The sequence below is a fragment of the Sphaeramia orbicularis genome, chromosome 4 (genome assembly GCF_902148855.1).
Source record: "Sphaeramia orbicularis chromosome 4, fSphaOr1.1, whole genome shotgun sequence".
NCBI classification, from domain to species: Eukaryota; Metazoa; Chordata; class Actinopteri; order Kurtiformes; family Apogonidae; genus Sphaeramia; species Sphaeramia orbicularis.
Genome location: NC_043960.1, coordinates 49,786,338 through 50,074,695, shown reverse-complemented (window position 1 = coordinate 50,074,695; position 288,358 = coordinate 49,786,338). Strand labels below are relative to the sequence as shown.

The following is a 288,358-nucleotide window of genomic DNA, read 5'->3' as shown; positions in this document are numbered from 1 at the left end:
TTGGGCGGTGGAAACACAAAGAACTGGTGCTAAGTTAGGCACCAGCTCTGAAACAGCCCTGGAACCAGTTTGGTGGAAAAGGGGTAAGAGTGAGAGGTCTTGCCTGGAGCGGCAAGGTCCTATTGTATTTCGGTCATTTTTTATTATTCCATGCCACTTGAAACTGGAATTTGACCCCTTAAACATGCTCAAAAACTCACCAAATTTGGCATGCATGTCACGCCTGGCGCAAAATTTGATAAAATCTGAAAATTAACCTCAAAGACGCCAAAATGTGCTCTCTAGTGCCACCTACATACTTAAAAATGTCCCCACCGGCCAGTAGGAATGTCGTACAGACATGAAATGAATGCCAGTTTTGTTTGTCTCATCAAGCCTGACAAGTCACACACCCATAAGCTAACTCCAGCAGGATGTTAGCAATTTGCCTTTCATTTAAAAAACGCTCACACACAAACTTCCAGTTGGAATGTCATAGAGATACGAAACCAATGGCAAAATGTTTGTCTAATCGAGCTCTACAAATCATATGCTGACACTTATGAGTGAACTCCAACTGGAAGTTGACAATTTGTCTTTCTCAGTAAAACCTTCAAAATGAGACCATTTGTTGTACTGACTTCTAAATGGCACCAAAAGATAGAGTGAACCGTTCTCAAAAAGTGATCTTGCACTTTTGTCATAACTGTCCTAGTTTTTTTTATTTTTTTTTTTATAAGCCTGGAAAAATGCGAAGCCTGGAACTGATTTTTTCACTCCCGACTTTTTCCCACATGTTAAATATCCATACATTCACAAGACTCACCACAACTCTTATGTACAGTCATGGATTTATTGTAATTTGTGTATTTTTAGACTTTTTACACTTTAAACAGCAATTTGACCCCCTCACCATGCTCAAAACTCAACAAATTTGGCATACATGCCATGTCTGGTGAACAATTTGATAGAACATCCAAATTAACCCCTTAGGTGCCAAAATAAGCTACCTACATACACAAAATGGCCCTAGCACCCAGTAGGAATGTTGAGAGATGAAACAAATGTCAAAATGTTGCTCTCATCGAGCCTGACAAATCATACGCTGACACCCATGCGCTAACTCCGACAGGAAGTTGGCAATTTGCCAACTTCAAATGCCGCATTCCCACGATTACCCCTTTTCCACCAAACTGGTTCCAGGGCTGGTTCGGAGCCGGTGCCTGACTTAGCACCAGTTGTTTGTGTTTCCACCGCCCAAGCACTGGCCAAACTGGTTCCAAAGTGGTTCCAGACACGGTCCAGGCAGGCACCAACTTCGAGCTGGGCTAAACCGGGGCCAGATTAAGCACCGGTGACGCGACCCCCTGCGTCATCAGTGGGCGGGGTTACAGACCCAAACGGGAACAGCGAAAGCTATAAACCGGCATCTGTATGTGTTTGCAAAAGTACATCCAGTAATATATGTAATATGTAATATAGAAACCCACATATTTATGTCTGACACATGCCACACAGTGAATACTTGTGTTTTTTGCCTGTGGATTGCAATATAAGCTGTAAACACAAGAGCAGCGCTTTCTTCTGGGCGAGCGCCTCCCGCACCAGACCCAGTCATGTGTTCACATTTTACGATGATGTAATGACGCGGCTCTGAATTGGCTCTTGTCCTATGGAAAACCAAACCAGTTCTTTGGAGGCATCGGGTTGGAACCAGTTAGGCACCGGTTCTAGCACCGGCAGCGAACTGGCACCAGGTTCTTTTTGGTGGAAAAGGGGTATATGTGGAACCAACATGGCTTGACTCGGGTACCAGGTCCTATTCCTGGAGACGGTTTCCATTACAATATACTACCGACTTTACAGTACCAGGATGTCATAGCAATGCAGCGCGTTACTTCTGTGTCATCTGCTCAGAGAGTTGTAGTTAAATTCGCTGTTGCATATTGTCTCGTCAAACTTATGCTGAATTTTTACATCGGCCACCAAAGACTGAATCTCCTCAATTGACCATGGTGCAGTTTTGCGGGCTGTCATCATGTGGATTAACCTACTGCTATATTTACTGTAAACTTCAGCATCTGTTTTTTGTAAAACGGCAGGTCACAGAGACAACTCTCTGACTAATCAGTGGTCTGCAGTGTTTACACATCACGTTTTAGTATCTGTTCCCCAGTCTTGGAACCTCGGCGGAGGTGATACCAAAAAACTAGTACAGGGTACCAGATTCCAGTCCTTTTTCGTAATGGTAACGCAAAAGGCCGAGTCGAGCCGGTACCACATAATGGAAACGCGGCATAACACTAATGAATTAACAAGACAATCTGTTTCTGCAACCACTGCTGATTCAGTTCAGACTTTTTTTCCCACATTTTGTATATCAATACGTTCACAGGACCCTCCACAAGCCTCATGTGAAAGAATTTTTGAGATAGGATGTATGGTTGTGGATTAATCACTGTTTATTTGAGGGTTCTCACTGAATCTAATACAGACACGTCTCCTCTGTAGGCTATAAGGTGTCATATTACAAGTTAACACAGACACAGGGAACAGAATGCTGACAGCTAATTGGCTGAAATCTGAAATAACACCCAACTGAGTTTGGGTGTTTTAAAAAAAATACTAAATAATGAGTATTAATAACTTCTCTTCATTCAGCTGTTTGTACAATTTTAATTCAATAAAATGTATTCTTTGTCACACACACACACAATAGGGTTTTTCAAAATAAAAGCCTTATTAAAAATGGTAAATTATGAGTTTTATGCTCAGTTCATGCAATTTCAATTCACTCAAACTGATTCTGTCTCGCACACTAAGGGTGCAATGGTACACGTCTCACCATTTGGTAGGCCCCTCACGGATCGGTACAAGCCTGTACCGTGGTAGGGCTCATTTTGTCATTTTTAAATGACATTTCTGGAGAACTGGCATTTATAAAAAAGCTTTGCAAGATGACTGACATACGGAATTCTACTGTCATTGGTTGGAGCCAGACGTAGAGCTCGGCTAGAGCATTAGGTGGTGGAGTGGCACACAGTGAGCCCGGCCCCAGCCGGAAGCGGTGATCTCGACTCAATTCGGACACAGAGCACAGCCCTTCTAATTCCAACTACCCTTCTCAATATTAACATTAGAATCCACATTTGTTAAACCTCCTTTGTCATTGTCATGTTTGTTATTATTGACTTTCTTCTTTTTCTCTTAAAACTTTACTCTTCTCCATGGTATTTGTCCAGTATGGTAATTAAGAGTGGTACCCTCTGGTGGATTGATTGAGAAATGCTCATTCCAATGTACAGGACACATAGAAGTATTAATGCAGTGATGCATGATAATGTTAGAAATGGACAAATCTATTTACGTACATAAAGGAACATAAATTAGCCTTAAGGCTCTTCGTCAGCTCCCAGTTATGTTTCAGTGCACAGCTGGGCGCCAGCCAGGCTTTGCGTCCGAACCGTACCGAACTGTGAACCGTGACTCAAGAACCACAATATGTACCGAACCGTGGATAACCTGTACCATTGCATCCCTATCACACACCCATGCATACACACACAGTAGGGTTTTTAAAATAAAAGCCTCATTCATAATACTAAATAATGAGTATTGCATAACTCGTCTTTATTTTAATGACCAAACGCTCAACTGTTTGTACAATTCATTAAAGGTGGGACCTGGAAAGGTGTGATTGGAGCTGAGGTGCCAACAGTGAAGGGCGGGGTGAGGTCCCGCCCAATGCTGCTTACAGGTTTATTTTTTTATTTTTTTATTTATTTTTTAAATCATTTTTGGTTAGTAGAGTGGTTAAGGACATAAATACAAACCATAACGTGTGTAACTGGAGGTTCTTCTCTGGGAGAACTTTGTTACCTGTTGTTCCTGCCCCCACTCATTCGCCATCTAAATAAAATGTTCCAAAACCCACAATTTTGGCTGTAACATTTATAATATAAACACAAACATTAGTCAACTCTACCATTTTCTTCAAGTACTCACAGTTTATCCATAAAACGTGTATTTATGTGTCATGTCTAAATTATCCCACTTAAGGTTTCCAGTTTAAAGTCATATTTTGGGGGGGGTCCTGAGTGAAAGTTTAAGAAAGCCATTATATTATGGCCAAGGCCTATTCCATTGCATTTTATTTTTCTGTAGTACTGGTTTAAGCACTGGATAATGATATTGTCAGAACCTGCCCATGGACTGTGGATGAAAATGAGCCATAATTAACCCAGTGGTTTAAAAACAAACAAAGATGCTTAGCTATGGTTAGGGCTGTTAGACCATTAAACCAAACTGGAAAAAGAATAAGCATGTGTTGCATAGAGGCACATAATGTATCAGCTGTAATGACAGTAGCTCATAACTCACTAACCTGCCAGTAATTTCCCATGAATTGTAATGAATTGAGGACATTATTTTATTTTATTTTTATTACATTATTTGCCTTATTCTGCTCAGTGCTCTGATTGTCTGCAACTGACATGCTCCAGGTGGTGGATTCACAACAGTAACAGATGTGTACGGATCAATGGAGGCTTCTGTCATTCCAGTCTGGCTTTGTCAGCCATGGAAATGACAACTCATTAGGTTATCCAAACAAACCCCCAGCAGCGGCAGCCTCTAACTGTCAACCGACTGTCTGTCTTTCTGTGTGTGTGTGTGTGTGTGTGTGTCTGTGCTGTGTCTGTCTGTCTGTGTCTCTGTGTGTGTGTCTGTCTACTCAGGAATAGTGCACACAATCCATCATCTACTGCATCATCATGAATATTCTAATCAGATATAAACCTCATGTTTGGCCCTTTTTTCCAACCCCCTCACATATCCACTGGAACATTCCATCATAACAGCAGGGGAGGAAAAGTAGACACTGAAATATTTAAGGTTGCAGAGAAAGGGAGAGAGGAGGGATTCTACAGCATTTATTTACATTTGTAGGAAGAAAAAAAAAAAAAAAAATTAAAAGTATTGCTGAACACATGCAAGGATGTGATGACTGAAACATTACAAGGTATTTGAATTGTAAAGGTCAGAGACAAGTTGCAACCACATTAGAAATGTGGTGGTTAATTCTAATTCAGTGGTCGTGAGTTCTGTAATAGATGTTTTAACTGACACTAAAGACATGACAGGAATTTAAGCCTCAACACAGATTAACATAACATTTTTTTCAAAAGTTCCTTAATATATCTTGAATTAACTGGAACGTTTCTTTTTTTTTTTTTTTTGGCACAACCACTAAGACAATGTAGGGTTAGGTTATGTGGTTGAAACTGAGAAGAGGTTACAAAGTTTCAGACCTATTTGGGCTCAATCAGTATCTCAGTGTCTAGTTCAGTATTCAGGAAATTGCATTTTAAGTTTTATGTTTTTCTTGATTTTGCATAGAATGTTCAAATCTGTTGCAAATGTGTCAACACTATGGTGAAGAGATCATCCCAGAATTAAAAGGTTTAATTTAAAGCTACTGTTCTTCTGAGATGGTGCACAACCACTGTATTTGTCCAGATGATGTAACTCCCATAGCCCAGTGACTTAGAGCTATGAGTTTCAAAGTGACTGGAGTTCTATCCAACCACCCCATTAAACCAATAAAGAAGTGGTGCTCTGGGTCACTGGCAATTTATCAATCCAATTTGGTATGAATTCAACCAATATTTTTGCTGCTAGAGTGTTAAACAAACAAACCGAACCAAAAACAATACCCCTTGCCTCCCCTTTGGGGGGCAGGGTAAAAATCAAAGCAGACATTTCAGTTCAAATACAAAGTCACTTTTTTCTTCAGTGTCCCTCATTTTCACTAAACTAAAGTTCATGCCAACATATTGAGCCCAGTCTCCTGTCCCTCACAGTGTAAATATGATGGTTATATGAGTTCCTATCTGTGTTTGAGGACTAATGTCAATCATAACCAAGCAATGAGTTACTCCCCAACACTGTTAATACAAGTTCTCAAAAAAAGGACTCCAAGGCACTAATTTTCAAAGCAATTACAATTAAAAACAAACAAACAAAAATTAAGTACTATCTATTAGACTTCTAAAATGCACAGCAAACTTTTTGGCTTCCAAGCTGCAGATTAGTTTTGGTTGATGGTTTGTGCCTGTTCAAGGTAGTGTTTGTTCCTGGAGGATTCTGTTGGTATCTGTAAATTGGTTCAAGAGTCTGGTTTAGACCAGCTCTAAATGTAGTGTCATCAGATAACTTTTGTTATGACGTGGCACTTTATAAATACAATTTGATTGACTGACTGACTTCTGGATAGGAACTTGAAGCCACATCTCACTGAGATGTTGTCTAAAATATTGTTTTAAAAGAGAAGTCCAAAGAGCACCTCAAACACTTTCTTAAAGGAGACACTCCTTCCCCTTGTTTTTCATTCCTGGTTGTACATTTGTATGAATGTTGTCCAGATAAAGTAGATCAGCACATGGTTTTGATTATTGGCATTTTAATCCCTCTTTCCTCAGGAGCCACAGTAACTTGCTGGGCTCAGATATTTATTACCTCGCAACATAAATGGCTGGAGCAGCTTATCCCCACATGCCAGAGGGACTCTGACTAAATAACAGCCTGGGGGGGTTGATAAGCTGATGTGTTGGCTGGAGGACCAAGGTCTCTGCATTCCTGTCTGTCTCTTGAGAACGTCCTCTCCACCCTCCAGTCATGTGGTCCAGGTCCTCACATATAACGGCTCCCTTCAGTTCACAGGACATTCAACTGTCTGTCACCCTTTGTGTCTCCACCAGATTGGCGGCGGGAATGCAGGCATGCATCTCCCTTCAGTGACTGCACAGAGGAGGAGGAGGATGAAGGGCTCCATCCAACGTGATTCACATGATTTTCAGCTGTAGCCGAGACTGAGTTGTGGCAACAGCAGCAAAAAGACTGGAAGTCTGTTATCTTGACCTGCCTCCCCAATCCATTTACTCATCCTTCTAGTGTAACTTGCCCATTTAGGTACTAGCCTGAGCTGGACCTGTTGCCATGTGGACACTGACAGGAACCACACCAATATGTTCTGGGTATAAAGAATATTTGGTCTATGTTGGAGTTCGGACAACTACAGGAACCCCCGGGGGGGGGGGGGGGGGGGGGGGGGGGGGGGGGTTGTCGTCACGAAAAATCACAGACTCACTGGCTATTGGTACAAAGGAGATGAAGCCGAAATGCAAGCGGTTGGATTATTACAGTATTTCTCAACGGGGTCAGTACCCCCACATAAAGAGCCTGTGTAAGCTCCAAGATAACAGAGGCACATACTCCACCCCCCATTGAGGTCCGTCGTGTAATACAGATATCAACCCCCCCCCCCCCCCCCCCCCCGTCACAATTTTGTTTGGGGGCGGCAGGTGGGAAATGATAAGGAGGGGGGAGGCTGTACCTACAGAGCTATATAACCCACCATGTCCTCCACATACAGGTATGTCGCATAACTTTTAGAATACCCCCCATCCCTAATTTTTTCAGGTGTATGGGGAGCGGCAGGAGGCTCATGATGCCGTTAGTGGCCCTTAGTTCAAAAAAGGTTGAGAAACAATGCTCTAAAGCAACAAGCTTCCGTAACTTTTTTGCCTTGAACTGCTCATTGACTTGTGTTAACCTCTTAACCACCACCAGGCCCCCAGCAAATCATTTTAGAGTTAGGATTTTATTGAAGCCATGATTAAATTGATGTAGTTATAGGTTGTGTTTTACCCAAATATCCAAAAGTGTCATCCATGTCTTACATTGGACTTGTATATGTCCTATATAAAATCTTACTGTCAGGATAACGGATTTATTTAAATCCAATTGTGAAACACTAAAATTGGAAGATGGTTCCTTTTCAAGTCAGATTTAATTAATGCATTTTTAGACTTTTGTTGTCATCCTAACGTTCCATTAAAACAGAGATAATGTTAAATGGTTAAACATGGTGATGGTCTTAACGGCATCTGCCCTAACATGTTACTGTTGCTCACTGACATTACTTTTACAGTTGACTTAAAAAAAAAAAGGTCAGCTGTCCTCTATTGTGGTTCCTCTCTCGGTTAGCTGTGGTTACTCAGGTATAATTTATTCAGAGTGCTGATGGACTGAATTAGATCTTTGCCGTGCCAGGCCTGATAGGTGTGTGTGTGTGTGTGTGTGTGTGTGTGCGCGTGCGTGCGTGCGTGTGTGGTGGTGGTGGGGGGTACAGGAGAAGGCATTTGGAGAAGTGTATGATTTTGTGCACAGAAAACCATCTTCCTGTCTATATTTTTAGATTTTGTTCTTGGGCTTCCCTCAATTTTGGTGAGCTAAATTTATATATCTTTCTTGGACTTAAAATACAAGCTCACACAGGACAGATCGTGGCCTTGGATGGTTGTAGAAGGTACTTCTATTCTGTTTCAGGATGTTATTTCAAATTAGGGTTTTTTTGCCAGTAATGTCATTTTTCAGTTTTTATCCTTTTATCTCAGGGTTATTTACAGTATAGTTTTTGTTCTGTATAAATTGGCATTGCCTTTATTTAGTCAAAGAAGGCTGATCTGTGTTTTCCATCCTTTCTATTTCTGAAAATAGTTTGTGAATGTACTGTTTTCGACTTTACAGAAGTCTCATTTTAAGATGCATTCACTCCAAGTGATTGTTTAATAGTGGTGATCATGAACATAAATATTACCAAAACCTGAAAGCTAACCTATATGTTATTCTGACTTAATAATGAAGCTAAGTGTGTCAAAGTTAGTTAACAAATACTTTGTAGCAATAATATTTTCACTGAATACTTTGAGTGTTCTCAATAGAGGTCTTTTTTGTGTGTAGTTTGTATATTTGCTTCATAATTACTTTGTAGAACTTTTTGATTTGCACAATTTGTACAGAGAAATTTCTTACTGGTCTTAATTTTTTTTGTTTTTTGTTTTTTTACCTTCAGCTTAACCCAGTTGGGGTAGTGTGAATAATCAAAGCCTTTTGTAGCAAATAATGTTCTCTTGCATCAGTCGACCTTCTAGTCTGTAGATTTCCTCTTTAAAAGTATCAGGTGTACTGATTCATGAAGCTATTACTGATACATAATCTGTTACTTCATGTTTGGTTCATGTTGTACATGCCACAATTTATCAATAAATGTCATCCTCTATATTCCTTTGTCTTGACTTGGTGCTCTCCATGGGAATGACAAGAATTCGCTATCTGTGTCATTAAACAGCATGGCCTGCCATGATCACACACACTGTCTCAGCATGCCTTGAATAGTTTTTAGACACAGGTTTGGAGTGATTTGGGTATTTACCAGGAACGCCAGTCTCCCCCCTCATGTCTGAGGAAGCATCAGCCCATGTTCTCTTTGTTTTATAGTACCCTGCACTTTATGGTTATGAGGTATGTGAGGTCCAAGTCTCAGCTCCTCTGGCACTTCTGTGTAAGATATTCTTGCATATTACCAAACCTCCCTCCTAGAAGAATATGCAAATGCTGCACAGCTTAAAGCAGCATATGACTTTCATCACAATTTTTTTTTTTTTTCTAAATTTGTAAAACCCAAGTGATAGCCTAATTGTCACTAATTTATTAGTCCTTCTGTGCTTACGCACCTTAGTCACTTCCCTCATGGTGAACAGCTCCAAAGATGACTTCATCATAAACAGTCTGCTTGTTTTACATAACAAACTGAAATGTCACTCTAGCCTTTTCAGAAATTTTGACACGAAATGCATTGTGGGAATGGGAACCCAAATGCTGCCTTTACCTCCATCCACCGACTATACTCATTCTTTAAAACAACGCTGGTGGACTGTATAATTTTACGTTGTAGCGATCTAGCTAATTTTCTTGCCAAATCTATGAGAAACCGCTTTCGCTTGGTCGCCATTCCCACAATGCACTTCTCATCAAAATTTCCAAAAAGGCCTGAGTGACATTTTGATTTCTTATGTAAACAAGTGGACTGTGCTTATAATGGAGTCATCTGCAAAGTTGTTCACTGAGAGGGAAGTGATTCAGGTGTGTAAGCACGGAAAGACTAATGGATTAGTGATAGTTAAACTATCACTCTGGTTTTACAAATTTGAAAAAAAAATTGTGATGAAAGTCATATGCTGCTTTAAGTCAGTCAAGTCACTCATCTATACCTCTCCCGCAGATGCAGAGGTTTATGTACGTGAGGAAAGGGCACAGTGCTGACTGGGTGTGGGATGAGAAAGTCTAGTTGGCACATTGGTGTCATCTGGCAGGAGGAGCATGAGACTGGAATGTACCCAGACTCAGCTTCAGGGTGTTTAAGATGCCATACAAACCACCTTCATGCTGAAATGACATAACTTTCAGTGTTTCTATTAGGGCATTAACTGAAAAGTCGGTTTGTTGACGTCTGTGGCACAAGTCGTTACATTGGAGGAGTCGACTAGTCATGTGTTATTCTCTCTCTCCCTTCCATCACCCGACAGCGGGCGAGCCATCATTCAGCACAGGTTGATACTCTCATCTTAATACACGAAAACATGGAGTGCAGTGAGCAGTAGTGATACGCGGATCAGCGGACCTGGGTCGGGTTGGTGCGGGTCCAAAAAATGTCACTTTATTTGCGGGGTGGGTCAAAAAAATTCCACAAAGCAGGTTAAAAAAAAAGAAAAGAAAAGAAAAACCTGCACATCACTAGGGCAAGGCCAAGACTGAAGGAAGAAGATGACTCAGAGTAGGATTACTAAACTGACTGTGATCTAGAAAAACTACGGTCTCAGTAATGTTCTGTGAACCGCACAAGCACCACCAATATTGAATAATAATTTGGATGGCCAGTGTGTTTGGATTATTCTGTTCATTTATTTCATAAAGACAAAAGGCCCTTTTCCACCAAAAGCCCAGGAACGTCATTACCAGGAACTTATTTGGGGTAAAAGAATTCTTGGTAATTGTGTTTCAATCGCACCCAAAGTTCAGGGTAATTTATTCAAATCAGGTTGATGATGTATGAGGGAGCAGTAAAAGAAACTGCAGTACAGTTAATGTACATTCACAAACTAAGCTCTAGCACAATAAAATGACACAGTACTTTAAGTGGACGGTTTGGGTTTAACGTTTTACTGGTTGTTGAATCACTTAATCCATCTGGAAAACATTTTAAATTAAATTAACAATCATTACATATCCATAATTTCTATTTAAAAATGGTAGAACATGTATTTACAACTTCTCATTCCTTAAACTAAACCAGATCTAACTGTAAGTGTGATGGATGGTTGTTTTTCATTTCTGTTTTATAGATATAGTCCAGGTTCAACCCTAAAGTCATACAGATTTACACAAATGACTGAATTTTATTCGACTACATATTACTCATAAAAGTACTTACACTCTACTTATATTTTGATGCCTTGTAAATGAACAGACAGTATTAGTTTAGATTTTTTTTTTTTTTTTTAATTAAAAATTGAAACAAAACGTGCAAAAAAAATCAAGGTGCCTTGAGATTAAAAGGGAAATTAACATCTATGAAAGGTTCAGGCTTCTGGACCAGTGTCTGGACCAGCTGGTCCAGGACAGCCAGTGTGGAACTCCATGGTCCCGGTCCCTGTTTCGCTTTCCTACATGAAAAGTAATAAAAAATGCTAAAATGAATAACAGAACACATGATGACAGATTCCTGCTACTATGATGTGACATGTCAAGTGTCTTACCTGGGCCATTGTAAAGAACAGGAGATGATGGACGAGGGCACAAACAAGTCGCAGGTTCAGAAAAAGAGACGAGTCCGTCCGGTCCATTTCAGGTGGAAATCACAATACATACAAAATAAATCGGTGTTCTGCTCATGGCGACAACATGAATACATCCAGTTCTCTGATTTAGGTTTGGTGTCAGACTGTTGACCAGTTCGCATTAGGTTAACCTGACTTTTCACTGAACAGCTGATGTGCCGCTGACTACTGCTACAGCATGGAACGAACTAAACTTAATATTTCTGTGATATACATACCATTGGTTTTTTTTGATCCACTGTGACCGTTGTGGTCCTTCAGGTTCTTTTAATCCTGCATAAGTTTCTTTGGCTTTTCTCATATTTCTTTAGGCTTATGTCTAACATTTGGCTCAGACAGCTTTTACTCAAACCTCTCTCGTTTCGTGTTGGGGATTCAAAGTCCATCTGAATTTCTGCCTCCGCAAATATGCTCAAAAGACCTTGGACCGTGTCGTCCGTCCACTTGTTGTAGCTTCTCTTTTGGTCCATTTTTCGAACTAGAAAAGCACTCGGAGAGCGCAGACCTCCGCCAAGGCAGATCTGCCCCCCCCCCATCACCACCAAAATTTAATCATTTGTTCCTTGTGCCAGTATCAACATTTCCTGGAAATATCATGAAACTCTGTCCATAACTTTTTGAGTTATCTTGATAAATAACCAACAAACAAACCTGGCAAAAACATAACCTCCTTGACAGAGGTAATTATGAAAATATAAAGCTTGTGAAAATTAAATGAATAAATTAAACTACACAGGTGAACGGAATGCGGAAACGCTGTGAGTGTAGTCCACTACTCAGTGTTCTCCAGCACACAGCCCCACCCCTAAGAGTTCCTGGCAATCTGAAAAGTACTACCTCCCTACCAGGAACTTCTTCGGGGAAAGTTCGGGGCCGGGGGAAAGTTATTTACCCGAGTAATTTTCGGTGCAAATGGAACCGGGGTTTTTGAAAGTTTAGGGTAATGCTCAAAATTCCTGCAAAAGTTCCTGTGGTGGAAAAGGGCCTAATGCACTCTTTTCTCTAACATGCTGTACGTCTTGGCTGCCGCTGTCTTAACCTTTTCCCACTTTATGCTGTTCACTTAAATTTAAAAGAAAATTCAAGGTGTTAACCTATATTTTGTTTTGGTTAAATGTCTGTGTCAGGTTCAGGCCACCTAAATTCAAGGAAAGACACAAGAACACACAGGAGTCAAGTGTCTCTTGCTCGCGAGGAGAGTAGTTGACAGAACACTGCTCAGTCACAATGTCCCAACTCACTCTGAGGGTCCTGCCCTTGCTGTCCTCATTTATTTCATTTGGGTGTTCCCTAGTTACATGGGTTTGATTAGTCTGAGGGTTTACATATTGATCACATTGTTAGTACATGGGTGCATGATTATTTTCCTCTGATTAAATGTCAAGCTGAATCATCCATGCTTGTGTCTTTCCAGTATTTTCATTTTGCTCTTTACTGTACATTGTTAATGTTCCAGTGAACATTATAGGCCATAAGGTGAACATCGTATCATTTCATCCCGTTCCGACATATGGGGCACTACAATCGTTTTACTCAGTTACAAAGATATATTGTTCCTGAGCTAAATGTCAAAAGTTCAGAGTATGTTAACCCTGAGATGAGGGAAACTTGGGGTTTTCCGTACCAGAAGGAGAGGTAAGTCAAACCCTCAGTCTGTTACCACGGTAACTTACTCAGTGAACATAACTTGCTCGCTGGCAGGTTTTCTTTAAGAAACCTCAAGTTTCACCTGTCTCCTCCCACCTGAAACACACCATTAGACATGGATTGTCTGGACAAATATGATCCCATAGATTTAAAAGCACAGTTTATATGCAGTAGTTTACATTAGGAGAGAATTTTCAGACCTCAAATAGATGTGCGATTATTTCCTGATGAATTTCTATTTATCAATTTCTGTGTATTTGGGGTTGGACAATATAAGCTTGGCTTCTTACTACTCCATTTCAGACATAACTAGAAAAGCACTCGGAGAGCGCAGACCTCCGCCAAGGCTGATCAGTGGCCCCCCCCGTGGGCCCCCCCACGCCAAGGAGGTTATGTTTTTGCCAGGGTTTGTTTGTTTGTTTGTCTGTCTGTTTGTCTGTCTGTTAGTGTGCAACATAACTCAAAAAGTTATGGACAGATTTTGATTAAATTTTCAGGGTTTGTTGGAAATGGGCCCCCCCGTGGGCCCCCCCACCCCCGATCACCACCAAAATTTAATCATTTCTTCCTTATCCCATTTCCAACAAACCCTGAAAATTTCATCAAAATCTGTCCATAACTTTTTGAGTTATGTTGCGCACTAACGGACAGACAAACAGACAGACAGACAGACAAACAAACAAACAAACCCTGGCAAAAACATAACCTCCTTGGCGGAGGTAACTAGTCAAGAGTTAAGTGCTACAGTGAAATAGCTGTACAGTATGTAAATTATTTTTCTTTTGTTGGTGATTACCTTAAATATTTTGGAAAATTCTGTTTAAATTCGTTATTTATTTCTTTCCTTTTGTTCACCTTTATATGTTATTCCTACTTATGTTCGATGTAAAGGTTATTATTATCACTTCAGTCTTAAACTCTATATTAAACCCTAAATTATCTTTTAAATAATGTTAGAGACATTATGCGGCAAACGCAGACTGAGATCAGTGATAATCTTCATTTTGCTAGTCTTCCAAATGTAATAGTGTGTGTAGATGGAACACACAGTACTATTACTGTTCCTGCACAAAACCAAGGGGATTATGTTCATAGGAAGTCCCTCCACAGCATCAATGTCCAGGTATTGACACTAATATGTTGAAAATGATAGTATACGTCACAATATACAGTAGCTAATTATAATAATAATAATGCCATTCTCTGCACTATCAAGCTCATTTATGATCCAGCACATATCATTACAAATGTAGGAGCCTAGTGTCCTGGCTCTGTACCTGACTCCACATATATCCAGAGTATAGCCTGAGCCACAGATACTCCACATATATCCAGAGTGTAGCCTGAGAGACGGATTTGCACGCGGTAAGTAACTGGATGCTTTGTGCAATTATCATTTTTGTCTCCCTGATATAAACACACCCACATGTACTTTACTTACAGGGCAGACTGATGGGTACCTACTGGGAGACAGAGGATATCCATGCCAGCCAGCCTTCTCTGCTGACCCCTTACCCATGGTCCTGACCCTGATCCAGGGCCCCAAAAGTGCTTTAATGTGGTCCACTGCAGGACTGGAGCTCAGGTGCAGGATGGAAGGGCGTCAGACTTAATTTGCAGGAATTATTTTTCAGATTAAGCCACACAATCATTACCAGTCAAATGAAGACAAAGAATTCACATTTTGTTGTTCTTCTTTATTCTCTAACAGTAAAAATACAATAATTAGGATCTATAATGCAGTTCCAACAATTACCACCTATTACCTGTGACAATGCAACCCCTCATCTTGCATTCCACTAATTGATTTCCTTGGTCGGCGTACCCAGTCTGTCCATCCAAATACATGTCTTTGTCCATTTTTTGCATCTTTTTTTTTTTTTTTTTTTTTAGGAAATGCCTCCTATACAGCTCTTTAACTGGTAACTGTCCAAACATACAGCATGTAACATACAGCATTTAAAACTGACTGTTGTACATGAAGACTTGGCCTGGCATTTATTGTAAATCACCCTTTGACCTGCTGCTGTGGAAGTTGATGGACCCTTCTCTTGCTGTTGGTCAGCTGTGCACTGTTAAAAAGGATAAGAATGTGAATGGGTATAGATTTACTGTTAGTAAAATAAATAAATAAAAAAACTTCTCTGACCTGTGTGTTCCTCTGGATCCCTCTGAGGCAGCACCTTACAATCATCATCCTCCTGTGATAAAGGAGAACAGTCTGCTTCAGTATATGTTAAATTACCATATGTGGTAGATGTGAGTATTGGGTAGGTTACTTACTACAGCAGGGTTTAACTATGGCCTCTGCCTTCTTCCTATTGACTGAGTGGAACTGAAATATTCATCTATTAGACAGGATATGAGCTGATAGGACATATATGTGTTCAAACAGCATTTGTTAGAGGTTTAAATAGCCATCGAATATTTACGTTGTATATGAGCCAGTGTCAAACTGGAATAAATGACGTACAATCAAGGCCTGACATAATATGCCATTACATTTCTGAATGATGTTTTTATATTTCATATTCTGTTACCTCCGTGTGTGTTTGTCCTCCAGTAGGATTGGTCCTAAAAGCTTCTCAAATCAAATTTTTTCCACCACTTTTATTCAATCCAATAATGTTTAAACTTACAAGCTACAGTTTTTATAAAGTCAAAAAGGCTGTTAAGTCAGTGGACTTACTTACAGTGAACTTAGACTTGCTTACACACTGACTTACTTACACATTGACTCGGGCTTCAGTTTTCGCGCATGATGCCTCTCTCTCTTTAGCAGCAGCAGCAGTGTTGCCTTTTCTACTGAATACCGCTTCGTATTCCCCGTATAATTGAATTAGAACCTCTTCTTTGAGTGGAGTGAAATAACTGGTACTCTTGCTGTCAGCGGTTACTATAGTGAATCCAGTTATCAGGGCTCCATTGATGATGGCTTGTTGTTGTGGTTCGTGCACGTGCCTAACTCGGGGTAAACTTACTCAGAGTCGATTGAACCAATTCATAGCCACTGTTCTGGAACCGGATACTTGGAGTGTCTGAACTCAGAGTAAGTAGACTCAGAGTTTCAAATTAGACTCGGAGTATGTTGAATCCGATTTCTGGAACAGGCCCCAGGTCTCCGTTATGACTTGGTCTTGGTTTATGTGATCTTAACTACAACAATACAAACAGTTCATATTCCCCTCAGTTCTTATTTCACCTCTGATTTTTTTTCCACTCACCTTTTAACCTCAGAGGGTATTTAAAGGAGGTGAAAGGGTAAATGTGTGTGTCAGTGTGTGTGTAAGATGTTGAGATGGAGGAAATAAAATTAAATGAAACTCAGAAACAGCCTCATGAATGTTTTACAAGTTATTTGCATGTTGTGCTCAGAGTGCTTTGAATATTGCCTAACAATTTCTCAGATATCTAAACTGCTGTGACATAATGTTTTAAATATGTAAATGCTGGATGCTCTAAGTGCTTAACAAATTGAACAAAATTCCACTCAAACAGCCCTCTGCTTGCCATACACAACTGATATACATTACATAAAATCTGGAGGGGATGCCCTAAAACAAATACTTGGGTGACATAATAGACTGAGTCTTTTCAAGGTCAGAAGCAGAAAACTTCAATGGATTCTGTTAATTGGATGTAAACAAGCGTCAGCTCCAAAAAAAAAAAAAACAACCTATGCAGCCATGACATCATGCCTGTAGCAGGCTGTGTCCAGTCAAGCATGTGAACATGTTTGAGCCACTATAGATCCAGTGATTCATTAAAGGTTAATTTATGGATTTTTAAGTACAATGCAGACATGCATAAAAAGATGAAACAACCCTCTCTGAAAGGGGGACCTGGCACTGGACAGTGGGATGAGCAGGCTGCTCAATGCGTCCTATTGTGATGTAAAATGTGCAAAGTGAACAATTTCAAACAGCTAATGCCGACAACACAATTAAAGCACAGAGAATAAATAGACATCTGAAAGTCGGCCGCAGACAAAAGAACCTCAGAAGCTGCAAAAACAAAAAAACAAAAAAAGCATTTGGAGAACAAAGAAGGATAAGGAGGACAAACTGCCATAACAATCTGGATTGTGTTGAAGGATCTGTGGCGTCTCTGTGCTTGTTACGTGTTTGTGGCCTTATGAATTAATGTGTGTGTGTGTGTGTGGTGGGGTGGGGTGGGGAAGTTACCACTTCTTGTTCACTCATAAAAAAAGAAGCAGCGAGGTGGAACGGACAGGATCGCTGCTGTCTGCCTCTCCACCCAAATATCGACGAGTGTCTGCCGGCCTAAGACCCCCCAGCTGTGGCCTCTGTCAGCCCACTGAGGCCCAGGACAAAGACGCCTTGATGGGGCCTAAATCAACCCCCCCTTTGCCCTCTCCTGGGAGCATAACAACAAACCCCACAGCAAAGAGAGCAAATCAATAAAAGGTTCAGAGCACCTGTGATGCTGTGAGAGGTGAGTGCCCCTCTTTATTTAAAGTATGGACATGCAAAAAAGACAAAAGGTGTGGGACCAACACATGCAAAAAGAACAGCTGTGGTACTCTGTGGCATTTATTCTGTGAACTCTGCTGAAGGGATAAACATCCATCATATAAAACATATTCCCTCATTTGGAGATTAATGATGGAGGTGAAGAGTGGTTTTAGGGTCATTCTAATTCAAATTTAATTCAGTGACCCGTATGGAGGGGGGGAGGGGAACACACTGTCGTCTTGTCCTCTGAGACACCACTACAGACAGGTTTTATAACCTATATGGATTTGTTAACTTTGCTTTATTCATTTTGCTGATTTTAATTTTAGGGCTGGAGGACACAATGACAAAAGCCCTTTGGAAACGATGATGTTCATTCTTAGTCTCCCAAAGAAACACAAACTAAGCATGCTTGAAAACTCACCAGATTTTAGCAGTAATGAAAAATGCTATATTTGGATCCCCTCAAGATCACTCTTTTACCAACATGGATGAAATTTGCCACTCATGTTTATCACTTCAACATTTAAAAAACAAATCTAAGGATGACATGACATCCACCTAAAAGGAAAATGCATTTTGAATTTTGATTTTTTTAATGGCAATTTATGCAGATTCTATTTCAACAATGTGGATGCTCTGCAATAGCTTATTTATTATTATTTGATACTTTAAATTTGCCTTTCTACTACAATAATGAAATGTGTGGTACATTTGTGAAATTATGTAACTACAATTAAGAAAATAGTTCAGATTTGTATTATTTTATTTGAAATTATGAACAAATCCAAATTGAGTTTGACACAAAAGCTGCCAGGCCTAAATGTAGTATATGTATGACATTTTGGCTGATGAAAAAATATAGTTGGTCTATGCTTCACATTTGCAGTATATTTTACTGATAAACCATGCAAGACTGGCTTTAAGCCTACAACAATGATTGTAAATTGCCCTTCGTTTTCATATGTTCTTTTTTTTTTTTTTTTTTTGACAAAGCCACTGGAAAGAGGCATAAGGGATACAGACCCCTGGTCTCTGAGGTTGCACAGTAGCTCAAAGAAAGAAAAAAAATTCAGCTTCATCAGCAAAATTTGGTAGACACTTGAAAATGTTCAGATGAACAAAAAAACTTCTTGGACCCATGGTCTTCATTCAACAACAGGTCCACCATTTTGGTGAACCTGCAAAGTGCATTGTGAGAATGGCGATCAAGCCAAAGTGGTTCTTCACAGATTCAGCAAGAAAACAAGCCAGATCGCTACAACGTAAAATTCTCCAGTCCACCAGGGTTTTTTTTTAAGAATGAGTATAGTCGGTGGATGGAGGTAAAGGCGACAACTGGGTTCAGCACTCAAGAAGACACAGCAAAATTGCTGCTGCATGGAATTCTCATTCCCACAATGTGCTTGGCGACAAAATCTCTGACAAGGCCCAAGTGATATTTCGGTTTGTTATGTAAACAAGTGGACTGTGTTTATGATGGAGTCATCTTGGAAGTTGTTCACTGTGAGGGAAGTGATTCAGGTGTGTAAACACGGAAAGACTAATGGATTAGTGATAATTAGGGTATCACTAGGGTTTTACCAATTGGAAAAAAAAAGTGATGCTTTAACCTGAGTGACTTCAGATTTGGCCAGTTTTATCTAAAGACTGTAGCAATGAAAGGTCATCTTTATGGTGACGTTCTGTTGATTGGTGTTGAGTATTACAAATGCCTTTTTCCAGAAATGGCTAAATACAACCTTACCATGAAATTCCAGAAATTCAGCCTTCACATGAGATTTAACCAAAATTTTGAGGCAAAGCCAGACTTACCAAAATGCTTTTTAGGCCTATAAACAACCACATCAGGGAAACCGGGGGAAAATTTTACCTGGTACTTTCTGTGTCCAGCCTCTGTTTGCCTCAGATGATAATAGCTCATATGTGAACCACTGAAAAAAAGGCCAGGCCTGACTGCATACTTACAGTAGAACTCGCCAACTGCAGTCCAACCCAAAGTGCACAGAGGTTTATAGGCAGGGCTGGACTGAGACTCATTTTCAGCCCTGGAGTTTCATACCTCAGACCGGCCCACTTTAGATCACCACCAATTATTATTAAAATCATCGAATTATAACCTTACATGTTAGGTCTATACACTGTTCTGCAAAGCCTTGTAATTCAGTGTATTTTCTAAAATATTTCCAATTCAGTGCAAGTAACGGTTGCTTCACAATGTGGATTTATTTCAACAGTGAGTGCACATCGACAGCTCCAACATTATTATTCCTCACAACACAACAATAACAGAATCTATAATTTTGTTCTTATAAGTGTTAACATTTTTCAAACCTTTAAAATGTTTGAAATGAAATAAAAGAATATATAAAAATATAAAAAAAAAAAAAAAAAAAAAAAAAAGCTTGCTGCAATTTCTAATAACTATCATTTTGTATCCCCTGCATCAAAAGATTTCCATCACAACTTACTTGCGGTTTGTTCCATCTTTGCTATTGAAAACTTTTGGTATAGTTATATTAGGGGTTTGATGAGGATGATAAGAAAAAAAATGTCTGTAAATCCTGTGACTGAGGGCGAACAAAGTAATCAAAGCTAACAACAGACTCATCTTCATCTTTCTCATTTGTGACTAGTGGTTCAGGGTTGTGTTGCTGAGCTGCTCCTCTGTCATCAGTAGACTCTGCTCTCCCTTTCACACTTCCTCCAGTTTCCCTAGACTCACCTGTACCTGTATCACAATAAAAAATATCTACAGACATTTTGACTTACTTAACCAATTAAGATATTTACATTGGCAAAATATGCAGGCTTATTTTATATTACTTTATGCTATTGCCTTTCAATTATGGGCTTTGTGTATTTACTGTCTCACTTTTAATAATGAAAAATAAAATAGGTCAGGACTATGGTTTGGGTATAGAAAGTGGTTTTATTGGAACTAATGCTTGTTCACACAGTCTGTTCCAACAGCTCGCCTTTTCCTTCCATCCTGACAGGAGCAATCCCCTCATCACTACTGGCTCCTGGCTCTGCTTCTGACACTAAAGCACATTTTAAAAATGGTCAGAATTCTCAGCACAAATCTTCTATTCCGCAAAGCCTTGGTGTCAGTTTCATTCATGTAGTGCTGAATCATCTAGTATCTCAGAGCACCTTTCATACTGAACAGGCCTACACCATAGTCTTCATTGTAGCCTATTTCTTCTAATAATCTTCCCTCTATGAGCAGTCCTACCTGCCCACTCTGGACTTGTGGGCTCATGGCTGGTGCCTGGTGCTGGATCTGCTTTCTGACTCTGAGGAGCTACAAGACAAAGTTTCCCAGTTATGTGGCGTCGCATTATACTATTATTTAAATTGCATAACGTTATGTTACACGCCACACTGCCACACAATTCATTGACTCGATAATTAACTAGCTTTAAAGGTGGTTTACCCGGTTCATTGTCCTCATTAGTTGTTTCCAACCGGGAGGTCGTTTTTGAGAAAAAGTTGCCTATTTTGGCACATTTGGCAGCGTTTGCTTCCAGAGCTTTCCTCTTTTTAATTCTTGCTTTTCCACACCACCCTTGCTCTTTCTATTATCCATGTTTCAAACAGCAAACACAGCTGACCATCCACAGCCTACAGAGCACAGATCATATATGCTCCACAGCTACAGTATAGAGCTACTAACTGTATGCAAGGACAGATTACGTCAGGTCACGGTGCGTCTGTGTCTGCTTGCTAGTAGATGGGGTGGGGCCCAGGAACAGCGGTTGCAGTTTACGTGATCAACCCAGTGCTATGACTGAACCCCCCCCCCCCCCCCAAAAATAAAAATTAATATATATTTAAAGTGAACTCCGGCCCTCACGGCCTAAATATTATATCGGCCCACCGGGAATTGTCCCGGTCCTCCCGATTACCCAGTCCGGGCCTGTTTATAGCCCAGATCATTACTGCTTACAGCTTTAATTTAGTTTGCTTTGTGTTTTTTGTGAATGCTGAATTGGTGCGACAGAACTAATAAATATGTTGTGCTGGTCACTGTGGCTACAGCATGCTCTGTGTGTAGGTGTGTGTGTGTGTGTGTGTTTTAAGACTGAATTACCACCAGGAGCCATGCATCTTAAAAATAGTGCACATTCTGAGAGGTGCACTTCTTCACTCTCACTCTTACATAAGACTCTCTCATTCCAAATCCCTGTAAGCAAACATCAGTCCCATATTCTCTATCTTTTTCAACTTCAGCTCTGTTCATTTCATTACATTTTGCTGCCATAATCCCTAAAAAAAAAGCCTAAACAAACCTGTCTAAAGCCATAAGTTAAATTACTTCCAATGTTTATTTTTTCATTGAACCTTTATTTAGGGAAAAAATACTCAGTGATACTCAGGCTTTATTGCTGGAGCCATACATACAACAGTTTGCATGAAAAATACCATGTGGTCCCTGTTGGATGTTGGATGTGGAGTTGATGTGTCTTCTGTCTCTGTCTATTCTCTTTTCTCCTTTGTCTTCTGGCTTTAGGCATCTTCTCTGGCAGCAGCTCTGTGGTTTTAAAGCTGACTGGGTAAATAAATGAGGAGTAAACAGAATGTGAGACAGACAACTACAGAAAACTACAACCAGCGGGTTTTTAGTTTAGTTTAGTTTTTAGAGAAAGAGTTACAGATGGCAAAACAAGCAGCAGTGGACTGAGGAGGAGACCCAGTGCTTTCTGTGAAGTCCAAGACAAGTTGGAGGGAGCCTCTCGAACAAAGCCGATATTCGAAAAAATATAAAGAGAGACAGCTACGACCGGACCCTGGAGCAGCTTCTAAAAAAACTAAAGAAGGACTACAGGGACCAGAAAAGACAGCTTGGACACAGCCGCTGGCTGAAAGAATCCCATATTTGGACCTGCTGGACTGGGTTTTAGGGGACCGGTGAATCAGACTACTGGTGCACTGAACTTGGCCACAGCAGACACGGACTTGTGGCTTTCGATTGTGGATGAGTCTGTGGTTAAAACAGCGGCAAACGATACTGGTAAGTTTTGTTTCTCAAACGGATGATTAATACCTCACAAAAAGTCAACTTTAGAGATTAAAGCCAGCTGCAAACATTACAGATCTTAAAACGCTACCTAGTGGTATGCTAACAATATTTCCATGTTCTCTCCGAAATGTTGTTTCATGTTGTTTCCTTGGTGGGTTCATAAAAGCCAGAACTGAACTGAGTACTTAACTGAACCGTGTTCCAGTAGACAGGGTTATTGTCCACATTGGGGAGAACATGTCCAATTCAAGCACGGTTTCTTTGTTTTGTTCTTTACAGACTTGTTGCCCATGGTTGATGAGACAGATTCACAGCCATTTCACCTGGAGTTTTCTTCCCTTTTGTAAAGTTTTAAAAGCATTTTTTCATTTGAGCTTTTTTTTTTTTTTTTTTTTTTTTTTTACTTCAGCTTGAATAAACCCATTTGAAATGCAGAAAGTTCATTTTGTCCATGTTTCCCTATGCCTCACATAAACATCGGCAACAATACTGCTCTGCTGACCTCACTAATTATCAGTTTATAAACTATCCTTGCATTATGTTTCTATGCATGTAATATTGAAACTCATAAATTTATGTTTATCACAAATGCCATAGAGTGAATATTTATGTTTTACGCCTGTGGATTGCAATATAGGCTTCTAAACACAAGAGCAGCGCTTGCTTCTGGGCAAGTGTCTCCCACACCAGACGCAGTCACATGATCGCATTTTACGATGACCTAATGACGTGGGTCTGACTTGGCTCCGCTTGGCTCTTGAAGTATGGAAAGCAAACTGGTTCTTTGGAAGCACCAGGTTGGAACCAGTTAAGCGCTGGTTCTAACACTGGCACTGAACTAGCACCAGGTTTATTTTGGTTGAAAAGAGGTATGAGAAACCTCTGTTCGAGGGCTGCAATAAAGTAATACTAGCGCATTGACCCATGGAGATCCACAGGTTCTAGGTGTGGTAGTTTTTATGCTGTTGAGTATTAGTGCATGCTGTAGCACATTTGTCCAGCAGTCACTGCCATAGCGTTCAGGGTATAGCAACATGATTGTAAGGCTACTGGATTCCAAAATCACTAATATCTCCCAAAATATTGATCCTATCAACTTCATGTTTTCGCTAATCTGTTCCTTGACCAAAAATACATAACTATGCCAAACTGCAGCAGTCAGCTCTTTCTGGATTATGTATGAAACCTGAGACACACATATATGCACGCACACTGAGGCCACTTAATATAGATTTCAGTCAGTGTCAGTCTGGGTCTAGTCTAGTTGGTTACTATGGTGTGAATAACAGACAGGAGAAAACTTTACATGACATTGCATAACACTACTAATCTATGGAAGTGGAAGTATCATATACAGACAAAATTGCAGCAGACTAAATTTCAGCCAAAATGTTCAAGTGTCTTGTAACTATTCATCTTGTAGCTTAAAATATAGGCAAATGTTGTCATTATCATTTCTTGAAGCTCTTACAGAATAACTCTCAGAGTTGTACTTTATTATAAGTGTCCTTTCTAAGAATATAGTGTTTGGGATGTAAAAAGGCAGAGTGGATTAGAGACTGGTAGGCTGTTTATGCAGACTTGTTCCAGCTCCATTTGACTCTGTCTCACTCAGATTCAGCAGATTAATTTCACTGTTTCTGTTTTTGAGTGTCTGTGTAGTGAAGACCTGTGGCTTTCACAAAGACAGACAGAAACCAAGAAATGTGAGCACTGTGACAGGACAGTGGTATGGCTGTCCACCTGAGATCTGCCCCTCCAGTCCGAGTCCAAAAAATTGGCCCCAAAATACATAGGCCCGTTCATCATTGAAAAGGTGATAAATCCGGTAGCTGTCAAGTTAAAGCTGCCTCAGTCTTTGCGCATCCACCTGACTTTCCACGTATCCAAGATAAAGCTGGTACGGGACAGTGCCCTGATGCTGGTTCCACAGCCACCGCCCCCTCCACGTATGATTGATGGTGCCCCGGCCTACACTGTACGCCGTTTGCTGCGCTCTCGGTGTAGGGGCAGGAGTCTCCAATATCTGGTGGACTGGGAGGGGTATGGTCCAGAGGAGAGGTCGTGGATTCCAGCCCGCCAGATTCTGGATGGACAGCTTATTCAAGAGTTTCACCATCAGAACACAGACCAGCCACCCAACAACCGTCGCTGCACTATGGACAATGGTGTGGTTTCTCCTCCTTTCCATGCTCCTGGATCGCCGGTGGAGGAGGGTCTGGCGTCTGATGAAGAGGAGGGGTCAGGGTCCGAAGAGGAGCCCATGTCAGAAGAGTATTGACCCTCCTCCAGACCCCCTCCGCCCACCCTATCCTGTTCTCTTGTGTTGGGACGTCAGGAGCTGTCCCTTGAGGGGGGGGTTCTGTCACACCTCTGCCTGTTCTGTTCTCTTTCTCTCTCAGTCACACCTCTCATCTCTCTCTGTTGCACCTCTTAATTACCTAACTCCATCCACCTGTGGGTCCCAGCTGCCTATATAACCACTCCCTTTGCCCTTGTATTTTGCCAGATTGTTCAACCTCCGTTTGCAACTCTCCAGCATTTATCTGTCTGAACCTCTGATCCCGAACCTGTTCGTCCTGACCTGACCCACCTGCCCATCTGACCAAGCAGCCTGTCTTCTGCCACGGTAACAACCAGCATTCGCCCGACCACGTCTGTCTGTCTCAGCCCTGGATGTTTCGACCCACCTTCAGTCTCCAGACCACGTCTCAGCCTGCGCCCTTCTGGTTCCGTTTGGATTCCTTGGTTCATGACCTCCACCTGCCTTTGACCTACCTGCTGTCTGTCCCCTGTCTGTTGCAAGTTTGCTTGTTAATAAAACTGTTAAAATACTTAACTCTGTGGTGCTGCTTCTGGGTCCTCCGTTGTGTTTATGTCAGTTTGGTTTGCTGAGGTGTCCTCCAATTTTTACAAGTACATTGGCTCCAGCATACAATAGCTTACTCGATGAAATTAACTTTTCGCTTAAGCCAAAAGTTCCACGGGTCTTATGATCCACTCTATCAAATGCTTTTTCTTGATCAATGCAGAAAAGACCAATATCCAGGCTCTGGAGTTCATTATTTATTCAACCAGGAACACAATAAGTCTGAGCGGAGTGAATGACCATATCCATCCATCCATCCATCCATCTATCCATCTTTATATAGCACCAAATCATAACAAAACAACAACAAAAGTTATCTCATGATAACATACATTACATATAGAGCTGGTCAGAACCAGACTATTTCAGTCTGTTTGCTTTGCATTTTACAAAAAAAATTATAATCAGTACACTGACACTGGTCTCCAGTTCTTGAGAAGGCCAAAATCCCCTTTCTTGGGCAACAGTGTCAGGACCGCTCTTGTATAGCTTCATGGCAAAGTCTCAGAATCCAAACATTTATGGAAAACCTTAAACAAGTCTTTCCTCAGCAGATTCCAGAACCTTTTTATAAAAGTCCACAGGAAGCCCATCCAGTCCAGATGCACGGCCACAACTGAACTGCTGGACTGCCTCTGTCATCTCCTCAAATGAAATGGTGGACTCCAGTAAAGCATACTGTGTATCACCAAGTTGGGGAAGCCCCTCTAGCATTTCCGTTACACAGTCAGGGTCACAGATGTCAGCACTAAACAGGTCAGTGTAAAAGTTCCTTGCTTGTTTTTTCATTTCTGAGAGATCATTAGTTACAGTCCTATCAGGACGTTTAATATCAAGCATCAAGGTATGCTCCCTGACCCTTTTCTCCAGGTTAAAGAAGAAGCATGTCAGGGCATCAATGTCCTTAATTGTTCTCGTTTTTACCAGACCACCTTTTGCTTTTTCAGACAAAAATGGACTTAATGCTCTCTTTCTATTCTCTGATGGTCTCTTATTGCCATCTATTCCACTAAAGAGCTCATCCTCAATTTCTCTCATTTCTTTCTCTAGTTCCTTACAACAATTTCTTTCAACAGGTGTGATATGTGATTTATATTGTTGACAAAAAATTTTAATCTCGGTCTCCCCCACTTCCCACCATAGCATTAGACTTTCAAAGTCTGCCTTTCTTAGTTTCCAAAAAGTCCAAAACTGAGAGAAGACTTGACAGAAAGCTTTATCATGGAGTAGTAGGACACTGAAACGCTAATATGGAGAGCATTGGAAGTGAGTGAGTAATGAAAAATCCATGGTGACTAGATGGTGATCAGAAAAACCTACTGGTACTATTGTTGCTCTGATCAGTCTGCTGTTGTAAGTTTGGTTGATATACAGTTTGTCTAATCTGGCTGCTTGAACACTGCCTTCACTGACTTTCACCCATGCATATTGTTTGGCTGTTGGGTGGAGTTTTCTCCATACATCAGCGAGATCACTCTTTAACAATACTAGACAGAAGGGAGGCTGACTGAGGATGAGGTTCTTGTGTGTTCCTTTCTGAAGGAAGAAAGGAGGAGTTCCAGTCTCCTCCCAGCACAATAACTTATCTGCTGTCAAATTATTTCAGTTAATCATTTCGTTTCTTAAACAGTTTTATACAGTCAGTGCCAGAGCTAAATGCACATATAGCAGTAAACACAAATTGTAGGTTCCTAGTCATGGCCAGTTTAGATTCTGCCCTCTACAACCTTACATGCCACAACATTTTGTCAGTTGATAATGGTGAGAGAACAGAATCACCACGCCTGCACCAAGGTTAGTGCCATGGCTAAGAAAGCACTGCCATCTCCAACTCATTCCCCACTGAACTTCATTGTCAGCTGTGCTATGGGTTTCTTGCAAGAAGAAGACATCTACACTACAAACAACATTTTAAGGATATTTCTTTGTTTTTTTTGTCCCCGGTGCTTAAGTCTGTCCAATTTATTAGGACTCCCCTGGTCCTCCCCTTTGTTTATTTCCTTTTACACTGAGTTCAGCATGGTTCTGCTTGAATGAACACTGCCAAGTTGAGCATTTTGGTAATACTCACAATTGTCCACTTGAGGTGCTTGTTCTTCTGGTCCAATTTTTACAATATTCAAGTCAACAGAAGCCAAAATGAAGATGTTCTTTTCTTTGCTTGTTGTTTTTTTGATGTTTTGTCACAACTGTGGATCTATGTGACGTCATTTGGAAGCCACAGATGTAACTAGAGCAATTCAGCTCCTTGAAGATGGTGTATGGCAGGTTGAGGTGGCCAGACGGTTTGCTGTAAGCCAGAGAGTGGTGTCCCGTATGTGGGAGTGCTATCAGCAGACCGGCCTGTATCATGACAGACCACGTTCAGGATGTCCCCATGTTCTAACTGCTCCTCAGGAACAGTATTTGAGTGTCTCTGCTTGACGAAACCGCTTGGAATCGGCAAGAACTCTGCGAAACAGTCTCCAGAATGTCACTGGTGTTCTTGTTAGTGTCCAGACTATAAGGAACAGACTGCATGCTGTCGGCCTGAATACAAGACGCCCAGCTGTTGCCCCTCGACTGACCCCCAGACACTGTCAGACAAGGTTGTCCTTTTGTCGTGCACATGTGGACTGGAACATCGAGGCCTGGTCATGTATACTCTTCTCTGATGAGTCCAGATTTTGTGTTTCCACAAACCACAGCCACCAGAAAGTGTGGAGGGCCCGTGGGGAACATTTCACCAAGTGCGCCATTGTTGAGCACGACCATTTTGGTGGTCCCTCTGTTTTGATGTGAGCAGGTATCAGTGTCAGGGGTCACACAGACCTTCATGTGTTCCAGCAGGGGGCAATTAAGCCCAGTATTAAAGAATATACCGGGATGACAATATCCTCCCCATTGTCCATGCCTATGCTGGTGCTGTGGGTCCTGATTTTCTGTTTATGGATGACAATGCATCAATTCATTGTGCGAGGCTGGTGCAAGAATGCCTGGACACAGAACATATCCGTTGATTGGACTGGCCAGCCTGTTCACCGGCTCTCAATCCTTTTGAGCATCCATGGGACCAGCTTGGGAGAGCTGTGCAGCATCGTCAACAGCCTCCAAACAACGCCCAGCAGCTCAGAGAAGTCCTTACAGAGGAGTGGCAAAGACTGGACCAGGTGGCCATTGACCAGTTGACTGGAAGCATGCCAAGGAGGTGTCAGGCTTGTATCCAGGCCAGAGGAGGTCACACGAGGTACTGAAACGGACCGGATTAGGATGGAACCTGTGTTATGTGACTTTTCCTGTGTAGATGTTTTATGTTCCACAAAGAATCTTTTGTGTTTTGGGAAAATTTGCAAATAAAACTATGTCTTATCATTAAAAACTGTGTTTCAATTCAATTCACACAAAAAAAAGTAAAAAGCACTGTGCAAGAATCCCAACTGAAAAAATAAGCCCCAAAATTTAAAATATCCTTAACTTTTAGTTTGTAGTGTATGTTTTTGTTCTTGCCCAGTTCAGCTAACATGGCTCTCTTACCTCTGTCCCTCCCTTCACTTATGTTCAAGAATGCTATCTTCACACTAGAAGATAGCAAACAGAAGAGAAACATAGAAAAGTGAGAGAACAGTAAAACCATTCCAAGATGTAAAGACCACCCTCTGTGTGTGGCAGTACAGGCTGCACAGACTGCACCTGAGGCAGTTACCAAAGTGCCAGCTCACTGGTTCTGCGCGCTGGCTGTCGACCCTTAAAAGTCCCCTCATTGGCATTACTCTCCCTTTGACTTTACGGACATTGCAACACCCACTGGCTTCCTAGTTTCATGTTTACCAGTGCCTCACGGCAGGTAAGAGAAGTTTCAGTTTTTTCCTCTAACTTTTATTATCATGCTGCTAATTTAGCATTCTATGCTAGCATGGATGTTTTCTCACATTCGCGCGGATCGGTGCAATGCTTCTGTGTTGTATATGGCAGCTATGGCTAGGGCACCTGTGCCTCCCCCTCATAGGAGCTACAGTTTAGCTCAAAGTGAAAGTATGCGTGGCTGTGTCTACAGTGCATGAGCTTTAAATCGTAGTCTAATTAATACTACCTCCTCTCACCTAGATACTGCTGTTTTGCCCTACCTGGTTTTGGCTGCATCCATTTCACAAGTCCATGTCTAGTTCTGATTATATGGTTCAGCGGCGGCGGGCTGGACCTCTGACTGTGTTCGGCACGCTTTGCCACCGAATGCATCCTTACTGCCCTGTGCTGACTCATTGGGGCTTGGGTTAAATCTTACTCATTACAACGGACTGTGGAGAAGCCTGTAGCTCAATTGTACATTTGTATGGACAATGATTGGTGTGCAATAATAGGCATACAAACGTTGCACGTTGCACCAAATGTTGCACTGATTTGTATATAAAGTTAATTGTAATGTCTCTTTATTAATTTTACCATTTTTTGTTATAGGATCCTGAGTTTGCCCCTGATGGTGGACTCTCCTGGTGGTGGTCTTCTCTTTGGTTTGTAGTGCACTTATCATTTCTTGCTTGTTTTGTTGTACTGGGTGTTTTTCTTTCTTTGATTACTGATCCATTTGTGTCTCTACCCCTCCCTGGCCAAACTTCAGTTCCTTGAGTTATTAATTGTCGCATTTTAATCATTTTCATTAAAATAAACTGTCTTGAAAAAAATGGTTAGTAAATCTTATAAACTTGAATTGAACTGACTTGTATAAAGTCAGACCTGGGTGTCCTTAAGAGAGGATTACAATTCCTCCATACAATTTTAAAACAGAGTCATTTGTTTAGTTCAAATGCATTTAATAGTAAAGGTATTTTATGTGCTATTTCACAAATCTGCCAACTAAATTGTTACCAAACAATTTCCTCACCAATATGTTTGTAAAGGTATGTTTTAAAATGCTGAACTTCAACTCCCGTGGGAAACCCTGGAAAAACCTGCTCAAGTTAGGGTACCGATAACTGATTGTTAAAAAATCGATTAAAAAAAAAAAAAAAATCAGGCCTTAAAGGAGTCGTATGTAGGATTGTGGCCAAAACTGGTACTGCAATCACATTCAAAATACTGTAGAGCATGGTACCCCCTCCCCCTCCAGACAACGGGTTGCCAGATCCAGCATGAGCGTCCACTACAAGGAACCACCATGGCTAGTGATGAGTCCTACGCTGTAAGCTTATCATCTGCTAATAATGTTTATGCTTAATGCATGATGGTTTGCGAAGTAATTATGTAAAGCAAAAATTGACCAATGGCAATAAGCCAAATAATTGTAAAGACAAGTACTGTAATAGCTCACTCCAGTCGAAACATAAGGCCCTTTTCCACTGCAGGAACTTTTGCAGGAACTTTGAGCATTACCCTGAACTTTGAAAAACCCCGGTGCATTTTGACCTGAATTTTCCGGAGTAAAAATCTTTCCCTTGCCCCCCAAATTTTCCCCAAAAAAGTTCCTGGTAGGGAGGTAGTACTTTTCAGATTACCCGGAATTCATAGGGGTGGGGCTATATGCTGGAGAACATTGATTGGTGGACTGATTGGTGGACTGATTGGTCGCAATGTTTCGCATTCTGTTGACCTGCCACTATTTCATTCATTCTTTGTCATTTTCACTAGCTTTGTTTTTTGATAATTCTGGAAATAGACCTCAAGAAAAGCTACGGCAAGTGGACCGACAATGAGATCCAGGCTCTTTTGAGTGTATTTGCGGAGGAGGAAATTCAGAGGGACTTTGAATTGCCGACATGAAACAAGCAAATTTCGAGTACAATTATCCAACAAGCTGGTGGAGCTAAATGTAAGACACATGACTAAAGAAATACGAGAAAAGCTGAAGAAACTTATGCAGGAATATAAGAAACTAAAGGACCACAATGGTCACAGTGGATCCGACAGCTGAACAAATAAATGGTATGTATATAAGAATTATATCCACTATTTAGTTCATTCCGTGCTGTAACAGTAGTCATTGGCACCAGTTGTTTAATTAGCCAAAAGTCAGGTTAAACTAATGCTAAAGCTAACTGGTCAACAGTCTGATGCTAAACCTAAATCATAGAAAGAGAACTGGGTGTATTTGTGTTGTCACTATGAGCTGAACACTGATTTATTCTTTATGTATTGTGATTTCCAGATGAAATGGACCGGACGGACTCACCAACTTTTTCCAAACCTGCCCAGGTCCATCGTCTTCTGCCCTTTACAACCACCCAGGAAAGATATTTCCCATGTCATGTCATACTGGTAGGAATCTTTCATCGTGTGTTCTGTTATTCATTTTTGCATTTTTTTAAAATTACTTTTCATGAAGGAAAGCGAAAAAGGGAGCAGGACCATGGAGTTCCAGACTGGCTGTCCTGGACCAGCTGGTCCAGACACTGGTCTAGAAACCTGAACCTTTCACACACGTTTATTTCCCTTTAAATCTCAAGGCAATTTGTTTTTGTGCACCTTTTGTTGTGTTTTAATTTTTAATAAAAAAAAATTCTAACCTAATACGGTCTGTTTATTAACAAGGCATCAAAATAAAAGTAGAGTGTAAGTACTTTTGTAAGTTATATGCAGCTGAATTAAATGCAGGCATTTCAGTAAATCTGTATGACTTTAGGGTTTAACCTGGACTATATCTATAAAATAGAAATTAAAAAAGGACCATCCATTCCACTTGAAGTTAGATGTGATTTAGTTTAATGACTGAAAAGTTTAAAATACATGTTCTACCATTTTTAAATAGAAATTATAGATATGTAATGATGGTTAACTTCATTTAAAATGTATTCCAGATGGATTAAGTGACCAGCAGCCAGCAAAACATTAAACCCAAACTGTCCACTTAAAGTACTGTGTAATTTTTTTGGGCTAGAGCTTTGTTTCTGAATATACATGAACTGTACAGCCATTTCTTTTACCACTCCCCCATACATCATCAACCTGATTTGAATAAATTACTTTGAGCTTTGGGTGTGATGGAAACGCAAAGCACACAGATTACTTTTGGGTACTTTTACCTGGGTAAAAAAGTTCCTGGTAATAAAACTTCCTGGTATTTTGATGGAAACAGCCCTATAGATTGTTTTCGTTACCCTACTAAAATGATTTCATTAGGCTAACGGTGCGATGTAAAACTTTTCACAAATGCATTTAGCTTGACTTTAGCGTAACTTCATTTCCATCTCATATGAAGAACGCAAAAAGAGGAGGTGCACCAGGAACTATGCGGTGCCACATCCTCCTGGCCTGTTTGATGGCCACGCCTGGCCCATGTACATGAAACACAAAAACATCAGGGGCTACCATACAAAATTCCTCGTTGATAATGTACAGGAGTATGAGGCTTTTAGCCTGCCTTACATGGTAGAATAGCATCCAAAAGTCAAGGGGCAATTCCATGCAAAATGAAATTTTCTGTCACATCCATAACGGCAAAATACCATGATAATCTGTAATGTGAAGGATCTGGGGAAGCCGTTAAGGAGGGGTAAACATGACCCCCCCCCCCCCCACACACACACACACACACACACACTCACACTCCAATGATCAGGGACCACTATCCCCCTCCAGCCCCCCCGCTAATTCCCCCCAACATGCACAAAATCAGGGAACACTATCTTTCTTGCATTTCTATCCATCTTTCCTTGAATATTGTATATTAGATTGTATATTGGATTTTTTTCTGTTGTTATTTTTACTATTTATTGTAGAGATGCCTATTTTTATTTTTTATTTTATCTACACCATTTTTTGCACCATCTGGGCTTGTCAATGTTATGTGATAAATAACTTCTATTCTATTCTATTCTATTCTATTCTATTCTATTCTATTCTATTCTATTCCATCCTATTCTACCATGGCATTTCATTGGCATTATGGATGTGACAAAAATTTCATTTTCTGTGGAATTCCACCTATTGCTTCCAAAACAACGCCAAGTTGTTGTTGCATAGCATAGATGGAATATGCATAGAGTATTTGCAAATTGAACAGATATGGCTATTTCATGTTTATTTCAGGGTAACACTTGTACCATGCTCACTTATTTCAGCCTGAGGCAGACCTCACCTGAGCTACCCACTGTCCTAAGTGAGGCTGATGAGAGCTGGCCAGGTGACGGGAGGCACAGACCGAGGAAAAGAAAAGCAAAAGGGACAGAGTGTGCAGGCCTTGGTCCAGGAGACACAGAGCAGAGAGAAGGAGGAGAGAAACCAGAGGGAGGAGATGGACCGGATGGCAGATGCCAGAGAGCTAGAACAGGAAGAGAAAGTACAGGTCCTGTTTCAGGTGGTAGAGGCCAGAGAGGTGTAAGAGGAGGAAATAAGGCAGGTCCCAGTGCTGGAGGCATTTAAATTTGCTGGAGGTGGTGGCAGAGGAAGGAGAGAAAGAGGAGGCCGACATGCAGAGGAGGACAGATTTCAGGAGCTCCAAAATGAGCGAAGGTTACAGACAGAGGTTTGTGTTTTCAGAGATTTTACCAGAGTATGCTAAAACATTTGTTAAATAGACTGCAGTAACTTCATGGCTTGTAGACAAATCTTACATTTGAAATGTCAGCACATTTTTTTAGTTTTAACCAAATTTATATGACAAAATGCTTTCTTTTGTGGTTTGTTTAACTAGGTACTAATTCATCAAATGAGCAAGGTGGAGCTATGAGAATTAACAACCCAGCTCTTCTCCAGGAACCTGGATTAGTTTTCGATGCACTTATTACATTCCAAGGCACACCCATTCTCCCACCTGTTGTTGCTCTTCCATGGTGCACCTGTGGGAGCTGTGGGGAAATGGTCACGGATGCTGAAAGAAAGCGCTGTGGCCAGGAGCCTGACCACTGCATCAGCAGACTGCTGCACTTTGACCTGTATTGTTTGGAAGATGGTTATTTGCATCTCCACAGACAGTACAGAAACGATGTGTTGGTTGTAGGTGAACCTAGAGAGTGCGTGCAGGTGAGTGCAGGTTTGGAGAGGTGGACCCGTGCAGGACTCTTTTTGGGAGTAGTCGGCTTTCCCCATACACATGAAGATTTTTCGTCCGTCATACATATTAAACAAGTTTTATATTTATGATTGTTGGCCCCGCCCCATTTCAGAGCTGATTATCGGGACAAATTCACTCTTAACAAACCTCAGACCACAGGATAATCTTATAGGATAATCTTATAAGACATAAATTTAGTCTGGCGTTTGCCGTCCTTAGTTGGGAAGGGGGGAAATCAGGACAAAAACAGCCCGATTATCTTCAATTGTGTACCTCGCTTTCAGAAAAGTCATGAAATATGAAGCAAAAAAAAAAAGTAAACTATTAGTTTTTGAATGATAACCATTGAATTAGGTCAAATTGACCCCAAAGATAATATGAGGGTTAAAAAGTAGAACAGCTTGTGCTATCAATAGCTAGAACAAACTGTTAATACTACTACTACAAAATTAACAGTGGATATACTACTACGGAAAGTGTTAGTACAAATAATAGAAACCTCTACCATCCATGTAGCTATAAAACGAACACTATCACAACAATATGGATGTGATGATGATGATGGCAGGAGAGAAGACAGACCACAGCAGCAGGTCCAGAGATGATCCAGGGAAAACCTGTGTGGCGATAAAGCACAGAGACTCCGAGGAAGAAGCCAAGTCGGTACCATGTATTTGCTGGGGCGTGAACAGATGTGAAGATTAGGAGAGAGAAGGTCAGAGAAAAGGAGGAGCAGAAAGGAGATCAGACAGGAGGAGAAGCAGAGAAGAACTCATTGTATCATGATGAGTCTCCTAAGCCTCTATAGCAGCATAACTAAGAGCAGCCTGGGCCACCCTAACTATAAGCTTCATCAAAATGTAAAGTTTTTAGCCTACACTTAAACATAGAGAGGGTGTCTACCTCCTGGGAGGTGCTTCCACAATAGAAGAGCTTGATAGCTGAAGGCTCTAGCTCCCGTCCTACATTTGGAGATTCTAGGAACCACCAGTAAGCCTGCATGTTGAGAGCGTAGTGCTCTAGATGGATTGTATGGAACTAAAAACTTTTTCAGTAGGAGAAGGAGTATTTTAATGTCTATCCTAGCTTTTACAAGGAGCCAGTGCAGAGAAATACGACATGAGAAATATGGTCTCTGATACTGGTTCTAGTCAGTACACAAGCAGCAGCATTCTGGATTAATTGAAGGGTCTTTAAAGACTTTTTGGGACAGCCTGAAAAAAGCAAATTACAATAACCAGGTCTGGATGTAATAAATGCATGGATTAATTTTTCTGCAGCATGCTGTGTTAATATATGCTTGATTTTTGCAATATTACACAGATGAAAGAAGGCAGCTCTAGAAATCTGTTTTATATGTGAGTTAAATGATAAATCCTGATTGAAAATAACACCTAGATTCCTCTTGGTGGTTTTGCTCCAGGGTGACTACTTTGCTAGACAATGCATCCCTAACAGTTTTTGGGCCAAGCACAATGACTTCAGTTTTGTCTGAGTTTATATAGCTGTAGATATTTGTCTGAGTTTGTATAGATTTACTGTAGATAGCGATATTGACACAGAACTAGAACTAGAACTAGATATAGATATAGATATAAATATAGATGTAGATATAAAAATAGATGTGGATATGGATAGAGAAATATATAGATGTAGATATAGGATAGAAATGTAGATATATATGTAGATGTAGATATAGATGTAGATATAAATATAGAACTAAATGTAGATATGAATAGAAAAATGTAGATGTAGATATTGAAATAGATGTAGATGTGGATGTAGATATAGATATAAAAACAACAGTAGTAAAAAATAGTAGTAAAATTCAAATTGAGATGTACCACTTTACAACAAACTACATCAGTTGTGAACTTAGTATGGGGTACCTTAAAAACCTTAAAAATGTACTGCCCTACACGTGTGTGGAAGCAGAATTTGTCCCATGCATAAGGTCTTGTATTTTTTGGACCATTCATTCATTCATCAATTCATTTTCTGAACCCGCTTCATTCTCACCAGGGTCACGGGGGTCACTTGGACCTATCCCAGCTACATAGGGGCGAAGGCGGGGTACACCCTGGACAAGTCGCCAGTTCATCGCAGGGCTGACATATAGAGACAAACAATCATTCTCACATTTACACCTATGGACAATTTAGATGAACCAATTAACCTATCAGTGCATGTCTTTGGATGGTGGGAGGAAGCCGGAGTACCCACGCAGACATGGGGAGAACATGTAAACTCCACACAGAAAGGTCCCACCCCCCATCGACTGGTGTTGGAATCGAACCCAGGACCTTCTTGCTGTGAGGCACAAGTGCTACCCACTGCATCACCGTGTCGCCCAACCAAAGACATAAAAAGACATAAAAACCAATAGAAAAAACCTTCCCCCAAGCTTCGATACCAATACCACAGAGAAAAGGAAGTTCACGTTTCTCGTTCTCATTTGGACAGAGTGTTGATTATTGAACCCTGCACATACACACAAGCTCAAACATGCAAACACACATCAAGATATTTTACTGCTATTTGCCTGCAGATTCAAATTCCAAGTCACCTAGGAAGCAGCAGTTTCTTTTACTGGAAGCAGCCTGTGATTTCATGCATGCAATGCAATCATGCCTCTGAAACAAACTGCATTTTTAAGATGCTTCTGCCCTTGGCTGTTTTCACTGCCTTCACAAACTGAGGTGGGAAAACCATTTGAAATATGCACTTAGTATACTACACCAATTGTTCTACCATCATGTCACAAAACTGACATCATGAGGACAGTTTCATTCACAGGAAGAGCTCGCAAAATAAGCTCTGGCCACTGACGGAAGCCCATTAGATGTGGGCACAGCAGAGACAGGCCAGTGGACATTCCAGGCATAGTTGGACTGATGCGGTACCGAACAAATATGGTTCACTTCTTTTTAGTGACAAAGCATCAGAAAATCCCTTTGTCTTGTGAATGTACCAGGATTTTTTTTTTTTTTTTTTAATAACTGACACTTCCTCCATTTGTCGTTATTAAAACAGAGATGACGGAGATAGAGTGAGTTGTCCAATAACTGAAGGGTTGGCGGTTTGAATCCCACTCTGTCCTAGTCATGTGCAGTTGTGTCCTTCGGCAAGACACTTCACCCACTTTACGTCCAGTACTGCTACTCACACTGGTGTATGAATGTGTGTGAATGTTTGGTGGTGGTTGGGGGGGCTGTTGGCATGTATTGGCAGCCATGCTTCTGTCAGCCTGCCCCAGAGCAGCTGTGGCTACAAACGTAGTTTACCACCACCAGAGTATGAGAGAGTGAGTGAATAACAGATCCAATGCGCTTTGAGTATGCATTTATAGAAAAACACTATAATAAATCTAATCCATTATTTTTACAAATGAATTCCCAATTGGGTTGGCATGAGGCTGGTGGATGGGGTTGCTGGAGTTTGCATGGATGGGTTTGATTAGAAAAATGCACACCCACATTCATTTTGTTACAAACCTCAATCAAAGCCACTCTCCAAACAGAAGAAAAGCTTCAAAAGACTCATCCATTGCCTGACGGGAAGCCTTCCAAACTGGAGTGTGACTGATGCAAACCTGCCCTCTGGCACATGCACGCACTTACAAACAGAATTATGAAAATAAGCCACATGCACTGGCCACATTGTACATGTGTTGAGAGTGTGTGTGTTTACAACGACCCCTTCTGTTGGGTTGTGTCCGGCTGACCACTTTCAGATGAGAGGTGACACCAAGGATGAATAACACAAAAGAGAGATACTGGGACTTGTTAGCAGCATCTGTCTGTCTGGTGGCTTACGTGTGTCATCCTCCCTCCTCATTAACACCAGAGCACAGAGTTTTATACAAAACCAATGAAGCAGAAACTCACACAATACTAAACACACACACACACATGCATGTACGCACACGTATAGAAACCAGTATGTAACTCAGATGAACGAGGGATGACAGTGCAATACGGCCACAACGTGACCCCAAAAGTAAAAAAAATATGTAAGTGGAACAGCTAGGACGTATCAGAGGGGGAAAATATATGCAAACACTGAACCATTTTATGATAAGACTGAAGGTTACCACTTTGCAATAAGAGTACAGAATAGTCATTTGGTTATTAATTCAGTTGTATAGACTTTATAGATTATTTAAAAAAAAAAAAAAAAAAAGCCACATTAGAAAACAATGCTAATAGTGACCCAATATTGAGACCACAATTTTGGTGTACTGTTTCCCACTAAAATTGCCATTAATGTTTTATGTTGTGTGTTGGACTGACAATCCTCCCAGTCCCACCCATGGCTCAATGATACCATCCCGTCACTGCGTACCAATCTCAGAGCTACAGAGAGAAAATGGAACAAAACAAAAACCTCTTCTGACTTCATCACATTCCAGTCACTATTATCATCCTTCTCATCCTGTGTTATTTGTGCTTTCTACAATGACAAAATTCACTCTGCCACTGACACCCACAAACTGTTCTCAACCTTTCAAACCCTTCTCAACCCTCCGCCTCCACTACCCACTACCAACCTGACAGCAGACAATTTTGCCTCATTTTTCACAAAGTGGCAGCCTATCAGCAGTCAGTTTACTGAACTGCTCACAGACTGCATGCCTCCTTCATTAAAGGGCCAACATTCTCCAACATGTAGCAGTCCTACTACAAACACTGCTCCCTTTACCCTGATTATGGGTACCACTAACTCAACAGGCAAAATGTGTCATTCCCTTCATTTACCCCTCTCACAGAGAACAAGGTGTCTAAACTCCTTTCCTCTAGCCGTCCCACAACATGCCTGCTGGACCCTATTCCATCCAACCTCTTACAATCTGTAGCCCCTACTGTCACAGCACGGATCACACGTGATTAATGCGTCACTGACATCGGGAACATTTCCTACAGCATTCAAACAAGCACGGGTAACACCACTGCTCAAAAAACCTTCCCTCACCCCCACTCAAGTGGAGAATTATCGGCAGGTCTCACTCCTCCCATTCCTTTCAAAGACCATTGAAAGGACAATTTTCAAACAAGTCACAGAATTCCTCTCCCGAAGTAACCTCCTAGACACCAACCAATCTGGCTTTAAAATCGGCCACTCCACTTAAACATGGGCATCACAGGCAATACATACTCCTGGTTTCAATCATACCTCACTGGTCAGTGTGTCCTGGTTAGGGCACACATCTGCATTACGCTGTCTCACCACAGAGGTCCCCCTAGGCTCTGTGCTGGGGCCCCTCCTTTTTGCCATATACACCACCTTACTGGGTCAGATCATCCACTCACATGGTTTTTCAGCTGGTCTCACTCCTCCCATTCCTTTCAAAAGGGCACATTGAGTTACACTGGCTACCCATAGCTGCCCACATTAAATTCAAATTGTTAATGTTAGCCTACAAAGTTCTCAATAGGTCTGCTCCTACTTACTTACATGTGCTGATAAAAGCTTATGTTGCCCCACGACCACTCCACTCGTCTAGGGAATGTTGTCTGGCAGTCCCGAAACCTTGCACAAGACTATCCAGGCACTTTCATGGGTCGTTCCACATTGGTGGAACAATTTACCAAGAACTACCAGAAAAGGGGCATCCCTGCCTATTTTCAAGAAGCTCTTGAAGACCCAGCTCTTCAGAGAGCACCTCCTATCCTAGCACTGTCAAACATTCCATTTTAAATTTATTATTATGTTTAGTCTGTTGTTTACTTGGTATTTTTATTTCACCGTTTTTAATTGTACAGCTGTTTTTATGTCTTTAACCTATTCTTGTATTTTTATTTTATTTTGTTTTTTCCCCTGTAACTGGCTTTGGAAAAAAGTGTCTGCCAAATGCATAAATGTAAATGTAAGTGTACTTTAATAAGAAATGATAGAAAATTGAAATCGTTTGACGAGCCATGAGTTTGGTCAGCAATTAGCTTGCAAGCAGTTAGCATGCTAGCCAAAATAGACACATTTCTTTTCACTAAGTAATTGTAATTATTTAACTGATTAATTAATTAATTGTAATAATTAACTAATTGAATAATTTATTCATTTGTATAGACTTTATGATGTTATAACATACTAGAAAACAAGAATAATAATTTTCAGTCATTTGGATTGTGTGTGTAGGAAATTATAAATAATTTAAAGTTATAGAAGTTATAAGTTATAAAATATGAGTCAAGTGTTTGTGAGTGGCAGTGTTTTTAATTATTCTAAATTATGCTAGCAGTGCTGTAGTTCTAAGCTACACATGGAGATCTACTCCTGTGGAACTACTAAATTACCTGGCTATGTTAGGTAAATGTCATAACAGCTGTGAAAACAATAATAAGGTTCATGGTTATGTTGTACAACAGTATACTGACATCCGAGGTGTGAAGTAACAAAGTATAAGTAGTTTGTTACTGTACTTATGCAGATTTTTAGCTATCTGTACTTACTTGAGTATCTATTTTTCTGTCAACGTTTTACTTTTACTCGCTACATTTTTACATAAATATCTGTACTTTATACTCCTTACATTCTCAGAATACTAATGACTTTTTCAAACTAAACGGATGTGACAGTACGCAAAAGATGTCGCTTCAGGGGGAAAATCAGTGTGGTGGAGAGAAAGAGCACAGGCAATGTACAGGGTCAGTACCAGAGTCCTGCACAGGGTCAATACCAGAGTCCTGCATGGGTCCACTTTTTCCAAACTTTTCTGCCTTAACCCGCAAAGCTGAATACCACAACCCAACCCATGATAAAACACATCGTCTACACAGTAACTCACTTTAAGGGCTTTATTTTTGGCTAAAACACACGGCATCGATAAATCTCTAACATGTGCTGCTCAATGACATCTGTGGGCGGATGTAAACAGATGAAGCTCACTTCAAAATAGAACAAACCGGCTGCAGATCAGCCACGGTTAAATTAGATGATCATCCTCATTAAATGTCCTGAAAATTATTTTCATCCATGAATATACTTTTATTTTTTTTTACTTCCTTTCCCTTGACCTGCCCACATTTTGTTTAATTTTACCTGTCCCCGTACCTGTGAAAATTCTTAGAATTTTTGTTTTCCTGTCCCTGCATGCTTTTGTAGGGTACCTGTTGGGTACCTGACCTGGTGCAGGACTCTGGTCAGTACCATTCACTGTGGAATTAGAAAACAGAAACTTTTTTGATTTTGCCGCGCTAAATAAGTATTTAATTCATGGCAAAAAAAATGCAGTTTTACTTTTTCTTTTGTACTTTATTACAATGGAGAAGTTGCACTTTTTTGTTTTTTACTTTTACTTAAGTAAAGAAGTTGAGAAGAGTATTTTTTTTTACTTTTACAAGAGTATTTTTTCACACAAGTAGCTGTAGAAGTACTTAAGTACAGAATATGAGTACTTTTGCCACCTCTGACTGACATACAGTTACAATACTTTACAATTAGGCCCCTTTTGCAAGATGTGGATTGTAGCAACTCTTTTATAAATGGTCTAGCATGTTAAAAGGACAAAATTAAATTAAACTTAGCAGGAAGAGCTGACATACAACAGTATTTTCACAACCTAATTATTAACCATTTCTAAATCCTTCTCAAACGTACCCTGTTTGTAAAGCATATTGAAAAGCTTATCATTGGTGGATACATTTCTCAGGTGGGAACATGAATTGGTAATGGCTGACCACTGCACTGTTTCCCAGGCAGGAAATAATATGACAACTAAAGACAGACAGGGGAATACCAAGTACCAGAAAGACCAGTCTTACGCTCTTTGTGGTTAAACAGGTTCTTGTGTAAGATGGAGCTTGTGTTGTATTATCATTTTATCCACTTAAACATAGTTTAAGACTTTGCCAAGAATGAGAATTGACATAGTAAAGGTCTGAAATAACACTTGGGGATTTAAAAATAAAAAACAAAACAAAACAAAAAAAACACATACTTTGTATCTGTCTAGGTTCTGTGCACGCCCAGCCTGATTTTACTGGAACGGCGAATATCAGGTTTCTTTGTGTTGCATTTGTCCTGCCTCCGAGGTGTTGAGAACCTCAGCCCAGAGACACAAATGCATGATTAATGGAATGAGAAGAGGCTGGAGCTCACAGAATGTGCCAAATGTTATGTATTCACAGTTTATTGAATTGGTTTTTAGTATAATTAATCTTAGTATGGCATTTTTAGCATTAAAGGCATGTTGTAAAGCTTACAGATAAACTGTGGATTGTGGTAATTTGATGAGAAAGTCAACATGGACTTGGAACACAAGACCATGGAGGTGTGTCAAAAAATAATGAGTATCAAGTTATGACAGAAAAGGTTATAACATGAAACATTAAAATAGTGTTATAACAAGATAATGAAGATTTATTTCAAGAGACTTTCTCATTGAATATTTACATTTTCTCCTCCCAGCACAGGCACAATTGCGTGTAAATGCCCCATATTTCATATTCATTGTGTCAAATGTACTAACTGGATACAGACGCGCTATTTTGCACCTTTGAAAGACGCAACCCTTAGTGCGCACTGTTAGTAAATCACTTTGTACATTTTTTGCATGTGCAATGAGTTTGCACACGTTTTAATAGACGCAAACTTTTAGTAGATCCGGCCCTCAGTGTGTTTGGATTATTCTGTTCATTTATTTCATGAAGACAATGCGCTCTTCTCTAAAATGCTAAGCGTCTTGGCTGCCGCCGTCTTAACTTTTTCCCACTTTATGTTTTTCACTTTCATTTTAAAAAAAAATCAAGGTGTTAACCTATGTTTTGTTTAGGTTAAATGTTTGAGAAGGACTGTTTTGCATGTTTTTTATTCTGCTCTTTACCGTACATTGTTAATGTTACAGTGAACGTCAGTACAAGCTGCTCATTGTTGAACAACTGCGTGTCTGTGTTGTTCCTCCGCTGTAAATGTGATGACGTCACCATACGACAAGTCGATTCAACTTTGACTTTATTGACAAATAAGTCGATCTAAAAAAATCTGAAGTCACTAATGCCCTAGTGTACGTATGGATTGCGGGGCTTTCTTGTATCACCAGATTACTATTACTAGTGACCGCTGCCGGATATATCGTCATTCGTTCACATGGGGAAATGTCAACCTCTGCACAGGGTCAAAGGTCTATTGAGCCAATGAATGTGACCCTGCAATCCCCTGTGTGGATGACACAGAACTACAGCGGGTTTGACCTGGATTGCCGGGGCATCCACTGTATACAAACATGGCTGATACTGTGGGGGGTTTTTTGTTCACAAGGGTGTAAATTTTGTGATATATATGGAGTTCTCCCTGAAAGAATAAATTCTCCCATCTACACTGATGGTCATTTAATATACTGTAGTCTCACTAAGATATCATGTGCTTCAAATGCCAAAAAGCAAAATATGGATTTTGTAAATAATAACAGATCTTTGTAAGATGTAAACTAATAGTTTCTATGTAAACAAATTTCCCAAAATACATAATGAATGACGGTGGTTGGAAATAGAATATGAAATATTCACATTTAAACAGAACAAACCAGCTTCAGGAAACTTCATTGCAAATTTATATACATGGACTGGCAAAAATCCAGAACCAGCTAGTATCCCTTATTAAACCTATATATCTGGAGTAGTAGTTATCATCTTATTTTTTACATTTTCAGTTGCAACAGACTTCTATCCAATCTTTGAGGGCCCATTTGGTGATCAGATCTCCCAGCCTGAATTAATTTGACCATCAGATTTATACAAGATTGAGGAGCATGTGTCTTTTTATCAAATGACTATCATTTTAAAGTTGTTTTGACCTTCAACAAATATGAAATGTACAAATATATATGAATAATACTTGAACAAAGACTAAATGGAGATCACTCTTTGAGCTATTACAGGATGTATGTCAAAGAGTAAACTGCCTGTATTTTTCATGTGTTTCATTTTGTATGTGTGTAGTCTTTTTGTCTTTTGTCTCACAAAGAGTTGCTTGTACATTTTCATGGTATTTTAAATTCAAAGTTGCTCTCGCTCTCTGGCACAAAGATCTGCTCGGCTTTGTCTTATGCTGGTGTTTAGTGCTGCAGCAGTTAGTGGCCTTTCAGTCTTCTGGCAGCCCCCCCCCCCCCCACACACACACACACACACACACCAACATCCAGCCATCTGAGCGCTGCCAGGTCTAGTGGGAGGCTGGCGACTACTCTGTTCCTTAGCATCTGAGAGGCTGTGTTTAGTGTCAAGTGTAGCTGCACCACCCCCCGTGGTGCAGCTACACTTGCAATGACCTCTGTTGCGTTGCACTCCTCTTCCCACTCCAAGATTAAAGATGGGAGGACTGAAGAGCTTCAACATATTTGACCTTCTATAGTCTTGCATTTCATCTAATATCTGGGAAATAATATTTGGGACAAAAAAATGTTGTGGTGTAATGGCACTTAAAGAAAAGTACTCCTACAGAAATAGGACATAAAAGCATCTTATTCAGATAGAAAAGGCCTCTTTGCTCTGCTTTTGATCCTACTGAAAAGGCTGTCCTGGACCTGTACACGCCCGGAGGCTATATTGTTCAAAAGATGAAACAAAATACTTAGAGAGAGCTCCTCAAGCTACTGTGGAATGGTGTAAGTGTACAATATGCAAATGTCTACTGGCTTTATCAGCCTAAATCAAAGCCTATTAGAGCTGCACAATATATCATTTGAGCATCATCATCGCTATGTATAGTCACATCACAGGTCCTGTGATGTTGGAGGCAAATGAACTCAATGTGTTTTCGTCTAATTTCAAAGGTACCTGACACACCCTACACGCAGCAATCCACCAGTCACATTCATTCTTAATCAGTTTGCTGAAGCAGACCACTCCCCTGCGGATGGAGTGAGTCGCTGGTAACAACGCAGCATTTCCGCTGGTAAGGTTTTGCTGTGGCGTAGCGCCACGTCCCACCCCCTCAAATAAAAGTCTGTGAAGCTTCAGGAGGAAGGGAAAAGATAAATGGGCCTTAAGTTTCACTTTCACTTCCGCGGGTGGAACAGAACGGAATGGATTTTTTTCATATCGCAATATACATGGCAGGGTTAAAAAAAATCACAAAGCCAGTTTTTTCTAATATCATGCAGCTCTAAAGTCTATAGTAACTTTTACCCTCTTTAGATTCATATTTGGATTTCAAGGCTTCCCCCAGGGTCTTGTCTAATAATAATAATAATAATAATAATAATAATAATATTAATAATAATAATAATAATAATAATAAATTGCATTTATAAAGCACTTTTCATTCAGCAGAATTTCAAAGTGCTACAGAGAGAAGACAGCCTATACGAAAGCTGCATCTTTTTCCTCCCATATTCTTTAAAGTAGCTCATAATCTCCCACGTTTGGACATACTCTCAGGAATCTCAGTGATGATTGTGAGTAACTTTGCATTAAGGTCTTTTTTTGTCAGAGTGAAATTTACCAATTTAAACAGTCCCACATCCTCACATTCTGAGCCACTGGAGGTTTTTTCAATGCAAGCTGCCAGGAGACTATTTGTCTTGGCACTGGTATAAGTTTGACTTGGGAAAAAAAAAGAAAATGTGTGTGAGTGTGAGTCTGAGTGAGTATACAAGGGAAGTTCTTTCTACTTGTTTGAGAATTCCACAGAGACCTCCCACACTGCAGCCTTGAACAATATGACACTTTGGAATACACATGGAAAAGGAATGAAACCAAGGACACAGACAGGCCTTAAATCCATCTGATAACAGTAACAGTACATGCAGATGTCACTTTAATTTAGAATAAAAGGAATTTAGGCAGTTATCCATAAAACAGTGTCAATCAATCTATCAATCAAATTTTATTTTTATAATGCCAAATCATAACAAAAATTACCTCATGACATGTTACATACAGAGCTGGTCAAAAACCAGACTCCCTAGCCAATTTACAGAACCCAAGAGAATCCTCCAGGAGCAAACACTTTTGACTGGTGACACTGGTGAGGAAAAACTTCCTTGTCAGTGTCTTTGTTGATAAAACAGTTACTTTACAAGTGGTATTTCCTCCTACACTGTTAAAAAAAAAAAAAAAAAAAAAAATCACTTGTCTACTTGGGACCCTCAGCCCTATTCTCTCTTATCTTGTTCAACCTTGCTCAAAGGATAAGTCGTTTAAACTACCCATGTTCTTACTATTAGTGTTTTTATTTGATCTTACTTTTATTCCTATTGCTTTTATCATGGATTGATTACACTACATATTGATCTTATAACTACTTGAATTCTTTTATCCATGACACTGTATAAATGTTTTTACAGAATGCAATTACTCTCATATATTTAAATTAATTTGTTTTATTGTATTATATTTAATTGATTTTATCTTGGAGAGGAAGGAGCAACATGTAGATTAGGAGTATTACATAATCGCGATTATGCTGACTTCAAAGCAGATGGGACTTTTGCTTACCAAAAGATGTTCTGAGGGCAGAAACTGTTGTGATTGGTCCAATCAAGCAACCAGTCAAAACAGAGGAGAGGTGGGAGAAGTAAGCGCTAAGGGCTCTTGCTTCTCCCCTGGAGCCCACGGGTGGCGCGGCCCCCCTTACCTCCACATGGATCAGATGGTGGTATTCGGAGCAGCAGCCAGTGCTTCCTGTTGATGGCTCTTCGTGGACCATAAATCCATTCTTTTGTTGTTGTTCCTTGGTGGAGGTTCATTTCTGTTCCCAGTCTCAGCCTAAACAGAATGAATGACAAAAACAAAGGAGGCTGATGTTCACAACTCTTTGACTCACCTCTTCTTCACCTCCCCCAAGGAACAGAGACTCCATCTCTGGCAGTAGATGGAAGCTGGAAAAAAAAAACAAAAGAAGAAGAAGATGGAAGCTGGAGGCAAGACGGAGGGCCAGACAGTGGCCACATGCAGCACATCCCCCGTCCCCGGGCAGCAGCAGCCAAATGCCGTGGAGCTCCCGGCTGCACTCCCCGCTCAGGCTCCAGGGGAGAAGAAGAAGATCAACTGGGCTCCATCCGAACCAGGTCCGACCGAAGGACCGTTTTTGATTTACTGTTTAGTAGATAAGAAATACTCCAACTGGTTCTCTGAAGAGACCAATTCAATTCTACTTGGAAAGGTGTTAAACAGTGTTATACTTCTTGTTATGCCCTCTCATAATTGTCTTTATGGTCTTTATGCAGAGTAGTGACGGTAACTAGGAGCTCTCATGATAACCACAGCCATGTGTGGATATTGCTGTAAGTGGGTTTAGAGTCACCAGCGTTCTACAGGTGACCTGGGTAGGGAACTTTTAATGTTTTTATTCGTCTTTTCTTTTGTCATTATATCCTATGTTACATCTTACACCCTTACACCCCAAGACGTAAGAATCTTCTAAAGACATCACTTAGAAGCCAGTATCAGAGTAATCCTAAATCTAGAAATTATAGCACTGGCTAAGGTACATTCACCAAATAATACAGCAAGCTGCCAGGTCATTTTTGTGAGTTGGAATGTGAAATCCTTAAACAACCCTGTGAAGTGTAAGCAAGTCTTTACTCACCTAGAAAATCTTAATGTGGGAAAAGCATTTCTCCAAGAAACACACTTAAAAATATCAGACTATTTCAGGCTTAAAGGCTAGGGCAAATGTATCATTTCAGATTTGACTCCAAATCCAGAGGTGACATGATCTTGGTATTATTTTTCATGGTTTCATGGTTAACGTTTCCCTGAATCACCAATAGCTGCTATGGCTATATTTCATTCATTTATTTATTCATTCCTCATTATATAATCTGGATATACCCGAGATGTGTCATCGCAGAGCTTCATGTTAGATTTATTTGCTTAAAATGTAACTAATAACTGACTGAAACTTGTTTCATTCAACTTAATATTTGCTACATAAGACAGTTTTATTCAGAAAATAGTGTATTTCAATGTAGTCTCTTCTCGCAGTGTAGCACAGTGAAACACTTTATTTTCAGACTAAACATCCCTTTAATGGATTTGTGAGCATGAAACTACAAAGGACACTGCCATACAAGAAACTAACTTGCTCATTCTTCCCTGGAACTGGCTGATCTACCACAAAGGCGGCATTCATCGCTTCTTGATTCAGTGCAAATCAGTACACGGGTACCAAACTGGACGGACGAGCCAGTCGCCAGGCTAGAGCTGACTGCAAAATGCAAATAGTGTGAGCACAATGGGCGAGTCAGCACAGAGCACAGCACACTTCCTTTATACCCCCCCCCCCCCCCTTTCAATTCACCTGAGGTGCTTCTCCTGGCAGAACAAAAGAGTCCACCTGATCTAATTTGGAGCTGACATAACCTCTCTTTGTGCAGGTCTTTTCATCGTTGCCCCTACACAGCAACTCTCTTTGTTGGTACAAGATGGGAGATCAGTGGAGCAGCTTGGGGGGGACAATGTCCCTCATTCATCCTTAGCAAAACTAAGATGCAGACAGCATGAAATGACCTACAGTTTACATTTCGGACTTTACCACCCTTTATAAACATTTATTGTGCGAGGAGACACACACTGACATAAGTCTATAACTCCACAATTTCAGGTCTCTTTATCTGCGGGAGATAACAACTCTAACCTTAGAATTCCTGAAACAACAAATTCCTTTTCTTTTGTCCTGAATACACCACAGGCCTGTTGAGGAGGAGGCCAAGGGATTATATAAGCAGAGTTTGAAGCAACCTTGTCTGAGAGACGTTTTACTGTCAGCTATCTTTCTGTGTCTCCTTGGGTATCAGGAAAGAGGACAGAGGAAAGAGGAATCCAGTTTGACTTTTTCAACAACAGCATCTTTGTCAGGGACAATGAATTAATTCCAAAACATTAAGATGGGAACTGATGAGGATGTTGTCTTGTATGAATATATATGTCATTTTCAGTACTGCTGTTTATAGCAGGGTTGGAATTGAGCAGCCATTTATTTACCAACCTCACCTCCACTTGTACTGACAGTAGCTCCAAAAGCGAGTACAAACTTACTTTCAGCAATTCTTCTCAACTTTCCAAATATTAGAGCATTAGAGGCAGTGGTCTGAAATATGTGACACAAAGGACATTTTTGTCTGCACATACAAAACTGGTATTCCATAAAAAAACACAAAGACATTTTTGAAATTTCTGAAAACAGTGGCAACAAGATAGATAGTCTTTGGTTTGAAGCTGGAAATACAGTTAATTGCGATCCCATGTGCTGATAAGTTATGTAGTCAAATCAATCAATCAAATTTTATTTACAGAGTGTCACATCATAACAAAAGTTATCTCATGACACTTTACATTTACAGCTGGTCTAAACCAGACTCTTAAGCCAATTCACAGACACCACTGTCACTTGGTGACAGTGGAAGGAAAAACTACCTTTAAGAGGCAGAAACCTGGAGTAGACCCCAGCTCTGGAGGATGGACAATTGACATGACCAGTTGAAGGGTTAAAGAGAGAGTGTTAAAGGAAGAGAGAGAGAGCAAGACTGGGGGAGGGGGGAGAAGGAGGGAGACACTTGAATGCACAGCAAACTGCACTACAATTGTTAAAACAGCTGTTACTTGTATAATCACCAATAACTAGAACAAATGTCCATAACTTTTAATGCTACTACTCCAAATACCAGTAATAACAGCGAATATACTACTACTACTACAGCTGTTAGTAGCAATAATAGAAACCTCATTCATCATTCCTCATTCATTTTATGTTACAATATAATAAACACTATCACAACTACATGGATGATGATGAAAGCAGGAGAGAAGCAAGACCACAGCAGCAGGTCCAGAGATGATCCAGGGAAAGCCTGTGAGGCAGGGAAGAGGAGTGAGTAACATGTATTTGCTGAGGCATGAATAGAGGAGGAGAGGGGAGGTCAGAGAAGAGGACAAGCAGAGTGGAGCTCAGACAGGAGGAGGATCAGAGGGATGTTCAGACAGGAAGAACAGAGGGGAGGTCAGACAGGAGGAGGAGCAGAGGGAAGGTCAGACAGGAAGAACAGAGGGGAGGTCAGACAGGAGGAGGAGCAGAGGGGAGGTCACACAGGAGGAATAGAGAGGAGGTCAGACAGGAGGAGGAGCAGAGGGGAGGTCAGACAGGAGGAAAAGAGAGGAGCTCAGACAGGAGGAGAAGCAGAGGGGAGGTCAGACAGGAGGAAAAGAGAGGAGCTCAGACAGGAGGAGGAGCAGAGGGGAGGTCAGACGGGAGGAACAGAGAGGAGCTCAGACAGGAGGAGGAGCAGAGGGGAGGTTAGATAGAAGGAAAAGAGAGGAGCTCAGACAGGAGGAGGAGCTCAGACAGGAGGAGGAGCAGAGGGGAGGTCAGACAGGAGGTCAAACAAGAGAAGAGGTTGGCTGGCTGTCCTCTTGCCTGCCGCAGAACATGGTGGGACTAGGAAAGGTGTGTGTGTGCATGTGTGTGTGTCGTCATTGGGGGTGTGGTGGTTGCTGATGGGGTGGTGGGCTGTGGTGGGGTTCCTGGCGGCTGGTGTTGCCATTTTGGGGATGTGGGCATAGGTGGAGGGGCTTGTAATGCATATAGGTGTGTGTGAGTAAGTGAACATGTGGGGGGGTAGGTTGTGTGTGTCTGGATGTCAGGAAGTGTGTGTGCATGTGCTTATGTGGACGTGTCTAGGTGTGTGGGGGAGTGTAGGGGCTATGGGGTTTGAGGGTGGTAGCTGGTAGTGACTGGGGGCAGGGATGGGGGGTGGGCCTCTGGGGCCTTGGAGCGCTTGGCCGTGGCATTGGGGTGTGCATTGGCCCACGGCGGGTGGCTGTCTGGAGAGGCCTGGTCTCCTGGTGTGCTGGGTGGGACCCCTGCCTGGGGAAACGGGTGGCTCCTGGGCTCATGGGGCTTGGGGGCTGGCACCGTCCTTGCCCCTTGGTGGCCAGCCCCCAGCAGGGGTTCGGCAGCTGGCATCCCTGGTCCCTTGGGGCCTGAGCTCTAGTTATTATTACCATTATATTTATCATCATGGTTGTTATTGTTCTCCCCCTTGAACTGCCACCTTATCGTGGTGGGGGAGTTTGAGTGCCCGAATGATCCCAGGAGCTATGTTGTCGGGGGCTTTATGCCCCTGGTAGGGTCTCCCAAGGCAAACAGGTCCTGGGTGACGGACCAGACTAAGAGCAGTTCAGAAGCCCCTATGAAGAAGTACCAACAAAAGAACGTGACGTCGCCCAGTATGGCGCAGCTGGTGCCCCAACCTGGAGCCAGGCCTGGGGTTGGGGCTCGAATGCGAGCACCTGGTGGTCGGGCCTATGCCCACGGGGTCCGGCCGGGCCCAGCCCGAAGGAGCGACGTGGGCCCACCCTCCGGTGGACTCACCACCCACCGAGGGAATCGTAGGGGCTGGGTGCATTGTGGATTGGGTGGCAGTCGACGGCAGGGAGCCCGACAACCCGATCCCCGGATGCAGAGTCTAGCTCTTGGGACATGGAATGTCATTTCGCTGGGAGGGAAGGAGCCGGAGCTTGTGAGGGAGGCTGAGAGATACCGTCTAGATATAGTCGGGCTCACCTCCACACACAGCTTGGGCTCTGGAACCCAACCCCTTGAAAGGGGCTGGACTCTCCACTTCTCTAGCATTGCCCACGGTGAGAGGCGGTGGGCTGGTGTGGGCTTGCTCATAGCCCTCAGCTCAGCCACCATGTGTTGGAGTTTACCCCAGTGAACAAGATGGTCGCGTCCCTATGCCTTCGGGTCGGGGACAGGTGCCTCACTGTTGTCTCGGCCTATGGGCCGAACAGCAGTGCTGAGTACCTGGCCTTCTTGGAGTCCCTAGGAGGGGTGCTAGATGGTGCTCTGACTGGGGACTCCATTGTTCTCCTGGGCGACTTCAATGCCCATGTGGGCAACGACAGTGAGACCTGGAGGGGGGTGATGGGGAGGAACCCCCCCTCTGAACCCGAGTGATGTTTTGTAATTGGACTTCTGTGCTAGTCACAGTTTGTCCATAACAAACACCATGTTCGAACACAGGGATGTCCATAAGTGCACGTGGCACCAGGACACCCTAGGCCGGAGGTTGATGATCGACTTCGTTGTCGTATCATCAGACCTCTGACCGCATGTTTTGGACACTCGGGTGAAGAGAGGGGCAGAGCTGTCAACTGATCACCAAACCTGGTGGTGAGTTGGATCCGCTGGCGAAGGAGGAAAACGGACCGACTCGGCAGGCCCAAACGTGCTGTGAGGGTCTGTTGGGAATGTCTGGCAGAGCCCGATGTCAGTGCGGTCTTCAACTCCCACCTCCGGGAGAGCTTCTCCCAGATCCCGGGGGAGGCTGGGGACATTGAATCCGAGTGGACCATGTTCTCCACCTCCATTGTTGAAGCGGCTGCTCGGAGCTGTGGTCGCAAGGTCTCCGGTGCCTGTCGTGGTGGCAATCCCTGAACCTGGTGGTGGACCCTGTAAGTAAGGGATGTCATCAAGCTGAGGAAGGAGTCTTATTGGGCCTTGTTGGCCCATGGGACTCCCGAGGCAGCTGATGGGTACCGGCAGGCCAGGCATGCGGCAGCCCGAGCAGTTGTAGAAGTAAAAACTCTGGTCTGGATGGAGTTTGGGGATGTCATGGAGGAGGACTATCGGTCGGCCTCAAGGAAATTCTGGCAAACCATCCAGCGCCTCAGGAGGGGAAAGCAGTGCGCCACCAACACTGTTCACAGTGGAAGTGGGGAGCTGCTGACCTCAACTGGGGATGTCGTCGGACGGTGGAAGGAATACTTCGAGGATATCCTCAATCCCACTGTCACGTCTTCCATAGAGGAAGCAGAGACTGAGGTCTCAGAGGTGGACTCGTCCATCACCCAAGCTGAAGTCATTGAGGTGGTTCGCAAGCTCCTCGGTGGCAGGGCACCGGGGGTGGATGAGATTCGCCCTGAGTACTTTAAGTCTCTGGATGTGCAGGGACTGTCTTGGTTGACACGTCTCTGTAACATCGCGTGGCAGTTGGGGACAGTACCTCTGGATTGGCAGACCGGGGTGGTGGTCCCCCTTTTTAAGAAGGGGGACCGAAGGATGTGCTCCAACTATAGGGGGATCACACTCCTCAGCCTCCCGGGGAAAGTCTGTTCCAGGGTACTGGAGAGGAGGATCCGACCGATAGTTGAACCTCGGATCCAGGAGGAACAATGCGGTTGCGGAACTCTGGACCAGCTCTATACCCTCCATCGGGTGCTCGAGGGTTCATGGGAGTTCACCCAACCAGTCCACATGTGTTTTGTGGATCTGTAGAAGGCATTTGACCGTGTCCCTCGTGATATCCTGTGGGGGGTGCTTCGGGAGTATGGGGTCTGGGGCCCTCTATTAAGGGCAGTCCGGTCCTTGTATGACCGAAGCAGGAGCCTGGTTCGCATTGCCGGCAGTAAGTCAGACCTGTTCCAGGTGCATGTTGGACTCCGGCAGGGCTGCCCTTTGTCACCGGTTCTGTTCATAATTTTTGTGGACAAAAAGGCGCAGCCAGGGGCCGGAGGGGGTCCAGTTTAGGGACCACAGGATTTCATCTCTGCTTTTTGCAGATGACGTTGTCCTTTGGCCCTCATCGAGCCTGGACCTTCAGCGTGCCCTGGAGTGGTTTGCAGCCAAGTGTGAAGTGAGCGGGATGAGGATCAGCACCTCCAAATCCGAGGCCATGGTTCTTGACCGGAAAAAGGTGGTTTGGTTTGCCCTCGGTGGGGAGTCCTTGCCCCAAGTGGAGGAGTTCAAGTATCTTGGGGTCTTGTTCACAAGTGAGGGAAGGATGGAGCATGAGATTGACAGACGGATTGGTGCAGCGTCTGCAGTGATGCAGTCACTGTACCAGTCGGTTGTGGTCAAGAAGGAGGTGAGTCGGGAGGCGAAGCTCTCGATTTACCAGTCAATCTACGTTCCTACCCTCACCTATGGTCATGAGCTTTGGGTCATGACCGAAAGGACAAGATCCCGGATACAAGCGGTCGAAATGAGTTTCCTCCGTCGGGTGGCTGGGCGCACCCTTAGGGATAGGGTGAGGAGCTCAGTCACCAGGGAGGAGCTCGGAGTAGAGCCGATGTCTCTCCGCGTCGAGAGAGGCCAGCTGAGGTGGCTCGGGGATCTGTTTCGGATGCCTCCTGGACACCTCCCTGGGGAGGTGTTCCGGGCATGTCCCACCGGGAGGAGACCTCGGGGAAGACCCAGGACACGCTGGAGAGACTACGTCTCTCGGCTGGCCTGGGAATGCCTCGGGGTCCCCCCGGAAGAGCTGGAGGAGGTGTCTGGGGAGAGGGAAGTCTGGGCATCCCTGCTTAGACTGTTACCCCCGCGACCTGGCCCCGGATAAAGCGGAAGATAATGGATGGATGGATGGTTGTTATTATTAGTACTGTTGATATTTTCTTGTGAAGGTCTTCACCACCTTCTTCTTCCTTTTTTTCCCTACTTCAGTCTTTTCTTCACTCTTCCTTTCCCTTCTCTTCTCACCCTGACTTCTCCTCCCCCTTGTTCCTTCATGTCAGGTCTGGCATCAAAATATGGTTCAATGAAACTCATAATAAAGACATTAGACTATCAAGTGGCGCCTCATATACTTCATAAAGTATATGAGGCACCCTTGGCAAAGCAAATTTGTTCAGCACAAAAAGGGACTACTAGCCAGACTACCATTCTGCTGTTATGATGCTGGACAAGACAAGTTAAAAGAAAAAAAAATGACAGTGTGGTATTCTAGATGGATTGTATGGAACTAAGAGCTCTTTCAGATATGTAGGTGCCTGGCCATGAAGGGCTTTGTAAGTGAGAAGGAGTATTTTAAAGTCAAGCCTACATTTTACAGGGAGACAGACAAATATGGTCTGATACCAGTTCTAGATATTACACGGGCAGCAGCATTCTAGATTAATTTAAGGGTCTTTAAAGACTTTTTGGGACAGCCTGAGAAAAGTGAATTACAGTAATCCACTTTGGATGTTATAACAGCATGGATTAATTTTTTCGCATCACTCTGTGTAAAATTTTCCTGATTTTAGCAATACTACGCAGATGAAAAAGCAGTTCTAGAAATCAATTTAATGTGTGAGTTAAATGATAAATCCTGATGAAAAATCATGCTTAGATTCCAGGGCCTAGATTCCTCCATTTCCCCCAGGGTAACGCCATTCATTGTGAACACTTCGCTATATACTGCACCCCTCAGATTTTTTGGGCCAAGCACAATGAGTTCCGTTTTGTCTGACTTTAACATCAGAAAGTTATTGGTCATCCAACTTTATTATCATTTAATATCACATATTTAGTGCATTCCTGTAGTTTAGTTAGGTGATTTGCTTCATCAGGTCTAATGGATCAATATAATTAGGTATCATCAGCGTAACAATGAAAGTTAATGGAGTGTTTCCTAATTAAGTTACCTAAAGGAAGCATGCATAAGATAAACAGTATTGGTCCAAGAACTGAGCCTTGAGGAACTCCATGGCTAACTGTAGTGCACTGAGGGCATTCATTTTTAATATTAAACTGAAAACAATCTGTTAGATAGGATTTAAACCACATTAATGCAGTTCCTTTAATACCAATTGATTGTTCCAGTTGTTGCAGGTGGATGGGATGATTGACAGTGTTGAATGCTAGATCTGATATGACCAGTATAGAAACAAGTTCCTTGCCTGAAGCAGTTAGAAGCTGATTTGCAACTTTGACCAAAGCTGTTTCTTTATTGTTCCCTAAAATCTGGACTGGAAATTCTCAAATAGACAGTTGACCTGAAGGAAGTCACATAACTGATTGGCTACTATTTTTGCCATAATCTCTTTCTTTTTCAAATATTTTTATTTCGAAGCTTCATCACAGTTACAGATATGAAATCCCCTGGTTGGCACATCATGCTTCATTTTTAATATCAACACAACACAACAAACACACATTCAAAAATAAACGGCATTGACAGGGTGAGAAAAGAAGAAAAAAAGAAGAAAAAAGGAAAAAACAAAACAGAAAACAACAGAAAAAAAAAAAACAAAAAAAAAACCATATCATCCACCCCCCAACCCCCCGAGCCATTAAAATAGAAATAGGTTGGTGTAGTGCTACACTGTGGGCCACTGCTTATATAGTGGATCTCAACTATTTGGCCTTTCCATGTATGACATCACTGGTTTCCAAATTTTTTCAAATTCTCCCAGTTGGTCATTAAGTGTGTATCTAATCCTTTCTAAGTGAAGGGTGTCCATCATTGTTGTTGTCCAGACTTTTAAAGTTGGTGTCTCTTTTGACTTCCACAACAGGAGAATAAGCTTCTTTGCACAGAGAAGGCCCTAGGACAGGATAGGACGCTGTACCTTCTGCATATTTCTAGAGCTTTCTGAAGCACCCAGTACAACCAGTAGGGGATCTGGTCTTAGCTGAACCTTAAAGATATTTGAAAAGAATTAAAATATTGCTTCCCAGTGTTCCTCTTATCTTGGGCATAGTACATAGCTATGTAACAAGTCTGCATCCATTTGATTACATTTTTCACAAATAGGTGATATTTCTGGATAAATTCTGTGCAGCTTCACTTTTGAGTAGTGTAGTCTATGTAGAATTTTAAACTGGATCAGACGGTGTCTAGCATTAAGGGAGCAGGTATTTACATACTGTGAGCCCTTATCCCAGACATCCTCAGCTATTCCCATTCCCAGTTCTTTTTCCCAATCCTTTTTTATACGATCCATGTTCACCTGTCCATACTCTTGTAATACTTTGTATACATACGAAATTCCACTTTTTTCTCCTCTACAGTCTCTAAGACATTGGTCTAACTTATCTGGTATTATGCTCTCGAAATTTTTGAGGTGAGTCTTTACAAAATGTCTAATCTGGAGGAATCTGAAAAAATCTGTTCCTGGCGGGCTGTATTTTTCCTGAAGTTGCTGAAATGATGCAAATGTAACTTGAATATATAAATCCCCAACCGTGTATATTCCACTTTCCCTCCACCTGTCAAAGCCTCCATCCAATACAGAAGGGGTAAAAGAGGGATTTGCTGACAGGGGTAATGCAAAGGATAGTGAATTTAACTTTAACTGTCTTCTTATTTGTTTCCAGATCTGAATGGCACTATGAATGATCGGATTATAACTGTAGTTTGATCTCTTGAGACAAATGGGAGACATCAGAATAGCACCAATCGAATAGGGCCTGCAGTCCTCTCGTTCCATATCCAACCAGCTAGCAAGCACCGTCTTCTCATCAAACCAGTAGGACATGCAGCATATGTTTGTCGCCCAATAATAGCGTGTGAAATCTGGGAGGGCCAGCCCACTAATCTCTTTATGTTTACATAAATGTCCCTTACTAATCCTATGGGCTTTGTAATTCCAAATCAATGGAAGAAAAATAGAATTAAAAAAAAAAAAAAAGACTTAGTGGGATATACGGGTAGATTCTGAAAGATGTATAGCAGTTGAGGAAGACAAACCATTTTAACTGCATTTACTCTGCCAATCAAAGAGAGTGGGAGTGTCTTTCAAAACTCTAATGTGTCTCTGAATTTCATCAATAGACTCGTGAAATTAGCCTCAAAAAGGGAACAATATTTTTTTGTGATCTCCAGGCCTAAATATGTAAATTTTTCTGGTGCTAGTTTAAACGGAACCTGTGTGTGTGTCTGGGTTCTTACAACGCACTGGCATTAGTTCACTTTTCCCCTCATTGATCTTATATCCTGAGAAAGAACTGAATGATTCGATTGTCTCTAACAGCACAGGCACGGAAATCTGTGGTATTGTTATGTACAACAAAATATCATCTGCATACAGCGATATTTTGTTTGATGTGTATTCAGTATCGTAACCATGAATATCTCTGTTTGCATGCACCGTTTCTGCCAGTGGTTCTAATGCAATTGCAAACAACAATGGGCTGAGAGCACACCCCTGCCTCGTGCCCCTGTACAGGTTGAATGCCTTTGACAGCATCTGGTTGGTGAGGATTTTAGCATTGGGGTTTGAATTAAGTAATTTAATCCATGCAATTAATTTTGCTCCTAGTTCAAATTTTGCCAGTACCTCATAAGACCATAAGACCATTCCACACAGTCAAACGCCTTCTCTGCATCTAGACTCAGAATGAGTAAATCTTCCTTTGGCTGTCTTGAAGAATACATAATATTAAGGAGCCATCTGACATTATGGTATGATTGTCTATTTGGGATAAACCCTGTCTGGTCAGGCTGAATCAATTTGGCCATAAGAGGGTGAGTCTGAAGGCTAAGTTTTTAGCCAAGAATTTCTGATCTGTATTTAGCAATGATATTGGCCTGTATGACCCTACCTGTTTTGGATCCTTCCCTTTTTTTGGGATAAGTATTATGGTCGCTTCATTTAATGTTGGAGGTAAGGTATCCACCTCAAAGGCCTTCTTGTACATTTTCTGTAGGATAGGGAGTTATTATATTACTGAATTTTTTATAAAACTCATTGCATATCCCGTTAGGTCCTGGACTCTTACCATTTTTTGTGGAATTAATTGTTTTTCTTATTTGCCCTTTGGTGATTTCTGTTTCTAAGGATTTTTGATCACTCTTTGGTAATGTGGGTAAGTTAAATGCTTTCAGAAAGTGTTCCATGGTTTTGGGTGCTTGGGCTTGAGATGTGTATAATTTTTCATAGAACTGGCAAAATGTATTGTTGATATCATCATGTGATGTGACAGAAGAACCTGAATCTGATTTCACTGTGGGGCTGGTCCTATCACTTTCTCTTTTCCGCAGTTGCCTTGCCAGCAGTTTGTGTGGTTTGTCTCCAGATTCAAAATAGGTCTATTTAGTATATGTAAAGGCTTTAGAAATTTTTTGGGAAAGTATTGTGTTAAGCTGGTATTTGAGGGTTGAAATTTTGTAATAAAACTCTGTAGATGGATGAGTGGCATTTTCTGCATCTAATTTTTGTATCTGTTCTTCTAACTGCACTTTTTTGATGCTATTGTGTTTTTTCTCTGAGGACTGAAATGAAATAACACACCCTCTCAAGTAGGCCTTGAATGTCTCCCATAATAAAATTGGAGAAATATCATCTTTATCATTCGTCTCAAAAACAACTCTATCTGTGCCTCCAAATATTCACAAAACTGTTTCCTTGTCAGCAGTTAGGGGTCAAGTCTCCAGGACTTGAACTTCTTTTTCACTCCCAACAGCCTCAGAGTAACAGAGAGTGGGCAGTGGTCAGAAATGATAATGTTAATTTAACCTTGTCTACTCCAGATAATACTTTACCACCCAACAAGAAAAAGTCAATTCTGGTATAAACATTATGAACTCGAGAGTGGAATGAATATTCTCTACCTGTTGAATTCAAGATTCTCCACACATCCACTAAATTTGTATTATCAATATAAGATTTAAGCAGTTTTGAAGCATTGGATGGCACAACTCTCTGAGTTGAAGATCTGTCTAAGTAAGTATCCAGGACCAAATTGAAATCACCTCCAATAATTAGATGTGTAGTAGATACGTCTGGAATCAGACTGAAAATTTTTCTAAAAAATTCTGGGTTGTCCCCATTTGGTCCATATATGTTTAGCAGTGTAATAGGTGTGGAATGTATCTCTCCCATAACCAAAATATATCTCCTCTCTTTGTCAGCAATAGTAGTCTTATATAGAAATGGGACATTCTTCTGGATTATTATGGCTACCCCTCTTGCCTTTGTTGAAAATCTGGAGTGATATACTTGATTTATCCATTTTGCTCTAATTTTGCCATGTGCTTCATTTTTTAGATGTGTCTCTTGTAAAAAGATCACGTCTGCCTGTAACTCCCTCAGATGAGATAATACTTTACCCCGTTTAACTGGTTTATTAATGCCATTTACATTCCATGAACAAAAAGTTAAATTTCCTCCTGCCCCTCTGTGCCTCCCTGCTTTATTATTTACTGTGGCCATAGTAGCATATTATTCTCCAGTTGTAATTGTTGCAGTGTCCCTCAGCTCCATATGCTGTAATTGAAGTGGCTCTCCCCTTGTCCCCATTCCCCCCATCCTCCCCAAAATTAACAGACAAACTACAAACGTCCCTTTACCCCCCTCAGAACCGGGCAGCTGGGCATGGGTCCAGCCCACCGTCCCAGGTGTCTGGCACCTACAAATTGCCCCTTTTTTAATCCTTAACATCCTATCCTTACCCTGGAGGAAATGGAGGAATCTAGGCCCTGGAATCTAAGCATGATTTTTGATCAGGATTTATAATTTAACTCACACATTAAACTGATTTCTAAAACTGCTTTTTCATCTGCTAAAATCAGGAAAATTTTACACAGAGTGATGCGAAAAAATTAATCCATGCTGTGAGATGTACAACTGAGTGAAATTTGAGCCAAATCGGTGTTCCTACGTCTGAACTGACGTCATTTTTGTAAATGTACATTTGTAGGGGGTGGTATAGTGCAAAATTTCACTTTCTTTCAATAAATGGCTGTAGGCCTGGGAGACAGACGTCTGATTCAAATTTGAGCCAAATCGGTGTTCGTATGTCTGAGCTGAAGCAATTTTTGTAATTGTAAATTTTCAAAGAAACTTTGCAAAGTTTGCTACATCGTCACACAAAAACGGTGGAACTGATCCCAAAAATTCAGCTAACCTTTGATGCCCCACTTCTCTAGATACTGTACACTGATTTTCAGCTCATTTGGCCAAACACCCAAGGAGGAGATAATTAAAACATGACGTCAGCGAAAACGCTGATTCAGCATTTTGGAAATTTCAATCCAATATGGCCGACTTCCGGTTGGTTTTGGGGCATGGTCATAATAATATTTTTTGTTTGTCTCCTCATGATGAATCTGTGTACCAATTTTCGTGGCTGTATGACAAACTTTATGTTGGACGTGCTCCCATAGACATAATATATTTCCACTTTTCAAGGGGGCGCTGCATTTCTTTACCGACATCTACGAAACCTATATGTAAATTCAATTTTGCACATTTCTGAATTTTGGGCAACATTTGGTGAGTTTTCATAAATGTTCAGGGGGTCAAATTTGAGCTCAAAGCGCAGAAGGAAAAAAATTAAAATAAAATAAAGCTGCAAGCAGCATTGGGCGGGACCTAGCATCGGGCATTCCGCCTCCCATGCATTCTGCCTCCCATGCATTCCGCCCCCTGTGACCATCGACACCTCAGCTCCACTCACACCTCTCCGTCCCGATACAAGCTCCCACCATTTTGTGTCCGTCATCCTTGCATCCCTACAGAACACCAGCGACCCTCTGCTGAAACCACCATCACCTTTAAATGAGACTTTTATTTTGGAAACCCTACTGTGTGTGTGTGTGTGTGAGAGAGAGAGACAGAATCAGTCTGAATGAAATGAAATTATACAAATAGTTGAGCATAAGTCATGATTTACCACATTTAAGGCTTTTATTTTGAAAAAAAAAAATACTGTGTGTGCATGTGTGTGTGTGTGTCTTTGAGAGAATAATTTTTAATAAATTAAAACTGTAGAAACTCTAGAGCGTTTGGCATAAAAATTGAGAAGTTATTTAATAGTCATTATGTATTATTTTTAATAAGGCTTTTATTTTGAAAACAATGTACTCCTTGTACTCTGTAATGTGTGCAAAATGTCAAATATCCACAATACAGTGCAGCAAAACCTGTTTTAAAATGAACGGGGGGGGGGGGGGATCTTTTTAAGATTGCCTGGGATTTGAACCAGAAGCCTCCTATTCAATAGACAGCAGCTCTAACCACTACTTTATACAGTCACTTACCAATCTGCAGCAGTAAGACTTTCATAGTGATTTTTTTCAATGTGATCAGTAAAAAAAAAAAATGTACTCTTCAAAAAAATCACGATTATTCCATAACCAGAAGTTGAATCCCAAAAATTCTTTCAGCCTTGGATTCTGCAGACTTGTGGGAATTTAATGAAGTATAACTTTTTTGTCAAAAGTCTGAAATGAATAAGCAGTAATTGCAGAAACATAGAGTAACTTTGAAAGGCAGATTGCCAACTTCCTGTTGGAGTTAGCTCATCAGTGTAAGTGTATGATTTGTGGAGCTCAATCAGACCAACATTTTGGCTTTTGTTTCATGTTTCTGTGACATTCCTACTGGCCGCTAGGGCAGTTTTTGTGTATTTTTTAGTACAAAGGTGGCGCTACAGAGTCCATTTTGGCACCCAAGGGGTTAATTTTGACATTATATCAAAGTGTTCACCAGCCATGACATACGTGGCAAATTTGGTGAGTTTTGGAGCATGTTAAGGGGGTCAAATGGCAGTCTAAAGTGGAAAAAGTATGAAAATAAACAAATTGTTATAAATCAATAACCGTACATCCTATCTCAAAAATTTTTGCATGTGAGAGTTGTGGTGAGTCCCACGAATGGATAGATATGTCACATATTGGGAAAAAAATCCAAAGTGAAAAATGAGTTCCAGACATTGCAACTCTCCAGGCTTCTAAAAAAAAAACCTAAGACAGTTATGGAAAAAGTGTGAGATCACTTTTCTGAGAAGGGTTCGCTCTATCTTTTGGTGCTATTTAGATGTAATACAACAAACAGTGTCATACCAGTTAGTTTTAAAAATTTTATTTTGAAAGGCATATTGCAAACTTCCTGTTGGAGATAGGTCATGAGTGTCAGTGTATCATTTGTAGTGCTTCATCCAACAAACATTTTGGCACTGGTTCCATGTCTCTACAACATTCCTTCTGGCCACTAGGGCCATTAAAGTTTTTTTTCACATAGGTGGCGCTAGAGAGCCCATTTTGGCACGTATGGGGTTAATTTTTTCATTTCATCAATTTTTTTTGCCAGGCCTGACATGTGTGCCAAATTTGGTGAGTTTTTGAGCATGTTTAGGGGGTCAAAATCCAGTTCAAAGTGATGTCGGAAAAAAAATAAAATAAAAAACGTACGAAAAACAATAGGGCCTTGCTTGCAGGCAAGGCCTCTCACTGTGTGAGAGGGCCTTACCTTTTGGCTCAGTCCCTAATAAAAACAAACGAAAAACAATAGGGCCTTGCTTCCAGGCCTTACCTTATTTACCAGCTCAGTCCCTAATAATAATCTGAGTAAGAACAATATAGTTGTTTTCGTGGCAACCACATATTTGGCTTTATTTGAAAGCTCTGGAGGTCCCCCACATGTCCGTGGGGTCAGATATCACATGTCGTGCACTTACACACACATGACTGACCCCGACTGGGCGTGTCCCAGTGACTCCCATTCATTCAGAGAAGGTGTAAATATGTGGTTTGTGCACGTCATGTACATGTTCGGAAAGGTCTGACTGTCGTGATATGTGTGAGAGTGGCGACAGTGGCGAAAGGCGACCGCATCACTGGCGATTTCGTCCCCATGCGTCCACTGCAGACTCAATAGGCTCAAATTATATCAAATTATAAAACTGCTGAAACTAAAAAGAAATTTTTATTTTGAGATTTTAAAATGTCAGTATTAATATACCTCTTTTTACTGGCTTGATTTGAATTTTGGGGCTTTCAGTGGCCAAACTGCTCACTGTAACCTGCACAGCACTGAAGTTCAGAGAAGATAAAAACAAAAAAACCAATACAAGCTGACACAGACTCCATCAAACTTAAATTCATCTCAGTGTTTTATGAGTCTGTAGGGAGGTTCATCTACACCAGGGGTGTCCAAACTTTTTTTCAAGAGGGCCAGATCTGATAATGTGGACATTGCCAGGGGCCAGTGGTCCCTTCAGACATTTTTTAAACAGAAAAATCACATATAAATGCGTTGTTCTACAACAATTTTATTTTCATAGTCACAATATCATTTTTTTAAATGGCAATGTAACCACATCTAAGTCACTCAGGTGTGAACTAATTAAAAAAACAACAACAAAAAAACAAAAAAAAACAATTCTGCCTTCCTTTCACATCTGGAGTCAGATAACAGAACAAACTGTATGGAGTATCTTAAACTTCCAAGTTGATAAAAATCTTAACCCCACATTCATTTTAAACATGACTTATATGAGTAATCATTACTCATATTACTCAGTAATACAAAGTCTGTTAACGTTTAAGATGAAAACATATGATTCTTACTCTTGTCTTTCACAAAATCATTCAGAAAGTAACATTTGTGTCACATCTACAAGTACATAACACCAGCAGTTATAGGCAACTAACCTGGCAACTTGGTAGCCTGCCTTGGTGGCGAATTCATTGAACTCACAGGTTCACATGAAGAGTCACTGTTGTGAGTTTAAAGCAGCTTGAATTTGCTTCACTTTTTCGGAGCGCTCACTCCCTGCTAGCTTGTCGTATGCGTTAGCATGTTTTGTCTGCTCGTGTCTCTTTACATTGAATTCCTTAAACAAGGCAACAGTCTGTTGACAAATTAGGCAAACACAATTGCCTCAATTTTCAGTAAAAAAAAATTGTAATTCCCATCTCTTCTGGAAGCAGCGGCCCTCACTGTCAACTTTCGTTTTTTTATTTACAGGCGCCGTGGTTAGAAATTAGCGAAAAAGGTTCACAGCGAGGTCACAGAGCCAGATAGAGTTAGAGTGGTGCTGCCACCATGAGGTGAAAGGAGAAACTGCATTTGGAACCTTTTATGATTCATGTACTCAGTTCAACAGTCCAAGCAGGCCATAAATAATACAATATAAAACCCAAGCTGTGGGCCGTATAAAATCTGACCGTGGGCCGTGATTGGCCCCCGGGCCGGACTTTGGACATGCCTGATCTACACCTTTGTCTACTTGGTTAACTGTGTGGTCACAAGAGTCTCAAGGCACTGGATGGCTTCCTGCAAAAAGCGTTGTTACATAAAATGCCTCTGAGCTCCAAGGCAGGTTAAACTTGAGGAGGATTTTTGGAGACATGGATGAGAGAAGAGACGAGTAGAGGGAAGGAGGAGGTGATGGAACGAGACAGAAACAAAGACAGGAGTAAAACACAGGCAGCTTCCCTCCACAGGGGGAAGCAGCCTGGACAAACGAATGTTGAGAGGAGACAGAGGGAAGCCACTAATGACAGCAGAAAATAAAACTAGCCACTACTGTAGTGTCTTCCCAGCCAGAATGACAATAACGCAGGAAAGGGCCACCCTGCTATTAGAGGAGGCTACAGAGGGATTCAAAAGCCACATCCCACAGCGCCTCAAAATAGAGCTTTGTCTGGGAATAGACTGTTATTAGGTTGTCTAAACACAGGCAATAGCACTGTCACTGCTGCTCCTAGACACTGAGAAGAAGCTAATTGGATAGTCAGGATTATTTTAATGAACAGTTAATTGAAATATAAATAATGAGACTGAATTACACGTTGCACATGCATTTGTTGTGTTGAGAAAGAAAAAGAAAGGGGAAATCCTTGTAAATGTATATTTTCTCATACAGCAACTATTAAATCGATGCTTGATGTTTTCCTAAACAGCAATGAACGCACAAACAGTTTGTGTTTGCAGATCCATTAGGATGTCGTCAAAGCAGAGAGAGTTTGGACTGTATGTTAACTGAAAGATCAGTACATTATCTCTGAACACTACAACTTTATTTGATATTTCAACTTATTTAAAAACTTATTTTCATTTTGAAAACACTTGTACTCTGTAATGCTGCTATTTCTTTTGACAACACTTAAAGTGTACAGTACTGGACATGCTAACCACATTAACTGTGTTTTTTGTAAGCAAAAAGGGAGCAAATTCAGTAAATGCACCACACTGGACGATTTTATTTTGTGAATTATGGGTGGGGGTAGAACCTATGGGGAGTAGTATGGAGCCGATTTAGGGCCATAAGATATGTATATGAAAATATAAAATTTGAAACTGAAAATTTAAGTTTTGATCTTGAATTTTGAAAAATAAAACAATGTATTCCAATTAAAAATAAGTGTATGGAAAGTTTTTTTCAGGTTAAATATAATTTTGATTCACTTCAGTAATTCTTTTGAATAAATTATTTATTTTCATTTTTCACTTTCATATATATTTTAATATTTGAGGTTTTATTTTTTTTTTAGTTGCATGTTTTATCTTTTCAGATTAACATCTCACTTTTTATGGTTTCAGATCTTATTTTTTTCACTGTCAGATCTTTTTTTCGCTGTCAAATCTTTTTTTCAGTTTAGATCTCTTTTTTCGCTTTCAATTCTCTTTTTTTCGTTTGTTCGACTTTTGGTGACTTTTGTGGCGTGGAGGGCATGGCCTCAACTGAGAGGGGGACAAAAATCTTAGGGACCTTCCCTGCTCATGTTGCCTTCAGGGAACATAGGAACTAAAACAATTCAGACAACACTTTACTCTATATTCACGTCACTGGTAGTGAAAAAACTCATGCCAGTTACAAACCTACATTTAAAAGGCTGTTTTAGACAGTACTGAGCACCATTTGTGGTATAAGAGTAATAAATTATGCCAGATTGTGCAGATAAACAGCCACAAATTAAATACATGATATTTCCACATACCACGGCTTGTAGACCGGCAACTCAGTGCGTGGCTAACATCCTGCTCCAGTCACAACAGCAGGGAAGTGAACAGATAGTAAAACTCAGCGCTTCGACTGTCAGAAACAGGAGTAAATCTAATATGAGGGATACTTCTAAGTTCCAGAGAACAGTGGGTGGCTCCAGTGAACACTGCTGTGACACTGCACTGGATCAAGTCGCGTTCCAGTTCTGTTCTCGGAACCGGTTCCGTTTAAGGATTGTGAACTCACAACCAAGCTGTGCTCAGACATCCAAGCCCCGCTTAGCACCCTCAAAGCCCCTGCTCGAGTGGAGCTTGGAGGGGCTGTAAACCGCAGTGAACTGGTAGACCAAGCCCCACCTCCACGGACCTCAGATCTAGTTCTGAAAATGCTCTCCATCAGGTCTGAGCCATAAATTAATACATATTTGCACTCTTCTGCTGTTTATATTGTCTTTAATGCTGGCGAATGTCATTTTGTTTGACTTCATTAATGCCAACTCCAACTCCCACATCGCTGCGTCGTGCCCTGCTCAGGGCTCTGAGTGCCAGCTCCTGCCGGCTTGTAGACCGGTGCCACTAAGCCGTAGTATGAACCTCCAAGCTCCAGGCTTTTCAGCTCAGAACTGGGTTGACATTAATGAAGCAGAAGAGTCAATCACTTCTAAATGAAATATTTTCCAAAGCTTAATGTCAGTACTTGTTAACTTTGAGTCATGGCACTAACAAATTTTTATCGTGTCTATACTATTAATATTGATGTAAAAATTATACAATTATTTGATTGAATTTGATGGAGAATATTGCATGTTATTTATTTCAAATGTGATACTTTCAGTGCTGCTGGGACACAAGCCAGGGTCTGATCAACCCTGGTTGGGTCCCCTGAGGGAGGATGTCTGATGCTGAAAGACCCGAAACACCCGATGATCACCATTTAAAACCAAAACATCACTGATGATGTGTCCCAGTGCATCCAGAGATGTATCTTTCATGTAAAAATCTGCAGTTTTACCTAACTATAGACCCATATTAAAACTTCCATTCATATCGAAGATCCTGGAGAAAATAGTAGCCAGTCAGTTTTGTGACTTCCTTCAAGCCCACAGTCTATTTGAGAATTTCCAGTCAGATTTTATAAAACATCATAGCACAGAAACAACATTGGTCAAAGTTACCAAAGTTACCTTCTAACTGCTTCAGACAAGGGACTTGTTTCTATACTGGTCTCATAAGATCTTAGTGTGGCATTCAACACTGTCGACCATCACATCCTCCTGCAACAATTGTAACATTTGGTATTAAAGGAACTGCATTAATGTGGTTTAAATCTTATCTAACAGATCATTTTCAGTTTGTTAATGTTAATAATTAATCTTCTCAGTGCACCACAGTTGAGGAGTTCCTCAAGGAGTTCCTCAAGGCTCAGTTCTTGGACCAATTCTGTTTTATATTATACATGCTTCCTTTAGTGCCTTAATAAGGCAACACTCCATCAACTTTCATTCTTATGCTGATGATACCCAATTATATTTATCTATTAAACCTGATGAAGCAATCAGGTAATTAAACTACAGGAGTGCATTAGATATTAAAAGTTAGATGATCAACAACTTTCTGTTGTTAAACACAGGTAAAACTGAAGTCATTGTACTTGGCCCAAAAACTGTTAGGGATGCTGTTAGCGAACTGGTCACAATGGATGGCATTACTCTGGAGCCCGACACCACTGTGAGGAATCTAGGGGTTATGTTCGATCTGGAGTGACCATTTAACATGCAAATCAGGATTGATCAAACAGCATGCAAACAGGAATACTGACTGTTTTTAAAATGTCTTTTAAACGTAAACAGCTCACACTACCGGCACCTTTCTCTAGATTTGAGCTGTTTGTTTGAGTTGGGTCATTCTCCTCCACTGCTGTGGGCTGTGATTTACAGACCACCAATATACAATAAGAACTTTGCATGTGACTTTTCTGATTTTTTAGCTGACTTCATGCCTAAATATGACTGAGTTTTAATTGTTGGGGATTTTAATATTCATGTATGTTGTCCTGATAAGCCGCTGACCAAAGACTTTTTAGATCTTGTGGACTCTTTTAACCTTAAACAGTCTGTGGAGTGGCCCCATTCAGGAATGTGGTCACACACTGGATCTTGTTTTATCGTATGGCTTACCTGTTTTTAATGTAGAAATTGGGGATACTGTGTTTTCTGACCACTTGCCTGTTTTATTTGAGGTCGTTTTAGCCTGTAATAAAGTTAAATCTTGCGCTCCTGCCAGACGCTGCCGCACTTTTAACCCCTCCACCGCTGCATGCTTTTCAGCTATGTTTGATGCCTGTTCTGTCTTTCCTGAGTCTAAAGACACAGAAGACCTAAGTTCTTGGTTTCACAACACCTGCCAATCTGTCTTGGACTCAGTGGCACCATTTAAAACCAAAAACTAAATCTGAACCCTGGCCGAATGACACCACTCGAGCTGTCAGGCATGAGTGCAGAAGGGCAGAATGCAAGTGGAAGAAAGATAAACTCCAGATATCTTTTCAAATGATGGACTGCTGGCACCATTACCAAATTGCTGTGAAAGATGCTAAGATAAAATACCTGTCGGACATTATTCTGTAAAACTGCCACAACCCCCGTGTTTTATCCGAGACTATTAACTCTGTTCTTAAAGCCCTGCAGTTTATGGAGGAATCCCCTGTTGCCTGTGAAAACTTTCTTCATTATTTAGTGACAAAGTCACCCTCATCAGGGCTCAGATCTCACCAGCTGGTTGTGATCCTTCAGTCCCTGTCACTTGCTCCGCTATCTTTGATCACTTTGAGCCTGTCAGTCTGTGCCTTTTAAAAGAGACTATTGATCTTCTGAAGCCCACACGTTCTTCAAATGATGCCATTCCTCCCCAGTTTCTTAAGGAGGTCCATGTGTTCTCACTGTCATCAACAGTAGTTTGGCCTCTGGCAAAGTCCCAGCAAAACTCGAACATGCTGTAGTACAACCACTACTTAAAAAAACAGATCTAGATCCCTCAGTGTGCTCTAATTTCAGGCCCATTTCCAAACTGCCTTTTCTCTGAAAGGTTCTGGAAAAGATAGTTTATTTCCAACTACTTGCCTTTCTGAAGGAGCACAGTATTTTAGAGACGTATCAGTCTGGTTTTAAAACTCTACATAGTACAGAATTAGCTCTTCTGAGAGTTTTTAATGATATTCTATTAGCCACTGGCTCCGGGGATTTTGTTGTTCTTTTACTTCTTGATTTATCTGCAGCCTTTGATACCGTGGATCATGAAATCCTGATAGATCGTCTGGAGCACTGGGTGGGCATCAGAGGCACAGCTCTACAATGGTTTAGGTTTTACCTTGCTGACAGGACATTTTGTGTCAGCCTTGGTGATGCTGTGTCCTCTTCTGCCCCTTTCTTATATGGTGTCCCACAAGGATCAGCTTTGGGTCCACTACTTTTTTCCTTATATCTACTCCCACTAGGTTCCATACTGAGGAAACACGGTATTTCATTTAATTTGTATGCAGATGAAAGTCAAATTTATATGCCACTAAAAAAAGAACCCTTCCACTGTCAGACCACTGCTTCAATGTCTTCATGACATTAAGGTGTGGATACAGACCTGATCAAAACCTTAAGACCAGTTGAAAAATAGCTAGAATTTACCTTTTGCACATTTGAATCTTAATGAGGTTTTAAGTAGAGCTACAATATACAAAAGCAAGACGGGGGAGTGAGACAAAAAGCACTTTGAAAAAGTAATTTATTGAAAACAAGTAAACTGAAATAGGCTGTTTATCAGCTGATCAGAAGTTTAAGACCATCGCTCAAAAAATTACAAAAATCTCTCCAAACCAGAACAAAAAATTTTCTCAGTAGGACAAAGTAAAGCCAGGCATCCCGAAGCACCATTTTGAGACAGTAATCCATGCACTCATCACCACTCAGTTAGACTATTGTAATGCTTTGTATTTGGGAATTAGTGGGTCTTCTGTCTTCAAAGAGTGCAAGATGCCGCTGCACGTCTTGTAACTGGCACTCGTAAATATGAGCACTTTTCCCTGGTTTTAGCATCACTCCATTGGCTGCCTGTCCATTTTAGAATCCATTTTAAAATACTTTTGTTTTTAAATCCCTCCATGGTCTTGCACCACCCTACCTCTCTGAGCTCCTTCACACTTACACTCCCACTCGCTCTCTCAGATCAGCTGATCAGCTGCTTTTGATGGTGCCTACAACAACATGCAGGGTACGAGGAGGCCTTTGCTGCTGCTGGTCCCAGACTGTGGAACAACCTGCCTCTGTATATCAGACAGGCTTCCTCCTTGCCTGTTTTTAAATCTCTTCTTAAAACTCACCTGTTCTCCTTGGCCTTTTAGAACTTGTGCAATGCTGACATTTTGTTTCTGTTTTTATATTTTAACTTGTTTTATTTGATTTGATTTTAATGTTTTTAATGCTTTGATTAATTTGTATTGTGCTTTTATTCTTCTGTACAGCACTTTGGTCCACTGTGGTTGTTTTAAAGTGCTTTATAAATAAAGTTGGATTGGATTGGATTCAACTTGCAAATTAAACTGATTACTAGAACTGCCTTTTTCATCTCCATAATATTGCTAAAATCAGGCAAATATTAACCCTGAATGATACAGAAGAATTAATCCATGCTTTTATTACATCCAGACAAGATTATTGTAATTCGATTTTCTCAGGCTGTCCCAAAACGTCCTAAAAGATCCTTCAGCTAATCCAGAATGCTGTTGCCTGTGTACTGACTAGAACCAGTATCAGAGACCATATTCTTCTGTGTTGGTTTCTGAGCACTGGCTCCCTGTAAAAGTTAGGGTTACCACCTCCCTGCCTCGGTCCGGGAGGCAGACACCCTCTGTACATTTTTTTTAAATTATATTTTATTTTGTGGTTTTCAATTATGTGAAACATACACACAAAAACAAAACAAAAAACAAAGGCTCAGATGTGTGTAATAACTGATCAATTAATTAACTAATCAGTCCTTGTTCAAAGAAAGAAAGAAAGAGGAGCAGAGGCTGAAGACAGTCACTGGTACACAGATGTACTCCCTAGTCCAATTTAATTTCCTCCAAGTATGCAAGAAACGGAGTCCAAGTATTTGAAAAAGTGTTCACAGAACAGGTCCTCAGAGACCTAAGCTTTTCCATCTGTATTAATGACAACATATTATTGACCCACGCTTGAAAAGAAGGAGGATTTGCAGACTTCCATTCTTTTAATATCAGTCTCTTAGTGATTGTCATTCCAAGTTCCAGTGGACGCTGTAATGCTGCAGGTATATTCCCGACAGTCTGAGAACAGCCAAAAATAGCAAGTCCTGGTTCAGGCTGAAGAGGCCTTTTATAGGCCCTGGAGAACCAGTCAAATATTTTAGACCAGAAATCTGTCAGTGAGGAACAGAACCAAAAGGAGTGAGACAAGGTACCTTCTAACACTTACACTTGTCACACACTGGGGAGACCGAGGGATAAATCTTGTTCAGTCTGACTTTGGAATAGTGGAGACGGTGGACAGTCTCAAATTGGATCAGAGGTTATATTGTCTCTTTAGTTGACTGAAATATGCAAATTCACCATCAATGTACAAATTTACAAGTGAGACCAAGCCCTTCTTCCCCCAGTCACCATAAGACTTATCATGCCAAGGGGGTAAAAAGGAATGATTGAAACATATAGGTGTTTGTACAGAGGTCTCAGGCAGAGCTAAAAATTTCCTGATCTAATTCAAAATTCTGACAGACTGTTTAACCACAAAATACTGATCTTTAAGGGAAACTTTTTTTTCACACTTGCAGAAAAGCGTGGCTGGCGAGGAGGAGTTACATGCAGAGCTGGCTTCCAGCCTCAGCCACAAAGGGGTATTGGAACTAAGGTTGTCCAGAGTGCTGTGCCGTCAAAACATCAATACCCTCATGTTAGCAGCCCAGTAATAATGTTTAAAGACTGGCAGGCCTAGTCCCCCCTTCGCTTTAGGTTTCTGTAAATGTATTTTCGAAATTCTATGATTTTTATTATTCCAGACATAGGAAAGGATAACTGAATCTAAATTTTTGAAGAAGGCCATGGTCAGATATACAGGGAGATTTTGACATAAATAAAGAAATCTGGGAAGAGAGACTAGTTTGAGTTTATGCAACCAAGTATTAAAGTAAAGTAAAGTAAGATTTTCCAGCTTTCAATGTTCTGTTTAAGCCTTGAGAAGAATTCAGCAAAGTTTAGCTTAAATATCAACTTTGGATTTTTAGGTATACAGTGAACCCTCACAGTTTGCGGTCTCAGCAATCGCGGTCTCAGTACATCGCGGAGGTTTCAAAAATATTCCCACTCGTACTCCTGCTTGCTCATCTCCTCCTCCTGCCGCCCGTACGCCTCCGCCAGCCTCTCCTACTCTCTCGGAAGGGGAGCTGGTCAACGATCCGTCTCCTCTGCCCATATTAATAGCTGACGAGGAGGCGTCCTCAGGAGAGCAGTAAAGCTCTCCCTCAGCACCTGTGCAGGTATCACATTCCATACTTCACACCTGCACAGGCAATCCATCATCTTCATTACCATCGATCATCAAGAATCATCGTCATCATCGTCATCATCAAGATCTTCGTCAGCCACGCACAGAGGAGAGATCGTCAAAGTGAGTGTACATTCCGTAGATTTTGCGTACGCGCGTACATGTACATATACTGTGTGGTACTCCACATCACGGTTTTTCACCATTCGTGGGGGGTCACAGCCCCCATTAACCGCGAAGTGTGAGGGTTCACTGTAGTTAAACTAAGATAATTGAAATGATCATATACCACTTTAAACTGAAAACTGTCTAGAAAACCTATTGAATATAGAGTGGAAAGAGGCATAAACTCACTCTTTGACCAATTTATGGTGTAACCGGATATTTTGCCAAAAGAGGTGACTCTTTACATTAAGAAGTACGGGGACCGACTCTTCAGCAATTTTTAAATACATAATTACATCATCAGCATACAAACTAATAATTCTTTCCACACCTCCAATCTCAAGTCCCTTTATCTGTGGGTGCTCTCTTACTCTCACAGCAAGAGGCTCCAGCGCAATAGCGAAGAGAGCTGGGGAGAGAGGACAGCCCTGTTGAACTGATCGCTGCTGCGGGAAAACGGCAGACTTATCACCATTCGTCAAGACAGAACATGATGGACTTTTATATATCAGTTCTACCCACGTAATAAATATTTCACCAAATCCGAACCTGACTCAAACATATAAGGCCATTCGACCTGGTCGAAGGCTTTGTGCGCATCAAGGGACAACACTGCTGCCCCTTTAACATTGCTGTGGTCAGTGTAGATGGTATCGAGGAGGCGTCTGACATTTGAAAAAGAGAGTCTACCAGGGATAAACCCTGTCTGGTCCGGGTGAATAATGGAATCCAAATATTTATTTAATCGAGTTGCTAAGACTTCTGTAATTACTTTCCAGTCAAAATTTTGAAGTGCAATTGGCCTGAAGTTAGCGGAGTCAGTTTCATCCCTGCCCTTTTTTAAAATGACAGAAGTATTAGCTTCGTAAAGGGTTTTGGGCTGATTTTTTTGGTTTTTAGAATTATGTATCACTCGGAGGAAAAGTGGAGCGACAACATCACAAAATCTTTTATAAAATTCAGAGCTGAAACCGTCAGGACCAGCTGCTTTACCCAATGGAAACGATTTTATAGCTGTGATAACTTCCTGCAGTGTAAAGTCAGCATCAAGGTTATTTTTAGCAGCATCACTCAGCCTCGGCAGTGTGAGAGGGTCAAAAAAATCATTAAGATCAGATTGCGTAATGTTGTGTTTTGATGAGTAAAGCTCACAGTAAAACTCTCTGAAGCGCTGGTTGATATCTGCTGGGTTAGTTAAAAGAGTGCCTGTCTTTGATTTAATATTATGAATCATTCTGGAAGCTTCGGCCCCTTTTAGTTGTCGAGCCAGCAATTTACCAGATTTATCCCCCAGTTCAAAGTGTTTTTGCCTGAATTTTAGTAATAGAGTATTTATCTGATTACTCAAGATGCTATTACATTCATACTTAAGCTTCAATATTTCTCTGTAGTCATCTGATGATTTTGAACTTTGGTACTTTTTCTCTAGTGTCGTAAGGGCACAATTAATCTCTAATCTAAAGGCGCTTCTCTTTCTCTCTTTTAAGGGCTGACGTGTAGGAGATTATGTCACCACGTAAAACAACCTTAAGTGTTTCCCAGAGTGTAGAATCAGAAACTTCTCCATTATCCTATATGTCTACAAAGTCTTTCAATGTGATACTTGATACTTTTTACAAGGCTGTCATCACTCAGAAGGTTCGGATTAAAATGCCATGAATAAGCTTGTTTGGGGAAAGAAAGCTTCAACGACGTAGTTAAGGGACTATGTTTGGAAATTAATATGTTATGATACCTTGAATTGCTAATATGAAAGATGAGATTAGAGCTCATCATAAAGTAATCTATTCTACTGTAGGATTTGTGAACGTTGGAATAAAATGAATAATCTCTATCAGTAGGGTGCTGAATTCTCCAAATATCAACTAAATTCCTAGATTTAAGCAAGTTATTTAGAAGCTGTACTGATGAAATTTCTGGAGGTGGGCGTGAGGACAGTCTGTCTAGGTAGGGATCCAAGTAACAGTTTAAATCTCCTGTAACAATAATGTTTGAGTCATTGTCATCTGGTAAAAGATCAAAAACTTTCTTAAAAAAATTTGGCTCATCTGTATTCGGACCATACAAGTTAAGGAGTGTTAGCTGAATTGAGTTTATTGCACCAGAGACCATTATATACCTACCCAGAGGGTCCTTGACCATGGATGTTAGCCTAAATGGAACATTTTTCTTAATAGAAGGGCCATGCCGCGAGCGTGAGAGGTAAACAGTGATTGGTATATTTGAGATATCCAGTTGCACTTCAACTTATGTTGCACGCTGGTTTTAATGTGAGTCTCCTGCAGGAAAATTATATCTGCTGATAGAGATTTTTAATGTTTAAAAACTCTTCCCTTTTTGACTGCACTACCAAGCCCCTTAATGTTCCATGACACAAACACTAAATCTCTTCCTCCTACTTGTATACTACTCATTGACCTCTGAAAAAAATGTAATTTAAGAACAAGTATAGTTGAAACCCTGAGAAAAGTCACTACAACAGAACTGGTAGTTATGAAACAAAAAAATAATATTAGCCACACATCTGAGCCACAACAACAGGAACACACAGAACATTCCCTTTCCCACCCTCGCTCCCACACCTGCATCCCCCTGAACATGACACGTCAATTCCTTTACCTGAACAGGAGCTGCCGGACAAATAGTAGTAGTAATCCTAAACGCAACCCCTCGACCACAACAAAGCATTTGCATGTTAAATTGAAATTAAACAACCCATTAGAAATATGTAAAAAACACACAAGGTTTAGAAGATAACTCTGTGCCAATACTAAAGGCTTCCATCAATACTAAAATGCAATCAAAATGAATATGACAGTCTTAAACATTGTCAGACCAAAACACTTTTTTTTTTTTTTAGTTTGGCGCTTCTGACTAATAGTCAGTGAATAATCCCACCTTGTAAAGTGTACACAGGTATCATTGTGAAACCAAACTGATGTATCCTTTTACTCTCTCTCATCTGTCCTGCTCTCCTCCAAAAAACAAGTCGCTTCTTCAGGGTCATTAAAGATGACTGGCGCATCCTTGTCACAGCTGTAAACATGAAGCCTGGCTGGTAGCGTATGCTTGACTCCTCCATCCCGTAGAGCTTGCATCACATCTCAGAAAGCGCGGCGCTGGGTCATGACTTCACTGGTGTAGTCCATAAAAATCAAAACTTTATTCCCCTTGTACTCCATGGGTTGCATTCTGCTGCAACATAGGATCAATTCTTTCACCTGAAAGTGATGGATTCTGGCCATAATGATGCGTGGCTTGGTACCAGGAGCCGGCTTAGGCTGTAAAGAGCGATGTGTTTGATCCACTTTAACTGGATACGGGAAATGCTCTTTGCCAAGCAGCTCAGGAATATGTGTGGAGATGAACTCAGTAGGTCTGCCTTTTTCAGCCCCTTCTTCAATGCCGACAATCTTAATATTGTGCCTGCGAGAGCGGGCCTCCAGGTCCTGTAGTTTGGTTTGAAGTTGATTCCCATACTTTGTTAAATCCGTAAACTTGGCTTCCTGTCCCTCCACACGCACATTAATGGCGCTCGTAGCTTGTTCTTGACACGCTTTTGCAGATCAGTCTGTACCGAGAGAAGGGCTTGGAGCTTTGTCTCAAAAGCATCTAACGATCATTGATGCCCCGCAGAATAGACTCAGACATTTCCTTACACATCTCCTTGCACATAGTTAATTCTTTGTCTTCTTGAGGTTTAGCAGAGAGATCGCTTCGGCTGCCATCATTAGCATTAGCCCCGCTAGCATTAGCCCCGCTAACATAGCCTTCGATGGTTCTTGGCTGTCCTTTGAGGCATTATTCATTATTCACGTTTGTAATCTGCTACGATTGAGAGGAGCAAAGAGGCAAAAATATCGGCCTGGGAAAATATTTAAAAGGGGTTAATGCAAATGTATTCAGGTTGTGGCAGAGAGCACAAGCCAAAAATGTCTACATCTTACAACCACGTACAAGCACCCCCCACCCTCTGTCCATTTAAGAGGAGGAAGAAAACTGTCCTTTATGATAATGCTTATGGTTAGGACAGGCTGCTCTTAGTTCTGCTCCTACAGGCTTAGACTGGGAGACTTCTCATGATACACTGACCTCCTCTCTGCTCCTCCTCCTGCCTGACCTCCACTCTGCTCGTCCACCTGTCTGACCTCCTCTCTCCTCTTCTCCTCTATTCACACCCCAGCAAATACAAGTACATGTTACTGAGGGGCCGTTTACATGGCGTAGGATTCAGTCGACTCCGGGAAGATTTCATCGCGGATTAGCCTTCTGTTAACATGGAAACGGTGCCTAGAGTGCCTGAATCCGGAAACTTTTGATACCAGGGTCCAGGGTGGAATGTTATCGATACGCTCCGCATTTCAGCTCCGTGTTAACGCGAATCGGAGCGTTCCGGGGTAAAATATGACGTGGCATGCGCGCGTAGCCAAGAACCGCCAGTTAACCCACTCCAGGCCAGTTGGTGGCGGTAATGCGCCTCCAAGCTGGTTTGCCAGCCTCTGACACAATAAAGCTGCAGAAAAAGAAGGAACAACCACAACAACAATGGCCGATTTCAGAACAACATACGTGCTGCTAACTGTGCTCAGTTTGCTGTCGCTTCTCCACCAAAAGTTAGACTTACTGCGTCTACAGTCTTACCAGCGGAGACGTATTTCTTATATTCGCCAATGCCTCTTCTTCTTCATCTCATTTAAAGGCTGTCTAAACCGGAAATCGTTTGTGTGCAGGCGCGCCACTGTTTCACTACAGCTCTACATCACCAGCTACTGGTCTGGCATGGCCACTACAGCGTATTCAGCCGTTCTTGCGGACTCATGTTAACGCAGATCGTTATCATAGCGGCTTCGTCTTAACGCGGAATGATTTTATAACGCAAAGGAGAAATCTTTGCAGAATTAGATCCTAGTGTTGCCGTGTAAACGTACCCTGACTCTGCTTCCCCAGAGTCTTTGTGTTTTATCGCCTCGCAGGTTTTGGTTATGGTAGAGGTTTCTATTATAGGTACTAACAGCTGCAATAGTAGTATATCCATTGTTAATACTTGTATTTGTAGTACAAGTAGTGCTATGGACAGTTATGGACATTTAGTGTTAGTAGTGTAGTGTTATGGACAGTTATGGACATTTGTTCCAGCCATTGGTAATTATTCTAGTAACAGCTATTTTAGTTTTCACCCCTCGACCAGAAAGTGTTCAGCATTGCACTATTACTTAACAAGAGCACTGTACTCAGTAATTAGTGATTCACAGCACATCACCCATTCATCTGTATGCCGAAGTGTAATGTAGGTTTCAAGATTCCTAAGTGAAAATTGTCAACAATACATTGTGTAGCCATCCTGTGAAAGATGTGGGCAGATAGCAGCAGGTTTCCATGTCAACTTCCAATGCTTCAACCATAATGATGCGTGGCTTGGTACCACTTGGTCTCTCTCTCTCTCTCAAGGACATTCAAGCGTTGCTAGCTGTCATTTGTTAGTTTGTTAAAAAATGACTTGCATTAACATTAACAAATGCAACCAGTCCACGAAAGGAATTTAGCCCTCTGCATTCGTTATACCCATCGTTAGCCTGGAAATTGTGTTAAAGTTGCATTTGCAAGTTAACCCAGAAACACTTGGTGGTGTAAACACCTGTATTCACAGCCTGGTGGTGTAAATGACACCTGTATCTACATTTCCCCTGGTGGGGTTTAGTACACCTGTATCTACAGCTGCCCTGGTGGGGTTTTCTACGCCTGTATCTACCACTGCCCTAGTGGTGTAAACTACACCTGTATCTACTGCTGCCCTAGTTGTACATGTGCTGTGGAGAGCATCCTTACCTCCAATGTGACTGTGTGGTACAGCAGCTGCACAGTGGCAGAGAAAAAAGCACTGCAGCGAGTTGTGGCATCTGTGGCTGCTGTCTTCCCTGCATCAAGGACCTCCACACCAGCAGGTGCAGGAAAAAAGCCCACAACATTATGGACGATTCAACCCACCCTGCACATGGACTTTTTACTTCTTTCCCATTAGGCAGGAGACTGTGGCACATCCAAGCTCGGACCACCAGACTGAAAAAAGTGCTATCCAGAAGGTGTTAGGCAAATGAACTCTTGTTGAACAGTTGAAGCCCTGGAATGCACTTGAAATTGACACTTTACTTTTGTGCACATCAGAAATAATATATTTTAGCTATTTATGTGTAGTATTTTAAGGGGAGGGGGCACTTTATCATTATTTTACTAAATGCTGCTGACCACCGGGACCTGAGTACAGTGTTTCGTCTGTCTGCTGTATACTGGAATGACAAATAAATTTTGAATCTTGAACCTCATGTAAACTACACTTGTATACATCTGCCCTGGTGGGGGTAAAGTACACCTTTACCGTGATCCCTTATTTTTCGCGGTTAATGGGGACCGGCGCCCCCCGCGAAAATCGAAAATCCGCGAACTGGAGCCGGAGCCCCCCGAGCCTATCCTAGACCTAGGTACATGTATGTATGTATCTATAAATAGTATATAAGTACTGCAAATGTAATAATTATGAAATAAATGAGAAATATATAAAAGAAAACAATGATTAGTACATGTATACATGCATATATATAGATCGGATACATGTACATGTACGTACTGTAAAACATCTGAAAGAAAAGAATGTACAAAGTAAACAAAACACACACACGTGCATACGTACTAACAGCTGATACGTACTCTCTCCTCTCTTCATTCGTGACGCTTATCCATCGTATACGTACACACGAACACACGCACATCTACTCCCAGCTCTCTTTTCCTCTCATAGGCACAAGAAACGAATCAGTTCTCTCTCTCTCTCTCTCTCTCTCTCTCTGTGGTCTCGAGCATCAACACACAAACACACGTGCATGCATGAACTGACATTTCTACATTCTCTCTCTCTCTCTCTGGCAGCTGCGGCCTCTCGTCTGCTGTGGGGTGGATTTTTGCTTAATTTCCGCGATTTTTTCTTGATTTTTTATTTTTTGATGAATATTTCTGAAAAATCCGCGAATAACTAAAACCGCGGAACTTAAAGCGCGAATTGGCAAGGGATCACTGTATATACAGCTGCTCTGGTTGTGTAAACTACACCTGTATCCACAGATGCTGTAGTGGTGTTAACTACACCTGCATCTACATCCGCCCTTGTGGTGGTAAAACTAAAGCAGCATCTACAGGTGCCCTGTATAGATAGATGTATTACAGGCATTGATAGGATTAGTGGATTACCAGGTATTAAACATTTACATCAGGAGATGCTTTGAGGGATAATGTGGATATTCTATTGTAATTCCCAGTGACAGTAAAGACAAGAGATCAAATATTACTTCAAGACTTTATTACTAAACTTTGTCTAAATTAACAGATGGTGTCCACAGGTTGTTCTAATATCTTGCAGTGAATACAAAAAAACGGTACAAAAATCACTTGTTGGTGTGTTCTAGAAACATCATTAGACAGCTCTTTGTTAATCAAAGTTCACTGACAATAATATTAAGCATTTTAAACATTCATTTTCCCCTTCAAGTATGCTACTATCCAAAGTGACTAGTGTAAAATTGGCAGAGGAAATACAATATGTTCATGAATATTTACACATTGAAGGTCCAATATTGTTTGAGTGTGTGTCAAACAAAAACAAAAAAAAAGACTGAAAAACAGACTTGCTGTTGCCGACAAGTGTGTGCAGAGACATGCACACAGTGATGTGACTGACTGGTTTAAAAGTTTTTAAAAACAGCAAAACAAGATTAGAACAGTTCAGTGACAGAAAAAATATTTAAAAATTGAACTGGTCAAAACATGCAGCGCTCCTCCACTGGTCCTGCCCATGTTTGCTGTGATCCACAGATAACACTAAAGCACTCTCACATTGGTTTCCCTGACGGTGATCTGTTCTGAAATTAAGAAGAGATAAAAAGGACCACAGGAAACCGACACATGGAAATGTCACCCGAATAACTTCAGTCTTGGAAAAAAAAAATGGTGGGAACACAAGGCCCAGTTACAGCCAACTCACTTCAGTCATCATGAAGACAGATGTCAATAACATTGAAAACAGTTCTACAACGGTTGTGAAACCAATACTTCAATGTGCAAGGGTTGGGACACAAGGAATGGGACTTTATGGAGATGTCTACAAGCTTGGTCTCTTCTCACATGTATGATGGGGTACAGGGTCAGATGTTTTTTTAGTCTGGATTTGATAAATAAGCCTACTAATTTTTTTCTTTTTTAAATATATTTAGTAGGGGCACTGTTGATGAGTTGATCATTACAATATTGGCCATGTTGTCACTGTAACGAGTGTAACATGAGTCACGGTTGAGTCGGTTTTGGTATGTTTTCATCACAGTGGAGTTAAGTTGTTACTGACCAAATGTAAAGGTGTTGTGGGTTAGTTCAAAGGCTGAAAATGGACAGAGCAGACAGTGTTACAACTCCTGCTCCAACTGACCTGTAGACTGAAACTGAACTGCACCTCGGGATGCAGGAGTTTGACTGATAAAGAATGTCTATATTCAGATCGTTACAGTACACTTCCTGTTGGGTTTATTGAATGGTTTTAGGAGACTGTATTTGTGCATCTGGACTTGATTCTTCCAGATCTACAGACCTGGTACACTGACCTGTGCAGATGGGTCTGGTAATAAGACACTGGTCACATGTAAGGACTTCATTTTCAAAACTTCTCAAAGATCACTATTGAACCACACCCACTGCCCTCCATCTATAAGATTTTACAATTTTTCTGATGCATGTTCGAAACTTCATGAGTATTAAAACATATTTAGCCACTGAAAGAATAATAATTCATTCATGATCTGAACCCGCTTTATACTCTCTAGAGTTGCAGGGGTCACTGGATCCTGTCCCAGCTACTTATGGGCAAAGGCGGGGTATACCCTGGACATGTCACCAGTTCATTGCAGGGCTGACATATGGAGGCAATCACTCTCACATTGACACATATGGGCAAATTAGATTAACCAATGAACCTAGCAGTGCATGTCTTTGGGCGGTGGGAAGAAGCCACAGTACCCAGAGAGAACCCACGCAGACACGGAGAGAACATGCAAACTCGACACAGAAAGGTCCCACCAAGAATAATAATTAAAATAATAACAATAATAATAATTTTAAAAAGTCTACTGGTTGCACCAACACTGGTTATATTTACCTGGGTTTTGAGAACTTGAATTTATAAGGTACCATACATCTTTTCATATTCAATAGTATTTAATCAGTTTCAATGCAATGTCATAAAATAATAATTTTCAGTACCCAGCCTTGTCTGTTGATGCTGTTTTGTGATATGTTTGAAATTAGTGGACACACGGTTAGTGAGTGGGCCTTGAGTTTTGACGATTTAATACATTTTTAAGGGGTTTACATTAAATGAGTGTGTTCACATGCATACCAATGATCCAACAGTGGAAATTCAACAATCGATTCATTTGTTTGGATAATTTCAGGATGATTCATTGGATGTAGTTCATTGGTGTCTGAGATGAAAGTGACTCTGGCATCAGGCCTCAAATGAAAATGGCTAAACTCAAACTGAAGACATGGACCAGCATGCTGTAAACACTCTGGTTGTGGACTCCCCCTGGAGGATGTTTTTTATGATACTGTGGACACTGTGCAGCCACCACGGCGTCATTTATCCTTCATCAGCTTCATCAGCCAGCTGAGTGTCTCTTTGGTTGGACTGAACCAAGTTGATGATATAGATTTTACGATCGCTACTTAAGCCCAGTCACTCATAAAATGCAGATGTGGCGGACAGATGGTGGGGTTGTGCACCTCGGCTTCAACACTATGATACTGAAACATTTCAGGAGATTAAATACACACAGCATCTTCTTTTCCTTCTAAATGAGCTTCCTTTTTCTAACAGTGCAGACTGACTGGTTTCATCATATACAGCCTTATTCTATGTGTATATACATGACATGTACAAACAGAATTTTGGCAGACATGCATTTCAATGGGTCATATCTTTTTTGTACCCTAATATAAGCATAGAGTGCAGAGATCACTAACAGTCCAGTATATACAAAAATATACATAATCTACACAGAGACACTGAAAAACTGCTGAAGCGCCACATAATGATTTACACATAAGACATAAGCTCACACAAACAAAAACTAGCAACATTTTTTTTTTCATACTTCATGATTGTAAAGATTCATACAGCAATTCCATGGTACAGATAGAAAAGTGGGAATGACATCTATTTTTCTTCAACAGCTGATAGTTGTTTTTCTGTAGCCACACTGGCCTTTGTATCATTTTTTTGTTGAGAGCAAAAACTGAGAAGGCAAAGAATGAGATAATGAACCGTCATTGTCAAAAAATAAAACACACTGTCAAAGAGACCTTTAGGCCTTGGTTAAAATATATCATGTACATGGATCTCAGAGATACACCCATCAACTCAGCAAAGTAAGCTGTAGTGAGGCAATGTTTCAAAAACATGTAAATCACACTGTCTTTTCATGCCTCAAAAAAAAAACAAGTAGACAGAAATGGGTGTAGTGAACATTGTCAACTGCTTCCATTTTCTGTTTGTGACTTTAGAGACGAATATGAGACAATTAGGCTGATGGTCATAAATAGAAGCCTTTTTAGTCTTAAACTGTTGGTTCTTTAGATTTCACTTAAAATACTTCAAATAGGCAATCAGCCATTTTCTAAGGATTGTAAAAAAATACAGGTCCAAAATCAAGGAAAAATGCACCATTGAAACAAATGTCATCCCTGTAGATGAGCTTTGACAGACCCTGAGATTGACTCCACTTTGAACATTCAAACTTGTCAGGGGTTAAAAAGCCTCCTCTACTGACAGACCAGATGAGGGAAACCTACAGTAGAATTCATGTCATTTTAATATTCCAAAAGACATAGTTGTGACATTTATTTCAGATTTGGTAATTATTTGTAGTTCATCTCATATTCTACTTATGTCATTGTTTCTCTTAAAATATGGCTGGGTCAAATGTGCACAAAACATTTTTTTGTCTTGTGGACAGTTCATGATTTTAATCATTTTTATGTGAACCTGAGACGAAAAATTATTCAAAAGTAAAACTAGTAATATGATGAGTTTAGGAGAAGATAAACATACTTTAATTTTCTAAAAACCTTTCCAAGAAGCAGGTCTCCTAACTGAAATTGTTTATATACAGGATGTCCCAATTTTTTTTTGACCATGTAGTCAATGATGTCAAATTTTTTGGGACACCCTGTATAACAGCCCAGAGTTACCACTCCAGTACAGTTTATCTTGTCATCACCCATTTTGATCTCATAACAGCTAATTTTCAAAGGATGACGAGTTTGCAACTCTAAAAAGTCAATGACTTTTCCAAAACTTTAATCAATTTGAATTCCATGAGTTTTCCAGGCATGGAAAATGCTTTCATGATAGTGGGAGTTGTGTACTTGATATTACAGATTTGGTATGTTCAACACTGGAGTATAACTCTATAACTTTATTCTACTGGGACTCAGAGCTCATACTTCCAGATGAATTTAGCTTAAATCGCAATTGACAAGTAAGTCAATGTTCAGAAAATCAAAGCAGTTCAATGTTTGACCTTTAAGCTAACAACAGTAGCTGTATGGTGTGGGCGATGGCTGACAAATTTATTATGGATCATATGGACAACATAAAGATATGTAGGTTATTTAACAGTACCGAGGTATTCTGGGTATCTGCTCAAAAGAAATGCACAGCCAAAGGTGCAGAGACAGAAATGTGAAAGCTATGGCTACAAAAACTGAGCTTAAGTTGACGAGATTCTGCGAGTTTGTTTCACTCTGCAAAAACTTAACTTGACTTAACTGATTCAGCTTCATGATGCAATAGCCAGGGAAAATAAAATCTATGTCTGTCTGAACTGAAATCATGTTTCATAACAGATGGGGGGTTTTTTTGCCTTCAGGATAGGTACGATTAGGAAAAACAGCAATGAAATGAAACAAGCTTTCACAACTCTCACAATGGTACAACCAGGGAACATGGATTTAGTCCACAAAGGGATCATTCATTCATCTGGAATGGAGTGAGTGAGTGTGTGTGTGTGTGCGTGCGTGCACGCAACACACACATCAGGCCAGCTTGTGTATTAAGACTTGTGTGAAGTTCATCTTTACTGATCCAGGTCTAGCAGAAACTCTCATGGTGACTGTCTTTGGACTGGTAGGACTTGAACCTTTCACAGCAGTTAGAAGATGCCTTTATTCCACCGCAAGGCTTTTCTTGTAATACATTACAATAAACTAAAAATTAAATAAGAAATTGTGGCTGTTTAAAACCAAACATGGGAGAAGAGTGTTGGGTGCTCATTGCTCATCTTTAAAGAAATGAATTGTTTCTGGAATAAAACACCATGTGACCACAGTGACTCAAATGGGCTGTGCTGCTTCTTCCTAACATTCAAAACCATCATGGTAATGCCAGTTTTTTTTCTCCTTTTACAGTCTGAGTACACCATGGCAGCAGGACACTGGGCTTTAGAAGAAGATGACGTCCTCCTTGGTGAGGTCTTCAGTGATGAGTTTGTAGGGTGGGGGGATGCTGTGACTGTGGCTGAGCCCATGAATGTTTATCTGCACATGGGCTTGGCTGTTGGTATCCAGGCCCTGCTGGCTGTTGGTACCCAGGCCCTGCTGGCTGCTACTACTCAGGCCAGGAGGGGAGAGAATGGGAGGCTGCTTGGAGGCCAGAAGGTGGGTTTGAGTAGGAGGCATAGGGGGCTTCTGGATGCTGGGGAGGTGGGTTGAGGTATTCTGGGTGTCTGGTCCACTGTTCTCGAGATGACTGAACTCATCTGTCAGGAAAATGCCAGTGAGGAGAGTAAGAAATTACTGCAGGCTTTCTACACATTTCTACATGATAAATCCAAGACTTTTTAAAACCATTATGACTGTAATTTCATGTCCATACTGGAAAAACATACAAAGGATATAAAGGAAAATTGTAGTTCAACAATGAATTGAAACAGTCTCATTTAAGGAGACAACAGTGACGCTTTTGATGTCAACCCAAAACAACAGTGGGTGATGGCAGGTCTTAAATCAAAAATTATCATGACAGATGCTAAACTATTATGTTTCAGTTCAAAAGCTGATTTTTGGTCCTGAGTGAAAGTTGAAGAAACCAGATAGTTAAGACAAAAATAATGTACTTTAAAAGATGTTAAGAAAACAATGTAAAGGGCATGAGACAAAACCAGGAGTAGTCTGAGCTGAGTTTATGAATTTAGTGCTTATTTTGTTCATCCACCAGTGCAATCCAGTGAGGGCTGCTCGTCTTTCAGACAGGGGAAGCTCATTGTCGGCTTACATCAAAAAAAAAAAAAAAAAAATTGTCAGGTTATTTAACACTTTCAGTGCCATGGGCCGATTAAATCGACTTTACGAAAACAACCTTTAAAGTGCCACGGGCCGATCAGATCGGCTTTGGAGAACACGCCACATTTGTGTACAAACAAACCATCCACCCCCATTTCTTTCTCACATTTCGATGACGTTCTTTCTGTGTCCCCCTTTTGAGACCAAGCAGACGGGAATTTGAGGTCACGCGACCGAATAATATTTTTATATCTTTTTAATGTTTCTTATTCTCCGGTGTTTCATCAGAGGGAGCCCTCCATGCCGGGGGGCGGCTGTGGACTCCGGGGGCTGTGGCGCCTTCTCTCACTGGGGTCCGCTCCTTTCTGGTGGGTGGGGGTCCCAGTTGGCCCTCTCCCACTAGTTGGGATGCGGGGCTGTGTTGCTGGTGCCTGGTCGCCGGGGTCGGCGGCTGCATCCTGGTGCGGATGGCTCCCTGAGACAGCGCCTCCTAAATTGATGTTTTACTTTTACTTGTACATTTTTGTTCTGGTCTACCCGTGCTCAGTCAGTCTTCTTAAGTATGTGTGAGCTTGTGGGTTTGCATGTATATGTGTGTGTGTGTGTGTGTGCGGGTGAGTGGTGGGGGGGGGGGGGCGGTACTGATTTTTAAACTGATATGTAAAGCACTTTGTGCTACAGTTTTTAATGTATGAAAAGTGCTATATAAATAAAGATTATTATTATTATTATTATTATTATGAATTATGCAAATTACGATCAATAATGAATCAGCTGCATCCGGTGCGTTTTGAATCTAATTAGCAATCGGTCGGATGTTACCGAGCGGTTTCCTGCAGGATTCTTCAAATATTATAAAAACGACGCGAAATACTGAAAAACGGCCAAATTCTGTAGCACTTTTAAGGCTTATTAGCCCCTTAACTGTCTGGCACTTAAAGAGTTAAACATACATTTGGTCCTCCGTTCCTTTTAAAGAAAATGGTCAGTGACCTTATCCTACCAAGTAGTCGTCTTTTCCAGGGACTGGAACAGTGTCCTCTCAATGTCCAGCAGAGCTAGGCTGCTTAGATTGCCTTGGCCCATTGTGTTGTGAGTGTAAGACTTCAGCCTTTTTAAACAAGAGATGCTCCTTTCACTCCAACCCAGCCGACAGTTTGATTGATTTAACTATCTACAAAACGATATTAAACTCGAACAAGAAATGATTAAATTATGTAACTGAAACAAGAAAACGCTGAAATTATGTTAAATTGAAAAAAGGAAGTACAATGAGTGTGTTTTATTTACAGTGCAAGAAATGAACGAGTAATTTCGTAGTGGTTTCTCTCTCTCTTTCACAGCAGAATGCGCGGCTGTATTAAACTGAACTGTGTCAGTGAAGGAGTAGATCTCAAAATAACTGTCAATCAAACGGGATTCAGCCTTTCGACTGATCCTCCAATCAGCACGTGGGATTCTGGTGTCCAGCCCGGCCAAGCTCTGCCCACAGCTCCATTCACCCCCAGAGATGCCCGGCGTCCGGGGGCAGGACAACATCGTGGCATTTATCCAATTACCGTCCAGTTTTGAGGCAATGAAAAAAACTGTTCCACTCAGTCCCATTGAAGCCCATAGACGCCTGGCGTCTACGGACAAATGCACTGAGCAGCGATTGTATGAGAAAACAGCACAACGTGAATGTATGAGAAGTGAACAACATCGCGTCCGTTGATTTGTGATAAAGCTGATTCTGAATGAACTCCTCTGTGAGATGAACTTGTTCTAACACATTTGCAGTCAATAAAATGTCAACACAACCGTACATATTTAACCATTAAATTTTCGTAATTTTAGGGGAAGCTGGGCTTCCCTTGCAGTCTATGAGAAATCGCCTCTGGTGCAATCTGAGTTGTTATTCAACAAGTGAATTAATAATGTTTGCAAATAACCCATAGGCCGGCCCATCCATCCATCCATCTTCCTCTGCTTATCTGGGTCACGGGGGCATCAGCCTGGGCGGAGAAGCCCAGACTTCCCTCTCCCCTCCACTTCTTCTAGTTCCTCCGGGGGGATTCCAAGGTGTTCCCAAGCCAGCTGAGAGATGAAATCCCTCCGGCGTGTCCTGAGTCTGCCCGGGGTCTCCTCCCGGATGCATATGCCCAGAACACCTCACCAGGGAGATGTCCAGGAGGCATCCTGACCAGATGGCCAAACGTCTCAGCTGACTCCTCTGGATGTGGAGAAGCTGTGGCTCTACTCTGAGCCTCTCCCGGATGGCCAAACTCCTCACCCTATCTGTAAGGGAGAAGCCAGCCACCTTGCGAGGAAAACTTTCCACTGCTTGTATCTGCGATCTTGTCCTGTCGGTCACCCATACAGCATATGGACCCCGTACTCCCACAGTACCCCCCCAAGGAGATCCTAAGGGACACGGTTGAATTCCTTCTCAAGATCCACAAAAGACATGTGGATTGGATGAGCAAACTCCCATGAACTCTCTAGGAGCCTGTAGAGGGTGAAGGGCTGGTTCAGTGTTCCATGACATGAAAACCGCATTGTTTCTCCTGAATTTGGGGTTCCACTATCAGTCGGACTCTCCTCTCTAGTACCCTGACATAGGCCTTCCTAGGGAGGCTGAAGAGTGTGATCCCCCGAAAGTTGAAACACCCCCTCCGGTCCCCCCTCTTGAAAAGGGGAGTCACCACCCCAGTCTCCCAATTCAGAGGTACTGTCCCTGCCCTCCACGCAATGTTGAAGAGGTGTGTCAGCCAAGACAGCCCCACAGTATCCAGAGCTTTGAGGAACTCGTGGCGGATGTCATCCACCCCTGGACCTCTGCCACGAAGAAGTTGTCCAGCTACTTCGGACACCTCAGCCCGGGTGATGGGCAAGCCCGCACCCGAGTTCCAGGGCTCTGTTTCTGCCACAGAAGGTGTGAAGGCAAGGTTTAAGAGATCCTCTAAGTATTCATTCCACCATCCGACGATGTCCCCAGTTGAGGTCAGGAGAACTCCATCACCACTGTAAATAATGTTCGTGGTGCCTCGCTTCCCTCACCTGACAGTTTGCCAGAACCTTTTTGAGGCCAACCAAAAGTCAAGCTCCATGGCCTCACCAAACTCCTCTCATGCCCGAATTTTAGCCTCTGCAACTGCATCCAACAGATAAGTGGTTTGTTCTTTTACTAAAACTGGTATGACTGTAATCACCCAGATGTGATTATGAAGGAGCAGGATTAGCACAAAGATCTGTGTCAGCAGTACAGTAGCGCATGAATCACAGCGAGGCATGTGGAACTGATAGGTGTTTACAAAGGGTGGAGCTGGGCATGGAGCCTGATTTACACCCACTGCTGCTGGGTGGGGTTCAGGTGGAGAATGTGTGTGTGTTTAATAATGCAGCAGGATAAAGGGAGCTGATGGAGTCGGTCACTGAGCAGTAACATACCTGTGTACTGATGAAGGGAATGTGGCTGAGGGGGGGCCGACAGGGACAGCTGCTGGTGGGGGCTGATGGAGTGCTTGGCCTTCAGGATGTGGTCATCCCGAGCAGACAGCTTCAGTGGCAGCATTTGTTTCATATCCGCCGAGGCTGAATGGAGGAGAAGGAAGGAGACAAACACAAATACAAGGCGGATTTCATTCATCAGATGATACTTATTAAGACAAAAAACTACAGGTTAATAAGGTTATTAACATTAAACTAGAGGTTATTAAGATTATTAAGACTAAACTAGAGGTTATTAAAGTTATAAACATCAAAGTCGAGGTTATTAACATTAAACTAGAGGTTATTAAGGCTATTAAGACGAAAGTACAGGTTATTACGGTTATTAAGACTAAACTAGAGGTTATTAAGGTTATTACTATTAAATTAGTGGTTATTAAGACTAAGCTACAGGTCACTGCAGTTCAATTGGACACAGTTTGTTCTATCAGAGTTCTGAACCAATTTGGATGTTTATGTGATCCTAATGAACCACCTAAACTGAGCTGATGAGGTCAAGCTCATGTCAGGCACAGATGGCTTGGACACTGATGAACACTAAAATCCATGAGAGGGAATGTAAAGCTATATATCACAAAAACTTTCTCCATCACTACTGAACATATGGAAAAGACATATTCTACATTAAGCTTTGGTAATATATCAAATTAGTTTGATTATTGAGACCTTTCTTGCTAAACAAAAATTAATTTGTTGCAGTAAGTAGATTGTGAATATGAACTGTAAGTGTACCAGTATATCCTCCTGAGACCCATCAATGCATTTTTGTCCTCTGTAGGGGACAAAAGTTTCAGTTTTACTTAAAAAATGCTGTCCATTGCAAAGGACATTGCATTAAAATATATAAATAGAAATTTAAAAAAATATATATCTGAAATCTTTTTTGCATTATGCAGTTTCCAATCAAGAAAATTGTTTAATGTAATAAAGGACAAACTTTCACTTTCCTGAGTCTCAGGAGGATATAGTTTAGTAAGGGTAATTAATTAATTTTTAGTAAAAAGTAATTTCCATCTTCTCAAACTTAAGACAATATGTGATTCAGCCTCAATACTCCGATTCAAAGATATTTATATTTTCCAATTTTCTTTACTTTGAAGAACTCGATTTGACAACATACACAAACCCTTTAGTGACTTCTCTTGAATGGAAAACATATTTGTATGTTCATAATTTAGCATCATTGATGTTTTGTAATATTTCTTATATGTGTACATTCGGTGTTGTGCTGCTACTGGCACCTTCATTTAAAAGGGATCAATAAAGTTCTATCTAATCAAATTTTTATATTTTATTGCATTTCACTCTAATTCAAACAGATCTCAAAACAAGGTACTGGAGGTTATACTGTGCAGAATTGTTTTTTTTTTGTTTTTTTTTTTTACCTCTGCCAAGGAGACCAGAGGTAATATGATCACTTGTGTTTCTGTTCATCTGTCTAGAAGCAGGAAGGCAAAAACTACAGAGCCTTTTTCTTTTTAAATTTGGTAGAGGGGTAGGATGTGGACTAAGGACAAACCCAGTCAATTTCGGAGAAGATCCACAAAAAAATTTTTTTAAAGGGTTTAGTTAAATTCGTGAAGTTGGCAGAGGTAGTTATATACAATATATAGTTATATAGTAAAATAAATAATAAATAAGTAGATAATTGTAGGAGATGTGTAAATAATGCTGAGGCCATTGGCCTGGCACCAGTACTGCTGACGTGGAACATTCTTTTCATTCAGTCACTTTTTATAAATGTTCTTTGTGTCATCTTCACTTACTGTGATGACCTTAAATGCAGATACATAATATGACTTAGTGCCCAACATAGAATTAGATTTATGAGAGAGATCAGCATGAGTTTTGGTATAGACTCTGAGTCAGTGTTTTAACTAAAACACCATTTATTTTTTGTCATATTTTACTTATTACTCAAGTGTTTTAGTTTTAGTTTACTAAGATCTGGAACATATATGATATTTCAGGATTTCAGTGTTTGGGGGTATTTGGGATTTTACACCTATAAAATCGCCTACAGATTCAGTTTTAGAGAGAGTTCATCCTCTGTTACCATTTGAACACATGTAGCTGCTGTGTACAACAACTTACAATATAAAAGTTTTGCATAAATCTTGTTTTGTCCCTAATTATTCTGAATAAAGGCTCAGTAAATGCTTAGATTTTCTACAATGACTGTTCACATAGACATCTGCAAACACCATGGACAAAATCTTTTTGCTGTATGAACTTGTTTTTCATTGCGGACAAGAAATTTGTTTACATTTCCATTTTGCTTCTATTCTAGGGAGACCAAACATCCTCTTTTTCCCTTGCATGTCTTCTTTTCTCATCCTGTTCCTGTTTTAATGACACTGTAAATGTTAAAAGATTTAGATGCGTCATGGCAGAGTAGTTTGTCTATAATTACTGTCTCATTTTGGTCACTGATGAAAACTAATGATGAGAATTCATATTAAATGAAATGTGCCAAACTGAAAACCAGCAGACTCAAGTGACTGGCAGATATATATATATATTTCTATTAATATATACAGGGTGTCCCATAAGTTTCCATACATGGGAGACATAATACATATGGTTCTAACATGTATTTCTTTATATTTCTTCTTTATAGTTCTTCAGCAGTGGAGGACATGCATTGAAATGTGTTCCCGACAAAATGGCAGTCATATAGAGCATATTATATATATAAAAATGGTTTATGTCAAGAAACGTTCATTTTTCCTATATATGGAGACTTATGGGACACCCTTATATATATATATATATATATATATATATATACATATATATATATACACATATACATATATATATATATATATATATATATATATATATATATATATATATATATATATATACATATACACATATATATATATATATATATATATATATATATATATATATATACACATATACATATATATATATACATATATATATATATATATACATATATATATATATATATATACATATATATATATATATATATATATATATATATACACACATATACATATATATATATACACACATATATATATATATATATATATATATATATATATATATATAATAGGAGCTTTCAAACACAAAGCCAACTGTAGTAAAAATGATAAAAGGTGCGGTCAGCGGCCTGTCTCTGCTGTGGTCATTCCTCACCGGTGGGTTAGGGTTAGGGTCAGGGTTAGGGTTAGGCCTGTCTGCTGTGGTCACTCCTCATCGGTCGGTTAGGGTTAGGGTCAGGGTTAGGGTTAGGCCTGTCTCTGCTGTGGTCTTTCCTCATTGGTGGGTTAGGGTCAGGGTTAGGCCTGTCTCTGCTGTGGTTGTTCCTCACCGGTGGGTTAGGGTTAGGGTCAGGGTTAGTGCTAGGCCTGTCTCTGCTGTGGTCATTCCGCACTGGTGGGTTAGGGTCAGGGTAAAGCCTGTCTCTACTGTAGTTGTTCCTTACCGGTGCTGTCGCAGCGCTGCGATGCTTTTCCGCTCTTGCCTCCTTTCCCTTTGATGCTGCTGAGGGCAGCCAGCTTGGTGGGGATCTGCTGCTGCACCCCGACCGCTTTGTGCTGCTGGTTGGTGGTGCTGAACAGATGCAGCGGCACTTCCGTCTTCAGGGGAAGGGTGGAGGAGCCCGCCTCCCGCCTCAGCATCACCTCGGGACGCTCTGGGTAGTCAGCCGGTGCCATGGACAGGCTAGTGCGTACCAGGGGCTTCTGGGGCAGATCGGAGACACCAGGGGGGCTGGTGAGGCTGGAGGACAGGAGGAGGTCCCCATTCAGACTTCCAGACAGAGGAACCACCTGAAGGAGGCACAAGGACAGGGGAACATCAGAGGCTTACACATGAAACAAGTCTTCAACCGACGCAAAAAATACGACTTCAAATTGACAGAGGATGATCTCCCAACTCTGCACTTAGGGATGGGAATCAATAAGAATTTAACGACACCGATTCCATTATCGATTTTACTTATCGATCTGATTCCTTATCGATTCTCATTGGGTGAGGGAATAAAAGAGTACAAAAAGGTGTGTCTGCCTTAACTGTCTTTTATATTTCCATCTGTGCTAAGAAAATATACCATATACAGTATGTACAAATAATAACAGATGACGCTGGACCCGGTTCGGGGAGGGGGGGTTCTCAAAAAGAACCAGGTCTTGATTCCCATCCCTATCTGCACTGTAATTATCTGTGGTCAGATTCTCTTTGGAATCTGTGTTGTGAAGTGTCGTGTTCACATGGTTTGAGTGAGTGAGTGAGTGAGTGAGTGTGTAAGTACATGCGCTGTGCATTATGTATGAAAGGTACTTTTTTTTTTGCTGCTTAATAGCACAGAAAATACATACACACATACAAACAGAAAGAATAAATCTACTGTGCGACACTGTTCCATTACAGAAACACAATCTGTTGAGGACCAGAATATTTATGGGTATTTATGAGCTCAAGAGGGAATCAGAAACAGATGCGACTGTTTTTGCTGAGCATACACTTTGGTAAGTTTGGTACAGGCTGTTCAAGGACAATACACGAACACATACAGAGACAAAATGAGAAACACAAAACACTCAACAGTCCCTGTGCACATAAAGACCTGTCTAACAAAAACAGATAGGACTGTGGGACAAGCATGAGGAACAAGAACATGGCTCTCATGACATCAGTGAATAGAAGACACTGACTGCATTGTCCCGCTAATTACAGACAGGATGAAAGATGATCTTCACATTAAGTCATCATCCATTCTTCATTCACTGAGAATGAGATGAATTTTTGCCTTCAATGAATGATGAAAATCATCTTTTTACGTTATCATCATAACATACAAACAAAGACCCAATTTCTATTGTAGATTATATGGAGAGGTTTTAATATCTGTTGTTAAAAAACTGAACATAATGTTATTTCATGTTTATGCTCCTCAAAGGCAAGAGATATATTTAAATGAAATGAAAATCCTCCACAAAACTGCAAAAACATTTTTGGACATTTACATAAATGGGTTTATTAATGACTCACTGAAAATGGCTCTTTCTGGCAGGCTATCATTTTCTGTGTGATATTTGTGTTTCTTAGTATTGTGTACTGTAAGATATTTCTTCCATTTTTGGCTTTGTTGAGTGGCAAAAAACATTAGGTACAATTTCTATACAACTATTCTTTCACAGCTACATAGAAATATTTTAGTGAATCAGAAGAAAAAGATGAACTAAGATAACGAAGGCTGCTTTCACACTGCCAGCATTAGCGGTCAGTTCAGATTTATTGCTCGTAGCTGTTAAGCAAATATCGGCCCAATTAACCATCAAATCCCAAAATGAGTGGAGGGCTTGTTTTGATTCCCTCTTCTTTAAGTTAACATCTGGCATCAGTTTTACTGTTCTGCTTGGTATGTGGTCCACACGCTACATGATTGATGATGATGCAGAATACCTCTTGTGGTGATGGGACGCACATGACGACAGTGTTTTATAAGACATGAATGCCATTTGACTGTGAGGAGATACTGGAGCTTAATGGCAGTGCATGAAGGGACAACCTGGGGCAAGAGAGGGGCCCTGCACTGGAGGAAAGTCTCCAAACACCTTCTCCTAAATTCCCCACTTTCCCTTCAGCACTCTGTCATCTTGGCACACAGATGTTCCACTGTTGCCCAGAACAAGGTGATCGGCTTTAAGTAGCGTAAACAGGAGGTTTCCAGGGCAGTACACCATGCAAAGAACCCTGACTGACAGCACATAAACAATTAGCACTGGCTGCCATCCAGAAGCTCCTGTTAATGACAGGCTTGGGTTAGCTAATTATACAGCCAGGTTCACCCCATCCTCAACACTGCCTGGATACTGCCATATTATTCATACCCAGCCAAGTATATCCACTAACACTGCACAAGGTGTAGCCTTGCACACAATGAACATATAAGGATATACAGTACTACTGAACTCCTAAGGTGAAAGAGCGCAACATGAATTAAATATTGACACACAAATGACTTTAAGAGGGCCATATGCTGCTGACTCAGTCCTGTACTTCAGTATGCTGTCAGTACATCTATGAGTAATACAGGCCTACAGTGCAGCACTATACACAATCTACAGCAAACAGGTGGGAAATGGCACAATGACAGATGGCACACAGAATATATCTGCCCTACAGCTAACTGTTCAGCTCTGCACAGCAATTGCTATTATACAAGAAGCGAGTCACAAGCATCTAGGTGTATAAACAGAGAGGGTGTTGAGGTTAAGAGTTACTCATTGGACTTTTTTCAGAAGACAGGAACACAGTCAGACAACAGCGTCATAAATCAGCCCACAGTGGGAGGCTGTAGGAGGGCAGAGATAAGTCAAGGTGCAGAATATGTGGATAAAGGTCACTGTTTCACCAGCACACCTCATGTTGTTCTTGACCATTACAAACTTCTTCATACTTCAGCAATTTTCTCGGCCATGTCCATGGAGTCAATCACCCCAGGTAGCAAATCTATCTAAGGTTAAGGTGTTAAATTTGGGTCTTACATGTACTGCTTTGCTTAAAAGCAGAGGCATTGTTAATAATCACTGATACATTTACTCCCAGTATTCTGCCTAAATGTTTTAGAAATGATCCTTTCACCATCTGACCATAACCTCAAAAACAATTATCATGTTACTTAAACTGGTAAACATTTCGGTAACACTTCACAATAAGGCTCCCTTAATTAACGTTAGTTAGTGCAGGTTACTAATGTTAAGCTATGCTGAGCTTCAGAGTCCGAGCTCAAGCCCACTCTCCCTGTTCCTCTCACCCAAACACAAGTTCCCTGTGCTCCCACGACCGACCAGCCGGGCACCAGTACCGGCAATGACAACGGCGATGGCACTGGTACCAATGATGGTAACAGGTACCAGCAATGGCACTGGGAATGAAATAGCAAACAGTTGTCCTTGTCAACCCCATTAGTAAATGATTACTAGAGACATTATTAACAGCTTATTAATATATAAACAATGTGCTAATTAATGTTGAGTAGTGCATACATGATGAAACTAACTACATTATTCAACTTTTATTGCTGCTTAATAATTTATTAACTAATTTTGAGTAATAAACATGAATTAACAGCTTATTAATAGATTAACAAATATGTTACCTAATAATAATAATAACTTTATTTGTATAGCACCTTTAAAAACAAAGTTTACAAAGTGCTTTGACAGAGGGCACAACAGCAGGATACACGAAGAAAATAAAATAAAAACACTAAAACAGAAGCAACACAATTAGAGAGATGTATGAACAAGTTAATTATCAAACAAGGTCAAATTTAAAATTAAAACTAAAAATTAAGGTTAAAAAGGCAGTAGACATCACATAAAAGCAATTCTATAAAAATGTGTTTTAAGAAGTGATTTAAAAGATGTTACTGATTCCGCAAGCCTTATCTCCTCGGGCAGGCCGTTCCAAAGTTGAGGGGCCCTGATGGAAAATGCCCGGTCACCTTTTGATTTAAGCCTCGACTTCGGAACAGCTAGGAGCCCTCTGCCCGAGGATCTAAGGCTGCGTGCTGGCTCGTAGTCAATTAACATTTCTTGTATATAACTTGGGGCCAGGCCCATTCGAGCTTTAAAAGTGATCAGTAAAATCTTAAAATCAATTCTAAAACATACAGGGAGCCAGTGGAGGGATGCGAGGATGGGAGTGATATGATGGTGTCTGCTAAAACCAGTGAGAAGCCTAGCTGCTGCGTTCTGGACCAATTGGAGGCGAGACAGTGATTTTTGGCTGATGCCGGACAGAAGAGAATTACAGTAGTCAAGTCTGCTGAATATGAATGAGTGGATGATTGTTTCTAGGTTGTGGTGTGGGACTATTGGTTTGATTTTGGAAATAGTTCGTAGCTGGAGGAAACAAGATTGTATAACTTTATTAATGTGTAATTGGAAGGAGAGGTCTGAGTCAAATATTACCCCGAGATTTCTTGCGGTGGGAGTAATGTTTGAGGAGAGGGGACCGAGGCTATTTTTTATTGCAATGGTGGAGTTTGGTGAATAATGATTGATAATACATTATTAAACAGTTAATTAATGCTTAATAATGCACGAACTAATGCTAATTAAGGGAGCCTTATTGTAAAGTGTTACCAACATTTCAGTAGGTGCATTTTCACTCAAGTACTTTAATTTGCATTTTCAATTAGTGCATTCTTTTGAAATGCTTAAAAAATTTAAAAGTCTGTCATGTCGGCTGTTGGACTTTGTCTGTCTTTTCTGTTTTGTTTGTCATTTCCTGTTTTATTTTGTTAAGTTTCCCTCATGTGTCTTGTCTGTTGTCTTTACTTCCTCTCCCTGATCGTGTTCACTTTTTCCCTGATTACCTGTCTCCTCCCTGATTATCTCCACCTGTGTCTCATTGTCTTCCCGCCCTCCTGTGTATTTAATCCCTCAGTCTTCCCCTGTTTGTTTGCCAGTTTGTGTTCTACAACTTGTTGTGCTCACTCACCAGCGTTTGTGGATCCTGTTCGTTTGTCTGCTTGTTTTCGACCCGTTTTCGTCCCTCGACCACCGATTCTGCCTGTGCCTATCCTGCCTGCTCGTCTACGACCTGGTTCGTGTACCTGACTTCGTCTCTGCCTGCTCCCTTATACCTCAGCCTCCAACGTTCACCTGTGTTTCGACCTCCGCCTGGATTACTACCGTGAGTTAGCCTGTCCCCCATGTACCGTTGCTCGTGTGATTGTCTTTCCGTGTATGACCTGGCTTGTATTTTGACCACCCTCTGTCTGTCCCTAGTGGGGATTCCGTGGGGGTTTTCCCGGCTCGGCCGAGTCGGTCGTCTGTCATTCCCACCCGCAGCCCAGACGTTTACCCCCGGAACCGGAGGCCTCACAGAAGTCAAATATTCTCTGTGTAGTGTCATTTTCTCTGTGAAAGTGTTTAATAAAAACACTAAATCTTATTGGGAATTCGTGGTCTTGCTTTTGGGTTCTGCCTTTGTACTCAGCCTTTTACAAAGTCAAGTACCACAATATAACTTTTACAAAAGGTGAATGAGAATAAGCACAATGGTAACAGTTTTAGCAAATACCTGTTTATGTGGAGGTAGAGAAAGAAGGAGACAATCTCAAATGCCACATGAGATGGAAAACAGCAATGAAATGCCACCATGTATGAAGAGCTGCAGAAGCAAATGTCAGACAAAGACTTTGACAAACCAAACTTGAGCCAAACCTTGTGGCTCCATTCAGCACTCAAAAGTTAAAACAAGCCTCAGGACTCCTGGAAAAACCCTCTTTAACACTTTGATCAGCAACTCAGGTAGGTAGGATACTATGAAACTACAACATTCCCTATCCACATTAATAAAGACATCATTGATAAATTATTAAAAATACCTCTCATCCACATGCAAACAGGGTTTTAATCAGCATGGACATGTTTGGGGATGGACACATGAAATGGTGTTATTGAGAAATCTATATAATCTAAAGAATACACTTAGACAACTCAAACACTTATGTTAACTTAAAGTGGAACTATGTAACCTTTTTACCTTAAACATCCTCAAAGTAATTGTAATGGTTAAATGGCTTGTTAGGGGGAGAATGGAAGCCCCCCCCCCCCCCCCCCCCACTAGGGTCTGTAGGGCCAAATATACCACTTGCAACTTCTCTGCCACTGCCCTGGTGGCCTAGATCTGATCTCTTGTGAGAAACAGCATGGTTTACAGCACTATGACACAAACACACCCCCAGCCAAGTACCGCTGGCTAGCTATAACCACAAGCCAACCATGCCTTCATTTCACAGGCGTTTACCATGGCAGAGCCAGCAGACAAAAGGAACAGGAAGCAGTTGTCAGAGGATGCTAGGAAGAAGAAAAGAGTGACCAAACAAGGAACAAGACAAGAGTCTGCCTTGATCTAGGTTTTGCAGAATGGCGAGAGCTGAAAGAAAAAGATGCATGCACAACGGAATCGACTTGTTGTACTTGTATCGCTGAGATAAATTCTCTATACTCTATGTATTTCAGTGTATTTGTGCGCTCTTGATTGCTATTGGTTGTAATGGTGTTTACTTGTTTATGAACTCATTTTATAAACGATGCCTGGATGCTTGCTAGCTAGTGGATATTCTCTACTAATCACGGTTGTTTATGTCACGTAAGTGTATGTTTCTTTAGTTTACTAGATTGCCTTTTGTCTGCCTCAGGAGTACATTTTTACTACTAGCCACAGAATTTTGCTTTTTTACTACTAGCCACAGAATTTTGTCATTTGAATCTAGTTTTTGTGAGATGTATGCATTGTATGACCCATGTCATACAATTTGTTTTGTATGAATAGCGGCTGGCTAGCCTTGATGTTCCATCTTACCTGGTGTTGTATGATACATGTCCCTTGTCTAGGTTAAGGTCTAGATCAGGGGTGTCCAGTCCTGGTCCTCGATAGCTACTATCCTGCATGTTTTAGATGCTTCCCTCTTCCAGCACACCTGACGGTCGTGATCAGGCTTCTGCAGAGCTTGATGACAGGCTTACGATTTGAATCAGGTGTGTTGGAAGAGGAATACTTCTAAAACATGCAGGATAGTAGCCCTTGAGGACCAGGATTGGACACCCCTGGTCTAGATGATTGGTATTGTTATAAATGTTAGACCTGGGATGACAGCGTGCTAATCGCTAATGGGGCCAGGATGCGGTGACAGGTGGGAGCTGCTGATGTTTCTTAGCCTGCTAGCTCTTAAGCTGTGCAGCTAATGTTAGCGGCATGGTGCTAGTGGCTGCAAATGGAGCCCCAGACAGGCAGTCTCTGCACCCACAACCGGTGTGTCAGTGTGACTCATCCACCCGGATGGCCAGGGGGTTCCAGTCTGCATGTCCCCCCGCTGCAGCTCTGGTTTCGTGACAACCTCCATGAAGTGAAAACAAATGTCAGAAACTTCAGTGTCTGGCTAAAATTTCCTACACTGCTCCACTCCAGTATCCTCTTTGATCACCATTTCTGCCTTCGCGTCACTGGTTTCATTGAAAACAGAAGCACATGGTAGGAGAGGGAGGGTAAAGTGTGGGTTTTGTGATAGTGAATATGTGCTACAAAACTGTAGGGGGAGCTCCATACAGAAAAATGCTACAAAAACAGTGAAGAAGTACCAAAACAGTAAAATGTTACATAGTTCCGCTTTAAGTTTACAACTTAACTTTTCATTGATCCAACCAAGATGGCCACGCACATACCTCAGCATTTGTCCACTCTGTCACTAGTTATTATCTCAAATCTGTTTTTCTCGTTTTTAGCTGATTTTAACAACAGCCTGAGTTTTCAAGTGTTTTTAAATTACTCATTTAAACAACTCTTCCAATACTTTTAAACTGTTTTAAAGGTAGGGTAGGAGATGTTTTCCTGGAGAATTTTTCACTATATTGCTTAAAATCCCCTTCACATACCGATTGCAACCAATTAATTAAATACTCAAACACAAAAATAAAAAAAATTTGTCACCTGTGGAATGGACAGGACTGAAAAAAAAAACACTATTCAATCATTTTAACTGACCCATCGAATTGATTGAATGGTGATATGTCTATCAAAGTCAACTGCCATCTTAAATGTTCCATGTTAAATTTCTGTCACCGACATGTTTGACAAAACTCAAGTGTTCCCACAATCACTGCTTCCCACAATAACTGGTCATGTCAGTCGTTCGTCCTCCAGAGTCGGGGTTTACTCCAGGTTTCTGCCTGTTAAAAGTAGTTTTTACTTCCACTGTCACCAAGTGTTTGCTCCTGGAGGATTCTGTTGGAGTCTGTGTGAATTGGCTGAAGAGTCTGGTTCAGACCAGCTCTAAATGTAAAGTTTCATGACATAACCTTTTTTTTTTTTTTTTTAACAGAGGGAAAAATACCAATTTTACACTATAATTAGCACACAGTGCATTAATACTTGTATACAAGTAGGCTATTTAAATGCACAGTTATGGATGGAAGCACGTTTCTTTTGTAAATTTTGTAGAAATTTGATAAAATTCTGCCATATATTAGAATGGAAACAAACCTTCTGAGATTAAAATCAATTGGATAAGAATAACCTTGTTACGAAAACACTATAAATATCATCACAACAAAAATCAATACAAATAGTACAGACATACACATACATTTTCCATGTTAGGAACAAGTGAATAGAAAAGATCAACTGTAAAAAACAATCCACATTTTGAAAACATTTATCTCAAGGGTATGTTTCTTTTTTTCTTTTAGCGGGGGTGGCATACACTGACCCACGGGCCAGAGCTGGCCCACCAAAGAGTCATATGTGGTCCACGGTAAGAATTTACAAATATTATACTGAAATTATTAAAGGTGCTGAACAGACTTTCTGCGTGATCTTGAAAAAGTCTCATTTTTATATATGTGCCTGATTGTAGATGGCAATTTAAAATGAGATTATCAGCATCAAAACAGGTTATTTCCAAATGCTATTTCCAGCGTCCCTGGCCGGGTCAGACAATACTGGACTGCTTTATGGCAGACTTTCATCACTATGACAACAACACACTGACCAGCAGAGTTAAGTAGTAAAAGTAAGCTGAACGAGTGAGGAGTAAGATCTGTCCTTTTTCTTAAAGAAAGGGATTTCTTGGATTTATTTTGTTGTAATGGTGGACACTGGAAATGGAGCTACACTGGCAGAAAGAAAAAAGAAAAAGAAAACTAAATGGGACAGTGATAGAGCTCTGGCTAAAACACTGGTAAACCTCTGCATTGAACGGATAGAGATAACTAAGGGAGTTAAAAGGAATGAAAACAGACCTGGAGTTGTCCCTCTTCCCTCTACACAGGTATAGTAGTGTGTCAAGTAGTCTTGATGCAACAGTACTAAACAACTATCGACCCATATCAAATCTGCTGTTTTTAGGTAAAGTCCTTGAGAGAGTTGTTTACCAACAGCTCTCTGACTTTCTTCTATTGAACTGCTTTGATGATTTCCAGTCAGGTTTCAGGCCCCATCATAGCACTGAGACTGCTCTGATCAAAGTGACAAATGACATCCATCTGAACACAGACACAGGTAAAGTAACAGACTTAGTCCTGCTGGATCTGAGTGCTGCATTTGACACAGTCGATCATGTGATCCTGTTACAGAGGTTAGAGGACTGGGTAGGCATCTCTGGTCCCGCCCTGAAATGGTTCAAGTCCTACCTTGAGGACAGGAAGTATTTTGTTCAAATAGGAAACTGTGCGTCAAACCAAATGGCAGTGACCTGTGGGGTCCCCCAGGGGTCCATCCTGGGACCCGTCTTGTTCAATCTTTACATGTTGCCCCTGGGCCAGTTAATACGCAGCAATAACATGTCCTACCATAACTATGCAGACGACACTCAGATTTACAGCTCACTGACAGCAGGTGGACATGGGCCTGTGGACTCACTCTGTGACTCCCTCCAACAGATCACTGTGTGGATGCAAAACAGTTCTCTCCAACTAAGCTCAGACAAGACTTAAGTCATTGTCTTTGGCCCACAGAAACCCAGAGAAAGTGTCAGCAGTCATCTGGAATCTCTTCCTCTAAAAGCTAAAAATCAGGTTAGAAATCTAGGGGTAATAATGGACTCAGACCTAAACTTTAACAGCCACATTAAATCATCACCCTTTTACCATCTCAAAAACATTGCTAGAATCAAAGGTTTACTGTCTAAACCAGACTTAGAGAGACTTATCCATGCATTTATCTCTAGCAGGTTAGACAACTGTAACGGCCTTCTCACTGGACTCTCTAAACAAGCTGTAAGATAGCTGCAGTACATCCAGAACACTGCTGCTCGGGTCCTAACTAGAACCAGGAAGTATGACCATATTAGTCCTGTGCTCAGATCTCTGCACTGGCTTCCTGTCGCTCAGAGAACAGACTTTAAAATAGCTCTGCTGGTCTATAAGTGTGTCCATGGTCTAGCACCAAAGTACATCTGTGACATGTTGGTCTCATATGAACCATCTCGGACCCTGAGAACCTCAGGGCTAGGCCTTTTGCTGGTGCCCAGAGTCAGGACTAAACACGGTGAAGCTGCTTTTCAGTCCTATGCAGCTAAACTCTGAACAGTCTTCCTGATGATGTGAAACAGGCCTCTACTCTGACAATGTTTAAGTCCAGGCTGAAAATGGCTCTGTTCAACTGTGCATATAACAACTGGAAGGGTTCTATCTGCACTCTTCTCTTTCACTTTGTTTTAACTGATCTTATTTATGTTTTCTTGATTATGTTTTAATTGTATGTTTTTAACCTGTCTCTTTTCCATTTTTTGTCAAGCACTGTGAATTACCCTGTGTACGAATTGTGCTATACAAATAAATCTGCCTTGCCTTGCCTTCTGTTCTTTATTCATATGCACTGGAACATTGTATTTTACTATAGTGGCTGTTGGTAGCTCAGTCAAACACTTAGTAAATGCTTCTGCGTTAGCCGCAGGGCTTGCTCTGTGATGTCAGTAATATGTTTTATTTGGAGCATTGTTTCAGTCCAAACTAAGGGCTTTGAAAGATGAGACTGAAATGGTTCTGTATGGAGTTGAATGTTCATGCTGGGGCCTGGATACTAAACTGCCCTTCAGGAACAAGACAATTCTAAAAGTAGAATACTGTGAATGCAGAAGGCTGAAGCAGCTAGTGTTGAGCTGCTAATGCAGAATGACGAAGATGTTGAATGACTGAAGTCATTTATGAAAATGCTTGAATACTTTTTGGAAAAGCTAGTGCAAATATATATTATTGGAACATGTCTTAAACACCAGTTTGTGTGTAACACTCCGGAGCTCCGGAATAAAAGACACATAGAGGCAGCAGTCGGACTTCCAGTTTGGTTTCACTTTCGTTTTCACGCCAGTTACGAAACTACCCTACAAACAGACTTTATGAAATTTGGTTATTGCCTCATTTCAAATGTCACTTTGCACCCTGCTAGTTGCTGTCTTGAAAAAAGAAATGCAGTGTTGTAAAGAGGATCCTCATTCATTAGCTTCAAATGCACGCCTTGGCCATAGTTATGTCCTTATGACAGTAGGTACTAGTGCTCATGAGAAGCGGAGTCTTTGTCCCTTAAAAACACCAGCCAAAGGTGTCGCTGCAATCCACTTTAAACATCATTCTGCATTAGCAGTTCAGTGCTAGCTGCTTCAGCCTTCTGCATTCACAGTATTCTACTTTTAGAATTGTCTTGTTCTTGAAGGACAGTTTAGTATCTCTGTATCTCTGTTCAGGACCTTTAAGAGTCACAGGTGTCAAACTAGTTTTATTTCAGGTTCAACAAACAGACCAATATGATCTCAAGTAAAATAATAACAATATTAACTTACAATGACTCCAAAATTAGGTTTTGGTTTAATGTGCTAAATAAATTATATTATGCCTACAAGTAATGCAAAAAATAACATGAAAATAATTATATTAACAAACAATCCTTTAACAATTAAATGTGAACAACCTGAATAAATATGACAATCTGTAATGTGTAAAGAAAATATATAATATTAAGTGTAATTTTAATATTCTGTCTGTTATTAAATGTTTTCTGCCTTTGTTGGTCCAATTTATAATGCACATGTATAAACGATAAGTAGCCTTATTCAATAAAAACTTATAAAAATTCCATTATGTTTTTTGTTTTTGTCTGTTATTCCTAAAACGCACAGTAGAGCAAAACCTGATCAGTCCAGATCTTGACAGTAGAAATAGTCCTTAAAAAAAGGACGAGTACATACTCACAGTAGCTTTTATGACACTTCCACAAATACAGTGATAAAATAATGCCATGCAGCCTGTTTCAGTGAAATAATTTCTCCAGGGTTATCGCATGTGATCAAGTATCTGGAGGTGGAGCAGAGTGTCCTCTTTTTTTTTTTTAAATCAAAATATGGTGCACTTTTAATTGAGATTTTCTTTTTATTTAATTTATCTTGATGTTTTAAGTTTAAATTTTAGCTCAGTGAAGCACTTTAAGCACCAACACTTTTTCAGTAAGTTACCTTTCTTAGAATTGTGCTTCAAACAAAGAACTTTATGTTGACCATATTGTTAGTCAGTCACTTATAAGTTAGTATTGCCTATATAGACAGTGATTAAAAAAAAAAAAAAAGAAAAATAAAGAAAAAAGTTAAGCTGTAAAACTGCAGTGTTAAGTGCGATACGGTCAAAAATTTGGGTGCACCTAACTTTTGTGCTGGTGCACCTAAGAAAAAAAGCTAGGCGCAACAGTGCAACAAGTTACCGTACTTTCCGGACTATAAGCCACTACTTTTTTCTCCTTTTGAACTCTGCAGCTTACACAGCGATGCAGCTCAAGTATAGATTTATACGGGCTAACAGCCACCAGTGGGCGCTCTAGCTGGAGGTGCAAAAGTGAGACAGACAGGTGGAAGAGGAGATGCGAAGAGAAGTTTTAATCTTGACTTTTAACAATCATTTTGCGTGTCATGCACAAACCCTCATCATGGAAAACACACAAAGAAATGCATATTTTGCAGCTTTGAAGTTAAAAGCAATCGAAGTGTCTGTCTAAGAAGGAAATAGAGCTGCAGCACGGAAGTGCCATTGAGCAACAATGGAGGAGAGATGTAGAAGGTGTGTGACGAAGCCTTTGAGGCTGTTCAACTCCAACACTGAAGAAGATGGCTGCAGTGGTTTCAATGAGCAGAAGGAAGATGAAGATAGAGATCAATGATTTTTCTGGGTTTTTTAAACAGCTGTGTTCCTGCCGTTTTACTGCCGTGTTACAGGCACTGTTTGGAAAAAAGAAGTTAAGGTATGGAAATAAACATTTAAATAATCTTTCTGTTTACCATCTTTCTGTGTAAATATCTCATGTCACAATGTGGACACTTGCAGCTTATAGTCAGGTGCGACTTAAAGTCAGCCGCGGCTTATAGTCAGGTGTGGTTTATATTCCGGTGTGCCTTATAGTCCGGAAAGTACGGTAGTCTAGAGCCCTGGAGCCCCAGGCAACACAAGAGACTTGTTAGTTTTCAAAGAGTCACTACAAATTTTTCAGTCAGTCAAAGGTCTGATTTCTGCCTCCAGGAATGAAGTGATTAGTACAGTAATTCAAGTCATCTGGTTGTGTTTGTGTTATTTTTGAAGTATGTCCCCATTATACAAAAGTCTGGATGTACTGGATGTCCTTGGAGGGGCTTGTTATCAAGAAATGTTCACATAGACACAGGAAAAAACACAAACACATGAACTAAATGTCATAGTAGGTAGATAACCGGATGCCTGAAGATGTTACCAGTGAAGTTTCAGATGGCTGATTAGGATTATATAACAGAGCATGCAAGAGTTGGGATAAAAAGAAAAAAAAGACAAGTAGGGACTTGAGAAGATGTCATTGTGTCATCTGGAAGACTGGGCTTCAACTAAAGAGATGAGGCCAAGAATGAACCTCAGATAGTTGAGCAGGGAGATACATCAAATTAATTCATTTAATCAAGGTTTTGCTTTCTGTAAATCATCATTCTTCAGTCAGATATGCCAGATAGTTTTAGTAAAGAAAGAGTATTTTTAGACCATGTTTTGTCTTCAGTTCATTAGGACAGAAATGAATGGATTAAAACTGTAAATGATTCATAACACTGGGAGGGGGGGTTATGTTTTGGCTATGTCATCCTGATCTAGTTGTTTCAGTGTCTCCATAAACTGCTCAGTATTATAACTTGGATAAACAGAAACCTGTTTTTTTGCACACATCAACTATTTCTTGTCAAGAAGCTGTCTCAAAAAGGAGATCCTGACTCACCATACTATGGACATTGTACATGAGAGCATTAGTCAGAGCTGACATTTCAATTATGAAGGTGTGTTTTGTTGGTACATAACCAGGGTTTCTGCAGGTATCAGCAAATCTAATTTAATGCTTTCTAATGCCCTTTTTAATGCCACTTTAAACAAATTTAATGCCCACGTCCATATATTTCAAGGATTAATCGAGTAATCAGATTTTAATTTTAATTTTTTTGCACTCTTAAACAATACTATTGCATGCATGCATGTGTGTGGTGTGTACATTATATGACTTTGTGCCCTTATGAGTAAAAAGCGCATGAAGCCTTAAAATCAAATTAAATTTTATTTATACAGGGTGTATCAAAAACAAACCATACATTTTGAAAAATTACCCCCAGTTCTGGATTTGATAATTTTTGGAATTTTATTTCATGGACGTTGGTAGGTAGGGGATTGGTGAATATTTGTCCAAATTTACAGACCCAGGTTTTCATGCATGAGTGAGCAGGGGCAAATTGCACAATCCAAGTTATAATTGGTTTGCGTAAAGTAGCGGTGGGATTTAAATCCAATCAAAGGCCATGGGAGAGGACAATTGGCATCCATCTTGTTTTCCACAAAATTGCCAGGTTACAGCATTAACACTTTGGCCACCATGTCAATTTCATTTCTTTACCCATGGCAGCTGTTCCTGCCTTTCAAAGTTAATTCAACTTGTTTAGGCCTGAAAATGTCACTGAGGACTGGCCAAGGTAGGGTTAGGGTTAGAAGAAATGGTCATTTCTGACTCTGCATCACTACCTGATATGATGAAGCAAGATTTCAGCATTGGAGGAGGTTCACACGGAGGACAGATCTCCAGGAGCAGGGAGACATCGTGCCCCTCCGCTATTTTCCCATGGCCACCAGGGTGGCCACCAGGATGACCGCCAGTGTTCTGAACCTGTTTCACCTTATATACTGTGGCCCGGATCAGGAGCCTGGAGGATGCTTCAACTTCTGTCTCACTGACGAGATAGTCCAGATGACTGTGGACTAAACCAACCTCCAGGGAAAATGCTCTGTCCGGGACTGGACAGATACTGATCCTGCATATGAGCGCATATTTGGGCCTTCTCCTGCCATCAGGGGTGCACCACTCCCACAACCAGGCAACCTGTAGCATGTGGAACTAACAGATGGGGTGGTCTGTGTTTTGCTCCACCGTGTCCCTAAAGCGATACTAAACCATGAACACCATGATCCGGTTCGATGACCGGCTATCCTGGTCCCGGCTGTGACATTGTAACACGGACAAGCCAGCAGCATTCGGACAGGTGTGCACAGGTGGACAGGGTGACTCACCCGATATTCAACCTCAACCATGACATCTGCATGGATGAACAGCTGGTTCCTCACCGGAGCTGCTGCTCATTCCTCAGATTCACCCGGAGTGTGTGTGTACACACACACCAAAGCGGGGGAGGAATGTGCACGTCCCGGGTTCCAAGCACCTTAACGAAATTAATAATTAAACGAATACTTGACGGAAAAAAATTATTCGAAGATTTTTTGTATTCGAATTACTGGAGTACTCATAGCTCTACCATCAAGTGTATTTAATATTTTAATGCCTATGGACATCAAATTTAATGCTTTTTAATGCCATTTAAGGCCTTAATTTTCTTAAAATCTATTTAATGACTCAATACTTTTTAATGACCTGCGGAAACCCTGTTACTAAGTTCCCATTATCAAAGTAAAAACAATATTTAAATGATAACAGTAAGATTACAGAAAATGCGCACCTGAAATTAAAAGTTATCATTTTTTGTTTCTGTTCAGACTATAATCAACATTTAATAAACGGTACTATGGTTTCACAGATTTCCCCTCCCCACTAGAATGGTCCTTTGCAAACATTACTCTGATATCAAGTTAACTTTACTGGAGCTCCTTGACAGATCTGTTAGCACCAGGCATGAAATTACAGTCAGTGGATATTTCTCAAAGCTCATCTCCCATGAAACTCACAAACAATGGCCCACATTGTGCTGCAAGGAGAGAAACAAGGATACAAACATGAAAACACAGTGAGGTTTAAATTCATCCAAATAAAAGTGAAAGAATCAGTTTGTTGTTCAACGTTGTTAGAATTTCTCATCAGTATCAAATTAATTTAGCCGATAAACACGTTAACTAACTGTCCAACTGTGTGTGCTACAAAATTTTTCTTTGTACTACTAAAATTTTTAACTTGCTAGCACCAACGCTACCACCTAAAAAAGTAAGCGTACAGCCCTGAAAACAGATGTGCCAAGCTTGTAGCATCATACTTAAACAGACTTCAGGCTGTATTTGCTGCCAAAAGGGCCTCACATCAAGTACTGATCAAATACTGTGAATATTTCTGTACATGATGTATTTGTTTTTTATTAAACTTGCAAAAGTTTCAAACAAACTTTTTTCATTTCGTCATTATGAAGCATTGTTTGAAGAAGTTTGAGGTAAAAAATGAATTTAATCTATTTTGGAATAAAGCTGTAATACAAGAAAATGTAAAAAGAAAATAAAAGTGTAGCACTGGGAATATTTCCAGAATGTGCTGGAAGAAACAGGCTTAGCATTTAATTAAAGTTGCAAACAGCATTGGGCAGGATCTCGCCCTGCGAGTTCCGCCTCCCGCAACCATTGACATCTCAGTTTCACTAACACCTCTCTGTCCCGACACCAGCCCCCATCCTTTGGTTTCTGTTCTCCTTTCATCCCTACAGAACACCTGCGCCTGCGTCACCTGTGTGACTTGAAATTGAATGAACAGCTGAGCATAAAACTCATACTTTACCATTGTTATTAGGGCTCTGATTTTGAAAAACTTTATTTTTTGTGTGAGTGTGTGTGTCTGTGCATGTGAACCATTCACATTTTTATCATGTCCTCATTTTTATTCTAGTTTTATATGTGTGTATATACGTGTGTGTGTGTATATATATATATATATATATATATATATATATATATATATATATATATATATATATATATATATATGTATGTATGTGTGTATATAAAAACAGAGTTTTACTTTGAAAGGCAATTTTCCGACTTCCTCTTGGAGAGAGCTCATAGTGTCTTCCTATATTTTTGTAGTGCTCAATGTAACGAACATTTTGGCATTGGTTTCATGTCTCTCAGACATTCCTGCTGGCTGCTATGACGGTTTCTGTGTTTTTTGACATAGGTGGCGCTAGAGAGCCCATTTTGACACCTACAGGGTTAATTTTTGCATTTTATCAAATTTTTCGCCAGACCTGACATACGTGCCAAATTTGGTGAGTTTTCGAGCATGTTTAGGGGGTCAAAATCCAGTTCAAAGTGGCGGACAGAAAATAATAATAAAAAAGAAACAAGAAACAATAGGGGCCTTGCCTTCTGGCAAGTCCACTCACTGTGTGAGTGGACCTGCCCTCTCGGCTCGGTCCCTAATTAAAGTTGCAAGCAGCATTGGGCAGGACCTCGCACTGGGCGATCTGCCTACCGTGCGTTCCGTCTCCCCTGTGTTCCGCCTCCCACGCGTTCCTCCTCCCATATGTTCCGCCTCCCTTTAGTTCTGCCTCCCATATGTTCCACCTCCCGTGTGTTCCGCCTCCCATACGTTCCACCTCCCGTGCGTTCCGCCTCCCATACGTTCCGCTGCCCGTACGTTCCGCCTCCCTTGCATTCCACCTCCCATACGCTCCGCCTCCCGCGCGCTCCTCCTCCCGTGCTTTTGGCGCTATTTAGAAGTCAATACAACAAACGGTGTCATCGGAGTTAGTTTTAAAAATTTTATTTTGAAAGGCATATTGCGAACTTCCTGTTGGATCTAGCTCATAGGTGTCAGCATGTGATTTGTTGGGCTCAGTTAAATGAAAGTTTTTGTGTTGGTTTTGTGTGTCTATGACATTCCTACTGGAGGTTTGCAATTTGAGCATTTTATTTTGAAAGGCAAATTCTCAACTTCCTGTTGGAGTTAGGTCATGATGATCAGTGTATGATTTTTCGGGCTCGAAGAGAGGAAAATTTTGGTGTTGGTTTCATGTTTCTACGACATTCCTACTGGCCGCTAGGGCCGTTTTTGTGTGTCTAGGGGGCACTAGAGAGCTCATTTTGGCACCTATGGGGTTAATTTTTACATTTTATAAAATTTTTTGCCAGACCTGATAGGTGTGCCAAATTTGGTGAGTTTTCGAGCATGTTTAGGGGGTCAAAATCCAGGTGAAAGTGGTATCTGAATAATGATATAACGAACGAATAACAATAGGGCCTTGCATGCAGGCAAGACCTCTCACTGTGTGAGAGGGCCTTACCGTTCGGCTTGGTCCCTAATACAAAACAAACGAAAAACAATAGGGGCCTTGCCTTCCGGCAGGTCCTCTCACTGTGTGAGTGGACCTGCCCTCTCGGCTCGGTCCCTAATAATAGAAAAGAAAAAAAAAACAAAAAACAGGGGCCTTGCCTTCTGGCAAAAACTTTATTTTGTGAGTGTATGTGTGTGTTTGTGTGTGTGTGTCTGTTTGTGTGTGTGCGTGTGTGTGTGTCTGTTTGTGGGTCTGCATACGTGTGTGTGTGTGTGTGTGTCTATGGGTGTGCGTACCAAGGTTATTATCGTTAACGAAAACGAACGAAATGACGAAAACTAAAATTGAAATAACATTTTCGTTAACTGAAATAAATAAAAACTCTAATTAAAAGAAAAAAACGATAACTAACTGAAACTGTATTGTGAGCTTACAAAACTAACTAAAACGTATAAAAATTATGGATACAATTCCCTTCGTTTTCGTCTCTGTCAATGTCGGATTGATATGAAATTAATTTATTTTGCTCCAGCAGTTTGAGCTGGTGACACCATACGACACTACACAGTCTGTCATGTCTGGTCACTGGTGGTTTCCAGTGGTCTTCTGGTCCCCACTCTACCTGGAACATACAGACTAAAGCTGAGACACAGCAGCACAGTCCTGTCTGGGGTTTACTGTAGTGATACATGGGTCGTTTTTTTTTTTTTTTTTTTTTTTTTTTGGCGTACCGTGTGTGTGCGCGTGAGTGACAGAGACAGAGCAGAGCTAAAGGACAGAGTCAAACAGGACTAGCATCCAGGTTAAAACTGGAGAGTTTATCACCGTGAAAAGGCCTTCCAAGCCCTGAACTGCACAGTTTAGAAGAGGAGAAAAGAGGAGGATGAAAACTAATCCAATTACAGAGGTATGGAACCTTTTCTAATGTTAAAAAAACGTTTGATGTTAATAGCAACCGCTAGCTGAACTGAACTGAAGCAAAGTTGGCTAATAATGGAACTGGAGATGATTAAGAGATGAGAGATCTGCTAAGGTGTGGTTTACTGCTGATGAACTGGGTTACATATGTTTATAAGTGGTTTATATATGTTTCTGTCTGCTAACTGCTGGTTAGCTGGTTTATAATATGTTCCTATCTGCTTTAACTGCTGGTTAGCTGGTTTATATATGTTTCTATCTGCTTTAACTGCTGGTTAGCTGGTTATATATGTTTCTGTCTGCTTTAACTGCTGGTTAGCTGGTTTATAATATGTTCCTATCTGCTTTAACTGCTGGTTAGCTGGTTTATATATGTTTCTATCTGCTTTAACTGCTGGTTAGCTGGTTATATATGTTTCTGTCTGCTTTAACTGCTGGTTAGCTGGTTTATAATATGTTTCTATCTGCTTTAACTGCTGGTTAGCTGGTTTATATATGTTTCTATCTGCTTTAACTGCTGGTTAGCTGGTTTATATATGTTTCTATCTGCTTTAACTGCTGGCTGCTTTGTGCATCTCCTCTCAAGCTTTGCACATCTTCGCATTGTTTCATGTAAGTGACGTTGTGTATGGATTGCACCCCACCTCAACCTGCATAGCGAATTTATACATTGTACGGTACATTGTGTCTCTGCTCAGTCCATGAGCCGCCCTAACCCGACCCCCAAATAAAGTGTCCTGGGTAGCCCATATCCGCGCCTCACTAATTTCTTTGAATAGGATGATGAGGAAGATAAAATATATGAAATAACTAAAACTAATACTAAAACTAAACTAAACTAAAACTAAGCATTCAGAAAAAAAACGATAACTAATAAAAACTAACAAACCTGCTCTAAAAACTAATTAAAACTAACTGAATAAGAGAAAAAAAAAGTCAAAACTAATTAAAACTAAACTATAATTAAAAATCCAAAACTATTATAACCTTGGTGCGTACGTGTGTCTGTTCGTGGGTGTGTGTGTACTATTCACATTTTTTATCATGTCTTCATTTTTATTCAACTTTTATTCATATACAATTTTGGACATACATACATATATTTCTTATGTAATTTTCATAGTTTTTTTCTGTATTGTTCAAATGTTCTTGTGTGGAGATTTGACAGTTGTCATGTGTTCACACTTGTCATGTTTTTAGTCAAACTTGGAATCTGACTGTCTGTTCATGGTCTTAGAGCACCACCTGGTGGTTTCATTGTATGCATTCCACAGGAAAAAGATTCAGCCAATCAGCTTTCAGGCATCGGCATGCGAAGAATTTGGAGGGTCGTTACCTTCTAAACGCTGAAAGAGGGAGACAGCTATTCTTCAAAACAAACAGCATTTAATTTATAACCGTACATCGTATCTCAAAAATTCTTGGACTAGAGGAGAGAAGACAGTCTCTTTGGTGGATTAATATATCATATTTGTAATAAGAGATTTAACTGAATAAGCAGTGATGGTGGAAAAGAGCATTTTCCTGTTATGTATTGGGTGTGAGAATAGAGTCAGAGGCAGATTGCCAAATTCCTGTTGGATTTAGCTCATGAGTGTGAGTGTATGATTTTTCGGGCTCGATGAGACCAACATTTTGGCGTTGGTTTCATGTCTGTACAACAAATGGCAGGTTAAAGCCAAAAAAAGTATAAAAACGAACAATAAGTTAAAATCCGTAACTGTACATCCCATCTCAAAAATTTTTGCACAGGAGAGTTGGGGTGATTTTTCTGAACGTATGGAAATGTGACGTGGGGAAAAGTCGAAATTTAAAAATTAGTCCCAAACATCACATTTTTCCAAACTTATAAAAAAATAACTAAGACATTAATTACAAATTTGCAAAGACAGTTTTTTGAGAAGGGTTCACTCTATCTTTTGGTGCTATTTAGAAGCCAATGTGACAAACTGGCTCATACTACTTTTAAGTTGAGGGTTTCACTTTGAAAGGCAATTTGCTGACTTCCTGTTGGGAGTTAGCTCTTGGTGCCCACTGGAACATTTGTAGTGCTCGATGTAAGAAACATTTTGGCATTGGTTTCATGTCTCTTGGACATTCCTGCTGGTCGCTATGGCAGTTTCCGTGTTTTTTGACATAGGTGGCACTAGAGAGCCCATTTTGGCACCTACAGGGTTAATTTTAGCATTTTATCAAATTTTTCGCCGGACCTGACATATGTGCCAAATTTGGTGAGTTTTCGAGCATGTTTAGGGGGTCAAAATCCAGTTCAAAGTGGCGTCGGGAAAATAATAATAAAAAACAAACGAAAAACAATAGGGGCCTTGCCTTCTGGCAAGTCCACTCACTGTGTGAGTGGACCTGCCCTCTCAGCTCGGTCTCTAATAACTAAAAATGTACAAACAGTCAAGCGTTTGGTCATAAAGATGAAGAAAAGCTATCTAATAGTCATTATTTTGAATTTTTAATTAGGCTTTTATTTAGAAAAACCCTATAGTGTGTGTGTGGGTGTGTGTGTGTGTGTAAGACAGAATCCATTTGAGTGACTTGAAACTGTACAAACAGTTGAGCATAAAACTCAAAATGTACCATTTTTAATAAGGCTTTGATTTTGTAAAACCCTATTGTGTGTGTGTGTGTATGTGTGTGTTGTTTTGCATGTTTTTTAGGTGAGGGAAATGTTAAACTAGTGATCTCACTGTCAAAGCATGGGGATATAGCACCATCTTGTGGTATGTGTACAATGAAAACATAGAACAAATGAATTCCCACTGAGGATTTCAGCCAATCAGGTTTCACCATTTTGTTTCCTGTGTGTCTGTGTGTGTTGTAATATGACACCGACTGGAGAGAAGACACTGTCTCTGTGCAAGAACCCTTGTGTCAAACAAAGAGCGATAAACCATAACCGCACATCCTATCTCAAAAATTCTTGAACCGCAGACTTGTGGAAAGTGTTCTGAATGTATTGATACATAATATGTGTCAAAAAAGTCTGAAGCAGTGATTGTGAAGAGATTGTCCTGTTAATTCATTGGCATTAGAATACATTGAAAGGCAAATTGCCAACTTCCTGTTGGATTTAGCTCATGGGTGTGAGTGTATGATTTGTTGGTCTCAATGAGACCAATATTTTGGCATTTGTTTCATGTCTGTACGACATTCCTACTGTCCACTAGGGCCATTTTTGTATGTGTAGGTGGCGCGACAGAGCACAATTCAGCACCTATGAGGTTAATTTTGATATTGTATGTAAGTGTTCACCAGATATGACATGTATGCCAAATTTGGTGAGTTTCTGAGCATGTTGAGGGGGTCAAATTGCAGTTTTAAGTGTAAAAAGCGTAAAAATAAACAAATTGTGAGTAATCCATAATCATACATCCAACCCAAAAAATTATTGCACAGGAGAGTTGTTTTGAGTCTTGTGAATATATGGATATATAACATGTGGTGAAAAAGTTCAAACTGAAAAATCAGTTCCAGACATTGCATTTTTCCAGGCTTATTAAAAAACACTAAGACAGTTACAAAAAGTTGATCAGACACTTTTTTGAGAAGGGTTTACTCTATCTTTTGATGCTATTTAGAAGCCGATATGACAAATGGCTTAAGACTAGTTTTAATTTAAAGGTTTTACTTTGAAAGGCAAATTGCCAACTTCATGTTGGAGTTAGCTCATGGGGTCCTCCTATACCTTTTTAGTGCTCGATGTAAAAGAAAAAAAAAAATTGGCATTTGTTTCAGGTCTCTCAGACATTCCTACTGGTCGTGAGGGTGGTTACCAGTTTTCAGGGGTTTGAGCTTCCATAGGTTTGACTAATGAAAGGCAGCTCTTGTAAATATTCTTATTGTAATATTTTTCGAGGGGGATTCTTTATGTTCTTGCACTTAAAGCTATACTTACCGATGTGGCATGTCTCACAGCACTTAGTAAAAATTTTAACATGAACAACCCGCCTCCCTCCAAAGTCCCGCTTGCTTCCCCCTGCCTGAGCTCTGATGCTCTCCTCCTCTCCCCTGATGCACGCGGAGGTCTGGTCCGCTTTGGTATGTCTGTGGACCTCTCCCTCAGCAATCAGATACATCATCCACCTGCCGGGGCCTGTGTTTCATCAGTAGACCATGTATTTAAGGGTCTGGTCTGCGCAGCGCTGGGTCATTGTCTTCACTGCACCTCATCACCTGGGCGATAAGGTGCCCAGGTGATGGGCCTGCGCACTGAGTGCGCAGACTCCGCAAATTTTACGTGGACATTTAAGGTTTAATAGTCCATACATTTATCATCCTACATAATCCTACATTGCGTGACACCAAGTACATGTGCCTGTAGGAGTCCCGTGGTCATAAAAGCTGACCTTTGTGCAGACTTGTCTGTGGAGTCAAGTACACCTGACTCCTGGACTTTATCTCCATCCTTCATTCACCGGACTCTGACTGCTGCAGTCGGGTTCTTCTGTTTGTTCCCCTGGGATGTTGTCTCTGCTAATAAATCCGTTTTTCTATTCCACACTGTGCATTTCAGTCCTACCTATTCACATCCTTAGACAGGAGATGGTGGTCAGTGACAGGCGGAGTAGTGGGAGTGAAGCGCTAGATTCAGAGGTACCCATATCAGATGCGGGATGGCGGTAATGGATGATTGACAGGAGGCTCAGCCAGGCTTAGCCAATTATTTTATCCGGACCGAATAAAATGGTTGGTCAGACTTTTATCAGAAATATGAGCAATATATGAGAATTAAACATTTTTGAGTTTCAATATCTGGTGGATTTCTTTTACATTTTAGTTGGACACATGCTTATTAGGAGCATTTGAAGACGACAAAAGTAAAGTGTAAAAATGCCACATCATACAGTATAGCTTTATATATATCAAAGTTATAATCAATATGGCAGTGATAATAGCAATATTATGATCGTGGTTATAATAGTCAAATTATAATAGCAATATTATTTATGATCATAAAGGATAGAATCATTAAGCATATGGAGAAAAATAATCTATTTAGTGCGCATCAGTATGGCTTCTTTATGGGCAGATCTACAGCAACTCAGCTGCTAGCATCCTTAGAAGACTAGACCTTAGTGTTGGAAGAGGTGGGGTGTGTTGACCTGCTTTATTGTGACTTCCAAAAGCCCTTCGACTCTGTTCTGGACCTCTGCCTATTAAAGAAGATGGTTATCTATGGCATTCAGTAGTCCATGGGCCAAGACCAGATATTTGGGATATTGGTACCACCCAAGGGGGCAAGTTCTAGTGATGCATTTTGAAATGGCCTATATTCATAGATAATATTTTGCTATGATAGCCATTCCAGAATAGTAGCTTAGTCCTAGCTATCAGCCATTGAATAAACCCACTGTAAGGGACAAAACCAGAGGTCATAAAACATCATTTGAATGTATGGAATGTTAATACCAACACAGATTCACCACATTCATGGCCAGTTCTTTGTTATTATCAAAGATCTGAGTTACATATAAACCAAAATAAACAGTTTAGACAGTAGATAAGTCCATACTGCAGCATTACACATATAGCAGTCTCGATGAATAGTCTCTCCTCTAAGCTAAGTTTTATTAAGGTTAAGTGAAATAAGATGGTAAAGTGAATGTGAGAGAAAGTCCTTAAGATTAGGAGGAAATGTAAAATGTATATAATAGTTTAGCAGTTTCATTATGAGCATAATTAACCCATAAAGACCCAAATATACGCATGTGACCGAAAGCATCTACTGATCTTAACTGTTTAATACTGATTGATTCATTAATTCTATCAATACATGTAAATAATTGGTGTAACATACAGTTCTTCATCTTTTCATGGTCATCAGATATGACCATATTTGGATGTTCAGAGGCTCCGTAGTTACCATGGAAACGCCTTCATCTTCTACAACATTGATTCCCCAGTAAAGCCCATGGAGTTGGATCAGTGACAGTGGATGGACACACTGGGTTTATGTTTAGTTAATGACAGATTTGACAGAAAAAGTAACTATTTCTCAAGTTCCATGATGACTGAAATACATGATTCATAAAATAGGGAGATAAATCTTTATTATTAATAATATTTTCTGGAGAGGGGGTGGGATTAAATAAGTTGCACTTCTTCCCACCCCTTTTCGGGGATGTAAATCAAACTATTGTGCTGTTCTTCTGTCTAAGATTGTTATAATTGTTGATATTTGTATTATTATTTATGTTTTGCTTGTTGCATACATGTTAAATTTCATTGCATGTTCGGAATAAAACACTAAATCAAATCAAAATAAATGAAGACTCTGGCGCTAAAAGTACCGAAGTCACATTTCTGGACAATTCAAGTTGAGCATATAAACATGATGTATTTGTTTAGCTACGTCCACCCTCTAAATGTTTTTTAACAGACTTATTTTTGTGATATCAGTACTTTTAGCACCGGGGTCTTCAAATACAGGAAAATACCTGATTTTCACAGAAAAAAAATGCAAATCACAGAGGATAAAATATTGATTAATGGTGATAAATCCCTTAAGAAAGGTTAAATAGAGAGAAAATTTTATTTGGGAACTGAGACAAAAGTAGTATCAGGCATTTAAGGCGTGCCTGCTTGGGTGCTGTGTCATCCCTGAGTCCATTTTCAGTTCGGCCCTAGCATCCAGACCTGCAAAGACATCAAAATACCTTATGTGTTCTTTTCTTGTCTGTTTGCATCAGTATTGACAATATAACATGTACTCTTATGTATGAAATGAAATGGTACATTCGTTTTCTGCTCCGTAGTTGTGCCATTATTAAACTGCTGTTTTTGTTGTGATCATTCCAGAACTCCAGAACTTTGATTTACTTTCATTTGCTCTGTATGAAAAGAGAATTTATCATCACTTCACTTATTTCAATCTTAACTATGTCTTGACTAAGTCTCAAATAAACATTGATATTTACTTGCCTCGGATGCGGTGCTCAAATGGAATGAAAACACTATTTTATGAAAGAAAAAATCAATTGTAACATCTTCCTATAAAATCTGAAAAGTAGAAGCATAATGTAATGTCACAACCTTATCTTGGACCAATACCACTGGCATTTTTACAGGAAAAGGTGGGATAATTCAGAAATACCACCATACGCCATTAAACGTAATGTTACATTTTTGGGAAAAAAAGAGGTACCATATAATCATGACTAAGCTACTCATTTGGAAAGGCTATCATGGTTTAATACACATATATATGTCCTACTAACAAAATGGCACCACAAAGGTATTGCTGCCTTTGGTGGTTTCACTACCTGGCCTGGTCCATGGACTACAGGGGCAGGTGTTAAGGTGGATCGAGTCATTTCAGTCTTCCAGACGTATTTTTGTATTGTATATTGTATGATAATGATAGTACTTTGATGATAATAATAATAATAATAATAATAATAATAATAATAATGAAACGCAGTATATACTTTTCAAGCAGTTCTTTAAAATAAAGAGCTGAACACTTGATGTTTTCTGGGCTCCCTTCGGTCTATTTATGTCTGTATCTATCTGTCTATCTGTCCTCCATGTCTGACGTTTGTATCAAACAACCCACATAAACACATATTGACAAATGAGCAGTTTATGATCACTTTAGTTGTGCAAACACCTCCTTCCTCTTAATGTACAGTAGCATTATCGAGGTAGCTGCAGTCTATGGTAGCTGACCCACCAGTGTGACCGTCTTCCTGCGTTGGTGTCACATGACCAAGCTAACGTAGCTTGATTGGCTGGCTGTTGGTTCGACTTAGGATAGAATCGATTGCTTATCCTTGGTATCCCGGATGTGTGATTGGAATTTTTTGCATCTGAATTTTTTGCTTCTGAAATTTTGCATCTGATTTTTTTTAATTCTAAATTTATGAACATAGTTAAATTGAGAGACAAAAAAATTCAGATACTTAATTTCAGTGCAAAAAAAAAAAAAAAAAAATCAGCAAGAAATTCAGTGGCTTTTATAATTCAAAATCTGATGAGACTGATTTACTTCCATAAAGCTTACTGGTGTAACACACAGATTAGGAAAAAATATAATGGCCCTCATTTTGTGTTGAAATCAAAATGCAGGTCTGACCGGGGACCGGTGGAGTGGAACTGGTCTACAGCAAAAACCAGACCGACCTTGTTAGTGTCTTGTGTCCGGATCCGCTGAACTTCGGTCCATCTGATCAGAGTCTGCACAGAACGGTCTGTCACCGTTTGTGGCTGCAAAAGGCCACCTGTAAACCCATGGTAATTTCAAAAGCAACTAATAACTCAAAAGTATTGGTTGTATCCATTAGCAGGTGTCACCTGTCTGATTCTACACCTAAAATACGTAAGTACTTCAAAACGCAAAGCCAACCTCTCTCCAATTTGTCAGTTATAAAGCTGACACATACACGCATACACAGAGACCATTTGGCTTTTATAATATAGATATCACTCTAAGTCATTTTATATAATCCAACAAAAATGACTCTTCCTCTTTCTCATAAGGTGAGTGCACCATTTAGGTATTATCAGGCTTAAACTACAGTTATTTTATAAGCTTAATAGAATAAACCTCATTAATTGCAATTATTGTCAACTCAATAACAAATATTGTGACAGTCCAAAAATAAATTATAAATAATAAATTATATTGTAGCAATAAGATAAGTGAATGAAAATAAAATGAAGTTCGGATTGTTTTTGTTGACAATAAACAAAACACTGTCTTTTCTATTGCAACACACCAAGAGATATTACACCATACCGTCTTTCTGTACATATTTAAATACCCTGAGAGAAAAACCTAATTTGACATTTTAAGCTAAATATATATAATATACCATAAGTCTGCTGTTATCTATCTTGGAAGTGAATCATGGGAAATGTCAGAGTTTCTACCTTTGCCAGTTTACCCTCAGGAGTTTAATTCATTAAAGGAATGAACTGATCAGCTTCAACATGTAATTGACACTAGCCTTGTATGTGAAGCTTTTTCTTAAATATGCTGAGTTCCCTCTGGGTTTAACACCTTCCTTGTGTTGTAATTTCTGCCTTTTGTATCCTGTGTTCCTCACTTCAATAGTTTTCCTTTTGATCTTCTTCTGGTGTTCCAGCCGTTCTTTCTCCTTCTCCACAGCTCTGGTGGACTCTCGTAGCCTCTCCAGGTCCTCCTGATATGTCTCCCTCTGCCGCTCCAGTTCCTCCCTTTCTTCTGCCAGACGCTCCTGCATCAACAGACAGAACAAAATTATGACATCCGTGAACAATACTAACATGCATATCCGTGAATGGACTCAAATATGTCTATGGTTCACATCAGGGGTCACCAATCCTGGTCCTTGAGGGCTACTATCCTGCATGTTTTAGATGTATCCCTCTTCCAGCACACCTGATTCACATGATAAGCCTATCATCAAGCTCTGCAGAAGTCTAATAACGACCATCAGGTGTGCTGGAAGAGAGAAACCTCTAAAACATGCAGGATAGTAGCCCTCGAGGACCAGGGTTGGTGACCCCTGGTTTATATCATACCATTCAAAGTATAACAAACTAGAGCTGAAACAATCCATTAATCTAGTTGAATCAATTACAAAAATTATTAAATTGTAATTTTTCAGAATCGAAGCTTCGTTTCCTTAATTTCTCTGCTGCTAAACATTGGTTCCACTGTTGTGTTTCACACGGATGCTTCTTGTGATGCACATGATGACAGGATCAACACAAACAACATGGAGTGTAGCTTAGAAGAGACAACAACAAAAAGGCAGAAAATGTCTACATGTTCACTTTTCTACATTGGGACCATCAGTTACTCGTTTAACACTTTCAGTGCCATGGGCCGATTAAATCGGCTTTATGAAAACAACCTGTAAAGTGCCACGGGCCGATCAGATCGGCTTTGGAGAACACGCCACATTTGTGTACAAACAAACCATCCACCCCCATTTCTTTCTCACATTTCGATGACGTTCTTTCTGTGTCCCCCTTTTGAGACCAAGCAGACGGGAATTTGAGGTCACGCGACCGAATATTTTTATATCTTTTTAATGTTTCTTTTTCTCCGGAGTTTCATCAGAGGTAGCCCTCCATGCCGGGGGGCGGCTGTGGACTCCGGGGGCTGTGGCGCCTTCTCTCACTGGGGTCCGCTCCTTTCTGGTGGGTGGGGGTCCCAGTTGGCCCTCTCCCACTAGTTGGGATGCGGGGCTGTGTTGCTGGTGCCTGGTCGCCGGGGTCTGCGGCTGCATCCTGGTGCAGATGGCTCCCTGAGACAGCGCCTCCTAAATTGATCTTTTACTTTTACTTGTACATTTTTGTTCTGGTCTACCCGTGCTCAGTCAGTCTTCTTAAGTATGTGTGAGCTTGTGGGTTTGCATGTATGTGTGTGTGTGTGTGTGTGTGTGTATGTGTGCGGGTGAGTGGGTGGGTGTGGGTGGGGGGCGGTACTGATTTTTAAACTGATATGTAAAGCACTTTGTGCTACAGTTTTTAATGTATGAAAAGTGCTATATAAGTAAAGATTATTATTATTATTATTATTATTATTATTATTATTATTATAAATTATGCAAATTACGATCAATACTGAATCGGCTGCGTCCGGTGCGTTTTGAATCTAATCAGCAATCGGTCGGATGTTACCGAGCGGTTTCCTGCAGGATTCTTCAAATATTAGAAAAACGACACGAAATACTGAAAAACGGCCAAATTCTGTGGCACTTTTAAGGCTTATTAGCCCCTTAACTGTCTGGCACTTAAAGAGTTAAACTTTGAAGCCTTCATACAAACATAACAAATATTAGTCTTTAGACTTGCACCGATAACAATTTATTCGGCCAATTGTGATTGGCAGGGTGCTTCGACAGCTGATACCAACTCAGGCCACTTCCGATCTCATTTTTTCTAAACAACACACAAGACATAGCAATGTAACTTTCCCCATTAGAACATTTATTTTAAAAATAGAAGAAAAGTGTGCAAAAAGGTGCCAGGTTTTCTGTATGAAAACTGGTGCATTGATTGAAACACCTGGTTTTTAGTGAGTCCTGTATTGCACCAGCAGCTGAAAATGATCATATGAAGGAAAATTATCATACACACCCAATATTTATTCTGACATGGCTCAGACCATACGAGGGCTGTTCAATAAGTTCATGGCCTCACCCAGAAATACTGGTTGTTATAATACAGGATGTTACATTCTTTCGTGATGGGATAGTGATGCTTGAACATTGATGGACCAAGTGCATTGCTGTAAATGGAGATTATGTTGAAAAATAAAATATAAATTATCAGTCTGTGTTGTTCTGTTCTGGGTGAGGCCATGAACTTATTGAACGGCCCTCGTATGCTTTAGTAACACATTATCATAGACCATACACATTACATGCTGCAACCCAGTATTACTTTTAAATAATCTAATAAAACCTTAGAAAAAAGCAATTGTTTCTAAGTATGTGGAGCACAGGATGAACCCCTGCACAGAATGGACCAGAACACCATGTATAAATTCACAACTTCTACATGCCTCACGAGTAGAGAGGCACACGAGAGGATGAATAAAAAGTGCAGCACTATGCGAAGGAAACATATCCTATTTGTGTTTGGCAATTAATTTATTTAGTCATGTAATGAAGGGGCGAAATTATCATGCATTATGGGATTTTTGGAATTACTGATCATACATCATACAGAGGGTAAAATTATTGTACAAATACAATACTTATGGCTGGGCCTGGTTCTGGGGGGGGGGCAAGAGTGGGCAATGCCGTCTCAAACACATGTCCTGCCCCCTCAAATGAAAGTTTCCAAAGAAAAAGGACAAGGAAAATAGGGTGCACAATAATGGGAGACTTAGAGGAATTAGTAAAGCATCTTAATTCACTTTGACTTTGTAGGGTTGTATGGTGTGCGCATACTCAGTGTGAGATATTTACGGTACCCCCCACCATCATGTGCCCCTTCACATTCCTGATTGTTGCCACATATATGACTATCTGGAACCGGCCCCGGGTCTGGCTAAGCGGTGCGGCAGGAATTTGGTCAATTTCAGACTGACTGGCCAGTCGCAGGTCATGGATGATCATGTGAAAATTGGCCTATTTCTGAGCATGGCTGATTGATCGTTGCAAGTTTATTAGTCTTTTTTTCAGTTGTATGTTAGTTCCGTGTTCAGTTGTTAGTAAGTTGGATCCAAATGTGTTGAAGACGGCAGTGCACATATTGTTTGTAGATGTCACTGGACTTGTTTGTTGTTTACATCTATAGATATTTTTATATATACACTTTTACACTGTTGTTAGGTCTATATCGAAATTTTTATATATCCTTTTACTTCTATACTTTTTGTGGTTGTTTCAGCTGGTTCTGGACAAGTTGTCATTTTCAGACAAGTCTGTTTCACATTTAAAATTTTTTTTTCACTTACTAATAAATTTCACTCAAATAATTGTTCAATTGAATCCAAGAAAATAATCAATAGATTAATCGATTACAAACATTGATTATAGCAAGGGTGTCAAACTCAGATCCTCAAGGGCCGGTATCCTGCATGTTTTAGATGTTTCCCTCTTCCAACACACCTGATTCAAATGATGAGCCTATCATCCACCTCTGCAGAAGCCTGATAACGACCGTCAGGTGTGCTGGAAGAGGGAAACATCTAAAACATGCAGGATACCAGCCCTCGAGGACCGGAGTTTAACATCTGTGGATTATAGGGATCGACTGATAATCTGCCGGGCCGATCATTGGCGCGGATATTCGGCATTTTTACACATATTGGCATTGGCTGTTTTTTTTTTTTTAATCCGCTGGCTGATAAGAGATCTATTTCAAACTGGGTTATTTTGGCTCTGATGCAGCCGCGCCTCTCTCAGTCTGTGGAAATGAAAGTGAAACTTAACACTCATTTACCTTTTCCCTGTCTCTTGAATTTTTGCAAACTTACTGGTGCAGGACAAGTTTAGTTTGTGATTAAAAGCAAAGTCTGACAGCAAAATAATCCCTGTGGGGAGGGGGGGTGCGTGCACGGTTCGGTCTGTCATACTGCTATGGGGGCTGCGGAAGTGAAAGTGAAACTTAAAACTCATTTACGTTTGTCCTGGTCTATTATATATAATACATATGTATAATAAGTCTATTGCGACAGTGATTACTTTTTTGTATGAAATGTATGGTGTGGCAGCAAAGATTTTGCCGTGGCACTGTGCCCAAAAGCAGAGTTATGGCGCTGTGCCACGGCAAAACCTTACCAGCGGACACGCTGAGTAAGTTTTATTGCAGGATAGCACATTAAGGGGATGACTAGAGAATTGTGTGTAGGCCACCTGAGAAGCTGCAGAAACTGACAGCAAAGCACAGTCTGTCTGAGAGAAAACTGCAAGGCAATAATGGATGTTTAAGGCGAGACACAGCAGGCAAAAAATTTTCATGCTGTGGTCAATTTTGAGATTTTGGGCTAGTTCACTCCTTCAGTATGTGTTCTTTCAAGCTGCTATGAAAAAAAGCAATGCAATTTATGAGAGTAAGTGAAGCCTTCTCACTGGAGAGCACGCTGAACAACTCTGCTTTTTGCACCACAATCTGGTGCTGCTCAATTAGGACTACTAATTGATTTAAAACTCACATTTCTGTACAAATTTTATTTAACTTTGTTTTATTTACTTTATAAAACTTCAGGAAGTTATTTATTTATTTAAATTTTCAGTTAACTTCATGAGAGATGCTGCTGAACCTGGGAACTTCCTGCACTTTTTGTTTGAACTTAAAACAAAGACAAGTGAGAGATAAAATACCCTTTCAGTTATACTGAAATTTTGGAAAATATATACTATATTATATAATATACTATAATTTATATTTATATACCGTAGAAAACTTTTGGGAGCTATTTATTTGTTAAATTTTTCATTTAACCTTATAAGAGTCAAGATGGCAGCGCATGTAGTTGCAGCAGCCAGCTCAGTGTCCTTCCTATCGGTACCTTGTATGGCTGTTTGTGTATGTTTTGTGTCAACGTGATCACATTCTGCTGGGCTAACAACATCTACAGCCGGCATGATCTTCTCAGGATTGGTGTTTGCTCTGAATGGGGTGTTAGAGCAGAGTTTCTCCGCTCACATAACATTCCGGTGGATATAGCGTGGAGTCCCGGGTCTCCGTGGATCATCACTATTCCTAAGGGCAGAAGGCGAAGACGATAAGGATGAGGAGGAATAAGCGTGGCTGCCGGGCGGGCGCTTTATAGCAAGGCTAAGGAGGCAGCCACACAAACCACCACTTCCCAGCCTTTTCCTGACCAACGCTAGATCCCTCGCTAATAAGATGGATGAATTGAGGCTACAGGTCGCTACAAACAACATCGTGAAAGACTGCTGTGTCCTATTGATTACGGAGATGTGGCTTCAGTCACTCATACCGGACGCTGCTATCGAGCTAGCCGGCCACACGGCACAGCGGTGTGACAGGACCCGTGACTCCAGTAAGAACAGAGGAGGGGGACTTTGTAGCAGCGGGTTGGATATTCGTCAGACATTCAAAACCCATCGCCTTAGGGACTATCAATAAATTACTGCTCTTAATGTTTTTCTTCAATACATTCTCAATCATGTGACCCAGAGACTCCAAACCTGTCTAAAATTATTATAATAAAGAGGACCTTTAGGAAACACCACTTAATATTTCTCTCCAGTCTATATGAATATTTTTTATGAATATTATTCATATTTTTAATAAAAATGTCTGTTTTTCTTCAATAGCTTCTTAGTCATGTGACCCAGAGACTCCAAACCAGTCTCAAATTATTATAATAAAGAGGACCTTTAGGAAACACCGCTTAATATTTCTCTCCAACCTATATTAATATTTTTTATGAATATTATTCATATTTTTACAAAAAATGTCTGTTTTTCTTCAATAGCTTCTTAGTCATGTGACCCAGAGACTCCAAATCAGTCTCAAATTATTATAATAAAGAGGACCTTTAAGAAACACCACTTAATATTTCTCTCCAGTCCATATTAATATTATTTATGAATATTATTCATTTTTTTAAAAAAAATGTCTGTTTTTCTTCAATAGCTTCTTAGTCATGTGACCCAGAGACTCCAAACCAGTCTCAAATTATTATAATAAAGAGGACCTTTAGGAAACACCGCTTAATATTTATCTCCAGTCTATATTAATATTTTTTTATGAATATTATTCATATTTTTCACAAAAAATGTCTGTTTTTCTTCAATAGCTTCTTAGTCATGTGACCCAGAGACTCCAAACCAGTCTCAAATTATTATAATAAAGAGGACCTTTAGGAAACACCACTTAATATTTCTCTCCAGTCTATATTAATATTTTTTTATGAATATTATTCATATTTTTTTTTTACAAAAAATGTCTGTTTTTCTTCAATAGCTTCTTAGTCATGTGACTCAGAGACTCCAAATCAGTCTCAAATTATTATAATAAAGATGACCTTTAAGAAACACCACTTAATATTTCTCTCCAGTCTATATGAGTAAATATGAATATGAATATGAATATGAATAATATTCATAAAAAATATTAATATAGACTGGAGAGAAATATTAAGTGGTGTTTCCTAAAGGTCCTCTTTATTATAATAATTTGAGACTGGTTTGGAGTCTTTGGGTCACATGACTGAGAAGCTATTGAAGAAAAACAGACATTGTTTGTAAAAAAAAATATGAATAATATTCATAAAAATATTCATATAGACTGGAGAGAAATATTAAGTGGTGTTTCCTGAAGGTCCTCTTTATTATAATAATTTGAGACTGGTTTGGAGTCTCTGGGTCACATGACTAAGAAGCTATTGAAGAAACACATTAAGAGCAGTAATTTATTGATAGTCCCTAAGGCGATGGCTTTTGAATGTCCGTCAAATATCCAACCCGCTGCTAACTTCACCACGGTTCAGCAGAGAGCATATCCCGACGCTGTGCATATTGTAGCGGGGGACTTTAATCATGCGGATTTGAAGGCAGTGCTCCTTAAATTTTATTAGTACGTAGCGTGTGCAACAAGAGGAGCTAACACACTGGATAAGGTCTATTCAAACATCAAGCTTGGCTAAAGGGCTAAACCACTACCTCACCTGTGTCAGTCAGACCACATATCCCTGCTTTTGGTCCCTACATACATCCCCCTCAGGAAAACTGCTCCTATTACCATAAAGACTGTGAAAACTTGGCCTGATGGTGCTTCCCAGCAGCTGCAGGATTGTTTCAGAACAACGGACTGGGAGGTTTTTGAACATCCACATTTGGAAGTGTTCACTGATAGTGTCCAGTGTTATATTAAGACCTGCATAGACATGGTCACGGTGGATAAACACATCCGAGTCTACCCCAACCAGAAGCCCTGGATGACCGGGGAGGTCCAGCGGCTGCTTAGGGAGAGAAATACCGCCTTCAGGTCTGGTGATGGGGCTCTTTACAGCATAGCTCGAGCCAACCTGAAGAGAGGCATCAGAGCCGCCACGGCGGACTACAGGAGGAGGATTGAGGACCACCTGGACAGTAACAATAGCAGGCAGGTGGGGCAGGGGATCCAACATCTGACAAACTACAGGACTGTCCTCGGAGCTGTCGAAGGTGATGCTTCACTGGCAGAGGAGCTGAACCTCTTTGCCCGTTTTGAAACAGACCCACCTGACTCAGCTACGTTACATCAAGTGGCATACAGCAGCTCCACTCTCATACTGGAGGAGCATGAGGTGAGGCACACTCTGCGGGCCATTAACCCGAGGAAGGCTGCAGGACCCGATGGTGTCTCTGGTCGGGTGTTAAAGGACTGTGCAGACCAGCTGGCTGGAGTCCTTACCAGGATCTTCAATCAGTCCCTGTTCCAGTATCAGAATCCTCCACAATAGTCCCCCTGCCCAAAAAAAACCCTCATCACCAGCCTTAATGACGATCAACCAGTTGCACTCACCTCGGTGGTGATGAAATGTTTTGAAAAACTGGTCCGGAGTCACATCATAGGACTTCTTCCACCACAACTTGACCCACATCAGTTTGCTTATCGGGCCAACAGATCCACGGAGGACGCTGTGGCCACCACTCTGTATGCTGCACTATCTCACCTGGAGCAGCAGAGGAGCTATCCACGGCTGCTCTTCGAGGACTATACCTCGGCGTTTAACACCATCCTCCCCCACAGACTGATGACCAAGCTGGTGGACCTGGGGCTCCCACTTTCCATCTGTCTTTGGATCATGAACTTTCTGACGGGTTGCACACAGAGGGTGAGAGTGGGTCCCCACACTTCATCGGCACTCAGCCTCAGCACTGGCTCCCCACAGGACTGCGTGCTGAGCCCCCTTCTCTACACCCTCTACACTCACGACTTCACCCCCTCCCACCAAAGCAACTCCGGGGGGGGGTCCACCTACAGGGACGAGGTGGAGAAGCTGACGGTGTGGTGCAGGGAGAACAACTTGCTGTTCAACACATCGAAAACCAAGGAGCTAATTATTGACTTTAGAAAGAACAAGACAGACATCTTACCACTAATCATTAACAAGGACTGTGTGGAGAGGGTGGCAGACTTCCACTTCCTGGGAGTTCGCATCGAGGAGGGCCTGACCTGGGGCGTAAATACCATGAAGCTGCTGAAAAAGGCCCAGCAAAAACTTTATTTTCTGAGAGTGCTCAAGAAAAACAACATTGCACAGAGGCTGCTGGTGTCCTTTTACCGCTGCTCCATTGAGAGCATACTGACTTACTGTATCAGTGCTTGGTACAGCACAGTGGCCCAGAAGAAGGACCTCCAGAGGGTCATCAACACAGCCCAAAAAATCATCAGCTGCACCCTCCCCACGCTGGAGGAACTGCACAGTTCCCGCTGCCTCAAAAGGGCTCAAAACATTATCAAGGACCCATTTCATCCGGGTCACAGCCTGTTTGAGTTGCTGCCATCAGGAAGACGGTCTAGAAGCATTAAAGCCAGAACAAACAGACTGAAAAATAGCTTCTACCCCACCCCACTGCAGTTAATGCACTGAATGCTGCTAAAAGATAGTGCAATAGGATGTGACTGTGTCTGTGTGTTTTTACCTCTTAATCTATTTATTATGGGGGTGTGATTGTGTCTCTGTGTTTTTACTTTCCTAATCTTTTTATTATGCGAGTGTGATTGTGTATGTGTATTTTTTTATGTCAGGGATTGTACCTTTTTAGGATTGCACTTTTTAATTTCGTTGTACAATGTACAATGACAATCAAGATATATTCTAAGACATGCTGCTGAGCCTGGGAGCTCCCTGCACTTTTTGTTAGAATTTTTAAACAAAGATGTCTATTGTCTAAGATAAACAAAACCTTTGACATGTTGCAAATCTGAGAAGCTGTTTAATAAACATGTGCTTAAAGGCATTTAAAGTTAAAATGAAGTGTTGGAGTTCGTATTATTCTCAATTTTGCCGCAAATATTTTCACTTTTACTGCAAATGAATATCGGCTCTAAATATTGGTTATCGGCCTCCTTGACTACTAATAAACGGTATCAGTCCTAAAAAAACATATTGGTTGATTTCTAATTGATTATCTCAATAGCTGCAGCTCTACACCATACTAACATAAACTAAGTGAACTGAACAAAGGTTATGTTAACTGGAAGTCTGCATTTCATTTGATTTATAGAAAATTAAGGAAATTACACATTGGACATAGAAATTCAAGTATGACTCAGAGGTACATGTTCATGATTTCATCTTTAAGCTAACGTGCTTTGCGGTTCCAACAGGACATGGTACTTCACCTCCAGCTGTGTGCATTCCTCCTCCCGGTGCCTGAGCTGGGCCTCAATGGCCTCCACCTGCTGCCGGTGCCTCTCCTTCTCCTTCTCCCAGCGTTGCTGTTCCTGCCGGTGCTGGGACTGGAGCTTCTGAAAACTGGCCAGTTCCTCTCTCTGCAGCGCCAGGGTTCGCTGCTTCTCCTGCTCCAGGAGCCCATTCCCTCGATGGCGGCCAGGTAGAGTGGCCCGTTCTGTCAGAAACACTCGCTGCAGCTCAATGTGACTGTCCTGCTGTGAAATGATGGCCTGAAAAAGGAAAGGGCAAAAAGAAGAAAGACAACATTATTTAATGTAACTGATACACATAAAGATACTAAAGGACCATCCACACCGAGTATAACTGTACAGTCTATGAAGTTCACCCAGAGCCTGTTGCAGATTATAGTTGTTTTGTGTGTAATAGCATTTTGTGAACATTTTGGAACAGACTGCAACATTATTACCTCCATCAAGGAGGTTATGTTTTAGTTGGCGTTGGTTTGTCTGTTTGTTTGTCTGTGTGCAAGATAACTCAAACAGTTAAGAGCAGATTTGGATGAAAATTTCAGGAAATGTTGATACTGGCACAAGGAACTAATGATTAAATTTCGTTGGTGATCGGGGGTGGGGGGGCCACTGATCTGCCTTGGCGGAGGTCTGCACTCTATGAGTGCTTTTCTAGAAAAAAGAGTGCAGACCTCCGGCAAGGCAGATCAGTGCCCCCCCCCCCCCCCCCCCCCCCCCCCCCCCCCAATCACCACCAAAATTTAATCATTTGTTCCTTGTGCCAGTATCAACATTTCCTGAAATTTTCATCAAAATCCGTCGATAACTTTTTGAGTTATCTTGCACACGGACAGATAGAAAGACAGACAAACATTGGGGGGGCACTGATCTGCCTCGGCAGACGTCTGCACTCTCCGAGTGCTTCTAGTGTTTGAAATATTTTGTGGAACATGTTCATTGTTCTGTGAAGGAAAGGAGATCATCAGCTCCTTTTTTGGCCTTTTCTACAATATGAAAAATACACAATATAGACTTGTGTAATAATAATAACAACAATAATAACAATAATAATAATGTGACTGAGTCAAAATGTGGTGATGTATTTACCTGCAGCAACCCTGTTCTCTGCCTAAATTTTGTAATTTTATCTTCTGTGTTTGGGATGTTTCTCAGGGGTAGTGTGTTTCTACCTTCAGCCAATAACATCATCACACACCATGTGCAGACACAACAACATAAACAGAAAGCCCAGTCTTAGACGGACTGTAATTTTGAGAGACAACACTCTGGGCAAAGCCAACATATAGATGCCTCCTATCTGTCCTGTAAAACATTCCCATAGTTTTGTGAGGGTGCAGGCAAGTTTATGTGCGCTCCAGAACTAAATATCTGTAATGACAACCAGAAACTACTTTATTTTCCTATTTCAAGCTTTTTTCCCCTTGCTATTGGCATTCACTGAACCACTGCTCAACCAGCGCTCATTCCCATTTGTCAAGTGGAGAGGAAGAGCCAACTTTGAACTGTTTTACTAAGACTAGCAAAAAAATGCTACATACAAAATGCTACATACTGTGCTTTTATGATTTGTATCTGCACCCTGTTGTATCATACAAGAAATAAGCAATATATGTTTTAAGGCTCCAAAGTTTGGACTGTTCACATTAATGTTTACCGCTCATCAATGTGGATGCTCATTACCACTGTAGTTCTGATGGATAACGTTGTGGGTGTGGACGATTTTCATGTCAGTCAAGAAGTTCACCATGGGAACATTTTAGATTTGGATTTGTTTGTCACTAATTCATGTTAAAAAACATTAACCTTTAAAGACCCACAACTATTTTTGTTACAAATTCCAAATGATTTTTTTGTCTTTCCCAAGTGATTTATCACCATGTATTCTATTTTCCTCTGCATTTTGCATTTTTCAGTGTAAATCAGGTATTTTCCTGTATTTAATTTAATGATCATGGAGATGTTCATAAAATAGGGGTTATTAGATAACAACAGAGAAAACTGATGAAAAAATGACTTTTTCAACAAAATATATCATTAACTGAACATAAACCTTGTGTGTCCATCCACTGTCATTGGTCCAGCTCCATGGGTTTTAGTGGTGAATCAATGTTGTAGAAGATGACAGTGTTCCCACATTCACTCTCTAGTCTCTGAAGTCCAAATGGGTCATATCTGATGACCAGCTGCATTTTATATCAATTACTTACATGTATTGATAGGATTAGTGGATCAACAGGTATTAAACAGTTTAGATCAGTAGTTTAGGTCAACTGTGTCTGTTTGGGTCTTTATGGGTGAGTTGGTCTCTACTGTAGTTACACATGTTAAAGTGTGAAGCACAAACAGCATTACCTGCAGACTGTAAAGCCTCTGTGAGAGCATCAGCACTCTGTCAAAGAACTGGAGTGGACAAAGACAAAGTCATTAAACAAACCAGTATCACCAAAACCATGACATGAAAAATAATTGATGGGTACATATTTTCATCTCAGCAAGAAAGCCTAAGAATCTCAAATCATACACAAAAGATGAGCTTACCTCAGCCTCGGGGAAGGAGTTGGACCAGATGCGGTTCCATCTGGGAGGCAAGCAGCAGCTCTCATCCACCTGACCAACAACAGCAACACACACACACACGTGTCACAGCAATGGGATATTATCACAAACACAATGCAAACACTGGCTTCAAATGTTATACAGCACAGATGCAGTAAGGAGAAAAACGGAATGATTTTATGCTTACAAACGCATGTTGACCTAGTTCACTTATGATTATAAATACTAAGGCCCAATTCACCCATTGGCCCTCCCCCTTACCCCTACCCCTCCATTTTGCGGGTTCATGTGAAGGGGTGGGGGTGTCCCAATTCTCGATGAGTCAGAGGGGAAGGACTAAGGAGCAGGGGTGTTTGGCCCTCGAAACGGAGATTTTCTGGACCACACTACAAACAAAGGGGTATGAGAATGGGGATTGGGCTGAACACTAAGGTTTTCTTTGTGTACTAACATTTTAACCAGCTACTGCACCTGAGACTTGAACACACATAGCTGTTCTACACCCTAAAATCGACAAGATACATTTAACTCTTATTTTCAAACTCAGTGGCATATGGTTATAAATCTGTGTGTTTAGTCTTGATATGTGAAATGTGGAGCACTGGAAAGAAGTCATGTTTAAAGATGTAAAGGTTTGACCACAAAAGCAAACATCACAGGCAGAGAAATTGCTGTTGATGCTTTGTTCATTTCATCACCAATATGCAACAGGATTTGCTGGAAGGCTGAGAATTTATACTGATTTCTAAACCAATGACTCATGCATTTATGAGCAAAACATCCTGACAAACAGAGAAAACAGAGTTAAATCAGGACATGGAAAAATCACCAATTATTCAGTCCTGTTATCACTAATTACAATAAAAGGCCTGCTCATGTCAGTGTGTGTGTGTTTAGCTCCTACCGTTTGCTCAAGGGTGTTGCTGCCACAAAGGTCCTTAAGTTGAGGGTCAGAACTGGCTCTCTGGCTCCTGTCTCTGTTTCTAGTTTCACCAGAAAAACTCTTCTTCATACTGCCGTCTGGCACAGTCATACCAACAGACACACACACAGCGTGACACACAAACAATTAAAACCATCAGGAATACATGAAACAATAAAAATCACTTACAATACATACATAAAACAAACACATAAATCTACAGACATAGCTGTGGTACGTCGTAAGTTTTCTAGGGATGGTCTAGTTGTTTACTGACCCCCCCCCCCCCCACACACACACACACACACACACACACACATACACCAAGTTCAACACATAAAACAATACAAGGGATCAACACAGTTTCTCAAACTTGTCCAATTTATTAATGATTCAATAGAGACCACTGAAAACGCAACTGCAAAATCAATCAGCGGTCTAAAAGGCGGTCTATTCAAGGCATAGAGGTTTCTGTTGTGAACTCACTCTTCTTGAGGATGGCGGGGCTTCTGTCATAGCCCCCAAAGGTGCCCGCTCGTCTGGGCAGGACTCCAGAGCCACTGCCTTCCTCCAGCCGTGGAGCCTCATCCCTCACTCCAGACTGCAGAAGATTCTGGAGGTTCTCCACTGATGATCAAGACACACCAAGTTAAAATTCAGCAGCAGAGGAGCAACAGATTCAACAGAATGACAGTACACAGGTAGACATGAAAAAATGGCTACACATAACAAACACATAAACTTGATGTTTTCAAAACCTTTTTCAGATTATTGCGAACCAATTTTAAGTCAGATGTTTAGACAAATCTTTTTTTTTTTTTGTAATTAAAGCACTGTAGGTACATCTAAATGTAAGTAGTGAGTATATGATCATGTGTAAAGGTGGTATTGTCAGAAAAGTATTATTAGATTGAATCACATTTATCTACATCCTGTTAAGAACATATTAAGACAATACAAGGTTCAATGGTGAGTTGAAGGATTTCTAACATCAGAAATTTCACAATTAAAACATAAATTAACCCATAAAGACCCAGTGCTACTTTTGAGGCAGCTCCCAAATTTAACCTCTCTCTATTTAACCTTTTTTAAATGATTTACTAGCATTTATTATAATATTATCCTCTGTATTTTGAATTTTCAGTGAAAATCAGGTATTTTCCTATATTTAATTTACTGATCATGGGTCTTTGAGGGTTATCAGATGTTTAAATAAACTTAGGTGAAAATGTATGTGCCAAGTAAGAGCTCAAATAGGAGTTCATAAACTCAATCTTAAGAAATTATTGAATTTAAAGGTTCAGTGACGAACCAGTGTGTCCTCATCCTAACTCTGACCTTGACCTGTGGTGACTAAAATTACAAAAGTCCCTTCTTAAAGCCAGTATTTGTCCATTCTGGGCTTTTTTGTTGAGAGTATTTTAACTCTGGTTCACAATCAAACATAGTAGGTGATGATAATGCATCTAAATGTCCTTTATAAAACACAAAAGAGGAAGTCTGTTCTGAACTATGCAACAAAACAGACTTGAAAGGAAACTTGCTCCCTCTGTAGATACAGTATTACCAGCCTGTTCAAACAGTAATAAAAATGCAACAATTCATACTTCCAGATGATTATACGCTAATGAAAATATAATTAGGAACGTTATACTTCACATAATCTGTCATTAGATCCATCTAAACCCCCAAAAAATGACCAACTGTGGACTTTTACAGTTCTTAAGCCGTGTGTTTTGCAGTGTCCTACCCTCAGTGATAGCTCCTTTGAGGAGAGCCTCCCCCTGCTGGAGGTCTGAGGCATCACCCCGGAGCAGAAGTCTGGATCGTGAAGCTGTGTCTTCCAGACCTGCTACAGACTCTGTCATGTCTGCGAACAGCTGCAGCTTCTCAGTGAGGGCCTGCACAATCACAGCATCCTTCTGACTCAATCGTTCTGTAATGACAAACCCAAAAAAGGACAACATTTCACCTAATGCCTGAAAACTAATCAGGAGTCTGGGCATTACACAAGCCACGACTGCATGTCCACAGCATTTCTTTATTAATTTATTAAAATATGTAACATTCTGTCTCCTCATTTTTTAAACAGTAGTTACAAAGTGGGTCCTCAGACAGCAGTATGTGAGGTAGTAGCAGTAGTAGTAGTTTATTTGGTCGTTAATTACTTTAAAAAACAAAAACAACATATCTATTGTTCCATATACAATGCGACTGAAAGGGTTTAGGCTGAAGTAAAGGCTTATTTTGGTGACGTATAGGTTAAAAACAGCAGCAAATGTTAATGTGATACATGAGCACCTCCTAGTGGCTTTGTATAGGTAACCCTCCTTGTGTATTGATGTAAGCCTGTGACCATTTAACTGTTTTTTATCCTTCAATTACCTTGAAATTCTTTGAACCTGGAAGCTCGTGCTTCTTCCTCCTCACTAAATAGCCTCTCTTCTGTATGTGGACAGCTATTATGGGAGACAATGGAAATTAGTGCATGTAGGAAGTTAAACTTAACTAAGCAGTTCCTTTGTTCTTTTTTAAACTTTCAAGTGTTTTAAATATCCAATATACAGCATTCAATATCCTTGGCCAAGTATTTGGAGTGATTCCAAGTATAGACTTGTCCAATTACCAATATAACCACATAAAGTATGACGAGTGAACTGCAGTTACCTTTCAACAGCTTGTCGGATGTGTGTCATCCAAGTGTTTCGTTCCTCCTTGGAGGTGGTGTGGATCTCATACATCTCTGGCTCGTTGGAGGAAGCACAGATTAAAAACATTGCTTTCTCTTCATGAGCCACCTCCCTGACAATCAGCTTCTGGAGGGAGATCACTGATGGCTTGTTATCCTGTGAAAAAGATACATGATAAATACCAATAAACTACATTTTAAAAGCTTTAAGACCAAATACTTTTACTTCTTAAGGTTCTTTTGATAGGTAAGGGGTTGTAATAAACATATTAATAATGTGATATTGGTGGAAATAATTTACTGACCACAGTAGCAAAAACATATCGCTGGTCCTTTTCTTGTAGTAAGAGCAAGACATCAGACAGGAGAACTGCAAGGATATCTGAAAACAAAAATGTGCTTTTGTTTTACTCTGTTTTTTTTTTCTTTTTTAAATCATCTATGGTCTTTGTAATTTGTGTACTGGGGTATAATTTTACAATGTATGAGATGAACATTACTGAGACCCACAAGGCCATTCAATGATCCTGTAAACCAAACTAAAACTGGACATCCAATGAGTAATTATTTCAATATCCATTTATAAATCATCTGGCACATGTTTTGAATGTAAAAATTCACTCCAGAGCCTTGAAACATATGACACTGGTATGTGCACATTTTTCCAAGATGAGTTTACAGTGACTTGAAACAGTATGTGAACCCTTTAAAATGTTCTAGTCTTCTGCATGAATTGGTCAAAAAATATGATCTGATATTGATCTAAATCACCCGTACAGACAAACACAATGTGCTTAATTTAATACCACAAAAACAACTAGAATATTTAATGTCCCACAGTACTGCTGGAAAAAGTAAGTGAACCCTTCAGTTTGATAAATGGTTGAACCTCCTGGTAGCTGCTGATCCCACCTGCAGACATTTCAGACCATTCTTCATCACAGAACTACATTTTCTCCAAAGAATTCGACCTTAGGTTTATTAGTCCACAAAACATGTTTCGTTTGTGGAGTATTAAGGTGCTCTTTGGAAAACTTCAAGCAGATGATTTTTTTTTGTAAAGCAGTATCTTCCTCCATAGAGTCATGCTCTGGACATGAGTCTATTATAGGTCAGAGATGTTAACTTGTTCCAATGATTCCTTCAAGCCTTTAGCAGTTACTCTATGACTAACTGTGAACTGGTGAATCCTTAACACTTTCAGTGCCATGGGCCGATTAAATCGGCTTTACGAAAACAACCTGTAAAGTGCCACGGGCCGATCAGATCGGCTTTGGAGAACACGCCATATTTGTGTACAAACAAACCATCCACCCCCATTTCTTTCTCACATTTCGATGACGTTCTTTCTGTGTCCCCCTTTTGAGACCAAGCAGACGGGAATTTGAGGTCACGCGACCGAATAATATTTTTATATCTTTTTAATGTTTCTTATTCTCCGGTGTTTCATCAGAGGGAGCCCACCATGCCGGGGGGCGGCTGTGGACTCCAGGGGCTGTGGCACCTTCTCTCACTGGGGTCCGCTCCTTTCTGGTGGGTGGGGGTCCCAGTTGGCCCTCTCCCACTAGTTGGGATGCGGGGCTGTGTTGCTGGTGCCTGGTCGCCGGCTGCATCCTGGTGCGGATGGCTCCCTGAGACAGCGCCTCCTAAATTGATGTTTTACTTTTACTTGTACATTTTTGTTCTGGTCTACCCGTGCTCAGTCAGTCTTCTTAATTATGTGTGAGCTTGTGGGTTTGCATGTATGTGTGTGTGTGTGTGTGTGTGTGCGGGTGAGTGGGTGGGTGTGGGGCGGTACTGATTTTTAAACTGATATGTAAAGCATTTTGTGCTACAGTTTTTAATGTATGAAAAGTGCTATATAAATAAAGATTATTATTATTATTATTATCATTATGAATTATGCAAATTACGATCAATAATGAATCGGCTGTGTCTGGTGCGTTTTGAATCTAATTAGCAATCGGTCGGATGTTACCGAGCGGTTTCCTGCAGGATTCTTCAAATATTATAAAAACGACGCGAAATACTGAAAAACGGCCAAATTCTGTGGCACTTTTAAGGCTTATTAGCCCCTTAACTGTCTGGCACTTAAAGAGTTAAAGTCTTTGACGTGACTTTGTAACCGCTTCCAGTCACATGCAAATCAACAATTCTTGACTGAAGGCCTTCTGAGGCATGGTTCACATAAGCAGATGCTTTTTGTGAATAGCAAACTCAAGAGGTTTGAGTGCATTTTTGGCAGTGTACATGATAATTTTCACTGTTGTGTAATAAGGGGACATGGTTCTCATGTCAATTATTTCCTCTATGTTTAGTGTGCAAACACTTACTGTTATTTTCATTCAGAAAGGGAACTTGGTTCTCATGTCAACTTCATTTAATGTTGTTTAAGTACTGATGCATAGAAAAGGTGACTATGATTACTATGTTGATTTAACATTGTTTAAGTTGAATTCATTTAACTATTATACTGTGAAAATAAGTCAGAGCCGATTCCAACTGTATAAGAGCATATGCAAAAGACTGTCCCAGAACTCAGGAATCACAGCATTGTTCATTGTGTCATCTCAGGAGGAGAAGGAATACAATAAATCTTAAGTCAATCTAGAGAAGTCTCAGCCTCTTCATAACACAACACAAAGTGAACCGGTTACAAATCAAATCAAATCAAATCATGGATCAGTAACCAGGTTTGCAAATTCCTGACTCTGACTATCTCTTTTTGGAGTTATTAGCCAAAGGGTTCACTTACTATTTCCAGCAGTACTGTGAGTGTTTAATAGGTGTGTTCTATAAAGACATGAAATAGAGTATTATACTTTTTTGTGTGGTATTAGATTACGCACATTCTGTTAGTCTGTACTGGTGACTTTGATGTAGATCAGATAATATTTTAGGACCAATTCATGTAGAAAACTAGGAAATTTTCAAAGGGTTCACATACTTTTTCTTGCCACTGTACATAGACCAGTGTCCAGATCCACTCCAGGTCTCTTTGTACAGTCGTACCTTTGAGCCTGCCAGATGCAGCTTTCCAGTTGACTGTGCCCTCACGTAGCAGCCGCCTTCGGCCCTGAGCAAGGTCCTCTCTGCGAAACACTCTGCCATCTTTGATTTTCCCCTGTGCCTTTGGCTCCATCTTGTTGTGTATGTCTCTGAGACGGGAGGTTTTCTCATGGAGATTAACCAGTGTGTCCACCTGACCAATGGTGCCTTTAATAAGACTCAATGCCTTGGTCAGCTCCTCATGCTCCTCTGTACTGGCTGCATATAGACGGTGGAAAGACACAAACACAAATAAAAGGAGTAATACCTCTCTTCATATATGAACTGTGTTGGACAGTGATTAATAGTGATCTTATTTCTATTTCTTGAACGGCAATACTTTTAAGGAATTGACTGAACTGCTTTAATTATGTCAAGCAATGAAGAATGCCTGCCTCGTTTGAATGCAAATTTCAGTACCTATAATGTAGAGAACATCAGCCACAGCAAATACAGTATACATTATTAATAAACTTACACCCTTTCCTTCTCATTTAAATTAGATTATATTGAAAGGTAATTGTGGAATTTTTCCTTGTGACACCAAAAATCTATTGCACACTGAAGCTTTAAAAATATTATGTTAATGTTATGTTAAAGATCTAATGTTATAAATCTTGAAGTTAATAAAATTGGTAAGGAAAAGGTATTACTATTGGTACTGGAGTTAATAAAAAATAAAAAAAATAAAAAAATAGAGTAGGCTTAAATTAAGCAAGTCACCAGGATCTGATGGTTACACAAAAGAGTGGTATAAGGAATTTAAAAATGAACTAATATCTATCTATAACGACAAAATGGAGTGTGGATCTTTTAGGCCAATATCTGTTCTTAATGTAGATTATAAACTCTTTACCTCTATCATGGCCAAACGATTGGAAGAGTTTCTACCAACATTGATACACAATGATCAAACAGGTTTTATACACCAACACAACTGTAGACACAAGACAATATATGAAAGACACTACATATTAAGGATCATATACAAAATATAAAATTAAAGCAATTGTAACAAGCGTAGATGCTGAAAAGGTCTTCGATTCAGTCAACTGGAATTTTCTTTACAGAGTTTTACATAGATTCGGCTTCCATGATACAATTATTAAAACCATACAGGCATTATATGACAACCCTACTGCTAGGATTAGGCTCAACAGATATTTATCCAAGAGCTTTAGCCTGGAGAAGGACTCTAGACAAGGCTGCGCATGGTCACCACTACTCTTTGCATTATATTTGGAGCCACTAGCTCAGTATATCAGACAAAACAAAAACATCAAGGGAATTTACATTTATGCATTTGGCAGACGCTTTTTTCCAAAGCAACTTACAGGGGAAAACCAATCAAATCACTCAATCAATCAAATTTTATTTATATAGCACCAGATCACAACAAAAAGTTATCTCATGACACTTTATATATAGAGTTGGTCAAAACCAGACTCTATGCCAATTTACAGAAACCCAACAAATTTAAGATAATTACTATCAAAGGGACGGAATATAATTGGCCTGCTATGCAGATGACATCTTGGTCTACCTTGGGGATCCAACATACTCTCTACCCAAACTGATGCAATCATCTGAACAGTATGGCCAATTACTGGGGTAAAAACTTAATACACGTAAAACCCAGTTAGTTTCATATAATTATAGCCCACCAGGAGAAATCAAAAGTAGTTACCTCCTAGCATGACAAACACAGCCTTTTAAACATTTAGGCATCAACCTACCTAAAGATCTTACAAAATTATCAGAACATAACTATCTACCCATAAATAAAATAATAAAGGATGACATAGCAAGATGGAACTTAATTCCTTTCTTCAGCCTTAGTTCAAGAATTGACTCTATCAAAATAAATATAATGCCAAGAATTTTATGCCCATTTCAAACCCTACCAATAGAGGTTAACAAAAACCAATTTAACAAGTGGGACAAAATGCTATCCAGGTATTTATAGCAAGGTAAAAGACCAAGGGTTCGCCTCAAAACTCTACAGTTGGCTAAACAAAAGGGAGGACGGGGCCTACCTTATCTTAGATATTATTTTGCAGCGCAGATGAGAGCAGTGATATGCTGGTGCAATCCGTCATATACTGCTTAATGGAAAAACATTGAGAAAAAAATGCCCTCCATCCCCATGCAGGTAATCTCAGCTGATAGCCACCTCAAACTCACATAAATAACACTGATGATGATGAGTGAAGATGGTGATTCTCCCTAAATTCCTCTATTTGTTTCAACACATTCCAATTTTTATCAGAAAATCCTTTTTTTCAGCAGCTAGACCAGACAATATCATTTTTGTGGTTGAATAAACCACCCCGTATTAACAGAGCTGTTTTACAGCTTCCCAAAAAGTTGGGCGGTCTTGCCCTACCCAATCTTATCCAATATTATTGGGCATGCAACATTAATAAACTTAGTTATTGGCTAGACAGAGGAGTTGATGCAGGTCCTTCATGGGCCCAGATAGAACAACGGTCGTCAAAGCTTTCCTTATAGTCCCTATTTACAGTGCGCTTCCCACTTAAGATTCATAATGTCTCACAGAACCCCACTGTCACCAATTCCCTGAAAATTTGGTTAAAATTCTGTAAATGTTATTCATTCATTCATTTTCTGAACCCGCTTTATCCTCACTAGAGTCACAGGAGCCTATCCCAGCTACATAGGGGTGAAGGCGGGGTACACCCTGGACAAGTCGCCAGTTCATCGCAGGGCTGACCTATAGAGACAAACAATCACTCTCACATTCACACCTATGGGCAATTTAGATTAACCAATTAACCTATCAGTGCATGTCTTTGGATGGTGGGAGGAAGCCAGAGTACCCAGAGAGAACCCACACAGACACGGGGAGAACATGCAAACTCCACACACCGTAAACATTATGGTTTGAATGAACCCTCAACATTAGCCCTAATTGTAAAAAAAATATATATGGCGAAGTAAAGGCCTGCTACATGTCTAGGACCTCAACAAAGAAAGCACTTTTGCTGACTTTACAGAGCTGGCACCTAGGCTGTAATTACCTCATTCTCCTTTTTACCGTTTTCTTCAAGCCAGGCATTTTGTTCAAACCACTTACCCTCATTTTCCCAACCACCTGCCTGAGTCTCTGATTGACTCCTTGCTCATCCTCAACCCTGCCCAAAAACGCTCCATCTCTGTGATTTACAAGTCCATTGATTCCCTTAACCTTAATGTAACGACTCGCCTGACACAGACCTGGGAGGAGGAGATAAGAGTACCAATGTCAGATAACTAATGGGGCCAGATTTCTAAGTTAGCTCCCTTGTCCTCCATGTGTGCGAGGCACAGCTTATTATGATGTAAAATTCTGTTCAGGGTCCACCACACAAATGTTCGACTGGCGAAGATCTACCCAGACACCAATGATAGTTGTAATAGTAGTCAACTGCTAACCACACGCACATGCTCTGGTCCTGTCTGAACCTGTTGGGCTTTTGGTGCCAAATTTTTGACACCCTTGCAACAGTACTTGATATGGACCTTAGTCCTGAGGAATACATGGCCCTGATTGGTTCTCCTCCACTTATAACACCCATTCTCCCTGCAACAAAGCACCAGGTATTAGTCTTCATGACTCTACTGGCCAGACGCCTTATTCTGCTTAAGTGGAAACATTCTCTCCCCCCTTCACACAATAGCTGGCTTAGAGAAGTCTTAACTCATATCAAACTTGAGAAGGTTATGTTGTCTACTGCAAGTTCGAGTAATGTCTTCAACAAAACCTGGCAGCCCTTCTTAGAGTATTTCGATAGAACTACTATTCACCCAGAGAGTGACTAGATGCCAGTGGCGGCTGCTTTTCTTTCAGAGAGGGGAAGCTCATTGTCGGCTTACATCAAAAAAATTGTCAAGTTATTTAAAAATAAATTCGGCCTTCCATTCCTTTTTAAGAAAATTGTCAATGACCTTATCGTACCAAGTAGGCGTCTTTTCCAGGGACTTCATAGCTAGTTCACTCCGACCTATAGCCAACGGTATGACTGATTTAACTATCGACAAAACGATATTAAACTCGAACAAGAAATTATTAAATTACGTAACTGAAACAAGAAAACATTGAAATTATGCTAAATTGAAACAAGGAAGTACAATGAGTGTGTTTTATTTACAGTGCAGGAAATGAACAAGTAATTTCGTAGTGGTTTCTCTCTCGATTTCACAAGCAGAATGCGCAACGGTATTGAACTGAACTCTGTCAAGTGAAGGAGCATATCTCAAAATAGCTGTCAATCAAACGGGATTCAGCCTTTCGACTGATCCTCCAATCAGCACGTGGAAGCACAGCGTCCAGGCCAGCAGAGGTCCACCCACAGCTCCATTCACCCCCAGAGACGCTGAGCGTCCGGGGGCGGGACAACATTGTGGCATTTATCCAATTACCGTCCAGTTTTGAGGCAATGAAAAAAACAGTTCCATGAAGTCCCATTGAAGTGCATGGACGCTGAGCGTCTACGGGCAAATGCATTGACCATAGATCGTATGAGAAAACAGTGCAACGGGAATGTATGAGAAGTTAACATCGCGTCTGTTGATTTGTGATAAAGCTGATTCTGAAGGAACTCGTCTTTGAGATGAACGTGTTCAAACACATTTGTAGTCAATGAAATGTCAACACAACCGTACGTATTTGACCATTTAATTTTCATAATTTTAGGGGAAGCTGAGCTTCCCTTGCAGTCTTTGAGAAATCACCTCTGCTAGATGGCCCCCCCCTCCCCCTTAGTCAGTTTTATTTACTTATTTAAATCTTACCCATTTTATTGCAAATCCAGCAGTGGTCTTTTTTTGGTCCTTGTTTTTGTTTTTCCGTTTCTTCTCCTTCTGTGTTTTGTTCTGTCTTTTCTTTCGGGGTGGGTGGGAAGGGATGATGGCTTATTATGGTTCATTCAAAGAAGCCATTTGGGTTAGAGTCTCACCCTCTGCACATGACACTTTAGTTTCTGTGCCCTGCTCTTCTGTCTTTGACAGGTTTGAGCCTGTGACTGTCTTCGTTACAAAAGGCTGTTGGCCAGCTGAAGCCCTCAGGTTCTCCAAATGATGTGGTCCCTCCTTGACTATTTAAAGAGGTTATGCCAGCTATAGGGCCCTCCGTTCTGACCATTAATGACAGCAGTTTGTCCTCAGGTGTAGTCCCTGAAACTTTCAAACATGCAGTAGTGCAACCTTTGATTAAAAAACCAGGACAAGATACTGCAGTTCTTGCCAATTACAGGCCTATCTCTAAATTGCCTTTAATTTCAAAAAATCTCGAGAAAATAGTTTGCACACAACTCATGATTTTTCTGGAAAAACACAAAATTCTCGAAGTCTTCCAATCTGGTTTTAAACCCCTGCACAGCACTGAATCAGCTCTTTTAAGAGTTTTTAATGACATCTTTTTAGCTATCGACTCTGGTGACTGTGTTGTTCTTGTGCTTTTAGATCTAACTGCTGCTTTTGACACAGTGGACCATGAACTTTTAATTTCTCATTTAAAACAGTGAGTGGGTATCGGGGGTGCAGCACTGGAGTGGTTCAGGTCATACTTGGCTGATCGAACCTTCTGTGTCAGCCTTGATGACTCAGTGTCCTCCTCTGCTCACCTCTCATGTGGGTCCCACAGGGCTCAGTCTTAGGCACTCTTCTTTTCTCCCTTTCCCTGCTCCCACTTGGGTTCAAACTTAGGAAGCATGGTATTGCCTTCCACTGTTATGCAGATGACAGTCAGATCTATGTCCCTCTCAAAAAGAAGGATGAATCCACTGTAAAACCTTTACTCAGGTGTCTTGAGGACATAAAAGCCTGGATGGCTATAAATTTCTTAAAATTTAATGAGAAAAATACAGAGGTGATGGTTTTTGGTGGCACCACTGGGCCCCCCCTTGTAAATCTGGGTCCCTTGGCCCAGTTCATGAAGCCAACCATCACAAACATCCACTTTAACTACAGGGTGGGGAAGCAAAATTTACAATATTTTGAGGCAGGGATTGAAAGACAGTGTATGACCAATTAGTTTTTTGAAAGTCATGAGAATTTATTTGTCACAAGAAAATGTACATAATAGAAAATGTTTTTATTCTATGTGTCCTCCTTCTTTCTCAATAACTGCCTTCCCACGCTTCCTGAAACTTGTGCAAGTGTTCTTCAAATATTCGGGTGACAACTTCTCCCATTCTTCTTTAATAGTATCTTCCAGACTTTCTCATAATAGTTTTGCTCATAGTCATTCTCTTCTTTACATTATAAACAGTCTTTATGGACACTCCAACTATTTTTGAAATCTCCTTTGGTATGACGAGTGCATTCAGCAAATCACACACTCTTTGACGTTTGCTTTCCTGATTACTCATATGGGCAAAAGTTTCTGAAAAGGTATGGATAATAGTGTTAGGTATGATTATGACATCAATATATGTTTGGTTTCAAAACAATTGACGTAGTGCCTGCTGAGAAAAAACAACTAAATGTTCAGTGTAAATTTTGCTTCCCCACCCTGTACATTAAAGTGGATGCTGATCTCAAGTTCAACTGTCAGATCAGTTCAGTCGTTAAATCCAGTTTTTTCTAGTTGAGGCAGCGGGCCAAAACTAAACCAATTCTTTCAAGGCAGCACTTTGAAATAATCATTCATGCCTTTGTGACCACCAGACGCGATTATTGCAATGGACTTTATGTTGGGGTCAGTGGTTCCTCCATTGCCCGTCTTGAGATTGTGCAAAATGCTGCTGCGTCTTTTAACCAGCACACGTAAACACAAGCACATTTCCCCTATTTTATCCTCACACCACTGGCTGCCTATACAGTTTAGGATTAGTTTTAAAATTATTTTATTTACTTTTAAATCCCTCAATGGCCTCACCCTACCCTACCTTTCCGTGCTGCTTCAGCCTTTCAGACCACCCCGCTCTCTCAGGTCAGCTGATCAACTGCTCCTGAGTGTACCAAAAACCAAGCACAAGTTCAGGGGTGATCGTGCCTTTGCTGCAGCAGCTCCTAAACTCTGGAACGTTCTGCCTCTCCATATCAGACTGGCCTCCTCTCTGTCTGTTTTTAAATCCCTTCTTAAAACCCATCTTTTCTTCTTGGCTTTTGAAACCATGTGAGATATTTGAATGTATCATTTTTATTCAATTATTTTATTTGGTATTAGTTTATTGTTCTTATTTGCTGTTGTTTTTAAACAGTACAGCTTTTTATGTTTTAATCTATTCTTGTATTTTATTCTTTTATTTATGTTTTATCTAAATCTTCTTTATTTTTATTTACTTATTTATTTCTTATTTTTAGCATGGCTTGGGTCTGAGTTCTGTAAACAAAACTAGTTCCATGATCCTTAAATGGAACTGATTCCGAGATCCAGTGCCAAATGTGCACAGCGCCTCTACATACCACCATACCCACCACAGTCAGCACGGAGGTGAAGAGCGGCTGCTGATGTCACTCTCCGGCGCCACTTACCTTGCAAATTCATTCAATTATGGTAGCTTTTTTGCAGGGCAGACCACAAAAATGAAAAAAGCAGTGTCCTCTGATTTCTTTTTGACTGTCATAAAATTTACAACTTGAATAAGAAAATTAAAATGCAGACTGGATAATTTATTACTCAGAGTCATAAAATGCAGCCAGAATCTTAAAATGAAAACACATTTTTGCTAAAGCATTTGAATTTTTTAATTTTAGATTTCAAACTGAATTTTGGTAACTATTTGCTGAGGCCGATTTTTTTAAATTAAATCTCAAATGTCTTTTTCTTTTTCATTTTAATTAAGTTAAAGAATGAGCAGTCTTGAATAAGAAAATGAAAATGCAGATTGGATAATTTATTAATAATTTTATTTATGAGTCAAATAATGCATCCATATTTTTATAATGAAAAAGCATTTCTTCAAATGCAATTTAATTTAGATTACGGTAACTAATCGCTTCCATAGAAATGTACCCTGGAAAAATATCAAAGGAATATAAACTCAAGAGCGATATTACAACTCTCAAATGGTGTGCTTATGACTCACACCTAATAAACTAGACTGTGCTTATGATTTACACCTAATAAACTAGACTCTAGATTCAAGGAGTGGATAGCTAGGGGTATAACAGTCTTATGTAGGGTAATGAAAGATGGAAAATTGCTCAGTTTTGAAACACATAAAAGGACACTCTCCTTAGAAAAACAAGACTTCTATCAATATCTGCAGTAATGGCATTATGCTGATTGGAAGGTGAAAAATGTAACGAAGACAAGCACATGTTTGAATTGTTTACAAGCCTATAACTCAGAAACTATTGATAGAACAGTTTCATGTCTGTATAAGGGTCTGGCGAATCTAAAACCACACTCAGCTTTATATACTAAATAAAAAAAATGGAAGAAAGAAGGCGGGATAACTATAGCTGAGGAAGAATGCACAACAGTATGGAGGTATCAATGGATGTGTACCAGCTCACAGAAGTGGAGGGAGTTTGGCTGGAAAAGCCTGATAAGGTACTTTATTACGCCTTCCCAGAAGTCTCACCATGACGATAACGCCCCTGTCTGTTAGAGAAACTGTGGTAATAAAAATGCAAATCATTACCATGTTTTCTAGGACTGCCCTGTCATGAAGAATTATTGGAGAGAGATACACAATGCCCTACAAGATATCTTTAAAAGCAAAATACCCTTCGAGAGTAAGATTATGTTCTATGGACACATACTTCAGGAATGGCTAAAAAGAGAAAGACATTTAATGAATATTTTGCTGGTATCCTGTAAAAACGCTATTACCAGGAAATGGCTATTACTGGAGAGCCCAACTTCAAACGGATGGAAATCACAATGGACATTTATAAAATGGAAAAGATGACAGCATTTGTTAATCACAAATTGGATAAATTTGCTTCATATTGGGAAAAATGGGTCAACTATGTCACACCCTATAGGCCTGATTTTATTTTCACAAATCAGTGATTGTGTTGTATGGAAAAGATCTCTCCCTACTTGTACATAGTGTATCCTCTTTTATTTGGTTATCTGACATAAAACAAAAATATTGTTCTGACATTTAGAGCAGAAACAGATGTATGATATATACATATGATGTACCGAATGCGAATGTCTGATACTGAATGCTAATTTTTTTTTAAATATAAAAAAAAAAAAATTGCAGAAAATGTAAGTACTGAACCTTGGGTGTTGTGCAGAATCCGCTCCACTAGTACCGGGTACTTTGTAATTCGCTGTGTCACCAGTAGAATACACTCAGGCACCCCTAACCTCCGCACAATGGGCAGGTTGTTGATTTTCTGAGAAGAAAAAAGGCATTATCTAATGTGAGACTCATCAGGCTGTAAGTGGTTCTAATAATGCTCTACTAAGTCTAGTATGAAAACAAGGAAAAATCCTAATGTTCCTTACTCGTATGGTGTTGTGAAATCTTTTGTTGTTTTGCAACTGTTCTTTGTAGTAGCTGACAGCTTCATTGTGGTGACTGCAGAAATCTCCATAGCTATCCTTCATCTTCTCTCCTATTTCACCTGAGAACTGATCAACAAAAGAAACCATCAGCTAAGAAGCCCAGATTGTTGGCTCTTCTGGTTTAGTCCTGTGTGTGTGGTCAACTCAAACATGGCCCTGTATTCTGATGTTTACATAGAATCTATTATACAACATGGATTAAACAACATATACAAAAACAGTTCCTTGTTGTTCCTGTTCACTGTTAACACAAACTATCTCCTCCCTACCTGTGCAATCAGAATATCAGCTACTTTGTTGATAATGTAGTTCCTGTCACTGGATGAGATGTTTTCTTGTCGTCGCTCTTTAAGACGGGAAAGGAATTGTGTGTGAAGTTCCAGGAGGTTTTCCAAGCGAGGGAACAAACAATCAAGTCTGCCCGCATCCATCTGGAGATTCTCCTTCAGCTCTCGGACATAAACGTGCAGCATTATCTTCAGCGTCCGCACATGGTGCATCTCTGTCTGCATCAGCTCTGTGCAGCAACAAAAGTATTTCATGTTTGTAGTTTTATAGAAAATGCTGGTAAAATTAAAGGCTATGGACTGGTTTACATCACTTATGTGTTTTATGCTTTCCACCTTGTATTTTCCACTTATACCTTGAAATAATTTGAATCTTTATTTCTATAGCAGTCAGCAGACTGCATAAATAACTCACTTAATGGCCATGTACAAATGTAGGACTGGGTGATATGACCAAAAATGTTATCTTGACACGTTTTCATATCTGTCACTATAGATAACCAACATAAATGAGTAATCATTACATCTGTATGGTTAAAGGCTGATTTTTGGTGTGGGTAAAAAAAATAAATTCTGCTCTTCCATTAAAAGAAAAAAAAAAATTCAACCATCACTCCTCAATGCCTTATCTTTTTTTTCTATCATATGAGGCCAGTGGATAACATGGTACATTCCAAAACGCCTTGTAAACTCTACCTCATTTTGCAAAGTACAAGGGGGCCAAATGTAAATATTCACGGTGTATTTAACACTTTCAGTGCCATGGGCCGATTAAATCGGCTTTACGAAAACAACCTGTAAAGTGCCACGGGCCGATCAGATTGGCTTTGGAGAACACGCCACATTTGTGTACAAACAAACCATCCACCCCCATTCTCTTCTCACATTTCGATGACGTTCTTTCTGTGTCCCCCTTTTGAGACCAAGCAGACGGGAATTTGAGGTCACGCGACCAACTAATATTTTTATATCTTTTTAATGTTTCTTATTCTCCGGTGTTTCATCAGAGGGAGCCCTCCATGCCGGGGGGCGGCTGTGGACTCTGGGGGCTGTGGCGGCGCCTTCTCTCACTGGGGTCCGCTCCTTTCTGGTGGGTGGGGGTCCCAGTTGGCCCTCTCCCACTAGTTGGGATGCGGGGCTGTGTTGCTGGTGCCTGGTCGCCGGGGTCGGCGGCTGCCCTCCTGGTGCGGATGGCTCCCTGAGACAGCGCCTCCTAAATTGATGTTTTACTTTTACTTGTACATTTTTGTTCTGGTCTACCCGTGCTCAGTCAGTCTTCTTAAGTATGTGTGAGCTTGTGGGTTTGCATGTATATGTGTGTGTGTGTGCGAGTGAGTGGGTGGGTGTGGGTGGGGGGCGGTACTGATTTTTAAACTGATATGTAAAGCACTTTGTGCTACAGTTTTTAATGTATGAAAAGTGCTATATAAATAAAGATTATTATTATTTTTATTATTTTTATTATTATTATTATCATTATTATTATTATTATTATTATTATTATTATTATAAATTATGCAAATTACGATCAATAATGAATCGGCTGCGTCCGGTGCGTTTTGGATCTAATCAGCAATCGGTCGGATGTTACCGAGCGGTTTCCTGCAGGATTCTTCAAATATTATGAAATGACGCGAAATACTGAAAAACGGCCAAATTCTGTGGCACTTTTAAGGCTTATTAGCCCCTTAACTGTCTGGCACTTAAAGAGTTAAATGCCCCTCGTAAAAATAAGTTGTTTTACTTCAGCATGTGGTTAGTAAAAACTATGCTGGGCTGGACATTAAAATTGGACACTGATACAAAATTAATTACGCCTTCTTTTAAGGCCACCTCTTACAGTGTCTAGTTGAGGACCCTTGATCCAGGACACCAAACTTACCGTAAATCACATCCTGCCTCTTCACCACTTCTTTGGAGTGCTTTTTAACATAGGATTGGTCAACTGCCAAACTCCAAGACTCAGCCTCCAGGTCCTGGGCATCTGAGTCAAGATCAGCCCGCACTACTGCATAATGAGCATCTGAGGGAAGAAGCCCAAACATCAAAAACCTTGGACATGTTATGTTATTAACATCCAAAAAAATCCTACTGTCCTGAGACTGCAGGAGGCATTTAGGCTTAGGAGATAATTCTTATTATTTTTTATTTTTGATATCTGCTTCTTTTAACTGTTTGCACCAACAGAACCAAGACAAATTCCTTGTAATGTAAAAATTACTTGGCAATAAATCTGATTCTGATGTATAAATGTGCTGTTAGAAGCTGACCCTCTGTTTGCACTGATTTTAATGTTCTCTGTGTAACTGAGTATCACTTTAAACTCCGAAGTCATTCTGATTTTTTGTTCTAGCAGTTTTCTCTGAGATTCTCGTGAGCGATAGACTGTGGTGCAATGGTTCAACTTTTGCATGGTAGGGGTGTGTCTAATAAAACAATGAACCTTGAACATGACAGGGGCAGAAAAACATAGATTTCACACCGACATACTCCAACTTAATGGGAAAGGGTGGGGTCATCCCTGACTCCGGGAAAATAAATACACGCAGATAAAGACATGCGTCATAGAGGACTGGACATGGTCAAAGAAATGAACATCAGAGCAAAAGTCAAAACACACATTAAGCTCAAAACTGTTGTGAGTGGAAGTTAAATATTCACCTTCTATGATGGTAGTCTCGGCGGTAGAGGGAACAAAAGAAATGGCATCTTCATTGCAGCGTTTGAAGCGCAGAGCATCTGTCTCATCCATCTCCCCAGGGAGGGATCTGAGGGACAACAACCGCAAGTCCAAGGTGGAATACATGCTGAAATGTTTGAAATGAGTCATCCTCTAGATGGTAAGTGCCAACATATACACAGTGGTAGACAACACAATGCACATGATGTAGGAGTAGTAATACATCTCTCATTCCTTCTCAACTATACTTCTGCCCATTTCTGCTCTAATTAACACCTTTCCTGTCTCCATCTCTCCCTCTGGTTTCTACCCCTCCCTATACTTGATTTTTCAATGGAACTAAAAAGTAGTCCACATCTGAAAGCTGCCTGGACTAAGTTTCAAAAGGTGGTTAAATTAGAAAAGACATCTTGCATTGACATGCCAACTATAAATACACATCTTATGACAGGTGTGGAAAAACAGCATTTCAGCAGCTGAGACAACATTTAAAAATATCCAGCATTAACATATGGCAGGTCCTGCAAATATCTACACCACTTCACAATATATTTGTTAGGAAAGACCCAAACATCTGTGATCAACTAAAATCATCTGCTGATCTAAAATGTTTAATACCTGTTGATCCACTAATTCTATTAGTTCATGTAACATAATTGGTGTAAAATGAATCTTTTCATGGTCATCAGGTATGACCCATTTGGATGGTCAGATGCTCTGTAGAGAATGTGGAAACACCGTCATCTTCTACAACATTGATTCATCAGTAAAACCCATGGGGTTTGATCAATGACAGTGGATGGACACTTTGTATAAGTGTCTCCAAAATACATAAATGATACTCTGAGCTTTAATGAACATCTACATGATCAGTGAATTAAATGTAGGAAAATACATGATTTATACTGAAAAATGCAAAATACAGAGGATAATATTAGAATAAATGGTGATAAATCAATTAAGAAAGGTTAAAAAGAGAGAAAAATTCATTTGGGTGGGTCATTATGGGTGAAGTCATTCAGATTCTGGTTTATAGGCTTTTACATGTAAAAAAAAAAAAAAATGTGATGCTCATAAAAGTACATAAAAGTGTAATTTGGTAGAAGTACTGACCCCAAGCTGTTGTGGTGGCGGAGGCTGTAGCCGAGACCGGAGGCGCTGGCTGCAGGGGCAGTACTGGAGCTATTGCTATGGGCAGCTAGTTGAGTGTTGGGTCCCCGGGGAAAAATGGTCATGCCTGGGGCACTGGGAAAACCTGGGGGGCCATCCAGGGCCTGTGACAAGGTTGGGTCACGCTCTCTGTCCTGGTCTTTAAGTGCTGGGAGAGAAAGACGCCAGGTGGATGAGCAGAGGAATTGGGCAAGGACAGCGAAGGAACAAAATGAGTAGCCAGCAGAGGAGAGGGAAAAACCAACCCAGGGACAGTAAATAACTGTTTCTAATGTCACGTTCCCACTATGCCTCGACTCGACTCTGCCTTTTTGCGTTTCCATTACGTAAAAGAACCTGGAATCTGGTACCCGGTACTATTTTTTGAGTACTAACTTGGCCTAGGTTCCAAAATAGGTGAAAAGATACTAAAATGAGATGTGCAAACACTGCAGACCACTGATTGGTCAAAGAGTTGTCTCTGCATCATTGCGTCATTAATGTACGACCCACCATTTTTAAAAAAACAGATTCGTAAGTTTACAGTAAATATACCAGTACGCTAATCCTTGATGACAGCCCACAAAACAACACCGTGGTTGGTTGAGGAGGTTTAGACATTTCTGTCACTGGTGGCCAATGAAAAGATTTAGTGTAAGCTTGACAGGGCAACATGCAACGAGCGAGTTTATCAGCAACTCTCTGAGCAGACATCACAAAAGTTGCGCATTCTTATAAGATGAGTCGGATCTTACAAAGGCCAATGACGACCAGGTACGTAGTATCCTGTAATGGAAACGGTCTCCCGGAATAGCACCTGGTACCCGAGTCGAGTCAAGCCGGTACCACATAGTGGAAACGTGGCTTAACAGAGACTAATCTTCACCTCTGCAGCCTGAGGGAGATGCAAACATATTCTTCAAACACCCAAATCCACAGACTAATGATATTCATTTTGTCTTCTGTTAATGCAATTATACTTTTCTTTTTTCTTTTGTTCAGACAACAGTCAGCAGCACGTCAGATGATGCTTCTGAGGAAGACTGGAGTCACAGTCAAAACTATCAAGCAGGTAACATCGACAACCTTGTCTGAACAAAAGAAAAAAGAAAAGTATAAATAACCAAATCCACAGATGATTCCATGCTCAGATAAAATCAGGGTCCAGGGTCTTTGCAAATGACCAGAGAAGCAACTACTTTTCTTTTAATTTGACACAAAAGGACTGAGGTCACCTCATTATTCAGTACATCACACTGGAATTATTAGGATGGAATTAGCTGTAATCATTAACATATTTGCACATGTATATTCTGCTCACCAAGGTTAGGGGATCCCGAACAGCCAGGCCTCTGCAAAGATTCTCTCTGTGAGGAGAAAATAAAGTCTTTTTTTTTTCTTTTTCTTCCCAAGGCCATTCTCTCAAGCATTTTCAACTGAGTGACAGATTATAAGTGGTTAAGAAGACCATGTGATCAACACTGCCCAGAAGACGACCAGCTGCTCCCAGCCCAGCCTGGAGGACATCGCTAGCTTTCATTACCACAACAGAGACATTACCAAGGACACATCCCACCCCAGTCACCGTCTGTTTGACCTGTTGCCCTCTGAACAAGGACATATTCAAAGACAGTTTCTTCCCACAAGCTATCACCACACTTAACTGCAATAACTATAATAACTCTGGGTAAAAGAATAACTCTGGTTTCTTCCTGTTCTACCACTTCCCTCAATGCATTCTCAGAATCACTTCCCATAATGTGCAATAATCCCTCAAATGTGAATTATGTGCAATAATCTTCTGTCCTCCAATAACAATGTTATATTTATTCAATATTTATCAAAAATAAATGCACTGTTTTTATATAGACCTGCTTCCTAGGTATACATACTATTTTACATAGACATACATACTGTTTTTATAGGAAATACATACTGTTTCATAGATATACCAGAGCCCTATAAAGAGAGTTACGACACACTCTGATGTTGCTGCTCCGGTGATCACGTGGTTCATGTAAGCCTGAATTGTTCCAAATGAACTGAGCGCTCCCATGTTATTCAGTGGGAGAAACAGCAGTGAGCATGGCAAGTCTCAAAATAAACCACACACAACCGTTGTGACACTACTGTATGTTTTGTTGTGTGTGTTATACTTTTGTAGTGGGGTTGACCACTGAAAGGAGTGTATTTATTACTTTGAAAACTTAAATTTTGGGGAGAAAGGTTGGTGTTAGCTTGGGTAGGCTACTCATGTGAGTGGTGTTATCTTGACATGTTCATTCATTCTGCAATTGTACTGTACTGGTAAAGAGACAGACAATTTACCATTTTTAAGTTTTACTATTATAGGACTGAAAACAGGTAGAAAACAGTGGTTAGCAATGTTAACAAAGTAACATTAGAATAGAGCTTCGTAGAATAAAAAATAAAACTGGATAAAATATGAATATATTTATCCAGTTTTATTTTTTATTCTACGAAGCTCTACTCTAATGTTAATTTGTTAAATTCCATTTTTTAAATTTTATTTTCTTATCTTATTTTTTAGTTTTTGTAATTTTATATTCGCTCCATTCTTAGTTCTGTAGCACTGGTATTGTAAATATTGCTGCACTGACTGGAGTTGCACTCCTAATTTTATTGTACACACACAATGACAATAAAGGATTATTCTATTCTATTCTATTCTAGATACACTGCAACTATTAGGGAAATACTGAGCACAAGTTTATTTATCTTCACCTTTATTAGTTCATTTCACATGGAATGTGTCAATGCTTCTACTCCATACAGTTACATACAGTTACAGATTCATTGTGTTTGGTAAATGATGGAACATGGTGAATGTTTAAGTATTTGGACCACTCAGAAGTAACTTTGACTTTAATGCTCTAATGTTGTATTTACCTTATTCTTGCTGCTGGTGCACTCACCCAGCAGAGTCTTGCAGCTCTTGTGGACGTTCACAGCACAATCTGAAAAACAGCAGTGCAGGAAATCACAGTCAATGTTACATTAGTCTTTCTGGCCCAGTTGTACACACAGGCTTGAGCATGGAACATCAATCATGGGATTTGGATTGACTTTGGTTGGGAAAAGTGAAACCTTATGAATTTTGAAACCAATACATCACCTGAAGGCAGTACTCAGAGTACAGACAGTGATGATTAAAATAAATACATACATTTTTCAAAACTACAACATTTCAATATAATGTGAAAAAGTCATGTTTGTGCAGGAGTACTTATTTTTGTTTGCTTGCACTTACATGGTGTAGACAAGTCAGAAACTCCCCGTTTTCTCTTTACGTTTTTTGTCTACCTTTCTCCCAGTATGAAAACAGAGCTACAGGTTTAGACTAATGCTATCTCTACTGATGAGGACAGATACATGTCAGAGCTGTAAAATAAAACATACACACATTGTGCCAGCTACATTTCCCTTCCATGGCATACACACTTGATGCAAAGACAAGACAATGGTAAAAGTAAACTATTAAAATCATGCGGTCATTCTTCATACTGGATAGCCTGTCTGTGAGTACAGGGCTAGACAAACAAATTATGATATCACTATGTAAAATTTGATCCAGCTGGGTCAAACCAAGCTGACGAGGACAAAAAGAAAAGGCCTTTCATGTAAAATATAATAGGAAACAAATATACACTGACATGAAACAAGCCACTTTGTTTGAGGAAAGATTTATAATAATTTATCCATTTTAGTTATAAGCGCCTTTCAGGACACCCAAGGACACTGTACAGCAGAGGATAAAACAGACAATGCATAAAAGACAAAGAAGTAAACTAATAGATAATGGAGTAATTATTATACATAGAAATGAAAATGTGACATTGAGAGTAAAACTTATGGTGGGTAAACTATTTTGAAAAGGTGAGTTTTGAGTCTGGATTTGAATATGGGGAGTCAGTGTTACGAATGGATGGTGGGAGGGAGTTCCAAAGCTGGGGAGCAGAGTGGCTGAAGGCACGGCCACCCATGGTGCTGAGGCAAACAGGGGGCACAGTGAGATGGAAGGAGGAGGAGGACCGGAGGGAACGAGCTGGAGTGATAATATGGAGGAGGTCTGACAGGTACTGAGGAGCAAGATTGTGGATGGATTCAAAGATGTACAGGAGGAGTTTGAATTCGATTCTCTATAACTGGGAGCCAACGTAGTTCCTGGAGAATGGGGGTGATGTGGTGGTAGGAGGGGTTTCTGGTGATGATGCGAGCATCAAGAGTTATGGACAGTTGCAGTTTATGGAGAGACTTTTGGGGTAAACCGAATAGAAGGGCATCACAATAGTCAATATAGGAGGTGACAAGGCTATGTACAAGAACAGAGGTGGTATGGGGGGGTGATGGAGGGGCGGAGGCGGTTGATGTTGAGGAGGTGGAAATATGCAGACCAGGTGATGTTATTGATGTGGGCTTTGAAAGATAGTAGGCTATCGAGGATGACACCCAGACTCTTAACCTGAGGGGAGTGGGAGACTGAGGAGCTGTCAGTAGTGAGGGAAGAGGTGTCGGCTTTGGAAAGAGTGGATTACCTTGTATGACAAGATCATTTTTATCAGTGATGTCATCATCTTCCATTTCTACTTCTGTGGGATCTGTGTAAAACACAACTTTCAATTTTATGTGTAACCAAACTGCTGCATGTTTCACAGTGGGCAGTATGGGTCTGTTTGCGTCTACCTGTTGAGTGGCTTTTCATAAAAGGTAGAGCTTCTGTGAATAACACAGCGCAAACATGACCAAAACCAGCAGCTTCCACCACCTGCTGCACAGCCCACAGCTAAAGCCCATAGTTAAACCCTCCCCGCTGCTTCAATTCTTTGTGTTTAAATTCAAGACAAGTACAATAAAAAAACCACTCACCCTGTGTGGTAGAAGCATGATGCACTGACGGATCATTTTTAACTGAGTACAGTGAGGAAGCCATTAAAAATAGGTCCATGAACGTGAATCTTTTAAATTAAAGGGTTATATTAGTATACTCTAGCTTCATTATCGTTTTTGCTGTACCTCCCTTGTTTTTTTTTTTTTTTTTTTTTAACTTCACTCACAATCTTAAAGCTACCCCTCTGTTTCCCTGCCTCTACTAAAAAATGAACAACTGCTGGCTGAACTGAAGGAAAAGAAAACAGAAACTGGCTTCTGAATAATCCTCGCCAGCCCTGCTGTGCTGTCCTTTTCAGTTTGGGTCCACTGTTACATTTAATTCCAGAAGTCAACAAATTCATCAGCAGCCAAACAACAAGACCTTGATCAACTGATGAGGTTAATAGCTGTCCACTGCCAGAATCATTCAAAAGACAAAAAGTACAACAACTTGTAGCTATCCTAAACAAAGCCCAAATTCTATCTGGTTTGGGCAAAGCAAGAACATGACATTAATAGGTAAGCACATTTGGATAGAAAAAAAGGCATGTGTCTGCATGACCATCATTGAATTCATCTCTGAGGATTCTAAAGGATAGCTTCAGTTGAGGAATGGGGAACTGAGAAGACGAGAACTGCAAAAGACTTTTTGCTTGAGTTGAATTTAAAGCTGCAGTATGTAGGATTGTGGCCAAAACTGGTACTGCAATCACATTCAAAATACTGTAGAACGTGGTATCCTCTCCTCCTCCCCTCAGGCTAGGGGTTGCCAGATCCCGCATGAGCATCTACTACTAGCGTTTCCTCTAATCCTTGCCACCACACCATAAATTTCGTACAAAAAAATCATCACCAGATTTATTCTACATAAGTCTAATATATAACAGGCCAGGACAAATGTCCTGCACACTCAAATGAAAGTTTGCGAAGATTCAGGAGATAGAGAAAAGGGAAATGTGCGTTAGGTTTCACTTTTACTACAAGCCGCACGATCGCATCTAACCCACCACCACCACCACCACCACCGAACCACGGACAACCGGACTACCGATCCCCCCCCCCCCCCCCCCCCCCCCGACCGAACCACAGACGCCGAACTACCAACCGAACCCCCCACCGAACGACGGACAACCGAACTACCGACGCCGCACCCCACCCCCCGCGAACCACGAACGCCGAACTACGGAACACCCCCCCCACACACCTTCCGGACTACCGACCCCCCACACACACACACACCGAACCACAGACGCAGAACTACCAACCGCCCCCCCCACAACCACAGACACCGGACGAGCGACGCCGCCCCCCGACCGAATCACAGACGCCGAGGTACCGAAACCCCCCCCGTTCACATTACACACTGCTAAATGAACAGGTCACTTCCACAGAAAACACTGAACTACAACGAACTACCATGGTAAGAGACAAGTCCTACAGCAGTACCCAGTCTGTTCAACAGTCCCGGACCGGCAGTCTCTTCACCAGGGCCAGCAGAAGAGACTGCTGCCCGGCCCCGGGACAAGGGACCAGGTGAAGAGGCCGCGATCCCAGCTCTCAGTGGCTCTTACCGGTGGTCAGACTAAGGCAGAGCCGGTGTCAGTCTTCAAATCCTTCTCCTCTTTCAGCCGTCTCCATGTTTCTAAATCATCTCCTATACATCTCCTTGTTTTATTTCTCACTTTGTCACGATGTATTTGGGAATAATAAGAGGCCTTTTAGGTTTAATAACGTCAGACATTTGTGATCAGAAATGTTACAGCTGCAGCCCACTGGGAACTGGCAACCCGGATGCTGAAAGGCTTCTGACTCTGTGATTAGCAGACAGGTGATGGGCGGGGCATCAGACCAAAACACACAATGTCAACATAAACATCATTTCGGGGGCTGACACTGAGCTTTCAAATGCAAATATTCTGGCTGGACTACTACTGTCAGTGATATCAGTATTTGAAATGAACATGATTCCTTAATGTCTGGTGACAGTCAAGGCAATTTTACAATTACTTAGAACATAATTCCTACATACTGCAGCTTTAAATCTACATACATAAGAACTCAGCATTTCCTGTTTACTGATACTGCAGGTCTGGCTTGTGTCAGCTACCATTAGTTTGACAACATAGTGATGTTCACATACCGGTGCTGCCACAAATGAAACCTGGACAGACTAATTAAAGTATAGAGGGCATGCATGTGACATCACCACTAGCGGAAGTCACCACGGTTACACATACCGAGTCTTAGAAAGAGGGAGATGAGTGGCAGCGTTGGTTTCAATACCGTCTAAACTTAAAAACAATATTTAATAAAAAATGGGGAAGAGCTGTTGTGCAATTGATTATACGAACAGGTTAGAAAAGCAGTCGGCGCTATCATTTTACAGGCACCGAAAGCCAAAGAAAAGTGAAGTAGATGGATCCACAAATCCAGGCAACGAAACCTAGATTTGTGGATCCCGTTTCATGTCAGGTAACATTAATTCATGCTGTATTTTTGGGTAAAAACACACATTAAATTATGTTTTGTTTTGGCTAACATTACTTCTTAGTGAAGCTCTTGGTTTCATGATCAGATCTTTCATGGTTTTTGTCTTCATTTTGTGATTATGAACCTTGTGCTCCTACATGATTTGTAAACTAACTTAAACTGAGGCTAACCTAGTTTTTTCAAATATGATGGTCCTGGAGAATAAAGGTATGACAGCGTATTAGGGCCACATAAATGAAACGCTTGTCACTATGAGAATAAAGTCATAACATAGACATAAAACCCGTAATTTTATGATAATGAGACGTGTGCTGAGAATGGTGAACCCCAGGAAGGCAGCAGGCCCCGACGGAGTACTGGGCAAGGTACTCAGAGTGTGCGCAGACCAACTGACTGGAGTATTCACCACCATCTTCAACCAGTCCCTGTCATAAAGCAGCGTCCCCGCCTGCCTTAAAGCCTCCACCATCATCCCCGTTCCCAAGTCAGCAGTAGACAGCCTCAAGAACTACAGGCCTGTTGCACTCATGCCTGTAGTCATGAAGTGTTTTGAAAGACTTGTCTCAAAACACACCAGAGCCTGTCTGCCACCCATTCTGGACCCCAACCAGTTTGCCTATAGGGCAAACCGGTCGACAGACGACGCCATTACCACAGCACTCCATACTGCGCTGACTCACCTGGAGCATCGGGATAGCTACGCAAGGATGCTCTTCCTAGACTTCAGCTCAGTCTTCAACCACATCATCCCTGAGATCCTGGTACAGAAACTTCTGCACCTGAGCCTCTCCTCCCCCATCTGCCAGTGGATAAACGACTTTTTACAGACCGCCCACAGTCCGTCAAACTCAGCCCCACCTCTCCTCCACCCTCACACTCAGCACTGGTTCTCCTCAAGCTTGTGTATCGAGTCCCCTCCTCTTTACTCTATACACACGACTGTACTCCAACCCATCTCTCAAACTCCACCATAAAGTTTGCGGATGACACCACCGTGGTCAGGCTCATCTCAGGGAAGGATGAGTCTGACTACAGAGATGAGGTCAACAGACTGACAGCGTGGTGCTCAGTGAACAATCTCCCACTGAACACCACAAAAACCAAGGAAATCATTCTGGACTTCAGGAAGGGCAGAGCCCTGCTTTACATCAACGGGGACTGCGTGGAAAGGGTCAACACCATTCATTTCCTGGGTCTGCAGTTATCAGACAGCCTCTCCTGGACTGCTAACACCATCACAATTGTGAAGAGAGCCCAGCAGTGACTCCACTTCCTGAGGGTACTCACAAGAACCAACCTGGAGGTGAAGCTGCTAGTGACTTTCTACAGAGCCACTATAGAGAGCATCCTGGCATACAGGATCACAGTGTGGTACGCGAGGTGCTCAGTAGGAGAGCACTGCAGAGAGTGATAAACACAATCCAGAGGATCACTGGCTGCTCTCTGCCCAGCCTGGAGGACGTCGCCTGCTCTCGCTACCTCAGCAGAGCAACCAAAATTATCAAAGAGTCCTCTCACCTCAGCAACCATTTGTTTGAACTGTTGCCCTCAGGCCGGCGCTACAGGTCACATAAAACCCAGACAGACTGAGGGAGAGCTTCTTCCCAAAAGCTATCACCACAATAAACAACCAAACAAAATATCATTAGAACACCCCCAAGAACACTGTTAGTCCATTGTAGCAACATTAACCTCACCATACCCTATAACATGTGCAATATCTGTTTAAAGCTATACCGTATGATGTGGCATTTTTACACTTTTCTTTTGTCATCTTAAAATGCTCCTAATAAGTGTGTGTCAACTAAAATGTAAAAGAAATCCGCCAGGTATTGAAACTCAAAAATGTTTAATTCTCATATATTCTGATAAAAGTCTGACCAATCATTTTAGTCGGTCCGAATAAAATAATTGGTCCGAACCTGACTGAGCCTCCTGTCAATCATCCATTACGGCCGTCCAGCATCCGATCCATTATCACCGTCTCACATCCGATATGTGTCCCTCTGAATCTGACACTTCACTGGCACTGCTTCTCCTGTCACTGACCACAGTCTACTGTCTAGGATGTGTTTGGATAGAACTGACATACACATGTGGAAGGGAAAAAACTGATTTATTAACAGAAACAACAACTGAGGGGCACAAACGGGAGTCTGATGAATGAAGGATGGAGATAAAAGTCCGGAAGTCAGCTGTACTGGACTAAACAGGTCTGCATAAAGCTCAGCTTTTATGACGGTGGGACTCATACAGGTACATGTACATGGTGTCACACAATGTAAGAAGATGTAGGATGATAATTGTATGGACTATGAAACCTCAAATGTCCACGGAAAATTGCGGAGGCCGCGCGTTCACAGTGCGTGCGCGCGCCCATCCCCTGGCACTGCAGTGAAGACACTGACCCAGTACTGCACAGACCAGGTCTACTGATGGACAGGAGCCGCGGGCCCGCGGCAGGTGGATGATGCATCTGATTACTGAGGGAGGGGTCCGCGGACACGCCAAAACGGACCCGACCTCTGCCTCTGCTTCCTCCTCCGTTTCCATCACGCATCAGATGAAGGAGGAGAAGCCTCAGAGCTCCAGGCAGAGGGAAGGGGGCGGGGCTTTGGAGAGAGGCGGGTTGTTCATGTTCAAACTTTTACTAAGTGCTTTGAGAAATGCCACATCGGTAGGTATAGCTTTAATGTTTACAGCCTTCTAAATTATTTTATTCTTTCACTCCATCTATCCCACAGTATTTAAATTTCGATGTCATTTGCACTTTTCCAATTCCATTTGCACTATTGTTAAAATATTTTGCACTACCAAATCTACATATCTTTTTTCACAAATATTCCTAGCTACACCTCTATCTTTTATTTTTCCTATAGTAAATAGTGTGCCTTCTATTGTCTATTGTTGTGCCTTGTAATTTCTGCACCAAGTTGGAGAGCTCTACCTCAATTTCGTTGTACAGTAAAGAGATTCTGATAATAAAGTCGAAGACAAAAAGAATAACAATTTTATGAGAATAAAGTTGTAGCAATAAAAAAAACTCAGAATTTAACATTAATGTCATACGTTTATGAGATTAAAGTCATCATATTCTGACAATACAGCCATAATATTATGAGAATGTCGAAATTTAAAAACAGGTGGGAAAAATATAATTTACAAGAATAAAGTCGTACCCTGCTCGTACAAAGCAGTAGTATCTGTGTTGTATAAAGTACTTGATATTAACTAGACGTAAATATCAGAAGTACCAGTAGATCATGCATATATTCACTCTGGTCTGTCTACTGTAAATGGACGTTGGATCAGTTGGTTCTCTGCCTAGTTTTAGCCCCTGGTTTTCAGTCATGATGAAACCATGTATATGTCACAGTAGAGACTGAAATCCAGTAGGATTCCTAATCCTACTAGGACAGATAGTAATTGTAGTTTGTCCTAGGACAAACTAAAATTCCTATCTGTCTAAGTAGGATTAGGAATCCTACTAGGACAGATTGAAATTTTAGTTTGTCCTAGGACAAACTGAAATCCTACAAGACATTAGGATCTGAAGATTGGAATTCCAATCTGTCCTAGGAGAATTTGCAATCCTACTAGGACAGATTGTAATTCTATTTGGAAGTGGGATCTGAAGATTGGTATTTCAGTCTGTCCTACGGCAAAAAATTTAAGAATTCTGTAGAATATTAGATTCAAAGTCTGTGAAAATTCTGAATAAAATCATGATTTGTAAGAATATTGTTGTTTCTATAGAATATTAGATTCAAAGTCTGTGTAAATTCTGAATAAAATCATGGTTTGTAAGAATGCTGTTGTTTCTATAGAATATTAGATTCAAAGTCTGTGTAAATTCTGAATAAAATCATGGTTTGTAAGAATATTGTTGTTTCTTTTACTTTTAACCCTACCATCTAGACCAGGGGGCAGCAAAATGCCAATGCCAACTTTAACATCGTACATTTTCTGAATGGCTTGGCAACAATTAGATAATAAAATTGTATGTTGCCATGGCAACGGGTTGTTTACAGGTACGTTTTTCAAATTCTACCGATTTCTGAATACAAATGTGTCTCATTTACATACCAATGACAGTTACAAACGGCCACTGAATAAGGTTGGACCAGATAGGACAGCTGGCATCCTGGTTACAATGTGTATTGACCTAAGGGCCATATACTGTATCTAAGATATGAAAATAATTCAGCTGGAATGGTGATGGCGAAATCGTAGGACAGACTGAAATTCCAAAATTCCAATCTTCAGATCCCACTTCCAAATAGAATTACAATCTGTCCTTGTAGGATTGTAAATTCTCCTAGGACAGATTGGAATTCCAATCTTCAGATCCTAATTTCTTGTAGGATTTGAAATTCCAATCTTCAGATCCCACTTCCAAATAGAATTACAATCTGTCCTATAGGATAGGAATTCCAATCTTCAGATCCTAATTTCTTGTAGGATTTCAGTTTGTCCTCGGACAAACTAAAATTCCTATCTGTAGTAATTAGTAATTGATAGTAATTTCAGTTACTATCAATTACTTTCAATTACTATCTGTCCTAGTAGGATTTGTAATCCTACTAGGACAGATAGGAATTTTAGTTTGTCCTAGGACAAACTAAAATTACTTTCTGTCCTAGTAGGATTAGGAATCCTACTGGATTTCAATCTCTACTGTGACATATATTTGTTTCAGGTGAAAATAGTGATGATCCCCTACACTCTGGATGCCAGGATACGCGATTTCGGGCCACATGTCAATGTTCGTGGACCACTTGTTCTTTGGTAGCTCATACGGATCCATGTCGAGTCCAACTGTCCTTAATTTAATTTCATATTTCACATTTTTCCCGGTCTCGCTGTGTTTACTGCTATACTCCGTCATGTTGAGCGTGGTTGGTTTTTGCCACTCAGTCTGACTTAGAGGGGAGGGGCCCGGGGGGGAAGTGATGTATGTGCAAACCCCCTATACAAAGTGAAAACATCAGCTCACTATTCTGACACAATCCTATTTTTAGTTGGACCCTGTGGTTGAATTTCAGCCATTCTTGAGCAACCTGTTAAGTTACAGCCACTCTATAGTTTCACCTGCACTGTGGTTTGCAGCTGATCCATGAGACACTCAGCCCCGTCAGAGCCGCCACCACCACCACACCCAAAAGCTGCTGATTGGTACCTCCTCTATCACACAGGCAGAAGCCTGGTGGTGTTCGGCGCACACTTCAGTGAGTACCTCAGTGAACTGGAAACACAAACCAGGCCGAAGTCACGGCTTTAATCTGCAGAATGGCAGGTGTGATCAGTACAGTTTCTCCAGCCACTGAAAACAAGTCTTGAAAATGATCATCTATGCAAGCTACCAACAAATCAACAAGACAAGTGAAAATTAAAAATAAAAATATTTATTTTCATTCAATTGTATTATCTTATACTACTGCAGAGCTGATAGCAAAGGTGGGCAAGTCTTCCAGGGAAAAAAGTTACAAACTGGTATTGATATTATTTTATATATATATATATAAACAGTAACTACTGGTTGTCATGCTATGTTAATAGCATGATAACAAGTAGGGCTGGGTATCATGGCCAATTTCCTTGATCGATTCAGTTCACAAGGTTCTGAATCGATTAATCACGTTTCGGTTTGATCTGATCCCATATTGATCAGTATTGATTGATTCAGATTCATTTAGTGACATCAAAGTACAATTTTGAGCTGTAACCTGATTATTTGACTTCCGCAGCCATTCCAACACAACAATCCTGGTATCAATATTGACAGAAGGGAAATAAATATGAAAGTTCAGCAGTAAATAGCTGAATCTGCTCTTAAATAATGAACGGGACAGAAATATTGCCATGTTTCTACAGTGACTCTGAACGGACTACTTCGTCATCTTTATTCTGTTTTATGGCTGATGGCTTCTAGCGTTAAGGTGCATTACTATCATTATGGCTGAGTGTGGATCCAAGTTAATCTCCTAGAACACACAGCTCTGCGACCCGCCCGGAGAGCCCCCGCTGACCAGACGGTCAGGGCAGTCAGTTCCCCTACACTCCAGGTTGAGTTCGAGGCTAGGAGGACATCCCACTGAGGTGTTTTCCCCACCCTTTCTCTGCACAGAACGTGAGAGACAAGACAAGAGCGAGATCAAGACTCCCCCAGGGGCCCGCGAGATGGAGCCAGCCACACCTTCGCGTCAGGAGTACTCAGGTCAGGCGCTCACCGTCCCGCTCTGAAAAATCAATCTTATCCAGTATTACTCGATGACACAATTATTTTTTTTTAATCGATCCAAAATCAATCAAATCAATTTTTTTACCCAGCCCTAATAACCAGTGTTACTGTTATGAAATGAACCACATTTCTTCAGGTGATCAATAAGTTTGTCACATTTGTTACACAATCATCTTGTAACAATTACCTGAAATAGTTCCAATTATTTCACAGTCGTGATAATAGTCACCATGAAAACTGTTCAGTGAAGCTAACAGAATAACAGACTATCATTACTTCTACCCACCATTTTACCAATGACATCATCTGGTCGGTCTCATGTGTTCAATGGGGAACTAGCACTGCAGTGGTTAATCTAGTTTTAATAACACCACACCATAATATGATTAATCACCACTTTTACCATGACAATGGCCCACACAAATCTCAATGGACTGCCCAAATGATCAAATCAGGGAACTGTGATCACATCATGTTTACTGATTTTGTTGTTATCTCCTGTCCTACTGCTTAGACAGGTGGGGACATTTGCAGATACTCTTCAAGAAAAAGGAATCAGTGGAGCCTCGGGAACTGTACAGCAAAGGGCAAAAGCCTCCTTGCTAGATCCACAGCACCACCCCATCAAAGCAACACAAAAAATAAACTATGTTTAATGCTTTCTGGGAAAAGTCAACCATTGGTCCACCATGTGGGCTTGAGGTTAATTATATTTTGACTTTATCTATGCAGGAATAGGCCTGTCCGACACAACTACTGATACTGTTGTGCCAGCACTTTAAGGTAAAATTGCACTGGAACATAAGTAGCTTACAGATAAGGTTAACATATCTATGGTTTTCCTAGACTATTCTTAGTAACGATTAAACTGTATTAAACAACCTCCATATCCCACCTGGTCACCACTGCGAGATCAAACAAAAAAAACCCTTTTTACTTCAAATGACTGTGTAAACCCACGTAAAGAAAAAGGGGTCACAGCTATTATAAAAGGTATTACTGTCTTTCACACTGACTAGAAACTCACCTGATTCCTGTACCTGTGTGTATGTGTGTATGAGACGCTCCTCTTAGACAAAACGAGACAAAAACATTAAGACTGGGGCGAGCTGTGAAGGAGTCAGCTAACCTATGACATCATACAGTGAAACGAGAGGAATGAAGACACTGGAGCAGTTTACTTTGGTGCAGAAAAGCTGTGGTGACTTTTGTTTCTTTAAAAGACTGCCACAGATACCGACTAGGGTTGCTATCACTGGTCACCAGTTGACAAATAGTCAAATACAAAATTAGTCAATGACTAATTTAGTTGTCGACAGGTTGTTAGTAATGTCATGCACTTTTGTTTAAGTTTTTTTTTTAAATTTTATTACTGATCGCAACTCTTGAGTATTTAGTCGTTTGCAAACTTTGTTAAGCACCGTAATTGCGTAGGCAGACAATGCACTTTTGTTAAGAGAAAAAAGTATTTTATTGCTGCTGCAATGTTTTGTTGAATACTGAATTTAATATTTATTAATATTAATATTTCTTATTATGCTTTCTAATTGTTGTGGCACCACATGTTTGACTAAAGGGAAAAAAATTATTTTATTGCTCCCAATAAATTATAATCATTGTTTGTTTAGGTCATAATCTAGATAACTAGTGTGTTACGTATTAATGACTAGTTGACCTATTAAAATAGTCAGTGGTAGCAGCCCTAGTGCCAACAGGAGAATGCCCGAAATAGTCATTGTTTGCAGCCCAAGTACCTACAGGAGAATGCCAGAAATAGCATATACTGAAGGTGCAAATAGTGTCAGGGTCTCCAAGAATTATAACATTTATTTAGCAGTCACCATTCTTATGCCATCTACAAATTAGGGCAGCAGATGTCAATGAAAATGAGTTTGTAATCTAAAACTCATAGCAAAAAATGTGGAAGCTTTAGGAGCAGAAATCTTCTGACACCCAGAGTCAGGCGTGCTGTGAGGCTGAGCAGGATGCATGACATGTGGTGAGATGAGTGAGACCCGGAGTCAATGGACTGGGCTGTTCTGCTCTAACACACCTGCACCTTTAGAGCCAGTGAGGCCCAGTAAGAAACATCCTCACCCTGGACCAGTCCTACTGACGGCCTGAAATGCACTGCGCAGTCAGGGTAGAGAGTTATCGCCTACCCGGCTGAGGAATGACAAGAATCCAGCTCACCGAAATACAACACATAGCGGATTATGCTCGTTCATAATATGGAGCTAGTTAGCTGCGTGACCCAACCAAATACAATACATGAGACTATTAACCAACACACTGGCACAACATTCATAGTACAGACAGGTGTTTCGTGCTGTTGCTGACAAATTAACTTTTTTCTGCTCAGCACTAAAGTTTCTATGACATCAACGCCTTACACCTGGGCAAACAAGTTTAACTTAATAGCTGTTAAAAATAACACAAGCTATCTTGCGGCTAATGATGTTAGCATCACCTGTTGAGCCTCTGCAACTGGCACAAAACACAAACTACCAAAAAACGGTACAAAACAGTGAATGAGGAGATGACTAACGTTTACCAGCAAACACATACATGGTGTTAGAGTGGATATCGATTCAGTTGCATCATTTTAAGATATAATTGAGCCCGCTGATAACCCCCTAACCTCGTTTCTCAAACAGTAGCGGTTTAAAGGCAGGCTAACAGGCTAGCATTATGTGGCTAGTTGGCTAGCAATAGTTATGTCACAGCTAATTTGGATATAATTGAGGCAGCCCGTTGTCAAAAGCTAAATGAAGCTTATAAGTGTCCCCTAACTGTTAAAACACTAGGTGGAGCGGGGCACAGAGTAAGGCCCCCAGGAGGAAAACGAAAGAAACGCTTCGCAATTAGCTGCTTAGCTAGCGGCCAGGGTGTCTGAAAAGTCCATTGAGCGAAACAACGGGAATTATCCACCTGATCCCGCTTCAGATCATCGCTACAGTTGCTGGTTTCCTTACCTTCGCACCATTAAAAGCTGAGTCGACTGCACCCACAAGGAAGGAGTCTGTCACGCAAACTACATAAGTTAGTTTGGACATTAAAATCGATATAATCAAGTATCCCCAATTGTCGGTTTAGTCCAGTTTTGTGTCCTTGTTGCTCTTCACTGGGAACAACAACGCATTCCACAGGCTGATTCCTCGGCTGAATCCCCGCAGGGCTTGGTTCAAATTAAAGGGACACTCACTTGTTTTCTCACGCCTCTGTGTGCAACAACAACAATATCAACACAGCAAATTATTTAGAATCCCTAACGATATGACTTGTAATATTAATGGAGAAATGTGTGAGAGACACAGATGCCTCACTGGCGTCTGGTTTAGTTTAAAACGAAGCGGTATGCTTCCCATGGATGTGTGGTGCCCTGTACCTAGTGAAATATGCCAGAACAGCTTTGTTTAATAAGCACGCTATTAGAAACAGTCATACATTTCAGCCCTTCCTGCCAGACTACAGGATTTACCGATGTCCTGGACACACTATGGCTTTTGTCTCCCACATAACTGAAGGCAAAGAAACACATTAGCAAAAAAATAAAGTGTTAGAACACAATGACTAACTGCTGCTGTCTTTGCACTTTTGGAAACATTCCAGGTCAGAAAAAATGAAATGCCACTAATACTGAGAATATGAGTGCTTCCGTGTTCCTTGGTGGAAATTTAATTTGGTGATGTGAAATGGACACTGAAACTGAAGCCCACAGAGCTTCTGAGAACACAATCACTGAATTACAATAATGTCAACAAAGTGTGACTACCACATTACTCTGCCAAGGGCATTATATGAAGGAGATTCCTGTAAAGGTCTGACTGCTTTATATAAGACTGGCCTCAGTATATGGAATGATAATTTCCTTTTAATTATAATAAATAATGAAGATAAACACACTGATAGTAATAGTAACTGATAGTAACTGTAATACCGTGATAGTTTTTCATTTGAAAATGAGTTAAGTGTTTGAAAGTGACTACTGTAAGTTACCCACATTTACTCTTAAGTGTATTTTAAGATATTGCACTTAACTGTTTCCATTTTAGGCTCCTCTATAGTTGCACACAGAGCAAACAAAACTAGCACTTCTTATGATCATGTCTATATGCTTACTTTTCTTCATTGGAACCATCACTTACTCCTTTAAACTTTTAAGCTAAGAGAAAAATTTGGAGCTGTCATTACTGATTGGAGAATTTCCACTGTATTCCACTCACCGCTGTCTGTGACGAGTACACAGCTTTACATGTCTTTTATTATGTATTGCACAGCTTATCAGCTGACCTGCAGGCTGCGGAGGAGTGGCGTAAGAGGAGCTGTGAGGAGTGTTGAAATGTCCTCTACAGGCTGACTCCACCAAGGGAAGCATTAAGCTGTACTTGCCTTTAGACAGAGCAAGTACAGCAGCACCTACATGTTTACCTTGTCATGCACATAAAAAGTGCAGAGGAAATGTTAAAAATATGAAATGCAAAATCAAATAAATAACAGTCTGAGGATGATGCAAATCCATCAGACAGCTGATCTAAACAATTGTGTTGCACAACATTAGAACCCACTGCTATGATTCAGTGTAATGAGTGGGTTTCATGATTAAATACTTCAGAAGTACAAATGGTTGTATAAAGAGGAACTGAAAAAGAACAAGTTGGCAAGTTTATGGTTGTTTTGTCTTGTTACAATGCTGTTGTGATGTTGATTAACTATTAAGTTGTACACACTTGCTTTAGCTCATATAAGCACCAAATCACTTAAACTAATGTAATTTACTCTTGTTGCATTTTTATGTTGTTTTCATCTTGTCACCATTTTTTTTTATATTATTTCATTTCATGCAACGATTTTAGCTTTTTAGCTTGTTCATCTTCTTCATCTTCTTCATTTCATTTTATTATGTTTTTTAATGTGGTTCTTGTTTTGTTTCATCTTTTGTTATGTTGCATCTTTTATAACTGTTATTTTGTCGATTATTTTAAGTTGATGTTATCTTAAGTTAAGATAAAATAAGATAAGATAAGGGGGGTTACATTGTTTTGATCTTGTTACATCTTTTGCTTCACTCTCATCTTGTTATTTCTGCATCGCATTGCATCTTTGACATTTTCATTGTGTTTCGTCTTTTACGTTGTTGTCATCTTGGTATTATTTTGATGTTAATTTTGTCTTGCATATTATACAAACCATTTGCAACTGCAAATTCCTGGTTTCATCAATTTTCCAAAAAAAAAATCAGCCTTTAAAGTTTAAAGGAATTAAAATATGACATTTCTGATCATAAACAGTATCAATAACTATGTAACATGTTTTGGTGTTTTCCTGTGTACATGACCGCTCCATAAAGTGGGTGAGTGGGCATGCATGCAGTAGCAGTGACATAAATAGATGCAGGTTTGTGTGTGAGCGGAGCACCTGTATACATAGTACGAACAGCCTGAGAGCAAGTGTGGTTCCGTGTACATACACCTGTGGCTGTGGTGTTACTCACTCATGCATTGCAGGCCATGCTTTTTCTGCAGAGTCTTGCTGCACAGTGAGCAGGTGGCACAGCTGGAGAAAGTGCCTGGCACCAAATGATGCCCATGACTGTTACTACTGCTGCTGCTGCTGTTCCTCCTGCACACTTTCTCTTTCTCTTTGGCCTCCCTCTCCTTCCCTTCTCTTTCTGCTGCTCTTGTCTCGGTTCTTACCCTGCAGAGGAACAAGAAGTGCAAGCACAGGGAGGTTTCCAATTATATGCAAACTTGTGTGTTTGTTTTTACTACAGCACATACAATGTGGCTGAGCTGTGTCAGAGCCAGCATGTACCACAGAACAGTGTTTGTGTAAGGAGATTATAGCTTAAAATGATTAATCAATAAATCTACTTATCAATTAAAATAATTATTCAGTTGCAATTTTCCTGAATCGAAGCTGTGTTTCCAAAATTTTGCTGCTAAACATTGGTTCCACTGTTATGTTTCACATGGACACTTAATGTGACACACATGACACCAGGATCAACTCAAACAACATGGAGCGTAGCTCAGAAGAGACAAGGACAAAAAGGCAGAAAATATATGCTCACTTTTCTTATGCTCTAAATTGATGGAATATTTTGTCTCTTATATCTGAAATAAAATGCAGCTTTTGATCTTATTGGGTCAAAAATGCCATCCAGGCAGACTGGTCCACTTTTAGGCTGAGTTCAAAGCGACCATGGACTTTGTGTCAGGTTTACCTTATCTTTGGTGAAGGAGCCAGTCATCCTGTTCCTCAGAGAGCTGAGCCTTCTCTTCACCTTGGTGCCTTTTTCCACCTTTTCACTACGATCTTCCTCCTCCTCATTCCTATTAGACATTGAAAACAGACCAAAAACAACTGAAGTGGAGCTTATGAATACCCCCACCATGCTACGCAACCCTTTACCCTTCCTGCTCACTGATATCCTGCCTAGTCAGGATTCATTTTTAATTTCAAATTAAAGATATTGTAACTAGATTAAACTAAATAACTGTCCTTTTTGGGTAGTTCAGTCAAACCAAGACAAACACAACTCTGCTCAAGTCTTAGCTTTCAATCTTTTAAAAAAAAATTCCAAAAATTCATTAAAAATCCAAGAATTCTAGGTCTTTGCCCATGGGGCCCAGCCAAGCACAGCCCAAAGGAGTAGCATGGGTCCATCCTCCTGTGGGCCCACCACCCACAGAAGGAGCCATACAGGTCCAGTGCTTTGTGGATTGGGTGTCGGCCAGGTACGGAGGCTCTGGTGATCCGATCCTTGGCTGCCTAAACTGGTTACTGGGACATGGATTGTTACCTCCCTGGTGGGTAAGGAGCCTGAGTTTGTGCGGGAGGTTGAGAGATACAGTCGAGATATAGTCGGGCCTACCTCTATGCACAGCCTGGGCTCTGGAACCAATCTCCTCAAAGGGGTCAGACTTTTTCTATTCTTAAGTTTCCCAGGGTGAGAGGCACAGAGCAGGTGTGGGGTTACTTGTTGTCCCCCGGCTCAGTGCTTGTACATTGGTGTTTACCCCACTAAACGAGAGGGTTGCTTCTAAGATGGTGCCATGTAAGTGGCTGCAAGTTGCAACAGCTCTCTCTTGTGATTTCCTTTCTTTTGTATTTTTTTAGAATTCATCTATATTTTTCTAATCTCTTTTATTTTCACTTAATCCCCTAGGACTTGTACAATTAGGGGTACACTTTTTGATCAGGGCTGGGCAAACGAGCCGAATTTGCATTTCAATAGGTTTGACTCTGCCCCGACTCATCCGGGTCCCTCTTTCCACCAGTGGCAACCTCCCTCCTGTTGTTGCCACTGACACCTCGGCTCCACTCATATCTTTCTGTCCCGACTCCAGCCCCCACCCTTTCATGTCCCTCCTTTCAACCCTCTAGAATGACAGACTCCCCCTTGCTGATACCACCATCACCACTGTCCCTCACACATCTCTCTATGCCACCCTCCCTGTCACAGAGGACCCCCTCCAGTCACCTCCCACCTCCCTCTCCCTCACTATGGACCAGGTGAAAAGGGAGCTCAAGAAGACAAAGGCCATGAAAGCCACAGGCCTGGATGACATCTGCTCAAGGCTGCTCAGGGAATGTGCAGATCAGCTCAATGAGGTGGTTCTGTACCTGTTCAACCTGAGTGTCAGGCTACGTTTATACATAGCCAGGTATTTTAGATAATGGATACTTCTCCCTCTCTGTTTCAAAAAAACTCTTGTGCAGACATGATTGTTTTTGGAAAACTCTGTGTTTACATGGCCCCATATGTCTACACCGTCAAGAACATGCCAGGCCTGTAGATGGCAATGTAGTGAGACGATCAACTACCATTTGTGATTCTTTTCAGAATCCTGAAAAGCATCACAACAAAACGCTACTTCTGCTATGAACCTATGGGGGTGTTGTTTTCATGTGTCCGGGTCCAAACAAAGCATGCACCAAACTTTCCCTATTCTATAATATTGGTTTACCATGTCACAATATAGTGTAGCATGCTGTGATAATCGCTCCGAGACGCACCCAGAACTCTCCTCCATTACTTAACTGTTGATAATAAGAAAAAGAAGTGATGGCTACAACTCATTAAGGCAGTCACACACGGTGCGATTATTTCGATCATTGCACGCAGCTCCATCTCAAACTGTGTGAATCAATCGTAAAGTCAGGCTCACGATTCATGTTCTCACACTGTATGGACCGATGCTCGTATGTGACCTGACTGCTCACACTGTAGGACCATACACCAGAGGACACACCACACGTTTGAGTGTTGTATCCAGAAATACAACGTTAAAATACCAAGGAATCTGTAAAAGTGCATAGACGATTGTGTATTGGCGTGAGTCACGAAATGGTAGTGCTAAACAGAAACCAATGAGCTGCTTTGGCAATATGTGCCATTATCTGCGGAAATCAAAAAGAAGAAAAGATGACGATGTGTTTGGTGCAGGAATTGGTTGGCCAGACGTGGACATTATGGGCTGTCAATCCTACAGCGGGAACTAGAGGTAAGCTGCAAAAGCTAAATTGCACTAGGCCAATAGCCAGCTACTGTAAGCTTGTACACTACTGTACGCTTCTGTGTTCGTGCACAGCACATGTGAGAATTTGAGGCACATCGGCTCGTGGCACTGCTTTAACAGTGTGATACCCTCAAGAGGAGCGAGCAGGATTTCAAACAGCTACGTCTTCCTTGCGAACACATGATTGCTGGTCGTGAGGTGGTCGTGAGGTGTTAATCGCTTCTCCTTACCCCATGTACACTGCACGAAGCACGACACACGATTAGAGGCACATCTGGCCCGATCCCAGAAAGAGTCACACGAGTGAGAAATCATCTCTAAAATCGCACAGTGTATGGCCGCCTTTAGGTGGATATAACAAAAACACCTGCTAATTTTTTAAAGAAACAGAGTGTCAATTGTGGTTCAGGTTTACTGTGTGTGGTGCAGTTAACTGACAGGTGATCTACATTTGAGCAGTAATATATGGTGGTCCTGTCAGCAGGTACAGTCAGGGAGTTTTTGTGGTGAATTCTTGTGAATAATTGTAAAGTCATAGTGCTGTTTTGGAGTGTTATTTGTTTTGCCGTGTTTTTTTTGCATTTTGTTGTGGTTTTCACTGCCTTTTTATGTATTTTTCTGGTTTGTATAGTTCATTTATAATTGTATTTTAGTTGTAAAATTACATATATATTATATAGATTAATGGTCTCTTATCCTCTACAAATTATAGTCCACCCTTAAGTCCTTCAGACCCAGAAACCACAGAGTTGACTATTGAGCCATCTGGTTTTATGGATTGCTTTTCTCCCATAGAGATCAGTCAGCTAACTTTGATAGTCTCTTCATCTAAATTGTCTGCCTGTCTCTTAGATCTAGTTCCAACAAAACTCATCAAAGATGCTTTACCTTTATTTAGCAGCCACCTCCTTGACATGATTAACCTGTCATTATCTACAGGCTATGTACCACGGTTCTTTAAAGTAGCTGTAATCAAACCTCTCCTTAAAAAACCCAGCCTCGACCCTGCAGTTTTAGCTAACTATAGACCCATATCAGACCTTCCATTCATATCTAAGATTCTGGAGAAAATAGTAGCCAATCAGTTATGTTACTTCCTTCAAGCCAACAGTCTATTTGAGAACTCCCAGTCAGGTTTTAGTATAGAAATGACACTGGTCAAAGTTACCAATGACCTTCTCACTGCTTCAGATAAGGGTCTGGTTTCTATACTGGTTTTATTAGACCTTAGTGCGGCTTTCGACACTGTCGTCTATCACATCCTTCTGTAAAGTTTGGAACAATCAATTGGTATCAAAGGATCGGCATTAATTCTTTCATTACAGCTTCTTAAATGTGAATATTTTCTGCTGTCTATCCATTGGATTGTGATGAAACAAGACATGCTGACATAGTCTCGACAAAGAGGAATTGGTTAACTCATTAGACTTACCAAAATTAAACAAGGAGCAAATCTCTGCTATGGATTCTCTAATCACACAGTCAGAGCTGCATGGAGATGCAGCTCTTCAGCATATGCCAAACAATAATAATAATAATAATAATAATAATAATAATAATAATGGATTAGATTTATATAGCTCCTTTCTATAAACGCTAACTCAAATAGATCCATTATTCATTCACTCACACATTCACACTCTGGTGGTAGTAGTTGTAGTTGCAGTTGTAGCCACAGCTGCCCTGGGGCAGACTGATGGAAGCATGGCTACCAATCCACGTCTACGGCCCCTCCAACCACCTCCGAACATTCATACGCATTCCAGCGTGTCGGAGTGTCGGAGCTCCTGGCCCTGATGGCTTTCCTGGAGAATACTATAAAGAATTCTGGCCAATTCTGTTATCTGCACTTTACAGCAGGGGTCTCATTCTCACGGCCCACGGGCCAGTCCATGGGGTGCCGGGTCTGGTCTAATATAAAAATTATAATGCAATCTGGCCTGTGAAATATTTTAATAAATAATTATAAAAAATACTAATTATTATTATGCTATATCAAGATTACAGCATTTTATTAACTATATTGTAAAACATTGTTCATGAAAATTAACAGTTTTATTTTAAAAACCAAAGGTCTAAGGTATTTTCGCACCGTTTGCCTTGTTATTACTAATCCCGACAGAGAGATGTCTCTATCAATAGCAAAAAAGGAAAGGAGGTGCTGAACACAGAAAATTTCCTGTCAGGTGGGCATTATTATATTTATTCGTAGAGTTTAATGGTAACCCTACCTGTCTAATATGCAAGGATCAAGTTGCTGTGTAAAGAATTTAATTTGAAGTGATATTACACAACCAAGCATGGGGATCAATATGGTAAATACGAGGGAGTGGACATAGAAAGGCTCGTCATGGCACTACAGAGGGGTCTTGCATTTAAACAAAGTCTTTTCCACAAAGCTAAAAAGGATGCTGATGCTGTGTTAGAGGTGAGCTACGTGGTGAGTGAGCTCATAGCCAAAGCAGGCAAGCCCTTCACTGATATCATTTGCTCTGAAAATCAACACTTATTCACAAATATTTCACTGTTCCTGAACACATTAACGAATTGACTGGTGATATCTGCAGCCAGCTCCAAGATAAAGCAAAGGATTTTGTTGCATATTCCTTGACAAAAGCACAGATAAATAGACAATGCACAGCTGGAAATTTTCATCTGCAGTATTACAAAGCAATTTGAAGTAAGAACTTTTAAACTTGCATCTGTACTTTGCCGAACCACTGCCAATTACATTTTTGAGGAGCTGTGCAGCAAAGTTGAGCGCACTGGTTTACTGTGGAACAGATTGGCAGGCATCACCACAGATGGGGCCCCGTCTATGACAGGCAAAAAAGTGGACTAGTCGCGCTGGTACAGAGACAGCTAGAGGAGGAGAATGCAAAGCCTGGCATGAGCTGCACTGTATTATACACCAACAGATTCTGTGCAATAAATGTCTTAAATATGACCATGTCATGTTTGTAGTGATCAAATGTATGAATTGCATCAGGTCCCAGGGATTGCAGCACCGTCAATTCTGTGCCTTTTTGATTGAAATTGAGGCAGCTCATGCAGATGTACTTTACTTCACTGAGGTGCATTGGCTTAGCAGAGGACAAGTTCTGAAGAGTTTTTTTTTTTTTTTTTTTTTTAATTGAAGGACAAAATTAAACATTCTTGGACAATGGCAAGGTTGCTGTTCCTGAACTTGATGATCCAAAATGGGTAATGGACCTTGCATTTCTAGTGGACAAAACACAAGAACTAAACATGCTTAACCTGAAACTACAGGGCCCAGAACAGCTAATAACAGAAGCATATGTCATAGCTTTTTTCAACAAAGCTGAGATTGTGGAAAAGCCACCATTACAGCAAAGAATATTGGTCATTTTCCAACATGCAGATCTCTTGTAGAGAAAGGCTCAAGCTTTAGTGGTGAAGGTTATATTTCTGCTATTGACCAGTTAGAGCAGGAGTTTGACCAATATTTTTGCTGATTTTTAAAGCACACTCTGACACTTTCAAGCTGTTTGCAAATCCTTTCTCAGTTGATGTGGACAATGTACCAAGGTGAACTGCAAATGGAACTGATAGACTTGCAATGCAACATTGAACTAAAAATAAGTTAAGGGAGGCACAGGGAAAGCAGACCTGATGGTAACTTTAATGAGAGAATGTTCACATCCTTCTTTCAGATTTGCAAAATGTTCAGTCGAGTTTTGTGTCTTTTTTGAAGCCCCTATGTATGTGAAAAACTTTTGTCAACAGAGTGGCAGCAAGCACTTGGTGTGTTCATACCCAAAGAGGAAAACTGCTGTGCAATCAGCCAATTTAGAAGCATTGCTCTGCTCAATGTGGAGGGGAAGATATTCTTCTCTGTCCTGGCCAAGAGAATGACTAACGTCCTCATGGCAAACGAGTACACTGACACCAGCTGCCAGAGAGCTGGAGTACCTGGTTTCCTTGGATGCATTGAACACTCCTCCATCATTTGGGAACAAATCCAACAGGTGAAGAGGGAGAAGTGGGACCTGCATGTGGTGTGGTTAGATCTCGCCAATGCGTACGGTTCAGTGCCACACAAATTAGTAGCCTTTGCCCTGGACTTCTTCCACGTCCCTGTGTGTGTTAGGAACATCATCACCAGATACTTTGACAACCTGCATATGTGTATCTCCCTGGAAGGCTGCTCAACTGGATGGCAATGGCTGGAGCAAGGAATTGCCATGGGATGTGCCAAACAAACAGGATGGGGGAGACTCCATCCTTTTTGTGACAGCCTTTGAAGTCTTCCTCAGAGGGGCCAAGCAGGTGGTTGGAGGTATCAAGCTTCCGTCAGGGGAGAGGCTCCCACTGCTGAGAAGCTACATGGACGACATCATCCTTCAGACGGTGGCCACCATCACCATCCTTCAGACGGTGCCATATACGCATGACTCCTTAAGCGGTTTGACAAGCTGATCTCATGGGCAAGAATGAGGGTAAGGCAGCAAAGTCAAGAAGTCTCAATAAGGAAAGGAGTGCCCCAAGACAAGACCACCTTTGTGCTGGAGGAGAGCCAATTCCAAAGCTCACTGAAAGCCACTCAAGAGCCTGGGAGGCGGTACACAGCAGACTTGTCTGATAGACGATGGAGAAGCAGGCCAAGCAACAACTTGCCGAGGAACTGGCAAAGATCGAGCAAAGCCAGCTCCCAAGGAAGCACAAGGTGTGGTGTTACCACACACACTATACCAACATGTGATGTGGGCCCCTAAAGATCTGCGAGGTCCCCATGTCAGAGGTCAGCAGGATGGAAAGTCTTAGCCAACTGTTACATCAGGGGTGGTTGGGACTGCCTCGCTGCTTCTCTGATGTGGCCTATTGGATGGAACATGATGGAGCTCCCTTTGAAATCCATCAGCCTTGGGTACAGGCAGGAAAAGACACTCCTTGTGCTAGAGATGAAGGACTCTACTTACCATTTAGCAAGAGACGCAAAAGTCTGGATCCACACAAGCTGCAAGTGGAAAGCGCCTGCTGAGGCAGAGAATGCCATCTCCAGCCTGCAACACAAAGAGGTGATGGGAGCAACCCAGACAGGGTGCGCTGGCCTAGGGTGGACTGCTCCATGGCAGTTCTGGGCCAAGACACCAAGAGGCAGCAGAAGATCATGGTGGTGGACGAGGTCACCAGGGTGGAGCAGGAGCACTTCCACATAAAGGCGATTGCTCAGGGCAGCCAAGGAGCCTAAAGCAGGTGGGAGGCTTCTGTGCAGAGGCGCATCAGCTGGGCAGACATCTGGAGGACTCCACAAGGCAGACTGAATTTCCTGATCAGAGCAGTGTACGACACCCTCCCATGCCCCCGGAACCTCACTCAGGTTCAGACAGTTCAACAGGTGCGGTTCGGGAGTGAGGTAGGCTGTCCACTGTGCAGTACCACCAAGGCCAGCCTCCAGCACATTCTGTCAGGATGCAAGTAAGTAAGTAAGTAAGTAAATTTTATTATAGAGCACTTTTCACAGACAGAGTCACAAAGTGCTTATCAATTCAAATCAGAATCAAATTAAGTTTACAAGACCCAACAGAATCCTTCAGAGCAAACACTTGTGATTGGTGACAGTGGCGAGGAAAAAACTTCCCTTAACGGGCAGAAACCTCGAGCAGACCCCAGACTCCTGAAGGATGGCTGTCTGCCTTGACCAGTTGGGGGTAAAGAGAGAGCAGAGAGAGTAAAGGAGGAGAAAGAGAGAGCGATAGAGATATTGAGAGACTGGGGGGGGGGGGGGGGGGGGGGGTTGACACATGGAAGTACGTTATGATGAATACATAGAGTGTAATCAGTTTGTGGTGGCCCTGGGTCAGGTGGGAGACTGAAAAGCCTTTTGAACAGGAGGGTTTGTAGGTGTTTCTTAAAGCTCTCTACAGTCCATGGACCGTAGGTGTAGAGGCAGGTCATTCCATAGACGTGGTGCCACAGCTTTAAAAGACCTGTCACCGCGTGTGCTAAAACAGGTGCGGGAACCATCAGCAGGTGCTGTCCTGAAGACCTCAAGCTACGAGTCGAGGTGTAGGGCTGGATCAGGGAAGCAATGTATGCAGGGCCTGGCATGTAGGCCCGGAAAGTTAGCACAGAATTTTGAAATAAGACGATATAGAACAGGGAGCCGTGGAGGGATTTAAGGATGGGAGTGATGTGGTTCTCCTGTTTGTGCGGTCAGGTGCCTGGCAGCAGAGTTCTGGACAACTGTAGACGGGCCAGCTCCTTCTGTTTAAGCATGTAAACAGGCTGTTGCAGTAGTCTAAGCGAGAAGAGACAAAGCGTGAATGATCATCTCGAGCTCATTTGTGGACACCATAGATCTGAGTTTGGAGATGTTGCGTAGTTGGAAGAAACAGTTTTGACTAGGTGTTTGGAGTAGAATTCTAAAGATATGTCCTGGGTCAAGATGACACCCAGATTCCTCAGTTGGTCTTTACCGAGGAACTCAGGTCTCCAAGGTGATGTTTGATCCCTGGGATTGGCACTATCCGGGGCAATGAGGAGGGTCTCAGTTTTTGCTGGAGTTCAGCTGGAGGCTGTTATCATTTAGCCACTACTTCAGCTCTGACAAGCAGTTGATTAAGGAACTCAGTTTGTGGGGCTCAGAGGAGTTAAAGGAGCAGTATATCTGGATGTCATCCGCGAATAGATGATAGGAGACATCGCTATACTGTTGGATAATGTGGCCAAGTGGGAGGACATAGAGTAAGAATAGCACTGGTCCCAGGACAGAGCCTTGGTCACACCACACAGTAGATTCCACTGAGTCAGATTGGAAGTTGTTTATTGACACAGTGAAGCTTCTGCCAGTCAGGTAAGAGGAGAACCAGTCTAGCACAGGACTGACATCCCTACCAGGTCCCTCAGTCTCTCAATCATTATGGTATGGTCCACTGTGTCAAAGGCCGAGGAGAGATCTAGCAGGACCAAGACCGTGGATTTCCCGGAGTCAGCCGCCATCAGGATGTCACTAGACACTTTTAATAGTGCGGTTTCTGTTGAGTGACGTTGGTCTAAACCCAGACTGAAAAGTGTCATAGATCTGGTGTGTCTCCAGAAAAGCTGTAAGTTGTTTAGACACTGCCTTCTCAAGGATTTTGGCCAATAGGGGGAGCTTTGAAATGGGCCTGTAGCTTTTGAAGTCTGTGGGGTCCAGTGTGGGTTTCTTTAGTTTAGGTTCTATGATGGCCTGTTTAAAGGAGCTGGGAAACAAACCAGTTGAGAGCGACAGGTTAAAAAGCTTTGTGACCCATGGTCCAATAGTGTCAAAGACACCGACAAGGAGCTAATGAGGGAGGATGTCTGCAGAGTTGGAGGAGGGTTTCATTTTGGATAAAAGTGCTGAGATGTCCTCCAGTGTCATAGGGTCAAAAGAGGACCAGGTTTGCAGAGGGGGATCAGCTCGGGTCAGACGGCCAGAGGGTGGTGGGATATTGTGTTTAATATCCCTGATCTTGTCTGTGAAGAAGTTTAGGAAGTTGTTGCTGTCAAGGTGGTATTGACCCAGGGACGCTTTAGATTGTGCCATGACCAAGTGCTAGCCAAGTTGGCAGAGCTCCTGGAAGGATGCAGGGTGACAGCAAACTGCACCCAGGAAAGAACAAGACCTGTGCTAGCTGCCTTTGTCAAGCCAGCCCAAAGCACCCACGCAGGAACTCACCATCCTGAGACCAGGGAAGGAGCAGCAAATGCTGGCAGATCTAAGAAGACAGCTAGTGTTTCCAAGAGAGATCATATCAGCTACCCTCAGGCCAGACATCGTCATGTGGTCTCCAGGGGAGAGAGCAGTCCACTTGATCGAACTTCCCTTGGGAAGAGGGCATGGCAGCAGCCCATGATAGGAAACACCTCAAGTATTCTGAGCTGGTGGCGGAGTGCCAAGAGGCCTGGCTGGAGAGCCGGGGTATACCCTGTGGAAGTGGGGAAAAAGGGGCTTTGTTGGCAAGGCGGCAGTCCATCTACTCTGCAGTGCTAGGTTGACAGGGTCAAGCTTGTGGAAAGTGGTGAAAGAGTTGGGAGAAGAGGCCAAGAAGGCAAGCTACTGGCTGTGGCTTCGGAGGAAGGAGAGTGGATGGGGACTAGCACCCCAGTAAGGGCAGTCACAGGGAGTGACGGGGAGATGTCCCCATACACCATTGCCCCCCTGCCGGGAGATGTATTGGTGTAGGGGGCGAAACATCCATGAACGGCAGCCTCCAGCTAAAGATCCTGCGGCTACCCGCATCGGCGGAGGAGGTGCGACAGGCAGGAAGGCCGAAGCAGGGACTAACATCTGACCTGTGTGGTGATCTGGTAGAACATGTATTTTCAGTTTCTCATTCCTTAAATTAAATCAGGTCTAACTTTAAGTGTGATGGATTTCTATTGTTTTATAGATAGTCCTAGGTTCAACCTAGAGTCATACAGATTTACTCAAATGACTGCATTTATTTCGACTGCATATTACTCATAAAAGTACTTATATTCTACTTATATTTTGATACCTTGTAAATGAGCAGACAGTATTAGGTTAGATTTTTTTTTAATTAAAAATTGAAACAAAAGGTGCAAAAAAAAAAAAAAAAAACAAGGTGCCTTGAGATTAAAAGGGAAATAAACATCTGTGAAAGGTTCAGGCTTCTGGGCCAGTGTCTGGACCAGCTGGTCCAGGACAGCCAGTCTGGAACTCCATGGTCCTGGTCCCTTTTTCACTTCCCTACATGAAAAGTAATAAAAAATGCTAAAATGAATAACAGAGCACAGATGACAGATTCCTGCTACTATGATGTGACATGTCAAATGTCTGACCTGGGCTGTTGTAAAGGACAGGAGACGATGGACAAGGGCACAAACGAGCTGCAGGTTCAGAAAAAGAGGCGAGTCTGTCCTGTCCATTTCAGGTGGAAATTACAATACATACAAAATAAATCAGTGTTCTGCTCATGGCAACAACACGAATACATCCAGTTCTCTGATTTAGGTTTAGTGTCAGACTGTTGACCAGTTAACATTAGGTTAACCTGACTTTTCACTAAACAGCTGATGTGCCGCTGACTACTGTTACAGCATGGAACGAACTAAACAGTGAATATTTCTGTGATATACATACCATTGGTTTGTTCGGATCCACTGTGACCATTGTGGTCCTTCAGGTTCTTCTAATCCTGCATAAGTTTCTTCGGCTTTTCTTGTATTTCTTTAGGCTTGTGTCTTACATTTGGCTCCAACAGCTTTTACTCAAACCTCGCTTGTTTCGTGTCCGCGATTCAAAGTCCATCTGAATTTCATTCACCACAAAAACACTCAAAGAGCCTGGACCTCATTGTCCGTCCACTTGTAGCTTCTCTTTTGGTCCATTTTCCAAATTATGGAAATATAAAGCTTGTGAAAATTAAATGAATTAATTAAATTGCGCGGGTGAACAAAATGCAGAAACGCTGCAAGTGTAGTCCACCACTCAGTGTTCTCCAGCCCACAGCTGGAGAACACTGAGTTCCTGGTAATCTGAAAAGTACTACCTCCCTACCAGGAACTTCTTCAGGGAAAGTTTGGGGCCGGGGGAAAGTTATTTACCCAGGTAATTTTAGGTGCAAACGCACCGGGGTTTTTGAAAGTTCAGGGTAATGCTCAAAGTTCCTGCAAAAGTTCCTGCGGTGGAAAAGGGCCTATTCAAAATAACAATTTCATCCCATCTCACAATTTAGTCATACAATACGGCATCATTAATAATAAATACTTTGAGTATCTTCAATTAAAGTCTACCATCAGAGCTAAATTTAATCTCTTTGATCTAGATATACCTCTGTCATTTCCAGATTTTTTCAGCATTCCTCAGAGTAACAGCTTTCCTTCCTGTCCTCTGTTGAGAGCAGACGTGTTTCTGAGCTGTCCTTGCCTTCCTCTTTTTTTTTTTCTCCTGCTTTTGCCTCTGCGTCTCGTCTGTTTTTGTCTTTGGATCCCCTGCTTGCTGTATTCCTGAACAACTAAATTATGGAATTGATCAACTGGACACTCAGCGCAATTGACAAGATTTTTTCACCCAGGAAGAAAGGCATCGGGAGGAGCCCACCTGCCCTGACAGAACTTTTGCAGTATGCGATCGACGTTTGGAACAAGTGGAGGTAGTATGGCTGTGGGTTCTGTCAGTGGAGAATATAATATTTACCTATTTGGATTTTTGATAACAGGACACCTTCTAATTGGTCTTGAAGTTGCCCTGGTCTATCGCAAAGTTGTAAAGACAGCAGCACACATAGAGACCCCACTGCTGTCAATCGAAATTAAGGAGCACTTCAGAGCGGTTACTGACAACATGAAGGTTTTACAGCGGATGGTGGCACAGTCGGACGATTGCATGACGAGCTGTGGACTCACACAAAAGTTGGATTACATCGCTGGACAGACCGTGGATGTGCTCTGGCAAATCGCGGGACTGAGGGAAAAGGACGAACTGTGCAGGTCTAGCTGCTCTGAAGTGATGAGTGATGCTGAGGCCTAGTTATGATAAAAATAAGTTATAACTAAATTAAGCATAAATCAAATCATTTTTCCGCAGTTAATTCTGTTTCTCCTGGGAGCTGGTAAAGCAGTTGGAGCCACTCTTGTCTAATGTATTCCTTTGCAGTCAAAACATCCATCCAAGGTCAAGACCCAGGACTAAATGAACTGATAAAGGACAGAAGTCTAAGTCTCCTATTTTTCATACACAGACTTTCAAGGACTCACCATATAAAAGCATTTAACCCCCCCCCCCCCCAATCTCCGTCTGCCTCACAACATTCTTCTTCTCTTCTTGTCCCCCTCCCACAACCAAATCCATTGAAAAAGTTCCATCATGTGTCCACGTGTACTGTGTTTATAATGTCTTATGTCTTATGTATGTGATGGACGCTTGCATTATCTTCCCTGTTATTCTTTCGAAGGATTTGTGTTGGGCGCATGCGCACGCAGCGACCGGCAGTGAGCGAAAGCTTGCTGCAAAACAAATCTACCCACGGGTACAAATAATGTCACCTTGAACCTTGAACCTTATCTAAAATGTATATTATACTTGTCCGAGCAGACTCTGCAATGTCTCTTCCATCATCTAGGTGGGAGAAAGACCTGACAATCAGTCGAGACCCATCTTTCTGCAGCCAAATCTGCAAAAACACCTTCAGTATGACCAAAAGCTCTAACTTGCAACTTACATAGTTTCAAATTCTACATAGAACACATTACACCAGAAACAGAATGTAAAGAATGAGACTCACCTGCTCTAGCAGTTGTCAAAACTGCAGAGCTGCCAAAGCAGATGATTATATACATACTTTCTGGCACTGCACCCCGGTAAAAAAAATTCTGGCTAGGGATATGTGATGAACTATCCTCCACACTGGGCTGCATGGTTTCAGCTTGCCCTCCACTCTGCCTGCAGAGTGATCTTTCAAATATTAACATCAAAGGTAACAATCCACCTCTACTCCTTACCGCCTTATGCATTGCCAAGAAAACTATCCTTATGAACCAGAAGTCAAGGGAGAGTTTGAGTATATCTTACTTCAGAAATCTCCTGTTGGACCACCTTTCAATGGAGAACATGTCTTCCACTTAAAAAAAAACACAAAAAATAATTGGCTACCTTTGAATCAACCTGGGCTCCAGTAGCCCAGTAGGTACTGGGGGCGGGGCTGCTCTCTGTTGGTTGCTCAGGGGCTGGGGTCGGCCCACTGCTGGGTCTCCCTCCAGCTTAGGTTAACCCATTGCCATACACACACTCACATTCACACACATCACTAAGCTGGCTACCTGTGGTCGGCAACCCCAGGACAGTTGGCCTGGTTCCACAGCCTCTGGCCGGCTGGCTTCAGGCCTGAGGGCTGCTGGACTCTCAGATCAGCTAGCCGTACAGTAACCCACCTTGCGGGAGGGGGATTTGCCTCCCTCCGCATTTTTACTGCACATTTGACACTCATCACATCAACAGACCATATTACACATACACAGCAAGGGACAGGGTACAGCAATCGGGCAGGGGGTGGGGTCGCTTTTCTGAGGCCATGCCCCCTGCCCCACATGGGGCTGCATTCGGTCATCACCTCCTCCTGTTTTTTTTTTAAACGCACATTAGACACTTATAAGCACCAACCCACAGGGCCGACACTTAGCACTTATAAAACAGGAGCTGGGGGGTTGCCGGGCCAGTGCAGGGGCCTGGTGTCACATCTGGCCCTGGGCTCTTCGACACTGCTGGGGGTTATCCCTGCCTCTGTCAGTTCATCCTGCCTCCGTGGTGGAGTGGGTGGCAGCCTTGGTGTTCTGCTTGCTAATGGAGGGTTCATCTGCTTGCCATGCCCAGGGACATGGGCCCTGTGCGGATGGTGGGGGCGGGGGAACTGACTCGGCCTCCTTGCCCCATGGTGAGGGGGCTGATCATTGGGTTTTGGATGGGGCAGGTGGGAGCTGTGTGGGGGTGCTGCCACCCTGTGAAGGGGGGGGACTGGCCTGACCCTCTGGTCCTTGTGGGGGGTTCTAGATTGGGCGGCATGGATGGGGGTGGGCATGGTCATCCCCTTGATGGGGGTGTCTGCAGGGCCTCCGGTGTTGGGTGGTTCGGTCGGCCTGGGGGGACTGTGGGGGGCCATGTTTGGAGGATACCTGGGGGGTGGGGGCTGGTCTCCTTAGTGTGTGTGTGGGTCCTGCAACTCCTGTCAGGGCAGGCCCCTCATGCGCAAGCCCTGTCATGTCTGCTCCCAGACTGTGTCTGTCTTTTCTGTTTTGTCTGTCATTTCCTGTTTTATTTTATTAAGTTTCCCTCTTGTGTCATGTCTGGTGTCTTTACTTCCCCTCCTTGATTGTTTCACCTGCTCCTGATTACCTGACTCCTCCCTGATTATCTCCACCTGTGTCCAATTGTCTTCCCGCCCTCTTGTGTATTTAAACCCTGTGTTTTCCCCTGTTCCTTTGCCAGTTTGTGTTCTACCTTTGTGTGCTCACTTACCAGCGTTTTTGAATACCTGTCAGTCTGTCTGCCCGTTTTGACCCGTTTTGCCTTCCGACCACCGATTCTGCCTGTTCCTTGTCTGCCTGCTCGTCTGGTTCTGACCTGGTTCGTACATCGACTTCTGATTCTGCCTATTCCCTGACTACCTCAGCCTCCAACGTGTTACCTTGTGTTTCGACCCTCGCCTGGACCTTGACCATGAGTAGCCTTTCCCTCATGTCCCGTTGCCTCTTGAATTGCCCTCCTGTGTATGACCTGGCTTGTTTTTTGACTATCCTCTGTTTTGCCCTAGTCGGGGTGTTGACGGGAATCCTCCGGCTCGGCCGTGCTGACCATCCATATTCCCTGCTCACAGCCCGGACGAAGAGTCCAGTATCACACGCCTTCATAGACGTGTTAACTATTTTGTGCTGTGTTTTTACTACTGTGATTGTGTTTAATAAACACTCTCAATTGGTCATCTGTGTTCTGGTCTTGCATTTGGGTTCAGCCTTTGTACTAGTCCCATTACAGTACAAACTGGCCAATAAGATGAACCCAGCAGACCTAGACCAGGTCCGGGAGGCAGTTCGGTCCCAGGGGCAACGCTTAGGGGGACATGAACAGATTTTGCACTCCCTAATGGATAAGATGAATCAGCTGTCCGTTCAGTTTTCCCAGTATTCTGGTAACCAGGCTTCTGCTCCGGTCCTGCCAGTCGAGAATATTAACTCTGTCTCACCCGTTAAAGCCTTGGAGGAACCCAACATCCCACCTCCATCTAAGTACACAGGTAACCCTGATACTTGCCGTAATTTTTGTACGCAACTCCAGCTCATTTTTGATTCCCAGCCCCGCTGTTTTGGTAATGAGTCAGCTAAGGTTGCATATATTGCTAGCCTGTTGGAAGGCCCTCCTTTAAGCCTTTTCAACGCAGCCTAAGAACAAGGGTCTCCCATCACTCAGTCAGCCTCGAGTTTGATGGCTGAGCTAAAAAGGATTTATGACCATCCTATCCGTGGACCACAGGCCTGTCAAAGACTCATGAGGCTGAGGCAGGGAGATCGCCCCATTAGGCAGTATGTCAGTGAGTTTCATTCGTTGGCAGCAGAATCTGAATGGAACGAGAAGTCTCTGATCTCTGCGTTCCAGAGCGGTCTTAACCGCACTATCGGTCGTGAGATGGCGCTCCGGCAGGAACTCCATTCACTAGATGAGGTCATCGAGGCAGCTATTCGGGTCTCTGACCAGTCAGCGTTTTGGCAGCCAGAACCATCATGGAACCGCCAGCCTTCCATGAGTAAGCCCCACTCAGAACCCCCTCACCCAGTACCTGAGTCCAGCGGGGGTTCGAAGGTGGAACCGATGCAAGTGGGTCGGACTCGTCTGTCAGCAGAGGAGCGTCAACGCCGTCTGGTGGCTGGTCTGTGTCTTTACTATGGTCAGGAGGGGCACCGAGTTAGCAACTGCCCAGTGAAGCCTAGAATGACGGCAGGTGAGGACTCTCTTTTGAGCAGAACGTTCTGTGTGTCCAGCGCCTCTCGTGTTCAGCCCTTGGTCTGTGTGTGCTCTAACCCTGTGTCTCTGCACCTTCCAGTCCTGATAGACTCCGGGTCAGACGCTAATCTTATGGATGAAGAATTAGCTAAGCAGCTCCACCTCAGTCTGCTCCCGGTTCTGGAGGCGAGGGCTTTAGACAATCACATTATCTGTAGAGTGACTCAATGGACTCAACCAGTTACTGTCCGGTTCAAAGATGGTCACTCTGAGGAAATCAGTTTTCATATTTACCACTCTGACTCTCACCCTCTCATATTAGGTCACCCCTGGCTTTCTTTCCATGACCCCTGTATTAACTGGCAAACGGGGGAGGTCCAAGCTTGGGGAGAGAGGTATGGTTCCTGTCGTGAGGGGGTCCGGGATCCTGACCCTCCGTCCAAGCCAGTCCAGGTCACTGTGGCTCCTGTCATTTCTCCGGAGGAGCTGGAGACGGTGTTTCCTGCTCTTAGTAAGGTACCTGAGTGTTATCACGACCTTAAAGAGGTATTTAATAAGTCATGCGCTACTGCGCTGCCCCCTCACAGACCGTATGACTGTGCCATTGATTTACGTCCTGGTACCTGCCCCCCTAAGGGGAGGCTGTATTCTCTGTCTGGTCCGGAGACGGCCGCTATGAAAAAGTATATTGATGAGTCCCTGGCGGCCGGCCTGATTCGACCATCCTCATCTCCAGCTGGGGCAGGGTTTTTCTTCGTCGACAAGAAGGATAAGACGCTACGCCCTTGTATTGACTATCGTGGCCTTAATGACATTACCATCTGTAATAGATATCCGTTACCCCTCATGTCTTCGAACTATTACACGGGGCCAAAGTATTCACCAAGTTAGACCTCCGTAATGCATATCACTTGGTGAGAATCAGAGAAGGGGACAAGTGGAAGACTGCCTTTAACACCCCAAGCGGACACTATGAGTACTTAGTGATGCCGTTTGGTCTCACTAACGCCCCGCTGTTTTTCAAGCATTAGTCAATGATGTGTTACGTGACATGCTCAATGTTTTGTATTTGTGTATCTGGATGACATTCTTATTTTTCTCCGGATGAGAGGTCACATGTCCAGCATGTCCGCCAGGTGCTCCAAAGACTGCTCCAGAATCAACTGTTTGTAAAAGCTGAGAAGTGTGAGTTTCACCACCCGTCTGTTCCTTTCTGGGTTTCATCATCCGCTGAGGGGAGTGTCCAGATGGACCCAGACAGGTCAGTGCTGTCAGGGATTGGCCCACGCCCACCAGTCGTAAGGATGTCCAGAGGTTCCTTGGATTTGCTAATTTCTACAGGAAGTTCATTAGGGGGTTCAGCAGTGTGGCTGTCCCTTTGCATGCTCTAACCTCTCCCAAGTCCGTTTTCAGATGGAATCCCGAAGCTGACGCAGCGTTTGTGAAGCTGAAGAGGGCGTTCACTTTGGCCCCCATTCTGTCGGTTCCGGATCCAGCTCGTCAGTTCGTTGTGGAGGTGGACGCCTCTGATCTGGGGTTGGGGCAGTCATTTCGCAACGCTCCCCAAAGGACAACAGACTTCACCCGTGCGCTTTCCTCTCCAGGAGACTGTCGAAAGCGGAGAGTATTATGACATCGGCAACAGGGAGTTGCTAGCCATCAAGGTGGCCCTGGAGGAATGGCGCCACTGGCTGGAGGGGACCGAAATACCATTCATGATCTGGACGGATCACAAAAACCTGGAGTATCTGCGGTCGGCTAAGAGACTCAACTCCCGTCAGGCCAGGTGGGCTCTGTTCTTTACACGATTCAACTTTTCACTGGGGGGGGCACTGATCAGCCTTGGCGGAGGTCTACGCTCTCCGAGTGCTTCTAGTTATTGCTGTTTTTACTGTTTATTATTGTCACTAGGGGTGTAAACAGTACAGAAAATTTTGGTTCTGTACATTTTTGGTACAGGGGTGTTCGGTTCGATACCTTTTTTGATACATTTTTGGCAAAGTAAAGGAGACCAGTGAAGGGGGGTTGCGCTCCCCAACTACCTGTGGGACACAGGACATTTCTACAAAATATTGTTCAATCATTTGTGCATTAATAGGCACCCCACGTTATGTATTTTGGTGTTTTTGAATGTTCAATGTTCGTTTATGGGAAACAATGTAATTTACTGAGTGTTTTTGTTTTGCCTCACAGTATTCCCTGAAGTCCTGTGAATGTGACCTCACAGTAATACCACAGCAGAGGCACGGCGAAGGAGAAGAGGAGCAAGTTCATTTGATTTTGCCAACTTGAGTTAAGAAATAAAAACCTTTTTGCTATAAAGGAACCCATGGACTCTTTTGTGCCACAAAGCTGCAACATACTGAAAACCGAAAATGAAACTTAACATGCTTCGAATGTCCGACCCAGCTTCTGTGCCTCTGTTATACTCTCTGTTGTCATGTTTTGGGTTTTTTGCAGCAGCAGCAGCATTGAGAATTTGCTGTTGCTGAATGTATATCGAGGAAACCCTGCACATGGGTTCTGCGTGCGGCCACCCTGCTTTCTGAGTGTTTGCATTCTTCACAATGGCTACATGTATTTGTTCACTACACCTCCTTATTGTATCGAAGTTGGGATTGGTATCAGCTACCAATCTGGCATTTTTTAGAAGATCAGATCGGATTTAATCACGAGATTGAGCTGATCCGGGCCCAGTTCTGAGGGTGGGGGGTAAACAAACGTCCTGGCCCCTCAAATTAAAGTTCCGGAAGATAGGGAAAAGGAAAATGAGCTGCAACAGTGGGAGGCTTAGAGGCTGGGGCACCGATAAGTGGGGGTAAACATTACAAATTCATGGGGCCCAGTATTTGTGGGGGCCCACTGAGCAGTGGAGGGGGCCCAGTGGATATAGAAGTTGTGAAAATTTAATGTAACTGCCGCTGTAAAAGAGAGGTGTAGAAGTCGGGAGGCAAATGTTGAAAGAATGTTAAGTTTCATTTTCACTGTATCATAAGTGACATTGTTTATGGACCACACTCCCACATACATAACACTAGCATAATAATCTATAAATAATGATTCCAAATTTAAATCAAAATTATTTATTGTAATTTATTGTAAAAAGTCGGTATCAGATCGGTATTGGATCGGTATTTGCAAAAGTAATCCTGAAAAAATTGGATTGGATCGGAAGCAAAAAAATCCATATCAGGACATCACTATATCAAAGGCCCTGAACCGAAACGGTTTGGTACAAACAAGTGCAACATTACACCCCTAGTTGTCACTGTTTATTGTTGTTGTTACTGTTAATTGCTGTTGTTACTGTTTATTGTTGTTGTTAGGGTTCTGTTTTTGCCTGTTGTTTGTTTCTGTTTCTGGGTCATTGTTTGTTTGTGTATAACCCCTCCCATCAGGTAATATCCATACAGTAATAAAATAATTAAATCCAGCCAATAGGGGGAATTGATCTAAGGTTCAAAACCCTCTTAGATCAAAACTGTCAAACAACTTGTGGCCCTAGTATGCATATATTGGAGGCCAAATTGCTGAACAGAACAGGGCAAATAAATAAATAAAATAAAATTAGTTAATGAAGGGAAATGAATAGAATAATACAAGATTAAGAAATATTGTAATCCTTCCTGTAAAATACAAAACAAATTTACAAACACCTGGAAGTAAAATGTTATCAAGTTAAAAATTGAAAAAGCCTCAAAAGTGACACATAGTTGCATGTCACATAATCATTAACAATAACAGAATGCTAAATTTCATGTAGCATCTTACTACTTACTTACTGGTACTTACTCATTAGAGAGGAACTCATACCACGTGACATTTCCTGAATCTTTGGCATCAGCTTTGTTGTTCCTCTGCTTTACTCTGTGGAACACAATGACAATGAGTTTAAGTTACTGGCCAAATATACTGACACATTGCAGTTTTTGTCTGAATGCTTAAACACACTGGTTTGTGAAGCTACAAAATTTGAAACATTAATACTGTTTCCCAGTGAGATTATCAATGGCAGCAAACTGAATGCATAAACCCTACAAGACACTCAGTCTGCAAGTTAATAATACACTTCTTCAAAAATTGTAACTATTAGCCATTTGATGTGAATGAGGTCTTGTGGATGTCACACCCATTTTTTGTTCAGCATTTTCACAATTGTTTGCATCTTTTTCTACTAAGCTTTTATTGATTGATGAGTAACAATCTTCTGAGAAAATAAAACAAACTTTCCCTCCTCATTTGTACAGTTATGTAGATGAACACACATCCATAATTGACACATGTGCATACCAATTGGTATTTACCTCATGCATAACAAAACTCTGCACACAAAAAAAGCAAAAGCCACGTGTGTTTTTCTTTCATACAATCAATGTGTAAGAAATATGTTGTGTGCCATGTATTGATGCAAAAACAAAAGTATTTGCTTTTGCTGGACATATAACTGAGTTAAATAAGGTTTGAACTGTTTCCTTGTCAAGTGAATTAAACATAGTATTACATCATAGTGATAATGTTCCATACTACCAGTGCAGAAACAGGCAGGTGCAAATGTGCATGTTTACAATGTGCATGTACACACAGAGTGCTCCCCCTGTAATCAACAAGCCTGTCCCGCTGCTGCTTAAGACCAAAATCAAGTCTGAGCTGCAGCAGGAGCGAGCAGACCTCCCTCTCCTGTTTACTTACCCGTGGTACAACTTTAGCTCGTGAAGAACTTTCTGTACCAACAGCCTAAGACAAACAAGAGACTGCTGAGACTGAGCGGGAAAGGAATGAGGTAAGATGAGAGGAGACAAGAGGAAAGGCGAGAAGCTGGGAGTTGGGCGTCAAACTGTGATTTAGAGAAGAATCCTCCCTTGTCTGCCACATCCACACAATCACACACAGTTGCACCATTGCACATATACAACAGTATACACAATTTCACGCTAAGGGACCATCTAAGGAGTTGCGAGAGAGGGCTGTGGGAGGAGGACGTAGTAGATCTATGACATGAAGCATAAATGTCAGCAGGGAAAGCCCCTCTGGTCTGTGGAAGTAACAGTTTACAACTACAGAACAGTATGTGCGCTACTGTATTAAAACTACTTAAAGTAGCAGGTATGATATGTATGACATACAACTGATTAGCTCCTACTGTTTTCATCAGTAAACTCAAACTGTGTCTCTGGTAATGTGTAAATGAAGTATTGTCATTCATGTGTAAGTCAAAGCCTAACTTACTAACTTAACTAGACTTACATGTGGCACTGCCCTTCAGTGGAATGCAAGTTCTCCTCAGGGTCAAGCTCCTCTGCAGCAAAAGAAAGAGAAGATATATTCAGCAACAACAACAACAACAATAATTAATAATAATAATAATAATAATAATAATAATAATAATAATAATAATAATAATAATAATAATAATGGCATTTAGCAGTTGCCCCCTGAGTGTAAAACACATTCAACACTCACCCCCACCTCCTGCTGCCCTCGCAGCCTGTTTGGATGTCTGTACAACATGAGAAACATGTGCAACATGAGACTGTTGGTCTGTGGCGAGGATGTCTGAGCGGGAGAACAGATGTCTGCCAGCTGCACCAGGAGCCTGCAATCATTGCACAATAAACACACAGGTCTATCATGTATGCTTTTTGGTTTACTTTGTTTTCTTCAATATTCAACAGACATACTGTTATAAAAACTTCACACTGACATTCAGTCAAGCACTCAAAAGAGAACATTGGTGTCTCCTCCGACCCAAACAACACAAACGCATAATGCAAGATGCGATCATATCTGTATCGCTTACTGAATCGCCCACCAGAGAACAAAGTTGAACAGGTGCATTTTGCTATGTATTTCACATTGGGGAAATAGATTAGCAGCTAAAAAGGCAATGGAAAGTGAGAATTGAGACAGACATTGGACCATATTTCAGTAAAATGATATAATGTTATATGACAAACTTTAGCTACTGTTGCAGCTAATGTTAGCATTCAACCACATCCATCCTTTGCATTCAACCATGTCATTGTTTTATAATGTCACAATATGACAGGAAAGCCTTAAATGAATCCTGAAATATCAACACTTTATGACTATTTAAGCCTGGAAGTACAATGCAATAGATGCAATCAAGCTGACAGTCTTTGACCCAGCATCAGATATTATGTAGTTAAATTAGGTACAGAATGTGACATTATCATAGCTGGAACATATCATTTTGTGTTCACACAGACTCCATCTAACACAACAGTTTATTCCAACTCTTGGTCTGTTAAAAATACACAATAGCATCTAATTATCTCAGATGCTTCAAAAGTCATTTATGTATCTCCCACCATATCATGTGACACTGTTGAACAGCAGTGCTAGTCAGGAAGTCACTGAATAATCATAGCATTTATTCAAATATGTGGTGTATCCAGCTGTGTGTTATCTTGAAATAAAGCCAAGTGTCTCCCTTTTGCTATCCACCACCTTCTCAGTTCTTGACCTGCCAATAAGTAAATTGATAATCATTTGTCAAATTTATATGACTTCAAAACAGAGTTTGAATGTCCCACCTTGGGCATAACATCAGAGTAAAATGGCTGCCTTGTCAGTGTGGTCTATTGTGGTTGACAAGACAATGTTAGCAACAGCTTCTTTCACTGATGAGTACTGCTAGACGTTAAATTAACTAGTTAGCTAACAAGTCACCAACTAACAAAACAAGTAAAAGTTTAATGTACACAAACACATGACTAAAACATGATATGATAAAAGGATAATTAATTTGTTTATGAGCAGCACTGTGGTGTATCCAGCTGACAAATAAATACAAATTATTTTTGGTCCTGACCCTTGATTTGGGAAGGGCAACTCATTACAGGGTCTGCAGTTTGTTAGTTTACAGCACTTTATTTCATTGAAAATTTCAGTGTTTTTCAATTTCTTTCCAGTGTTCACTCTGTGGCCATCCATCAACAATAAGTCTGTGTCTAAATGTCTAAATCCATTGGGACAGCAAAAAACAACAGTGAATTTGTCCCACTAGCAAGTATCTCTGGCAAGTGTCACCATTATTGTCTAAACACGACACAAAAACACATTAATAAGACACAGTGGCGCTCTGGTTTCCATGTTCCTTCTTCACAGTGAACACAGACTCTGTACATCGTCAGCCTCATCTTTTAAATAAAGTCATTATTTCTTTATTACCATGCTTGTGACTCTGGCTCTTGAACAGGGGACCATGTGTTTGTGACCATCTGGCTCGTCCCCCTGGACGCTGTCGGGACATGCTGTGCAGTTGACAGTTTGCAGCTCAGTTGACTGAAAGAGACTGTTGTCTCTGTCTTCGTCTTCATCTCCGTCCCCATCACTGTCCATTGCGTTGGTATCCAGACTTAGTCTGTCAGTGACACACAACAGGAGTTTACCTACACACTGAAATACACACTATCTACAAACCAAATTTACTTTAAGTCAAGTAACATAGTTCTGTGTTTATTTTTATCTTATTTATTGGTTTCAATATTTATATAGTATTTTAGTGCCCTGCTCACGTTCACTTCAGTCAAAAGTAATTCTACACCACTATTAAAAGCAGTGACACAGCAACCAACTATACCACTGAGCAATAGTCAGTTTATACCTCTATGTACATGTTTTTGTATTTAATGATGTTCAGTGATAATATAGTAATATATGCAGAAGTTTAAAAAAAAAAAAAACTATTAAAAAGAACTTGACACAACTTATGTGCAGTTATTATTTCCAATAATGTTATATTTTTTCCAGTGACTGTTTGTCCACAATGTTGGACAAATTTTGTCCATTTAAGGTCAAAAGGTGAAGATCAGTAAACCCCCCCCCCAAAAAAAACCCCCCAAAAAACATCAATTTGATAACAATAGAAATGTTAGAAAATTCACTTTCAATCTAATTTACCCCATACATGTAAAAAAAAAAAAAAAGTAGCACAAAAAAAAATAACTCCAAAAGGTTGAAGGACAAAGGTGAAGATTCTGTACGAAAATCTTTCAAATTTTCCCAATTTTGTTTGCCAGCATGTAAAATAAAACCTTGCATGAATTTTCTCACCAATGATTGATAGTTGGATGTGTTCAGAGTTGTGTTTGGAGACTGATCATGTCACAAAATTGTTGTGAAATGTTCCGCCATGAGTCAGTGTGTTTGTTGAATATGGTTTGTTGCTGCCTTACCACAGGACTCTGTACTCTGAATGCTTTGTAATATTTATTCTTAAGTGACTCTTAACTTAATGCCATCATAGAATGAGTGGTATATTTAGTTATTAAAATATTCTGGATATAAATAGAGTATGACACAGACAGAGGGTGCATTGTTTGTATCTATTTTTGTGCTGATCTGGTGGGAAGTGTTTTTTAGTCCTTTTCATGTACACCAGACTGATGTAATTCCATCAATTTGAAGTAATAGCACCGTACCATACAGTTGTGCTTAAATTATTACTAAAGCTACTAGTGTGAGTGGGTGTGTGCAATTTTTAGGGGTATTTTTGTACTTTATTCTTTCCTTACTCTTTTGTCTTTCTTATTTGTCGACTTTGCAGTATGTTGTTAAATATGAAAAACAGAGATCTTGGACACTGGAACATTCAATATTATGAGTATCATAATAAAACACTGACTAGACTAAGCTGTTGAAGTTCTTACCCACTACCCACTTCATATATTAAAATATATCACAATTTATCACCTCCATCCATCCATCCATCCATCCTACCTCCTCCCCAGATTAATGGGGGACATAGGAAACACCCCAGCTGTGTCTTCGAGAAGTCGACATCGATCTGACCAGAATAGGAAAGCTGTCCAGGTCTGGCTCTCCATCTAAGTCCATATTGATTTGCTCCTTTCTTATTTCTGATCCAGCCGTTGTTTTAGCTGATTCCATGGATCCTAACAATCCATTCAGATCGATTGTCAAGTTCACTCCTACTGCAGGGCCAGGGGAGTCTCTGCTGTCAATAATACACCCTGGAAGTGACTTGGGACTGAGCTGAGTGACCACAAAGCTCTGACCAGGATCCTCTGTAGGCTGCTTCCAGGAGCTGGATGACAGTGCCTTTACTGTATGGGAGTGAGTGGTCAGAGAGGGATGTGCAGACCAGTCACTGACAGGACATTCTGTGATCAGAGACGTGTGATGGTTAGCAGATGTATTGACAGTTTTGTGGTCTGGGATTGCAGCTACTGTGGATGCAGCACTCTGTAAAGTCACTATCCCTCCTTCCAGGTCTTTGAAGAACTCTGAGTCTCTGAGAGAGGAGCTGAGGCCCAGCAGGTCCTCCACACTGCTGCTGTCCTCCACAGCAAGACAGTCATAGTCACTGACTACTGAACACGCATCCTGCTATTAAGAGGACACAAGATAAGACAGAGCAAAACACCAACCAGCATATGATTCAAGGTTTAATGTCTGCATACACCCTTCCTCTCCTACGGTGACCACCCAAACACCTTATTATAATCAATGTTCATCTTGTCTGTTCTGGGCCTTTTAGTTACAGAGATAATAACTCTCTGGATATGAATCTTACACATAACACTGGACAGGGTTTCCAACTCCTCAGTATTAAAGTATCTATTGTCCATCCTAAAGCTACTAGAAGTTGTTAAATGACATCATCACCTAATTTCATAATTGTAAATGTTCATGTAATTGTAATGAACGATGTACGAGGGAGGAATAACATTGCATTAGAGACAAAATGTGAGTATAAAAACACCCTAAATATATTTAGAACTACAAATTAACTATACTACAATATACTACACATTTTTTTTTTTTTTTTTTTTCGCTCACAGTGTGTGCGTGAGTGACAGAGACAGAGTGGAGCTGAATGACAGACAATGTCAGGCAGGTATTTGAACTAAGCATCCAGGTAAAGGTTGGAGAGTTTATCACTATGAAAGGGCCTTCCAAGCCCTTAGCTGCACAGTTTAGAAGAGGAGAAAAGAGGAGGATGAAAACTAATCCAATTACAGAGGTATGTAACCTGTTATAATGTTAAAAAAACGTTTGATGTTACTAGCTACAGCTAGCTGAACTGAAATGAAGCAAAGCTGGCAAATAATGGACCTGGAGATGATTAAGATATGAGATATCTGCTAAGGTGTGGTTTACTGCTGCTGAACTGGGTTATATATGTTTTTATATGTTTCTACGCTGTTTAACTGCTGGTTAGCTGGGTTATGTATGTTTCTATCTGGTTTAACTGCTGGTTAGCTGGTTTATATATGTTTCTATCTGGTTTAACTGCTGGTTAACGGTTTATATATGTTTCTATCTGGTTTAACTGCTGGTTAGCTGGTTTATATATGTTTCTATCTGGTTTAACTGCTGGTTAACTGGTTTATATATGTTTCTATCTGGTTTAACTGCTGGTTAGCTGGTTTATATATGTTTCTATCTGGTTTAACTGCTGGTTAACTGGTTTATATATGTTTCTATCTGCTTTAACTGCTGGTTAGCTGGTTTATATATCTTTCTATCTGGTTTAACTGCTGGTTAACTGGTTTATATATGTTTCTATCTGCTTTAACTGCTGGTTAGCTGGTTTATATATCTTTCTATCTGGTTAAACTGCTGGCTGCTTTGTGCATCTCCTCTCACGCTTTGCACATCTTCGCATTGTTTTCACATAAGTGATGTTGTGTATGGATCGCACCCCCACCCCCCCAACCTGCTATAGGGAATTTATACATTATAATGTACATGTGTTTGTGTCTCTGCTCAGTCAATGAGCCGCCCTAACCCGACCCCTAAATAAAGTGTCCAGGGTAACCCACTGATTCGTGCCTCACTAATTTCTTTGAATAGGATGGTGAGGAAGATAAAATATATGAAATAGCTAAAACTATCACTAAAGCTAAACTAAACTAAAACTAAGCATTCAGAAAAAAATTATAACTAATAAAAATTAGCAAACATGCTCTAAAAACTAATTAAAACTAACTGAATTAGAGAAAAAAAGGTCAAATCTAAATAAAACTAAACCATAATTAAAAATTCAAAACTATTATAACCTTGGTCGGCCCCGACCCGTTTCAGAGCCGATTACTGGGGCAAATTCACTCTTAACACACCTCAGACCACAGGATAATCTGATTGGACAAAACATAAAATAATCTGGCATTTGCCATCTTCTCGGCTCTTAAACGGGTTGGAGCCGACAATCGTAAATATTAAACTTGCTCAATATTTACGACTCCTGAGCAGAGTCCTGCACAGGTCTACTTTTCCAAACTGACACCCACCCGTACCCACATACATTAGACCCGTAACCTGACCCAACCCGTGATTAAACTCATTGTCTATACATAACTCACTTTTAAGGGCTTCATTTTTGCCTAAAACGCACACCATTAATAAATCTATAATATGCATTGCTCAATGATAGCTGTGGCTGGATGTAAACAGAGGTGGAGCTCACTTCAAAATAAAACAGGATGTGGATCAACCACGGTCAAATTAGATGATCATCATCATTTCAATGTCCTGCAAATTATTTTCATCCACAAATTTGTATTTTTTCACTTCCTTGCCTGCTACCCACCCGCATTTTGTTTAATTTGCCCGGGCCCGTACCCACAAAAATTCTTCTCTCTCTCTTTTTTTTTCTTTTTTACCAGACCCTTTTTTTTGGGGGGGGGGGGGGGGGGCGTTACTCGACCTGATTCAGGACTCTGCCCCTCATGCTATGTTTCATCTTCTTAATTTTTGTTAGGTCACATTTGATCACGTGAGATTTCTGGCTCGAAGGACTACATTCTAGATTGGTAGTAGGACAGAGTCGTTATGTGTGGTGTCCTGTGTTGAGATTATCGGAGCACACCACACACAGTATGATCAAAACTGTTCAATGCCTGATTTTTTTGTCTTCATGTGTGTGGTCTGCAACAGATAAAAGATCTCTTCAGATTCAGAAAATCCTTAGGGTTGTTCCCCGCCTTAGGAGACTATATCAAGTCACAGTAAAACATGAATATTTATGACAACAATTTTTTTTTATTTTATAAAGAAGCTGTATACCAAGTTTGAAGTCAATCAGAATTGTAGTTTGGGAGAAAAAGACGATTGAAATTTTTTCCCCATAAGAGCCCATGTTAAATTTTCCATAAGTTCCCGGATTGAGAAGAAGATCCTGATCAGCATGTGGTCATTATGTTTTGGTCATCTCCCCATCAGGGCTGGATTGTAGAAATTTCAACTTGATATCATTTATATTTACTGACTTATTGCATCGATCCACTTCCTATCTGTTATAATGGGGAAATTTTTCAAAGTCGCACCAAATCCAGAATCAGATCCAGATCCAAATAATTTAATTAATTTTTGTTGACATTATCATAAAGAAGCTGTATACCAAGTTTGAAGTCAATCGGAATTGTAGTTTCGGAGAAGGAGATGATTGAAATTTTTGTAACGGACGACAGACGACGACAGACGACGACAGACGACGACAGACACCGACGGACGCCACATGATGACAATAGCTTACAGCCTGTCGGCCGGTAAGCTAAAAACAAACAGGAAAGCAAGAAAAAACTGAAAACTGCAAAACTGAAATGGAGATGAAGCCCATATTATCTTCTGGGTAAAGTCCTCTGTCAGCTCTTCACCTTGTACCATAGGTGTATATTACATTTGTGTCCTTATGGGTTTTACAGGCCAAATAGCTGCCGAGTGTGATTTTCCACTAGGGTGCAAAGCAGTTCAATCAGGTTCTTTAATTCCCTGCCTTTTTTTAAGACAGAGGTCGAGTGTGTAAGGTTTTAAGCTGCAGGAACCAAGATGAGGGGGAAAACTGACAGAATATGAAAATACCCCTTCCACCTGCAGCTCTTTCCTTTCAGTCCAAATCAAAAGTTTAAATATAAATACAGATAATTTGATGGAATTCTGTTGTGGAAATGTGAAGTCATTTGCCCAAGCATCTAGGTCACGTCTGATGAAATCTGATCAGTGACTGGTTGCAAAAGCATTTACAGTCCATGTTGCACTGACATGTTTGTAAAGTAGCTCTGAATAGACTTTTTGTTGTCCTTTCTTGACTCAAATACTGAAACACACGTTTTCCTCTAAATGACACCAAATGATTTAATGTGTCCCAGTCATATAAACCCATGGTGTGTCTGTTGCTGTAAAAGTCAGTGTTTCCATCTTAGACACTTTGTTGGTATATTTAGTGATTTTTCAAACCCCTCTGGAGAGTCTTTATCACAAAAGCTACTAGTGACAAATCCATCACCTTTTACTGGTGTTATTGGAGCCTCTGACGTGAAAGTATGTATCGTTGTTTGTCTGAAACAAATCACTGCACTGAATATAAATCAGTCTCGTTGACATTGACAGTTTTCTCTATTGTCCCTTTTTGGTCCATTTAGATTGTTAGTGTAGACTGAAAATAAAAAAAAATTGTTGTTATAAATATTCATGTTTTACTGTGACTTGATATAGTCACAGTAAAACAGTGCCTTTAATATAGGCACTGAAATGATCATGTTACATTTAGAAAATAATACTATGCTACGAATTAAAATAGAATAGAGCTATCACAATTCTGAGTTGCAGTTTTACTCTGTGTAATGAGTGTGGAGGGTATTGTGTACAGTATTCTAAATGAAAGTTGCTGCTGTTTTGTACTTTTTATAATAATTTATTTAAATGTTTTGGGGGGTTTTTGTTTTGTTTTTTTTGGTTGGCTTGTTGCTTTCTGGAGTGTTCTGTTTAAATTTGTACTTTCTCTTTGCCTTTTGTTGACCCTTGTATTTTGTTCCTAATTATGTTCAAAATAAAGTTTATTATATCATATCATAAATGTGTATGTTTGGATTGGCAACACAAGGTATTGAAATGATTTCGATCCAGATCTGATTCTGCATTTGGTGCGACTTTGAAAAATGTTCCCATTATAACAGATAGGAAGTGGACTGATACAATAAATCAGTAAGTATCAATGATGTCAAGTTGGAATTTAAATTTTTTACAGATCTGATTGGAATATGACCAAAACATGGGCTATTTCTGTAATATAATAAATACACATAACTGGGTGATAATAAATGGCATCTGGATACATTTCCCAAAGCTTTTAATTTGGCCGGTAAGCTACAGGGCCATTGGTCCTATTTTTCTTTTCACTTTTCAGTTGCTTTAATATAGGCACTGAAATGATCATGTTACATTTAGAAAATAATACTATGCTACGAATTAAAATAGAATAGAGCTATCACAATTCTGAGTTGCAGTTTTACTCTGTGTAATCAGTGTGGAGGGTATTGTGTACAGTATTCTAAATGAAAGTTGCTGCTGTTTTGTACTTTTTATAATAATTTATTTAAATGTTTTGGGGGGGTTTTGTTTTGGTTTTTTTGGTTGGCTTGTTGCTTTCTGGAGTGTTCTGTTTTAATTTGTGCTTTCTCTTTGCCTTTTGTTGACCTTTGTATTTTGTTCCTAATTATGTTCAAAATAAAGTTTATCATATCATAAATGTGTATGTTTGGATTGGCTAGTAAAAATGATAAAGATAAAGAGTAATCAGAGCATTTTCTTTTACAATTAAGCAAGGAGTTTTTACTTGCAATATAACTGTTTTGCCACATTGTGCAGCTCACCAGCATACCATTTTATCACTTGTATAAGCTATAAGAAGCAATGTTGGCCACATACCCTCAAGTCAAATACTACTGGTCTTAAAGAAAACAGACCTAATCAAAGCAGGTAATATAGAGCTTTACCTGGTCTTCATCAGTGGGACCAAAGAAGACATCCTCAGCAATAGATGCAGGCGATAGTGAGGAGGATGATCCTGTCCCACCGTGGGCACAAGGCTGGACCCTAAGCTGGGTGCTGGTAGGCTCACAGGGTCGACTGCATGCCTTGCACTCTGAGGCTGACAAGTAAAGGTTGATCCAAGATGGTTGATAGAATATTAAATTGAATTACAAACATTTTCCAAGCAATGCACCAACTGCAACAACAGAAATGCAGTAGACAGCTGATTTTACCACCTGCACAATGCTTGTGTTAATAATTTGAGCATTTTGCATATGGCGGAAGAAGTCTTAGGCTCCTTTATGTACTAAAAACTCCTTTACATTCCATTGCATAAACAGATTCCTTTATTCACAGAAACACCATAAACCACAGTCACCACTGGCTTGGTGAGCATTAGTTGGCATGTCAGTGGTGTGAAGCCAGAGATTATTCCCTCACTGAGCTTTCGGAGCTTCAACAACTGCTGTAAAGATTTTACATGGTAAGGATAGGGTATGTTACAGATATACAGAAGGGAGTTTATAATAGAACCTTACATATTTGAGGTCAAACGTGTTAAACATGTTCACATTTTACATTACTAAAATCAGTGATTCAGCATGCAACTGTAGTGTCGGACAATTTAGATTTCAGTCTCTCCAGGTTTGTCTGAGGAGGGAAGAACCACATCTCATAAGGGATGCCTCCTGTGAACTTGAGCCTAAGACAGTCTGGCTCCACAGGGCCTAACTCAGTTCTACTTCAATACATTTGCCCATTTTTCATCACCTGTGTGAGGGATGAATGAGGATATGTGATTTAACATGACCCATCTAGAAGGTCACTCTGCAAAAAGACAAATCAAACACACAACATAAAACATTTAATGATTTATATTGAATGTCTTTTATATCTTAAAGCTGTGATAATGGCTATTTTTTTGCCAGCAGTACAAGTTGTAAATAAAACATTAATGCAAGACTTTGTTATGTTGACATGGCATAAGCAAACAAATAGCCAGATCACACATGCACACACAGTGACACAAGTATTCATTCGGAGTCATATGTGTCCTATTGACATATTCATCATGTGTCTGGTTCTTTATGTATATCCTCTCACTCCACGTTTAGTCTCGTCTATATGTGGCTCTTGAGCTATGTGATGCTTATCAGTGTTCACTGGTACATTGCTTAAGCCTCAGTCACAAATGCCATTACGAACGACTACGAACACCATGTAAACGATTTATGGACCATTTCATACAACCTTCTCAAGTTGGCCTAATGAGAATGGAATGTTTGTGGACCATTCCTAAGTTCATAGCCAGGTGGATGATGTAGTGCAAGATTTTCCACAAATGCACTACAAAATCCCTTTTCGTATGGTGCCCTAACGAATGCCTTATGAACAGCCTAAGAATACTGCATGATGTTCATGGATCAGCAGGCCATTCCAGAACCCACATGTTCCTACGGTGGCCTCAAGAACACACTACCTTTGTCATGCGTCGTCGTGTATGTTTAGGTATTTAGGTTTAGGTATTTTGTTTTGTTTCTTCCTGTTTTATTTTGGTGATGGTGGTTGCCTTCCTGTTTTGTCTGCATTTTGTCAGTCTTGTCCCTGTCTTCCTAATGCCATCATTATTTGCACCTGGTGTCCCTCTTGTTATTGCCCACACCTGTTTGTGATCCCTGCCTTCCCTATATATTTCTCCTCACTCCCTTTGTCTCTTGTCAGTGCGTTGTTTCTGTGTTCTAGTGAAGATCATCCCTTGATAGGTATCTTGTGTTCTCGTACCAAGTGTTTTTGTAAATCAGGTTTTAGTTTAGTATAGGGCACGTTGTGCTTCTCTCTTTGTTCTATAGTATTTTGTAATTACTGAGCACGTTGTGCTTCTCTTTTTGTTCTACAGTATTTTGTAATTACTGAGCACGTTGTGCTTCTCTTTTGTTCATTCGTTTTTGCCTTTTGAATTTTTTAAAAATAAATCCCTTTGACCACTGAACCTGGAGAGTCTTGAGCATTTGGGTCCACGCTGTGTGTTATGTCGTAACAACATTGTTATTAAGGGTCCCTTACGACATTCACATGAACAACGTACAGACAGAGATTTGCACGTTTTTTACGCATGATGACAATAGCATACAACCTGTCGGCCGGTAAGCTATTGTCATCATGCAGCGTCCATTTGCGTCGTCGGCATCCGTCAGCATCGTCTGTTGTCGTCGTCTGTCGTCCGTTACAAAAATTTCAATCGTCTTCTTCTCCAAAACTACAATTCCGATTGACTTCAAATTTGGTACACAGCTTCTTTATGAAAATGTCAACGAAAGTTAGTGAAATTATTTGGATCTGGATCTTAATCTGGATTTGGTGCGACTTTGAATAATTCCCCATTATAACAGATAGGAAGTGGATTGGTGCAATAACTCAGTAAATATACATGATATCAAGTTGAAATTTCTGCAGTCCAGCCCTGATGGGGAGATGACCAACACATAATGGCCACATGTTGATCAGGATCTTCTTCTGGATCCGGGAACTTAGGAAAATTTAACATAGACTCTTATGGGGAAAAATTTTCGTTTGTCTTTTTCTCCCAAACTACAATTCTGATTGACTTCAAACTTGGTATACAGCTTCTTTATGATGATGTCAACACAAGGTATTGAAATGATTTCAATCCAGGTCTGATTCTGGATTTGGTGCGACTTTGAAAAATGTTCCCATTATAACAGATAGGAAGTGGACTGATACAATAAATCAGTAAGTATCAATGATGTCAAGTTGGAATTTGAATTTTTTACAGATCTGATTGGAATATGACCAAAACATGGGCTATTTCTGTAATATAATAAATACACATAACTGGGTGATAATAAATGGCATCTGGATACATTTCCAAAGCTTTTAATTTGGGCGGTAAGCTACAGGGCCATTGGTCCTATTTTTTCAAGGTGGACGTAAGGCGTTCCTATAGGCAGTAGTGCGTCATTCGGTGGCATTCATGGCATTCTTAGAGGGGGTCGTACACAACCTGTCAAGACGGAGTGAATGTCTAGACTCAAACACATGGTGCTGAAGGGAAAGTGTTTTATTAACAGAAAAACAAGCTTGAAGAAACAACACAAGACCTGGGGCCTCATGTATAAAGACTTGCGTGGATTTCAAACTGAAACCAAGCATACACCCAAATCCAGAAAAGTCCAAACGCACAAAAAAATCCAGACGTATAAAACTGAGCGTACGCCCGAATCCAAGTACATTTCTTTTATGCATCTCAATCAGCGTGGAATTGAGCGCATATGTTGGAGTACCTGACTCCTCCCTCTCCATGTCCACATTTAAATATGCAAAATAGTATAAACGGGGCCTGTAAGTGGGATTCCCTCTGGGATTCCCCTCTCTACATGATCAGATGATGACATCAAGGTGGATGCGAAGCGGAGGCCAAAACAGGTGGAAGGAGAAGAGGATGAACTCAGCCCGTTTGAGCAGAGAGACGACGATATTGTGGGTGACACTTTTCTCACAGAGCTGACGCGGAACACCCCCAAGGTAAATATATATTTAGTATTTGTATAAGTCACACATTAGTTCATTCTACGGGTCATACAACAGTCTGTTCGCAGCCAAACAAGCTAAAGGTTCATGCGTAATCATGCCAGGATATCAAAGAGGAAATCAAAGACTTTGACTCATTTTTAATCATTCAAATTATTATTTTCCAACAATGAGACAGATGACGGTGAGATGCAGTATCAACCTCTTATCACAGAGGCTGCCTGTTGCCTTCCCGGCGTTAGTCGATCCTCCGGTCCGCCACAGCCAGCTGCTGATGCCCGTCCGACCGGCATGGGTCCGTGCTCACCCGAGTCACAAGAGTACATCGTGAGGACAATTGGCGGAGTCAATGAGCGACTGGACCGACTTATAAATGTTCTCACAGACATGAACACTACATTAAATGCATTTATCAACCAATGAATTTTGTGTCCTTGTCTCTTTATATGGTTGTTGCTGAATGTCCTCCCTGGCAGGATTGGCACTGATGGGTCCAGGGTTGGTCTGGTTCTGGTTGGTCTGGTTGGTTCTGGTTCTGGTGGTGGATGTGCTGCTCTGGCAGTAGGATGATGTGCTGGTGTGTTCATTGTTCTTCTGTCTATCTCCGATGTGCCCATCAATCGGAGGAATGACCTTTTTCACATCATTAACAGTTTCTCAGTGTCACCTCTAAGTGTCGCCAAAGGTTCCAAAGCACTGGAAACATGCGTACACCAGCTATGTACTGTAAGCCCAGAATTTGTCTTTACTAAAATGCTTTAATTACAATGCACTTAAATGATTTAAGTTTTATGATGTTATTATAAAATGTTAAGTATATTCTGCTAATTTGTAGACATAGTTGAAAGTATGAAAAACTTTAAGTTGAATGGAATTAAATCACTAAGTTTTATTCATGACCACACCAATTTATCTTCCCATTGCATTGTGGGTATTAGGCATGTTGTTGAAAATGTGTTATTTTTATGTGCAGGGGTTCAGCGGGGTTGTGGTGTTAGTGTTAATTTGGTTTTAATGTGTGTATAGCAGTGTTTATTGGCCTTTTTGTGTTTGTTTTTGTATTTTTGTAGAAGTGCACCATGAGTCAGAGCCATAGGAAGAACAATGGCTTTCCTGTTCATCTACAACTGCTGTTGTACAGTGGAACTTAAATGTCTTGTCAAATTAAAAGCATTTCCTATACTGGGAAATGACATTGAGCTAACTTCCATTCTTGCTACAATATTTTAAGTTGGATACTGTCATAACTATTATGGTCAGGAATAGAAATTTGAGGTTGATTATCTTAAAAAAAAGTTGTTTAATCAGTGATAAATTAATCTGGCTGCAATTGAGAAAATTAGTCAGTGTAACCTAAAATGCTAAGATGAATGGTTGGATAGTGGGGTTGATTTTACAACAGATTTAACACTTTCAGTGCCATGGGCTGATGAAATCAGCTTTACGAAAACAACCTGTAAAGTGCCACGGGCCGATCAGATCGGCTTTGGAGAACACGCCACATTTGTGTACAAACAAACCATCCACCCCCATTTCTTTCTCACATTTCGATGACGTTCTTTCTGTGTCCCCCTTTTGAGACCAAGCAGACGGGAATTTGAGGTCACGCGACCGAATAATATTTTTATATCTTTTTAATGTTTCTTATTCTCCGGTGTTTCATCAGAGGGAGCCCTCCATGCCGGGGGGCGGCTGTGGACTCCGGGGGCTGTGGCGCCTTCTCTCACTGGGGTCCGCTCCTTTCTGGTGGGTGGGGGTCCCAGTTGGCCCTCTCCCACTAGTTGAGATGCGGGGCTGTGTTGCTGGTGCCTGGTCACTGGGGTCGGCGGCTGCATCCTGGTGCGGATGGCTCCCTGAGACAGCGCCTCCTAAATTGATCTTTTACTTTTACTTGTACATTTTTGTTCTGGTCTACCCGTGCTCAGTCAGTCTTCTTAAGTATGTGTGAGCTTGTGGGTTTGCATGTATATGTGTGTGTGTGTGTGTGTGCGGGTGCGGGTGAGTGGGTGGGTGTGGGTGGGGCGCGGTACTGATTTTTAAACTGATATGTAAAGCACTTTGTGCTACAGTTTTTAATGTATGAAAAGTGCTATATAAATAAAGATTATTATTATTATTATTATTATTATTATTATTATTATGAATTATGCAAATTATGATCAATAATGAATCGGCTGCGTCCGGTGCGTTTTGAATCTAATCAGCAATCGGTCGGATGTTACCGGCGGTTTTCTGCAGGATTCTTCAAATATTATAAAAACAACGTGAAATACTGAAAAACGGCCAAATTCTGTGGCACTTTTAAGGCTTATTAGCCCCTTAACTGTCTGGCACTTAAAGAGTTAAAGTACAAATAACTTGTGTTTTAGTGTTTCTACTTAATAGTTTAAGTTCAATACTTTTAGCATTAAAGTTGAACCTACTTAAACCAATTGATTAGTCGATCATTACTCAGATCATTTAAGTGCAATCACTTGCCTCAAATTTTTTGAGTAAACTCTACTTATCCGGGCTGACAGTGTGGACATGGCATGAAGGACTGCACATTTCCACGGTCATTTCACTCTTTATACATCTGAATGTGAGCGTGGAAAAGGGTGTACGCCAGGTTTTTGTGCATACGCATGCTTTATACATGAGGCCCCTGGAGAAAGATGATGCACAGTCCACAGGAATGAGGATAAGTTAGGGTTACACACTCAGTGTCGGATGGTTAGTGTTTTTAACATTCACTTCCCTCTATTAAAATTGAGTATCTTTGTTTTATTCTTCTACCTTCTTCTTCAAATGTCTTCATTTGGTGCTTATTATGACTCCTAATATCTAACTGTGCTGGGCCTCATGTATAAAGTGTGCATACGCACAAAAACCTGGCGTACGCCCTTTTCCACGCTCATGTTCAGATGTGTAAAGAGTGAAATGACCGTGGAAATGTGCGGTCCTTCACGCCAAGTCCATAACTGGTGTACGCACATTTCTAGTGCTTTGGAACCTTTGGCGACACTTAGAGGTGACACTGAAAAACTGTTAATAATGTGAAAAAGGTCATTCCTCCAACTGATGTGCACATCGGAGATACACAGATGAACAATGAACACACCAGCACGTCATCCTACTGCCAGAGCAGCACATCCACCACCAGAACCAGAACCAACCAGAACCAATTAGACCCTGTATCCATCAATGCCAGTCCTGCCCGGGAGGACATTCAGCAACAACCATATAAGGAGACAAGGACAAAGAATTCACTGGTTGATAAATGCACTTAATGTAGTGTTCATGTCTGTGAGAACATTTATTAGTGGGTCCAGTCACTCATTGACTCAGCCCATTGTCCTCTCGATGTCCTAATGTGACTCGGGTGAGCATGGACCCATGCCGGTCGGACGGGCATCAGCAGTGGGCTGTGGCAGACCGGAGGATCGGCTAACGCCGGGTAGTCAACAGGAAGCCTCTGTGACAGGAGGATGATACTGGGTCTGACCGTCTTCTGTCTCATTGTTGGAAAATAATAATTTGAGTGATTAAACATGAGTCAAAGTCTTTGATTTCCTCTTTGATATCCTGACATGATTACATGTGAACCTTTTTCTTGTTTAGCTGTGATCAGACTATTGTATGACCCGTAAAATAAACTAATGTGTGAGTTACACTAATACTAAACATGTATTTACCTTGGGGATGATCCGAGTCAGCCCTGTCAGACCAGTGTCACCCACAATATCGTCAACTTTCTGCTCAAACAGTCTCAGTTCGTCTCTTTTCTTCTTCCACCTGTTTCAGCCTCCGCTTCATGTCCACCTTGACGTCATCATCTGATATGCAGTCAGGGGAATCCCAGAGGGAATCTCACCTGCAGACCCTGTTTCTACTAATTTGCATATTTAAATGTGGGCGTGGAGAGGGAGGAGTCAGGTACTCCAACATATGCGCTCAATTCCACGCTGATTGAGATGTATAAACGTAACGTACTTGGATTCGGGCGTACGCTCAGTTTTATACATCGGGATTTTTTTGTGCATTCGGACTTTTCTGGATTTGGGCGTACGCCAGGTTTCAGTATGAAATCCACGCAAGTCTTTATATATGAGGCCCCAGGTCATTTTTCCCGCATACTTTAGAGGAAAGCGTGATTCAGCATCACGGACAGCGCACGATCCTAAACACAAAAAACATGCATTCACATTCTAAAACTCTTAATGTAAAAAAAGCTTAATGTAGTTTAATGTCTGTATATGTGGACATCTCTGATGCTGGGATAGGCTCCAGCACCCCTATGACCGTCTTGAGGATAAAGCAGGTCAGAAAATGAATAAATGAATGAAAAAAACAATACTCTAAGAATAAACTACGTTAAGTTTTTTTTGCAGAGGTGAAAGTGGACATGACTACAGATGTCCACATGAACTTTGGTGATGATTGATCACTGTTCTGGGGCATTCAACTACTTTAAACTTTTTTTTTTAAAACGTTAAGCGTTTTAGAATGTCCCTCTTCAGATGCTGCCAGACTAAAACAGTGGCCACAACAGTTTGATCTTCCTTTTTTTCATCTGGCAGCTCTTGAAGTTTCAGTCTTGTGGGCAATATTGCTATCTTGAATGTGATGATCACGACATGAGACTTTTAGTACACGGCTACTGTTTATATACCGATCTACAGTAAATATTCTGAAACAACGTAAGAGCTTCCTACCATTGACTTGAGAGCGCCATGAGTTGCATATAAGGGTGCCATACCTTATATAACCTTAGGACAAAATAATTCATGAAGTGGCCATAGGTCTAACTTAGGAATATCCCAAGGCACCCTTATGAAGACCGTGACAACTGTGCAGTTTTCGTACGAAACAAACTCACGTCAACTTCTCACAGTGGCCTCAAAAATTCCTATTGTGTTTTGAATGGCAACCGTACCAACTTCATAAGATGGCTGTAAAAAAAACTACTACTCCCTCCACGAATGTCTACGAACTCCAAATCTCGTATGAACTGGGAGATTCGTACAAATCCATCACTCATAAGAAGCTTTGTGACTGAGGCTTTACTTAGTCTATACAGTGGGTTTACTTTGTCTTTATGTGGCATATTTACAGCTGGGTTTCTAGCCTGCTGAAACTGGAAACAAGTTTGACTAAAGTCTGACATAGAGAGAACAAACTGTAGGTCATACAACCCAAACAGAGGTCAAAACTGTTAGTATTTGTGGTAGAGGTGAGACACGAGACACCTATAAGAAATAGATATAGATATAGATGTAGATACATATATACATTGGGCTGTCACTTTAACGTATTCATTTTGATTAATTATAGAAAAATAATGGTGTTTAAAAAAATAACGCATTTAATTGCATTTTATTTTTACACTACAGACAACTCAGGACATTTCTCAGAGCACAGGTTTCTAGCATACCAATCATACTGATACACTGATCAACTGAAAGAGGCCACGTTAAGCCAATAAATAACAGAAGATGACTAGAGGCCCTTTTCCACTGCAGGAACTTTTGCAGGAACTTTGAGCATTACCCTGAACTTTGAAAAACCCTGGTGCGTTTCTAACTAAATTACCTGGGTAAAAATCTTTCCCTCACCCCCAAACTTTCCACGAAGAAGTACCTGGTAGGGAGGTAGTACTTTTCAGATTACCCGGAATTCTTGAGGGGCAGGGCTGTGTGCTGGAGAATGCTGATTGGTGGACTAGACTTGCAGCATTCTGCATTCCGTTCCCCACCACTAAGCCACTGTGCTGCAGCAAACTTTGTTTATTTCATTTCCACAAACTTCACCTTTTGATAATTCGGAAAATGGACCAAAAGAGAAGCTACAACAAGTGGACAGACAACAAGGTCCAGGCTCTTTTGAGTATATTTGGAGGAGGAAATTCAGGGGGACTTCGAAGCAACAATGTGAAAGGAACAAATTTATGTAAAATTAGCTAACAAGCTGGCGGCACGAAATGTAAGACACACCCCTAAACAAATCCGAGAAAAGCTGAAAAAATTTTAGCAGGATTATTGACACATTTGCCACCAGACAGTTGTCTGGTTTTGTTTGTCTTGTGTGTTTTGTCTGTCACTTCCTGTTTTATTTTGTTAAGTTCTCCTCATGGGTCATGTCTGGTGTCTTTGCTTCCTTTCCCTAATCAGTTCCACCTGTGTGTGATTACCTGTCCCCGCCCTGATTTGTTCCACCTGTGTCTCATTGTCTTCCCTCCCTTTTGTGTATTTAAGCCCTGTGTTTTCCCCTGTCCTGTGCCAGTTCGTATCACCTAGTGTGTTATTTACCAGCGTTTTTGGATCCTGTTTTTCTGTCTCCCTGTTTGTGGCCTGGATTGTTTTTCTGGACCTCTGCCTTTCTGCCTGTCCCCTGTCTGTACCTCTGTGGCTGTTTGCCTCACCGTGTATGACCTGGCCTGTTTTCTGACATCCCTCTGCTCTCCCCTAGTCGGATACCCGACGGGTGTTTTCGGTCCGGGCTGGGAGGGTCCGTCTCCGGTCCGCCTCACAAACCCTGAGAAGAACCCTGAACTCTGTAACCTCAAGAATCATGTATTCTAACACAATCCTTGACTTGTCAGTTAAACCTGTGTTTAATAAACACTGTAAACTTTTACGTCTGCTTCCGGGTCTTGCATTTGGGTTCAGTCACCGTACTCAGATTGTCACAGATTATAAGAAACTAAAGGACCACAACAGTTGCAGTGGATCCCACTGCCAAACAAACAACTGGTATGTATATCACAGAAATATTCACTATTTAGTTCGTTACATGCTGTTACAGTAGTCAGTGGCATACCAATTGTTTAGTTTGGCTTAATTTGGGTTAAAATTTGGGTTAACCTAATGCTAATACTAACTGGTCAACAGTCTGATGCTAAACCTAAATCACGGACAGAGAACTGGATGTATTCGTAAACACTGCAATTTCCCCACAGTGGGATCAGTAAAGTCATATCTCATCTTATCTTAGAGAGTTGGGACATCTTCTAAAATGCATGAAAAAAGGTGAACGACACGCACATCCAAAATTAGAGGTGTGCCAGATCCCAAAAAAGTAGAACGTGAGAAAAAATAAAGGAAGGTCCGCACAACCAGTGAGCTCCCAAATCATTTAATCGTGACGTTTCGGGCCAAGGCCCTTCCTCAGTCTGATGAAGGGCCTTGGCCCGAAACGTCACGATTAAATGGTTTGGGAGCTCACTGGTTGTGCGGACCTTCCTTTATTTTTTCTCATCTTCTAAAATGCAACAATAGAAGCACAAACAAAAGATTTTCTTTATTTCATGCTGAACAATAACTGACTGCAACTGTGAAATAACTACATAGTTCAGGAAAAAGATGTTGACTTGATATGTCTGTAAAATTCAGTCTATGCCTTCACACATCTGCAGGTCAGACATGTGGACACTGACGCAGCCCCAGACCATCACAGGTGCATCACAATCTGAATGGAGTCTTTCATCTTCAAAGTCTGTTTTTCCTCAAAACAACCTGAAAAATAGACTTGTCTGGCTAAAGCACATTTTTCCACTGTGTTTCAGTCCATCAGAGATGAGTGCATGTCCACAGAACTTGATTTTTCTGCACATAATTGATTTGGTTCTTCCTCCTTCTATAGTTTCAGATTTTGTTTCTAGATGCAGAAAAACCCCATGCATCTACACCCAACATAGAGTTATAATGGTTTCTAATGCAATGCAAAGTGCTTTCCACCCTTGGCCTTTACACACTGAATTTTCCCCTGTAATCACTTATTCTGTTCCCAATATTATGGTCTGCAGATGTGAAAGAACAAAATGATTTGCAATCCCACATTGAGAAATGTTCTTTTAGAAATAAGTGACATCTCTTTCTTAAACTTTGGCACAAAATGTTGAATCAGGACCCTGACCCATTACCAATGAACCTGCTGATGGCGGAATCTGACAGGGCAGTGTTGATTGTAGCTCCTGTAACATTTTCAGTCAGATTTGATCATTTTTATTGTGTTTCAGGCATCAACTTCTGAATGTATTAACAGTATATTTTGAAAATACATGTATGTTAAAGTTGGCCAATGAAACACCTAAAATCTTTTCCTGACATAACAGTTCTTCATAGTTTTGGGGACTGCTTTTAAAACTTTTCTTGCAAATATTTTTTGTGATATAAAATCAAGCTTAACAAAAACAACAAGATGTAGAACCAAATATATATTATTTTATTTATTTATTTTTTATTTATATTCATATTTTTCAAAACTGGAACAAAATTTGTTGAATCAGATGTCATGATAATAAAGATGAAACAATTAATCAATTAAGGAACTTGAATGGATAAAAAAATAATAATAAAAGCTTTATTTCCTTAATTTCTCTGCTGCTAAACATTGGTTCCATTGTTGTGTTTTACACAGATGCTTACTGTGATGCACATGACACCAGGGTCAACACACAATTGTATGTAATTCCATTTTCAGTTGTTAGTAACTTTGTAAGTTGGATCCAAATGTGTTGAAGACTCCAGTGCACATATTGTTTGCGGATGTCATTGGACTTGCTTGTTGTTGTTCACATCAGTAGTTATTTTTATATATACTTTTGTAATTTGTCTATTTTTTTCATCTTCTAAACTGCTTTAACTTTCAGAGGGTCGCAGGGATACTGGAGCCTATTCCAGCTACCATTGGGTAGAAGTGGGGGACACCCTGGACGTGTCGCTAGATCATTGCAGGGACTGTGATCATTGTTATTGTTGTTTTTATATTGATTTTTTGAATAAATCCTTTCACTTTTATACTTTCTGTGGTTATTGTTTGAGCTGGTTCTGAAATAAAGGACAAATTGTCACTTACAACCATGTGTTTTTCATATTTTTCCTTTTTTTTCACCTATTCTAATAATTGTTTAATCAAAAAGAATCAAATACAACAATCAATAAATTAATTGATTACAAAAATAATCAATAGTTGCAGTACTAATAAGATGTTTGAAATACAAAATTATTTCTAATAATCCCCAGCCAGTCTGTGATATTATTGATGATCCCTTCAAAGTAGCAGATCTTAAAGTTGGAGCTTTGCTATAAACTAGCTGCATCCACTTCTCTCAGCAGCTCGACAGCCAGAGATGCTCTCACATAAACACACCAGCTGACGTATTGCACATATCTATTTTCTATATTACTAAATCACTGAGCTGAGGCCACAGGGATGGCACCATCCCCATCAGAGGAGAATCTGTTTGTGTCCAAATCCCACTGGCGTTAAGAATAAACCTGGATATACAGTTGTGCTGCTGCTGCTGCTGTGGCCATTTATGGTTGGCCTCTCATATCTACTAATAAATCACACAAGGATGAAACATCAGAGTGTGTGAGTGCATGCTCAGTGTCCATCTCTGTAACTGTTTTGTCGTTGTCATTGTCAGCTGTTTGGCCCCACATAACAAAGATCTGCTACTAAAACTAAAGACCATCATCAGCTTGTAAAGCCCCAAGAACATATTCACCTTTACACTTTACATGAAACTATTCCAATTATGACATGTACAACTCAGTCAATATTGTTTTTGCTTTGTTTTTGTTTTGTTTTGTTTTTACTTTGTACTGCAATTTATGCTATTTACATATATTTTTGTATATTCTGCACCTGCTATAGCATAATAAAACACATTAATATTCAACATGTTCATTGTTCTGTTTCTGCTTCATTTTCCAGATGAATTTCAGTGACTCATCCTGCAGCTTTAAGAACACAAACACAAATCACACATCCAAATCTGTAGCACTTAGGGATAATGTGCTCTGACTTTTCTTAGCAATTCAAGTAATAATGACTGTGTTTTCATCAAATGATGTGAATGTGCCATGAACTGATTTGGAGCAAATACCCCAGGCTATATGACCCTGATAAACAGTGTAGAAGATGCAGAGCTTCTGTTGTTTTTCCATCAAAAATGGCTGTGCTGTCTTTCTTTTTTTTTTTTTTTTGAACACATTAGTCTCATCACAATCTGTTGGACCTGACAATGTTTTCACAGTTTATCAAAGTATGCGGGAAGACTCATCAAACATCTGATCAATCATATTTACTACATTAAGAATTATTCACAAATGGTATTTCCATTTTCTCTATGAGATTTTACTCTTTTAACAAAAATGGCAAAAACCACTTCAGACGAGAGAGGCAGGTTCCTCTGGTGTGAAGAACATCCTGCAGAACTGTTGAAAACTGAACCTATGAAAGGTGTGTGATGGTATCAGGAGATCCCTGCAGCAAATTCAGCACTTGTGCTGAAGTGTTCTAGTTTCTGTAAATTATTTACTTCTCTATAGTTGCTTCTGCTTGTATCTTTTGAGTAAATGTGGTATCTACTGCACATCTCCATCCACCCAAGGGAGATTCCTCCTGTTCCTCTCACTGTGGTTTCACTTTCCCCCTCTATTTAACATTTTTTGTCTATATAGTTTTTCCTATTCTAAAAAAAAATACAGTGTCTGGAAATACGCTGTGTGAAATAACAGTATATGCTAGAGTGATTGTAGCCCACTGAGATGAGTATTTTGGAAAAAAGTACTTTTTTTTCATAATTTTGATGTTTTGTTTGTTTGTTTTTTTAAAATCTTGGACAGATTCAGTAAGCTCGTCATTTGTGAAAACAGCAATATTAAATAAACCCAAATTTTCTTTTTGACACTTAATTACAGATAATCATTACATTTGTGTGTTGTGTTTTGGGAGGAACAAGGATATTTGAGCAAATACGAGAAAAAAGAAACAAAGGCATGTCTCTCACAAAACCAACAGAGCATATGTAACGCACGCACGCTCACTCACTCACTCACTCACTCACTCACTCACACACACACACACACACACACACACACACACACACACACACACATACACACACACACACACACACACACACACACACACACTTTCAGCTTCAGGTCTACGATTCACTGCTCTGGTCTTTGTGTGTTGGGATTAAGGTCACAGTGACCATTCAGTACCTGGATGATTCATGTCTCACTGTGAGTCCAAACCCAGTGTTTGTGTCAATGTGTTGTGTTGTGGTATTGACAGATGTTGTGTTTAGGTGAGAACAGAACACAGAGGCTCCTAGATCTGAGGTTGAAGCGCACATCAAAACTACTGTCATCTGGAGGATCCTCTTTGATTACAGATCCATATACTGACTAGTGTTTCAAAGCAAACAGGTAGTGCACAGACACTGGAGCAAAATGGAAGCGTGTTTAAATCCAACCGTCATATTCCTCTGAAGATAACAGCGCTGCAATACAAGGCATGTAATCAGTCAAGGCCTGGGAGATGCATGAACTCAGAAGTAGAAGTCGTTGCACATGAGGAGTGTAAAAGGCACCTATGACCGAAAACCCACATAATACCCAGTACATCTACAGAAAAAAATGTGTACTCTACAAGTCTGATATTACATGTGTATGACCCAGTGTACAAAGGTTTGATATGACTCACTCTACTTTGCATCAAAGACTCATCAGATACAATTCAATCATCTACAACATCCAAACAGGTCCTGACTGTCAACAAGTTTGTAAAAGAAAGAAAATGAATGTAATTCAGAGAGACATCAATCCCACATCACAAAAGCAACTGCTCCTGCTTTTTCACCCAAGTGTACGGTCCAAGCAGACCTTGGTTTGTACCTCTTTTGAAGGACCACCTCTTCATCCAGAGTTTGGAGAAAGACGGCCAGGAGTTGTTAAGAGGAGAGTCCGCCATAATATGAGAGGAGAGAAGAAGAGAGGAGAGGAGAGGAGAGGAAAGGAGAGGAGAGCAGTGCAGAGGGGAGGTCGGCTGGAACTGGAGCTCACTCTTACACTGGAGCTCTGGCACCCATCAAGAGGAAGATGAGGAGGGGAGGGAGGAGGAGAGGGAGTGACAGGGGGGACAGATTGGATGGGTGGGATGGGGGTTGCAACACAGAAAGACAGAGACAGTCCAAGGCCAGGCTGAGGATTACCTCATGAAAGAAAAAACAGGGGAAACAGTAGCAAGTTAGACAGAGAAGAAGGTTTTGATAGTGAAGAAGTCTTGATTTTACACTTGTGGAAGAAAGAAGAGGTCATGGTGAAGTGTGAAAGCTTGTACAGACGTTGGATTAGGGAAACAGATCAGAAAAACAGAAGGAAGTGTATGCAATGACTGTAGGCGAACAATACATGATGTTTTTTTTTTTTTCTTAAAATGAGTCAGAGGGTTAGAGAGGACCATATCTTCCCAATGAGGAGTAAAGTAAAGCAAGTCAGAAGTAAAGTGAGAAAAGCATTATGACAAAGTGGAATTATGTCTTTCCAAATAGTTTACCTTCTACACATAGATTTGTCCCTTTCAAGACCCTTTGTGAACTTATGAGGACCTTACATTTCAAGGTTCCTGCACCTGATGCAGCAAAAGTAAAAACAAGAGTGTCAAGTCTCTATACAGCTGAATCTGAACTAAAACTGAAATAGGTGCAAAATCTATTCAAATTATTTTTTTGGGAGCATTTGGTTTGAAATATGTCATTTGTTTATTCATGTAAACAGTAAATTTGACCACATCTTTTGGTCATGTTTGAAAATCTAAAGAGTTTGGGACAATAAAGACAATTTTCAACTATATAAAATTCCCACGGAGCCTTGGATTGTGTCTCTGATTAAAATCTGAGAACATTTACTTGTTAAACATTTTAATCCCTGTATGTAAAAGAGCCATTATGAAACTGGCTGAAATGTGACTTCATCCTGTTTGAATTGTGCCATCATTTACACATATGATGTTTGTCCATTGAAAAGATAATTAATGAGCCAAGAAAGTAACAACTTGTACTACATCTTTTGTTCAATGTGATACATATCACCAAAACACCAAAACAGCATATACATATCACTTGGCACATTTTACCTCATTCTTGAGGAGAAAGGTGAAAACTACTATACTGACACTATAAATCCTAGTTTCCAACTCATCAAGTTCCAAGTTTTTAAATGAAGTCATCACCTAATTTGCATAATTGTAAATGTTCATGTAATTATAATGAACAATGTAATGAGAGTTTTCCTCATTCACCTTAACCTGGATTCTTTTTCGCAGCCTGACATTTTTTCCTCTCAAGTTTGTCGAGTTTTAGTCCAGACACCTGTCATAATAGTCTCCTCCTATTTTCCCTTTGACAGATTCCATTGTCAAAAAGTCCTCCATTTATCTCAAAATTGTCATTAATGCCTCTGATAAAAACCAAGAGCTGAGGGATGTCTTTTTCTTATTTTCATCCAGTGCTAATGAATAGAACTGAAATGACTCAGCTTTTTCCTTTAACTCTCTAAGTCTTCATCAGTTGTACATGGGGAGTCACTGTCCTGCTGATAAATTCATTTGGTCAAATTTGTTTTTGCAGAGATATACTAACTGACTTTCAGATAATTTGAATGCCAGAAAATAACTTGCCTTGGTGGCTGATTTTTGAATAGTCAATTGTCGGAGGATAATATTTTTCTGTAAACTGGCTCTAAATTCTGAGCAGTTGCCCGTTCTTTGATTGGTTGCTAATGGAGTTAGTATTGATGCTATATGGAGTTAGCTTGGTTGCTAGCATAGTTAGCATGACAAGGTGAAAAGTGACGGCTGATGTTGTATTCTTTGAAAACCGCAACAGTTTCTTGGCAAATAAGACACACAGACTTTGACTGGGCTTCATTGAAAAAATATTGAGCTGTCCACTGCTTATTAAACACTAGGCAGTCAGCACTCACTGTCTTTTCTTTTCTTTGGTCCACTCTTAGGTCATTTCTCAATATCAAGTTTGCCAAGTAGCGTCTTGTGAATACGTATTGGTACGAACGGTCCCAGAGGACGGACTTCCTAAAAACTCAAGTCTCTCTGTAATTGGAATGGCTGTGTACTAGTGAACTTTCCTCTCTGGCTCTGCTGTACCTCTGCCATTGGCTCACTAATTTATTTCCCTCAAATTGCCATCACTTGATGTGATTTCAATACATTTGTACTACTATTTAGGCTACATGTCATATCTATCTATCTATCTATCTATCTATCTATCTATCTATCTATCTATCTATCTATCTATCTATCTATCTATCTATCTATCTATCTGTATATACAGTACAGGCCAAAAGTTTGGACACACCTTCTCATTCTTCGCATTTTCTTTATTTTCATGACTATTTACATTGTAGATTCTCACTGAAGGCATCAAAACTATGAATGAACACATGTGGAATTATGTACTTAACAAAAAAGTGTGAAATAATTGAAAACATCTCTTATATTCTAGTTTCTTCAAAGTAGCCACCCTTAGCTCTGATGATTGCCTTGCACACCCTTGGCATTCTCTTGATGTGCATCAAGAGGTAGTCACCTGAAATGGTTTTCACTTCATAGCTGTGCCTTGTCAGGGTTACTTAGTGGAATTTCTTGCCTTATTGATGGGGTTGGGACCATCAGTTGTGTTGTGCAGAAGTCAGGTTGATGCACAGCTGACAGCCCTATTGGACAACTGTTAGAATGCATATTATGGTGAGAACCAATCAGCTAAGTAAAGACAAACGAGTGGCCATCATTACTTTAAGAAATGAAGGTCAGTCAGTCTAGAAAATTTCAAAAACTTTGAATGTGTCCCCAAGTGCAGTCGCAAAAACCATCAAGTGCTCCAACGAAACTGGCTCACATGAGGACCGCCCCAGGAAAGGAAGACCAAGAATCACCTCTGATGCTGAAGATAAGTTCATCTGAGTCACCAGCCTCAGAAATCGCAAATTAACAGCAGCTCAGATTAGAGACCAGATGAATACCACACAGAGCTCTAGCAGCAGACACATCTCTACAACAACTGTTAAGAGGAGACTGCGTGAATCAGGCCTTCATGGTCAAATAGCTGCTAGGAAACCACTGCTCAGGAGAGGCAACAAACAGAAGAGATTTATTTGGGCCAAGAAACCCAAGGAATGGACATTAGACCAGTGGAAATCTGTGCTTTGGTCTGATGAGTCCAAATTTGAGATCTTTGGATCCAACTGCCGTGTCTTTGTGCGACGCAGAAAAGGTGAATGGATGGATGCTACATGCCTGGTTCCCACCGTGAAGCATGGAGGGGGAGGTGTGATGGTGTGGGGGTGCTTTGCTGGTGATGCTGTTGGGGATTTATTCAAGATTGAAGGCAACCTGAATCAGCATGGCTACCACAGCATCCTGAAGTGACATGCCCTCTCACACAGTGAGAGGCCTTGCCTGCAAGCAAGGCCCTATTGTTTTTTGTTCGTTTTTATATTATTCTTACGCCGCCACTTTCACCTGGATTTTGACCCCCTAAACATGCTCAAAAACTCAGCAAATTTGGCACACATGTCAGGTCTGGTGAAACATTTGATAAAATGTAAAAATTCACCCCATAGGTGCCAAAATGAGCTCTCCAGCGCCCCCTAGATACACAAAATCGGCCCTAGTGCCCACTAGGAATGTTGTAGAAACATGAAACCAACGCCAAAATTTTCATCTCATCAAGCCCGACAAATCACATGCGGGTACTCATGACCTAACTCCAACAGGAAGTTCAGAATTTGCCTTTCAAAATAAAATGCTCAAATTGCAAACTTCCAGTAGGAATGTCGTAGACACACAAAACCAACGCCAAAACTTTCATTCAATCAAGCCCAACAAATCACACACTGACACCTATGAGCTAGCTCCAACAGGAAGTTCGCAATATGCCTTTCAAAATAAATTTTTTAAAACTAACTTTGATGACACCGTTTGTCATATTGACTTTTAAATAGCACCAAAAGATAGAGTGAACCCTCCTCAAAAAAGTTACTGAGCACGTTTTCCATAACTGTCTTAGGTTTTTTTTTAGAAGCCCACAAAGTTGCGATGTTTGGAACTCATTTTTCAGTTTGGAGTTTTTCCCCACATGTGACATATCTACGCATTCATGGGACTGAGCGCAACGCTCACATGCAAAAAATTTTGAGATACGATGTACGGTTATTTATTTATAACAATTTGTTTATTTTCATACTTTTTCCACTTTAGACTGCCATTTGACCCCCTTAACATGCTCCAAAACTCACCAAATTTGCCAAGTATGTCATGGCTGGTGAACACTTTGATTCAATATCAAAATTAACCCCTTGGGTGCCAAAATGGACTCTGTAGCGCCACCTATGTACTAAAAAACACACAAAATCTGCCCTAGCGGCCAGTAGGAATGTCACAGAAACATGAAACAAATGCCAAAATGTTGGTCTGATTGAGCCCGACAAATCATACACTGACACTCATGAGCTAACTCCAACAGGAAGTTGACAATCTGCCTTTGAAAGTTATTCTACGTTTCTGCAATTACTGCTTATTCATTTCAGACTTTTAACAAAAAAGTTATACCTCATTAAATTCCCACAAGTCTGCAGAATCCAAAACTGAAAGAATTTTTCAGATACGACCTACGGTTACGGAATAATGGCGATTTTTTTCAAGACTATGTTTAGTTTCACTTTTCACAATGGCAAAGTCCCTATAAAAATCTTGTTGGTGCACACTTGCATGTGTCTGTCTATAGTGCAGTGGTTAATGTAGCTACCTATTGAATAAAAGGACCCTTGTTCAAGTCCCTGTTGATCCAATTTTTTTTATTTATTTATTTATTTTTAAACAGGTTTTACTGCATTGTATTGTGGATACTGGAAATTTTGCACACATTCAAAAGTACACGGAGTACATTTTTTCTAAATAAAACCCCAATTAAGAACAATACAAAATGTCTATTACATAACTTCTTTTCATTATTATGACCAAACGCTCAACTGTTTGTACAATGTTTCTTCTTTCAAAAGTACTCTTTCTCACAGACACACATGCTCACACAATAGGGTTTTTCCAAAATAAAAGCCTTAAATGTGAGAAATCATCACTTTTATACTCAATTATTCACACAATTTCAATTCATTTTTCAAACTGATTCTTTCTCTCACATACAAAACAAATGCACATACAAACAGTAGGGTTTCCAAAATAAAAGTCTCATTTAAAGGTGATGGTGGTTTCAGCAGAGGGTCACTGGTGTTCTGTATAGATGTAAGGAGGACGGACATTAAAGGGTGGGAACTGGTATGGGGATGGAGAGGTGTGAGTGGAGCTGAGGTGTGGACGGTCACGGGAGGCGGATCGCGGGGGAGGCGGAACGCCCGGTGCGAGGTCCCACCCAATGCTGCTTGCAGCTTTAATTATTATTATTTTCATATTTATTTTTCAAAACTGGAACAAAATTTGTTGAATCAGATGTCATGATAATAAAGATGTATTTCTTACTATTCTGCCTCTGGCACATGTTCCAATCATTGGGTGACTGTCATCTACTCAATAAAACATTTCTGAAGTTCTAAGTTGTAACAGAAGCCGCCTTTGTATTCGAGAGTAAATGCATCTTGGGATATTTGCCAGCCAAGTCTACGTGAGTCACTAACCAGTGCTTGGTTTATGTTAGCAAACAAGAATAACATCCGGGTATTCCATGTGTTCTTGGTTTGTGTGAACTTCGAAATGGCAAGTACTTGGGCCGCAACTGATGACATTTTACAAGATCGTGAGAACGGAGCAACAGACAAGAATGTGTATTGAGAAACGCCCTTTGTTACAGAAGGGTTAATGTGGGGTCAAATGTAAAGACCAGAGGTCAACTGTGTCTGGAGTGCACCATCTGGTGGATCAACCGAATAGACGGCTATTGCAGGAAAAAGGCCAAATGAATTTGGTGTTTTTTGTAATTTGGACAACTTTCTACCAATATTTGACAGGTTAAAAACACTGTATATGGCCCACAGGCTGTTCTTCGTCCATGTCTGATCTAACACCTACAGACATCATCATCTCCTGATCTCAAATGTTTAATAACTTCTAATCCACTAATGCTATCTTAAATAATTCAGATAAAATGCAGTTAGTCATTTTTTCATGGTCATCAGATGTGACCCATGTGGATGTTCAGAGGCTCCATCGTGAACATGGAAACACTGTCATCTTCTACGGCATTGATTCACCAGTAAAACCCACAGAGTTTAATAAATGACAGTAGATGGACTCACTGGGTTTATGCTTGATTTCTATGTTTTGCTGAAAAAGTAATTTTTTCTGAAATTTTCTGTCTTGATATGATAACCATTTGATAATCACCCAATTAAATAGAAGAAAACACCTGATATTCACTGAAAAATGCAAAATACGGAGGATAATTTAATAAATAGTGATAAATCACTTAAAAAAGGATGAATGTTAAGAAAAAAAATAGGAATTGACAAGAAAAATAGTTGGAAGTCATTTAGGGTTAAATTGAGAAACATCTTACATTTAAATGGATAACTAAAATGGGATCATTATTAAGTCTCCTACCACTGAATGTAACACTTTTTCCTAAATTAAGTTCCAATTAGGCACTACTGGACAGGACAGGACTTGGACTCTCTAATCTCCTCATACTTGGGGGGGGGGGGGGGGGACACAAATGTCTCTGCATCACTTCACACATGGCAATAAGCAAAATACAATGATCCAGCAGAGGTAAAAGACAGTCCTGGGGATGAATTTGGAGCAAGAAAGATGGATTCAGATACACAATTCTGACCCAATAAAGGCTTTGTTGCTTTGTTTGCCTATTTCTTTTCTACACAACCACATTCAGTCATTGAATGTTAGAGGTTTATGTAGTTCCACACTGGTGTTATACAGGAAAACAGACCGATACTTAGTTTCGACACTTATCAGACTGTACTAATCCCAATACTGAGGAGAAATTGGAAATACACACAAACAAAAACCTGGTTCTTAGCACGTTAATTTTAAAGTCCAAATGACAGTCAAGTTCAGTTCATTGTACATCATGTGGAAAAGTCTTCTTACTTTCCCACAGACAGAGAACAAGCACTGATCAAGATGAGGCAAATGTTTTAGTGAAAATAACGAGATGTTGACCGGAGTTTTCTTTCATTACAGACACAAATGCAGCTGTAGAGCCAGGCCCTGTTTTTACAGCTTGCTTTCAGTTCACAACTCACAAAGCATTAACAGCACTTACATTTTCTGTCCCGTGGCAGGTGCTGATATACAAATCCAGTCTCTTCAATGACACACAGAGCAAAAACCAGCTGAAATTCTGGGTCTGTAAGTCCTGCAGGTCTAATGTGACTGTGTGAACGTCGAGCTTGTCTTCACCCTGAGCACCGAAAACAGTCACAACACCTCTTTAAACCCTGCTTCCTCTTTTTTTTCTCTCATTTTGCCGAAGCTGAGAATGTGAACACAGCTGAATGGCCCACACCTCCAGTTTCACACATCACTGCCGTTTTGAAACACATCAGGGCAGGTCACGTAGTCTGCACACACACAAGTTCACCAGTGCAGCTGTAGTTTGAAGCCTGGTCTTGTGCAGAGGCTGAATATATGGGTTTTATTTCAATCATCCAGCACCAAACTGAAGGCATGCTGTTGTCTCATGACTCTCATTAGTTTGATCTGTCTGTTCCTCATCTCACTGTTTTGCAGCTTGAGAATCGTGGTTAAGAGGAACTCATGTTTACAGTGGTTTCAGTCACAGAATCCCACAGTACACCTCTGCTCGTCATTGTTTTATGTTGAGACTTGCATGAATAAGCTGCCAGGCCTGGTGTTTTACCCTGAAACGCAGAGGTTTCAGGGTAAAACATCCTGAAATGCAGCTCACAAGCACAAGAGGATGTGGAGGTTTACAATGAACCAACAGCAACACTTATGGCATCTGATAGTATTTGGTGAAATGTAGTAGAGGAACTTCTTGGTAGTTCTTGGTTCAACTAGACTGGTTTAGCTCGTTTGAAAATGTTTCGTCTTTCATCCAAAACACTTCTTCATTCCTCAGAAGACTTCTTCTTCTGAGGAAGAAATTTGATTAGTAGAGTAGAGGAAGAAATTTGACTGATTGATTGAAAACATGGAGAACATACAGAGGAGACTGGGTTTGGATGAAAACTGAAGAGATCATGCCAGTGTTTATCCAGTTCATACTTAATCCTGGTGAATATCTAGGCTATAAACAGAAATTTTGAGGAAAATATATATTCAGTACTTATGTGTTACATTGTGTGTGTGTGTGTGTGTGTGTGTGTGTGTGTGTGTGTGTGTGTGGAGGTCATATGCTTACCATGCACTAGAAGATAAGAAAACGTTGCTAATTATAAGACTGCAACTAGATTCCTTTGAATCTTTCTTGTTTTTGAGTGAGTTTAAGTTTTATCCCCACCTCAGTAAAGAATCAGATTGGAGATTCAGTGAATGCATGTCAAAGTTTGTGTCACATTCATTTAAGATTTGGGCTCCTCAGTCCAAATATTAATAGTAAAACACACTGAAGATCTAACAAGGTATTTAAAAGACCCAGTCCCACCTATAGGGGGTGATAAAACTACTTGAACGGTTTAACCCAGGGCTGTCAAAAAATCATTTTAGTTCCAGTTCCATATTCAGCCCAATATCATCTCAAGTGGGCTAGACCAGTAAAATATTAGCATAATAGTCTACAAACAATGACAGTTCCAAATTTTTCTCTTTCTTTTAGTGCAAAAAAGTAAAATTCAATTATGAAAATATTTACATTTACAAACTATCCTCTCACAAACAAAAAATAACCTGAAATATTTATTTATTTACACACATATCTATCTATCTATCTATCTATCTATCTATCTATCTATCTATCTATCTATCTATCTATCTATCTATATATATATATATATATATATATATATATATATATATATATATTTTTTTTTTTTTTTTTTTTTTTTGTAGTACATTTTAACAATATTATGCCTCAATTTATTATTTGCACATATTCATTACAATTACAAAAAGCATTTAGTAAAAGGCATAGTATTGTTAAAATCTTAGACTAAATTCAATTTGTCCCCAGGAGCCAACTTGAAGGCACATGTAAGCAGCAGGATTATGCGACACTTCTATACAACTCAAGAAATCTAAAAAAAAAAACAAACCAAAAAATAAAAAATAAAGAAAAAATAGTTATAATAATATGAAGAGCAACTATGTAGAATAAAAATTAAAAAAAACATTTGACTACATAAGGTGGAGAAAGTGGGTAAAGTACAGACAGGATTATAGGTTATTATGTTGATTATTATTATGATTTTACTTTAGATAATATTGGTCTGAATGTGGAATCTGAATTTAAGTGATTTTAACATCCTTGACTTAAAATCCTCAGTGTAATTTTTGCATTTCACAAATTCATGGCACTGGCCAGAGCAGACCCTTTGGTGGACCGGTTTTGGCCCACAGGTTGTATGTTTGTCTCCCATGGTTTAACCTCAGACTAGGTACATACAGTGTAAACTGACATGTTAATGAGTAAACTACTGTCTGTTCATACCCTTGAGCAAGGCATGTCACATGACGTTATAATTACTACAGATCTGCAGTGAGCGTTTAAGTGAAGGTAATTCATTTTCACATTAATGTTCCAACTCCGTGTCCCCATCATGAAATAAAAAGTGCGAGAAAGACACATATTCTCAAATAATTTTAATATAAACAGTTAATTGTTGAATAATTTACACACGGCAAAATGTTTTATTTTCATATCATTGCAACATTTTTCTGTACATGTCACTACTTGGCTCTCCTTTGAAAACATAGAAAAAATAAATTGTCAAGCGTTCATTTAGTCATGGCACATTTTGATCCTGTACAATAGGCATTATTTATTTGTGTCTGTGTTATGGTCTGTCTGTGTGTGAGTGAATATGTTGATATTTGTGATACATAAAGATAATGGCACATTTGGATCCAGTGTGAGGGATGAAGCATGGTCAGGTTGTGGGTGTTTTTGCAAGGGGGCAGTAGGTAGGTGGGTTAGGGGTGGTGTGTTTGTTTTTTTTTTTTTCCTTTTCTTTTTTTTTTTCAACTGGACTGTACGTACGTACACACACACACACACACACACACACACACACACACACACACACACACACACACACACGCTGTCTGCACCGATCATACTGGCTATAGATGACATGAATAATAAAAGAAGGTATCCTGGTATACCCTTGGAGTGGGGGAAGGGAGGAGGAGGAGCAAGGCTCAGAGATGAAGAAACAGTGGTAAAGAGTTCAGCTGAGTGACAACATGGACACATCTCCATCATTTTCAACAACAAGGGGCACAGTGACCAGGATGTAGAGACCAATAGAAAAGGTACTGGTGTGTAAACTGGAGCAGACCACTGGCCCCCCCCCCCAAAAAAAAAAAAAAAAAAAAAAAAAAAAAAAAAACACCACCCAACAGTCCAACCCCCCCCCCCAAAAAAACAAAACAAAACAAAAAAAAACACCACCCAACAGTCCAACCCCCCCCCCCCCATCATCATCAAACTGAACTTGTTTTTCTTCTACATTCATTCAGAAGTGACAACGCCTGACAGTGCAAACACCTTAGACCTTTAAACTCTTACAAACGAAAACAATCATTTTGGTGGAACCATCAGTAAAGTTTTTTCTTTTAGCTTATTCAGGATTTTTCACTCATTTGTCCTCTTCTACGAAGGATGCGCAGTGGTCTTTTCCAGTTTGTCACAAAAGAGAACATAGAAACGACATATCCAAACTGAACATGTGTCTCATTTCATTGTCAGTTTTCTTTTTACGGCTGTTGTTAGGTCATCGTGGTCATTGTTGTGGTGTTTGTTTTTCTTCCAATGTGGTTTTTTTTTTTCATTATTCAGTTCCGTGACTGTTGGAGGAAACACACTGTACATGTATATGTGATCCAAACCCTCAGACTGGAGTTGTGCTGTTTGTTATTTTTAACAGAAGTACATCACACTCTGCTCAGCTCTTATTCGATGTCGTGGGTTGTTTTGCGACAAAAAACATAAACAAAAGGAAACCAAAATCTATGTTTTTAAATTTAGAAAAAGTTATATACACTTTGATAATGTTAAATTCATAATGTACAAGAATAGTAAAAGTTTACAGTCTGAAAAAGTAATTGTATTTGCCCTCCCTACAAAAAAAAAATCAACATCTCTAAAACGTAATACTTTTTTCTTTAAAACAAAACAACAATTCATTCAATGCTTTGTTCTCACTGCACTGTCAAATAAACTGTCCAAAGGTCAGAGTTCAACAAAACTAACCTTCCCCAAAATCAAGTGCTTTTGTCTTTTAAGGATCTGAAGGGAAGGAAGGGGATCAAGGGTGTGTGTGTGTGTGTGTGTGTGTGTGTGTGTGTGGGGGGGGGGGGGGGGTCACCCACTATACACTCATAAGAGCTTATTGTCTTTATTCTTACTTACTTGTCTTAGTTCATATTTTAAATCCATGGTAAACTCTGCCTTTTCCCACTGTATCTACTAACTGGTGTTTGCATATCTCTGGGGGTTGTGATGGCAGCTGACAACAAGCAAAATAAAATTCTTATGAAGCTGATAAAGATTCATTTTTCCATGCACAAAGCAGAGCCAGAAACTTAGGCAGAACACAAGTTTTCTTTTGGTGACAATCAGCATCATAATCATCATCACACAGTATTTTCTCACAAAGCAGTTCCAATGTTTGTTGTCTTGAGGGTGGATAAATCCTCTTCAGAGGTTGATGGAGACACACCAGTCAGTGGAGGGCTGGAGTGGGGGTGGGCAGAGCCAGGTGGGCTGGTAGTCTGAGCAAGGCACTAATGGGTGGTGGTGGTGGCGGTTTGTGGGTGAGCGAGGGGGGGTTGACAGCTGTTTACTTTTGCCACCCCAGAACTGCAATGCTCCCATCCAACCACTAGAGGGCAGTCTGAACCACAACACATCCCAGTGAAGACGGAAGGAAGAGGAGGATTCCTGATTTTGATTATCTCTAAAAGTGGCTGAAAATATTTCATGTATAAAGGGGACTGTTTCTGTTGTTGAATACTCGCCCTCGGACACTGAGAACTTCAGAGTTGATAAAAGGTAGGTAGGCAGAGCTCTTCATCCTCCTCATTCTCCAACCGCCTCCCTGAGACCAAAAGGTTACAATCTAGATTTCATGTCTGTTCATAGTTCTTATGGCACACAGGATTGTCCCAGTCCAACTTTTTTTTTTTATTATTTTTTAGTTCTTTTTTTCATTCTTTGTAAAGGGGGAAGAAGGGAAGCTCCTCCCTCTTTTAAAACTCTTTAACCAGCCCAGACACCATGTCCTGATCAGCCGAAAACTACCAAATCCATGGCATTGACAGAATAACAAAAGGTCATCTCTTGATATTCACAGTAGAAAAAAAATATACAAACAGAAACAAAAATGAGAAGGGAGAAACAGACAGACCAGAGGAAAGGTGGGGCTGAAGAAGAGAAGAGGGACTTTTTTCTGTATTTTAGATGTGATTGAAAAACAAATGCATGTCCAAAGTGCAGCTTGGTTTTGTGTCTTTATGCAGATTCATGATCACAGATATACTTTAACACCAAGTCCTATTCCCTCAGAAACCAGTGGAGCCACTACTACTGGATGTACAGTGTGGACAGGAGAGAACAGCATCTCCTAGGGTCCTGGGGAAGCATCCACACTGTCATTATATTCACTAACCCCAATGACATCCTCCTGTTAAACACAAGGGGGGAGAGGATGTACGTAGATCATCACCGTACAGAAAAAGACTATTTCACTCAAAATAATAAGGCTGTGATGTCTCAACTATGAGTTTACATTTCTAGCACCACATTAATATGAGCATTACCGACAACAGATATTGGATGTCAGGGGGCTGTTACACTAAATGATGGACTTGCTGTGTTCCTTTGTTCTGGGTTCTGTTTTGTTCTATATAGTTCAGTCCATTGTGTTCTACGGTACTAACTTTATGTCAGAGGAGTGGAAACTGTTTCAATGCAGATAAGCCACTCCTACCTCAAATTAAATCCCAATTTGTGAAATAAATCCATAGTTTTCACCTTTTTTTGCTGTGAGGAAAACTGGATGTTCATCCATATTTTCAGGTCCACTCCCAAACAACTGAATATTCCTTTAAACACAGCTTTGGAAATAATGGTGAGACAAACTGCAATACAATCATCTTTCAATGTGATATTTTGATTCTGTTCTTTCAACATCACATGTTCTTAATTTATTTCCTCGTTACTGTTACAGTTGTTTATTTAAAAACATCTTATTTCTGTACAGCTTTGTGTCTTTTGCCTCACACTTGCAGACATTTATTATAAAAGTTGACTTTTTCCAACTTTGTCACAGCGGAACCAAACCTGTATGTCTGAAACTTTACTGATATATGTCTAAAAGTGGAGATACTACAGGTTGCATTCCCAACTGTAGCCACAAAAGCTTCCGACAGGACACAAGAAAAAGAACAAATTAAAGCCGCAAGCAGCATCTAAAGGCCCTCGCCACGGGCACGTCCAGTAGAAGTATGTCCATCGTTCAGCAGGTGGCACTCTAGCACCAAATTTCAATGTCTTCTGATGAATGGGTGTAGGCCTGGGAGATCGACAACTGATTCAAATTTGAGGCAAATCTTTGTTTGTATGTCCGAACTAAAGAAAGTTTTGGATAAGTAAATCTGTAGGGGGCGCTATCAAGCTAAAAATAAATTTCTACCATTGAATGGGTGTAGGTTTGCGAGATGTACCACTGAGTCAAATTTGAGCTAAATCAGTGTTCGTATGTCCGAATTAATGCAAGTTTCGTGAAGGTAAATTATTAGGGGGCGCTAATGAGCGAAGTGGCAATTTCTTTTGATAAATGGGTGTAGGCCTGGGAGACTGAACACTGATTCAAATTTGAGCCAAATTGGTATTCATATGTCTAACGTGAAGTAATTTTCGTAAAGGTAAAATTGTAGGGGGCGCTATGGCACCGAATTTCAAATATTTCTGATAAATGGGTGTAGGCCTGGGAGATAGACGTCTGAGTCAAATTTGAACCAAATCGGTGTTCGTATGTCCGAACTGAAGAAATTTTAATAAAAAAATATTTAAAAAATTTTGTAGGGGGCGCTGTAGTGCAAAATTTCAATTTCTTTTGACAAATAGGTGTAGGCCGGGGAGACAGATGTCTGAGTCAAATTTGAGCCAAATTGGTGCTCGTATGTCCGAACTGATTTCATTTTTGTAAATGTACATTTGTAGGGGGCGCTATAGTGCAAAATTTCAATTTCTTTTAATAAATGGGTGTAGGCCTTGGAGATAGACATCTGAGTGAAATTTCAGCCAAATCGGTGTTCGTATGTCTGAGCTGAAGCAATTTTTGTAATGGTAAATTCACGAAGAAACTTTGCAAAGTTTGCGACGTCGTCACACAAAAACGGTGACACCTATCCAAAAAATTCGGCTAACTTTTGATGCCCCACTTCTCTAGATACTGTACACCGATTTTGAGCTCATTCAGCCAAACGGCCAAGGAGGAGATAGTTAAAATACGACGTCAGCGAAAACGCTGACTCAGCATTTTGGAAATTTCAATCCAATATGGCCGACAAAGGGTTGGTTTTGGGGCGTGGCCATAAGAATATTTTTTGTTTGTCTCCTCATGATGAATCTGTGTACCGATTTTCGTGGCTCTACAACAAACTTTACATTGGACGTGCTCCCATTGGCGTAATGCATTTCCACTTTTCAAGGGGGCGCTGCGGCAACATTTCTTTACCGACATCTTCGAAACCTATATGTAAATTCAATTTCTCGCATTTCTGAATTTTGTGCAAAATTTGGTGAGTTTTCGTAAATGTTCAGGGGGTCAAAATTGAGCTCAAAGCGCAGGAGAAAGAAAAATAAGACAAAAAAAAAAAAATAATAATAATAATAATCTGAGCAAGAACAATATAGGCGTTTCCGTGGCAACCACGTATTTGACTGTATTTGAAAGCTCTCGAGGTCCCCCACATGTCTGTGGGGTCAGATGTCACGTGTTGTGCACTTACACCCGCGTGACTGACCCTGAGTGGGCGTGTCCCATTGACTCCCATTCATTCAGAGCAGGTGTAAATATGCGACTTGTACACATGTCATGTACATCGTCGGAAAGGTCTCAGTGCCGTGAATGTGAATATGTGTGAGAGTGGCGACAGTGGCGAAAGGCGACCGCGTCACTGGCGATTTCGTCCCCATGCGCCCACTGCAGACTCAATAGGCCCTTCGCCGGCTTTACTCGGCTCGGGCCTAACAAGTGCGGGCGAGGTGTGACCACACCACACAGGGGACACTGAGCCCTAATATGTTTGTGATACTGAGCTACTGATGATGGAGGTTGACCTGGGCTCTTATAGACTGATTCCTCCATATGCACTGAGGTAGACTCTGGCCAAACACAAAGCAGACAACACTTACTTACTTACTAAATATTCAACTAACTCACTGATGCCTCTCACCACTGGCTTTGTACAATAATAAACTAGGCTTTTTAATGCCACTCCGCTGTCAACACCTTAGAAAAAGCTAACTGTGTTCTTCTTATACAATGGCAAATGATCATAATAAAATAAATATCTGGTATTTGAAAGATATGGGCACCACCTTAATTAAAAATTGCATATGCGTGTGAACACCACCACAAGATAAGGTGTCTGACGTGGACACATCAGCCATGTCCCATTGCTCACATCATATATACATATATACATACTGAGTATGTAGTGTTACTGCCCAAAAACAGTCGAATCTTTGTGAAAGTGGGATATCTTAGTACACAACATGGGCATGAAACACAGCTGAAGTCCACTATTTGTCTATAATGTACACACAACTGACAGGCATCTGTTTTTTTTTTAAATATTATAATTTTTCTGCTTTTATTTTCCAAACTACGTCACAGAATATTTACAAAATACAAAAGCCCAGATTATAATTTCCCTGGGATAATAATGAGCTAAAATGTATTTGGTAACCATAGGCACCTTTGTATGTGTGTGTGTTTCTAATCCACAGTGTCACAGTTCAAACCTTTACACTACCCACAAAACACCAAAAGGTGTTTGGTGACTGTCCCCAACATGCTGGTCTTGTGACCATTGACCCTACAAACACAGATCAGCCTCTCCTGTCGACGAGAGAATAAAACTAGAGCAAAAGAGCACAAAGAGCCTGGATGTGGACATAGCTCTGGGTGGTTGGAGAAGGCACTGGTAAAGAAAAGAAAAAGAAAAAACAACACGTGGTGACAGAATCTCTGATTTCTATCTGTGCAAGTTCTCATTATTGACAGGAAGCTGCCACCGCTTTGGCTCTGCTGTAAGCGCTGAACACTGTTTGGCCTATGTTGACCAGGAAAATAAAAATATTGTCTTTGTGCTACTATACCCTCATTTGTTGATGATGGTTAGAGAGTAAAGAAGAACCTTCATACAGAGGATCAGTCTGTGTTAAGAGTCATATGACACACTTCACTGCATTGGCAGCTGCACTTAAATAAGCAATATGATTGACAGCTGCAATGACCAATGGTGGCCCTGAATCTACCAGAGGAGAGGAACCATTCAGATGGATGTTGTCTCTGTTCTCTACAGATTCCAACCATGGTAGCTCAAACACTATGTTTCAGACACTTGTCCTCTTTGACTATGCACTGATTGTGAAATTCTGTGCCTACGCTGATGTTATTTTCTCTTTATTTGTTTTCATTACATTTTTTCTGTGCCAAAGAAACATAGAAATTGTCAATAACTGTTCTAATGGTTTGAGATTTTGAGGCACAAACTTAATCATATGAATTTTTGGATAAACAGATAAACATCGACCACTGGCGTCAAAAGGGACAATATCAGTAATCATGATGCATCTGTGAATCCCTTCTTTTATTCTTCTAATGTCTTTTAATGTGTTTTTATCTCTCCTCGTGCTAACTAATGTTGGACGAACAGGTATTCATTCTCCAATCACAGAGTGATGATGAGTTGTCAAAGGTTCACACCACTGCTTTGAATCCATTCAGCATTCTGATAGTGATTGGACAGTTTTTCCGATTATTAGTGAAATAATGTCCATGTAAAGGCAGCTACTGACAGGAATGTTTCTCAAACGGACATACATCAAGAACATTCCCCTCAAGTGAATGTTTCAGAAAGTCACTCGGTCATTACGACACAATGACTAAGAAATAAGGAGACTGTAATTGGTGCTGGTAACAGCTGTATGGGCGGGGCATAAACAGGATTGGACGAGTGCTTCCAACTAAAACCTGGAATGTTGGACCTGAGTGATGCCGCCATGTACCCGCCACCTTGCACGCATGTGATAAAAGAGACAGAGTAACAGGATTAATAACCACTGTCCACGTAATGGAGTGCAGAGGCTCCAATACCTGCTGTGAACTCTGAATGCTGGAACTTCCCACATTCTCCTCCAGTGCTTCCATCACTACACAGCCTGACTGATCTGGAGGATCTGGTGCAGGATGAGAAACTGAATAATGGCAGTAATAAGACATCAGTCTAAAGGGCTGTCCACCCCAAGAATTACAGTCAGAATACAGCTGAATGTACAAGGGATGATGTTGAACATGTCACAGTGACACTATTTTACTCCCTCACTTTGATTTATAACATGAACAGAAGAATAAGAAGAGCTCAGAGCATCAGCCTTCATCATCTTCATCAGGATTATATTGTCCTTTGTGGATCATTTTTTGTGGATGTTTTCAGATAAACTAGAGATTTTGTGTTGATTTTGTCTGGATGAAGGTTGATGATGATGAGTTGCTGGGCTGAAAGCATCACTTGTGTTTTACAGCACAGGATGCTTCTCTGGTTAAAGACTAGCTTTAAAGAGGAAATCAATGTTTTTCTGCCTTTTGATGTGTCCAACTTAATGCTGATAATTATTTGATTGATTGGGTTAAAAAATTTAAGATGAGATGTTTGCATGTCAAATTTACCAGAAATCACTGACTTAGTTTTTATGCATCTTACATTTATCAATGCAATTAATAAGGAGAGTGTCAGATTTATTTTTTCCTTTGTGGATAACTTTTCGTGTGCCTTTTGAATAAACTGGCAAGATTTGTGGATTAATGACATTTTTGCCTTGAGTGTGAGCTTTGTGGATAAAAGGTAAGAAACATGTTAGTTATGTATATTATATATTTATATATTATTATAGATTTATAATTTATTTATTTATATTGTCATATTATATTCACTTCGGGGTCAGATTAACACCAATGGTTATAGAACAGACCTGTTGACCAGTGTTGTGTTTGTGTATGGTCATTACACCAGGGTCACAGGTGACATTTTGATGCTGCTTAGAACTGCAATGATTAATTGACTACTAAAATAATCAACTATTTTGATAAGTACAACTCTAAATTCTGCGATTCTAGCTTCTTAAATGTGAATATTGTCTGGTTTCTTTTCTCCTATGTGACAGAGAAATGAATATCTTTGGGTTTTGCATTGAACGAGACATTAGAGGATGTCATCTCGAGCTTATTGACATTTTTTTACTGACCAAACCATTAATTGATTCATCAAGACTATAGTTGACAATGAAATACTTGCTAGTTACAGCCTTAATGCTACCACTATCTGATTTCAATTCTTTAGCACTGTTCACAAACCAAACAAAAAAAGGAGACCCATCTCCACTGACAGAACTGAATGACCATAGAGCTAAAAAAGGAGAAAATCCAAAAGCACTTCACATACTCTCTAACCTCACAGCGACTCAGAATCAGCAGGAGAGTCACATGATAAACCCACATCAACCAAACAGAGCACTGAGCTCCTGTGTGGCCTGACCAGGGAACCAAACACATCAGGTGCACCTCCACCTTACACAGACCTCATCCTCCTTTATAAAGCTTTTTCTTTTGGTTATTTTGTCTGTTTTTCATTATTATTGTAGTAAAATTGCTTGTGAATACCGACAGTGCCCAGTGGAATCCAGGTTTATCACAAAAACATGATGCAGTAAGTTGACAGTATTTTCAGGAGGGTAAGGGAGGGGGCCTGGAGGCCCAAGACACAGAGAGCACTGATGGTAAACTAGTGTGTTTTCTGGGAAATAGAAAAATAAGAGCATTTTAAAAACTCAGAGAGAAAAAACCTGACAAAATTAAACAGAATACTAGCAAAGCTTCTGATGGAAAATCTTACAAATATGAACTATTTACAAAAACATCAATGTGTCTTATATTATATATAAAATACTGGTACCACAATACCAATATTCCATATATATACAATATATAATATATATTTATGTATTTATATACCTTCTAAAATATATCAAAGCAGCAGCTATTGGTCAGTCTGAGGAACTCTTTTGTCCAATTCTTAACTGTTTAAATATCCTTCAGCCTTATAGTGAGGACAGAAATAAAACTGAACAAAAGGAGGAAGAGAACGAGAAGAGAAAATAAAAGCAAATAAATTAAAAACTATTCATCAAAAACCCGATGAATCTGTGTGTAGTTTGGAATTCTGCTGAACCAAAAGAAGAAAAAAACAAAACAAAACAACCCAAAACATTCCTCTAGGAATAAATGTTTGTACTAGATCAAGTCATATCCACCGTTCCAAACTGATTAAGTCATTGTTCAAGAGGAAATTAGAGTAAGTGCTCCAAGACACTTTTTCTTTTTATAGGCCACATATAAAAAGGCCACTATCTGAGTAAAACGATTTCACTTGGAGAAAACAAACAGAAATGTGGAAATGCAGATGGGTGAGAGAGGAGGAGTAAAGCAGCCTTCTGGTTGTCTAAGGTTAGTTGTGTTCACAGTTTTTTTTCTCTTGGTTTCCATTTAGTCCTGGAAACATGGCAATAGTGAAAAACAATAGGTAACAGTAGAAAGTCTTATGAGTTGTGAAGGAAGAAACCTGTTTGCATCCCTTGCTTGCCTGTGTGCGGTAGCAATGACGAAAAAAATTTAAGTCCTGAGATCTGTGTCTTTTGTTGAAGGGTTTCTCCAAGAGAAAGAAAATTATTAGAAAACAATGAGAGGAAGGAGACAGAAAAAAAGGACTGGAACAGAAAGAAGGATGACGGCAGAGGATGGGAGCAGAAGTTCCTAACAGGAAATGTTAGGAAGGGCTGGATCGGGGCAGTGATAAGATACGTCCGTTTTTCTTGCCCCCGTTCATGTGTGTGTAGGGGATGTGCTCCTCATAGTTCCCCCTTAGGCCTACAGACGGACCGCCATCCCGCCCTAAACTCTCCTCTCGCTGCGAGTATGAAGACGGGTCCAGTGGGATGCTCTCCATGTTGTCCAGGTCCAGGTCGAACTCCTCCATCTCAGGGACTTTGTTCTCCTCGCTGTAAAAGAACGACAACTCCTGGAATGACGGGTGCAGGTCCTCCCGCAGCATCTCAATGATCTCGTGGAACATTGGTCGCATCTTGGGGTTGTACTGCCAGCACATCTGCATCAGGTTGTGCCTGGGAAACACAGCAGACAGCACATAAAGAGAATGTCTTCAATAATCGATCCATGTTGTGACTATTAGTCAACAGACATTTCAGACATTTACTGAAACACAACGTTACCAGTTTAAGGACCTGCTCTCACCTTCATATCTCTATTGTCCATACAATCTATTATCTTTAACATTACCTATAGCATCATGACAGAAATGTAAACTATTAACCCTCAAAAGACAAACTGACAACCAAAATTTTCAATGTTTAATAACTTCTGAACCACTAAACCTGTCAATATGTTGAAATAACATATCAATAACAACAACAGTTTGTCATCTTTTCATGGTCATCAGATATGACCCATTGGGACATTCAGAGGCTATGTAGTGAATATGAAAACAGTCATCTTCTACAACATTGATTCACCAGTAAAACCCATGGAGTCTGATCAGTGACAGTGCATGGGCACACTAAATTTTACATCCAGTTTTTGAAATCTTTGCTGAAAAAAATCACTTTTTCTACAGTTTTCTGTTTCTGATATAATAACCCTCAACTTTATTCTGAGCTTTTATGAACATCTAAATGATCAATAAAATAAATATAGGAAAATAATACATTTTATTGGAAAAAAAAAAAAAAACAACAAAAAGCAATGCAAAATACAGAAGGTAATATTATAATTAATGGTGATAAATCACTTAAAAAAAGAGTAAATAGGGAGTAAAAGTAATTTGGGAACTGCCACAAAAGTAGGGGATAGATATATCAACAACTTATTGTGAACATTTTAAGTATTAAGATTCAAGATTTCAAGTATCAGATATGTTCACTCACATCCTCTCAGGGCAGTTGTCAGGGCGGTCCAGGTATCCTCCATCCATGACAAACTTTAGAACCTGTTCATTGGATAATCCCTGGTATGGCTGCTCTGCCAGTGTACTGATCTCCCACAGCACAACGCCAAATGACCTAGGAACATGTAGAGACACATGTGAACATGGAACGTATTCAGAAAGTACCAACTGCACTGCACAACTGCTCATAGTGACTCACCAGCAGTCTGAGTAGGCAGTGAAGACACCATCCTTCAGAGACTCTGGAGCCATCCACCTGACAGGGAGCAGCCCCTTCCCCCCTTTACGGTAGTAGTCAGTCTCATATATGTCTCGAGTCATCCCAAAGTCTAGAACGAGAGAACAAATGTCAAATTACACACCGATTTCACACGGATTGTACTAGATATTGAGATTACAGAAGGAACACAATAAAGTCTGCTTCAGCCATGTGGCTACATCAATGGAGGCTCATCCACAGAGGGCACTAGGGAGCTGCCCTACCTGTCTCACATGAAGATGAAGACCATAGGAACCACAAAAAATCATTTAAAATAGATTAATATTAAAAAAAAAATAGGACCAATGGCCCTGTAGCCTACAGGCACTTCCTATGTCCTATAATGAGGAAATTTTTCAAAGTCGCACCAAATCCAGAATCAGAGCCGGATCCAAATAATTTCACTTACTTTTGTTGACATCATCCTAAAGAAGCTGTATACCAAGTTTGAAGTCAAACGGAATTGTAGTTTCAGAGAACAAAACAATGGAAATTTTTGTAACGGACGACAGACGACAACAGACGACAACAGACGACAACGCCAGAGGCCGCATGACGACATTAGCTTACATCCTATTGGCCGTGTAAGCTACAAATTGGACCAATGGCTCTGTAGCTTACCGGCCAAATTAAAAGCTTTGGGAAATGTATCCAGATGCCATTTATTATCACCCAGTTATGTATATTTATTATATTACAGAAATAGCCCATATTTTGGTCATATTCCAATCAGATCTGTAAAAAATTCTAATTCCAACTTGATATCACTAATACTTACTGATTTATTGGATCAATCCTTTTCCTATCTCTTATAATGGGAAAATTTTTCAAAGTCGCACCAAATCCAGAATCACATCCAGATCGAAATCATTTCAATACCTTGTGATGACATCATCATAAAGAAGCTGTATACCAAGTCTGAAGTCAATCAGAACTGGAGTTTCGGAGAAGAAGACGATGAAAGTTTTTCCCCATAAGAGCCCATGTTAAATTTTCCGTAAGTTCCCGGATCCAGAAGGAGATCCTGATCAGCATGTGGCCATTATGTTTTGGTCATCTCTCCGTCAGGACTGTACTGTAGAAATTTACACTTGATATCGTTTATATTTACTGAGTTATTGCATCGATCCGCTTCCTATCTCTTATAATGGGGACATTTTTCAAAGTGGCACCAAATCCAGAATCAGATCCAGATCCAAATAATTTCACTGACTTTTGTTGAAATCATCATAAAGAAGCTGTATACCAAGTTTGAAATCAATCGAAATTGTAGTTTCGGAGAAGAAGAAGATTGAAATTTTTGTAACAGGCAACAGATGATGACAGACAATGACAGACGCCGCCAACGCCGATAGACGCTGCATGACGACAGTAGCTTATGGCCTGTCGACCGGTAAGCTACTAAACCAGCTATATATGATACATGAGTATCCTGTATAATCTGCCTTCAAGTGGAGTTTAAATGTTTTGGGTTGTTTAATGAACAGTCAAGTGATGTGTTTTCTGTTTGGGCCCAAGGCTCTGCCTTTGCTATATAGACTCTGGTTAGAAACGGACCAGTAGACCCCTCCCTCCAATACAAGAGATAGGAGGGCCTTAAGGACTGCCCACAGGACTAAACGTCACATCCACAAAAGAATCAAGACCTTCCTCAAATGAAATGTCACACAAGATCATATAAACCAGGGGTGAACACACTTTTAAATAACCAAGACCAAATGATGTACGTCCACTGAGGTCATATTCGGCTAAATGTGGAACCTGAACTGAAATGATCTGCCCTAAAACCCTCAAAACACTATAGGAAAGTGATATGAACACTGAAAATTAAATCAAGCTCAAATACCTCCAATTTTCACAGTGAAGTCCTCTGCTACCATGCAATTCCTGGCTGCCAAATCTCTGTGCACAAACTTCTTGGCGTTGAGGTAGGCCATGCCATCTGCGATTTCTGCCGCCATCTGGATCATCTCCTTCAGCGTAGGTGGTGGACGTCCTGATGGATTGTTCTGCACAGCACACACAAGAAATGACAGTTAGGCTGTGGTTTAGGCGTGGGTGGAGTCTCACATATATAATCTATCAGCTCCACATACCTCAGAGTCTGGCCTCAGACTGCGCAGGTAGCTTTTCAGGTCACCGTGGGTCATCAGCTCCATCACCACAAGAGTGGGTTGACCCTTGGACACCACACCGAGGAGGCGCACCTCCACACAAAAGTACACACATGAATTAATACATTACAATGAAGAAAAGCAGAGGCAACAATCAATAATTTGTAACAAAAGTGCTCTGACTGTCAATTCTTTGTGGATGAATAGTAAGAAACCCCTTTATCATGTCAAGATTTCTAAAATATATAGAATTTTAAGCTATTCCCTGCATAGTAAATGATGTGGGTGCTGCCACTTCCATCCATCATCATGTCACCTCCAGATCTCCACAAAACTCTAATGTGTGTCTTCACATATTATCCTACTGTATGTAAGCCTTGCAGTCTAGATTTCTATCATTAAAGCTGATGTGGCCATAAATGTAACACTGGGAAAAGCACTGCCAAAACAGCCAAAAATGAATAAGATGAGCTGCAACTTCCTACTGGCCGCTAGGGGAGTTTTTGTGTGTTTTTTAGTACATAGGTGGCGCTACAGAGCCCATTTTGGCACCCAAGGGGTTAATGTTGATATTGTATCAAAGTGTTCACCAGTCATGACATGTCTGCCAACTTTGGTGAGTTTTTGAGCATGTTTAGGGGGTCAAATTCCAGGTTAAAGTGGCGAGAGAATAATAATAATAATAATAATAATAATAATAATAATAATAATAATAATAATAATAAAAAACAAACTAAAAACAACAAGGCCCTCTCCCTCACTGTGTGAGGGAGAGGGCCTCTCCCCATGGGCTCGGTCCCTAATAATATAAAAAACAAACGAAAAACAATAGGGCCTTGCTTTCAAGGCAAGGCCTCTCACTGTGTGAGAGGGCCTTACCTTTTGACTCAGTCCCTAATAATAATATCAAAGCTGCAAGCAGCATTGGGCGGGACCTCGCACCGGGCGTTCCGCCTCCCGCGCAATCCACCTCCTGTGACCATCGACACCTCAGCTCCACTCACACCTCTCTGTCCTGATACCAGTTCCCACCCTTTAGTGTCCATCATCCTTACATCCCTACAGAACACCAGCAACCCTCTGCTGAAACCACCATCACCTTTAAATGAGACTTTTATTTTGGAAACCCTACTGTATGTATGTGCATTTGTTTTGTATGTGAGAGACAGAATCAGTTTGAAAAATCAATTGAAATTGTATGAATAATTTAGCATAAAAGTGATGATTTATCACATTTAAGGCTATTATTTTGGAAAAACCCTATTGAGTGAGCATGTGTGTCTGTTAGAGTACTTTTTAATGAAGAAACATTGTACAAGCAGTTGAGCGTTTGGTCATAAAAATAAAAAAAAGTTATTTAATAGACATTATTTATTTTTAATAAGGGTTTTATTTTGAAAAAATGTACTCTGTGTACTTTGTAATGTGTGCAAAATGTCCAATATCCACAATACAAGGCAGCAAAACCTGTTTTAAAATGTGTGTGTGGGGGGGGGGGACACAAAAATTCCTTGTCTTGCCTGGGATTCAAACCTGCAGCCTCCTGTTCAACAGACTGCAGTTTTCACCACTAGTCTATTCTCAGACACTTACAGGGCTTACCAATAAGCCTTACATAGTGATTTTTTCATTGTGAAAAGTGACACTAAACGTACTCTTCAAAAAAATCACGATTATTCCATAACCATAGGTCCTATCTCAAAAATTCTTTCACTTATTGATTCTTCAGACTTGTGGGAATTTGATGATGTATAACTTTTATGAAAAGTGTCTGAAATAAATAAGCAGCAATCGCAGGAATGTGGAGTAACTTTGAAAGGCAGATTGCCAACTTCCTGTTGGAGTTAGCTCATGAGTGTCAGTGTTTGATTTGTCGGGCTCAATCAGACCAACATTTTGATGTTTGTTTCACATGTCTGTGACATTCCTACTGGCCGCTAGGGCAGTTTTTGTGTGTTTTTTTAGTACATAGGTGGTGCTACAGAGTCCATTTTGGCACCCAAGGGGTTAATTTTTATATTGTAGGAAAGTGCTCACCAGCCATGACATACATGGCAAATTTGGTGAGTTTTGGAGCATGTTAAGGGGGTCAAATGGCAGTTTAAAATGAAAAAAGTATGAAAATAAATAAATTGTAATAAATCAATAACCGTATGTCCTATCTCAAAAATTTTTGCATGTCAGAGTTGTGGTGAGTCCCGTAATTGGATAGATATGTAACATATGGGGGAAAAGTCCAAAGAGAAAAATGAGTTCCAGACATTGGAACTTTCCGGGCTTCTAAAAAAAAAAAAAAACTAAGGCAGTTCTGAAAAAGTTGCAAGATTACTTTTTTGAGAAGGGTACACTCAATGTTTTGGTGCTATTTAGAAGTCAATATGACAAATGGTGTCATCGGCGTTAGTTTTAGAAATTTTATTTTGAAAGGCATATTGCAAACTTCCTGTTGGAGATAGGTCATAAGTGTCAGTGTATGATTTGTAGAGCATTATCCAACCAACATTTTGGCACTGGTTTCATGTCTCTACGACATTCCTACTGACCACGACAATTTTTATGGTGTTTTTTCACATAGGTGGCGCTAGAAAGCACTTATGGGGTTAAATTTTACATTGTATCAAATTTTTCACCAGGCCTGACATGTGTGCCAAATTTGGTGAGTTTTTGAGCATGTTTAGGGGGTCAAAATCCAGTTTAAAGTGACAATAGTATAATAATAATAACTAGACAATTTCCACACGCGGAAATCGTGAGAGGGGCTCGGGGGGGGCACGCTGTCGGTTTCATTCTGAGGTCGTTCACGACAACAGGTCCCGCTCACGATCGCAAGTCGCGTCCACATCTAGGCCCAAGCAGCGCACAGCCGAGGCAAATTTCCGGGAACACTAGATGGTGCTATGAATCAGATTCAATATCGTTGTGTCATTTTGTTTGAGGCAAGAACAACATCAACCAGGTCAAGCTTGGTGCTGATCGGACCAAAAATTACTGAGTTACCGTGCGGGACCACTAGATGGCGCTTTGGGCCAGATTCAGTATTTTGTTCAGAGCGGGAGCAACATTAACCACATCAAGTTTGGTGCTGATCGGACAAGAAATGACTGAGTTACCGTGCAGGACCACTAGGTGGCAGTGCTCAGCCAGATTCAGTATTATTTAATTCAGGCAAGTACTAACATACACCAGGTCAAGTCTGGTGGAGATCAGACCAAAAATGACTGAGTTACCATGCGGGACCACTAGGTGGCAGTATGAGCCTGATTTAGTTTCATTTCATTTAAGGCTGGACTAACATCAACCAGGTCAAGTTTGGTGGAGATTGGATAAAAAATGACAGAGTTACCGTGCAGGACCACTAGGTGGCAGCATCAGTCTAATTTAGTATCATTTCATTCAGTCAGTATTTACAGCTGCCCCCCCTTCTTAAATTCTACCTCTACCCCTGCACCAATGTAATGTGACTCCAATGACCCTTAATGACCTGTCGTTGCCATGGTGACGTTCAGGCTGTTAGGGGGAAGTGTGCTTGGAGTGTGCTCAGACTGCAGAGAGAAAGGCAGAAAGAGCTCTGGAATAGGTCCGAAACATCTGCTCATTATGGAAAAACCGTAAAAGATAGGTGAAAACTAAAATGATCATGACTGGCACGAAGAGCTCTGGAACACACAGATGTGGTTTTCTTCCTTGTACTGCAATGCATTTTTGTCCTCTGTAGGGGACAAAAGTTTTACAGTTTTAATTGCTGTCCAGTGCAAAGAACATTCCATTAAAAAAAAAAAAAAAAGTAAAATTAAAAAAAAAAGTATCTGAAAAACAAACAAAGGCACACAAAAAACTGTTGCATAATGCAGTTTCCAATCAAGACAAATGTTTAATGGAAAAAAGCTACATTTTTCATTTTCCTGGGTCTTAGGAGGTTAATTCTGCTAATCTGATTTTTTTTTTTTTTTTAACATTTTAGAATACTATAATACTAGTTAATACTCACTCAGATATTATGCAAAAAAAAAAACCAACTGTAAAAACTCTGTTAATTACAGTCTAATAACAATTAGTAATTGATTTAGATAAAAGAACAGGAAAATAACAGGAAAATAACAAGAATGTCAGTGTATCGGATGATGCATAAGCGTCCACTGTGTTGGTTGATGTTGAACTAAACAGCAAAACCCATGAATATACAAAAGAAAATCTATAGAATAACTGTCCACTGTAGTGACCACTATGCATGAAAGGGTTAATAACAAAAGCCTCATTTGAAAGTGTTGCTCTTGCTTTGGATTGCCCCTGTTTATATTAGCAACAATAATGGAGGAGTTAACGGCACCTAATAAAGCTAATTCAGCTTGTGTGTTTAAAAGTTTGTGTTCACCTTTATTTGAAAAGAAGTTGGTCAGAACTTGACTTCCTTCATTTTGCCTTCTCTCCCCTTTTTTTCTTTCCTGAAATCCTGACTTATTTTTTCAAAACTGTGACATCATGATAAGATTTCTTCTATCACAGAGATGCAGAATACAATAATATACCAATTTATAAAATCTAATGTGTGAAGCTTGCATATAGGTTCATATCCCTTTAACTAGCCCACTAAGAAGAACCTGATGAGTAACTCAACCATATGGTTGAACAGGCAGTTAAAGGGATATTTATCATATAATTTAGTTGAACAACAGGAAAAAAAAAACTTCAACAAAAAAATCTTAACTTCCCATGGGCCCCCCTCTCCCTTGGGCCCCCCCACAGCTGTGTAGGTAAACAGCCCTGATCAATGGCTGTGCCAATGACCCTTAATAGACCTGTCGTTGCCACAGTGACGTTCAGGCTGTTAGGGGGAAGTGGGCTCAGAGGACACAGAGAAAGGCAGAAAGAGCTCTGGAATAGGTCCGAAACATCTGCTCATTACGGAAAAACCCTAAAAGATAGGTGAAAACTACAATGATCATGACTGGCATGAAGAGCTCTGGAACACACAGATGTGTTTTTCTTCCTTGTACTGTGAGAAATGTTAGAGTTACAGCAGTGTAAAAACAGTCACCTTATCAGGAAAACAACAATCTGTATTGATTTGAATACGGGAAGAGGAGGGGGAAGCCTTCATTCTACTGCCTGACATTTTACTTTAGAAAGAGCTAGGTCTTCAAACTTAGGTTCATATGAAGCCCAGGAATTGTGACTACATTTTTGGAAAGAATCATTTGCCTCCTATGTATCGTTTGGCCGGGAGGACGAGTTATCCACAAAATTTTGAGGTGATTTTCAGCTGTTTTCACACTCTAATGAGATTGGTATGACAGGAATGTGTGCTCTGTTTTGGTGTTTTCTGACAAATCTGACACTTTTCTAAGACTCATCTATCAAAAACCGTAAACCTCATCCTCAAACAAGGTACATCTCTGTGGAGACGACAAAAATGCCTGTGTTTTAAAGTTTAAATGAAGTCTGTAGGTCAAAGTATGGTGAAGCAGTAGCAGTCAGAAACAAGTGGATTTTTGTGGCTGATTTTTTCCTTTCCCCATTCATTTCTATGGGACTTTTTTGCATGTTTTTTGCCAATAACTCTGCGAAAAATTTATGAATCTCTACCTTGAGTCATAGCACACTATTCCCAATGAAACCGCACATTTTGATGTATTAATTGCAGGGGTCCTCCCAGTGGATTAGGCTGAATTAATCGGCGAAATCTTGTCTGGAAGATGAAAACGGAAGAACAATAGGTGTCGGAAGATGAAAACGGAAGAACAATAGGTGCTCGGGCCCTAGGGCCCCGAGCCCCTAATTGAAGCTGCAAGCAGGATTGGGCGGGACTTCGCACCGGCCGTCCCGCCTCCCGCGCGATCTGCCTCCCCCACGATCCACCTCCTGTGACCGTCGACACTTCAGCTCCACTCACACCTCTCCGTCCCAATACCAGTTCCCACCCTTTAGTGTCCGTCCTCCTTACATCTCTACAGAACACCAGTGACCCTGTGCTGAAACCACCATCACCTTTAAGTGAGACTTTTATTTTGGAAACCCTTCTGTGTGTATGTACATTAGTTTTGTATGTGAGAGAAAGAATCAGTTTGAGAAATGAATTGAAATTGTATGAATAACTCAGCATAAAAGTGATGATTTATCACATTTAAGGCTATTATTTTGGAGAAACCCTATCGTGTGAGCATGTGTGTCTGTGAGAAAGAGGACTTTTAAATGAAGAAACATTGTACAAACAGTTGAGCGTTTGGTCATAAAAATGAAAAGAAGTTATTTACTACACATTATGTATTATTTGTAATAAGGGTTTTATTTTGAAAAAATGTACTCCGTGTACTTTGTAATGTGTGCAAAATGTCCAATATCCACAATATAATGCAGCAAAACCTGTTTTAAAATGTGAAGGAGGGGAGAGAAAAAAATATATAAAAAAAGAATGTCATTGCCTTGTCTTCAGCTGATGAGGGATAATGGGAGGTTCATCTAATGCAACTATACTGACTATATGACACTTAACATATTATAATTCTAATTTGATCTTTACTGGTGTAAAAAAAAAAAGTAAAAGGTCTTAATGTAATAGTATTGTAAATATCACACTGATTTTCTGTTTTTCCTTCAAGACCACTGACATTACAGAAGCGCTTAATAGCTTGACTGATGTTTTTTGGTAAAGTAACATTAAACAGTAATTGCTAAAATAAAATTTTAACTGTAGCTAAGTGAAGGCGTGTTATTCCTGATTAGATGGGGCCACCTCTGCCTCATTTTCAGCATAGAAAAACCCTGGCAGTGATGCTGCATAATTAGTTGAAGAAAACAGAAATGGCAGGCAGTCACCAGTGCTTACAAAGTGTGAACATTTGTTTCAGGAATCAAACCTTATGTCAATATGGCATTGTCAACACAACATGAGTCATGTTGATATGATTCATGTATGTTCATGCTGGTTCCAGGTCCAGTCTCTAAAAGCTACGGTGTATTTGATGGGTGTATGAATAGATGGAAAGCAGTGTCAGCAGCCATTGGAGCGTATTCATACCACATGATGACAGCTGAAAGCTTTCATCACAGACGCTTCATTGAGGAACTCGATCCTCTCTCTCAGACTGGCCGACTCATTGACTGTCTTAACCGCCACTCGTGTCTCAGGGTCTCCTTTGACTATGTCCTTGGCAATGCCCTCGTACACCATCCCGAAAGACCCCTGGCCCAGCTCTCGGAGAACTGTGATCTTCTCGCGGGGCACTTCCCACTCATCAGGAACATAAACTGCAACAAACAGGTACAAGGGAAACCAAGGATCAGCAAAAGCACCAACTAAACTACTTTATTTAATTATTAATACAGATTTCTCACATTAGTTGTGGATGAGATGAAGCATGTGTAGGGTCTTAAGCTTTGTTGCTTTGACAGGGTTCTAATGAGCAAACTCTACATATTTATTTCAATGTCCTGTCCTGTGATCTTTACTGGCACTTAGTATTAGTTGAACCCTTTTAGGTTGACTGACTCTAAGTAATCTAGCTTATTTTTATTCAACCTTTATTTAACCAGGTTGGTCCCACTGAGATGACCAACAGTCGATACAGTCACATCATTATATTTTACATTGAAAGCCTTTGTAAACACATACACAAAAAACATACACAATCAGTGGAAACATTTACAGACCAATCCTGTGGTCCCCAAACTGGACCCCCTCCCGGGAGGTGTTGCAGACATGTCCCATCAGGAGGAGACCTCGGGGAATACCTAGGACATGCTGGAGAGACTATGTCTCTTGGCTGGCCTGGGAACGCCTTGGGGTCCCCCCAGAAGAGCTAGAGGAGGTTTCTGAGGAGAGGGAAGTCTGGGCATCCCTGCTTAGATTGTTGCCTCTACGACCTGGCCCCGGATAAGCGGTAGAAAATGGATGGATGGATTTACAGACCAACAGCCTTAATTCCAGAGATTTCACACTCTTTAAAATCAGTTGATGGAATCAGTGTTTGTATAATGGAGCTCAGACTGAAGTTTGTTCTGGGCATCAGGAGCTGAAAACCTCAAAGATTTATTTTCTAATTCAGTCCTTATCTTTGAAAGAGTTTCAAAGTATTGTTTGTGTGCCGACTGGAACTTCCATCATTCCAGGGGCCTATAGCACAAAACTAGGATTCCGTCATCCAGGATAATTGACTAAGCTGCGTTCAATGAATCCAAAACAAGGGCATCCAGGCTTAATTGGCTGCACAAAGACCAAGTCAGGATGAACAGACACGGATTCATCAAGCCAGGTGTAACTCATCCTGGATAAGTGTGCGCATGTGGCTTTCTAGTTCAACACCGCCATCGATCACAGATTCACCGATGAACCATGGCAACTAGAGCGGCGTACTTTTTCCCATCGGATGCAAAACTCCTCCTTTTGGCTTACAAGGACGTGAAGGACCAAATCAAAAAGAAAGGCAACACTGCCACAGTTATAAAAACAACCTGAGAAAGCAGGCCCGGACTGGCCATAGGGAGGACCGGGAGTCTTCCCGACGCGCCGGTCTGGGAATGGCCTGCTGGCCTGCGTCTCTCTCTCTCTCTCTCTCCTGTTTCTTTTTTTCTTTTTTTTCCAAGGCTGCCGCTGTCGCGGCTATCTTGAGCTTTCACTTTTAATCTTAGAGGCAGGCCAGGCCAATCAGAGGCCACTCAGGCCAGTTGTGTGTGAGGAGGAAAAGATGATTGGTTTGTTTCAATTAACAGGAGGGCCTATCAACCACAGGCAATGTGTGTGGAGAAAGGGGTGCACGATGTGTGTCTGGCACCTGCTGCAGTGTTTGTGTGTGTGTGTAGCGTATGGGAGAGGAGACAAGTTAACTTCATCGAAGATGGACCCCAAACTGTACAAAAAAAAGAGAAAAGGTGGTGCTGAAAGGGAGAGAGTGAAAAAAAGAAAGGCGCTGGAGGATGACGGGCCAAATGTCTAAAACTCACCAATTTATTCAGCCCTCCCCCCAGTCAAGGTGCCATTAATGTGTCTGCAAGTAAGTTAGCTATCTTAAAAAAAATACACTGGTTGTCAGCATGAGGGTCAGGGTAAATGGTGCTGTACAATTTTATGGTCTTTGGTATTTTGAGCCCTCAACATTGTCTGCCAGGCACCTGTCAGTGGCTTAGGTAAAGGCCACCTGTCAGTGGCTTAGGTAAAGACCAGGATTTAGTTAGGTGTTGCCTTGAAGTAGAGATATATAGGGTTCAAAATACCATTGAGCCACTTTTACAAAGTGTAAATATGTAGCGAACTAAGCCTTGCCTGGAAGTTAAAATAAAGATTGGGATTTTAAAATTACTGATTTACAAGCCACGTTTTTATTGTTTACTAAATTTGAATTTATTTAAGATACAGGGGTTGGACAAAATAATGGAAACACCTTAAAAAATCAACAAAATATAATTTAATATGGTGTAGGTCCGCCTTTTGCGGCAATTACAGCCTCAATTCTCCGAGGTATTGATTCATACAACTTGTGAATTGTTTCCAAAGGAATTTTAAGCCATTCTTCAGTTAGAATACCCTCCAACTCTTTTAGAGACGATGGCGGTGGAAATCGACGTCTTACTTGAATCTCTAAAACTGACCATAAATGCTCAATAATGTTGAGGTCTGGGGACTGTGCCGGCCATACGAGATGCTCAACTTCATTAGAATGTTCCTCATGCCATTCTTTAACAATTCTAGCTGTATGGATTGGGGCATTATCATCTTGAGGTGAAGGTGTTTCCATTATTTTGTCCAACCCCTGTATAATAAGCCCTCATAGCTGATTAATTGCTAGATTTGGACTGAGTTGTCTTTGTTTATTAGGTTATATTGTTGGTTACAAATAAAAGCTATATGCCAATGAGGCAGTTGATATTCTACATGACATGACTTATTCTGTGTAGCTGTTATATTGGCACTTCTTATTATTTAGAACCTTGATTCTCTTCCATTAACCCTTTCATGCATAGTGGTCATTACAGTGGACAGTTATTCTCCAGCTGTTCTCTTGTATATTAATGGGTTTTGTTGTTTTAGTTCCATATCAGCCAACACAGTGGACACTTTTGCACCATCCCATACACTGACATTCAGACCATTACTGTAACTTTGCTGTTCTAGACAAACCTGATCTGCACTAACATGTTTGAGTGTAAATCAATTGTAAGACAAAAAGTTTTTTTTTTCTTGCACATTATCTACATGAAGTGAGTAATAACTAGCATTAGAATATGTTAAAATGTGAGAAAACATCAAATTAGCAGGATTAAAATGTTATTATTTCATTGTTTTTATCTCACTTTCTGATATTGGGTTTTAAATGTGTTTCTTTACTTCAAAAATTAAATGCATGGACATTTTTTGTAACTACATGAAAAAAACAAAAAAACAAAACTCAGTCACAATTTTTTTTTCATGCCTAAGGAGTAATAAAAACACTCAAGAAAAAAAATCTTGACAAAGGTTCTCATAATTAATGCATGACAGTGTTAAAGTAGTACTATTGCAAATACAGCAATAACTGAAATATGCAATAAATTGGTTGAGGGGAGCCATAACTAAACGTATATGTGAGAAACAATCAAAATGTAGCTGTAGTGTGTGTGGAGCAAACGCAGAATTTCTTTTTGTTATGAGACAAACCAGCCCAGTGCTCAGCCCCACGTCCTGAACAGGTATGAGCATGAGCATGCTATGTAGGATGTTGACATCAGATATGCTGCACCACGGGCCCCATGACCTATTGGCCCAACAAAGAGATAGAATTTGTGATAATGCTACTTTTTGTGTGATAATGGGTTTTGCTGAGGATTGTTGTGTTGCTGTATTTACCTGCCCAAACAAAAAAATTAATGTAGGCTACATTCCAACTCTAAATTGTACAGTAGGTTCCATATTTGGACTTCTATTTATAATGCACTGTGTGGGTGTGGGTGTGTATGTGCATAAGTTCACTTGCTTTTGTGCATGTGTGCACCCACACATACGTGCCAGTTTGCATGTGTTGTATGCATACATGCTACTATATGTTTAATAAGGCTGTCCCTCTCTAGATTAATTGTTAGGTTTGGTGCTAGCTTTGCTAGTTGAAGAGTTATTTGTTATGCTTTCTTCCATGCACATTCTTGTAAACTTTGCAATTGGCCATTGCAAAATCAATATTAAAATATATTTCTATGTTTCCTATGCAAAGGTGGAGAAATTGTCAGTTCTGGTACTTCAGACGTTGAGCCCAGTACTAGCTCAGAGCAACTGACAGGTAAAGAATAGACAGTTGTCTACCATCGCATGGGTCATGCCCTGAAAATATCCATGTGGCATTAGGGTGAGTGTTGTAGTGACTATTATGCCTATATTGGAGTGCGTATTTGTTTTGAGTCAGCAAAAAACATACTTTTGTGAGTGTGCGTGGATGCGTGCCCATGAACGTTGGTGTTGATGTGAACGTGTGTGTGTGGGCAAGGCCAGGGTGGCTTAGTTACATGACTGACTCCTGGCCTGAAAAAGTCTCCCAGTCCGGCCCTGCTTTGAGGTCATGGGACATCACTATGACCTGTGCTGTCCTCCACAGTGTGGCCTGAGGAAGAAGGAACCCCCCCCCCCAGAGTGCATCACACATGAACTGGGGCAATCCTGCCATCTTCCTTGATGACCACAGTGGTTGGCTGGTCAGAGTCCAATATGTGTTCAATCATTTTAGTTAACATGCATGGTTTTAGATCTTTATCTTCCAAAGCTTTATTAATTAATGATACCATATTAGATCATCATATACATTTATCCTGTCTGATGGAAACCTGGCTTTGTGAGGAGGAGTATGTGTCCTTAAATGAAGCTACTCCTCCTACTCACCATAATAATCAGATTCCTCGAGGCTCAGGCTGAGGAGGAGGAGTCGCAGCTATTTTTAATTCATGTCTACAAATAAATCCCAAACCTAAGACTAACTTTAACTCATTTGAAAGTCTTAGGGCCTGATTTACTAAAGGTTTGCGTGTTTAAAAATGTGCGCAAACTTGAGTGCGCATGCAAAAACACTTTGAAGCTTATCTACTAACAGGGCGCACCGAGGTTTGCGCCTCTCAAATGGGCAAAATAGCTCGTGCAACCCATTTAGCGTGTTTGCCCTGATGAATATGGGCGTTTCTGCCAGAATGCTCAAAATTATTGGGAGGAGTAAATGCAAATATTTATTTAGCGCATGCAATGTGATTTACCAAACCTGAAACTGCGGTGGCTGATTTTGCATCTATATTTTGCGTGTCTGACAGGCAGGTTTTACCTGGCACAGCTTTGCGCAAAACTGGCAGCAGGTGTTATAGCGAGGAGGCGCATAGGCATAACCAAAGGAAACGCAGAGAACCAATCTGTTCTTTTCACATCAACATTTTTGGAATGACGGGAGAAAAAAATAATAATTTGAGACATATGGCCCCCCACTTTATGGGCCTGCCCCTCCATGCCCGGTTCCACCAGTGGCACATCACCATTAGGCCAGGACCGACTCTTGAGAGACATCTCTCTCTCTTTCCCTCTCTCTCTCGCGCACATGTGCAAGGGAGACCGAACGGGATGGGTTCTAGCACTGCACTACACACACACACACACGCATGCACATACACACAAACAGCGCTGTCCACAGTGTTGTGACTGGACTCCTGAACCGGCTACATAAGCAGATTTTTTTTTTTTTTTTTTTTATCATGCCCACGGACTTAAAAGTTTTCATTCACCATACAGAGCGACATAAAGAGAGAAGGTATTTATTTCACTCACCGGTATTTATTTCACCTCACCGCTGATAAACAACAACAGAGAAATACCTATTCACCCCTCAGTGTGGAAAAAGAACAACTTCATATTTGTGAGTGCTGGGATATCCCACAGCAGTTTTTACAGCGGATTGTCTCTATGATGACAACCAGTAGCGCATGCAAAATCCTCATTTAAATAAGGCGGTCTCCAAGACTTTGTGCCCGTTGTCATTTGCACAGACAATCTTAGTTGATCACACCTGACACGCAAATCAATAGCACGCACATATTTTAGCGTGAGTAAGCACATTTAGGCCTGTTATTTGCGATCTTGGTAAATCAGGCCCTAAGTCTTAGCCTATCCAACCCAATCCATAAACCGCTCCAGCCTATACTATTTACTATATTGTATCATCCTCCTGGTCCATACACTGAATTTCTATCAGAGTCCACCGAGTTCCTAGCCAGTCTAATCCTTAAACAGATAAAATCATTGTTGTTGGAGATTTCAATGTTCATGTGGACCACGATAGCAACAGTCTCAGTAATGCATTTATGCCATTATTAGACTCAGTAGGCTTTAGTCAATATGTACATAAACCCATTCACCTGCTTAATAACCTTTGAATTTATGTTACTCAGTGACTCCCTCCCTGCCAAAAAATGTTTATACTAGACATTTATCAGCCCATGCTATATCTAAATTTAAGGAGGAAATCCCAGCAGCTCTCAATCTAATCCCGCATCTGAATTACACAGTGGATTCTTCCCCCAATTCAGTCAATCTTAATCCATCTCAAATTGATGAGTTTGTTGATAATACAGCAGACTCTCTGCGAAAAATATTAGATCTAATTGCTCTACTAAAAAATAAGATTATAAGACAAGGGAAGCGTGCTCCCTGGTTCAGTTCTCATACTCGGCAATTAAAGCAGCATACCCAAAAACTTGAGAGAAAGTGGCGTTCTTCTAAATTAACAGAACACCTTTCAGCCTGGCAGGACAGTCTAAATAAATACAGGAAGGCACTTCATTCTGCTAGAGCAGCCTGTTATTCATCATTAATAGAGGAAAACAAGAGCAATCACAGGTTTTTGTTCAGTACTGTAGCCAGACTGACAAAGAACCACAGTGCATATGAGCCTAGTAATCCTGCTACCCTCCATAGCAACAATTTTATGAACTTCTTCAATAATAGGATCTTGCTCATCAGAGATCAAATTAATGTCCTCTTATCCTCTACAAATTATAGTCCACCCTTAAATCCTTCAGACCCAGAAACCACAGAGTTGACTCTTGAGCCATCTGGTTTTATGGATTGCTTTTCTCCTGTAGGGATCAGTCAGCTAACTTTGATTGTCTCTTCTTCTAAATTGTCTACCTGTCTCTTAGACCCAGTTCCAACAAAGCTCATCAAAGATGCTTTACCTTTACTTAGCAGCCACCTCCTTGATATGATTAACCTGTCATTATCAACAGGCTATGTACCATGGTCCTTTAAAGTAGCTGTAATCAAACCTCTTAAAAAACCCAGCCTCGACCCTGCAGTTTTAGCTGACTATAGACCCATATTGAACCATCCATTCATATCTAAGATTCTGGAGAAAATAATAGCCAATCGGTTTTGTGTTTTCCTTCAAGCCAACAGTTTACTTGAGAATTTCCAGTCAGGTTTTAGGGAACATCAAAGTTACCAATGACCTTCTAACTGCTTCACATAAGGGTCTGGTTTCAGTACTGGATTTATGAGACCTTAGTACAGCTTTCGACACTGTCGAACATCACATCCTTCTGCAATGTTTGGAACAATCAATTGGTATCAAAGGATCAGCATTAATGTGGTTCAAATCCTATCTAACAGATTGTTCTCACTTTGTTAACATTAATAATGAATCCTCTCAGTGCACTACAGTTATTTATGGAGTACCTCAAGGCTCAGTTCTTGGACCAATACTGTTTATCCAATACATGCTTCCTTTAGGTAATGAGAAAACATTCCATCAACTTTCATTGCTACACTGATGATACCCAATTATATTAATCCATTAAACCTGATGAAGCCAATCAGCTAGCCAAACTACAGGAGTGCATTAAAGATATTAAAGATTGGATGACCAACAACTTTCTGCTGTTAAACTCAAACAAAATTGATGTCATTATGTTTGGCCCAAAAACTGTTAGGGATGCAGTGTCCAGCAAAGTAGTCACCATGGATGGTGTTACCCTGGATCCCAAAACCACTGTGAGGAACCTAGGTATTATTTTCTATCAGGATCTATCGTTTAAGTCTCACATAAAACAGATTTTGAGAACTGCTTTCTTTCATCTGTGTAATATTACTAAAATTCGAGGTATTTTAACACAGAATGATGCAGAAAAATGAGTCTATGCATTTATTACATCCAGACTAGATTATTGTAACTCACTTCTCTCAGGCTGTCCCAAAAAGTCCTTAAAGACCCTTCAGCTAATCCAAAATGCTGATGCCCGTGTACTCACTAGAACCAGTATCAGAGACCATATTTCTCCTGTGTTGGCTTCTCTGCACTGGCTCCCTGTAAAAGCTAGGATAGACTTCAAAATACTCCTCCTCACTTACAAAGCCCTTCATGACCAGGCACCTACTTATCTGAAAGAGCTTTTAGTTCCATACAATCCATCTAGAGCACTACGCTCTCAACATGCAGGCTTACTGGTAGTCCCTAGAATCTCCAAAAGTAGGACGGTGTCATGCCTACCACCAGACGTTAATCTGGTTTTGTCTGTCTTGTGTGTTTGTCTGTCATTTCCTGTTTTATTTTGTTAAGTTTCCCTCGTGTGTCGTGTCTGAAGTCTTTACTTCCCCTCCTTGATTGTTTAGCCTGGTCCTGATTACCTGTCTCCACCCTGATTTGCTCCACCTGTGTCTCATTGTCTTCCCTCCCTCTTATGTATTTAAGCCCTGTGTTTCCCCCTGTCTGTTGCCAGTTTGTATTTTCTTCGTGAGATACTTACCAGCGTCTTTTGGATCCTGTCTGTCTGTCTGCCTGTGTATGACCCGGTTTGCCATCTCTGTTTTTTGCCTGTTGGCCTTATCCCTGTCTGTACTTCAGCCTTCTACTGACTCAACGTGTGTTCGACCTTAACGCCTGTTTTACGGTACGTGAGCGAGCCTGATCCCTATGTCCTGTTGCCTTTCCGTCTGCCTGCCCGTGTATGACCTGGTTCTGCCACTGACCTCCCTCTGCTTTTCCGTAGTCGGATTCCCGACGTTCTCTCCCGACCCGGACTGTGGGTTTTCGTCTCCGGTCCGGTTCCCTAACCCAAAGAAGAACCCGGGACTCATTGTTCTCAAGATTTTGTTCATTATCATTATCAGTGCACTGTCAGTGAGCTTGGTGTTTAATAAACACTGTGAACTTTTACATCTGTCTCTGGGTCATGCATGTGGGTTCAGTTTTCGTACTCAGTGCATTACAGTACGAACTGGCCACATTATGAACCCAGCAGACCTAGACCAGGTCCGGGAGGCCATTCGGTCTCAGAGGCAACGCCTGGGAAGACATGAACAGGCACTACACACCCTGGTGGATAGGATGACTCAGCAAGCCACTCAGGTCTCCCAGCTCACCCGTACCCAGGCCGTCGTCACCTCCCTGTCGGTCGAACCCGTTCCACCTGGGAGGGGCTTGGACGAACCAAACATTCCACCCCTGTCCAAGTACTCAGGTAACCCGGACACCTGTCGCAATTTTTTTACCCAGGTTCAGTTAATTTTTGAGTCCCTGCCATTCCATTTTTCCAAAGACTCTGTTAAAATAGCCTATGTGGCTAGTCTGTTGGAAGGACCCCCTTTGAGTTACTTTAACGCCCTTTATGAACAGAGATCACCGGCGGTTCAGTTTTTTAACAACCTAGTGACTGAATTCAAAAGAGTTTACGACCATCCTGTTCAGGGTCAACAAGCCGGCCAAGTATTACTGAGGCTGAGACAGGGTGGGCATCCTATAAGGCAATATGTGAGTGACTTTCGCTCTTTGGCCATTGAGACATGCTGGAACAATCAGGCCTTAATTACTGCTTTTCTGAACGATCTCAGTCGCTCCGTGGGCCATGAGATGGCGCTCCACCAGGAGCTTCAGTCTTTAGATGACGTCATCGCAGCAGCTATCCAGGTCTCAGATCAGATGTCTGTCTGGCAGTCAGATACTCTATGGGTCCGACCGTCCTCATCGTCTGGTGTCAGTAAATCTCACAAGAACATTCCTCACCTGGTGGCCGAGTCTGGTAAATCCCCTACAGAAGAGCCCATGCAGTTGAGTCGAACCTGCCTTCCGGCTGAGGAACGCCAACATCGTCTGCCTGCGGGGCTCTGTCTGTACTGTGGTCAGGAGGGCCACAGAGTAGCCAACTGTCCTCTTAAGACTGGGGCCAAGTCAGGTGAGGGATCTTTATTAAGTTGGACAGTTTGTTTGTCTACCTCCTCATGTCCACAACCTATGGTCTATCTCTGTTCTGAGTCTCTGTCTCTACAGCACCCCGTCCTGATAGACTCTGGTTCGGACGCCAATCTGATGGACGTTAACCTGGCACAGAAGTTAAACCTCAGCCTGACCCCCGTCCAGTGTCCATTGGAGGCGCGGGCCCTGGATGATCACATAATCTGTCAGGTAACTCTGTACCCAACCGGTTACTGTCCGGTTCACAGATGGCCATTTTGAGAAACTCAGTTTCCATGTGTACCGATCTGACTCTCAATCCCTCATACTGGGTTACCCCTGGCTTCAATTACATAACCCCCACATAGACTGGAATACCGGGGAGGTCCAATCCTGGGGAGAGGGGTGTGTCTCTCATTGTGGTTTGATTAATAAGCCTGTCCCTTTGTCAGAGCCCACTCATGTAACCGTGGCCCCTGTCTGTACTTCTGAGGAGCCTGTGAAGGATTTTCCGGCCTTAGACAAGGTTCCTAGGTGCTACCATGACCTCAAGGAGGTATTCAGCAAATCACAAGCCACTGCCTTACCTCTGCACCGACCCTACGATTGTGCAATTGAGCTCCGTCCGGGAACCTGCCCCCCTAAGGGAAGATTGTATTCACTGTCTGGTCCCGAAACAGCAGCCATGAATAAGTATATTGAGGAGTCCCTGGCAGCTGGACTGATCTGACCCTCCTCGTCTCCTGCTGGCGCAGGTTTTTTTTTCGTCGACAGGAAGGACAAGACACTGAGGCCCTGTATTGACTACCGGGGTCTAAATGAGATCACAGTCCGTAATAGGTACCTGTTGCCTCTGATGGCATCTGCCTTTGAGTTATTGCACGGTGCTAAGATTTTCACTACATTGGATCTCCGGAACGCCTACCATTTAGTGAGAATCAGACAGGGAGATGAATGGAAGATGGCGTTTAACACCCCTAGTGGCCACTACGAGTACTGAGTAATGCCTTTTGGTTTAACTAACGCTCCCGCAGTTTTTCAAGCCCTGGTGAACGATGTGTTACGGGACATGCTTAATGTCTTTGTTTTTGTCTACCTTGATGACATTCTGATTTTTTCTCCAGATGAAGTTTCTCATGTTCAGAATGTCTGCCAGGTGCTCCAGAGGCTTCTCCAGAACCAACTATATGTGAAAGCCGAGAAGTGTGAATTCCACCCATCGTCTGTCTCGTTCCTCGGCTTCATCATAGCCGAGGGGAGTGTCCAAATGGATCCAGAGAAGGTCAGTGCAGTAAGGGATTGGCCCACTCCCTCTTCACGGAGGGAGGTTAAAAGATTTCTGGGCTTCGCTAATTTCTATAGAAAGTTCATCCGGGGGTTCAGCAGAGTGGCTGCCCCCCTGCACTGTCTCACCTCTCCAAAGTCTGTGTTTAGGTGGAGTCCGGAAGCCGACATGGCATTTACATGCCTTAAAGAGGCCTTCACATATGCACCCATCCTGTCTGTTCCGGATCCCTCTCTACAGTTTGTGGTAGAGGTTGACGCCTCTGATTTGGGGGTGGGGGCGGTTATCTCTCAGCGCTCCCCGAGAGATAATAAGCTCCACCTGTGCGCTTTCCTGTCGAAAAGATTGTCCCAGGCCGAGAGGAACTACGACATTGGCAACCGTGAGCTGTTAGCCATTAAGGTGGTTCTGGAGGAATGGCAGCACTGGCTCGAAGGGACTGAAGTTCCGTTCCTGATCTGCACTGACCACAAGAACCTGGAGTATCTGCGATCCGCCAAGTGACTCAACTCTCGGCAGGCCAGGTAGGCTCTTTTCTTTACCCGATTCAATTTCTCCTTGTCATACCGGCCCGGCTCTAAGAATGGTAAGCCAGACGCCTTATCCAGAATGTTCATGCCAGATAAATCCAATAAAGAACCTGAATCTATTCTGCCTAGTTCATGTGTTGTGGGGGCTTTCCAGTGGGACATTGAGAAGGCTGTCATGGAGGCTCTGAGTAATTGTGATGTCCCGGATGGCGTACCACCAGACCGGTTATTTGTTCCTGTCAGCCTCAGTCCACAGGTCATCCATTGGGCCCACACCTCCAGGATGGCGTGTCACCCGGGAGTTCAAAGAACCATCTTCCTGATAAGACAATGGTTTTGGTGGGCCGGCATGGAGAAGGAAGTGGCAGAGTACGTGGCTGCTTGTCCTACCTGTGCGGCATGCAAAACGTCCAACAAAGCTCCGGCCGATCAGCTACGCCCTCTACCTGTTCCCAGAAGACCCTGGTCGGACATCTCATTGGACTTTGTGACGGGTTTGCCCCTTTCTGACGGTAACACCACTGTCCTTACCATTCTGGATAGATTTTCTAAAATGGTCCACTTTGTCCCGTTGCCTAAACTCCCCTCTGCCAAGGAGACAGCAGAGGCGGTGTTGCACCATGTCTGTCGCCTGCATGGCTTCCCTAAAGACATTGTTTCTGATAGAGGGCCACAATTTGTCGCTCGTTTCTGGCGTGCCTTCTGCTCCCTTATAGGGGCATCTGTCAGTCTTTCTTCTGGTTACCATCCACAGACTAATGGACAGACGGAGCGGGTGAACCAGGTCTTAGAAGCTGGACTTCGCTTGTTGGTGTCTCATAACCCCGCCTCCTGGAGCCGACAGCTGATTTGGGTTGAGTTTGCCCATAATTCATTACCCTGTGCTTCCTCTGGTTTGTCCCCGTTTCACGTGGTGTGTGGATATCAGCCCCCTCTGTTCCCTTCGCTGGAGAAGGAGGTCAGTGTTCCTTCGGCCCTGGCGCTTATCCAAAGGTGCAAGAGGACCTGCATTCAGGCCAGGCAGGCACTGTTGAAGGCCTCGGCTCAGTACAAGACGGCGGCGGACCGCCACAGGACTCCGGCTCCCGTTTACCATCCTGACCAGCGGGTGTGGTTATCTACTCATCACCTTCCCCTGAGAGTGGAGAGCCGCAAGCTGGCACCCAGGTTCATAGGCCCTTTTCTCATATCTAAAGTGATTAACCCTTTCTCTGTGCGGCTGAAATTACCAAAGGCTATGAGGATTCATCCCACTTTTCACATCAGTCAAGTGAAACCGGCTAAGGAGAGCCGATTGGTCCTGCCCACCCAGCCTCCGCCGCCTCCCCGTCTCATCGATGGTGGTCCAGCCTACTCGGTCCGTCGCCTTCTAGCGGCTCGTCGTCGAGGGAGAGGCTTCCAATACCTAGTGGACTGGGAAGGGTATGGGCCCGAAGAACGGTCCTGGGTGCCAGCCTCCTACATCTTGGACCCTGACCTGATCCAGGACTTCCACCAGCGCCACCCCGAGGTCCCTGGTCTGTCCGGTACCATCCCTAGAGGGGGGGCGGGGGGGTACTGTCATGCCTGCCACCGGACATTAGTCTGGTTTTGTCTGTCTTGTGTGTTTGTCTGTCATTTCCTGTTTTATTTTGTTAAGTTTCCCTCATGTGTCGTGTCTGATGTCTTTACTTCCCCTCCTTGATTGTTTAGCCTGGTCCTGATTACCTGTCTCCACCCTGATTTGCTCCACCTGTGTCTCATTGTCTTCCCTCCCTCTTGTGTATTTAAGCCCTGCGTTTCCCCCTGTCTGTTGCCAGTTTGTATTTTCTTCGTGAGATACTTACCAGCGTTTTTTGGATCCTGTCTGTCTGTCTGCCTGTGTATGACCTGGTTTGCCATCTCTGTTTTTTGCCTGTTGGCCTTATCCCTGTCTGTACTTCAGCCTTCTACTGACTCAACGTGTGTTCGACCTTAACGCCTGTTTTACGGTATGTGAGCGAGCCTGATCCATATGTCCTGTTGCCTTTCCATCTGCCTGCCCGTGTATGGCCAGGTTCTGCCACTGACCTCCCTCTGCTTTTCCCTAGTCGGATTCCCGATGTTCTCTCCCGACCCGGACTGTGGGTTTTCGTCTCCGGTCCGGTTCCCTAACCCAAAGAAGAACCCGGGACTCATTGTTCTCAAGATTTTGTTCATTATCATTATCAGTGCACTGTCAGTGAGCTTGGTGTTTAATAAACACTGTGAACTTTTACATCTGTCTCTGGGTCATGCATGTGGGTTCAGTTTTCGTACTCAGTGCATTACAGACGGGGGCCAGAGCCTTCTGATATCAAGCTCCACGATTGTGGAACCACCTCCCTGCCTCAGTACGGGAGGCAGACACCCTCTCTATGTTTAAGAGTAGGTTAAAAACATTCCTTTTTGATGAATCCTATAGTTAGGGTGGCTCAGGCTGCTCTTAGTTCTGCTGCTATAGGCTTAGACTGCTAGGAGACTCATCTGGTTACACTGAGCTCTTCTCTGCTCCTCCTCCTCTCTGACCTCCTCTCTGCTCCTCTTTCTCCCTTTTCTCTCCTAGTTTTCCTTTCTATTTATGCCCCAGTGAATACATGTTACTGACTTGACTTCTTCCCCGGAGTCTCCTTGCTTTGGGAAACTGTAAGTTATCTAGGTATAAATAATAGAGACTGAAAGGGTAAATGTAGTCAAATTCCTTGGAATAACTATACACAAGAAGTGAAGTTGCTATATGACGTACTGCATGGAGGTGTAGGGGAATACTTGCATAACTCATACAAATCCAGTCACCATTATTCAGAAAAGGCCAATAAGGTGTCCGATAGGGAACACACACATCTTTTTTTTTTTTTTTTTTTTAATCAAGTTAATCAATCAAGCTTTAAAGTTTAGTGACTTAATCCACTTTAAAACAGCACAATTTATGTTCAAAATAAAAAATAATCAGATACTGTTCACAATCAGAGCTTGTTTAAAATACGGGAAAGTGTTTATAATTTCAGAGGAAGTAATGCGTTTAAAAAACCTTTTTAGAACAAATATGAAGACATTTAGTCTTTGTGTTGTTGGAGTAAGTGTTTGGAACAAGTTAAATCCTGAATTCAAAGACTGTACAACATTATTTGGCTGGAGCTGAGTAATGCCGGCGCAGGGCTTATTGAGTCCACAGTGGGCGCATGGGGACGAACATGCCAGTGACGCGGTCGCCTTTCGCCCCTCTCACTCATATTGACATCCATGGCAGTGAGACCTTTCTGAGCATGTGCACAAACTGCATATTTACATTTGCCTGGAATGAATGGGAGTCACTGGGCCCCGTCCAGTCGGGGTCAGTCATGTGAGTGTAAGTGCACAGCACGTGACATTGGACCCCGAGACCTTTCAAATAAAGCCATATATGTGGTTGCCATGGAAACGGATATATTGTCCTTGCTCAGATTATTATATTATTTTTTGTAATCTTTTTTTTTTTTTTAATTAGACCCGAGCCGAGTAACGCCTGGCGCAGGGCCTATTGAGTCTGCAGTGGGCGCATGGGGACGAGATCGCTAGTGACGCAGTCACCTTTCGCCACTGTCGCCACTCTCACTCATATTTACATTCATGGCAGTAAGACCTTTCCGAACATGTACACAAACCGCATATTTACATCTGCTTGGAATGAATGGTAGTCAATGGGCCATGCTGAGTCGGGGTCAGTCACCTGAGTGTAAGTGCACTGCACATGACATTGGACCCCACGGAGACATGGGGGACCTTGAGAGCTTTCAAATAAAGCCAATACGTGGTTGCCATGGAAACGGATATATTGTTCCTGCTCAGATTATTATTATTTATTTATTCATTATTTTTTATTTTTACTTCTTCTGTGCTTTGAGCTCAAATTTGACCCCCTGAACATTTACAAAAACTCACCAAATATTGCCCAAAATTCAGAAGTGTGCAAAATTTAATTTACACATAGGTTTCATAGATATCGGTTAAGAAATGTCACAATGCCACTTGACAAGTGGGAATACATTTCGCCAATGAGACCATGTCCAACATAAAGTCCATTGTGGAGCCACGAAAATTGGTACAAAGATTCATCGTCAGGAGACATACAAAAAGTATTATTATGGCCATGCCCCTAAACAAACTCCAAGTCCGCCATGTTGGATTGAAATTTCCAAATTGCTGAGTCAGCGTTCTCACTCATGTTGTATTTTAACTATCTCCTCCTTGGGTGTTTGGCCTAATGAGCTCAAAATTTGTGTACAGTATCTAGAGAAGTGGGGCATCAAAAGTTAGCCCAATTTTTGGGATTGGTGTCACCGTTTTTGTGCAATGAGGTCACAAACTTTGCAAAGTTTTTTTTGAAAATTTACCATTACAAAAATTGTTTCAGCTTGGACATACGAACACTGATTTGGCTCAAATTTGACTCAGACATCTATCTCCCAGGCCTACACCCATTTATTGGAAAAATTTGTAATTTGGCACTATAGCGCCCCCTACAAATTTATTTTTTATGAAAATTGCTTCAGTTCAGACATATGAACACCAATTTGCCACCAATTTGACTCAGACGTCTGTCTCTGAGGCCTACACCCATTTATCTAAAGCAGGGGTCACCAACACGATGCCCGTGGGCACCAGGTCGCCCGCGGGGACCATGCGAGTCACCCGCAGGCCTGTTCTTAAAATAGAACTAGTTCAGCATTCTCCAACACGTTGCTCGCGATCTATCGGTGGCTCTCCAAGGGTCACTAATATAAGAACACAAAGTTGATTCGTCATTTGGTAGAACAGGTCTAAATTTCCACCCAATCAAAATTACAAGTGTCCTGTCCCCCTCCCGAGATGAAATGGTCAACTAGCTGTCAATCAAACTTTAGCACTGGTTTGCTGCCTGTCATTGGACAGGGGTGGGGCCCAGGATGAGCCAGATGCCAGGCAGGTAGTGGGTTTAGCCCTGCAATGATGTCGGCTGAATATAGTCAGGGAGTTATTTTCACCAACGATGAGGCAACGACTTCTGTTTGACAAATGTGAAAGACAATTGTGTGTGTCTGATCTGTGGCGCATTCTGAAAGTCAGTAAAAGATGCAACGTGGAGCAGAATTTCACCAAAGTTCACAGCAACTTTTCTGGAGATTCTCCAGTGGGAATCAGCCTCCATGAAGAGAAGCTAAAAGAGCTGAAAACTAAAGTCCAAAAACAACAGTCCATGTTCACTAAACTGACCAAGGTCAGCGCTTCAACAGAGGCATCAGTAAAGTGGGTCACATCCTGGACAAATGCAAACATATGTACACTATCTGCGCATATGCTCAGACAGCTGGAGTTGGACCTGAAAAGGTGCCTCTGCATTTGACTCCAGTGTGATGACTGTAGAAGTGACGGGGATGGTGGATCTATGTGCACAAAGTTCTGTTTTTAACTGATATGTTTTGACAGCATATGTGAATTTAGAAAAGGTCAAATCCTTCAGAAATACAGCAGCACATCTGGGTGAAGTTTTATTGTGAGTGACAACATTCCTTTTCACAATTTCGAAGTATTAAAAATGCACATACAGGTGTGTATTATTTGTTTTTAATAATTCTATAAAAATATGCAGGATTATTCCATTTCATGATTTTTGACATAGTATTCAAATATTTAGGAATACAACATGCAAATGCTTGTATTTGTTTTTTTTTTTCAACTTTTGATTTTCTTGAAGTAAAATAATAGTTTCATATTAACACTTTTTAAGTATTGCAAATGTTAAAACAAAGATATACAAATAAATAAAATAAATAAAGACCACAATGTTACAAACGTATTATACAAAATATGCGTATGTACGAAAATTAGCTATGTAAATAAATGTTGCTAAATTAGAGTAGCCCTCCAGCAACTTCATTAGGTAAAAGTAGCTCACAGAAGAGAAAAGGTTGGTGACCCCTGATCTAAAGAAATTGCCATTTTGCACTATAGCACCCTCTACAAAATTAGCTTTATGAAAATTGCATCAGTTCGGACATACAAACACCGATTTGGCTCAAATTTGACTCGGTGGTACATCTCCCAGGCCTACACCCATTCAATGGAAGAAATTGAATTTTGGCTACATAGTGCCCCCTACAGATTTACTTTTACAAAAACGTGTTCAGTTCAGACATACGAACACTGATTTGCCTCAAATTTGAGTCAACTGTCAGTCTCCCAGGCCTATACCCATTCTTTTGAAGAAATTGAAATTTGCTGTTATAGCACCCTCTACAAATTTACCTTTACAAAAATTGTCTCAGTTTGTACATAAGAACACCGATTTGCCTCAAATTTGAATCAGTTGTCAATCTCGCAGGACTACACCCATTCATCAGAAGACATAAAATTTGGTGCTAGAGTGCCACCTGCTGAATGATGGACATGTTTTGGACATGCCCACTGCGAGGACCTTTCAATGCCACTTGTGACTTTTAATTTATTTTTCTTCTCCTGCTCACTGAGCTTAAATTTGACCTCCTGAACATTTACGAAAACTCACCAAATTTTGCCCAAAATTCAGAAGTGCATGAAATTGAATTTACATACAGGTTTTGCAGATGTCGGTAAAGAAATGTTGCGACAGTGCCCCCTTGAAAAGTGGAAATACATTACGCCAATGGGACCCTGTCCAGCGTAAAGTTTGTCGTACAGCCATGAAAATTGGTACACAGATTCATCATAAGGAGACAAACAAAAAATATTATTATGGCCAAACCCCTAAACAAACCGCAAGTCCGCCATGTTGGATTGAAATTTCCAAAATGCTGAGTCAGCGTTTTCCCAGATGTCGTATTTATTCCTTGGGCATTGGGCCGAATAAGCTTAAAATCAGTGTACACTATCTAGAGAAGTGGGACAGCAAAAGTTCGCCAAATTTTTGGGATCAGTCTCACCGTTTTTGTGTGAGGAGGTTGCAAACTTTGCAAAGTTTTGTCAAAAATTAACCTTTACAAACATTGCTTCAGCTTGGACATATGAACATTGATTTGGCTCAAATTTGTCTCAGACATCTATCTCCTAGGCCTACATCCATTCATTGGAAAAATTTGTAATTTGGCACTACAGTGGCCCCTACAGATTTACCTTTACTAAAACTGCTTCATTTCAGACATATGAACACCGATTTGGCTAAAATTGGAGTCAGAATTCTATCTCCCCGGCTTCCACCCATTTATCAAAAGAAATTGAAATTTTGCACTGTAGCACCCCCCTCCAAATTTATTTTTATAAAAATTGCTTCAGTTCAGACAAACGAACATTGATTTGTCGCAAATTTGAGTCAGTTGTCAATTTCCCAGGCCTACACCCATTCATTAGAAAAATTTGAAATTCGGCTCCATAGCGCCCCCTACAAATTTACCTTTACAAAAATTGCATCAGTTTGGACAAACAAACACAGATTTGGCCCAAATTTTAATCAGGTATCAATCTCCCAGGCCTACACCCATTTATCATAAGAAATTGAAATTTGGCTGTATAGCGTCCCCTACAGTTTTACCTCTCAAGCCTACACCCATTCATTGGAAAAATTTGTAGTTTGGCACTATAGCGCCCCCTATAAATTTACCTTTACTAAAATTACTTCAGTTCAGACAAATGAACACTGATTTGGCTCAAATTTGAGTCAGTTGTCAGTCTCCCAGACCTACACGCATTTATTTGAAAAATTTGAAATTTGGCTCCATAGCACCCCCTTCAAATTTACTTTTACAAAAATTGCATCAGTTCAGACATACAAACACCGATTTGGCTCAAATTTTAATCAGTTGTCAATCTCCCAGGCCTACACCCATTCATCATTGGAAATTGAAATTTGGCTCTATACGCCCCCTACAATTTTACCTTTACTAAAAATTGTCTCAGTTCCGAAATTTGATTGCCAATTTGCCTCAAATTTGCATCAGTTGTCAATCTCCCAGGCCTACACCCATTCAATGGGAGAGACTGACATTTGCCACCATAGAGCCACCTTCAGAATGATGGACATATTTGTAATGGGCATTTCAGGGCAAGGGCCTTTCAACACTGCTTCCGGCTTTAATTTACATTTAAAACTATGTTTAAAAGAAATGTCATGAATACATTGAAGAATGTGAATGTTAATTTTTCCACTACTCAAACTATTGAATTGTTTAGTTTTTTGTTGTTGCTATTGTTACTAAGCAAAAAGCATTGGTATCTATTTCATTTCATCTTGTTTGGTGATCTGAATAGGGGGGCTGGCAGAATAAGCTTTGGTTTCGGCCATTTCCTTTACAGACTATTTCGTTTTTCAAACATTGTATCTGGCACAATATATAATGCTTGAAATGTCTGAATAAACACAATTACACTGAACTGATGTAATGATTGCAAAATCATCTAAAATCATAATTTATCTAAAATTATTGAAATTAATGATCACAAATGTTTCCATAATGACAGTTGGCCTACTTGAATGTGATTCCATTGTACTTATACTTTTCTTTTTTCTTTTGTTCAGACAAGGTATAGGTTTTAGATGTTACCTGCTTGACAGTTTCGACTGTGACTCCAGTCTTCCTCAGAAGTGTCATCCAACATGCTGCTGACATGTCATTTCTGAGGAAGACTGGAGTCACAGCCAAAACTGTCAAGCAGGTAACATCTAAAAACTATACCTTGTCTGAACAAAAGAAAAAAGAAAAGTATAATTACATTAACAGAAGACAAAATGAACATCATTAGCCTTGTGATTCCATTGTGTAATGGGCAGTGGAATAACTATTGGTTTCCATTTGTGGTGACTGCTGACTGAGATGAGGGATGAGATTAAATAAATCCTGGAATTTAGCCTGGTCTGGAGCAGGCTAGCTCCACAGAATAAATCTCCATGGTAACTTATACTCTAACATATCCCGCTTTCCCCTGTGCTGCTTTTGTGCAACCGGATGATGGATAAATTGAGAGAGGATAACCAACATATCCCAGCTTAATCCCTTATCCTGGTTTTGTGCAATAGGCCCCAGGTTATATCTGTTAACCTGGAATTATAATATATTACACCTGGCTTCTGTCAGAACTTTATAGTCCTTCTTTTGACTTGGGTGATGTATAATATTTCAGCAGTACGCTAAAACCATCTGAAAGTGTGGTAAGACACCAATGTATGTGGAATGCATATGATTTCCAGGTAGATATTACAGTCGAAAAGGTCTGAACACTTTACAAACATAAACAACAAATGGACAATGCCAGAACGTGAACACAGCCCGGTAGCCAATAAATAGTGTCGCACAGATGCTAGTTTCCAAGGTTACAGCAAGGCAGCTATCAGGAAGTGACAAGTATTCACACCCTGAGCAGTGAAACGCCATAGATACACTAAAGTATTTTGAATGTTAGTAAAGATATTCTGTCTGTAGACTGTTTATTTTTTCTTTGTCTAGATGATCCCAAACACCTTTTAGAATTCTGGTCTGGACTCTGTGGAACCAAAAATATGCATTAGCATTGAACTTGAGGTCATTGTTACGCAGAAGTAAGATGCATCCAGAAAAAATGGCATGATGTCCTGTACTTTTCAGTGGTTCAGATATTAATGTGAACACCACTGAGAGAAACGCAGCCCAACTATGACAGGGATAACTTCAACTTTAACCACATGTTCAGCATCCAGCCAATGTTCCTTGAGAGTGGCCTAGTTATTGCAAAGTTATGATTTTACACCTATCACATTCTGTTATATTTGACATTTTGAATGGAATGATGTGACTGAAACACTTACAATATGTGCAAGTAATACTCAGCAACAAAAATACACTGGTAAAGTCAAAAAGCCTTGAGGATAATACCATCAATCCATAATACCGTCCATCCGTGGTGCCACCCATCCATAATACCGTACATCCATAATACTATACATCCATACCATCCATTCATCCATTTTCCTCCGCTTATCTGGGTCCAGGTCAAGGGGGCATCAGCTTGAGCAGAGAAGCCCAGACTTCCCTCTCCCTGACCACCTCCTCTAGTTCCTCTGATTCCAAGGTGTTCCCAGGCTAGCCAAGAGATGTAATCCCTCCAAAGTGCCCAGGGTCTCCTCCCGGTTGGAGATGACACCTCACCAGGGAGGCATCCGGGAGGCATCCTGACCAGATGTCAGAACCATCTCAACTGGCTTCTCTCGCTGTGGAGGAGCAGCAGCCCCCTCCCGGATGGCCAAACTCCTAACCCTGTCTCTAAAAGAGAAGCCAGCCACCCTGCCAAGAAAACTAATTTCTACCACTTGTATCCACAATCTTGTCCTTTCAGTCACTACCCACAGCTCATGACCAAAGGTGAGGGTAGGAACCTAAATTGACTGGTAAGTCGGGAGCTTTGCCTTTTGACTCAGCTCCTTCTTCAGCACAACAGATCGGTACAGCATCAGCAATACTGCCGACGCTGCCCAGGTCTAACTGTCGATGTCTCGTTCCATCCCTCCCTCACTCGTGAAAAAAACCAAGACATACTTAAACTCCTCCATCTGTGGCACCAACTCTTCACCAGCCTGGAAAGGGCACTTCACCCTGAGGACCATGACCTTGGACTTGGAGATGCTGGTCTTTATCCCAACTGCTTCACACGGCTGACCACAAGACCACATCATCTGCAAAAAGCACAGATGTGACCCTGATCCCCCCCCCCAATAATTCCGACTAACTACCAGCAATGAGACCAAGCTCCGGCTCCTATCATACAAGGACCTAATGGCCCATGGTACCCCCCACAGAATATCCCAAGGGACACAGTCGAATGCCTTCTCCAGATCCACAAAACACATGTGGGTTGGATGAGCAAACTCCCATGAATCCTCTAGGAGCCTGTGGAGGGTAAAGAGCCCATCCAGTGTTCCACAACCGGGTCAAAAATCTCAATGCTCCCACTGAATAACTATCAGTCAAACTCTCCTCTCCAGTGCCCTGGCACAGACCTTCCCAAGGAGGCTGAGGAGTGACATTCCCCTATATATAGAGCCTGTGGAGGGTAAACAGCCCATCCAGTGTTCCTCAACCGGGTCAAAAATCTCAATGCTCCCGCTGAAAAACTATCAGTCAAACTCTCCTCTCCAGTGCCCTGGCACAGACCTTCCCAAGGGGGCTGAGGAGTGACATCCCCCTATATATAGAGCCTGTGGAGGGTAAAGAGCCCATCCAGTGTTCCTCAACCGGGTCAAAAATCTCAATGCTCCCACTGAATAACTATCAGTCAAACTCTCCTCTCCAGTGCCCCGGCACAGACCTTCCCAAGGAGGCTGAGGAGTGACATCACCCTATAGTTGGAACACATCCTCCAGAAGTACTGTCCCTATCCTTTACTCAATGCCGAAGAGGCCTGTCAGCCAAGACAGCCCCACAACATCCACAGCTTTAAGGAACTCAGGATGGATTTCATCCACCCCTGGAGCTTGGCCACCAAGAAGTTGTCCAACTACCTCAGAGACCTAAGCCCGAGTAATGGGTGAGCCTGCCCCTGAGTCCCCGGGCTCTGCTTCTGCTACAGAAGGCATAAAGACCTGGTTTAGGAGATCCTTGAAGTATTCCTTCTCCCACCCAACGATGTCCCCAGTTGAGGTCAGCAGAGCTCCATTGGAGATCTCCTGGACAGAAGGTTCTGCCAGTTGTTCCCACCACTCCCTCACTATACATTTGGGTCTGCCACTTCTGACCGGCATCCTTCTCTGCCATCGGATCCAACTCACCACCAGATCAGAACAATGAAGTCCCCGTGTGGAGCACCTTCCAGTATACCATCAAGAGACTCCAAGAAGACCAGGTACTCTAAACTGCTGTTTGGTGCACAGACAACAGTCAGAGTCCATTCCCCAGCCCAAGGGCGTACTGAAACCACCCTCTTGTTGACCACGTTAAACTACAACGTGCAGGCACTGAGCGGGGGGCTACTGGTAACCCCACACTTGCTCTGTGCCTCTCACCCTGGACCCTGGGCAACTCCAGAATAGAAAAAAAGGGCAGCTGTGGCTCAGTTGGTAGAGCGGGTCGTCCAATGACCAAAGGGTCGGTGGTTCGAATCCTGGCTCTGACTTTGCACATGTCGAAGTGTCCTTGGGCAAGACACTGAACCCTAAATTGCTCCCAGTAGGGCCAGGCAGCGCCTTGCATGGCAGCAGTTGCCCGCTGGTGTATGAGTGTGTGTGTGAATGGGTGAATGTGAGGAAATGTAAAGTGCTTTGGGCACCATGAAGGTGTAGAGAATGCGGTATTTAAGTTCAGTCCATTTACCATTTTACCAAAAATCTACAATACTGTCCATCCATAGTAACATACATCTGTAATAATGTACATCCATAACACTGTACATCCGTAACAAGGTAAGATAAAATAAGACAAGACAAGACTTAAATTATCCCACCATGGAGAAGTCCATCCATAATACTGCATATCCGTAACACTGTAAAATCTGTAACACTGTACATCCATAATACCGTACATCCTGATCTTTAGGAGTTTGTTGTGATGTGAACTTACCATCATTGGTGCTAATGTACTCAGGATTAGAGGAGGCAATAAGAGGTCCAGTGGGTCCTTCTGTTTGCCTGGAACACAATCACAGATCACAATTTAAGATACTGAAAACAGCATTTTAATATTTAGATTTATGCATCTCCTCCTGTGACATACATATCTCCTACCTCTTTTTAAGGATCACAAAGACTCCACCTCCTACAAAAAGAAGCAGGATGAAACAGATGACTGGACCAATCACAAGCCAAATGATATTGGGATGCTCTGTAAGAACCACAGACAGTTACACAGTCAGTTTGGAATGCAAAATATGCACAATAAAAAATAAAATGTGTAAAGGGCTGACGTAATGCTGTGTAGTAGAATTCAACTGTACAGAACAGAAAAGAATATATTCAGACCATGCATGAAATTCAAGAAATTCATCACTAAATACACAGAGCTGTATTTGACATGTCAATAATGATGTTGGAGATCGTGCTTCAACAACTCAAAGTAACAGAAACATTAGCAGTTTGTCTTCCAGACGCGTGTGAATAATGAACGACTGCTACAAAGGCTGCTTCCGTTTAGTCCCTTTAGTGTAGAGAGTGTGGCTTTCACTCTCACTGTTGGGCATGAAGAAGTATGTTGGTTCTGTAAAAGAACCGTTTCCTGCCAGGGAGGTGGCGCGGATCCTCACGCTGTAGTTTCCAGGGTGGACGAGGGACAGCTTTGTGCCACCGGTCTTGAGGTAGGCTGGTCGTGACACACACACCGTCAGAACCTGAAAAATAAAATTCATGAGCATAGATGAGGACATTACATGAGAGTGTGTCAGTGTGAGAAGCAAATCATAAACTATTTGCAATATAAAAACAAAAAAACCGGACCATGAGGATCTAAGCAGAGAAATGATTCATTGACTTGAATCGATTAAACAATTATTCAATTACAATTTACCTGAATCGAAGCTTCATTTCACTAATCGTTTCACTGCCTCTAAACATTGGTTCCACTGTTGTGTTTCACACAGACGCTTATCTTGATGCACATGACACCAGGATCAACGTAAACAACATGGAGTGTAGTTCAGAAGAGATGAGGACAAAAAGGCACAAAATGTCTATATGTTGATTTTTCTACATTAGAACCAACACTTACTCCTTTAAACTTTGAAGCTTTCACCCAAACATTACAAATGTTAGTCTTTATTTTTTTCAGTTGTATGTTAGTTCCATGTACAGTTGTTAGTAAGTTAGTAATTTGGATCCAAATGTGTGGAAGACTACAGTGCACATATTATTTGTAGATGTCATTGGACTAGTTTGTTGTTGTTTATATCTATCGATATTTTTATACTTTTATACTGTTGCTGTTATTTCTGTACAAATATTTTTTATATCCTGTATACTTTTTGCAATTGTTGTTTCAGCAGGTTCTGGAATAAAGGACAAGTTTTTTGTTTTGTTTTGTTTTCTTTAAACTATTTTTCACCTATTCAAATAATTGTTTAATCAAATCAAATTGAAGAAAATCAATAGATTAATTGATTGCAAAAATAATCGATAGCTGCAGCTCTAAGTAATGCAGTATCACTGACATTAAAGTCATTAAAGTGAGCCAAATCCAGATCTGTGCGATTCAGCAGCACAGTGTGTAAATAATGGTGGTAGTTTTCAGTGCAGTGCGCAGGAGATGTCAGTCAATCCCTACCACTGCATTCTAGTCTTCCTCCCTGCCTCTGTCACTATGGTAACAGAGCTGCTACTGGCTCCTAGGGTCATGTGGTGCAGCAGTGAATAGCAATGAAAGATAAATTCACACATTTAAAGCAAGTAAACAAGAACACGCTTAAACACAGACATGCCATACACAGTCCAATATAAGAACATCTGCACACAAACCTGCAGAAACATGCAAACACACACACCTCTAGTTCTGGGAGTTTGTAAACAAATGTTTCCTTTGTTTGTCTGCCTGCACAATCACAGTCCTACCTGATCACTGTGCCTTTTTTAAGCCCTAAACACATTATTAAAGCCCAGCTCAGACCACAGACTTATACCGAGTAAGTAAGGACACTGCAGGTAGAGGTCACAGGAGTATGAATGGCCCCGTCCCACCTCAAAATCAATGCATGTGGATGCATGTGGGCATTTTTTCAGTATCTACCAAAAGGTGCAGCATTATTATTCTTTTGGTGAAATCCTGTCTTTGATCGCTTGTGGTGTCTCTGCTTATTATAGGTGATGCCAGCTCCTCTGCACAACAGAATTATACCCCATGAATAGACGGGAGACATTCTCAACCCTCTCATTTTTCCCACTGTGTCATCAATACCACAGATGCTGTAGTAAATCACTCACTGTCACAGTTACCATTAATATTTCAAGATGTTCTGATTTATATAAATGCAACAAATCATTTCTTTATACAAAAAAAAGCATAAACATACTGCAGTTACAAAGTAAATGCAGAAAGTCGCAGATATGGAAATGATACAGTTGGTGCATTTCCATACACATTTTTAACTGGTGTGTTTAACAAAAAAATAAAAATAAATCAGGGTGGGAACACTGAACAAGAGTGGTGAATTGATAAAAGGTAAATGCAAATGAGTACAATCAAAACAAATTTATTGAATTGTTATTCATTTGTATTGTACTGATGTGCCCCTTGGTCAGATCTCCCTCGAAAAAGAGATTTTATCTCAGGGGACTTCCTGGTTAAATAAAGGTTAAATTATGTGCGTGTTCATGTGTGAAGCAATAAGGAAATGGCAACATTCACTGAATTAATACAAGAGACAGAAACTGTAAAAAGAAGAATTGATAGACAAAGGCTTTGACAAACTGAAGATTTATACGATCTGGACCAGGGGCTCGTTTCTGCACTAGTTCGTTAAATCGTTAAGCCCAGCACAACGCAAAATGCGTTAAATAGACGCATTTTGCGCTATCCCATTTCTGGGCTCACTCTTTGTTCGTTAATAACTAATGCAATGCAAAATGCGTTCGTTCATTAGTTTGTTAACCCCAACGCAACGCAAAATGCGCTATCCCATTTCTGGGCTAGTTCATTAAAAGTGAGCGCTCGCCCAGTTCCTCGTTAAAGGGCTGATTTTAATGCAGACTTCAGAGGTCCGCGTTACAAGGAGGATGTATTCTTGTAGATTCATTTCACTTCGTTTCTGTCATGTATTTCCTTTGAAATATTATTTACATTTGTAGAAGAAGATTTTAACACAAGTCTGACACTATCTTTAATGATATCAGATTTTTCCCATGGACATTTTGCACTGATAAAAATGAATTTACCGAGTGAGGACTGATTCGCTCACTGAATTTAATTTTCTATGGATTTATGGATAAATAGAAAAGCACTCGGAGAGCGCAGACCTCCGCCAAGGCAGATCAGTGCCCCCCCCCAAGATCACCACCAAAATTTTATCATTTGTTCCTTGTGCCAGTATCAACATTTCCTGAAATTTTCATCCAAATCCGTCGGGTGATCTTGCACACGGACAGACAGACAGACAAACCAACGCTGGGAAAAACATAACCTCCTTGGCGGAGGTAAATATAGATTACCGTATTTTCTGCACTATAAGGCGCACTTAAAAGCCTTTAATTTTCTCAAAAATCGACAGTGCACCTTTTAACCTGGTGCGCCTTATGTGTGCACTGAGTTCAAAAATCTGTAAAAATGTTGTTGTGCGATTTTAGTAAGCGCTCCGCTTGATTGACTGTCGGACCATTTCCTGCCGACATAGGGACATAATACGTACACTACGTACACTGGCAGCGATAAACCAATTAGAGAACATTACGTAAAGCTACGTAAAGCTACGTACAGTATGTATGCTTACCTCAACCACGCCTCCGGTAGGTAGGTATACTGTACTATCGGTATGCTGCAAAACAACATTTGTTTGGCTAAGGACCCCCGAAAATGACATCAGCAAAGAGACATGCTTACGAGGCACAATTCAAACTACAGGTTATCAGTTACGCAGTTGTAAATGGGAATAGAGCAGCCGCGAGAGAATTCAAAATCAATGAATCTATGGTTCGGAAGTGGAGGAAGCAGGAGAATGAATTGCGCCCAGTTAAGAAGACAAAACAGAGTTTCCACGGGAACAGGGCAAGGTGGCCAGAGTTGGAAGACCAACTTGAACAATGGATTCTTGAACAAAGAACAGCCGGGAGAAGCGTCTCTACAGTCACCATTCGACTGTAGGCAATAACGACAGCACAAGACATGACGATCGAACACTTTCAAGGAGGTCCGTCTTGGTGCTTTCGTTTTATGAAAGGCGCCATCTCACCATCCGCGCAAGGACTACCGTGGCGCAGCAACTGCCAGCGGATTACAAAGAAAAGCTGACCATCTTCTGCACCTACTGCAGCAACAAGATTACCGACAGAAAGATCCAGCCCAACCACATCACCAACATGGACAAGGTCCCTCTCACTTTTGACATCCCCGTGAACCATACTGTGGAGAAAAAGGGGATCAGCACGGTATCCATATGAACCACAGGGCATGAGAAGTCGGCTTTCACTGTTGTTCTTGGTTGCCACGGTAATGGACAGAAACTACCACCTATGGTCATTTTTAAGAGGAAGAGGCTGCCAAAAGAAAAGTTTCCAGCCGGAGTCATCATTAAGGCCAATCAAAAGGCCTGGATGGATGAGGAGAAAATGAAAGAGTGGCTGAGAAAGGTGTATGTAAAGAGACCAGATGGTTTTTTCCATGCATCACCGTCTCTGTTGATCTGTGACTCCATGCGTGCCCATATCACCGCTACTGTGAAAAACCAAGTGAAGCAAATGAATTCGGAGCTTGCCATCATTCCGGGAGGATTAACAAAAGAACTCCAACCGCTGGACATTGGTGTAAACAGGGCATTCAAAGTGAAGTTGTGAGCGTTGTGGGAGCGATGGATGAGACACGGCGAACACACTTTTACTAAGACTGGGAGGCAGCGCCGGGCAAGTTATGCCACCATATGTGAATGGATTGTGGATGCCTGGACTAAGGTATCTGCTTTGACTGTTGTCCGAGCTTTCGCGAAAGCTGGCATCATTGCTGAACAGCCACCCAGCAACGAGACTGACTCCGACAATGACGAGAGGGAACCTGGCATGTCTGATGGTGAAATTGCCCAGCTGTTCTATTCTGATACAGAAGATGAGGACTTCGATGGATTTGTGACAAAAGATTGATCAAAAAATAATGTGAGTGTATTTTTAAATACATAGTAGAATAAAGTTCAACCAAACTCACTGTTTTGTTTCTGTTACCTTGTTTTAGCATGTGCCGAATAATACGGTGCGCCTTATGTATGGCTTAAGTACAGAAATAGACCCCGTAATTGAGACTGCGCCTTACAATCCGGTGCGCCTTATGGTGCGGAAAATACGGTAGTTCAGGACAAAGTGAGTGTGGCTTTGAGAGATGAATGAATGAATGAGAACCGTATGGGACCAGAGCCAGTGAACTGGTGACACACACCAGCGGGTGTGTGTGTGTCTGTGCATGCGCCTAATGAGATATGAGTGCGTGGATGAGAGGAACGGAACAGAGCTCTGTTTTTCTATACAATCTGTTTGTCCTGTTGTTGCCGTGGTTACGACCAACAGTGACCATTTAGAGTTCTGTTAATAATGTCACCAGTGCAGAATAACTGGGGTCATCCTTAGATGTCCAGCCGGACACACCATATATATGTGTAAATAATTCAGTTCAGTTCAGTTCAGAGTGTGCATGTGTGTGTGTGTGTGTGTGTGTGGGGGGGGGGGGGGGTGCAGACAGCTGAGGGGGTCCATCTATAGTCAGATGAGGGTGAGGAGGTCCATCCAGACAGGTGAGGGTAAGGGAGGAGGTCACAGATCTGGGCTCACAGATATCCTCTAATATGTCTTCATTCTAACCATAATGCCGTCAGATGACTGGAAACAGCAGGAGCGGAGGCATTCATTTTGGGTTAAATAGTGAACGCACCTGTTTAGCGCACCCTTCAACGCAAATAGTGAGTGAATGATGGCTTAGCGAACGAAACAAGCGCAGAAATGGATTTTGGGTTCGTTAAGCCTCTGCATTCGCCAACCCATCGTTTGCTCACTATTTGCGCTGAAGGGCGCGCAAATGGCTGCGTTCACTATTTAACCCTGAAACGTACCCCAGGTTCAGTTAAAAGACAAAAGCTAAAGAAGCTTCAAGTTTTTTCAAACAGCTTATATAACATATAGAATATATGTTCATAACACTAACGGATGGAAACACACATGGTCAGACACAACTCCATCTTTGGTCTGAACAGGGTTTTTACTTTCTTTCGTCACTACAGCATTCCTGATCCCACTATCTTCTCTTTACAGAAGGTTTATTCATTTTATTATTTATCATTGTAAAAGCTAAAACAACTGACCTCTGTGTCCCCAACCCTCCTGTAGAAGACCTCATAGAGGATGATGAGGCCGTTCGGTGAGCGGGGTGCGTTCCATTTAATAAGCACAGAATGAGTCTCGCCATGGATGATCTCGTGGGTCACAGGCCCGGGGATATCATCTGCTTTCTCTGCAAACAATGGACAATGAAACAACTTCATATAAAACACGCTGTCATGATCTGGTCTGTGCAGGGGTGGTACTGTATGGGTTTACCCTCTGGCATTGTGCGGGCGCTGACGTAAGTTGCCATGCTGCAGCGTTTGAGGTCTGTCGGGTGGTTGCACGCCATTATCTCAATTTTATAGCTGGTGAAGTGGTGTAGGTTGGACACCACTGCAGACTCTTTGGAGAACACCTTTAGCTCCACCTGAACAGGAATAACCAGAGGATTATTCACATGTGAAAAAACAACAAACATCTGCACTGAATACAAATCTTAATATAGAGTTTAATGTGTTTTTTTTTTGTTTGTTTTTTTTTTTAAATCTGCATCTAAATATATAAAATGATTGTTATTTTTGGACACAAAAAGAACATACTGGAAAAACAGAGCACATTTCAAAAAAATATGCAGGCATTCCTGTTATAGTAATAAATGTGGCTACAGGACAAACACGCTGTAATGCAGGGGTGTCAAACATACGGCCCATGGGAACAAAACCAACCTGCCAAAAAAGGTCCAACTGACCCACGGGATGAATTTGTGAAATGCAAAAATTACACTTAGACATTAACACTCGAGGATGAAAAAATCATTTATAGGTTATTATGTTATTATTTTACTGGTGCAGCCCATTTGAGATCCAATTGGGCTGAATGTGGAACCTGAACTAAAGTGAGTTTGACACCCTTGATCTAATGGATATAAATAAGAAATAAAAAAACTCACAAAAACCTCAGTGTTTCATCTAAAATGTTGTGTCTGTGAAAAGCTGTCAAAGGAGCCGTTTTGTACATTTTGGGGCAATTTTAGAGCCTTGAAGGATGAAAATTTAAAAAATCTTGGACTAATCTGATCTAATTTCATGTTTGAATGATTGAAATAAAAATTGACTTTGACAGCTGTAGATGCCAAATCAAAAGAGCAATGAGTGTAATAAGTTAGATTGAAAGACTGTATCAGCATAAAACTGATGAAAATAGCTGTAGTTTATTTCTTTGTAAGTCTAGTGAATAAACAAGTGATTATTTTTCAGGGTAATTCTTCTGGAACTGTGTGATCCAATATGGATGGCACTCAAGCTACCAGGGATTTACACATTAGGCGAATATTCCTTACTGTGCTTTGATGTGTATTTACCTCCATGAATCACAGCATGCTGTACAAATCATCTAACTAACAAGTGTTTTTATGTAAAATAAAGAGAAAGAAAACATTTTTTAACAAAAGTGTGTGAGACCTTTGATCCCTCCATATCGTCTTCTTCAGAGCTGGCTGTGCTGGAGACATATGGTGGACTGGGAACTGTGGTGAGGAAGAAAGGTGTTTGGGTGGCATTGGCAACTCCCACGGAACGCCGCCGTCGTGCCGGTCTAGAGAAACAGGTAAACGTGGATGGAACAGTTCAGGGAACAGACGTCTGATGTATGTTATATACAACTTGGACACAACTGCAGCTTCACCTGAATTTCACCCATGGTGGATCCAGAACCTCTGCTCACACTAACCTTTACAGCATGCACTGAGTCTGACTGTGACATTTATCTGCAAATACCACCTCCTCCTCAGCTCAAAGAGATACCAGCTTTCTCCACTGAGGGACGCCAACAATCAAAGTCACTTAAACTTTCAGTGAATTAACCCATAAAGACCCAAACTTCCACCACTGACCAAAATAATCTGCTGGTGTACAATGTTAAATACCTATTGATCCACCAATCCTATCAATACATGTAAGTAATTGGTGCAAAATACAGTTATTCATCTTTTCATGGTCATCAGATATGACCCATTTGGATGTTCAGAGGCACCATAGTCACCATCATCTTCTACAACATTGACTCACCAGTAAAACCCATGGAGTGGGATCAATGACAGTGGATGGACACACTAGGTGTATGTTCAGCTAATGGTAAATGGTAAATGGTAAATGGACTGAACTTATACAGCGCATTTTCTACACCTTCATGGTGCCCAAAGCACTTTATAATTCCTCACATTCACCCATTCACACACACACTCATACACCAGTGGGCGACTGCTAATGGTACGTAATGATATATTTTGTTGAAAAAGTCACTTTTTCTCCAGTTCTGATATAATAACATTTGAATTTACTCTAAGCTTTTATGAACATCTAAATGATCAGTAAATTAAATATTTGAAAATAATATGATTCACACCAAAACATGTGAAAATACAGAAAACACAGAGGATAATATCATAATAAATGGTGATAAATCACTTAAGAAAGGTTAAATAGAGAGAGAAATTAATTTGGGAACTTCCACAAAAGTAACACTGGGTCTTTATGGGTTAAAGTCTAATCCCAGCACAGCGGCTATAAACTGAAGGTATGCAGTCCACCTTTTACTGTATGTAAGAACAGAAAGAATGTGTCTGTGCTTTAGAAAACCATCTCTCTCCCATAAAAAAACACACATTACGGTCCTCGAGCAGCACATTTTATCCCCAGCTCTCCAGAGGTGCGCAAGAGCGAAGCCACGCTTCACCAGGTACAGGAGAAAAAACACGAACCCTCCGGCCTGTGTTTATGTGACATAAAAACAAGAGCCAAGGAGTTAAGTGTATCTGAGGGTAAGGAGCTGACCTTGGCCCATTCGGCAGCGTGGGTTCAGAAACCAGCAGTGGTCTGTGAGAGCTGGAGTGGTTTTGGAGTGTGTGTGTACCCAAATGGCCATCCCCATCTGTGATTGGCATAAATGATAATGGACGCAGTAATCACTTCCCGAGGGCAGCAAGGGGGCTGAGGGTGTGTATGTGTATGTCAGGGGAGTGGGCAGGCAGGGGCCACAGAGGCCCAGACAATCAACACCTCCCACCCTAAAACCCCCACCTACCCACACATACAGCAGTGCCCAGTACAAAAACAAGGGTCTACAGAAATGCAGTGTGTGTGTGCGCGCGCACGTGTGCGACACACATACATACATACACACACACACACACGTATGGGCGACATGGCATTGGAACTGAGCTGTTTGGAGACACACATCATGGTGGCATGGGACAAAAGCAACATGATGGAGTCTGGCTGGATGGACGCCAGGACAGTCACAAACAACCACAGAGATGACCAAGATTGCAAGAGGCTCCTCGTGGTGATATGATATGATACAAAACAATACAAAATGATACAATACGATATGACGCAATACGAAATGATACTATAACACAAAACTACAATAATGTACTGAAGTCGCACCCTTAAGCAATTTACAGTCTGAACCGCAAAGTATGTAATGTATTAAAACTAAAATGTGCAAGCTTTCAACATTAAAATATCTAAAAACAAAAGTGTCAGAGTTCTATATGTTGTTGACTTCTATCTTTGTCATGTCAAATGTTCACAACGACGAACCTCTGAATTATCTTTAATTTTATTCATGTTTCATTTGGTCACAACGCAGTAGTGTCTCATCCCCTTCGGGAGTGGAAGGGCTGAGCAATAAAACATTCATTCATACATTCGTTCATTTTATGAACCCGCTTTATCCTCACTAAGGTCATGAGGGTTGCTTGACGCCTATCCCAGCTACTTATGGGCGAACCTGGGGTATACCCTGGACATATCGCCAGTTCATCGCAGCAAATGAACAATAAATAGATATACATTTTTTATAAAATTCCAGTGTTCTTTTGTCTTAGGGCAGGGCTGCCAAACTCATTTTAGTTCAGGTTCCACATTCAGCCCATTTTGATCTTAACTGGGCTGAACCACTACAATAATAACAGTGAAAAAGGTTAAATTACATCATGAAAATGCTACATCTACATGGTATGCTTTAAAAATGTGAATAACATGAACTACTATGAACAACCTGAAATTTTACACAAGTACATTACAACTAACAGATCGCAGTCGATCTACAAATACACATATTTTTTCAGGTTGTTCGCATTTTTTGTGAAAGGGTAGTTTATAAATGTTAACAATTTCATGTGATTTACTTTTTTACAATAAAAATTAAAAAAAAAAAAAATGCGGGTGACATTGCACTTTAAAAATTTTTGTCAAACTTTGGTTATTATTTTGTCTTATCACTAAATTATTTCCTATTTTTTTATGTATTGTTATCACCAATCTTTGAACCTGTATTCTTTCATGGTGTATGCTGCTGACCTCTTCAGGTCACCCTTGAAAAAGAGATCTCAATCTCAATGGGACTTAATCTGGTTAAGTAAAGGTTAAATAAATAAATAAAAAAAAAAAAAAAAAAAACAAGGTGAAACATTATTCATTATTTATTGGTTATTATTATTACCATTATTATTTTAATGGTCTGATCCACTTTAGAGCATACTGGTTTGTATGTGCAACTTGAACTAAAATGATTGTGACATCAATGATTGATAAAATCTTCAATCAATATAATCAATCAATATAATTTTTTAAGTTCACAAATTCATCCCATGGACACATCCCTGATCGGATCCTTTGG

At 40.9% G+C, this 288,358-nt stretch overlaps 3 protein-coding genes across 4 annotated transcripts in view; 1 reads left to right on the top strand and 2 right to left on the bottom strand.

The window, feature by feature from the left end:
- The window catches only part of enc3 (ectodermal-neural cortex 3), a 52,202-nt gene extending 36,919 nt beyond the window's left edge, over positions 1-15,283 (top strand). Inside the window, exon 4 of one of the 2 annotated variants that reach the window (XM_030132090.1) lies at positions 14,808-15,283. The gene's annotated coding sequence lies outside the window, so the exon portion shown is untranslated. Of the gene's footprint in view, positions 1-6,737; positions 9,102-14,807 lie in introns of those variants that run through there. The other variant, XM_030132089.1, reaches the window with a different exon arrangement.
- A 67,862-nt stretch (positions 15,284-83,145) lies between these two features.
- On the bottom strand, positions 83,146-221,957 carry arhgef18b (rho/rac guanine nucleotide exchange factor (GEF) 18b). The gene is given in 33 exon segments (XM_030132070.1): positions 83,146-86,638; positions 90,591-90,734; positions 94,117-94,462; positions 122,709-122,858; positions 132,412-132,693; positions 134,806-134,853; positions 134,992-135,060; positions 135,914-136,029; positions 136,418-136,558; positions 137,682-137,867; positions 138,317-138,390; positions 138,599-138,777; positions 138,926-139,002; positions 141,633-141,887; positions 150,854-150,971; positions 151,084-151,209; positions 151,413-151,660; positions 153,313-153,453; positions 154,092-154,198; positions 155,224-155,428; positions 156,581-156,626; positions 158,170-158,237; positions 174,375-174,547; positions 174,549-174,577; positions 175,107-175,215; positions 195,638-195,712; positions 197,090-197,141; positions 197,306-197,438; positions 199,037-199,229; positions 200,588-200,616; positions 200,618-201,217; positions 206,608-206,762; positions 221,866-221,957. Coding segments are annotated over 33 exon segments (5,067 nt in total). The 5' UTR covers positions 221,942-221,957; the 3' UTR covers positions 83,146-86,321.
- Positions 221,958-238,000: 16,043 nt separating this feature from the next.
- The window catches only part of insrb (insulin receptor b), a 350,554-nt gene continuing 300,196 nt past the window's right edge, over positions 238,001-288,358 (bottom strand). Inside the window, exons 12-23 of the mRNA XM_030132071.1 lie at positions 285,136-285,268; positions 283,949-284,102; positions 283,714-283,862; positions 277,908-278,064; positions 277,466-277,562; positions 277,302-277,369; positions 252,837-253,066; positions 245,804-245,914; positions 245,554-245,716; positions 243,648-243,777; positions 243,429-243,563; positions 238,001-242,609 (exon numbers count right to left, since the gene is read on the bottom strand). Coding sequence (XP_029987931.1) covers positions 242,255-242,609; positions 243,429-243,563; positions 243,648-243,777; positions 245,554-245,716; positions 245,804-245,914; positions 252,837-253,066; positions 277,302-277,369; positions 277,466-277,562; positions 277,908-278,064; positions 283,714-283,862; positions 283,949-284,102; positions 285,136-285,268 — 1,882 coding nt within the window. The 3' untranslated portion in view covers positions 238,001-242,254. The remainder of the gene's footprint in view (positions 242,610-243,428; positions 243,564-243,647; positions 243,778-245,553; positions 245,717-245,803; positions 245,915-252,836; positions 253,067-277,301; positions 277,370-277,465; positions 277,563-277,907; positions 278,065-283,713; positions 283,863-283,948; positions 284,103-285,135; positions 285,269-288,358) is intronic.